This window comes from Macaca fascicularis, chromosome 1 (genome assembly GCF_037993035.2).
Source record: "Macaca fascicularis isolate 582-1 chromosome 1, T2T-MFA8v1.1".
In the NCBI taxonomy this organism is placed as follows: domain Eukaryota; kingdom Metazoa; phylum Chordata; class Mammalia; order Primates; family Cercopithecidae; genus Macaca; species Macaca fascicularis.
The window spans coordinates 163,367,647-163,620,991 of NC_088375.1; the positions used below are offsets into that span (position 1 = coordinate 163,367,647).

At 37.1% G+C, this 253,345-nt stretch overlaps 1 protein-coding gene, 1 long non-coding RNA gene and 1 other non-coding gene across 4 annotated transcripts; 2 read left to right on the forward strand and 1 right to left on the reverse strand.

The window, feature by feature from the left end:
- Positions 1-81,158: 81,158 nt before the first annotated feature.
- LOC123568330 (uncharacterized) lies at positions 81,159-225,575 on the reverse strand. Its single transcript, XR_006691570.2, has 4 exons — positions 225,545-225,575; positions 217,091-217,131; positions 96,285-96,342; positions 81,159-81,755 (listed from the first exon to the last, which is right to left on the reverse strand). It is a non-coding gene; the product is annotated as an uncharacterized lncRNA (long non-coding RNA).
- On the forward strand, positions 191,121-191,251 carry LOC123571126 (small nucleolar RNA SNORA24). Its single transcript, XR_006695296.2, has one exon. It is a non-coding gene; the product is annotated as a small nucleolar RNA SNORA24 (small nucleolar RNA).
- Positions 225,576-225,922: 347 nt separating the features above from the next.
- On the forward strand, positions 225,923-243,448 carry ZRANB2 (zinc finger RANBP2-type containing 2). 2 transcript variants are annotated; one of them, XM_005543028.5, is made up of 11 exons: positions 225,923-226,018; positions 228,046-228,098; positions 228,185-228,293; positions 229,872-229,954; positions 234,195-234,271; positions 234,500-234,634; positions 235,763-235,932; positions 237,419-237,505; positions 239,822-239,980; positions 240,990-241,064; positions 241,602-243,448. In XM_005543028.5, exons 1-10 carry the CDS (start codon positions 225,963-225,965, stop codon positions 241,021-241,023), a joined length of 963 nt encoding a protein of 320 aa, XP_005543085.1. In that variant the 5' UTR covers positions 225,923-225,962; the 3' UTR covers positions 241,024-241,064; positions 241,602-243,448. The 2 variants fall into 2 exon arrangements, with proteins under 2 accessions (XP_005543085.1, XP_005543084.1); XM_005543027.5 differs by lacking the exon at positions 240,990-241,064.
- Positions 243,449-253,345: the final 9,897 nt, after the last annotated feature.

The following is a 253,345-nucleotide window of genomic DNA, read 5'->3' on the forward strand; positions in this document are numbered from 1 at the left end:
CAATCTACTGTCCAATCTTTTTGGCAAAGGAAGCAGCTGAGTCCATAAATCCTCCACCTCCCACGGGATATTTTAAATTACCTTTTCCACAACCTGGGTCAGGTGCTATTGCAGTTCTGTAACAAGAGTGATAGCCAGCATGTCCTATAGATCATCCTCAGCTTCAAGGTTGGTGGCTTGGAGATGAGAAAAGACCGATGCTGACCCAGTAAGAAAGGAAGGCAGATTGCAACTCATTCCTCTAGTTTCAGTTTTTGCCAACTCTCCCCATTTCATATCTGTCCTTTTCCTACTGCCTGACCTGTGACTTTAGGCTAAGTATCAGATGGAGAAGAAAATAGAACCAAGACTATTTTACCAGATTCTACAGTGATAGAAGATCAGGTTCCTAAATAAATCGCTTATTCTACATCATTCCTGGTGGTTCTGCTTCTCTGATTATACTGACTAATGCATCGCTTTAATGTTTCATAGGCAAAACTATAAAACTTATAAAGGGTAATATAGGGAATATTTTTGTGACTTCAATAGAGAAACTTTTTAAAACAAGACACAAAGCCATAGAAAATGTTATTGACAAGTTCAATAGCATTATCATTTTAAAACTTTTGTAAGTGAAAATATATAATTTTAAAATAAAAAGGCAAGTCCTAGACTTGAGAAAAGATATTTGCAACACATAAAACAGAAAAAGATCATTATCCAGAATATTAAAAAGCCTTCCTACAAATCAACTCAATGAAAAAATGAGAAAAGGATATAAATAAGAAATTTACCAAGGATTTTAATCTCAAATGGCCAATAAACCTATTAAAAGATTATTTACCTCAGTGATAATTAGATAAATGTCAAGTAAAAGCACAATAAAATACCTTTCACACCTATTGTTTGGCAAAACTTAAGAACTCTGACAATATGTGTTGACAAAAATGTGGATAAAGGGTAACATTAATATACTGTTCATAGGAATATAAACTCATGCAACTACCTTGAGGAAAAATTTTGTGGTAACTAATAAATTTGAAGGTGTAAATACCCTAGCCCAGCAAACCATCCCTAGATATACACCATAAATAAACTTGTATAACCAAACAGACATATATATTTTTAAAAGGTGACTTCTTAGTAGGATTGTTTACAATAGCAAATATTGGAAACTAATTTTCCATTAACATGAGCTAGATAATGTATTGTATTAAATGTTTATAATGCTACGCAACAGTGAAAATCAATTAGCCAAAGTTACATGAATGAATATGGATAAATCTCATAAACATAATGTGAAAATGATAAAAACTACAGAAGAATACTTGAAGATTGATGTCATTTATATGCAAGTAAAGCCAGATAAAAGCATATTATAGGGGCCGGGCGCGGTGGTTCAAGTCTGTAATCCCAGCACTTTGGGAGGCCGAGGAGGGCGGATCACGAGGTCAGGAGCTAACCTGGCTAACATGGTGAAACCCCATCTCTACTAAAAAAAAAAAAAATACAAAAAACTAGCCGGGCGTGGTGGCAGGTGCCTGTAGTCCCAGCTACTCGGGAGTCTGAGGCAGGAGAATGGTGTAAACCCGGGAGGCGGAGCTTGCAGTGAGCTGAGATCCGGCCACTGCACTCCAGCCTGGGTGACAGAGCGAGACTCCGTCTCAAAAAAAAAAAAAAAAAAAAAAAAAGATTATTATATACGTACTATATATTTAAGATATACATAGGTTAAAAATGTATAGGTATGGAAATGAAAACACCAAATTCAAGATAGTAATTATCTTGGTGGGAAAGGAAGTGAGTTGTAGAGAGGAAAGATTCAGGAGGGCTGCAAGGGGGCGGTAACTCTATTGGTAGGTTTAATTTCTTAGGTTAAAGGAATCCCTGCAGAAGATGAAGAAGATCTCCTAGACTGAAGATTCCTAAAAGACTTCCAGACACACTGCAGAACTGGTCAACTAACAGAGATGCTGCCTCTGCCACAATTAAGTTGCTGCTGAGTCATAAAGCTACCACTACAGCTGTCAGCTCCTGATCCACACTGCCAGAAACACACGTGAAACACATTTACAAGTATTTACAGCACCACAATCAGGAAGCACTGAATCAGGAAGTTGCCATCACAGCCATTGACTCCAGAACCATGGAGCTTCTGCCACATCTGTTCCAGCAAATGGATGCCCTGAACTCTACCTCTTTCCCCATATAACTCAGTTCTGAATCAGCTTCACACAGATGCATTCAACTGATTGAGCTTCCATCATATATTTAAGCACTGGCCAAAAGGAAGCCTACAAAATACAGGTTTGTTCGTTTTTTTTTTTTTCTCAGCAAAATAAAAACAAGAGTGAGGAACTCTTAGGAGGAAAGATTCTTCAAAAACTTGTAAGCAGATTGTAATGACACATGTTTACTAAAGTGAGAGGAAAATTTCAGCTTTGTATCTGTATCCTTCTACACTATTTGCATGCTTTTTTTTAACCAACAGTGTATGTTTTTTGTTTGTTTGTTTGTTTGTTTTACCATCTCACAGAAATTGCTGGTTGCCTCTCAATATATAGCTGATCTTCTTTCTCATTAACAGAAAGAGAATGTAGCTAATGAAATATAAGCAAGACTTTTATGTGCTAATTCCAAGAAGTCTCCTTAAGGGGAAAGGAGAAGCTCTTCTTGGTCCCCTCATTGGTTGTACTTGCTGGAATGTAAATATAATTATTACCAATTTGACCAAACACTTTAAATCATAGTCAATATGCTAAAGATGGTAGGCAAGCTAGAATGAACCTAGATCTCTTCTGAAAGTGGCGCTAAGCCTGGAACTAACTGTGGGCCTGTTTACATAATAGAGAAATAAATGTTTATCTTGTTTAAGCCACTTCTGGGGCAAATGGGGTTGGGTTCTTTATTACTGGCAGCCTAACTTGATTCTAACTGATATAGAAAGTAGTATCATTAATTTAAAGTCTACTTAAAAATTAATCTTAAGAACAGCTAAGTAGACAAACAATTGAAACCTGGGAATTAAGGGTCTTGCCCTTTTACAAATCCCTATAGCAAAATTCCACAGGAATTTCCCCATTATTTTGAAGGAGTTACTCACTATATAAGTTTCACTTCTTTCCAAAGAGTTATGTTGTCTTCTCTCTAGCCTATCAAGTTTCTCAATATTATTCTTACAAATTCTACTCTGAAACTGCAAATAAGGTTTAGAAGATCCTATCAAATGCTAACTGTGGTGTACTAATTATTTCTCAGTTCTTGCTTTTACTTCCCTGTTAATACATCCTTAAATTAAATTTTATTATTATATTTTACCTTAGTTAATCTAATTATTGATAATAATAAATTAACACAAACCCACCCTGTGGTAGACACTGGGTTAGGTGCTGCAGATATAATGATGAATAAAAGTCCTGTGCACATGATAAGCTCACAGAAGATGGGCACAAAAACCTTTACTAGATATTGTAACAAGTGTTAAAAACGCTATTTTTAAGGCACTAAAGAGCTAATTGGGGAATCACATCCTACTTATAGCTGATTCACCTTTAGTGCTCCAACTCTGATTTCTTGTTCTTTTTTAAACTTTCTTAAAGTGGTGCCTATTTCCCTCACAATATAACTATATATCCTGGTACTGATTTCTAGATATGTATCATTTTGGATGAACACTTTATAGTGAGTGTTTTTAAAATATCAAAGTTATGAACTCTATTCATACCTTTGAAGTGGAGCAACTTTTCTCTGTAGTTTAATAATTGGAAAATGTGTCTCAAATAATCAGGTAAAATAGTGTTTTCAGATATATATTGATAAGCATCAAACATCAGTTTTTTACTCAATTGACCACACTTAAAGCATGTCCTCTAGATTACCTGACAATAATTACTCCTTTCTCTTAATTTATAATTACCTTGTTGTGAAATCACATTTTAGAATAATGCTTTCTAAGTCATTAATCTTTAGTTTATGGATGAGAATATGAGACAGAGTCAAATCTTCTTAAAAATTTTCTTCTTTATTAGAATTATCACTTTACCATTATGTAAAAGAACTTTGCATCTGAAAATTGATGGTGTGAGTTATGTGTTATAGCATTTCCTAAGGTATCAGAGTCTTCAGCCTTAGAACCAATATCCATCCCAGCACGTTGGGAGATCACCTGAGGTCAGGAGTTCAAGACCAGCCTGGCCAACATGGCAAAACTCCTTCTCTACTAAAAATACAAAAATTAGCTGGGTGTGGTGGCATGCGCCTGTAATCCCAGCTACTCGGGAGGCTGAGGCAGGAGAATCACCAGAACCTGGGAGGTAGAGGTTGTAGTGAGCCAACATCACGCCACTACACTGCAGTCTGGGTGACAACAAGACTCGGTCTCAAAAAAAAAAAAAAAAAAAAACCCAATATCCAGCCTAACTTATTTTTAATGCAGTATAAGAATAATAACTGTACAACAACTAGGAAATTTGGCAGGCCATTATGAGAATTAACAGAGTATTAAGGAAGCCAAAATACTTTAGTAATATTCAGAGTGTGTAAGCACAGCATGCCTGACTACCAGCAAAGCCATATATCTCTTATTCAATAAGCCAGTAAAATGCATTATATTTTTAAAGGCCAGATGCTTGGGGGCAAAACAAATGGCTAGCATAAAAGGCCTAAGCCAGCAGATACAATCACATAATGAAAAAAGTTTAAGGAAAGAAGTGGAATGTGAATTGTGTGGCTATCAATAAAAACATAATATTGACACACTACTTCTTTGGGAGGCAGTGGGGAGATTTCAGGAGGAGTGATGGCTGAGAAAGCCTGGATCCCATGAGACACAAGCAGCAGCATTCTAAATGCATCAGCGTTGATGAAGTATACCCTCAGGTAACCTAGCAAATAATGAATTACAATCATCCAACAGAAGCTAAAAATAAGGAATCAACCCAATTTCCCCATCTTTCCCATTGAGCCTAATGCTGGCGGCATTCTGCAAAAATAAAAAACTGTACTACTTAGAATACATTTCAGTTCTCAAAGAATTCTATTATAATAGGTCTTACATATTTGTGTGACTTTAAATATCATTAAAACAGTCACCATAGGTCTTTAGAATTTAAAAAACATGCAGTGCTATTCAAGAACATTGAAAGAAAAATATAAGATACTGTCAGTAATTATCTTTTTGCTAAATTCAGCAAGATTTGCAGTGGAGAATTTCTATTATTAGTCAAGATCATTTATAAAAATAATAAGCATTCATTACATACACTACTTATGTAGTTGGGTTTACTTATAACACATTCATTCAACACAATCATCAAACCCTTATGTCGCATACTATGCTATGTTCTATGGAGGAGCAAATTTATAAGAGACATTAGTGACGCCTGTGCTAAGGGAGCTTATTGCATAATACAAGAGTTACATGACTAACTAGTTTATAGTGGAGAACATGATGAATACTTATATGGTTTGGATTTGTGTTCTCACCCAAATCTCATGTCAAATTTTAATCCCCAATGTTGGTGGAGGGGCCTGGTGGGAGGTGATTGGATCTGGGGGTGGACTTTTCCCTTGCTGTTCTCATGATAGTGAGTTCTCACGAGATCTGTTTGTTTAAGTGCGTAGCACCTCCTTCTTCCCCTTCTTCCTCCTGCTCCATCCATGTGGGGTGTGCCTGCTTCCCCTTCGCCTTTTGTAAGTTTCCTGAGGCCTCTCCAGTCATGCTTCCTATGCAGCCTGCAGAACGGTGAGCCAATTAAGCCTCTCTTCTTTGTAAATTACCCAGTTTCAGGTGGTTCTTTATATAGCATTGAGAGAACGGACTAATACAAATGCCATTATAAAGGAACAGTAAAAGTGCTATGGTGGTTCAGATGGTGAGGAAAGGAAGAATAATATTTATTCATTCACTCCACAAATATTTCCTCAAGGACTCTTCTTAGGATTGGGGATAAATTAGTAAACAAGTAGTGAGGGACCTAACCCTTTCGTGTTTCACCAATGTTAGCACACTTCATCTTCATGAGAATGTGGTGAAGCAAGTATTATTAAAAGAGGGTGACTATTTTACTATAAGGAGTATAAACAATGGCCTACCAATAGTGTCCAAAGCACACAGCTTGAAATAGAAGAGATTCAGTATCTCTACTCCTGTCCTCTCTAGAACATAGCCCAAAGTGATAATATCTATCCAAGAAGCAGTCCTATTTGATTCTACTTTTTGGCTGGGGGTAAAACTTAAAAGGTCCAAATAGAAGAGAGAGTTCTCTAGGACTGATATCAGATGTTATTGCACAAGACTATTTCACATAAGAAGTCTTCAAGATTACTAGAAAATATGAATGGAACAACGGTTTATGTTAGAAATAAAGACCCAAACCAAAAGCAATAAAACAACCTCTCAAATAAGTCCTGAGTGTTTGAATATTTCACCTTAATCATCTTCAATAAACAATGGTGACACTTTGGCACAATGGAAATGTTTTGTTCTGAATGTTAACACTGGGATATTGCAATTATCAAAACTGATTCTGTTATGTACACTATAGGAGACTTTTTTAAGGCAGAAAACATTATTAGATTTTGGGAATCTTTTCAGCAATGAGAATTAAATCAAAATTTATTTTCTGACTAGCCCAGGGAAGTAAGTTAATTAAAATATCTGATTCCATGATCATTTTGGGTAAACCAGTAGAATTTAATAGATTTAAAGGACTGTATATTTTGTTAATAACATTGTATGTTTCCAAATGCCTCAAATCCCTTCAGATTTAGAATTACATCCTCCTTACAACATCTCTTTAGTGGCACAAATATTAATTTTCATTTTATTGAGCACTTATGAAGTGTCTAGAATTAAAATTACCTCTGATTCTCACAGTAACTTGATAATGTTACTCTTATTTTAAAAATAAGAAAAGTAAGGATTCAAATAAGAATATTTGAAGCCATAATTCAAATGAATTCAAAGAAAAGTATTTTGTATAATCATAGTTCTCAACTATAGCTATCCTTCAGTCTCACCTGTGAATATTCCCCAAATGGAAATACCTGAACCCATGCTAAGAACTGTGAATAAGAGTTCCAATGATGGCATGTTTTTAGTGTTTAAAATCTCAACTCTTAATTCTAATCTAGCTTAATAGAATTAGATTTGCCAAGTAGCAAATTGAATGCAAGATGCTTCAATATCTGAATAAAATGGAAGCTACAAATAATGGGAAGAGTTGGGAACATCTGTTTCTCTGCACATAAAAGATATAGGAGGAGAAAAGAAGTGCTCATAGTTTGCACTAAAGACCTTAAGATTGTGACCAATACAACTTTTTCTGATACTGGTCTTTTGGAGGTGAATGTGAAAATTACTTCACTCTTCTAATTAAAAGCAAGTGGACACAAATGGAAATACCATCTCCTAAATTCCAATTTCTGATATCTTCCCTTTCTTAAATTAAGGGCTGAGGCCCCAATCAATGCATATGTAGTATTCATGCTGCCTCTCCCTATGCCTATGCCCTAGCTAGATAGACCTGTCAAATTGATTGGTTCAGGCTTAGCACACATGCACCCAATAATTCTTCCTGAATCCTATTAATTAATCAGACTTGGCACTGAAGATGAGATTTATTTGCTATTCTAGATCATTTATTTATTCATTCACTCATTCATTGAGCAAAGACTTACTGAATGTCTACTATGGTTTTGGAAACAGTACTTAATACTGGAACTACAACAACGAGTAAGTCATGTACTCTGACATCTGAAGACAGCATGGCAGAAAAACTTCATCTACACATGCCTGACATCTATTTCCAAGGTACTTTTTCAAGCATGTACTTTGTATCATAGCTCTTCAAAGGTGTTTGAAAGTATTTAGCTCTTACAATATGCTCAGTGATGTTTTGTATCATTTAATTCTTACAACAAGCCTACAAGGTAAATACCATTATTATCTGTATTTTACAGAGGAAGAAACAGATATTTAGAAAGGATAAGTCAATTGATAAAGGCCACACAGATACCAAGTGATAGAATAGGGACTTGAACCTAGGTCCATCTGACTTCCAAATTCATATTTTTAACCACTAAACTTACTCCTTTGACCACATTAAGGACAAGTTTATTAACATCTTTCTAATTCCTGGAGATATCCCCTCCCAAAATATTTTCATCTTTATAAAACAGGAATAATATTATTTTGTCAGTAAATGAGAAACAGGAAGAAAGGAAAGGAGAGATTGAAGGAGGGAGAGAGGAAGGGAAATGAATACAAGAAAGTTGAAATTCAGAGTTTAATATGAAGACTCTTGGGAGTACATATCCACACACACCTATTCACATAAAATTTCAGCCCCACCCAATTGCAAATGTATTTTTAAAAAACTGTCAACACATTCTCCATAACTGATTTGCAAAATCTGACTGTAAGAAGGAACTTGGTATCTTCTTCAACTCACTTTCTTTTCAGCACCCTCATCAACCTATCATGATGCCATCCAGTTGGATCTTCAGCCTCCTTTAAATTGGTTGGTGACTTAGTCCACTTTGCATTTCTATAACAGGATACTGCAGACTGGAAAATGTATAAAGAAAATGCACTTCTTTTATTCTTTCTTTCTGTTTTGAGACAAGATCTTGCTTTGTAGCCCAGGCTGGAGTGCAGTGATGATCACAGCTCACCGCAGCCTCAATCTTCTGGTCTCAAGTGATCCTCCCACATCACCCTCCTGAGTAGCTGGAACTACAGGAGAGTATCACCATTCCTGGCTAATTTTTAAATTTTTTTTGTCGAGTCCAGGTCTCACTATGTTTCCTAGACTTGTCTTGAACTCCTGGGCTCAAATAATCCTCCTGCTTCAGCCCCTCCAAGTGCCAAGATTACATGTGTGAGCAACTGTGTCTGGCCTATTTCTTATAGTTTTGAAGGCTGGGAAGTCCAAGAGCATGGTGCCAGCGTCTGGTAAGGGCCTCCTTGCTACCTCATAACATGGTGGAAGACATCACATAGTGAGAGGGCAAGAGCACGTGTATCAGCTCAGGTCCCTCTTTCTTTTCTTATAAAGACACCGGTTCCATCATAGAGGCCTTAACCTTATGACCTCATTTAATCTTAATCAACCCCCAAAGGGTCTACCTCCAATCAACATATGAAATTGGGGACTAAGTTTTTAACACAGGAAATTTGGTGAACACATTCAAACTATAGTGGTTGGTTTGTTGGTTTAGTTGGTTGGTTTGGAGTCTAAATATAATTGGTTAAATTTAGTTTTCTCTCAGTTAAGCAAAACTAAAACAAGACTTCTTCAGTAGCCCAAGAAGATCACAATTAGAGTGATCTCTGCCATTCATATTGTGGATTTTCAATAAATAGACTAGAGAAATTAACATATTTAGGTAGACCCTAGGTCTGTGTTTGCTAGTATGTTTGTTTGCTAGTATGTTTGTTTGCTTGTATTTAGCCAGATAAGCATTCTTAGCAAAGGTCCTAGAAAGGAGAGCAGTAGGAATACTGTAAGGGAAAGTGGCAAGAAATGAAGATAAATATATTCCCTTTTAGTGCTGAGCACCCTGCAAGGCAAAGCAAGTGATAATCAAATGTAAGACAAGAACTTAAAAAGCTGTCTTTATATTTTTTTGTCAGTGGTGAGAATTAAACTTATTTTCTTTTGTCACAAGTGAAAATATGTTTATGCCAAAAAAAGCATAAAAAAGATAAAAAAGAAATTATATCTTTTCATGATTGTGAGAGGAAAAAAATGTCTTCACTCTTAACCCTTTTGTATAAAGCAAAATTAAATTGTATTTTTTAAAAGAATTCTGACCCTAGTGCCTAGAACATTGTGCATCCTCAGTAAATACTTGTAGAATAAATGAATGAAGTAAAAGAAATACCAAAAAAGCAAATTTTACTTAGTGTTGGGTTAAAATAACATGCAAATTATATCAAAGAATTTTCAAGAATTCATTTTATTGTGCCTTCAATTAATGAGTTGAAAATAAAACATACGTGATCTTTGGGAAAGAAAGCACTGATCTGAACCATTAAATCTTTGCAAATACTGAATTTATTTTAGCTTTTTAATGAAACTGATTTGTAAAGTGAGAGGCCAAGAGGATGAGATTTTTTTCCTCCTGGATATAAATTAGAAAATGTCTTTACCTAATTATATTTGCTTATCTCAGAAGGTCTTCTCCTTTGCTTACTAAATAGTCACCTTTTTTCAAAACACTATAGAGAAACTCATTGAACCTTAAACAAATATTTAAAGAGTAGCTACTATGTTCTATTCTGGCTTTGTAATTACCAATTACATCTGTTTTTTTCTCAAGAAGAAAAAACACTTCTGGACTTATTTTGATTGATTTTTGTAGGCAGCTCTCTTGCTTCTTTAAGTAGCATATAAAGGAGTTTCAGTTTTGCTTAGTTTATGATAATGATAACATTTACATTTTTAATTATTGGTAGATTTAGATGTCTTGTTTGTTCTTGAAAACAAAGCTCTACTTTTAAAAAATGAAGAAAATATTAATAAATTCTGCTTTTATGCAATTTGTGAACGAGATCTCAGTGAAACATCATTTGCAAGAAAGTGAATGTTATTTAGAGGCTTTTGTAGCTTTACTTTACTTCAGTTTTCCACATTAGAAACAACAAATATCTGAATGTTCTTTAGTGAGTTCTTTTTCCTTTCTTAAAGTGTGCATGATAAAATGAGAAAAATATGGCATTTGTTTATTTCCTTAATCGTGAGGAAAATGAAATTTCACCCTTCTTTGGAGACAGGCATAATGTGATTCTTCAGTGCTACATCACACCCAGTTATGACATTTTGTGGAGTAACTGGAGTTCCTGGAGCACGGCCAGAAAAAAAGGAATGGAAGAGAACAGGACATGGGTTGGGGTGGAGGGAGCACAAGCATGGTCTAAGACTTGCAAAAATTTCTCGAAATCATGGCACAGGATGACAAAGGTCAGGTAGCCGATTTTTCTCTCCAACTAAGAAAACATCTGAATCAAAGGAATAATCCTGGAAAAGTAGTGACTATTTATAGGTAGTTCCTGCCTGTGCACTACAGTCTTCCCTAAATGGCTGCTTGGGTTCACCAACTGCTGTAAAATTCCGTAAACCTGAAACTTTAGAAATGATTAAATTGCAGGTCTAAAGCAAAAGTTTCTCAACCGTGGAGACAGATGCTCAAATTTCCTGGGAAACGTTTTGTCACTGAACACCTACTCCCTCAAGATTCTGGTGCATCTACCTTGGGCATAGTTGTGAGCCACATGCAGAGAATGATCAAGGAAAGACAACAGGGTAAGTAACTGGATTGTTCTAATTTGACTCCTTCATTTTGTTAATAATCACATTTACATCTGAGGGATGAATTTTCTCTCTGGTCCATATCCCTGAGAGCAGACCCTTCCCATCTTTTCTTGAGGGTACATTACTTGAGGACATAGGGCTGTAGGGTATTATCTTCGCCGGTGATATTGCTGGTGCTCTGAGGGTTTTTTCCTAACCATATAACCACAGATCAATAGTTTGAAAGGCCTCATTTTCTTTTGGTGTTGCTGACCACCTGATCTCAGTCAGTGGTAACCTCACTTTTACTATTTCCTCTTTTCAATGTGGCATATATCTGGGATAGAGTAATTACCCTAACTTCCACAAAATACTTATTTTTTTCTATATATTTCTTTGCCTTGCATAGTCTGCATCCTCCTTATTCCACGGCTTTTGATCGTTCCTTAAATGTAGTATTTCCAGGCTTCTATTCTTAACCATCTCCAATATTAGTACTTCATCTGCCACTTCTCTAAAAAGTTCCAGATCCATGCTACCCAACTGCTTGATGTTTTTCTCACCCAAATACTGTACCAGACAATCAAGCAACATGCTCCAACATGTGAAAACTGTCTCCAAATAAAACCCTTTCTTTTCTCCATTTTTCTTCATTCTGGTTCTTTTTCCTGCATCCTTCATAAATTGCCGTATTATTGTCTAAGCTGCCACAGTAGCACTGTTAGATCCTCTATTTCTCTCACCACTCCCATATTTAATGCCACAATGTCCTATTCATGTTACCACCTATATTTCTCTTAGTTTTCATTGTCACATTCTTGTCATAGATTAGACTTCTCTCTCTGATAAGACCAGTGAAGTTCCATTATCTGCTGCCTCCCGGTCTCTGGGCCACACCAGTCTCTCTAGCTAGGGATGATCTCTACCTCTTCTCCAGCACAAATCTTTTTGATGTGGAATTACTTGAGGAATGATTCTATCGGTCTTACCCCCTAGCTTTCTCCTTCCCAGAGAGCACATGTGCCCCTAGGCAGCACTGCTGTGAGAAGAGTTTCAAGTACAACTTGTTGTGTAGTACTAAAACTCCTGCTCATCCGCCACATTTGGCACTGCTGCTGGAGTCTTCCTCTCAGCTTACACTTATGAGTTGTTTGTGCCAAGGATCCTGTTGATTCTTCCTGCATTTATACTTCCTAAGAGCCTACTCCCCCCCTAGTCCATTAACCATCCCCTGTCCCTCCCACCGCCCTGAACTCCGATCCCCTCACTGGGTCTATCAGCTGTGTCTGCAATAAACCCTAATTGTGGATGAGTTTATAGACTTTCTTACAGGGCTCCTGAGACTTACACAAACCAGGAAATGTGGCTGGACATCTGTTTGTGTCCCTAAGCATCCTATCACACTTAAGGAAACTGCCCAGAGCAGTTGGAGGACTTCCAATAAGGGTGTTTTCTAATTCCACTTGCTGGCACACCAGGGAGATACCTCCAGTCCAGCCCCAGCACACACATGATTTCCCTAAAGCTCAGGGACAGCAAAAAGGAAATTGATTTAGAATTCTGATTCACAGGTTATATTTTTGCTTTGTGGTTCCCTCTCCTATCCCTTGGCCTGTTTCAACATGTGAGAAGCCCTCTCCCTGCCTTGCCTAGTGTCCCAGGACTCTGCAGTTAAAGCTACTGCATATTGAGCCTCATTAAAATTCAGTCCCAAACCACAAGAGGCCAAGAGAGAAAGAGGAATTCCTTCTCCAGTTGTTCTGAGGCTTGCCTTTCCCAAACGATGAACACCTGAAATACTCACCCTCTTTAGGGAATGAGGGGCCCACAGAGGTGTAAACTAATCCAAATGAGAACTATAGCAAAATCCAAAACAAAAAAAGCCTAACATCTGTCCAAAACATTAACATACACATAGAATCACAGCTTCCCCTTCCAAAAGCGCCCACTGGCTACTGGATAAAGTCCAAACTCCTGAGCAAGGCAAAAAATACCTTCCCAACTGGCAGTCACCAGATGTTCTAGTCTCATATTCTGCCTCTCCACCTGATCCCCTCTGCTAGCTTTGCTCACCCTACACTTCATCATGCTAAACTACCAAGCACTCCACATTTCCTGGATTCAATGCTTCTGTATATTCCACCCTCTATACCTAAAGAACCCTTCCATGTTCTTTTTATGATAGGAAAATACTTGTCAGTTCTCTTTTCCAACCTCTCTTATCAAAGTTGATCTCTGTTTTCTAGACTTCTACAGCCCTATTGCGGAGTTCTAGGTAGTATCTCTTAAATTACGTTTTAATTGTTTGCATATACTACTACATTCTACCTGGTGTGGAGCTAATATCAACGCTTGATGAATACAGTTGAAACTTTCCGGTGTTTTCTCCATAGGATCTCAATATCCCTTTTGATATTAACTCTTAGACCAGGAAAATAACTAATTGTTCTGCCATTATGGTTTGAGATTTGAAGGAAGTGACTTTGTCCTTAATGGAAATGGTACAGACCTGGGAAAAAGCATGCTCATCCCTGCCCATGGCAGATATTGCAAATCAATTACAACACTTGTTTTAACTGTGTTGCAGGTTGGGCTCACTGGAAGCAGACACTTAGACAAGAGTGTGAGTACAGGATATTGATTAGGGATCAACACTGTGACAGGTAGAGGGAAAACAGGATCAGGCAGAGAAAGAAATGGAAACTCGAGGCTGTGTGGTAAGCCTGACAAACCTCATGCAACTCTCCAGTGAGCTCTGGAGCATACGCCCATTAAAGCTGACTGCTATTGACCAAAACCGACTGGATCTTCACATTCTCACCATGATTAATCACTGGATGTGGGCTACCTTGGGAAGGTCAGGACTTTGGTTGAAATGATTATCTGCAGCTGAGGCAGATCCAGAAGGAGATGAATGCTGGAGGCTGTCTGCTGACTGCTCTCCCAGCAGCTGGGGCAATAAATCCTCCCTTGAAGAGTTATTTGGATGGCACTTCTCTGTCCACCACACCCAGATGTGACATTGGACTTTTACCCTTCATAGCACTCTAAGTACACCAACTGGTGAAAGCTGAGGGGTAACATAAAATCATAATGCTAGCCCTGCCTTCAAAAATTTTAGACCCCATTCTTTGTGATATTTTCCTACTTGAACTCTCAAAAATATGTCCCTTTCCCAGAGTTTTCTGAACTAGGGACAAAATGGCTGTGTTTCAAAAGTGCTGTTAACATTGAAACAGCTACTATGCCAATAATAAAATGGCATTTTCAGCAGTTTTAAATTTTTTAATTAAGTCTTTCCTACTAGGCAGGAACTGAAACAGCTTCTTTCCTCTCTATCGAGGAGATTCATGAGAATTAACTCTTTCTCTCTAATGTAAATTCTATTCTCTCTCCTTGCTCCTTATGTCTCTCTCTCAGTTTCCCTTCTTTGTTTCCTTCCCTCCCCTCACCTGTCTTGCCCTCTCTCAAGCCTAATCTCCTATCTCCCCTCTCCTCATTTCTCCTTCTGCTGTCCTCTCTTCTCTTTCACTCTGAAGTTTTGGTCAAAAGTCATCAAAGTGGAATTGATGTTCTGATCCAGATCTTTGTCCTAGAAAATATTCTGCAAAAATAATTTTAGATTAAAATACTATGAGAGAAGTCAGGAGAAAAAGAAAATAATGAAAAGAAAGCCTATTTTCCTCCTTCTTCATTTTATGATGATTTTAGACTAGAAAATACATTCCACAGTCTGAAATGCCACAAGCACTTCAAATATCTCAAAGTACCAAGGGATGTGTTATAAACTGTCCTTGACAAACGATAACCAATTTCATCCTGGTCAGTGATGAGATCCGGTTAATGGGCTTCCTTATCCCTCTAAAGGGAATTAGGGAGTTTAGTGAGTATGTTTATCTGAACAAGTGCAGACGTGTGTAACCTAATAGTGCTTGGCTGTAGTACTTAAATGTCAGTATCTGCCGAAATGGAGTTGAAAATACTTGCAGTGCTGAATCACAATTTAAAAATGGCTGGGTTCGTGGTTGCATTTCACTGTGATCTATCAGTTAGTGAACACTTCTTCTTGCCTCCTTTATAGGCATGACTCAAATCAGCCTTCTTTTTATTCTTATCGGTATAAAATAACAATTTTTTAGAAAAAGGAGTTTAAATTTATTATACAACATTATTTTTAAAAATTTTCTTATAGCATCTAGTGTAATATTATTTCTATAAGTATATTATATGTACCTGCATAAATAATAAATAGGTACATTTCCCTGTGTTTCTGGCCTTCTAAGAGGGTAGGTCCCAAGGAAAGTATTTTATTTTTGTTTATCAGAGAGAGATGATAGATAAAATGAAATGAAAAAATGATAAGAGAATAGATCATTTTACATAAGAAAACTTACAGGTACATTGAAGGAATAAAAGGTCTAGGATCTGGCAGATCGAGAGAAAGAAAGAAAGATGAAGTTTGAATAGCTACCATAAGAAATGAAACTTTGGCAAAAGAGAGGACTCTAAAAAGGATTTTTAGGAATATTACTGTAATGAGCTATAGAATCTCCGCCTTGCAATACTGAAGAAAACTTAAGGCAAGACCACAAAACTCAGTGGCGTAAAACAGATACTACTGGCCCAGAGGCCAAATCCAACATGACTATATATTTACACTGTGGGCTAAAAATTATATTTATATTTTTCAATAGTTGAAAAAAATCAATGTATTAGGCCATTCTTGCATTACTAAAAAGAAATACTTGAGACTGGGTAATGTATAAGAAAAGAGATTTATATTCTCTTTTTTTTTTTGAGACAGTCTCTCCCTTTTGCCCAGGCTGGAGTGCAGTGGCACGATCTCAACTCATTGTGACCTCTGCCTCCCAGGTTCAAGTGATTCTCCTGCCTCAGCCTCCCAAGTATCTGGAACTACAGGCATGTGCCACCGCAGCTGGCAAATTTTTGTATTTTTGTAGAAACAGGGTTTCACCATGTTGACCAGGCTGGTGTCAAACTCCTGGCCTCAAGTGATTTTCCCACCTTGACTTCCCAAACTGCTGGGATTACAGACATGAGCTACTGTGATGCAAGAAAAGAGATTTAATTGGCTCAGGAAACTTCCAGTCATAGTAGAAAGCAAAGGGGGAACAGGCACATCACAAGGTGAGAACAGGAGTGAGAGAGAAAGAGAGAGAGAGGAGAGAGAGAAAGAAGAGGGAAGGAGGGAGAGAGAAAGAAGAGGGAAGGAGAGAGAGAGAAGAGAGAGAAAAATAAGTGGGGGAAAAGAGAGAGAGAAGAGAGGTACCACACACTTTTAAATCACCGGATTTCACAAGATCTCACTATTGCCAAAACAGCACCAAGTCATGAGGGGATCCAACCCCATGAACCAAACACCTCCTATCACACCCCACCTCCAGCATTAGGGAAAACAGTTCAAAATGAGATTTGGTCAGAGATAAATAGCCAAACTATGTCAATCAATATAATATCTTTTATATATGAAAAATTATATGAAGTTAAAAGTTTAACATCCAGAAATAGTTTTATTGGAACACAGCCGTACTCATTCATGTATGCATGTCTATGGCTCGTTTTGTTCTGCAACAGTAGAGTTGAATAGTTGCAAGTGGATCATATGGCCCACAAAGCCCAAAATATTTATTATTGCTCACTTTAAGAAAAAAGTTTGCCAACTTCTACCTTAAAACAACTATTTATTCTTATGAATCTTTGGGTTGACTGAGGCAATTCTGCTGGTCTTGGATGATTTGAATGATTCTATAATTGTATAGCAATCATTGCTCCAATAAGCAAGTCTGAAAATCCTGCTGATCAAATGCTGCCAGGTCATCCAACTCTGTGATAGGAAATATGTATTGATTAGGTCACGTTTCTGATCCACGAGAGTATATTCCCAGTCCTAAGTTAGCCACAGACTTTAATTCAATCTTCTATGATGTTCTTCTCTGTTTATCACCCTAATTGACTGCCTCTGATTAAGGCTTTGAAAAATATGCCCTTTTTTGATGACTGAACAGTTTTCTCTGCCTGCTTCCAACATATAGAAATTTAAAGAACTTTTCACATCAACAGTTTCAATTTTTTTTAGCCCAGCTTGGTTCTTTCTTCAAAAATTTATGGATCATCTATATATTTGGTACATGTCAACTTTATTTGTAAAAAACCACATTTATCATTCCCTTTTAGACATGCCTGTCTCTCTAGATTTAATTACAAATACTTTGGGCCTATCAGATTTCTGTGGGACTACAAGTTTACACTTTCTAGAAACAATCTTGTCAAACTGAGAAGATATACTACGTGTCAGCCTAATTATTTCAGAGATCTTAACAAAGGTTTTGACTCTATTTCATTGGTTTGACATGTGACCATGGGTGTACTGGTTTGTTTTCATACTGCTGATAAAGACCTACTCAAGATGGGGCAATTTACAAAAACAAGAGGTTTAATGCGTCATGATCATGGCAGAAGGCAAGGAGGAGCAAGTCACATCTTACATGAATGGCAGCAGACAAAAAGAGAGAGCTTGTGCAGGGAAACTCCTGTTTTTAAAACCATCAGACCTCATGAGACTTATTCAGTATTGTGAGAAAAGCACAGGAAAGACCCAACTCCATGATTCAATTATCTCCCTCGAGGTCCCTCCCACAACAGTGGGAAGTACGGGAGCTACAAGATGAGATGTGGGTGGGGACACAGAGTCAAATCATATCATTCTGCCCCTGGCCTCTCCTAAATCTCATGTCTTTGCATTTCAAAACCAAGTATGCCTTCCATACAGTCCCCCAAAGTCAACTTATTTCAGCATTAATTCAAAAGTACACAGTATAAAGTCACATCTGAGACAAGGCAAGTCCTTTGCACCTATGAGCCTATAAAATCAAAAGCAAGTTAGTTCCTAGATACAATGGGGGTACATGCATTGAGTAAATGCCATTCCAAATGGGAGAAATTGGCCAAAACAAAGGGTCTACAGGCCCCATGCAATTCCGAAATGCAGCAGGGCAGTCGAATCTTAAAGCTCCAAAATGATCTCCTTTGACTCCATGTCTCACATCCAGGTCACATTGATGGAAGAGGTGGGTTCACATGGTCTTGGGCATCTCCACCCCTGTGGCTTTGCAGGGTACAGTCTCTCTCCCGGCTGCTTTCACAGGCTGGCACTGAGTGTCTGAGCTTTTCCAGGCACATGGTGCAAGGTGTTGCTGGATCTACCATTCTGGTAGGATGGGTCTGGAGTATGGTGGCCCTCTTCTCACAGCTCCGCTAGGTGGTGTCCCAGTAGGGACTCTGTGTGGAGGCTTCGACCCACCACCCCCCCCAACTATTTTCCTTCTGCACTGCCCTAGCAGAGCTTCTCCATGAGGGCCCAGCCCCTGCAGCAAACTTCTGCCTAGGCATCCAGGCATTTCCATACACCCACTGAAACCTAGGCAGAGGTTCCCAAACCCTGAGTCTTGACTTCTGTGCACTCATAGGCTCAACACTATGTGAAAGCTGCCAAGGCTTGGGGCTTGCACCCTCTGAAGCCACAGCTCATGCTCTACATTTGCCCCTTTCAGCCATGGCTGGAGTGGCTGGGACACAGGGCACCAAGTACCTAGACAGTACACAGCAGAGGGACTATGGGCCTGACCTACAAAACCATGTTTTTCTCCTAGGCCTCTGGGCCTGTGATGGGAGGGGCTGCCATGAAGGCCTATGATATGCCCTGGGGACATTTTCCCCATTGTCTCAGGGATTAACATTTGTCTCCTTTTTACTTATGCAAATTTCTGTAGCTGGCTTGAATTTCTCCTCAGAAAATGGAATTTTCTTTGTTATCTCATTGTCAGGCTGCAAATTTCCAAACTTGTATGCTGTTTCCCTTTAAAAACTGAATGCTTTTAACAGCACCCAAGTCATCTCTTGAATGCTTTGTTGCTTAGAAATGTCTTCCACCAGATATCCTAAGTCATCTCTCTCAAGATCAAAGCTCCGTAAATCTCTAAGGCAGGGGCAAAATGCCGCCTGTCTCTTTGCTAAAATATAACAAGAGTCACCTTTGCTCCAGTTCCCAACAAGTTCCTCATCTCCATCAGAGACCAACTTAGCCTGGATTTCATTGTCCATATCATTGTCAGCATTTTGGTCAAAGCCATTCAACAAGTCTCTAGGAAGTTCCAAACTTTCCCATATTTTTCTATCTTCTTCTGAGCCCTCCAAACTGTTACAATCTCTGCCTGTTACCTAGTTCCAAAGTTGCTTCCACATCTTCAGGTATCTTTTCAGCAGTACCCCACTCTACTGGTACCAATTCACTGTATTAGTGCATTTTCATTCTGCCGATAAAGACTTACTTGAGACTGGGCAATTTACAAAAGAAAGAGGTTTAATGGACTTACAGTTCTAATGGATGAGGAAGCCTCATGATCATGGCAGAAGGCAAGGAGGAGCAAGTCATGTCTTACACAGATGGCAGCAGGCAAAAAGAGAGAGCTTGTGCAGGGAAACTCCTGTTTTTAAAACCATCAGTTGTCATGAGACTTATTCACTAACACAAGAACAGCATGGGAAAGATCTGCCCCCAAGATTCAATTATCTCTCTCTAGGTCTCTCCCACAACACATGGGAATTATGGGAGCTACAAGGTGAGATTTGGGTGGGGACACAAAGCCAAACCATATCAATGGTATATACTTAATGCTAGTGCCTTTAATGTAATCTCTGCCTTTAGACCAAATCTTAATTTGAAAATCTTTTACTGACTTCAGAGACTGGACATAAGAAACAGTTCTTCTATTCAGTGGAAAAATGAAGGATTGTTGCACAAATGAGGCCAGAATTTGTATTCATATGGGGAAACAGGTACAACTGAAACCTATCTCAAAGCATGTTTTAAAAAAAACCCAGTCATGTTAAACACTTAAATATAAAGAAATAAATATTTTATTAAGAAATCTTGGATACAACACATATAATTTTTGAAGCTTTTCATTGTGGTAAAATGCATATAACATAGAAATTGCCATTTTAACCATTTTAAAGTACACAATTCCATGGCATTGATTATACTCACAACCATCACCACTATTTCCAAAACATTCTTATCATCCCAGACAGAAACTCTTTATCTATTAAACAATACCTTTCCATTCTCCTCAGCCAGTACTAACCTCTAATCTACCTTATGTCTCTATGAGTTTGCCTATTCTGAATATTTCATATTAGTGGAATCATATACTATGTGTCTGGCTTATTTCACTTAGCATAATGTTTTAATGATTCATTTATGCTGTAGCATGTATCAGAACTTCGTTCCTTTTTATGACTGATTAATATTCCATTTTATATATTTGCCACATTTTCTTCATCCATTTACATGTTGATAGACACCTCTATTGTTTTGTTGGCTTTGTGAATAATGCTACTATGAATGCTGGCATAATTGCTTATTTTCAATCCTTTAGCTATATACCTAAGAGTAGAACCCTGAGTAATGTTGTAATTTTATTTTTAACATTGTAGGGAGTCACTGAACTGTTTTCCACAATGGCTAACAAAAGTTCCTATTTCTCCTCATCCTTACCAACATTTGTTAGTTTCTGTTTTTTTATTGTAGCCATTCTAGAGGATGTAAGATAACACATATAATTTTGTTTTTTTAAATAAAAAAGTAGACAGTATATTAAAATTTAAAATATATTTGGAAAAAGACACCATAACTAAAGTCAAAAGAATCATGTTATTTTTAGAAAAAAATGTGTGATTTGGATGATAGGGAAAGGGTAATATCTATACTACAAAAAGGTTTAAAATGACAACATCTAAAAGACAATTTGACAATTAATATTATAAGTTAATGTTATAAGTTAATATTACAAATAGTCAAAAATGTATTACAAGATACTCAGGGAAATGCAAAGCATAACATTTTACATGCATCTGAATGCCAATTTTTTGTTTCTTTTTTTGAGACAGAGTTACTCTGTCACCCAGGCTGGAGTGTGTGGTGGCACCATCTTGGCTTACTGCTACCTCCGTCTCCCAGGTTCAAGAGATTCTCCTGTCTCAGCCTCCCAAGTAGCTGAATTACAGGTATGCACCACAATTCCCAGATATATATATATATATAGTATTTTTAGTAGAGATGAGATTTCACCATGTTGGCAAGGTTGGTCTTGAACTCCCAACATCAAGTGATCCGCCCACTTCAGCCTCCTAAAGTGCTGGGATTATAGGCATGAGCCACAGTGCTCTGCCTGCCAAATTCAACAGAGCAATGACAACTATTGCTGGCACAATATGGACAAGAGGAGGGAAAAGAAATATCATATCTATCTGGTAGAAATTGGAGCTGTAACAGCTTATCTAAAGAGTAATCTGTATAACTCTATTACAATTTTCAATTTGGCTACCATAGGATCCAGAAATACCACTTCAATTGTGAGAAAGAGGAATATTAATACATACCTACAATAATGTTTAATGCAGCATCATTTTTAGAGGTTAAACATTTTGAAATAATTTTCTATCAACATAACAATAATTTAGTAAAATATGCTGTATTCACATCAGAAATGATTATGTAGCCATCAGAGAGAACTCATTAGTACTATACTAGCTGATTTGGAGAAATTTCCACAAGGGATTATAGAGGGTGAAGAGCAAGACAAAAATATTTACATTATTATTTCATTCTTATGTTTTAAATGACTATAAAAATACACATCAGCCATGATTCCATGAAAAATACTAAGACTACATCATAGGTTCCCAGTCTGTGTTACTTAAAAGAGTAGTTTACACGTGTGATGAAGAAAGAGAAAAAAGTAAAAAGACAAGATAAAGACAAAGGAGGAACAGAAAGAAAAAGAAGAATAAATATGAGAGAAGATGATTAAATCTAGAGTAAAATAATGTATAAAAATTAATTAGGAGCAAAGATGCAATTAAAATTGGTGAGTTGTAATTAACAATTGGAACTAATAGTAACTAACTAAAGATGAAGCAAAAGTTACAATAAAAATGAATGGACAATTAAAATAGGTTTGGTGGTTTCTTGAAGCAAGTTAATTTACTTTTTATCTTCATAAAGAAAATAAATATACTGAATAATTATGGATTCCATTATAAAATACTTAGTATATTTGTTAAAAATAAGAATAACAACTAAAATGAAAATATAAATAATGTTTTAGCAATTAAACTAAAGAAAAAAGGACTAAAAAGATAAAGCCTCTGTCCTAGTCATTTGCTCATATTCAGTAAATATTTATTGAGTACTTAATCCCAATATATTCAGGAACTATACTATCTAGTCTCTGGATATATAGTAGTGAACAAGAGACAAGTTCCCAGCTTTTAAGTAGTTTAATGCTGGTGGAGCATATACACTATTATCACGAGGAGTTCTAAAAGGCTATAAAATTTAAGATCAACATGCAAAATTAAAAAATATTTCCACATGCACCAGAAATATGTAATCCTAATCTTTGATGATCTCATGAAAAATAAAATTACATGGTAACTAGGAATAATTCTAACAAATATTTATACAGGATTTGGTGGTGAAAAATATTAAGCTTTGTTAAAGAAGCAGCCATAAAAAAAATAGAAAAATAAACCACACTCATTGATAAGAGTATGCAGTTACATAAGGGTATTAATTCTACCTCTAAATAAATCCATAAAATAAATGTGATTTCAATCAAAATCTCAACAAATTTTTTAGTGGAATCCAGAAATCTAATTCTAAAAGCATAGTAGGTCAAGAGTAGGTCAAGAATAACCAAGACAATGTTGGAAAAGATTAACATGATGAGACTTGCAAGATATGAATTACTAAAATGCTATGGCAATTAAAACATAACAGTATTGAAGGATAAACAAATAGACCTATAGGACAAAATTCAAAACCAAACTCTTACATGTATGGGAAATCATATGGTATATAAATATAATTACAAATGAGTTGAGAAAGAAAAGATAATTCAGTAAATGATGCTGGAAGAATTTATACATGTGGAAGAAAATTATATAATTATACTTAACTAAAAATAGATTATATATTGATTTAAAAGTTATATATATAAAGTAGATCTTGAAAATATTTAGAAGAACATGTAGGTGAATATGTTGAGAATATTGGGTGAAAAAATTTTTGAAAAGGTACAAAAGCACAAAAGATAAATAAAATGGTAAGTTTAGGTACATTAAAATTAACTTCTGTTTCTCAAGAAACATCCAAAACAAAATGAATACACAAAACAAACAAAAACTAGGAGAATATGTTTGTAATGCAGATTATCAGATTAGTATCCAGAATATATAAAGAACTGATACTACTCAATAAGGAAAAAAAAAACCCTCTATAGAAGTGAGCGACAGAGTTTATAGGGAAAGCCATTTGAGTGAACAAAAGCCATAAAAATATCCTTGATATTACAATCAATGAAATGCAAACTGAGGCTACAGATTTCATTTTACAACCATAAAGTTAGCTTTAAAAGATTAATCAGAATAATTTTAAAAATGTAAAAATCTGATAACTTCAAGAGTTTATAAGGATGTGGGAACAGTAATACACTTACACAGTGACTGATGTCTAAGCAAGCTGAAGACTGATTCACTAAAACCCAACATTTCCACATGTTGTTATGTGTCCTAGATATACTTTCATACATGGGCACAAAAAACACGGAGAAGAATATCATGGCAGATACTGACTAGCACTTTACCAAACCTATTTCCTCCTTTTCCTGGGCATAAAGTTAAATTTTCTCAACTCCTTACCATTTCATGTGGCCCTACAACTGAATTCTAGCAAATGATAGGCAAGTGGAAATAATATGAAGCACATACAGGCCTGCCCACCCACAAAACCACCCACACATAATCCCATTGCTTTTTCCTCTCCATCAACTTGAAGTCAAGAAGCACAAAGACATTGAAAGTCACATGATGTGGATGGTGGAGCCGTAAGTTGGAAGGACCTGGGTCCTTGAACTTAGAGGAGAGCCTCTCATCAATCAAGAACATGCATTTTGGTCTTATGACAACTGAAGTTCTTTCATATTTGAGCTATAAAATTTTGAGGGGGTTTGTTATCAGAGTAGCTAATGTTACCTTAACTAATATAGAATCAAACTGCAGAATAGTTAATACTAAGAATCTGAAGAGCCCATCAGTAGGGGATTTGAGAAACTGTGGGATGTTCATAGGCTATAATACTATTCAGGAGTTAAAATTAATGTACTTGTATGTATCAATCTACATAGACATAAAAACTAGATTTAATTTTAAAATATACATACAGGATATTATGTCACATATGCATGTTTTTCAAAAAGTCAAATATGTTTGGGAAGTCACCTAATCTGTCAGTTTCAATTTCTGCATCTATAATATTTTATCAAATCAGAGCCATTATTGATTGTAAAATGTACTTATTATTATTTTATGTAGCAATAGTAAATACATTAGACCTGGCAATTCCATTATTGGGTATGTACCCAAAGGAATATAAATTGTTCTACTATAGAGACACATATATATAATGCTGTCCATGACAGCATTATTCACAATAGCAAAGACATAGAATCCACCTAGATGCCCATTAATGGTAGACTGGATAAAGAAAATATGGTACATATAAGCCATGAAATACTATCCAGTCACTAAAAATAAACAAAACAAAAGCAAGATCATGTCCTTTGCAGCAACGTGGATGAAGCTGGAGACCATAATCCTAAGGGAACTAGTGCAGGAAAAGAAAACCAAACATCTCATGTTCTTACTTATAACTGGGAGCTAAACACTGAGTACACATGGATGCAAAGAAGAGAGCAATAGATACCAGGTCCTACTTGAGGGTGAAGGGTGGGAGGAGGGTGAGGATCCAAAAACTACCTATTGGATACTATGCTTATTATCTGGGTGATGAAATAATCTGTACTCCACATCCCTGTGATATGTGACTTATCTATAGAACCAACCTACACATGTATGCCTGAAACTAAAATAAAAGTTAAATTATTTTTTAAAAATGTGTGATGTTGATTCTTTTGATGTTTGTAAATGCCCAGGCAGTGACAACTGCATCACAATTGATATCAGGGCAATAGTAGAGTTTCCATGCAGAAATACTTGGAGAAATTTATCTATTTCTCTGAAGCCAAAATCTGGAGAAAAATCAATAGGGCAACATGAAAAGCATGATTACTTTCCCGGAAAATTAAAGCTTAAAAATCAGTGTAGAGATATTACTAATTAATCAGTCTTGCTTGTATTTGCCGTGTTATATGTGTGTGATTGTGTCTTTTCTGCAGTTAACAGTGGGTCATTCTTGCAAATATAATTATCAAACATTATAGGCATAGTATAGTTATAAAAATCCTGAGTGGCATTCCAAGAATTAACAAGATTTGAAAACAAAATAAGTCCTTAAATTAGCAATGTTGACAAGTGAATCTTTATAGTAATGTTAACCTTGCTAGGCGATGCAAATGTTTATGTTATTCTAACACTAACCACTAATAATCTCTGGCATTTTGCAGTATTTAAATATTTGCCATGAGCAAAGTTATTTGTGTATAGTTTATTTAAAGTTATTTGCAATGCTTTAACAGGAGAAATGCAACAAAAAAGTTGTTAATATTGTTATGGAATAGTACAACATAAAATCAGAAACTGATCTAAAATATAAAATAGTGAACACAATTTTGATTTCAACATGAAAACCAAAATGAGGACAACATTTTTTAAAAAACTATTTTTTAAAAAACGAGAAAACAGCTTATATAAAGCACGTGTGCCTTAAAAATAAAATTGACCAACTGCTGCTTTAGACATACTTTTAATACAATCAACATCAATGCAAAATGAAAACAACTTTTATTACTACATCTAAAATATTTGCCACAAAACAAAGATCAAGATTATCAGATGGAGCAATTAATCTTTCTTATTTTAAATTTTTATTTTAAGAAAAATAATTTTTGGCCAGGTGCAACGGCTCATGCCTGTCATCCCAGCACTTTGGGAGGTCCAGGTGGTCGGATCACGAGGTCAGGAGATAGAGACCGTCCTGGCTAACATGGTAAAACCCTGTCTCTACTAAAAATACAAAAAATTAGCTTGGCGTGGTGGCAGGTGCCTGTAGTCCCAGCTACTCGGGAGGCTGAGGCAGGAGAATGGCGTGAACCCAGGAGGTGGAGCTTGCAGTGAGCCGAGACTGCACTAGTGCACTGCAGCCTGGGGAACAGAGCGAGGCTCAGTCTCAAAAAAAAAAAAAAAAAAAAAAAAAAGAATTTGTAATTATTAACTATTTCACAAAATCTTTTAATATTTTAAATAATTTTTATTCAGCTTCATAAATGTGACCTGTAAAATGTCCATATCAGGTAGAGATTTACGGGTTATTAAAGTATATTGATCATACTGCCAATAAACAATGCATTTTCATATCATTTTTAAAGAACCTCTGAATCTCTTGGTATAATTCTATCACAGAAAAATGATTCACTATTTACTGTTGTGGTGACTCATTTAAAACAGATAAATAGTATGTTATGAAAAATGCAGAATAACATAATTAAGATAATTCCTGAGAAGTCCCAGGAATCCTAATTTTTCATTCATGAATCCCAAAGATTAATATCTATTGGAAGTCTGGAAACATTAACAGCAATAATAAGATGATTTTGATTGTAAGATGCATCTCAATTTCACTGATGTTAAATTGCAAAAAAGAAAAAAAATGAGCCTTAAAATCAAGGAAGTACAGTATTAAATGAAGACATCATATTAGAAAATAATTTATTTCACTATCCTTCTAGATCTAAAATATTCAGTGAGCTTATGGTTAATTTTCTAGGAGGCAGAGCATACAAATAATTGCCCAGAATGTTAATCGGTCATGCCTCTCTTTTTCCTGTCTTTTTCCTCTTTCTCATCCTAATAAATAGATTTTCTGTTAATTCATTTGTTTTTATATTTCCATTTTTCCCTCAACTTTAAGTAAATTATAACAAAACCTTAATTTGCAGCTTTTTTATAGTGTCAAATGATATTAATTTTAACTAAATACAAATAATCTGAAAAAATATGCTTTTCTTATTTTCTTTTTTTTTCTCAAAACAGCAGATGGTATAAAACCAACCATCCAAATGTATTTTTTTGTCTGCTCACTTTTTAAAATTCCATGGTAATGTTAGAGCTAAAGAGGAGTGAGAAGTTATGTATAATAACTTTGTTTATTTCATAATATAAAAGCAGAAAATAAACCATACGATCTATATTGCCCTACCTGAAATATTCTCTATGTTAATATGCTGAAAGAAGAAATTATTTTCAAGTGTTTTTCTGGAAGTTGAGTAGCAATGAGCATTAAGATCACCTCAGGCTGTATTAACATAAGGAAAGCCTGTCATTACTGTGGAGTTTCTGTTAGCCCTATTGTTTTTTATTATAATCTCACTTTGATGAATTAGAAAAATATAAACCAACATGGGAGAAACAAAATGTGAAAACACTTAACTAAATAGTCTTAGTGTCTTCATATGTCTATACTCCACTCATTAGAGAGTCAAAATCTAAAAAGGGCTTTACTAATACCAGATTATTGGTTTTAGTAGTTGCTGGTCCCAGAGTTTTAATCCCTGTCCTGACCTTTGCAGTTCTAGGACAAGTCACTTAAGCTCACTTGTCCCTTCTCTGAGAAGGGAGATAACCAGATCGCAGACGAATTATGTGAGGTTTCCTGATTAATATTTGCAAAGTGCTTTAGAGATTAAAGGCATTTTCAAACTGCCAATTACCATTACAGATACCAGCACAGTCAAGTAGTCTAACTGGAAGATTGGCAGCTTGTAAAATTTTAGGTTGAAGGTATAAGTTCTCCTTTTTAGACTATGACTTCTTTTAGGAAATGTATATTTAAATATTAACAACATTTGAGGAGCAAATACTCCCAGAGATAAACATATAAGTTGAATCCACAATTACGTATGCATCTTCTCTGTGCCTCTTCCATGTCTGTGTTTTTAAAATTCTGTAGGTAAAGGACTGAAGTTCAGGCTGAAGGTCATTGAAGCGGCTGTAATTTTATTAGTATGCTCATTGAATGTGCTATAGAAATTTAATTTAAGGCATTAATATGTACACACTAAATAAAACCACACAGGCTGTGGGAAAAGTTATTTATGATGCTGGAATTTTACCAGCTACAGAAGTAAATAATATAATGTGTGTATCTCTGGAAATAATGTAAACTCAGCTTACTCAACAGAAACAGTAAAGGAAATCTAAACAATTCTATTATTCTATGAGGAGGGTAATTTCACTGATGACAGCTTTTCATAATTTTACTCTTCCAGCTAGCAAATAATTTTCCTTATTCTTTATTTTATTACTGTTTTGGATTGCACTCTTTGTTGGAGTTTCACCCTTTGCTAATAATTCTTCAGGAAATGCATTTTCACTGTTTTTCATATGGCAGTTACTACTGGCAGTACCTAGTTGAAACCAATAGAATTACAGCTCTCTTCAATATCCCTACATGACATGGGTAATATTTCAGTTTAATCCAGGGGCATGAATTGAGCCAAGAACAACCATTTCAATTTCTGCTGCAGTTTGTTTAGGCTTAACACGGACTACCTACCATACTCTTTCTCGGTATGGATAACCATATTAAATTGCTTACAGAAACTTGCTCAGAAAGCAAAAGGCATGACTTTACTATTCTCATGACATGCTTTTGCCTCATAATCATGAAAGCTATAAAAAGAAGTCCACCAGAAATGCCGCCAAAAAATTTCATACTATCACCAAGGACCAAGTTCCCACCAAAGAGTTAGCTATTAAAATTACTTCTCTTTTATATAACATTATGTGTAGTGTAATATTACACACACAAAAACAGCTATCAGCTGTAATAATAGACCAGTCTTATTTCCCTGTATCCTTGTCCATAATAATATGACTGTTACACACTTTCCACATGCGAGACTGAATGAGGAGTGATACAACCATATTCTCATGCATTCTCTCAGCCTTTCTATAATTGAGGGCATTGTTTTACAAGTGACTGGCTAAAGTTAAAGGAGTCGTTTGCAGCCATAGAAGAAAATGGGCTGGGCGCTAGAGAAAAAAAATGTTAAGTAAAACAGGGCCATGTACTTTATAAAACTTATCTGTCTCCCTTAAACTATATGAATGCCCTTGTTCGTGCCAAAAACTCCTTAAATAGTTAAGGAGATCTCCAGTGAACTGAAACTAGATTTTAGCTGAGACTTACACATAGCAAGACATAGTAAATGTTGGCCAAGTGAATGAATGAAGTCATCATATTCCTTCTAGCTGGAAATAAACACATATCACTACACATAAAGCTAATTGAAGAATTATATAAATTGTCCTAATCTTTTAAATTAAGGCTTCAAACTGCTTTTTTTTTTTTTTTTTGGCAAATTATCAGAATAGTCGATACTTCTATTGCTCAATAACTCTTGCTTGTTTTTGGCAATGTGGTGAGCAGAAAAAGCATGGTAAGTGAACCAAAAGAGGAAATAAGAATTCCAGTCCTGGCTTTTCCATTATTTAGCTTCGGGCACTGGACAAAAGATTTCGACAATTTATGCATCAGGCTCCCCTATGCAAAATGCAGATGCTGAACTATGAGTTATTTGATATTATAAACTGTTCTAACGTGCTGTGGGTCTACGTAGGAAGCAAGATTTCCTAACTTTCACAATGTAGAAACAGAGATTTCAATTAGTTCTTGTTGCAACTGTCAATACTTATTATTTAGCTACTATTTTGCTTAATTTTTCAAAATGCCTATTTCGATGTCCTCCTATATTTTCATTTTCCTTGTGACATTACTACTATTTGGTCATATCTACTGTATGCAGAAAATATGCTTTATTTTTGACCCTGAAGAAACAGCCATGGAACAAATATATTGAAGAAATCACTGGTTATTTAGGAATGCTGTGCAATGTTTGAAAATTATACTATTTGTTATATTGAAATGTGTGCTGGTTTCAACCTCTTCTGAAATTATTGAGGCCAACCTATCCTCACTCCTCTGAATATTCTATTCTGTGGCATAGATCAGTGCACTGAAGCTTTGTAATTCCCTGAAGGGCTTTTAGTATTGGTAGTGCCACTTCCTTCTACTCAAAACCTCTTGGGGAAAAACTGTTAGATGTATCATCTGCTTAGTTCTGCTCTCCTCCCTTCTTCAGCACCTGATCTCTGCTCCCAATTCTGCTTCAGCAGGAATATCTCTTAAACAGATGTCTTCTTCGTTTTCTGTTATTCTAATAATAACCAAAGACACTCATTGGCTCTTTTGCACTTAGCAGAGTTACAAGTCTTTCAGCATATATTAAATTTGTTCTAAAACCTCTGCTTATGATTCTAGGTAATCGGTTTTCAAGACACTGTCCTAATTTTTTTTAATTAAAAATATCCCTAAATGTCCTATGTAATATGAAAATTAGGTATGATCTTGGATTTACAATGGCAACAGGATATATAACAGTATTAACAACAGATTTAACTTTCTAATTTTTTTGCTGAGATTAGTATTTAAATACATTTATATTTCCAAACACTTAACTAAAAGTTACTGTGACTAGGGGGTCCAACTGAAATCAACAGATATTACTGAGCTCCTGTGAAATGCATAGGCACTTTGACTAAATGCCATAGGCACTCATTAAGAATTGACCAGAGGCTGGGTGCAGTGGCTTATGCCTAAAATCCCAGCACTTTGGGAGGCCAAATCAGGCAGATCATTTGAGGTCAGGAGTTCGACACCAGCCTGGCCAATATGTTGAAATCCCATCTCTGCTAAAAATACAAAAATTAGGAGGGTGTGGTGGACACGCGTGTAGTCCCAGCTACTCGCGAGGCTGAGACACGAGAATTATTTGAACCCAGGAGGCAGAGGTGCAGTGAGCTAAGATCACACCACTGCACTCCAGCCTGGGTGACAGAACAAGACTCTATCTAAAAAAAAAAATGATTAGAATTTTGTTTTCAAGATGTTTATTGTCTAGTAAGAAAGACAAGCCAAGTTCTTTCACAGTTTGACTAGCGTCAAATAAGGCCCATAAGAGAAGTACAAATGCTATGTTCAAAGGAGAGACAAAACATCTTTAAAGCCTTGGGAAAGGTGGATTTTGAGGTAGGCTTTGAAAAGTAGAAAGGATTTTAACAAGTGGGGATGAGTCATGCTAGGAGATGGAAATACACTAAACAAAATGCAATGGTAAATGTGTTGGGTGTGTTTGAAGAACAGCAAGCTGATAATTTGGTTTGTATAGGCAAGTAATAAGAACTGAAACTGAAAATTACTAGAATAGTCTGTTCCCACGCTGCTAATAAAGACATATCCAAGGATGGATAATTTATAAAGAAAAGAGACTAATTGACTCACAGTTCAGCACGGATGGGGAGGCCACAGGAAACTTACAATCGTGACAGAAGGAGAAGCAAACACCTCCTTCTTCACATAGCAGCAGGAAAGAGAAGTGCCAAACAAAAGGGAGAAAAGCCCCTTATAAAACCATCAAATCTCGTGGGAACACACTCACTTTTACAAGAACAGCAGCATGGGGGTAACCGTCTCCATGATTCAATTACCTCTTACCAGGTGCCTCCTATGACACATGGGGATTATGGGAACAACAATTCAAGATAAGATTTGGGTGGGGACACAGCCAAACCATATCAGCTACATTGAATAAAATACCTTTTTAAATTGTCTAAATGTTATGATGTGATATGATATTATTTTGTCATGTAGTAACTCAGGTTTATACATAAAGTTTTTACCAGATCCATAGTAACTAGTGCCAATGTTAGATACAATATTTATAGTTTCCTAAATAACATCCCTTCTATGTAATTAATTCTATAAAAATAAATGCATTGATCCACTAAGAATAGAACTTTTATTCAGTTAATAACAAGGAACTCTCCAGAGTTTAGAAATCAGGGTTAAAGACCTCAGAGTCATATTAAACAAAGTATAAAGTAATGTAACAGACTTTACATTAAACATGGAACATTAAATCTGTACATTTATGTCCATATTATCTGAAAATCCTAATAAATGATTGTAAAAGACGAAAAACATTTATAAAATAAAGATTAAATGATTAAGAAAAAAAGACAACAGCCAATAAGAGTGCCAACAATATTTCAGAAGGTAAGATGCAACGAGATGGCTAGTAACTGAGTATAATCTGAGTTTCCTGTGGTTTCAGTGACTACTAAAGGAAAGGAGTGAAGCTGGGGTACAAAAATCAAAAGAAGCAAGCTGATTCATACCACTAACACCATAAGGATTTAGGCTTTTAATGGAGTAATTAAGGTAAAATAAAGTCACAGGGGTTACAAGCAGAGATAAGAACACAAATATGCACAGAGAAAAGACCATGTGAGGACATAGAAGAGAGCCAGTTACAACTGAAGGAGAGAGGTCTCAGAAGAAATCAACAGTGTTAACACCTTAATCTTGAACATCTAGCTTTCAGACTCTCAGAAAATGCATTTATGTTGTTTAAGCCATCCATTTTGTGGTATTTAATATGGAAGCCCTAGTAAACTTACTATATCTGTTGATCAATTGGTTGATCTATTGATCTATATGTTTTACGATGACTCCTACAAAGCAGTGCAAGGCAGGGTAATCAGAAATAAGTAATTTGCTCTAGAAGTGGGGTTGGGAGAAGGCTCCTTTTATTTAGTATGATCAAGGATAATATCTCCTAGGAAGTGGCATGTAAGGTAAGACCTGAAATACAAAAAGAAGTCACTCACACAAATATTTGAAAGAGCATTTTTCAGGCAAAAGGAAGTTTAGCACAAAGATTCTTAGGCATGAAGAAACAAGGCAGACTGGGGACTAATCAGCAAGCTGGAGTACAGCAAGGAAGGAGGGCTATAGAATGAAGTACATTTGGAGATGTAAGGCTAGAATATCATTTCTTTCTTTTGATAAATTGTTCATTTCTGCCTTAGTAGGTCTAAAGCTTAGTAAACTATAAGACACATGAAAGCTTATTTATTTTGCTAAGTTCACCTAAACCCATCTCCCAGCTCTTATCCCATTATACTGCCTGGAATTTTATCTCGTTTGTTATTGCTCGCACTCTCACAAGCACCTAGTGTTATAAAGGTCCTAGAGTATTGGGCAATGCTATTGGGTCAGGAATGCTCCTTTAGAAATTGATCATTAGTTGACATGGGTTACGGCTGAAACACCTTTTCTCAGTCCTCAGGGTTTTTTGGGATTTGGAGGCACAGGGGCTTTCCTGCCAAGTGTGGTATCTGTGAAACCTTAGTAGGGGGTCTCATGCCTTGGGTCTAAGCTCCAGCAGTGACCATAATGCCACCTCAGTTGAGGTCATACCCCTTCTGATGTCACTGTCACAATAGTTCAGCATGTCCCTAATACCAACGGGACCCACTAAGTCTACTTTTTTTTACTATATCGAAAAAGGAAAAAAATCTCTCTTTCTCTTTCTCTCTCTCTTTGGCTCTCTCTCTTCTAAATTCTCTCAGAGGCCTTCTCTTCTCTCTCCTCTCATGGAATAATCTCTTCAAGCAGTTTAGGCTTTCACAAAAGATAGGAAGAGGTGTTGCCTTCAAGGAGCTTCTAATTTAAGTCCTAGACGTGACTTTGATACAAAATATAAAGACTTTGGCTATTTGAAGTGCAAAAAAAAAAAAAAAAAAAAGTTAAAGAAGGACAACCAAAAATTGGTATGTCAATAAAATTATTTGTCTCACTTGATTGCATAAACTGTGATACTTACAAAACAACAATAATAAAACTTAACTAATAGAAACATAAAATGTTCTCCTAAAAGCTTACAGTGTTTAGAAAATTTACTACTTCAACTTAGAATCTATAATGTCCTTTTTCTCACCATTCCCTCCACCCCAAGATGTGCTGCTTTTCCCAGTAATAGATTGTTTGGCCTGTCCAGATGTTTTAGTATAATACTCAGCTGATTTATTCACCTGTCTTTTCTCTTGGGAATTGGTGACTATCGGAGCTGACTAAATAAAACCACTGCTGACTCTTCTTCCCAGACATTTTAGACTTTGGCTAAGTACCTTTTCAAAAAGTAGGAAAGGATGAGCCATACAAAATCAGGAACTTCAACCACTGAAGAGTTAACAAGACAGAACACTGTAAAAATAAATAAATAAATAAATAGGGCCAGGCGCGGCGGCTCACACCTGTAATCCCAGCACTTTGGGAGGCCGAGGTGGGCGGATCACAAGGTCAGGAGATCGAGACCATCCAGGTTAACACGGTGAAACCCCGCCTCTACTAAAAATACAAAAAATTAGCCGGTCATGTTGGCGGGCGCCTGTATTCCCAGCTATTCTGGACGCTGAGGCAGGAGAATGGCATGAACCCGGGAGGCTGAGCTTGCAGTGAGAGGAGGTTGCACCACTGTACTCCAGCCTGGGAGCAACAGAGGGAGACTCCGTCTCAAAAAAAAAAAAAAGCTATGGTAATTTGGAAATGTATCCCCAATGAGATATGCTGTATTATTCTTTCAGTAATCTTAGGTTGGTCTTTATGCAGAATTTACAGAAGACATATTCTCCAAACAGCCCTTGATGTGAGAAAAGCTTTTATTTTCAAGCTAAAGAAGATAAGTTTTCTAAATTGTCATATGCTGTGGTTTAGCAGCTGGATTTTACATGGTCCCTGTGCAGCTTATTCTTCTAATTATGCTGCTGACAGCTTCCCCAGTGGATTAAAATCCACATTCAGAGTTCTCTTATCTTTAACCTTTCATCCCCATGACTCCCCACTCCACAGATGCCTTTCCTAATGCCTAGTTCTAAGTCTGGGGACTGCTTAGATGGGTACTTGCACAACAATAAAAGGGAAAGGCGATTGTAGTCTTTCTCTGATCTTGAATGTCTAATTTCTACATACATATTAAATACATAAAAATGAAAAAGTGATCTATTTTATAATACAAATGTTATCTGGTCTTTCATTCAGCTTTTAGAAAGTTATAAACCTTTGATGATTCTATGTGGGGCAACATTTTATAAAAAGAAAATGAAAAGCTGTCTTTGCTATACAATAATACCTTATTTTAAATGGGATAAAAGAAGGCCAAAGTCACTCAGAGTAGATAATTATTCACATAATTGAAGCTTACTTCTTAAAAAGTCAAATCTTTAAACCATTTTGGGGTTCAAAATCTTTCAGGACATATACAGTTTCCTTAACTAGAAGATGCTGAGAATAATTCAATATTTCTTTATTCAAAACAATCATTCACAACATGCAGGCTGTCAAGGGAATACAGCTTGGTTAATTTTGGCTCTCCATCTTTCTTGATGTTTTTCCAGCAAAACCAGGCTTACCTTTAAGGATGTGTCTATTTTTGTATTGTTCTCATTCTCCTCATCCCCTACAATGCTTTCAGTTTTGATGACCCGCTGAAGGTAGGAAACCAGATACATAAGCCTGTTAAGAACTCTATAATAAATGTCAGCCAGGGATCAAGAATAAAGTTTCTTGATTTTTCAGCAGTGATTTAAAAACTGGTCTTCCTTTAATCAGGCATGGGCACTATTCTGAAGAGTTAAGTTGATCAAAGCCAGTTATGGTAGGGTTTTCTAGCACCTAACATGATTAAATAATTTGGATGTGTGCTTTTAAAGTAAATCAAGTTCCCTGGATTTAAGATGAAGAATTGGGAACCTGGAAGGTTCTCCTGAGGGGAAGGAAGAAAGGTGAGCGGTCGTTAAGAAAATCCTCACTCTCTGCATTCATCTAAAAGCTAAATTATTTCCTCTCAGAAAAAAAAAATGGAAGAAAAGAGATGGGGTCCAAGGAGGTCATTAGCATAGGGAGAAGCATCAGTGAAAATACAGGCTACAGGCAGCAGCTGAAGTCTCTTCTCTGACGTCTCTCAGGCAGCTTTAAAAGGTGGGGGCAGGGTGGGTAGGGAAATGGGGGAGAGAACAGACCAAAGAAGGAAAGGAGATGGATTCAAAGACACCTCACTGAGGTACTAACTACATATCAGGCAACATGTCACGGGTACCAGTCTTTGAACTATCACTGTCTGAGGCATTGTTTGCCTCTCCTCTGTTCATTCCGTGTCTCAAGGGAGTTGTATCCATTAGGCTGCTGCTTTTCTCAGGCTCCCATGTCCCACTGGAGCCACTGTCCCATGTCCTACTGGACATAGGAGCCTGAGAAAAGCAGATGGGAGGCACAGGATAGAGGTTGGGGGGGTGGAACAAGGGGGTTAGCAGGATATTTCTCCTTGTGTCTCTTTCCTTCTGGGAGTGTCACTGTTAATGTGTCCTCCATGATTCCCACTGATACAGACAGGAGGTAGGGAAATATTGGATAAAAGAAGGTGGTCCCCAGAGAGGGCCCCACCCTCAAGCCTGGACCTGCAGCCCAAAGTGAGAACTTCATATCCTTGTTTTCCTGCTCAAATGTTGCCTTTTCCAAAACCACCCTGGCCGCCCTGCCCCCCATCCTGTACCCATTAAAAACCCCAAGCTCCATTGGCAGCAGAATGATAGAAAAGGAGAGAAGAGAAGCAGCTTGACTTCAGAGGGGTGGCTTGACAGTGAGACCTCAGAGAAGATTTCATCCAGGGACAGGCAAGCTCCAGGAGAAGACCACCTTCACAGTCCATCCCCTTTCCAGCTCTCCATCCCACTGACAGTCATTTTCATTGGCAATAAAATTTCCCACATTTACCATCTTCAGTTCATTCATGTGACCTGAGTCTTCCTGGACACCAAACAAGAGCTCAGGATACAGAAGGCTGTCACACTGAGCTGTTAAACACTTAAGCCGTCTGCAGATGGCAAAGCTAAAAGAGTGCACTGTAACACGCACCCTCTGGGACGCCGGGGGTGTGGGTATCCCAGTAGATACTACCACGGGGCCGCACAGAGTTCTGCTCCTGCCAGCGCTAAGAAGCATTCGTCCCAGCTGCTGCACCCGCTTACCTGCATGCTCCCCCTCCTGTGAGGGGCTGAGAGCTAGGGGCTGAGTAAATGAGCCACCCACTTCATGAGTCCCATGAAGCAGTCAAGGAACATTTTCTATTTCACCACCATACACATTAGCTACGGTTCCAGTTTGCCTAGGTCAAAGTAATCCTGAGCTCTATGTAACATTGGCTCCTCGCCTTATCCTTGCATACTGCTGTTACTAACCACCAGCTTATCTAATTGTTCCCTCTTTGGCTTCTCATCTTTTTCATCACATTTGTAATACATTCTCTGTATTCATTTCCCTGTAAAATACACTCGTGGTGGTATGCAATGATTTCATTTTTCTGTTTAGATCCTAATGATACAAAAAGCACTTTACATCTTATTTGGTCCTTACAAGTTCCCTACAAGGCAGTAATCATTACCTCCTTTACAGATGAGAAAACCCAAAAGTCAGCAAATTTAAAATCTTTGCTCAAAGTCATAGCACTGGTAAGTAGTAGAGCTATGATTCACATCCAGTTTCAAAATCACACTTAAATTGCTCTGCCTACCAAGGGAAATGACAGAGCCAAGGGAATGACAGGCAAAAATACAAAAATCCCTAGGCCTGAAAACAGACATTTATTCTGCAACATAGCTGCCCTAGGCCAGAGCAGGGTCACTAAAGGGAGCTGCTTTGGCCATTTAAAAATATTTTCTACCTTTGTCATGCTCTCTCCTATGGGTAGACATATATATGAATTGAATGTCATATTATTTCAATGGTGATCATTCACCCCAGGTATTCATTCTTTCAGTTGATCTACATTGCCTATAAAGTACCATCTTAAAGATAGTTCTGTTTAAGTTACTGAATTCTGAATCCTGGTTTTTAATAAAATGACAAATTAGACAATAAAAAAGATTTGAAAGATCCTTTATTGGATATGTTGGTAATATCCCTGACACCACTAACGATATTCTAAGAACTCTCACCATATTCCAATTTAGCCCAAATAAGAGAGAGATTGCTAATTACCAAACAGTCGCTTGTAACAATTCAGACTGGTTGATTCCATTCTATTTTTAGTCATGGATTTCTAAATGCCAGTAAACTTTCTACCTAATAAATGTGCCATACAGATTGTTACCACAAATTTAATTACAAGGGCATAGGTAGATGTATATTCAACACTGAAATTCCTCTGCACTACCCATACTAGAAGACCTATGAGTTCTTTAAAAACAAAACAAAACTCCAGTGCATATCCTTGGTTCAGTTTTCTACATAATGCAACAGGAACGAACAAGTTCAGAAACATAAGAAACACCATTTTGTGGGGTTTTTTTTAAGTCCTCTGATTTTTTTCCCCCAAGATCTCCTTGTTTCTTTGAACAAAAACAGCCTCTGTGGCTCTGCCAGTTCTTTTATGTGCTGCAGAACACCTGGTGGCCAATTGCTAGGTGGAGGATAATTAGCCCCTCAATTATCACCAGTTTATTTTCACCTGTTCGACTAGCATTTCCCTATAACTTGAAGCTTGTCTAATTAGTCTTTTCTGACCCATTCTCCACCACCAGATTCAAGAAATAGCCCCTCCACTAAGTAATTTACCCATGGTAGGCCAATCTTACGCTTTTGTTTCAACTCCTGCTGGAATCATTAAAATCAAATGAACAAAGAAACATCATGGGACAGGGTAACAAGAATTGAAAAAGTTCTGTCTCTCTTCTCCCTTTGCCAGCTTCCAAATCCAAATTATAGAACCTTAAACACAGTGACATTTAGTCAGACACATATGTGCTTGCTGTTGAATGTCTTGAAAGAGCAAAATATCATTGCCAGAATTATCAAGTTCAGTTCTCTGAAATGCCATTGGAAATATGGTGTTTATTTTATACCTAAAAGGTGAAAGAGATCAAAAAGAATCCAAAATTTAAAATGCAGGCCAAAATCTCAACTTGTAAAACCTTTTCAGGATGCTGTAATTGAATCTAACAATATCTTCTTCACATTATTTTGGTAGTCTATGAATAGTTTTCCAAACTATTTATAACACACATAGAAATTCTTACTTTGCTGTATCAAACACTTTGATAGAGAAGTCCAGCAGAGATTACTATAAGGTTAAGGGACAGCTCATGTTTGTTTATTCATTCAAAAAGTATTATTGAGTACCTATGTTAGGCACAGAATTAAGCCCCAGGGACACAGAAAAAGTGGAGAGTTCTTGTAGCTTTATTTCACATATCTCAAAATATAAATGTTACATATGTGGATATCTATAATATCTATAAGTACATACAGTATGAGTATACATATGTATATAGAATACATTATATTCTTATATGTATATGTATACATACATACTTTTAATAATACATTGAAACCACACACACATGCTTAAAAATTGACAGGAAAACATTATTTTTGGTAGTGGACATTTGTTACATTTTGACCTGTCATTTTCTACTTTTCTTCTCAATACTACCCCCAGTTCTTTTCACAGCCACTTCACTTCTGCCACAGGGATTGTTTTAGGGCTGAGCACATGACATAAATTGAGTCATCAGGAGGCAGACTCAAGGCATCTCTTCCAGTGTTGTAAAGAAAGACTCTCTCTTTCCTTTCATTCTTCATTTTTACCTGAAAATCAGAGAATGTGAGGTCTTGAATTGATGCTGCCATTTTGTAAACATTTGAGAATAAAGACACAGCAAAAGTAAAGAATAAAGCTATAAAATAAGAAGAAAGCCCTAGTAACATCATTTAAATTCTATGTAAGTCCTTTCTCAACTGAGGTTTTATCCTGAACTTTTCTGTTATGTGAGCCAGTAAGCATTCTCGCTTTCTAAACTTAGATGTGGGCTTAGGTCACTTGTAATGAAGAGTCTTCTGATTGATAGAGATTGACTTTCCAATATCACACATAACAGTTTAAGATATAACGTAACTACATTTTCTTTAAAACAAATAAGATAAGAGGACATGCAACTTATCTAGTTTGAACTTTTAAACATTCAGATAAGAAGTTGTGTTTTACACTTGCTTTTGTCCTGTAAAAATTTAGTTTCTTTCTGTACTATAAATTTCCTTCTGTGAATCTGGTGAATCACACTATTTCATAAAGTATGTTGCCAAGAAATTGTGCCCTTTATTCTTATATCACATCACATGCCCTGTAAATGGTTTTTAACACAGCAGCTATTATTCTGTCAAGTTGAATAATTTTAGGCTTACCTCCATATCTTCCATTCATTCCACAAATACTTACCAAGCAATAACTATATAATGGTATTGGCTATCCAAAGATAAATAGGAAAGGTTGCTGTTTTCAAGGAGCTTCCAGGGTCTTTAGGAGATTATAAAGTGATATAAAATGACAGTCAAGTACTGAATGGCACCTGCCATGTAGCTTTCATTTTCTCATGTTGCCACTCTTTCCATTATCTCCCACATCCAACCTATCAGCAAGCCCTAATGGCATGGTCCCCCAAATCTTTCTCAGTTCTGTAGCTCCGTTCTTTCAAACTTTAGTCCAAGCCACCATTATTTCTCACTTCTACTACTGCAGTAGCCTCCTAAGAAGCCTCCTTGTCTCAACTCTCGCCCACTTCACGATCCCCAATGTATTCTCCACATGATGGCCAATATAATCTTCTCAAAGTACAAATCAGATTATTCTGGTGCTTAAAACCATCCAACATATTTTCATTGCCTTTAGAAAAAAAATCTAAACATATTACCATGCCCTAGTGGCTTCACACAACCTGATCCACACCTACATCATCAACATCAGTTTCCATCGTACTCCACTTTATCCATCTCACCCCAGCCATAGTAGCCTTCTTTTCATGCCTCAGAAAGGCCAAACCCATTGCCATCTTGGGCCCTTTGAACTTCCAGCTCTTCTGACTATAATACTCTTCCTTTCTCATTATTTAGGTCTCACCTCTTCTGACAAGCCTTTTCTAACTATCTTAGCTAAAATGATACACTGAACTACCACTCACCAAATTCTTATCCCATTGCCATGTTTCATTTTCTCCACAGGGCTTATCACTATTTCAAATCAGATTGTTTACTTATTTACTTATATAATAAGCATTGGCCTTTCCTCATTAAAATGTAACTTTCAAGAAGTTGGGGACCATGTTTTATTAATTGCTTTCTCTCCACTGCTACGAATGCCTGATACATGGTAGGCATTGGCTACATATGTCTTGGCTAAGTGAATACAAGACTTGCTACTTGTAGAGGTATGTCTAGCTCAAACTGGAAAACCAAGAAAATTGGGAAGAAATTTAGAATGATAAAATTTTGGATAGATGGGGGGAATGACTAAATAAATAGCATGTAGATTATATGAGTTAATGAGAAGTTTGAAGAAAGCTCAATAATCTGAGGAATTAGTTTAAATCTGTTTTCTGTAACATCACTTACAAAGTAAACTGACAGCGAGACTACAAGATAGATCAATGATGAAGAGGAATAAATTAAATTGCAGGCGTGTTTAAAGTACTAATTCCAGGGTTGTTGTGAGCTTTGTGCTTATTTACCATCATTACTAATAATCTAATAAAGAAAATGCATATTATATTTATGGAACTGTAGATAACTCTAAACTGAATTTTGTTACAAGTATCAGTAAAAACCCAATTCTCAATTAATGTTAATTATGTCAAAAATCTAGGAGCTAGAAGCCATTATTCTTAGCAAACTAATGCAGGAACAGAAAAGCAAATACCACATGTTCTTACTCTTAAGTGAGAGCTAAATAATGAGAACACATGAACACATGGAGGGGAACAACACACACTGGAGCCTATGAGGGGGTGGAAGGTGGGAGGAGGGAGAGAAGCAGGAAATATAACTAATGGGTACTAGGTTTAATAATTAGGTGATGAAATAATCTGTACAACCAACCCCCATGAAACACGTTTACCTATGTAACAAACTTGCACATCTTGCACATGTACCCCGAACCTAAAACAAAAGTTAAAAAATAAAAAAAAATTAAAAATCTAAGTCTATTAAAACTTGAACATTGATTTGAATTCTTTTTAAAATACAAACATTCACATACAATTCAGCTGGCTAGAATCATTAATCAAATGAAAGCTGAGACGCTTAAATGACTAGTGGCAAATACGAGGCACTATTGCCTAGACACCATTTGATAATTCAGAAGAATAGGTTTGTTTGTTTGTTCAAGTTTCCTGAATAGATGGGACATTTATTGAGTGTCTATTAGGTTCCATGAACTTTATCTTTGTTTTATTTTGTCTTCAATTTAACTCCTAAAGGGTTTATTATCTGTATTTTACATATGAGAAAACTGGTGGAGGTGAGAGCCAAACCTTTATCTACTGAATTCCAAAGTTCTTTTTATCATTAACATTTCCCTGCTGCAAGCTCTGAGATACGCAGAATTACACAGGGCTAACCAAAAAGTACTATTCCATTTCACTTATGACTAAGCAACACATGAGGCAAAAGCTATCACAAAATAAACAAAAGTAAAGAAACTTTAAACAAGATTCCTAAAATGAACAATAAAACAAACCACAAAGGCAGCATGTATTTTTTTCTAGACCATAGCTAAAAAAGCAATAGGATGAAAAAAGCCCCGAAATTCCAACCTACAATAAGAAGAGAATGTTTGTAAACTGAAATTAAGATGAATTTATAACAAATAGCAAAGACAAACAACATGTCAATGAACTTGAAAGGGTAACTTTCACCCATTGTAACCTTTGAAAGCAGATTGGTGAGTGACTGAATGAATGAACAAACCAACCAATACATACATGAACAAAGAGACACTTTAGTCTATGTTGCTGGGAACAAACTTGAGCTGGTAGGCCAGGGGCTAGAAGCAAAAATTTCGAAACGAATTTTGGATCATCATATTCTTTTACCTGTGCCAAGAATCTCATGTTTCTGAAGTGGTTCTGTGTTACCTTTTCAGCAAAGTAAATGAGGTTTTAATTGGTTCCCTTCCTTGAATTAGAAGATAGACCCAAGATTCACTATCTTCACTGGTATTTTATGTAAACTTGGGCATTACACCTATAGTATTTTCAACCTTCACATTTTTAATTTTCGTTAGGCAATACCATAACAAGATCCCCTGTGTCAATGTGCTACCAGGAGGAAAAAAAAGAACTGAAGTAAAAGAAGCATCCATATAAAGTAAACAAGTTAGAAAGGCTCATTTTTCATTTGTTAACTAGCCTCCACACGGCTGTTGGCTGTGACAACAAATGATTTAATGAGTCTAATTTAAAATGCTCTTGTCTGTTTAAGATGGATGTCTCAGAAAATGCTTTCTAAAATCTCACAGCTATAGCAAAGGCTGCTTCAATGTACCCTGAGAAAAATCAGCACAGCTCTTCCACTTTTTTTCTAAATTTCTGGTAGGCCAGATATCAAGCTAGTAGCAGCAAGAACTATAATATTCCTATTGTACCTGGGAATGTTTCCTAATAGTAATGGTAAATAGAATGTTTCAGATATACTAGCTCAAGAAACTGTAAGTATTTATCAACTGTGTAGAAAAGTGATTAGTCAACAAGACCCTTTCTGAATTATGTGATCATCTTCTCTTGTCAATCACTTATATGGCCCTTTAGAGAGATGCTTTGTCGGAAAAGGATGTTGATAAGGGACATGATGTATACTGGGCAATGGCAAAGAAAGGGCCACATCTCCAGGGGTGAACACTATCTAGGTTGTGGCATTTGATTTTAGAAAGCTTATAAATGTATTAGATTGAAGAGATGAGACCTTCCAAAATCCATTTCCCAAGTTCACAATCACACGTCTTCTTCCCCATGTAAAATCTTAGGTAGATTTTTAAAGTGATGAGCAGGTACAAAGTGTTATCTCTGAATTCACATGATGCTTCCCATTGTATAAAGAAAAATTGCATCTTTTTTATCATTCTTTGGTGACAGATGAAACACATTATACAGCTTCTGAGAAGGTCAGGTAGATTCAATTTTGTTGAATGACCTGCCTCAGCTCAAAACTGAGTATCTTGTTTTGTTCTTTCAACATAAAGAAGTCTAAATTCGATCAGTCTAAATGTGTACCCTTACTTTTTTGAATATCCAGATGTGGTGATTATCCAGAATTAACAAAAATCAGATTAAAGTAACTTCCATAATATTTAAATTTACTAAAAGTGTTTTAGAAAAACAGAAGCAGGAAACTTGAGCACCAATACTAAAGGATGTACACACTAAATAAAAGCCTAGAAACCCGAAGAGCAGATGTGATTCAGAGCCGTCCTCACCGTGAAATTATTCAAGAAGTCAAAGAAACGAGGAAAAACAGTGTCAAAATATTTTCACGTTAAAAAAGTAATTAGCATATACTGCATAAATTAAAGAAATGTAGACAAACAGACAGAGCCATAATACAAATACCTTTGCAAGCCAAGTTTCAGTTTAGATAAATATAGTTTCTGCAAGTAGAAAAATGTAAGCTATTTCTCACAGCTATACATGTGTGCTTTCCCTGACTTTTGTAGCAATCTCAAAGAAACCAACAGGGAAGGGAGTGGGTGGAACAAATGCTACCGAGAAGATTGAGTAAATTGCCAACTGTCTAGTCTGTACAGGTCATTAACCTCATCACACTGAGCTTTTGTTCGTGGTCCAAATCTCAGACTTGGACCTGCAGGCTGAGCATTGTAGCAGGCTATTGTTTTCATGGAACTTTGTAGAAAACAAATTTCAAAATGTCAAATGCCGCATGCTATTTTCACACTCCACACTTGCCTCCTGAGTCTTAGATAATTAAAAGAAAAGTAAAAAATTTACTCCACTGTAAACAAAAATGAATGTTTTTGTTTGGGTAACCATAACAATTTCTTCAATCAAATAATTTCTGTAATGCACAACCCCCAAAATGTTTTTATCATGTGTGAGATGTAAATATGATCAGAGGTGTGTAATCCTAAATGATTTGCATTTATTTATTGCAATACAAATATATCATTAATAATGGTTACTTTCTAAGCTTAATAACAGATACATTTGTCCTCCCTAATGTGAGTGGGCATCAGCCAATCAGGTCCTTTGGCAACTGGTAATTTCAAGTGATGTTATTTTGATCGTCACTTTGTTCCTTGGTATGCAATCTCCATTTGAATCTCCTTATGCTGTTCTGTCATCTCTCTGGTTTCTTGTTTTATTCAATTACAGTTTACCAAATTTCATAGCATGAATTGCTTGAAAAAATACTTTTTCTATTCCTCTGATTTTTGTTTCTTCAAAGTTGGGTTTTGTCTTTTGTACTGTAAATTAAAAAAAAAAAATTTAGGTTTTCTAGATAGCTGTGCCAAGTCATTTCTTTCATTTGCCCAATTTTCTAATTTGATCTATTTATTTCGATATAGTGCTTGTGACTTTCTGATTCCTTCCTTTAGTATCAGAAATCACTTTACCTTCTCTTACAAATTGTCTATGGTACGAGGGCTCAGTGTTTTAAGCTCTATGCACATTTTCTGTAACCTCAGGGCATGACAGAAAGGGTGAGGTAAAAAAAATCTCAGTTGACATAATGAACTAATCAGAAGTCTTGTCTATAATCCCCAGTTCTGCTTTTCTGAAATGTGTTAAATGCCCTGAACCAGAGCTAAATTCACATAACTGCGGGAAAATGTGCCATTTCCCTGGGGAATATTCTTAGACTTCAGGTTGGTCCTTAAAATTTTGTTGCTGCTCTGCAATATTCACTCTCTTTTTCTATAGTAATAGAACCTCTGATATTTAGCTTTGCTCACTGCTGATTAGGATAAATCCACACTTTACATTTTGTAGACTACATTCCTACATACAACTCCTTTGTAATTAAGTGTAGTCATCAACTTCTGGCTGATGAGATGCAAAGAAAGAGGTGAAAGCTTTCAGGAACCTTCCTTAAGAGACAGCATGCTTATCCTTTCTTCCAAACCACTGCTTGAAATATGAATGTTATCTTCTTATACATGTGATCAAGACGATAAATGATGGAGCACCATGAAAAAAGAAGCCTTTGGTCACCCAAATGCACCACACCATACCAACCCAAGGTCACCTATGTTTATGTAAGGAATAAATATACGCATACCTTGTTTAGCAACTAGTTAGAATTTTCTGTCATTTGTAGCCTAATTTTGACCTAAATAATACAACCCCTTTCAGGGAAAGGCAGCACTTACTGATTTTTAGTGTAAATGTCAAGCAGCTAGTTTGAGAGAGAAAAATGTAAGTATATGCTCCTAATTTTATTCTCTCTAGATTTAGAAGAATTAGTGAAAATTCTCAGGACTTTGTTAACATTCCCAAATAGCTTCTTGGTGATGGGGACAGTACTGCTCCACTCCAGAATCTTCTGTTTCTTTCCATAGCTGCGGCCTTTCTGAAATATTTGATATTGTGCTGCTTCTTGTTTCTTCTTGGCTATTGACAGTGACTGTGTTTTTTTGGCTGAGTTTTTAAATCTTTATTTCTGTAGAGTTTTTTTACCTGTTTGTAGTTCATTATATTAGAGATACAATAATAGAGCTCCATAGTACATTTTTAATCCAAAGCCCAAGATTCCATTTTTGTAGAATTTTGGGACTTGTTTCCTTTCTATCTAAGCCTAGAGCTATTTAGTAGGTAAACATATTTTTTGAGAATAAAACTCATGGCATATGGTCCCTGGGATGTCTCATTTTACATGTCAATTTGATAGGGCCACAGGGTGCCCAGATATTTGGTCAAATATTATTCTGGGTGTGTCTATAAGGGTCTTTCTGTATGAGATGAGCACTTAAGTCTGTAAACTGAGTAAAGCAAATTGTTTTCTCTAATGTGGATGGGCCTCATGCAATCAACTGAAGGCCTGAAAGGAATAAAAAAGTTGACCCTATTGAAAGTAATAGGTAACTCCTCATGCTTTACTGCCTTTAAGCTGAGACATTGGTTTCTTTCCTCCCTTTGGACTCAAACTGAAATATAGGCTTTTCCTAGATCTCAAGCCTGCTGGCATTCAGATTGGAACTACATCATCAGTTCTCCAGGGTCTCTAGCTCGCCAACCGCAGATCTTTGGACTTCTCAGCCTCCATAATCATGTGAACTAATTCCACATAATAAATACAGTCGTACCTTCTGTTATTGTACTTTGTTTTGTTGCACTTTGGGGATACTGTGTTTTTACAAATTGAAGGTTTATGGCACCCCTGCCTTGAGCAAATCTATCAGTGCCATTTTTCAACAGCATGTACTAACTTTTGGTCTCCATGTCACATTTGTTAATTTTTGCAATATTGTACATCTTTCATTATTTTTGTATCTGTTATGATGATTGATGATTTGTGACCTTTAATATATCTATTGTAATTGTTTTGCAGCACCATTAATTGTGCCCATACAAGACAGCAAACTTATTTGATAAATATTGTGCCTGTTCTGACTGTCCTACCAGAGAGCCATTCCCCTGTCTCTCTCCCTCTCCTTTGGTTTCCCTATTCCCTGAGACACTACAATATTGAAATTTGGCCAATTTGTAACCCTATAATGGCCTCTAATTGTTCAAATGAAAGGAAGGTCTCGTGTCTCTCACTTTAAATCAAAAAGTGGAAATAAGTAAGCTTAGTGAAGAAGGCATGTCGACAGCTGAGATAAGCTGAAAGCTAGGCCTCTTATGTCAATCAGCCAAATTGTGAATGCAAAGAAAAAGTTCTTGAAAGAAAGTAAAAGTGCTAATCCAGTGAACACGAAAATGATAAGAAAGCAAAACAGCCTTATTGCTGATATGGAGAAAGTTTTAGTGGTCTGGATAGATCAAACCAGCTATAACATTCTTTTAAGCCAGAGCCTGACCCAGAGCAAGACCCTAACTCTTCAATTCTATGAAGACGGAGAGAGGTGAGAAAGCTGCAGAAGAAAAGTCAGAAGCTAGAAGTTGGTTCATCAGGTTTAAGGAAATAAGTCATCTCCATAACATAAAAGTGCCAGGTAAAGCAGCAAGTGCTGATGTGGAAGCCACAGAGAGTTGTTCAGAAAACTCAACTAGGATAATGGAAGAAGGTAGTCAGAATAAAAATCAGATTGTCAGTATAGATGAAACAGTTTGCTATTGGAAGAAGGACTTTCATAGCTAGAGAGGAAAAGTCAAAGCCTGGCTTCAAACCTTCAAAGGACAAGCTGACTCTCTTGTTAGGGGCTAATGCAACTGATGACTAAGTTAAAGCCAAGGCTCATTTACCATCAGAGAATCCTGCGGCTCTGAAGAATTAAGCTAAATCTACTCTGCCTGTGCTCTGTAAATGGAACCAGAAAATCTGGATGACAGCATTTATGTTTATAACATAGTTTGTTTAATATTTTAAGCCCACTGTTGAGACTTACTGCTTGGGGGAAAAAAAAAAAGATTTCTTTGAAAACAGTACTGCTCACTGACAAAACAACTAGTCATTCGAGAGTTATCCAAGAGCACTGATTAAGATGTACAAGGAGATGAATGTTGTTTTTATGCCTGCAACATCCATTCTGCAGCCCTTGGATCAAAAAGGAAGTTTGGCTTTCAAGTATTATTATTTGAAACATATGTTTTATAAGGCTATAGCTGCCATAGGTAGTGATTCCTCTGATGTATCTGGACAAAGTAAACTAAAACCTAGATGCCGTTAAGAACATTCCTGATTCATGGGAGGAGGTCAAAATATCAACATTAACAGGAGTTTGAAAGAAGTTGATTCCATCCCTCATAGATGACTTTGAGGGGTTCAAGACTTCAATGATGGAAGTAATTGCAGATAAGGTGGAAATAGCAGGAGAACTAGAATTAGAAGTGAAGCCTGAAGATGTGATTGAATTGCTGCAGTCTTATGATAAAACTTAAATGGATAAGAAGTTGTTTTTTATGGATGAGTAAAGAAACTGTCCTCTTGAGATGGAATCTTCTCCTGGTGAAGATGCTGTGAACATTGTTGAGAAAACAACAAAAGACTTAAATATTACGTAAACTTAGTTGATAGCGTGGTGGCATAGTTTGAGAAGATTGATTTCAATTCTGAAACATCTACTTCAAAAATGCTATCAAGCATCATTACAAGCTACAGAGAAATATTTTGTAAAAGAGTCAATCAATGCAGCAAACTTCATTGTTGCCTATTTTAAAAAATTGCCACAGCTACCCCAGCCTATAGCAACCACCACCCTGATCAATCAGCAGTTATCAACATCAAGGCAAGACCCTCCACCATCAAAAAGATGATGACTTGCTAAAGGTTCAAATGATCATTAGCATTTTTAGCAATAAACATTTTTATTAAGGTATATACATTTTTTAAGAAATAATGCTATGGCACACTTAAATTCTACAGTATGGTATAAACATACTTTTCATATGCACTGGCAGTAAAAAAATGCATATAATGACTTTATTGCAATATTCATTTTATTGTGATGGTCTGAACCAAACCCACCATATTATCAAGGTATTCATATATCTATATATCTATACATGTATCTTACTGGTTCTATTTCTCCAGAAAGCCCTGACTAATATAGTCTCCAAATGCTTCTCCTCACATTCAAAGAGAGGGAGAATTCCATTGAGTAAATGAAGATTCATAATCTCCAGGAAAGTCTTGAGTATTGATAGACATATCTTAGGACTTAGTAACAAAATTGGTTATCGTGTCTTACACGATGAGGTCACATGTGAGCCAAGACTTAGAGTCAGCTATGTCTGTCATATGCAGTTACATGGTATTCTGTACATTATTTGTATTTACTGATGTACATGGGGAGGTGACTTGCAATATGGTGAGATAAACTCAGATTTTTATACATAGACATATTTTTTGGACTAGATTGGGAGAAGGAAAAAGTAAATTTGCCAGATGGTACAAAAAGATGGCAAAGCCCCTGAAAAAGAATTCATACCAAGCAAAGAAGGAATCTAGAATGACAATTTTACAACAACAGGATTTAAGGGTTGCATGATAGCAAAGATATAGTGAGGTGGCAAACCCCATCAGTGCTACCCAGAGGCCAGCATGAAATCTCATCCCAGTGTGGCTGCCCTAGTGACAATGTATACCCCAAAGAGACCAACATCATAGGTATAAACAGAAAGTGACCCCTTCCTAAATAGCTTAATATTTTAGGGCTCAAACAATCCCAAACCATACAACTAAACATTATATATATATATATATATATATATATATATATATATATATACACACACACATATCTTTTGCCCTCACAGACTACTGCCAAATTTTATAGCACTATGAAGTTTAAGAGCATTTAGAAACTGAAGAGGGTGAGGAACTGTAGCAGAAATGCAAATGAAATGACACAGTGGAAACCTCCATTAATTTATAAACTTTTGTAAGAAACTCTTCATTATTTTCAAAAACATTTGTGGGACAGTGAAATCTTTAAAGGTATTAAAATTCCTACATGAGATTAGAATCAAAAAGCTGAAGTATTAATATGAACTGACCCCATTCATACCTGTAGATTGGTACAATATTAAAATGTTTGGGTGATATGTGCTTCTTCTGGATCTCTCACAGGGGTGTCCTAGAAACAAAGCCTGCACATAAATAATTACGGTTTATTGTTCTAATCCAGTTTGTACAACTTTTTCTTTTAGAGAAGAATATGGGAGACTAAAGTCCAAGAGGAATTTGCACTTCACATCTCAATCCAGTTTATTTACTCTTATTCTTATAAACAACATTGTAGTTAAAATGGAACAAATATTCAGAATTCAGGAAGCTTCTTTTCAAATTTAACTTCTACCATACATAGGTATATCCCTGAGCCTCTTAAGAAACTAATAGTCATATAGCAAAAGCTTTTGAGAAAACTTTTCTTTCTTTTTTCTCATTTGAGTCCACTGCCTTCTGCTTGCCATTGGCAATGCTTTTGTTGACTTTGCTTTCTTCAGTTGATTTCCGTTCTTACTGTTAGTATACAATAGCAAAACATGAAGGAAATACGTTTTTCAAAGGAAAAGACAAACAAGGACATTATATCCTTTTCCTCCTTCAGTCTTTAAGTCCCAAAATGCCTAATTTGATTTAGTTTTGCTGATTGACACTGGCATTCAATAAGTATTTTTTGGACACCTATCTAGCACTGAGCTAGGTTCTGTCTAGCACTGGGCTGTGTTTTAGGGACTCGGTGGCAAACTAGACAGACTGAATGCCTGCTTTTATGGAGCTTGTAAACTGATGAAAGATCTAAATATATAAGAAAGATCCACAGACAACTACAATACAATATGCAGGAGAGGCAGCAATACATAGTGAGGAAGAGCCTGGGCCAGAGCCAGACTGCTTTTAAGCTTTGCTTCTGCTGATTGCTTATTATCTTTTTAGTTTGTTGTATGGATAAGTGGCGAACATAAAAGCATTCATTAAGTGCTAAATAATTCTTAGCTACCATCATTAGCCCTTTACCGTCTCTGATATTGTCTGTTTTTATATTGCTGTATGTGTATGTTGTCTGTCCCATATACTATTCTAATTGTTATTATTATAATTATTTATTATAATGACTATCACCCCAAAATCTCTTGTTCTAGCAGCACACATTCATTTTTGTGGAACTTTCTTTTTAAGTTTTTGCTTATAATTCTGGGTCAGAGAGATTCTCTGAAAATGTTACAAGAAATCTATTGCTTGGTAATCTGAAGGAGCAAAATGTTGTGGTTGTTCTTGTTTCCTCTAAATTTTAGTCAATTGTAATCATTACCCATTCTCCCAGACACAGCCCCTCCTCTCCCTGTTTTCCTATCGGGGTCCTTTGTACCTTCTGAGAGATTTAGTGACAGATGCTTTGCTACTTTTAACAAGTTCAATGATAGTATTGCCAGAAGGGTGACCATCATTATTGTCTCATCAAACTCAGTGGGTATTATATAATCTTTGAACCTGTGTGTCAACACAAATCAACAAACTGTAACTACTTAGAAATGACACAATAGAACCATCCCTGACATTAATACATTTTCTACATAACGCTAAGATCTTGCTTTTTCTATTCCTTTATTTTAAAATAGAATTAATTAATGTTTTTATTTCAATTCCTGCTAGTGCATATCCCTGATGTGGAAAATCAACCAACAAGAAAAAAATTATTATGCTGACTCTTTCTTCCTGTTTTGCAGTTTTACTATGCCCAAATAGAAATCCTGATGGGAAAGGAAACTGCCTTGCTCTATCTATAATTTATCAACATGAAAACATTAGGGTTTTAATCATAAAATTCAAGAGGTCAGTCTTATCTCCTCAACTGTGCTCTGAAGATTTTCTAAGAGGAAGAAATGCATTTCCTAAGCATAAAACTGTAATTACTAAAGTTGATGGGGGGAGAGGATATGCAAATATATAAAACATTCCATGTGGATATGCATATAACCTGTAGAAATCAGGAGTGTGATTATAGGGCATGAGCAGAGAGGGAGGAGTAAAGAGGTAGGTGGCAACCCCAAAATGTCTGCATAAGAGAGAATTAGGGCAGCAAATAGGTTGGAAGGGTGAGGCTGGAGGACTGGTCTGGGAGCTGCAATTGAATAGCAGGACATGCCTTCACTTAGATTGAATTTAATTTGAGGCAGTTTTGGAGAGGCCTTAGGGAGACTATGGGAGGGCTAAACCTTATAAATCCCTTTTTGATGCCAGTACTAGAGAGGAGTAGAAAAAGTAATAAAAACATAAACATGATTTACATCAGGATATGTTGTACGTTCAGTGGCTGTGATGGAGCAGATGATAAAGTCAACAGATATATAACTGCCATTGCATACACTGAATTGCTCTGCCTTAGGTAACAGATCTTTACTTCTAAAGGTAACAAAATGTTAAATCTATTCAGAAGAATTGGCATAGTTCCACCCTCTGTTCTTATCCTGTGCTTTATTCTAGGTAATGTTCTTTAAGAACATTCAAGTAACCATAAGAGTTCAGCAAATATTTTCTGAACACATCTACATATTCCCATATCACAAAAATCCCATTCAAACATTTTCATTGTTAAAGTTGGCTTGTTACACACCCACATCTTCCTCTCTAGGTTGTGAAATTTACAAAAACAGAAACCATTTCTAACTTAGTGTCATTAGTAATAATAATAGTAACTAACATTAATTCATTACTTATTTTCTGTAAAGCACTAGACATTACTTCATTTAATCTCCTTAACAACCTATGAGGAATGTATTCTTTTTTTTAATACTTTAAGTTCTGGGATACATGTGCAGAACATGCAGATTTGTTACATAGGTATACATGTGCCATGGTGGTTTGCTGCACCCATCAACCCGTCATCCACATTAGGTATTTCTCCTAATGCTATTCCTCCCCTTGCCCCCCAGCCCCAGGCCCTGGTGTGTGATGTTCCCCTCCCTGTGCCCATATGTTCTCATTGTTCGGCTCTCACTTATGAATGAGAACATATGATGTTTGGTTTTCTGTTCCTATGTTAGTTTGCTGAGAATGATGGTTTCCAGTTTCATCCATGTTCCTGCAAAGGACATGAACTCATCCTTTTTTATGGCTGCATAGTATTCCATGGTGTATATGTGCCACATTTTCTTTATCCAGTCTATCATTGATGGGCATTTGGGTTGGTTCCAAGTCATTGCTATTGTGATAGTGCTGCAACAAACATACGTGTGCATGTGTCTTTGTAGTAGAATGATTTATAATCCTTTGGGTATATACCCAGTAATGGGATCATGGGGTCAAATGGTATTTCTAGTTCTAGATCCCTGAGGAACTGCCACACTGTCTTCCACAATGGTTAAACCAGTTTACAGTCCCACCAACAGTGTAAAAGTGTTCCTATTTCTCCACATCCTCTCTAGCATCTGTTGTTTCTTGACTTTTTAATGATCACCATTCTAACTGGAGTGAGATGATATCTCATTGTGGTTTTGATTTGCATTTCTCTAATGACCAGTGATGATGAGCTTTTTTTCATATGTTTGTTGGCTGCACAAATGTCTTCTTGAAAAAGGTCTGCTCATATCCTTTGCCCCCTTTTTTTTTTTTTTTTTTTTTTTTTTTTTTTTTTTTTTTGAGATGGAGTCTCACTCTGTCACCCAGGCTGGAGTGCAGTGGCACAATCTCGGCTCACCGCAAGCTCTGCCTCCCAGGTTCACCCCATTCTCCTGCCTCAACCTCCTGAGTAGCTGGGACTACAGGCACCCACCACCATGCCCGGCTAATTTTTTGTATTTTTAGTAGAGACGGGTTTTCTCCATTTTAGCCAGGATGGTCTTGATCTCCTGACCTTGTGATCCGCCTGCCTCAGCCTCCCAAAGTGCTGTGATTACAGGTGTGAGCCACCGTGCCTGGTACCTTTGCCCACTTTTTGATGGGGTTGTGTGGTTTTCTTTCTTGCAAATTTGTTTAAGGTCCTCGTAGATTCTGGATATTAGCCCTTTGTCAGATGGATAGATGGTAAACATTTTCTCCCATTCTGTAGGTTACCTGTTTACTCTGATGATAGTTTCTTTTGCTGTGCAGAAGCTCTTTAGTTTAATCAGATCCCATTTGTCAATTTTGGCTTTTGTTGCCCATGCCTATGTCCTGAATGGTATTGCCTAGGTTTTCTTCTAGGGATTTTATGATTTTAGGTCTTACATTTAAGTCTTTAATCCATCTTGAGTTTTTGTATAAGGCATAAGGAAAGGATCCAGTTTCAGTTTTCTGCGTATGGCTCGACAGTTTTCCCAACACCACTTATTAAATAGGGGGTCCTTTCCCCATTGCTTGTCTTTGTCAGATTTGTCAAAGATCCAGTGGTTTTAGATGTATGGTGTTATTTCTGAGGCCTCTGTTCTGTTCCATTGGTCTATATATCTGTTTTGGTACTAGTACCATGCTGTTTTGGTTACTGTAGCCTTGTAGTATACTTTGAAGTCAGGTAGCATGATGCCTCCAGCTTTGTTCTTTTTGATTAGGATTGTCTTGGCTATACAGGCTCTTTTTTGTTCCATATGAAATTTAAAGTACTGTTTTTCTAATTCTGTAAAGAAAGTCAGTGGTAGCTTGATGGGGATAGCATTGAATCTATAAATTACTTTGGGCAGTATGGCCATTTTCATCATATTGATTCTTCCTATCCATGAGCATGGGATCTTTTTCTATTTGTTTGTGTCCTCTCTTATTTCCTTGAGCAGTGGTTTGTAGTTCTCCTTGAAGAAGTCCTTCACAACCCTTGTAAGTTGTATTCCTAGGTATTTTATTCTCTTTGTAGCAATTATGAATGGGAGTTTGCTCATGTGGCTTTCTGTTTGTCTATTATTGGTGTATGGGAATGCTTGTGATTTTGCATATTGATTTTATATCCTGAGACTTTACTGAAGTTGCTTATCAGGTTACGTACTTTTAGGGCTGAGACGATGGGGTTTTCTAAATATACAATCATGTCATCTGCAAACAGAGAAAATTTGACTTCCTCTCTTCCTATTTGAATACCTTTATTTCTTTCTCTTGCCTGATTGCCCTGGCCAGAGCTTCCAATACTATGTTGAAGAGGAGTGGTGAGAGAGGGCATCCTTGCCTTGTGCCAGTTTTCAAAGGGAATGCTTCCAGCTTTTGCCCATTCAGTATGATATTGGCTGTGGGTTTGTCATAAATAGCTCTTATTATTTTGAGATATGTTCCATCAATACCTAGTTAATTGAGTGTTTTTATCATGAAGGGCTGTTGAATTTTATCAAAGGCCTTTTCTGCATCTATTGAGATAATCATGTGGTTTTTGTCAATGGTTCTGTTTATGTGATGGATTATGTTTATTGATTTGCATATGTTGAACCAGCCTTGCATCCTAGGTACGAAGCTGACTTGATCGTGGTGCACAAGCTTTTTATGTGCTGCTGGATTCGGTTTGCTAGTATTTTATTGAGGATTTTCACATTGATGTTCATCAGGGATATTGGCCTGAAATTGTCTTTTTTTTGTTTTGTCTCTACTTCATTTTGGTATTAGGATGATGCTGGCCTCATAAAATGAGTTAGGGAGGAGTCCCTCTCTTTCTATTTTTTAGAATAGTTTCAGAAGGAATAGTACCAGGTCCTCTTTGTACCTCTGGTAGAATTCGGCTCTGAATCCATCTGGTCCTGGGCTTTTTTGGTCCATAGGCTATTAATTACTGCCTCAATTTCAGAACTTGCTATTGGTCTATTCAGGGATTCGACTTCTTCCTGGTTTAGTCTTGGGAGGGTGTATGTGTTCAGGAATTTATACATTTCTTCTAGATTTTCCAGTTTATTTGTGTAGAGGAGCTTATAGTATTAGTTTGTATTTCTGTGGGATAAGGAGTGATCTCCCCTTTGTCATTTTTTGTTGTGTCTATTTGATTCTTCTCTTTTGTCTTTTTTATTAGTCTGGCTAGTGGTTTATTTTGTTAATCTTTTAAAAAAACTGGCTCCTGGATTCATTGATTTTTTGAAAGGTTATTTTTGTGTGTGTGTGTGTGTGTCTTTTCCTTCAGTTCTGCTCTGATCTTAGTTATTTCTTGTTTTCTGCTAGCTTTTGAATTTGTTTGCTCTTGTTTCTCTAGTTCTTTTAATTGTGACGTTAGCGTGTTGATTTTAGATCTTTCCCACTTTCTTCTGTTGGTATTTAGTGCTATAAATTTCCTTCTAAGCACTGCTTTAGCTGTGTTCCAGAGATTCTGGTATGTTGTGTCTTTGTTCTCATTGGTTTCAAAGAACTTATTTATTTCTCCCTTAATTTCATTATTTACCCAGTAGTCATTCAGGTTGTTCAGTTTCCATGTAGCTGTGCGGTTTTGAGTGAGTTTCTTAATCCTGAGTTTTAATTTGATTGGACTGTGGTGTGAGAGACTGTTTGTTGTTGTTGTTGTTGTTGTTGTTGTTGTTTGTTTGTTTTATTTATTTATTTTTGAGATGGAGTTTCGCTCTTGTTGCCCAAGCTGGAGTTCAATGGTGCAATCTTGGCCCACTGCAGCCTCTGCCTCCCAGGTTCAAGCTATTCTCCTGCCTCAGCCTCCTGAGTAGCTGGTATTATAGGCACGCACCACCATGCCCGGCTAATGTTTTGTGTTTTTAGTAGAAACAGGGTTTCACCATGTTAGCCAGTCTGGTCTTGAACTCCTGACCTCAGGTGATCTGCCAGCCTTAGCCTCCCAAAGTGCTGGGATTGCAGGTATGAGCCACTGTGCCCGGCCTAGACTGTTTGTTGTGATTTTCATTATTTTGCATTTGCTGAGGAGCGTCTTACTTCCAATTATGTGGTTGATTTTAGAAAAAGTACTATGTGGTACTGAGAAGAATGTATATTGTTTTCTTTATTTTATTTTATTTTATTTTATTTTATTTTAGATGGAGTCTTGCTCTGTCGCCCAGGCTGGAGTGCAGTGACACGATCTCCGTTTACTGCAAGCTCCGCCTCCCGGGTTCACGCCATTCTCCTGCCTCAGCCTCCCACGTAACTGGGACTACGGGCACCTGCTACCATGCCTGGCTAATTTTTTCTGTATTTTTCCTAGTAAAGACGGGGCTTCACTGTGTTAGCCAGGATGGTCTCGATCTCCTGACCTCATGATCTGCCCACTTCGGCCTCCCAAAGTGCTGGGATTACAGGCATGAGCCACTGCGCCTGGCCAAGAATGTATATTCTGTTGATTTAGGGTGGAGGGTTCTGTGGATGTCTATTAGGTCTGCTTGGTCCAGAACTGAATTGAAGTTCTGAATATCCTTGTTCTTTCTTTCTCATTGATCTGCCTAATATTGACAGTGGGGTGTTAAAGTCTCCCACTATTATTGCGTGGGAGTCTAAGTCTATTTGTATGTATCTTAGAACTTGCTTTATGAATCTGGGTGTTCCTGTATTGGGTGCATATATATTCAAGATAGTTAGCTCCTCTTGTTATATTGATCCATTTACCGTTATGTAATGCCCTTCTTTCTTTTTGATCTTTGTTGGTTTAAACTCTGTTTTATCAGAAACTAGGATTGCAACGCCTGCTTTTTTTTTTGCTTTCCATTTGCTTGGTAAATCTTCCTCCATCCCTTTATTTTGAGCCTATGTGTGTCTTTGTACATGAGATGGGTCTCCTGAATACAGCACAGAGATGTGTCTTGACTCTTTAGTCAACCTGCCAGTCTGTGCCTTTTAAATGGGGCAGTTAGGCCATTTACATTTAAGGTTAACATTTTTATGTGTAAATTTGATCCTGTCATTATGATGCTAGCTGGTTATTTTGCCCATTAGTTGGTGCAGTTTATTCATAATGTCAATGATCTTTACATTTTGGTTTGTTTTCGCAGTGACTGGTACTATCATTTTTTTTTCTTCCATATTTAGTGCTTCCTTCAGGTGCTCTTGTAAGGCAGGCCTGGTGTTGACAAAAATCCCTCAGCATTTTCTTGTCTGTAAAGGATTTTATTTCTCCTTCACTTACGAAGCTTAGCTTAGCTGGATATAAAATTCTGGTTTAAAAATTCTTTTCTTTAAGATTGTTGAATATTGGCTCCTCACTCTCTTCTGCCTTGTAGGGTTTCTGCAGAGAAATCTGCTGTTAGTCCACTGGGCTTCCCTTTGTGGGTAACCCGACCTTTCTCTCTGGCTGCCCTTAACATTTTTTCCTTCATTTCAACCTTGGTGAATGTGACTATTATGTGTCTTGGGGTTGCTCTTCTCAAGGAGTATCTTTGTGGTGTTCTCTGTATTTTCTGGATTTGAATGTTGGCCTGTCTTGCTAAGTTGGAGGAAGTTTTCCTGAATAATATCCAAAGAGTGTTTTCCAACTTGATTCCATTCTCCTCATCACTTTCAGGTGTACCAATCAAATGTAGGCTTGGTCTTTTCACACAGTCCCATATTTCTTGGAGGCTTTGCTCATTCTTTTTCATTCTTTTTTTCTCTAATCTTGTCTTCACGATTTATTTCATTAAGTTGATCTTCAATCTGTGATATCCTTTCTTCTACTTGATTGATTTGGCTATTGATACTTGTGTACGCTTCATGAAGTTCTCATGCTATTTTTTTCAGCTCTATCAGGTCATTTATATTCTTGTCTAAACTGGTTATTCTAGTTAGCAATTCCTCTAATCTTTTGTCAAGGTTCTTAGCTTCCTTGCATTGAGTTAGAATATGCTCTTTTAGCTCAGAGGAATTTGTTATTACCCACCTTCTGAAGCCTATTTCTGTCAATTTGTCAAATTCATTCTCTGTCTAGTTTTGTTCTCTTGCTAGTGAGGAGTTATGATCCTTTAGAGGAGAAGAAGCATTCTGTTTTTTGGAATTTTCAGCCTTTTTGCACTGGTTTTTTCCCCATCTTCATGGATTTATCTATCTTTGGTCTTTTCTGTGGTGACCTTCTGATGAAGTTTTTGTGTGGTCATCCTCTTTGTTGATGCTGATGTTATTGCTTTCTGTTTGTTGGTTTTCCTTCCAGCAGTCAGGTCTCTCTTCTGCAGATCTGCCGGAGTTTGCTGGTGGTCCACTCCAGACCCTGTTTGCCTGGGTATCACCAGTGGAGGCTACAGAACTGCAAAGATTGCTGCCTGCTCCTTCCTCTGGAAGCTTTGTCCCACAGGGGCACCCACTAGATGCCAGCTGGAGCTTTCCTGTATGAGGTGTCTGTTGACCCCTGCTGGGAGATGTCTTCCTGTCAGGAGGCATGGGGGTCAGGGACCCGCTTGAGAAGGCAGTCTGTCCCTTAGCAGAGCTCAAGTGCTGTACTGGAAGATCTACCGCTCTCTTCAGAGGTGGCAGGCAGGAATCTTTAAGGTTGCTGAAGCTGTGCCCACAGCCAGCCACCCCTTCCCCCAGGTGCTCTGTCCCAGGGAGATTGGAGTTTTATTTATAAGCCCCTGACTGGGGCTGCTGCCCTTCTTTCAAGGATGACCTGCCCAGAGAGGAGGAATCTAGAGAGGCAGTCTGACTACAGAGGCTTTGAGGTGCTGCGATGAGCTCAGCCGAATTTGAACTTCCCTGTGGTTTTGTTTACACTGTGAAGGGAAAACCGCCTACTCAAGCCTCAACAATGGCAGACGCCCCTCCCCCTGTCAAGCTTGAGGGTCCCAGGTTGAATTCAGACTGCTGTGCTGGGATAGAGAATTTCAAGCCGGTGGATCTTAGCTTGCTGGACTCCATGGGAGTGGGATCCACTGAGCAAGACCACTTGGCTCCCTAGCTTCAGCCCCCTTTCCAGGGGAGTGAATGGTTCTGTCTCACTGGCATTCCAGGCACCACTGCGGTATGAAGAAAAACTGCAGCTAGCTCGGTGTCTGCCCAAACAGCGCCAAGTTTTGTGCTTGAAACACAGGTCCTTTGTAGTATAGGCACCCGAGAGAATCTCCTGGTCTGTAAGTTGCAAAGACCGACTGGGGAAAAGCATAGTATCTGGGCCAGAGAGCACCTTCCCTCACAGCACAGTCCCTCATGGCTTCCCTTGGCTAGGAGAAGTTCTCTGACCTTTTGCACTTCACAGGTGAGGTGACACCTCACCCTGCTTCTGCTCACCCTCCGTGGACTGCACTCACTGTCTAACCAGTCCCAATGAGATGAACTGGGTACCTCAGTTGGATGTGCAGAAATCACCTGCCTTCTGTGCTGGTCTCATTGGGAGCTGTAGACCAGAGGTGTTCCTATTCGACCATCTTGCCCAGGAGCCCCAGGAACTTGTGCTTTCATTTATACATATGACTCTATTTTTGGCATACCTAATTTGGTTGAGCACTGTACCACACACTAGAACTAGATTAGCGAACATCACATGCTCTGGCCCAGCCTAAATGAAGCTTACTTTCTAGTAGAAGAAATAGATTATAAATTAACAATCAGACCAACAGAAAAAAAATATAAATAATCAAATTAGATAATTACAATAAATAATGTATCTGTAAGTATGAATATTGTCTGAAAGAACAATTGGATATTGGGGAGGGGGGAGCAGAGGGCTATTTTAGATAAGACAGTCAGTAGTCTTCTGTGAAGAGGTAACACTTGAGAAAAAGTGGAAATGAACCTGACATGTGTCATAGTGCTAAAGTGGGAAAGTGTCTGGCAAACAGAAAACAAACCACTCTGTCTGATGTAAGCAAAGGAAAGGGTGGAATAAGCATGGATGAGTAGAGAGAAGTCAGATCACATAGATGTTGACTTTAGGCCGCTGTAAGTAGTTGAATTTTATTTTATGAGCAGTAGAAAGCACTGGGATGCTTATTTCCAATTAATTAATTAGTTAATAGTTTAAGACACTGAGGCTTAGTGATGCACAGTAACTTGTTGAAGGTCACTCAAGTAGTAGGCAAAAGAGCTAGGATATGAACCTTTAGTCTAAGTCCAAAGACATGAGTTATTGATCCTAATTCTTGACAGAGTACCTGGTACACAGTACGTCAGCTATCATCAGGATTATCACCACTATCATTATCATTGTTTTACAGATGAATTTGAGACCCTTATATTCTAAGGCATTTGCCTAATATGACAGCCAGTAAGGAGAGGGCTAACATTTGAACTCAGGTTCTCTGATTCCAGAGACAAGTGTTTGACTGCAGCCACCTATACAGTTTTTAGCAGATAGTAGACATTCAACAAGTATTTCCTGAGAAATGAATAAGCCAATAAGTACACAAGACTATACTTGGCTCTGAAGGAAGTTAAAAACTGAGTAAGCTGGAGATCCTACTCTTAAAGTGTTTAAAAATTAGGAGAAAGTAGAGATTGCAGGTTAGTTAAATTCACAGATAAGTGTATCACAAACCAGAATTTTTTCACCTTTTTTAGCAAGCACTTTGTCCTGTTATGTCTCTGTCACTATGCCAGTCCAAGAAAACGAAATAATGTTAAAAGTGGTAACACAGTAACTTAAAAGTAGAATACATCAAACATCACCTCTGTTTTGATAAATTAAAATATCTTTATGGAAGAGTTTTGAAAGAGGGATGGAATTTAAATAAAAATGTGAGACAGTGAGAAGGAGCTCTCTAGATCATGATGACAGTGTAAAAGGCACAGAGGTGGAAAAGTTTCAGAATGGTTCAATGAATAGTCAGTAATCTAGCTTGATTGGAAATACACATTACCCTGGCCTGATCACCATACGTTATATATTTTGAAACATCACTCTGTATTCCATGAATATGTACAATTATTATTTGCCAATTTAAAAAAAGAAAATTCATGTGGTTAAAGAAAGGATTGGAATCTTAAAAAGGAAATATCTGGCAATATTTTGGAGAATATATTGTATAGTGGACATGCTTATTTTCCATAAAATATTGCCTGATAAACTTCAACAGAACTTTGAATGAGGAGTTAAAAAAATGGTTCAGGTAATAGGAGTTAAAGAATAAGACAGTTCAGGTAACTAAGTTCTACAGTTTTAAAAAGGTTTGTTTTTGAAGCAAAGAAGAGTGGTAACTGATCAATATCCACTCTCGAGATACCTTCTATTATTTTATATTAACTCCATGAGAGAAAATTCGATGCTGTCTTTTTCACTGCTGTGTTCATGACTGTGAATAAGGCAACACCTAGAACAGTGTCTTCCACATGGAAGTACTCAATAATAATATGTTGAATGAATAAGTGGATGAATAGTTCAATGTTTCTATCAATTTCTGCAACAAAATTCATATTTGTTTGGTAGGAATGATATTTTAAACCCCTTATTCAGGGACTATTAAGAGAGCAGTATTACCACAAGTGGTGTTCTTAAAATTTCTGGAGACATTTCCAGTTATCACAATGAATGGAAGACACTAATGATATTTAATGTGTGGGGAGACAAAAGATGCCTAGAACAGTCTTGTATAGTACAGAATTGGCCCACGTGCCGGGACTTCTGAATATCACACCAAATACGCATGCAAGCAAACTACCTGTTTATAATTATCTGAGTCTTGTACCTAATCTCATTTTATAAATAAATGCAAACAAGTTATGCAGTATTTTATTACAACTTGAGGGAGCATGGAAGTAGATCTTTCCCCAGGTGGGAAGTTGATGAAAACTCATCCCTGGCTGAAACCTTCAATACAGTTGTGTTAGTCTGTTCTTCCATTGCTATAAAGGAATACCTGAGACTGGGTAATTTATAAAGAAAAGAGGTTTAATTGGCTCACACAGTTCCACAGGCTATACTGGAAGCATAATGGTCTCTGCTTGGCTTCTGGGAAGGCCTCAGGAAATTTACAGTCTATAACAGAAAGTGAAGGGCGAGCAAGGCACCGTTGCTTGTGGTAATTTGTTATGCAGGAGTAGAAAACTAATAAAAGGTTAAATAATTTGCCTTGGGCTATATAACTAGTGTGTGATGGTTATAAAAACATCAAACAAGTCTGTGTCCATTGCCAATATATTTTTTTAATTATCAGAAACTTCAAGATTGGGAGAGTGAGGTTAAGATAACTCATGGTGAATAACTTCAGCATACTAATTACATTAAAAGAGGAGTCTATAGGCCAAGAGTGGGATGGGACACATGGTTCTTGTGGCCCAGAAAAGTGGTCTAGGCCACTTTTTCGAGATACAGCTTTAGGGTTATCATATTATAAACCATATGCAAAACCACAAGTGTGAATAAAATCACTCGTAGTAGTAAAACTGTGAAGAAGATGGAAGATGAAGACTTAAGGGGTAAATAGGAGTAAAATTAGAGGAGAATGAGAGGGAATACTCACAGTGTGAAGTGGAAAACTGCAAAAATAGTATCTTGGAATCCGAAGGAAGATGGATTTTCTAAAAGTAGGTCAAAGTCAGGATTCAATGTCACAGAGGCAGCAAATAGGATAGGGTTGCAAGAGTCTTATTATAGTTAACTATTAGTGAAAACTTGGTAAAACAACTTGACTGAAGGCATGTGGCTTGACAAGCTGGTCCTAGAAATCTTCACAGACCTTCAATCAACATACTAAATAAAATAGGGTATAGAACGATGCCATGTGCATTACTATGGCACTTCATATGGATTAACACAGACCAATTCATTTCAATGTAGTTGAAAACAATTATTTACTCATCATCTATAAGTCAAATAGACTATCAGACTACAGTTTTGCAGGTTCACTTAACTCACACCTCACTCTACCCAGATTTCTCCAGCTTAGTGACAATATGGAAGAACTTTATCAAATTCTTTGCTGAACTCAAGGTATGTGTACATATTTCCACTGATCTGTAACTCTGCAGCCAGCCTCCCATGTGGATTCCAAGAATCTGCAGAAGTTTTAACTTTTCATATTTAATCCTAATTACTTCTTGCACCCAAGTATAGCTATGGAATTTAGCTAAATACAAGGAATTTAGCAGGATTATCTGGGTTGGAAAATTATGTTCATCATGTTAACTCCATGGCAGTCTCCATTTTTTCCTTCTCTCAGGCATGTGCCCTGCTTTCTAAAAATCTGAAGAAAACTAGTTTTAACAGTAATAAAAGTTTACAATCAATTCTAGCCATGTTATTTCTGCTTGCATATATTTTTCCAAACTGATTAAGCAAATTGCAATTTTCCACATTTCTCTGGTATGAGCTGGAAGAATGTATCAACCAGCAATTTCTTTTTTAAAGTTTGGCCTGCAGGCTGATAGTCCATGAACCTGAAAGTAATGGTCAGTGACAAGGAGCAGAGCATTATACAAAATGTAATATCCAGAATCATTGCATGCTTCCAAATCACATTAGTTGACTCCTAAGGAGAAGAAGTCTTTAGTGGTTCCGTCCGGAACATGTCTGTGTGACATGGTTATGAAATTGAAGAAAAATTTAAAGCATATCCATCCCTGAAAACTAATTTCTTATACACAGAAGTTACTGTTAATTATAACTATATTTATCAGATTAGAACTGTTTCAAGTAAAAGAGAATATGAAAATTAGCATAAATGCATAATTTAATACCAACTAGTATTAATGTGAATGTGGGACGTTATGAATTTGACAGATATTTAAAAATAATGCTTTGAAAGCATCTACCAAATGTGCACCAAATCAAAATTTCATTTGCCATATTTTGTTTTGTATATCGATGTGTCTCGAGCTCCTAGAACAGTACCTTGCACATACTAGTGTTCAAAAAGTTTAATGACAACAAAAGGAGTTCTGGTGGCTCATGAGCAGTAGAGGCTTTAGAGAGGAGCGCACACTGCTGAGAACTTACAAGTGAACAGCTCAGGAAGATGTCAAATATAATCTTCCACTTTTTCGCTATGTGCCAAAGGAGGGTACCTGAGAGAAAGAGAGTACAATATGTGCATCTAAAATGGTTAACTCTGGGACTGGCATATAATCATGGTTCAATCACATTGGATGTCATTTTTGTTATTATTATTGGTGGGAATGACTTGGTGACAGGCTTGTCCTTGTGAAGGGCTGCTCTCCTAGAAAAAGGGCTGCAAAAAAACCATGATGTGGGCACTGGACAGGAAAGGGACCAGTCATGTGTCCTTCTTAATATGCTCCCCTTGTGTTTTGGATCAGCCATATCCCCCAGAAATAGTTGCACAATAGTATGTATTCCTCAGCTCGGGGAAGACTCCAGACTGCTGGCTGATGGCCAGTGTTCTCTCCCATACCTTAGGGAATGTGAAGGAAGGGCTGTCTTTTCTCTGAGAGTGAAGGAGGTTTATCGCTATGTTGTCATTTGGCAACCAAAGGGGAAAATTGGTATGGAGACTGCAGCTATGTTGTGTAGAACTCAAGAATCAATAAACTTAGAAAATTTGTAAATTACAATATTCACAACCACCATGAACTAACCACTGTCTCCCAATCTTTGAGGTTTTGTCAGCGTCTACTACCTAGTGGTCAAAGTCCTTAGGCATAGTTTGAAATAAGGCATCTCATAAACATGGGCTTCCATTTGAGGACAATTCTTCCCCATTCTTTATCTCATTGCCTCGTATTGTGACATTTTCTTTGGCACAGGTCCATCCTTCCTAAATCTCTCTCCTATTGTTCAGTCTTCCTGAATTTTCACTATATCATGACCCTGGTGTTTGTAATTAGTATTTGTCTTTCCCTCATTGAATAAATATATATTCAGCTCCTCAGTGTATTTAACCCTCACAACAACTGAATGAGATATATTTCCATCTTTATTTGGAGAAAAGACAAAACTTAGAGTTTCTCAAGATTGCATAGCCATTAAGTGGTAGAGCCACAAACCCAGGCAATCTAATTCCAAAAGCTGAGTTCTTAGCATAGAGAATTGTTGCAAGCCCTTACAAAGAATGTATGAATTTCGTACCCTAAAAGTGGTACTAAAACAAAGGATGCCTCTTTTTCAGCACCAGCAAAGAGGTCTATGTAGAACAGGCCACTTTTCTGCTTTCCCATTCCTTTGATAGTCTCGTGATAGAAGAACAGGCAGAGACAGTTTTGTTGGGTTCTAGGCTTGGGTCTCATGCAGTTTGAGAGGCTCTCTTCAAGATAAGTAATATAAAATTACAGATACATCATTAAGCATGAAGGTTAATATGCATTTAGAAAAAGAAATCAAAATAAATTAATAATTTTAAGCCTGGCAAATGCCACAAAGCTTATGAAATTAACATAAATAATTAATTACCTGCCTAAAATACTGCATTGTTTTCATGTTACAGAAATGTTTTTCACTTTCACATATAAAGAAACTTTTCTAAATTATTAATAAAGTCAGTTATGTTATATAAATTTTGGAGATTATTGTAAAATTTGGAAATACTCTAGTTTCTGTTCTCTCCAGTTTCTGTTCTATACAAGCTGTAGGATTTCAAGGGACTTTCAGTTTTCTTTGAATCAACAGCATCATTCCCATTTTGCTATTAATGGTCTCCTCAGTGTAGTGGAGTATCATGAGTGCCCTGCTATCTTCATGTATGCCAAGCAAGTGTAGGGAAGAAAAAAATGTTTTTTCCTTCTACCCATTTTATTCATGGACTGGGGCCCTGGTAAAGGAAAGAGGAAAGCAAATAAGTTTATTAGCACATATATTCCATATATACATGGGAAATGCCTCCTCCCGCAAAATAAATGAGGAAATTTCAAAGAAGTGGCTTAGAATTCAGGTTTAAACACTGTTATCTTCAGCTGAAATAAAAGAAAGATGTGGGAGAGGCCAGTTGTGAGGAGGTGACCGGAAAAAGCGTGGTAGATAAGGGTAAGGTTTGCTTTGCAGAGTTAATCAGTGTCCTTGTCATTGAGAAGATTCCATTGTGATTTAGAGTCATCCTTCTCTTCTTGGTATAGGGAGGGAGATACCCTTACAAATGAAGATTTTCTTTATAAATTTATGTTTTTTTTACAAGCGTATAACTTCTAATCTCATTTTCAGAGCTTCTCCTGTGTCTGCTGTTTCTCAAAATAATCAATTCAAATTAATCCTTATGCCAAAGAGGCATAATTGAGGCTGGCATATCCTGGTGTCTTATACCAGTATTTCTTATCAAGCATTTTTCCCAGGGTGTTAAAAGAATTTACTCTTCTTTAATAATTGGATTATCAAACAATCAAATAACTTACCCAACACAGTACTTTTAATTGAACTTTATCTCTTCCTTTTAATATGTTTTGGCACTACCTGGAAAAAAAAAATGTTTCTATTTACTTTGCAATGTCTGAATAATTTTCGTTAATGCAATGTCATCCCTTCTACCCTACTACTTTTGTGTCACAATCTATTACCTTTATTTCAGAATTTTCTACCAATTCCTAATGGAAACTTAAAGATTATTAAATGTGGTACTTTGTATATACTTCCAAATCAGGAGTGTAATTTCTCATTTGTTTTATTGAAACATTGCAAAATGTCTTCAGAAGCACAGTTAAAATGGCACACTCAAGCTTCATCAACTTTTTAGATGAACATTTTATATATCCAACTTTTAGGAAAAAGAATATGTTAGATCCTTAAAATATAATTATATCCATTATGCAAATCTCAAGCAACTTTGGAATAGGCCGATCCTCTTTTTACATTGAGATTTTTTAACGAAAATTTAAGTTGTATATGTTTTTAAAATGTCCTATTGTTTAAAATGCTGTATCTATGAGATGAATCTTGAAAGAAAACATAACTGTTGCAAAATACTAAAGCAGTCAACAGTTTTGGCTACTGTCACAGCAGCTTTTTCTCTGACAAGATTAAGGAAATGAGCTGGCAAGGCACATCTTCTAGTTACTTATTAAAATTTTGAAGAGTGCTTGCAATTCTTTGTCTTCACCTTTCATAACAACTGCATTATCATACAGTGCATTGCTGAAGTTTTTCAGCAGTAAATTACCATTTTCCAGAACTTCTTTCATTTTCCTGAATTTGAAGTCACAGGTAATTAGGTGGTTTTCAATAGAAAAAAAAATACTCATCAGGTTTTTTGTTAAAACAAGAGAATGCAATAGTTGCTAATTAATTAGTGTTTTGTATCCAGTTTAGAAGGTAGAACAAGGGATTAATATTTGGTATCCTTTTTGTTTGTCTGTTTATCATTTCATTTTGTAGACATTTTACCATTATTAGAATTAATTCTTAAACTGTTTTAGGTATGTCACGCTTATTCCTTTTTAATTTTGATATTTTCCCAACTGTTGTTGTAAACTGAGCAAATTTAGAAATTTGAAGAAAGCCAATCTTCATTGTTACCTCTGAAGTACAAAATTTTTCACTCAAAAATTTAATAATCCTCATTATATTTTGTTAAGCTCTTCAAAATAACACTGAATGTTCTTTGTTTCTTATCTGTTATTGAAGACATTAGCATAGAGGCATCTGTAATTGATGTACTTGTATAAATCCAAGTATAAATATAGATTTCTTGTGCTCTGTGGAGTCTTCATGATTTTCAATGGTTCTCATTATACACATCTGGTCTGGAAGCTCATCTGTTATAAGTAATGACTTTCTTATTAAAAAAACAGCTTAAACAAAACAATACATACATTCTTTTAGTCTTGGAATAGCCAAGCCAGGGTCTCATAATAGTTTGACCATTTTATTTTCAAAACATCTGTTGAAGTATCATTTTTATGTTATGTGTGATTTCTGTAAAATTATTGGGAACAATTTCGAAAACCTTTTTTTTATTAAACAGTGTTGAACAAAATTATTTCCCAGTGAAGAAGACCACAATCAAAAATCACAGTACTTATTGAACTCAATTATTTTGTTGATATAAAATTGCTGCTGACCTTTATAATCATAAAAATTAAATTTTCTTCTTCTTTTTGGGTTCCTGTTTGGGAGATAGTTTCCTGATTTTTATAATCTTTTAAATGAGATGTCATTTCATCATCTGTTTTTTCACTATTATTATTCTTTTCTCTACGTTCATGATTTTGACATTAGAGCAGTTTGCTTGTGTTGTAGCTTAAGATAATTTTTGGAATGTTAGTATTTCTATCATTTTTCTTCATCTCTGTTTATGCTTTTGGCTTCTATTAAGATATTTCCCTGCCATTATATTAGAATTGCATTTTTAGATACTACTTCCTTCCTTACATTGAGCTTAAAAATTTTATGAAAAAATGTTTATAAATATTATATTATTAATAAACATTTGTGGGAGCTCTGTCACTGAAACAGTTGTACATATCTGAGAGCTAGAAGGAGTTTTCAAAGATAGCTTCCTGTACCACTTTTAAAATCTTGCTTCTGTAGCAGTACTTCCAGAGCTGAATAGTATGGAACACTTTCATATTGTGTCACAACTTCTTGCCCTATGCCAATATGGAGTATGTTGGCACTGTGGGAAGTGGAGGTATTCCTGAAAGACAAGGACAGCTCACAATAACTTGATTATACGTGGATATAACTGCAAGGCACTCAACCCAAATTAAATGCATGTTCCTTTCAAATTCTTCTTGCTTGGACCCTAAAAACGCCTTCAGCTAATCCAATAGCCACACAACAAATGAGAAGTATGATGGAAGAAAAGTCAGAATGGAAAGAGGAAGAGATTATGGTAAACATATGTCTCATTTTCACAAATTAACACAAATATATGACCACGTAAGATATTCCTAGATGCTTTCCCAAAGCTTTGGAAGGTGTCCATGCACTTAAATATACTTCTGCATATAAAGTTGTATAGTGCTATTGGAACTCAGAAAATGGTACACCCTGTATTAGTCTGTTCTCACACTGCTGTGAAGAACTACATGAGACTGGATAATTTTTGAAGAAAAAAGGTTTAATTGACTCACAGTTCTGCAGGCTGTACAGGAAGCATGGCTGGGAGGCCTTAGGAACTTATAATCATGGCAGAAGGTGAAGGGGAAGCAAGCACGTCTTACCATGACAAAGCAGGAGAGAGAGTGAAGGCGGAAATGCCACACACTTTTAAACCATCAGATCTCATGAGAACTTACTCACTATCATGAGAACAGCAAGAGGGCAATCTGCCCCCATGATTCAATCAGCTCCCACTAGGTCCCTCCTCCAACGTTAGGAATTACAATTCAACATGATACTTGGGTGGGGACACAGAGCTAAACCATAATACCCCCATAATATGGAATTTTGACATGCTGAACCAAGGAAGCAGCCTTAAGTTCTCTCTGACTCCCCCATATCACTCCTGTCTCTCAATCCTCTTTCTCTCCCAAAGCACAGGATGAGGGTGATCTCTGAAGTTCCCTTATCTGCTTACAAACTAGACCCCCAAAGGGACTGCCTTCAATCCCTTCCCTGATATTTAATTAACCAGAGAAGATTAAAACTCATATCACAGAGAAAGAGATTGAAAATTGAAACACCAAACCTAGAGTTCTGGTGAACTCTGTCTCAAATTACTGTTTTCTCTCCAGTCCCATTCAATACCCAAAGAGAATTATACAAGATAATGTCTACCTCTGAGATCCATTTACTCCCCCTTAAAATTATTTACTTCCCTTCAAAATTACCCCGTTACTCCCTTTGAAAAAGGGAATGGGTAAACATCTGAACCTTATTGGGTTACTGGGTAATCATTCCATGATGGAATTCTTCATACTTATACAATACTTTTACACTTAAATAAATTTGTATGCCTTTTTTCCTATTAATATGTCAATTGTTAGTTCATTTGCAAAGAACCTTTAGAGAGTGATGGGGAAGTTTCCCCTGGCCCCTACATTGTGTTTCATGTTGTTTACTTAAAGGTTGAAGCACAATGGAGTCATCCTCCCTCTCCCCAGTGCCTGATTCCAATATAACAGCTGATTTTGTTGATGCTAACAGCACAATAGAACTAGACTCTGTACTTTTTATCCCTACTGACACCACACTAGTATGACCTACCACCACCTTTTGCTTAGATTATTGTAGTTGTTTTCTATCCACTCTCTCTGCCTCCACTACAGTCCTAATACCTTCTTCATACAATTCCCAGGGTTATGTCCTCCTCCTATAAAAATTTTTCAATATTTTCTGTTGCTCTTAGAAAAAATAAATAAACCTACATTTTCATGAGATCTTCTCTCATTGACCTTTTCTTAATTTCCATTCCCTCACCCAGTCAACTGTTTTTTTTTTTTTTTTCTATTATAATGTTTCATTTTCTTCATAGCACTTATCCTTGCTTGGAATTGTTACTCCGTCCCTTTAATTTCTTGTTGATCATTTGTCTTCACTAATATAAGAGCTCAATGAAGATAAAGACTTTTCATTTTTGTTCACCATAGTATCCCTAGTACCATTCACAGTGCATTACATGTAATAGGTATATAAAAAATATTCATTTAAACATTGCATGGCTAGGTTACAAAGCAGATGGAGACTTAATGCTATAAACCCAGTAGAACCTTTCACAAAGTCCAAATCCTTCATATGGGGATTCTTGGTGTATGAGTTCCAAGTTTCTATTCTTGTTCCTCATCCTTAGATTCATGCCTGTCTTCTAAATTATCTCCCCTTTTTTTAAGGTAACCTGTGATGTTTCCACCCATTTTTTATTGTCTTCCATAGAGTCCATAAAGGAGGAAACAAGGAAGAGGCTTTGGTCTACAAGTCCCATAAGATATTCTAGGGGACGTAAAAGCTCTCCAAGAAATAGGATCTTGTTTGCAAATTTACCACTAAAGGAAGGATGAATGCTTGTTGGAACTAAACTGCACATATCCCAAGGAAATTGATATGGTTTGGCTCTGTGTCACCACCTAAATCTCAGTTTGAATTGTAATAATCCCCACGTGTCAAGGGTGATCAGGTGAAGATAATTAAATCATGAGGGCAATTTCTTCCATGCTGTTCTCATTATACTGAGTGATTTCTCACGAGGTCTGACCGTTTTATAAGGGGCTTTCCCCTTCACTTGACACTCATTCTCTCTTTTGCCACCCTATGAAGAGGTACCTTCTGCCGTGACTCTAAGTTTTCTGAGGCCCCTCCGGCCAAGTGAAACGTAAGTCAATTAAACCTCTTTTCTTTATGCATTATCCAGTCTTGGGTATTTCTTCATAGCAATGTGAGAAGGAGCTAAAACAATTTCAATGATAGTACAGTCTGAAACCTTTAAAGAAACCTGCCTGTTCTCCCTTAAATTATGCAAATTACATCATTATGTAGAACAGAGCATATTCCTCTTGATAGCTTCTCCTTTAGTTTAAAAAAAAAAAAAAAAAGATGCTTTGTAATCACGATTCTAACAGGGACCTTATGAAATTTTTAGCCATGGAGCCCTTGCTCCCTGGGGAAAGTGGAGGCTATCAATCTTATTTAATCTTCACAACAACTATTCAAAATAGATATAATTTTTACCCTTATCATTCATCCAAAAAATGAAGGCGTAGAGAATAAATATAAACTTCACATGGGCAACAGTTTTAAGTGGCAGAACAAGGAATCAAATTCAGATCTAACTTTAAACCTTACATTCTTACCCAGTGATGTGTGGGAGACAACTTGTATCAGCTTACAAGAGCCAATTACTAAATTTTCAAAGTATTTTTTCAGTTGATTGTCAAACATAGCTGTATTAGACTATTTTCTGATGCTTATAACAGAGTAACTGAAACTGGGTAATTTTTTTATTATCTCTTAATAGTTAAAGAGGCTGAGAAGTCCAAGGAGAAGGGGCCACATCTGGTGAGAGCCTTCTTGCGGTAGGGACTGTGTAGAGTCCAGAGACAGTGCGAAATACCACATGGTGAGGGTGCTGAGCGTGGTAATGTACCAGCTCAGGTCTCTCTTCCTCTTCTTAAAAAGCCACCAGTTCCACTCTCATGATAACCCATTAATGGATCAATGGGTTAATGGATTAATGGCCCTGCTTCTCAATACTGCCACACTGGGGATTAATTTTCAGCACAGATTTTAGAGGGTACATTCAAACCATAGCAAAAGCCACTGGCAAAAGTTAAATTATATCAGCTTACAATAAATATTCGAAACACATTACTGCCTAAGTATCTAACTTTACTATACTATTATTAATGCTTTTGAGTTCATCTGTGTCTATTTTGTCTGTATGGTGGAAAAAGTATGTAATGGTGGGCACATCTTTTCCAAACTGTGTGTTTGGTGACATCATGGTTATAACTTGAAAGTGATCATGATGAAAGTACTTATACCCTGGAAATTAGCAAACATTCTACCAAGTGCCTTCCACCTCCACCCCCCAGGCTAATTGTTAAACATTCGCCATTATACTACTTCTTTTAACCATTACACTGTCTTACCCTTTAAGAGTTATCATTTCTTCCTATAAAATGTTACCATTCATGTGTCATAGAACTGGTCTCATCATTGCCATGTAATCCTGAATGCTTTTGGTCTAAAAGTTTCACATATCCTTAGATATTTCACATATTGTGAACTTTGGTAGGTAAGTTAACTTACTATTGCTTCCCACGGTAATAGGAAAAAAAGAAAATCCGTTCTCTTCGTGTTTGCAGATGCCTGATGCATTAGATGTATTTCTCAAGTATCAATGAAGTGATAGATTTTTGTTCCTCTTAAATGACTTTCCTGAACAAGGGAGAAATTTAATATTTAGAAAACAAAAGGAAAAATACTAAAGAGAGAACTTCTTGTTTAGACTATAGATAGCAAAGGAGACTGCTATTTTTTAAATGTTTGTCCCCTCCAAAACATGTCAAAATTTAATTGCCAGGGTAATGATATTTAAGAGATGATTAGGTCATGAGAGTTCTGCACTTATGAGTGGGTTAAATACCTTTCACAAAGGGCTTTGAACTGGGTGCAGTGTTTTGTGTCTATAATTCCAACTACTGGGGAGACTGAGGCAGGGGGTTTACTTGAGGCTAGGAGTTCAAAACCAGCCTGAGTAACACAGAGAGATTTTGTCCCTAAAAATAAATGTTTTAATTTAAAAACATTATCTAGTATTGGTGGTGTATGCCTGTAGTCCCAGCTACTTGAAAGGCTGAGGCAGGAGGACCCCTTGAACATGGGAGTGTGAGACTATAGTGAGCTATGATTATACCACTGCACTCCAGTCTGGTTGACAGAGTGAGACCCATCTCAAATAAATAATTTAAAAGGGTTTTTTTTTTTTTTTTTTTTTTGGAGTAGATTGTCTCTCTTTGCTTTTCTGCTTTTCTGCCATGTGAGGAACACTGTTCTTCCCCTCCAGAGGATGCAGTGTTCAATACATCATCTTGTAAGTGAAAACCAGGGCTTTATCAGACACCAAACCTGCTGGAACCTTGATCTTGGACTCCCCATCCTCCAGAAGTGTAATAAATACATTTCTGTTATTTATAAATTATATAGTCTCAGGTATTCTGTTATTGGAGCACAAAATGGACTAAGAGAGAGACATATTGAAGGATTTCAAATTAGCTCTCTGCCCTCAAAAAATTCAGATATTAAATAATAAATAACTAGCGGAACTTGGGCCAAGTAGCCTCTGATTTTTCCTCCATTGATTGTGTATTTCATTTATAATATTGTCACAAGGGTCAGAAGAGCCAAAACCATTATCCTCAATTCCCACTTGAGCTAAATACAATTATTTTTCATAGTTAAGTCATGTGTTGATACATGCCCAGTGAAATAAAAATGAATTATTCTTCTCTATTAATGCTACAATACTGTTGTTCACAGATATTTATAAAATTGTAAATTTTTAGAATTTGACATATATGAGGCACTACAGCAGCCAAGTATTTAGTAATGTATGATAAGTTTTCCTCTAAATCACAAGTTTCCAGAATACCATAGGTAAATATGAAAAGTAAAAGATAACGTAAAATTAGAAAATTGCTTCATTAAGAATGACTCTTTGACACAGTTCCTTACTCTCTAATATAGAGCATCAACAAAGCATAGAATAACAACTTTGAAACTGAAAGTTTAGCCAAGGCAGTTTTTTAAATTGGCTTTATTGAATGACAGGTCCAATCCTGAATGTTTCATAGAGTCCTGAAATTAGGAATGCTGTCAAGAGGAATCATCTAGTTTACCTCATTAGGCAGAAATACATGTATATCAGCATTTCGTAATCTTACAAAAGATGTTAATAAGTATTACATGAAAAAAATGGATTAGTCAAATACACTTGAGAAATGCTAGATTTAAAAAAAATGTTTATTAACTACTAGATGGCTCAGAATCTTTAATATGCAAATGTGTACTGTGAACACTGGGGATATTTCCCAGTGGTATTTGATCTTGCAATTCTTAAGTCATGGAGCACCTGTAGGGATCAATATTCCACCAGTCTGGAACATGCTAATTTATGCCATATTAAACCAAGAGAGTCTGTCATTTTTTAATAGTTTCCAAAAAATCCATAATTATCTTTTGGTGAAGCTACTTCTGTCCCCATTTTGTTGTTTTGTTTTATTTTGTTTAATATTTTCAGATATATATCACATGTGGCACCATTATTGAGTGGTCTGGATTAGTGTCAATAAAGAGGTGATATGCAAGACAGTGCCAGTCTGTGGCTTGCTTGTTTCCAAATGATATAAGAACAGAAGTTTTGTGGCATTTTGGCAGAGTAATTTTATGTCTATGAATTGAATAATTAAATATTAGAAAATTAATTGAGGCTTGCATTTTGCATGCTTCTTTATTTTTATTTTATTTTTGAGTTATTAACTTGTATTCTATTTTATGAAAGTATCATTTCTCAGGAAATTTGAAATTTAACAACAACTGCTCTCTTACCACAGTTTGAGAAGGACTGTTCTAAGATCAAATTTCATGTGGAAGAATTTATTTTGTAGTTGTACGATGACTCTTTTCTAAAATAAACATATGAACTAGTACAAGTTTTGACAGCAATCCTAGTGAGAGGCAACTGTAGGAGAGTCTGAGAGTGAGAGAAGAATGAGATCAGGATGCGGAAGACACAGCTCTTGTCAGTCAGCCCTATTCATACAGGTACCCTCTCTGGGAACCAATCTCTTCCCTTGACCTTTGAGGTTTCAGGATGGTAAAGCCCTGCTCCTACTAGTCTTGGGGTACAACACGACCCTTGTTTCTCCTATACCTGTCCAAGCCTTCATAAATTTAATTAAAACTCTTCTAAAATTTGGTAGTTACGTTTCCACTACCACCTGGAAGCCTCTGATTAATCATTGCTCCTCCATCATTTCCTCTCTTGGTTTACAAAGAGAGCTTAAAAATACTTTTAGAGCTTAAAACTACCTCAGGCCATGAACCTGAGTATATCCACTCTGGATGAATCATTTAATGGCCAAATGAAATATCAAGCCTTCAAACACTGGAAGATCAGCAAGCACTTGTTGACTGCTGTCAATGGATAATCTTTGCGGATGGGAACAAACAGAACTCCTAACAGCTACTCAATACAGCCAATGTATGGCATTCATTTGACTAGACACTGGATGATGTCTAGATATAATCTCAGTTCCCTGTATCTCCCAGGAAATAGACTCAGAGGATTCTAGTTTTGGACAGACAGAGCTTGGTGATCACTTGATGGGAATATCACTCCTGTCCACAAACATCCTCTTTGATCCCCTTTCCCATTGCATGGAATCCTCTCTAGTCTTGGTAAATATATATATATATATATATATATATATATATATATATATATATATGTCCAAATGATTTCTGTTATACACCTGAACCATGGTTTTTTTTATTTAAAATCAAGAATTACTTCTTGGATTCTTTTATTTCCATCATTCCACAGTTGATGAGAAAGCTTCAAAAACATGGGAAAAGAAATGCAATAAAGCATGAAGTGATAGGAAACCTATCAGTATATATACTCAAATGCATTTTCTTGTCCCATAAAGTTTGATAGCTTCTACTTCAGCATGTTAGAGCTGGTACATATGTTTATCTCTCTTTGCCTTCCAAAAGTGTCCTTGAAATAACACTATAAAACTATATTATGAATAAACGTATAAAGACATAGAGTACAATGACAGGTTAAAGAGGTTAACAGACAACTGCAAAACCAAGGAAAGTAAAATCAAATTAATAAAGGAATAATAGAAGAATCCAGAACTCAGGACATATGCAGGAGAAAATTACAACAGAGACAGGAACTCTTTTTGTAACAGACCAAAACCTCTGACGGAATTGATAGTCACAGAGACCAATACTGAGGGAAGAAAGCACAGCAATCTGGCTATTCCAGGAATATGCCTTCAGTAGGCCTGGCGGCCCCAGTCTGCCAATAGGGTAATGGGCCTAGAATTTACATGTAATCTCCTCAGTCTTTTCATAGTACTGATAAATACTTTAAGAGTGTTACCAAGGACAGTAATGTCAAATGTGAAGCAGTCAGGAACATAGCACAAATCTCTAGAGAGAGAAGTCATGAGGGACCAACAAAGTATGAATCTTCTGAGACTATCAAGGATAGTACCCTGAAGAGTCATTACTCTGATCAAGTAGTGTTACTGGAAGTCAGGGAACTTCATGAGAATTTGAGAGCAAGAGGGTCTTACTCATCCAACTGGTAGTGTTGCTGTGTTTGCTGCAGTACATAGCCAGCTTGTGCACAGTCATGGTTCCCTTTATATGCTTAAAGAATCTTGTATATTCTTTGCTTTGTGTATGAGCAGTGTCCTGCCAATCTCATCACTATTGTTTGGACTGCTTGCAGATTAGTATCAGGAGTGAGATAGACTCAAACTAACAAATGTCAGGTCACATTCAGATGCAGTATAATATAGTAGTTGTAAGTACCAGCTCTAGTTCCTAACTGTCTTAGTGTAAATCTTCTCTCTGGCATTTAGAAAGTATGTGATATTAACCTCTCACATCTCAGTTTTATCATCTCCAAAATAAGGAGAATACTTCAATTCTTAATACACTTAAGATTCTTATAAGATTTCAATGAGCTGACATATACAAAATCCCATGTACCTGTCATACAGAAAATATTTTAAATGATCATTTTATGATAGCTATATTAAGACAGGGGTCTGCAAACATTTTCTATAAAAGGCCAGATATTAAATATTTTGTACTTCACAGGTCAAATACAGTCCCTGTTGTGTGTGTGTGTGTGTGTGTGTTTACAATTCTTTAAAATATATTTTAAGAAAATCTTTAGCTCACAGGCCACACAAAAACAGGCTGAAGGTAGAAATTGGACCACTGGTTATAGTTTGCCCAACCTCTGCCATAGACATTCTTTCACTTTCTACTGAAGGGATAAACATCCATTCCTTTCTTATTAAGAAATGGCAGCCTCACATTGAGATCTAAATCATCTATAAAAATGAATAAAAAGATAAAGGAAACTTATTTCTCCAAGATTAGTAGATGTAGAGAAAACAAGTGCATTGCCAGTCTTTTCCTAAACTCAGGTGGGCCCAATCCAAGAGTCATCTCCTCTAAACAAAATTATGCCTGGGATAATAAATTATCCTCTTTGGATAAATTATGTTGACAACATTACAATTCCATATCATTAGGAATCATGTATCATTCTGGAAATAAACGTATAGATATCAACTTTTCAGATACTCTCTGTATAAACATTTTTCTACTTAGATAGAATAGGAGGGGTTGTTAAATGGATAATATTGAGCAGAGGGAGAACACATTAAAAAACTGGATCAAAGTTAGTAAAATATTAGGAACTCGAGCCTCAAGAATGTGGGAAAGGAACAAGCAGGGGGAACAGGGAGAACTGGTACAACAGAATAAAGCAAGCTGTCCTGAGTCTGCAGCCAGGCCTTGCCCCAGAAGACTGAAGGTGAGGCAGCAGCCCTTTGTAATAGTGACATTTGAATAAACTGGGTGTAGGGCCTCACAAGACCCTCAAAGAGAAGCATGTTCCCTAAATGGATTCTGATGTTAATTGGATGCATAAAAAAAGAGATTATTGTTTTATAGGGTCTCTAACAGATAATCTGAGGCATTTAAGTTATTATCCCTTTGATAGAGAGGTGCTTAAAACTCAACACAGAATTTTAAGAACACATTTTTTTATTATTGTCAAAATCAGCCTGTCAAGATTTCAACAAATCTTGCCTGGGCAGCCTGTCAAGATTTTGGGAAATGCATATTCTAAATGAATGGAGCTTCTGAGGCTCAATTTACCAAATTATAAGAATAAAATAATCGGGATTTTATTTTAGAGGGATCATGCAGGTAATACAAATTAACTTTGGAAGTGTAGGCATATGATGCCTTGATCTAGGCAAATATATGTGTTTGCATAGAAGGTGAAACTTCCTATTGGTAAAACTTGATGAATTTTCTCATTTTGGCTTATGTGAACATGAAAAGCATTAGGAATAAACAAAAAAATTATATAACTATTAGTAGGGAGATTTCAGAATATCTAAATGTAGATTAAATATAATATTTAATATGAAATATGTTATATTCCAATGTACTATAATCTACTGAGTCTTGTGGAATGGGACAATATACAGAAATTTCTTCTACCTGAATCTGGGGGTCACAAAATATTCTGATGATTTTTGACCATTATTTAGAGTATTATCTGACTCTCTAATTGAAAAATTGGACTCATAAAATAATATTGAGCTAATAAATATTTGTATATATTCACTGTAATTTAATACCAATGTTATTGGAAATCAAAGATAAATGTTGACAAATGCCCATGGAAATTCAAAGTTAAAAAATAGTTTTAGGCTAAATCTCAAAGATTTGTCCTTTTTTCTTCAAATTATTTATCATTCCATATGAAACATGAGGTGTCTTTTGCCTGTATATTCTTTATAATTCTGTGGGAAAAGATATTTATTTTACTTTTCAGATGGTTTTTCCTATAAAATGCTGATAAGGGGAGTTGTGTGGGTAGTCACTTCTAGAGTACTTGAGGCAAGGGACAAAAACAGAGTAAGAAAAGACTGACTCCCAGCACTTTGGGAGCCCGAGGCAGGCAGATCACCTGAGGTCAGGAGTTTGAGAGCAGCCTGACCAACATGGAGAAACCACATCTCTACTAAAAATGCAGAATTAGCTGGGCGTGGTGGCGCATGCCTATAATCCCAGCTACTCAGAAGGCTGAGGCAGGAGAATCGCTTGATCCCGGGAGGCGGAGGTTGTGGTGAGCCGAGATCATGCCATTGCACTCCAGCCTGGGCAACAAGAGCAAAAGTCTGTCTCAAAAAAAAAAAAAAAAAAAAAAAACAACTTCCAAATATAGGAGACAAAATGCTATTTGGTATGACAATAAATAACATCAAATCTACCAGAGGAAGGAGAAATTAGATTAAAAACTCTCAGTGCTAAAATAAAAACTTGGTTAAATTGAAAATAACGATAGAGAATTGTTACCTGTTATTTAAAAAGAAAGTAATATTCTGCCCTGTAACTCAGGTGGCTTCATAAGCATGCTGCATCCCCAATTCTCACATAAAATTCTAAAATCTCTACTTCTATCCCCTAGATTTGATCTTTATTACTATTTTTTAACAAAAGGGACTAAAGCCCCTTGGGAAGTGTGGCTGATTGCATATTAAAGGCAGTAGAATGCAGGATGAGACTGAAACATCTTATTGAAGTTAGAAGGCAAAGACTTTTAGTTTTGGTTTTGTACCTATTTGTACCACTTAGATGTTTATTACTGTGTCTGCATATGTATAAGTGTATAGTAAGAAATAAGTGAATAACAAAATGTAAGTGTTGCTTGTTATATAATAAAAGTCCATACCGTATAATAATAATCAGGTTGAAAGCACTGCTACTTTCATGTACTATGCCTTCTCACAGGCCTGCAGGAAGAAACTTACTTAACAGCAACCACAATGGCAAATATTATCAATGACTAGCATATGAAGTGAAAATTCTCTTTCTCTAAACAACTACTAACCACTCATTTAATTGTCCTTTGTCTTACTTCTGATGACCAAAGAAGTGGGAGGTGGACTTCCTGGGTATCATGAGCATACCTCCTCCTCCAGTCTTTTCACCTGCACGAGCTTCCTGTTCCTGTGGGACGTACAGACAGTTTGTAGTCTCTGGTATATTCTCAACCACGTTATCACCTCCCTTAGATACTCTTGAAGCTCACACACCAAATATCCATACCTTTGCCCACTAAGAAGATGAAAAACTCTTGATGTTATTTCCATTGGTGAACTCGTGGAAGAGCTTTCTGTTTATAAAAAGAAAATCAGAAGGTGAAAAACTCTTGGTGGTGTTATTTCCATTGTTGAACTGGTAAGACAGCTTTCTGTTTTTAAAACAATCATGATTTATTGTAGTTACCTATTTCTTTGGTGTAAATACTCCCATTAGGCTGACTGCAAGCTACCAATAGTTTTACAACTGGCTTCAAAATTCCTAATTAATCAACAAGCATCTCTTATAATGTGAGCTGCCTTCAACATACCAATGGTCCTGCTTTCTTCATTTTGCCTCATCTCAGCCTTTCTGTGTGGCTTTTTACTTGTAAAAAAAAATCACATCTGGTTGTCTTGGAAAACATTATTCCATATAAATTGACAGAACCTACTCTCTTTGCCACTCCCTAAATTCTACTGTCAGTTTACACACCCAGTGTTGGTAGCTGAGGCTGAAATTGCCAACCTGGTATTTTCTACTTTTTCAGGACAGTTTTATACATCGTATTTACCAGCGTTGATGAAAAGAAAATGAAATAGAAGAGAAGAGGAAAGAAGAGAAAGGAAAGGGAGATAGGATGAGAGAAAAGGAAAGGAAAGGGAAAGGAAGAAGTATCATTCTATCCCGTCTTTTACAAACTTACTACTTGCCTTGTGTTACAGTCATTTTTGTACATGGGTTATCATTTTTCCAGATGTTAAAAATGCTTTGAGTATTTAATCTGTAGCTCATTTATTTCTATGTCTCCCACAGCACCTAACTAAATGTCTAGCTTATATAATGAGCCTTCGATAAATATTTGTTGAAAAAATAGAATTTTAAAAATGGAATAAAAGAATTCACAAGTAAAATTGATTACATAGAAAAAGCTTATTTCAATATCAAGCCAAATAAATAAGTAATCAACATACTGATTTCCAGATTTCATTTGTTTGCCATCAGTTCTCCACCAAGCAAAGATAAGTTGATATTGCCAGCCTGTTATGAGCTTGCTCTTAACAGTAGGCATATTGCCTTTGCACATTCCTATAGCAGAGAACATAGATCTGACTGCCTTGGAGGACATACCTTTGTGCTTCATTGATTGTTGGAAGACTTGTGCTCAGTGTAATTCTTTTTTCATCCCGATAAAAAGGGTAGCCCCCATAGACATGTTCAGCATGGTGAATTAGAATTAGGGCGTGTGTGTGCCCATGTGCATGCATGTGTGTATGTGTGTAAGAGGGCGGTTCTTAATGTGTTGTCCAGGTTGCACTTGAACTTTTAGTATCAAGTAATCCTCCTGCCTCAGCCTCCCAAGTACCTGGGGCTACAAGCACACACTACTGCACTTCGCCATGAATTTGGTTTTATTACTCTTATCATTAAGGTACTGTTAAGAGCTGTCTATTATTGATGAGATCAGTTGATTCAGTCAGTGCAGATGGTTCAGTGCTAAGTTCCCGGAAATATTTTGCAAATTTAACTCAACTTAAAATTTTAAAAATTGTTAAGTAAAAATAAGCTATACTCTTATAAAGAGAAGACTAATATAACTTTTTTGTTATTGTTTGCTTGCTTAATGTAGCAGGTATAAATCTTAAGCAAAATTACATTTCATTATTGTCTATAAATCATTTAATTTCAATTCCGGGTAGCCAGTCCCATCAACTTAGAAATTCAACCTCAGTTATTTCTAGGCTTTCTCCCACCTTCAGGTTTGTGCTACGGTTCTGCGTTTTACTCCATATCTAAGCATTAGGACATTGATCACTAGCAGTATCTGTCCACATTGGCAAAAGCTGAATTTTGCTGCAGCCATGTGATATCATCAGATTCACTGGTGTGCCATTTCCATGCCATGATTTGTGCTTCAAGAGGATCTTGAATAAGGCTGAGAATCCAAGCTTGGCATCTAAGCTACCTAGTTCACTATGTAAATATGCCCCTTGATGTCCTGCCACACTTTTGAGTGCTTCCAGGGAAGAAGTAAAAGTCCCTTCTGTTCAAGGACAGGCAGACCTGTCTCTTACCCCCAACCTGGAGAAAGCTCTTTTTCTCCTTTGAAACCTTCTGTCTTTCTTGCTTTCACACAGGGATACCAATTTGCTCTCTCTTCAAATTCTATTATCCTCAGAGGGCAAACAGAAGCCAGAAAATCCTGCCAAAAACCTTTCATCTGGTAAGGAAGTAGGGAACTTGTTATGTGTTCGAATGAAGGACAGAGGAGGTAGAAAATTCAAGAAGAAAAATTAACAACTCATACTTTCAATTAATATTTTAAAAAACTATCTTTCAAATATCTGTCTTCTGCTTAGGAAGATCTGTATTTATGGATCTCATTCCTTCAAACTAGGTGGTCTAGCCTAGCTCTCCTACCCTCTGATTACATCCCTCAACATACTAGCTTAGGTATATTTCTGTTCTCTCTGTCTACTAGGTTTTTGCCCAACAAAGATAACATTCTGCTTAAATAAAGTAGGTAACTGCCTCAGTAATATAACTTAAAGGATACTAGAAAGGCTCATTTCCATTCAAAGATCCTTGTTTCTCTGTTATGAGGTGACTTTGATGCCACCACTAGAAAACTGATGCTTTGGATTAAGGCATACCTACAGTGTACATAAAAATAATCCATGGATTCAACTGTTCATTTAACAAACATCTATTAAATATATACATATGTCAAGCACTGTGCTAGGCATAAGATATACCACAACAAATAAGCATACATGGTTCTCCCTCTCTTGAAGTTTATAGTTTGTTCATGAAGAGAGACATGTGAGTACTTATTTCTGAAATGATTAATTAATTATAAGTGTCATGAAAAAGAAGTGAAAGTGAGTATGAGAATATATAACAGGGGAACTGTCCTGAGAAAGCAGCATTAAGGCTAAAATCTAGAATTACATCGAAAGGAAGAGAAGAGAGTTTTAAAGCAGAGAAAACAGCATGTCTGGAGGTCTTGGAATAAGCAGAGTATTGTTTAAAATTTTTAAAACAAAACAAACTAAAACACTGAAGAAGACTCAGATGGCTGAAGCCTAGGGATAGAGGAGAATGCCTTAAGATGAGGTCAAAAGGTAACCCAGGAGCTAGAATACTCAGGGCTATGTAAACCATAAGGAAGGTTTTGGTCTTGATCCAACCCCTAACCCCCAAATGTCTTAAGCAGAGGAATACATGATCAGGTTTCTATTTAACAATTCTGGCTGCTGTGCGGAGGAAGTCAAAAACTGAATATGTAAAACATTATGTCATTATCAGCTATTAGCATTCTAGTCTCTTACATTCTTTCCAACTAGCTGTTGATCCAAGAGTATGTCATGAAAGCCCTCAGACAGGACCCTCACAGTTCCACATCCTCGCTGAACTGTAGCATTCACTATCACCCCCACCCCCACACTCCTGTTCTCATAGTCTTTTACTTAAAAAGGTCTCTACTTGGCATGTCAGTTCCATACCCAGGATCCCCATTTTAATTACCTGGAGGTCTATAATTCCTCACATCTTGGATATTTAAGCTTCATCTCACTGCTACCATTCATGGCTTGTGACTGTGGACTAGAGTAGTCCTGCCCTTGAACTCCAGTCTAGGGGATGGAGCTTCGTTATCTGACAACAGGTTCACCTGATAATGCCTATCCTAATATTTCTGGTATTAGGGAGTGTGTCAACACTCCCTAAACTCTACTTTTTTTCCGTCCTTACTGATGTTTCCCCTAATTCAAACTACTATCATTTCTCACCTTAATCATTTCAACATTCCATTAATGCGTTTTCCTTTTTGAAGTCATTCTCTGAGGCTTTGGTCCACACTGAGGCAAGAAAGATCTTTCTAGACCAAAAATTTTGCCTTGTCATTCTCTTGCTTGAAACTCTTCCATGGTCTCACATTTTTTAATAGATAAACTGAAAACTCCTCATATATCATACAAGGTCCTTCGTAACTAAACTCCATTCAGTTTGTTGTTGTTGTTGTTGTTGTTGTTTCAGACAGTGTCTCATTCTGTCACCCAGGCTGTAATGCAGTGGGGTGATCGTGGCTCACTGCAGCCTGGAACTCCTGGGCTCTCGTGATCCTCTCATGTCAGCCTGCTGCAGTAGCTGAGACTACTCAGGTATGAGTCATTGTTCCTGGCCCCCATTCACCTTTTCGGTCTTGTCTCACATACTCTTCCTTTATACTTTATGCTCCAGTCATTTTATTTAAGGACCTGATTAGGTGCTGCACCAGCTGGGGTGTTCACCTTATTGGAGCACATTAGAAATACCAGCCTTGCTAATTTGGCTCTCCAGCTCCTCGGTTTTTGTTGTTGTTGTTTGTTTGTTTGTTTTTGAGACTGAATCTTGCCTGTCACCCAGGTTGGAGTGAAATGGCACGATTTTGGCTCACTGCAACCTCTGCCTCCCAGGTTCAAGCTCTCGCATCAGCCTCCCGAGTAGCTGGGATTACAGGCGCCCACCACCATGCCCAGCTAAGTTTTGTATTTTTAGTAGAGACGTGGTTTCATCATGTTGGCCAGGCCGGTCTTGAACTCTTGACCTCGTGATCTGCCCATCTCGGCTTCCCAAAGTGCTGGGAGAATTACAACCATGAGCCACCATGCCTGGCCCAAATCCTCATTTAATGCAAAATGTACACTGGTGTTGCTTCTGGAAAAGGAGTCAGCATTATCAAATGTAAATAAAAATATCCTCCCATCCCCTACACAAATTGATTTCTTAAATATTTCTGCAAAACATATTTTGAGTAACAGCTGAAAGTTGGTAGCAAGCTAAATTTCTAAACCCAAATAATATGTGGCATAGTGGTATTTATCAGGAATGAGTCATTTATTTTATTATCTAAATTTTGCATTTTTAGTACACCTCCCAAGAAGTTCTCTGGCTCAAAACACACACAAACTGAAGAAAGAGAAGAAAATGGGGAACGTTTTGCTAAATAATTCCACAAAATTGACTCTGCTTTGACCCAGTGAAGTGAATTACTAGGTGAATGTGTTTTGCATATAATTTTTCTTAATAGAAAAATCAATTTCTCCCTGGCCCCAAGAAATAAATATTGAATAAATAGTTTTTAAAATATCCTTTTTAAGGCGTGACAAAATGTTAGCTTGCCTTGCGGGCCCTCATTCTTAGCGTGCTCACTCAAGCCCCTGTGCTTTTTCGTACTTATTTTCCTCTCCATGAAACAAGACACACTTCCCTCTTGCTATTGCCTATTCAGCTTAAATAACACTCCTTTAAGGAGACCTTCCATCACTCATATATCAGGTAGGTTCCTCTCTATACTATTCTATCTTTCTATATTTCTCCTATCATTGTATTGTGTATCTGTTCTGTTTGTTGTATATTTGCTATATTTGATTGTGTATCTGTTCTACTTGATTGTATATTTACTCTGTTTTGTTCTGTTCTTCTAGACTTTAAGCGTCTGCCGCAGGAAATTCTGCCTCTGTTTGCTTATATATCCCAGACACCTAGACCAGTGCCTGGAACATAGAAGTTCCTTAATAAATATTTGATGAGTAAAAATGAATAAATGAATGAATAAACATGTGAGTAAAAAGTACTCCATGTTAGAGCTCTCTGACTCTGCTTGAACTGCCCCTTGTTATTTATCACCATGGCCACCTGTTACCATATTATGCTTGAAACTTATGTCTGTGAACTGAATTAATGCCAGATCCCATTACAGCTGCTGTCACACATACCCAGGCACATGACAGTTGTAAACAATGAGATAGAAAAAGTAAATGCTAAGGCAATAGACAACCATGAATTAATTTTCTCCTTTATACATTTTGTTTATGGCTAAACCTCCCACATTTCTCTCCAGTTTTCATAGGGAGCCCTTAAGGCACTGGCAAACAATTCAATTAATGGAGCCTCAGCTCTGCAACTCCCTAAGGGCCATAGCTGGCAGGACTCCAGTGAATTCAAAGCTACAAATAATGTCAGGCTAAGTTAGGTGCCTGGGAAACTGTTGGTATGCTATAAAATAAGGAAAGTTTGCTCTCGGCTGAAACAATCACTCCAGAGTTGCAACAAGTGTTTACCATATGGCAAGCATTGTGTTGTCTCCTACAAACACTATTTAATTTAATAAACCCAAAAATCTTAAAGGTAGGTGCAACTATTCTATATTCATTCTACATACAAGAAAAGTGAGGCTCAGGGAAGTTTAATAAATTGTCTAAAGTCATCTGATTAGGGAATGGCTGAGCCAGAAACTCAAATGGATCGAATTCCACAATACAACACTTTTTAAGACAGCGTGTGTCCTTTTCCCAAAAATATCAACTTTTAGAAGAAATTCAAGCTAGTTTCAAAAACGAAAACAAATTAATAAGAAACATAATTAATCTTTCAGTTCATAATGCTATAATTCTTCATTTTGGGTTCTTTTCAAACAGCTGTTGCACGCTGCACTTTTGTGCTAAATTTTTTTTAAAAAACAGAAAAATGTCTCATTCTATTTACATCTAAAATTAATTAAGAATGATTAGGGGCCGGGAGTGGTGCTTCAGACCTGTAATCCCAGCACTTTGGGAGGTGGAGGCGGGCGGATCACGAGGTCAGGAGATCGAGACCATCCTGGCTAACACGGTGAAACCCCGTCTCTACTAAAAATACAAAAAAATTAGCTGGGCATCTTGGTGGGCGCCTGTAGTTCCAGCTCCCCGGGAGGCTGAGGGAGGAGAATGGTGTGAACCCGGGAGGCGGAGCTTGCAGTGAGCCAAGATCGCGCCATTGCACCCCCACCTGGGCGAGGGAAGCATTAGGAAAATCTAAGCAAATAAGCAAATGACTTTGAATGCATTCTATATATATGAAACCCAATTGAAAGATCTTGCCACCATTTTGGAAAGAAATGCACAAAAAATGCCCAACTATATTATCACTCATAATAGTTTTCTTAAGGCATTTATAATATTACGGTTATGCATAAACAGTCCATTAATTATGGAAGATTTCTAGGGGAAAGTAGTTGGCACGTTGGTTAAAGGGAAAAATAAATTTAGAAGATGCTGGAAATAATACTGACTAGCAGAAAGAATTATCACCGTGGGAGGGGGAAAGAAAGACGGTGACTGAAAGAAAATGAATTATGGACCGGGCGTGGTGGCTCACGCCTGTAATTCCAACACTTTGGGCGGCCGAGGCGGGTGGATCATGAGGTCAGGAGATCGAGAACATCCTGGCTAACACGGTGAAACCCCGTCTCTACTAAAAATACAAAAAAATTAGCCGGGCATGGTGGCGGGCGCCTGTAGTTCCAGCTACTCGGGAGGCAGAGGCAGGAGAATGGCGTGAACCCGGGAGGTGGAGCTTGCAGTGAGCTGAGATTCCACCACTGCACTCCAGTCTGGGTGACAGAGCGAGACTCTGTCTCCGAAAATAAATAAAATAAAAATAAACGAATTATAGTTGCCCTTCCTTCTGAAGACCTTGGAGAAGGATGTGGTGGCAACTATGTTTTGGAGGAAGTAAGCATAAAACATGTTCTGTGTTGACATAGCAACCTGCCACAGGAAACAAAGCGAGTGAAGGTGGTGTTGATAAAACTAACATTTCTTGAGCAGGTGTATATGCCAGAGCCTGCGCTATACTCTGCATGGCTCTTTAAGAACTGAAAAAGAAGAATTCAAAATAAAAGACACAGTATTGCAGATCAAAACTACTGTCATTTTAATACGGGAGAAAGATGTTAAAAATCATTTGGAATTTTGCAACCATAAAACAAGAAAATTGTGTGAACTGACTAGATTTCCAACATTCACATAGGATCATGAGAAATTGGAAAAAGTGTATACCTTTGTTCTGACATCAAGGGCTATATAATTTATGAGGGAGTTAAATCTGACAAGTGAGCATAAAATATAGTAATAGTTCAGAGAAAGGAAACATTTATATAGCTTTTTGTGGTCAAATGAGACAGGCAGCATTTGATCTGTACCTTAAAAGAAGTAGTAGAATTCGATGAATTTCTGTAGACCAAAGGCATAACATGAGCAAAGTAACACCAGGTGAACTTGAATGTGACTTATTACAAACTGTAAGGTTTGCCTGATTGAAATTAAGTACATGTTCTGGGGAAAAGTGGGAAAGAGTAGACCTACAAATTGGAATGGAGATTATGGCAAGCCTTAAAACAGTTTGTTAAACTGAAATATAAGGTACTTGAAGACCAGTTGATCGTTGCAGTCTCTGTCACTCTGCCTATCACACCAAAATCCAATGTGTAGCTGCCTACCCAGACACTGTTCTGTCGACCTTCACCCTAGTTCCCAATAGCTTCATGTATAATTGCTGTTTAACAACCCCAACTAGAATTTTAAACAGGTACAGAGGAATTCCACATCTGCTATGTGGGGGAAAAAAAGTTGCCCTGAAGGAAGTTTCCCTTCCTAAGAACACCATCCCGCTGCATGCTATCAAGCTCCTCAATGCAAAGCACAAGCTTCCCAGGCCCTCGGTTCCTGATTCCTAGGGGAAGGCACAGGCTGCACTCCGTGTAGAGAGCACAGACGGTTAACATGAACAGTGGGTTTCATCAGCCTGCATTGTAAGATGTAACCTGGTAAGCACAGCTCACCCATAAATCCAGCCCATGGCTATCATAATCCCCCCCAGAGAGTCTCTGTAAATAGAGTGTTTTGTACAGGCAAAGCAGTTTTCTTCCTCACATTTAGTGCGGGGTGGAGGGCACCTTCTTCCAAAGGCAGAATAATGTGAATGTGAAAGGCCAGATTCCAGTATAACTCGGCACCCTTCCTGCCAACACAGCAAGCCGCCTCTGTCAAATGTGCTGTCTCACGTCAACAGTAGTAATTATGTGGGAAAAGGTGCTCCTTGTAGCTACCCTGGGCGGCTGTAGTAAAAGATACTGAAAACATGAGCACTGTTAGGCAGTGAATTTGTCACGCTAAGTAGGACAATGCCTAATGGTGATAAGAAAATGAAGCAAACACCTGACATTAAATCTCTTTTATGGCATTTTCATAGAAATTGCAGGCACACCTATATAATCCCTAACCACAGGAAAGAATGTGAAAAGAAAAATGTAGTCTTTAGTGACATGGATTTTCTTACCTGGATGCACATTTGGGATCATTAATAACAACTCTCTTCCAGGTGCAGAAATTGAGACCTAGAAAAGTTAAGAGATTTGCCCCAAGCTCATATAGCTTTTAGAGGCAGAGCACAACTATTTGGATGATATCCCAAATGTCTCATTTTTTTCCAGTGATGCCATATGCTAGTAACAGCTAAGATTTGCAGTCCACGAAACGATAGGATATATATTATCATGTTTCATCTTTACTGCAACCCTGTGAGGGTACTATTATTCTCCCCTTCACACAGATCCAAAATCCAAGGCTCAGAGAGATTAACTGACATGCCAAAATAGCTCATGGAAAAGGTTGGGCTCACACCTACATCTTTGGCCGAAGAGTTGGAGTTGGTACACAGTACCATGTTGCCTATCTTGCAGATAGAACCACACAGAAACCTCCTGTTTCCCCCATTGCATTGATACAGGAGAATGTAGCTATTGAAAAGAAGCAATTATCAACTACTTCATTCAACAAGCAGGTATTGAGGACCTACTGTATGACAGACAATAATCTAGGTCCCAGAGACACAGCAGTAAGAACAATAGACAAAGACACTGCCCTCATGGTGACTGACAAGGAACAAAAGCAAAACGTATAGGTGTAGGTGGTAATAAGTGCTATGAAATAAAAAGAAAGTAATAAGAGGATGGAGAGTGTTTGGGGTACTAATTACCAATTACCCAAGGACTCTATCTGAACCTGAACAAATCAGCATGCACAGATTTTATACACAGTGATATATAAGCAATAGTAACAAGTTCAAGCTCACAGATCCTTAAGGGGTCCACAAGCTATGTTCAGTGTTTCAAAAATAAATAAATAATAAAATCTAAATTAAATATTTAGTAAAAGAAAACTCCAGATAATTCATTTTAAAAAAATTAAGACAGATTTTATCAACTCTGTGGAAACTAGACATAATCACAAATCCTGATTAACAGATACACATGTCATAAAAATGAGGACCCCAATCACTAATCAATGCAATTTTTCTGTTTTAAATAAATGAATCTTTCCAAAAATCAGCCATTAAAGGGGGAATTGTTTAATGTAGTCATTGGCCATGATAAAATTGGAATTCAACATCTATCCTAGGACAAAGCAGAGGAGATCTTTTGGAAATAAGCTTCACCTTTTAGCATCACGGCAAATCTCTCTGAAAAGAACCAAGGCATGTACTAATTACAGCTGCCTATGCTGTCTGTATTACTCCTTTCTCACATTGCTATAAAGATACTACCTGAGACTGGGTCATTTATTTTAAAAAGGAGGTTTAATTGACTCACAGTTCTGCATGGCTGGGGAGGCCTCGGAAAACTTACAATCATGGCAGAAGGTGAAGGGGAAGCAAGTACCGTCTTCACAGTGGCAGGAGAGAGAGAGCGAGTGGGAACTAAACCATCAGACCTCACGAGCACTGCCTCACTATCATGAGAACAGCATAGGGGAAGCCACCTCCATGATCCAGTCACCTCCCACCAGGTCCCTCCCTTGAAATGTGGGAATTACAATTGCAGATGAGATTTTGATGGGGACACAAAGCTAATCCATATCACTGTTCCTGGGAAAATCTGAGCAATCAGCAAAATATACATCGTTTATCGCCTCATAGAATCCTCCTCATTCTCATCATCACTTACGTTTTCCACCTCAGTGTTTCCTCAGGAGCAAAGTACCTCTCTGCTGTGCTGGCTTTCCACAGCCTACAACTGTGGTTCCTTCTTAAGGCTTCTCTCTCCATTCTCAAGACCTTCCTCGGAGAATCAACTTGTCAACACCACATATGTTATATGTTAAATTATTTACTCTGAAAACGACCTGATGAAGTTAACACTACTCTTTTCATTTTGCAGATGAAGAATCAAGGTGTAGGAAGATTGATTAGGTATGCCCTAATCACACGGGGATAGTCTGTCCTTACAAAGCAATATTCTAAGTGACTAGCTAATGAACAAAATTAATGGGTAAAATCTATATTTTTACATGATGTTGCATTATCAAGACAGCAACAGTTAGAATGTATGTATAAACTTTGCAAAGAAGTTCATTGCTTATAAATTTTTGCACATTCAATATCATAATGCTAAGGAAACAAGAAAAAATATGAGTTCTCATTTTCAGAAAAATTGTGTAGCTGTATGTTTTTAAAAAATTTAAAGTTTATAATGATTTAAGTCTGGTTAGGATGAAAAATAAAGCAGATGTCAACCTGTGTATTTGGGGTTCTTTTCCTGAGAATATTGTTATGTTTATTCTTCCCCTCAAAATAGAAGTACAGGTTATGACAGGCATGTTTATTATTAAATAATAAAAAATAGATTGTATTTAAATTACACAACAGATTTTAGATAATTTGATGCTGATCCACATGATATGGCTAGAGAAACGTTTTGACATCTAGCACTGTCAAATTTTATTTCCCTAAATAGATTAATAATTGTTAATAATAGTTCTGGTAATGCAATTTTAGATCTTGTTTAATCCTCACAACTACAAGATGAGAATTATGATTCTCAGTTTACATATGAGGTAACTTGGGCTCAGAGAAGTAAAATAAATTCCCAGGTGACAGGGTCAGCATTTAGATGCAGGTGGATCTCTCCCCAAAGCTTGTGCTCTTAAACACTCCAGGGCTTTTTATGTGCCTCACTCTCACTATCAGAACCCAACCCTTACACAGAGTCTGACTTTATTCATCACCGAGCAGTGCCAGGGGGTGTCCAAGACTAGACACAGACTAGTTTATCTTACAAATGAACAATAATACTGGATATTCAGCAAAAGGCACTCTCAGAAGAGATAAATTACTTAGACCCTCACTTTGACAACTCAAAAACATTTCAAGTATTAAACGTATTCTACCACTCATAAAAAGGAAGATGAATCATATTCTTGACTTCATATTAAAGTTAAAGATTCTTTTTTGCATGATTTGTTCTAAATTAATATGCCAATGATTCACAGCCCCTTATAATATCACCTTTGGCCTACCATTTTTTTATCAACGTGTTATGATAGAAATTGTCTCTTTGGGTTAAGACACATTCATCTGGAGGAATGTTATTATGGTCTGCATAAATAGCACTTGGTTATTTTTAAAGAATTATTTTTTCCATCTGTACAAATATACTGTTGGTTATCTTGAAACAGGGGACATTACCTACCAGAATTCCTAGCTGTAGGGGACTTATTTAGCCCCTATTCATGACCCTTTATTAATTGATCTGGATCTATTTTACCGCTTTAACAAGTTTTGTCTGACTATTGCCTGACTGTTTTAGTCACGCAAAAAATTATAAGCCAAGATTTTTAAAAAATACTGTACAGATTGCACACCGGGAAGCTGGCAGTCTTTCACACCATGTTCATTGTCTGCAGCACAAATCGTCACCACAATAAAGAGCCTAAAACAAAAGCCAAATGCTGCATAAGGAGTACTTTTCCTTCTGAAAAAATTCCAACATTGGGGAGCATCCTTTCCTCTGGATGCACATGCATAATTTCCATTATTGTTAATGGGAGCTATACATGCATAACACCCATTACTGCTAATGGGAGCTAAGTGCACACACAAGGGTAGAATACAGTGAAATCTGTCTTAGAAAATCACCCAAGAGACTAGCAAAAATCAGTTGCCTGGTAGAGAATGGTTTTAAATTAAAAGCAGAACAGAACTGAGGTTGAAACCACAGGGGAACTATTTAAACTTCAGGGAGCAGTGGGAATTGGCTTCTCTTTTTCTTGCTCTATTCTAGTATCTTGTTTTCCTCATCCATATTCTTGATGAGAACCAATGACCTTGTGATCTCCTAAAGAGATGATCTGGAAATGAATTTCACACCTCCATTGATTCAAATGGTAGGCTTGGGGATCCTTTGGTGGGGGAAAGAATACAACTACTAGATGATTACATCACACCACATGCAAAATACAAGTCACATGGTAGCTCTAATGACAGTTAATGAACCAGGATGAAAACAGTAAAGCAATATTATTATGGCAATTTATATCTATCACTCATTAATCCTTAAAAACATCTGTTCTATTATAATGTTATTGTAAAGATCAATGAAAAATAAACCGGAAAGTGATTTCCATCTACCCAAGTGGCCTTCTGCATTTTTTTCAGCATTTCAGGGCATTGGAAACACAAGCTATTCCTACAATATCTTAAAATCATAGGATTCTGTCCTAGTCCAGTCTTTTCATTTTGCAGGTAAGGAAATTGTAGAGAAATTAAGAGGCTTTTTTTTTTTTTAACCAAAGTCACAAAATACTAAAGGGAGATCTTAAATCTGGACTGCAAAATTTTTTCTGACTCCAGATCCAGTGGTTTAATGTTCAAAAGCACAGACTCCCAAAGACTTTCATCTTTGTTGGCTTTGCACTGGTCTCTGGGGACTAAATGCACAGATGGGTGGATGAGTTGTAAACTCCAAAAGGGGCCATTCTGGAACTCTGGAGAGTTGGGGACTGAATGTTCTGCATGTTACTCAAGTAAGTGCATGCTCCAGTTATTTCCGAAAAGAGTTTTAAATAGAAATCTCAACAAATGTTTTAAAGAGGCAGAAACAAAAAGGCAGTATTACCTCAGTCTAGAAAAGAGGAATGGAAATACTGTGCTTAAGATGACTTTTCTGTTCCATCTCCCACTTCCCAGTTATCCTTCTTAGACTGTAGTTATAAAAGCACCAGCAATAAAGTCACTGTTGTATCATCTGTGTCACATACGTGACACATGTTATTTTTGTTATGCTTTATACACAGATGTTTCTAGTTGGCTTTGTTTTGGACTCACCCAAAAATGGGCAGGGGCAGACGAAAATAACGTTGGACATTGGTTATTGTTTGCAAGAACCGTTAATATATAAAAGCCCATGTTACTTTTCCTTACTCTTTTTCCATGGAAGCGGTTCTTTGTTGCCTTGGCTGCCAGATTCCTGTGCCTCATAGGATTGAAAGGAAAGGAAAGACAAAGAAAGGGGGATGGAGAATGTAGTGAGAAAAAAAGGAAGAGACAGAAAGAAAAGAAATAGAGAGAAGGAGAGGAGAGTAGAAGAAGAAAAAAAGAGCAGAGAAAAAGGCACCATAATACTTTGGATGGCACAGCATAAAACTGGTGTTTTGGAGTCAAAAGAGCAATAATTTTAGAGCCTGAATAACAGAGTTTTATGGTCAGCTCAGCCTTTATACTCTATGTGATATTAAATTAAATAAATTTGTGACGTCTCAGTTTCCCCATTTGTCAAAGGAGAATAGAATATTCATTCTATTTCACAGTGTTGTATTAGAAAAAGTAAGCATGAAAATACTTTATAAACCATAAGTAAGTGTAATATAGGAATCCTATGATTATGATGGCTTAAGAAAGCAAATGATCAGAGACAAAAAGTCACACAAAAGGGGCTGCCTTTGTCCAAGTATCAGAGCACATTTTTATGGCATCTGAACGTTACCCTAATTTTCAGTGAACATCTTCATCCCATTTCCATCTTTATATTATAGAAAAGCCACCTAATGAAGAGCAAAAACTTGGTTTAAAAAAACTATATATATATACACACACACATATATATATATATATTTATCAGTTTACCCTACAAGGCTCATGACACATACTTTGACATAACTCTTTCAAAAGGCCCTTGACTAAGAGCAAGGTGGCCTTGGATTGGATTAGAAGTCATTTCTGCTGACTCCACAGGAAACTCCAAGGAACAAGACCACAGGCCGGGGAGTACCCGGAGGCCCATGACTCAGCGCAGTGGTTGAACTGCTGATCTGAAGCTGGCTAATACTCACTGTCTCCCCTCAGCTATTTTCAGAAAAAGAAACAGAACCCTAATGCGTTCTCTGGAGTTCTGAAATATGTGTTTTTGTTATTTTTATGACCTATGTCACAAACTAGACTTTATTAAACTTCATTGCTGTACATGACATGATATTTTTTGTCTATTCATTTTTTTCTTGCAACAAACTGCAGTCTCTTTGAGGGCAACTACTACTATGTTGTTGTTGTTAATCTGCAGCCAAGCATGGTGTAAGGCATAAAGTAGAACTCAATTAATATCTATATGATTTATTTATATATGTATTTATTCACATATTTCAATAGATTAAAGATCACATAGACGCAAGTCATTTCATACAGGCACAGGCTAGTTTATATATTAAAATAGTTGTATAATTGATCATTTGCATAATTAATTAATTCATCTGAGTATAAACAAGTGCCCACCAAGTCAACTAGAAAGAACAATTAATTCTATAACAAGCATGAAGTCATGCCAAATAGTGCTAGAACATCTAATAATCATGTTTATAAAATCTGTTTTGTTGTAGCTGTTAAGAAAGACAAAGGAACAATGGTTGAGCCTTCAGACATATATTTGACAACAATGTCTTCTATCAGGAAATGCTGATAGTCATTTCATTTCTAAGAAATATTGTTTCTTACAATTCCATTTAGTGGTTCCTTTTCTTTGATTTGGAGTACACATTTTTCCTTTAATTAATATTACCATTGTATAAACTATACAACTTCTATTTATTCATCTACTTTAGAGACTTAAGAATAATTATACTTTTTTCTTGCAGGAAGATGGCACTATTGCTTCACTCTTAACTTATCATGGTATAGTGAAGAAAACACTAGTTAAAAATCAATAGAGTTAGGTTTTGGTTCCCAAAACCAAATATTTTGTCAATGTGTGACTTGAAAAGTTACTAATTTTGCTAATCTTACTGACCCTCCATTACTTATCTGTAAACGTTTTTTGCAATAATTGCACCAGATAATGTCTGATAGGAATATTGTCTATACACTGCAAAGCACCATAAAAAGGTTCATAGTGATAATTATAACAATAGATACCATTTGTTTAATAGCTATGGAAAGTTAGGAATTGAGCACTCAATATTATTAATCTTTACAATCATTATGCAATATAGGTGTTATTATTCTCATTTACTTGATGAGGAAAATGAGGCTTGGGAAGCTTAATTAGGTAACTTACCTGTGATCAAACAGGGATGAAAGAAAAGAGCCAGAATTTCAAACCTAAATTGGCTGATTCAGATATTAAAAGAGAAATATGCTACTGGATTTGGGATGAGTTATTCACAGGAACTTGGAGTCAGTTTGCTTCCATTTGTGCCTCTCTCTTTTTTCATTTCCCTTTTCAATGTACTCTCTAACATCCTTCATTTTTCTAACTTTGGAGGGCCCAGCTGGTGCTAATCTGCATTACATTGTTTCTTATCTTTTTGGGTTTACCTTCACTTTTCCTCATCTGATATACAGAATTTAAGTAATGCTGATGATCATCTGATCCACTTTAGTTTTACTAGATATTAAAGAGGATACACAGAGGTAGAAGCAACATCTTAGAAGACAAGAGGTCAGGAGACTTCAGATCCTTGAGCAAAGTTTTCCAAGTATTTTTGGGTAGACACCATATGACACAAAATGACAAAAGGCCACAACGAGAAGATAAGATTGCTGGTTGGTATTGTTTAAAGACAAACATTTTCAAGCTGAGAATGTATGTCACATTTTCAAATTACTTTTCCCGAATCTTTTGATACTGTCCCCATGATTTGTCATGTGATGTGGGTTAGTATGGTTTTGGGAAATAAGCTGATGTGTAAAAACAAAGAAATGGTTTCAGTGGGAAAGGAGGAGTTTTAACCTATATAAATCTTTATTAACATTTCCTCCTTGAAAAGGGGCCTTTAAAATGGCGATATCTAGTGAACAGTAACATTATCAATGGGGCAAACTGACATAATCCATGGCTCTTGTTATAATATACATTGAAGGCTGTAACATCATCTATGTAATATTAACCAATTATGAAGAAATGATCAGCCAAATCTAAATTGAAGGTCATTCTATAGAAAAACTGGTCTTTACTCTTCAAATATCGTAATGTCATGAAAGTACCCTCCAGCCTCCTAAAAGGGCAAAGGACTGAATTAAAATATACTAAAGGCTAAAAGAGATGTGCAACTATAGTCAGTACACTATTTCAGTAGAGAGGTTCTTCTAAAAAATTAAAAACAGAAATACTAAATGAGCCAACAATCTTACTTCTGGGTATATATCCAAAGGAAATAAAATCACTATCTCAACAAAATAGCTACCCAAATACCAAAAGGAAAAGAAGCCATTATATGAAAAAACTCATGCACATGCATGTTTATAGCAGCATAATCCACAATTGCAAAAATATGGAACCAACCTAAGTGCTCATCAACCAAAGACTGGATAAAGAAAATGTGGTATATATACACCATGGAATACTTCTTCGCCATAAAATGGAACTAAATAATGGCCTTTACAACAACTTGGATGGAATTGAAGACCATTATTCTAAGTGAAGTAACTTAGGAATGGAAAATAAAATATTGTATGTTCTCACTTATAAATGGAAGCTAAGCTACGAGGATGCAAAGGCATGAGAATGATAGAATGGACTTTGGGGACTCAGGGGGAAAAGTGGGAAGTGGAGGGTGAGGATTAAGACTACATATTGGGTACAATGTACACTGCTCAGGTGATGAGTGCAACAAAATTTCAGAAATCACCACTAAATAACTTATCCATGTAACCATAAACCACTGGCTCCCCAAAAGCTATTGAAATAAAAAAGTAAAAAAATAGCTGCACTCACACGTTCACTGCTGCATTATTCACCAATAGCCAAGATATGGAAACAGCCTAAATATTTACAAGTAAATGAATGAATAAGGAAATTTGGTATGTATATATGTAGGCATTATATACAAATATATATATATGCCCACACACACACACACACACAAACAGTATTCAGCCTTAAAAATGAAGTAAATTCTATCATTTGTGACAATGTGGATGAACCTGGAGAACATTATGCTAAGTGAAGTGAGCCAGACACAGGAAGACAAATGCTGTATGATCTCACTCATATATGGAATCTAAAAAAGTCGAACTCATAGAAACAGAGAGTAGAAGAGTAGTTACTAGGGGTAGCTGGAGTGAGGAGGGGAAGAGGAGATTTTAGTGAAAGTACAAACTTGTAGTTCTAAGATGAATAAGTTCTGGATACCTAGTTTACAGCATGATGACTACAGTTAAGAGTAATATATTTTATGCTCAAAATGTGCTAAGAGAGTAGATCACACATATATGTAACTATATGAAGTGATGGATATGTAAATTAGCTTGTGTGGTAGTCATTACATAATGTATATGCATGTCAAAACATCATTTGTACACCTTGAATGTACACAATTTTTATTTGTCGATTTGACCTCAATTAGGGTGAAAAAAAATGGGGCAAAAAGAATGTTGAAATTGTCTATGTACTGTAAAACTATGTGCTGACATGGAAAAAAGACTATGATTTAGTCAAAAAACAGGTAAACAATTTTTGTAAAAATTATACACACACATATTTGTACTCTAAGAAAATAGAAATTCTTGGAAACAGTGATGGGTCAAGTGAATCAGGACGTAAGATTAGTTGTCAGCATACTTAAAAACAGCATCATTCTTTTGCTTTTGATCATCTTTTATGTTTTTATATAATATGAAACTGGATCCTAAGCTATTACAGGTTCAGACGAGGTATAGTGTGCAGGATGTTTATTAAAGTGTGCCATGGGATTAACAACCTCAGAATGGAGGGTGAAGTGGTAGGGTTGTGGATCCCAATGACGGGTTCAGACAACCACAATAGGAACTCAAGTTAAGATGGCTCCTGAGAGCTCTCACACACTGTGTTGAAATAACAATCTTGTAATGCTCTTGCCTCAATCTGTCTTTGGATACCGGCTGTCCTAAGAAGAATGTGGCCTTGGGAGAGGGGCTCTCTACAGCTGAAGCAATTCTTGCAGGAGTTGACTGCCAAAGTCTGTCTTCAGATGTCACTCCCAGCAGCTCAGCAACAAGTACTTTCTTGAAGGAGGGTCTGGATGGTGCATCTTCATCTTCATATATAATTTATTTTCTTTTGATTCAGCAGTAACATGTTCCTTTAAAAAATGTTTAGTTGAATTTGGGATTCTAATTTCAACTGCTCAGTAAGAAAATTAATAGGTTTACATAAGCTCTACCTTCTTCATTCATAGCCCTGCTGCTACACATGGCCGTACATTAGTTCTTAAATTCTATTAATCTTTCTTTATCTTTCTTAGTGCCAGCTATGGATGGAATCGTGTCCCCCTAAAATTTATATGTTGAAGCCCTAACGACCAATGTAACTATATTTGGAGATAGTGTCATTAGAAGGTAATTGGAAAGATGGTGTCATTAGAAGGTCATAGGATGGGGCTCTAATCCAATAGGACTGATGTCTTTATAGAAAGAGGCAGAGAGAGATGCACACTCAGAGAAAAGGCTACATGGGGACAAAAGTGGCTGTGTGCAAGCCGGGAAGAAAGCCTTCACCAGAGATCAAATCCTGCCCAGGACCTTGATCGTGGACTTTCCCGACTTCAGAACTGGGAGAAACCAAATTTCTATGCTTTAAGCCACTAAGTCTGTGATATTTTGTAATGGCAGCCTGAGCTGACTGCCCACAATTGAAGGGCAGATCCAAAACTTGCCAAATAATTAGACCATGTGATTGATAGTTCTCAAACTGACATGATTTTGTACATGGCACAATGGAATTCTAGTAACAATGTGTGATATAATGAAGTCATATCATGTTCAGCTTCCTCCATCCCTTTCTTTGTGTCCCTACTCAGTCACCTGATTGTTCTGCCTAAACTTTTATTTATAATTGTTTAATTTTATATATTTTTTCCGTTTAAAAAAGTAATTGAAATATGTTATGGAAAAAAATTGTGCCTTAGAATTGAGCTTAGTTTGTTGTTTGCTTTTATAATGCTAGTGACATTATGAAGACACTAGAGTTTCCTAAGATTCTGTGATCCAGATTGGTTCATTTTTCTTTACCTTACTGGGATTATAGGAAAACAGTAGTTACTTAGAAAGGGTTCTAGTAACAGTAATATTTACCTATTGATCAGGCTGTTTGATATCTTCAGAAAGAAAAGGGTGCTTTAGAAAAAAACCCATCCAATCTCACTTTTTCTTTTTTGGCCATAATTGGAAAATGGCTAGCCAAAGCATGAGCACGGGCAAGGTATGTCTTTCCTGTTCTGTGTAGTGAATACCAGCTATCTTTTGTGGGATTAAATCCATAGTTTGAGGTTTATTATCTATCATGGGGCCTTGAGGAGGAGAGCAAACAGTGCAATAGAATGAATTGGTAGATGTCATTAAATGAAGGATATAAAGCAAAAGTATGTCCAAATGTAAGTTAATGGATTATATCCCTAGGCAGAAATTGGAATATGTGCTTTCTCAGATGTAACATTTTAATTGGCCTACCTGGTAGAAGGTTAAATAAAATGTACACTAAACCTCATTACTACTCAATTGTCAAATAGCCTCCCTGCAACATGATTAAAACTAGCAGACTGAGTGGGCGCAACCCAGAATTATGAGAGAACTAAAAGTTGTCTTTAGGAGCACTTTGCAACACAGAATTTTAAGTGGTCCCATTAGACCAACTATGCTCTTGCTATTTTATCCAGGAGTTTTAAGTACAGAGATGGGTATTTAAAAATTCCCTTTTCATATAATAATCCATTTCAAATGCCCTTCTGGAAATTATCTGTGATAGTACATTTCTAATAAAATACCACTGCTGAATGAAATCTAACCACCTGGCAAGAAAACAAACTATTATATCTTAGCATGATATTTGCAGATTTTTCTGGCATAAAGTGGTTCAGAAAACAACAGATTGTCTTTGCTACTCCCTAGCCCCCCAAACAAAATCTATTAAAGATAACCTCATTCAAAACAAAGATAGATGTGTGAGGATGAACACAAAAGAATATCAGAAGCCTTTGAAATTCCTAAAAGATAAAGATGAGCTCGAAATTTGTCATGATTATATTTTTAAAAATTATCTTCTATGCTATAGTGAATAGATTTTCCACATTTTTTTCTCTATTTGTGCATGTTGACTACCTAGCTACCGGCTGTTCCAACCATTATCTCTCCAAATAACCAGCAAAAAGAAATACCACAGCTTGTGTCACTGTGCTTCTGGAATTCCTTCTGTCAACAAATATTTATTGAGCCTCTTCTTTGTAACAAATTCACTGAGGATGGCCCAGTGAAAAGAAAACTTCAGCCCTTCAGGAACTCTCAATCTAGTGGAGAAGAGCCCAAGTAAGCAAATACTTGCAATACAGTGTGATAAGAGCTACAATAGTGAAAATACCAGGTGCAACAGAAACACACCAGAGGGATATCTAACTTAATCTTAAAGGGAGAGACAAGTTAAAAGTTCAGAAAGGAAGTAATGTTTAAGTTGAAACCTAAAGTAGAGAACAGGGTCAAAGAAAGAAAAGGGCAACAGGAAGTGCAATGATTGGGAAGTAAGACCAGGTGTGTCAAAATGGTGACAATTCGGGTAATTTGGTTAACTTACAGCTTGGTTTTCAAGGTAAAGTGAGAGGTATTGTGGGCGATAAAACAGGAAAGCTAAGTTTACAAGGAAGTGGAAGATTTGCAAACTGCTTTACAGACTTCAAACTTTATTAAGTCAACATGGAAGGGTTTAAGTAGGGAAGTCACAGGATCATATTAGCATTTTGGAAAAATCACTCTGGCTAAGATAAAGATATGAAGAACAGGTTGAATTGAGATAAGTTTGAATCAAGGCAAGACCAAATTGTTGGTAATTAAAATGCTATTGCAGCAACCCAGTGGCAGTAGAATGAAGAAAAGGAGATGAATTTGAAAAAGATTTAGGAAGTAGTTTTGACAGGACTTAGTGATGATTGTCTTAGGTAGGAAATGAGAAAGATTTAAGAGTCAAAGATGAGAATTAAGTTTCTGGCATAAAAAGTTGGATATATCAGATAAGTAAACAATGATGGGAGGGAAAGTGTATGTATTATGGATAAATGGCTTGAAAATTAGATTTGCAGTTCCACTTTAACTGAGAGATAAGAGAACAAGGAAGAATTGATTAAATGCAACAAGTTTGTAGGTATAGTGGCAACAAGTTTGTAGGTTGAGTTAATTTCAGTCTAATGATTTCTCTCTCCTTTAGAAAGTCAGAGCCAAAGTTGTCTGCTGAGAAGCAGAGAGATAGGAAATACGGAGGTTTAAAGAGAATAGATAAATTTTGAAAAAGCCGATTTTCAGAATGGAATAAAAAGTGATGAGAAACTCATAGAAGAGATGTTAGGCAGTATTGATCCTTTTGAAGCATGGGTTCATAAAATTAATTAGCATTAATGGCAATTAAATGGCATTAATTCTCAGAGTTGTGTGATTTCTTTAAAGTCATGCTCAGTTTCCTAGGTAAGAAGGAGGCAATAAATAAATAAATAAAACCAAATTGATCTAAAGTTGAAGGTTTTCCAGGTAACCAAGACATAAGAAAACAGGACAAGGGATTTGAGGATAACAATGACAAAAACAAAAACGTTTGAAGACAGTGGGGTTTTGGCTGGGTAAAGCAGGAAATGACAACTGGAGGGGACTGACAGGGGAAAATAAAAGGAACAAAGGATTAGAGGTACTAAGAACTTGAGGGATGAATCTAGTGACAATCACAGAGGGAGAAGCAAAGATAGGAAAAGAAAAGAGGAAAAAATGCAGTCAGAGACTAGAATGTTTTAAATTAACGCTTCAGAAACAGTCGGAAGTTGAAGGTGATGACAAGCAGGTGATGACATGCTCTAAGGAGTGTGTTAATAAAGGTAAAGATCCCTGAAGTTGAGGGAGTGCAGGCACAGACAGACTGCAATAGATATACTGTCCTGGTGTACATTGAAATGATTCGGGCAGGGGAGAAAACTGAGGTCAAGGAAAAGACCATTAAGGCACTGCCAATATATTCAAAGAATGAGGGGCAGTCACTAGCATCAGATGATCACACCGACAATCTGGGGCAAAGGATGGAGTGAGCCTTTAGAAGTGGAGATTTGGTATGAAAGTGAAAGAAGAATTATCTGGAATAAAAACTGAGGCATGAAAACTACTCATGCAACACTAACCCTGTGACATGTCAGGGTCAGGATGTAGAGGGAAATAGTCCTTTCTTCTATAAATACATCTCACTCCCCTTCTCAGCAAGAAGACCACCCTCCATGGGCTTTATTAAAATTTAATCACCATTTTGAATTGGGCTTATTGTAATTATGTTTGTAGAAAATAAATCCTTTTCTCTCTCTTTTCAAAACTGACTGGGTTTTCACGGCATGAATATTTGGGACCCTACACTCCAGCTGCTGCACATCAATCTTGCATGAGCACCAACCAGAAAAGTGCACGTGCTGGCAGAAGGTGAGGACCACACTGGGTTTTCTCATCCAGGGATGGTCACCCTGATGTGTAATCAATCAACAGGAAAGGTGTGCATTTTGCAAAGATCCTCCAAGGGGTCACTTTCCTAGGTGTGATCAATCTCCCCCATGCTGATCATGTTACAGCGATTACCACTCTATTCTAACAGCTTCTTCTCCAGGGAGAAACAAACTTTGTCTGTGAATGTGTAGTATGGTGTGTCTTGTCAGGTTAAATTACCTTGTAACATAACTCACTGTAAATTCACCTCATAAGTAAAAACCAATCGGAGATTTTAAAACACCATCCAAAAGCATCCTATCTGGAGGTGGAATTATGTTCTGCAATTGCAAATGAACCATGCCAGTGACCCTTACCATCAGCAAAAGAGTCAGCATTTCTTCAATTCACCACATAAGAAAAAGAGGTCTGCCACGGTTCTTATGGCCTAAGAAGTTCTTGCTGGGCCAAAAAGATACTGCTTGTTCTTATGACCTTTGAAGAGATAGATAGGAAAAAAAACTAACATGTAAGGAGCACCTCATGGATGTTATGCTAATGCTTCACACATTTTTTTATAAGACCGGAATAAGTACTGCCTTCTCTGGGAAGCCTTCCCTGGCCACCTCCCAAATCAAAGGGTGATGGATAATTTTCTGTGCTAACTTAACTGGGCCATGAGGTGCTCAGTTGTTTGGTTAGACAACATTCTGGATGTGTCTATGAGGATATTTCTAAATCAGATTAACATTTGAATTGTAGACTATGTAATGTAGATTGTCCTTTCCAATGTGGACGGGCCTCATCCAATCTATTGAAGGACTAAATAGAAAAAAAAAATGGCTGAGTAAGGAAGCATTTTCTCTCTCTGCCAGTCTTCAAATAGGAATGTTCAATGCTGGCATGCTGGACTTGGACTCAGACTGGAACTCATCAGCTCTCCTGGTTCTTAGGCCTTTGGACTTGAATTGGAACTATACCATGGGCTCTCCTGGGTCTCCAGTTTTCCAATTGCAAGTCTTGGGACTTCTCAACCTCCGTAATCTCATGAGCCAAGTCCTTATTTTACCCTGACTAATATGTAGTTTAGTGCTCCTTATCTGTTGTCTTCCTCTGCTGTCTGCCACATAATTACCATCTCCGTTATCTTGCTGTGTACTGTGGATTTTTTCTACGAGACTGTAAGCTATCTGAGTGAGTCTTACTTATTTTAGTATTGTTAGTGCCTAGAACAGTATCTAGCACATAAGGGTGCTAAGTGAATGGGATTAATTAGATATTTAATGCCCATAATATAGTCAGCATCATTACTATTTTTATGAGGAATCTAGAGTTCAGAGTCATCAAATAATTGATATAAAGCCACATAGTAAGTGGTAGAGTTTAGTTTTGAAACTGGGTGTGTCTGACTCCAAAATTCCCACAGATTTTTTTATACCACTTCCTTTCTGCTTCCCATTTCAAACAAAATTTCTGAGTAATCCAATTTAATTCTAGAATTAACTCCACTAGAATATGAGAAAGGCAGTGAATGGGATTTAAAAATTTTGACTCCAGAGGCAGATTGCTAGGGTTCAAATCCTAGATCCTCTGCTTACAGAACTCTAAACTAATTACCTCTCTTCCCAATGCTTCAATGTGTTTCCTTACCAACAAGTATTACCTATGTGTATCAGTAAGCTATTGCCACAATACTGCTGCCAAACGAGCCACTCTAATGTATTAGTTTAAAGAGTAATCATTCTCGTGGATCTGCAAATAGGCTAGGGTCCAACTGATCTACATTATTAGGCTTGGCTTGGAGGTGGGAGCAGTCTTCTGCTTCCAGATGCAGCAGTTGGAGCATCTCTGGTTTTTATTGCAAGCCTGTAGCCAATCAAGGCAGCTATGCGTGGAATATCCTTCTTCCTTTCAGGACAGTTTTCTCTCTGCCACCCAGACTGGAGTGCAGTCAGGAGATCTTGGCTCACTGCAACCTCTGCCTCCTGGGTTCAAGCAATTCTCCTGTTTCAGCCTCCTGAGTTGCTGGGATTACAGGTGCATGCCACCATGCCCTGCTAATTTTTGTATTTTTAGTGGAGACGGCGTTTTGCCATGTTGACCAGACTGGTCTTGAACTCCTAACCTCAAGCGATCTGCCTGCCTTGGCCTCCCAACGTGCTGGGACTATAGGCGTGAGCCACTACACCTGGTCCATGTAAGCTTCTTAAGGCCTATGTTTGGTGCCGGCACTCTGGCCTTTCCACCCACATGTAATTGAGCAAAGTAGGTGACACAGCCATGTTAAGAGGTGGAGAAATATGCTCCTTCCACCATGTGATTGTGGCAAGGAAGTGGTGAAAAACCAGACAAGAAGGAATTAAGAACTGGGCCAAAATTTCAGCCTACTACCCTGTCTCTGAGAGTTGTTGTAGGAATCTAGTAAGTTAATACATGTATCACACAAAACAGAGACTAGCACTTACTAAGAGCTGAAACATGTTCTGAATATTCTACTTGTATACTAAAAAATGAGTTTGCCTTATAGGATGTCCCTGGCTCTGCCACTAATTAGGTGTAAGACTGTGATAAGTTGTAGGATCACTTCGTGTCCTTTTGTTTTTACCTACCACTCAAGTTTGTAATAGCTTGATTCCTTTCTTCATTGTATTACTCAAAGGATCCAATAACATATAGTAAGTGATCGTGTTTCAAAAAGAATAAAACATCCTCAGAATGAAAGTCATACACATGGCTAATTCTAAATAACCATTTGGTTAAGGTCAGTAAATTGTTCCAATTTTAAGTGATAGGAAGTCATAGTTCTTATTTTATAGATGCGGTAAATGCTTCAAGGAACTAAAGTACTTCTTTTCTGGCCATAAATCCAAATATTGGCTTAGACGTGATAGAATTAATGTTTCCTGTCTTCTAGGTGTTAACTGGGTCAGAAACTGAACACTGATACTAACTGTTAAGGTTTATTATCCTTCAGCATGAGGTGGTTCACATTCTGATTCTAGGGGTTCAGGGTAGTAAGGAAATCTCCAGGCAAGTACATAACATCACACACTCATTCAGCTAACAAATCTGCTAAGTGCTAGTTTTCAGGGGCTTACAGCTGTGGGGTTAAAGACTGTGAGGGCTACCATACATCTCTGAGAACAAGCCTAGATACCGTAAGTCATGAAATTAATTATCTCAGTTTCATGGGTTTCCAGATGCTAATGTGCCATATCCTATTCACTCTCCATCCCCACTGATGAGATAAAAGAAGAGGAAAAATATAATTAGCATAAAAACCACACCCAGAGAGAATGGGGTGGGTTGAAAGTGGCAGGAGCAGGATTCTGAGCAGGAAAAGAGACAGCATATACGTTCAGTTTTCTAAACCCAGGGCTAAGGCTCCAAAGTTCTGCAAGCTCTCTCTTTTTCCTATATACTGTTGTAAGACACAGATAACTGCTTTCTCAAGCACTTTCTAGGAAATTCATTTTAGATAAACATTGGAGTCATGGAAGAATCTTCAGGGATGGTGGAGACTACTGAGGCAGGGCTGAAAGGGCTCTCATCAATAGCCTTGAGGGCAAACAAGCACCAAGCATGGTGTCAGAATACAATACAGTAAGTGCTATGTCATGGGAACATAAGAAGAGAGTCCCCAAGTCAGAGGCTTCACAGAGGACACAGAATATCTGCTGAGATTTAAAGATGAGTAGGAGTTTGGCCAAGCAGATCTAAGGCATTTCAAGCAAAGGCAACAGGTGCAAAGGCATAGCACATGAGAAAACTAAATCTATTTGGAAGAGTATTACTATAGCCTATTCATGAGCAGTATTTACGTGCAATTTAGAAAGCAACCAAAAGGCCCTGTTACCTCTCTCCCTTGAGCCTAGCATCTGGAAGAGTTATCTTAGAGTCTGAAAATACAAAGCCAGGCCTACAAAAAATAATGACATTCAATGTGATACATGTTAAAATGGAAATATATACAAAAACTGGTGGCATAGAGAAAAGAGGTCTTTAGGGATGCCTGGGGAACCAGGGCTGCCTCCAAGTATTATTTCACACTCTTGCAGAACCACTGTTCCTTTTCTTACTCAGTATTATTGCTAAATTTGGCCCATTAAATCACATTCCTTTTCACTCCTGGAAACTTTTCTCTCCATGGCCCTCCATCTAGCTTCCATTGGGCTTTCCCTCACACTGTTATTTCACCCTGTTAAATATCTCCAAACCCCATTTCCTAAGGATGGGTTTCAAGGTCTTTCCCAGGCAGCTCCTAAAACTTGGAAATTCGGAAATTCAGCTAGGTAACAGAAAGAAAATCACCTTAATACACCAGTCACCATTTATTTTTATCAAGAGTGATTTGTAAATCACACACTGCATGGGAGACATTGCTGTAGGCACCAGGGATACAATGAGCATAACAAACACCTCTATTTTTTATGGTGCATACATGCCAGTGTCTCAGCACCTCAGCTCCATTCCTATGATCCAGTTGGAAATCATATTTTTAAATGTTATAACAGAAATACAATGTTAAGAGCAGTGGGGCTTATTAGAAGGTTTTGAAAGAAAGATCTATTTACTGGAGAGCCACCATTTAGGACAAATGTCTAAATAACATTGCCAATGAGATATAAGCATGTGGATTTGCGTATTAAAATTGTTTTTCCCTCCTTCTTTTCTCTGTTCCTTCCTTTCAACTCTTGTTTGTTTTCACCTGATTCCCAGTCATGAAAATAAGATGTGGATTAAGATCTGTGATGATTTCCACATCTTACTGTAAAATAGTGTTGTTTGAATTCCTAATCCTTGTGCTTCTTCTCAAAGAGCAGAGTCTACAATTTATCTTTTGGTAGCTAATTCTAGACATATGTTTAGCTCCAGAACTTGTGTCAATCATTAAAAGAGCTTTAACTCATTGCTATAAAAAGTGGTTGGAATCCATTTTATTTCTCAAGCATATCACCCACCCCGGTTACATGCAAAGAGTGGACTCATTGATGATTCTATTAAGTTTAGTCATTATATATAAATGGAGTCACATCATATGCATATTTAAGTTGCACATAATTAACTTCAGTACCAAAGGGAAAGAGAAAGAGTTAAACAGTACAGAAAATTCCACTCATGATTCCACTCATGGAGCACAAGCCCTAATCTGAGTGTGAAAACAAGAGTTATGGTGTTGCCTCAGTCTCAGGTCTCATGTGTCTCTCAAAAAAATAAGTGCAATTCCAATGTTTAAAGATAGCATTTTTTCATACAACATTGCCCCCAAATGCAAGCCAACTACTTCATCTGATGCCCAACTGCAGAAACAGTGCTCTATTCCCGGGCTGAAAATAAACCTGGAAGTTAGATCTATTGAGAAACTGTATGTCAGCCTCCAAAATGACATATTTCTAATGTATTTCCAAAGATAATTTTGCTTTATGTAACATTTGCCTTATAATCTGTCTTTAAGACTTAACCTCAGTGTAAAATATTATTTCATTCTACTGCCAAACTGAGATTGGTCCAAGATCTTTGAAGCTTATCTCTCTGACCCAGTGTAGCAGATGCTGTTAGTATCCTCCCATATGCTCTCTGCATTCACCACTACTGTACAAACCTTCTAACACAAACTGCCAGCATCTGCAGCTCTACCTGAGGGCTCCCTCCAGCCACCAAGGTCTGCTTTGCTCATCTATGGGGCAGGCCAGAAATGCTGAGAAATGAATGAACACTAGAAATAGCCCATAACAATGACTGACAGGAAGATGGCAGATGACAGGCTAACTCTCAGGTGCATATTTCACAGTGTACCCCAGAGTTCCCTATCGAGATGAAGGTAGGGTTGCCTAGAGTGGTGAGTTGCTTGATGAAACCACGTATTGGCTTTCTTTCCTCCCCTTTCCCTTTCCTAGTATTTCCTGGGATCCCAACTAAGAAAATTTCCCTTAAATCTTTGTCTCAAGAGAAAGGTTACTTCCGGAGGAATGCAAACTACAACACTCAGAGTCCTTGCCCCAAGCATCAGACTCAAAAAAAAGAAAAAAAAATTATCAAAATTGGGTGAAATGGGTTCAGTCCCTGAATCATGACTTTTTGCTCACATAGCTGGAGCAAATAAGACTATGGTTTTATATAATCTTTGGTTTATATAATGTGTGTAACGTTTCTTAACACCTATGCCTAGAAAAAATAAAATAAAACCTGCTGTAGGGGTATAAAATTTGAACCTAACTAAATAAAATCAATTGTGATTTGATACCTGATAGCATTTTCCCATAGGAAAAGTCTGGAACTTACTTGGGTGTTTTCTGTGCCTAGGGAGATATTTGGACCTTTCAGCAAGAACACTGCTATCTATTCTGTCCCTTGTATCTGAAAGTTTAAAAATTCATATTTCCAGTGTGTTGGTCCACAGGTATTTCTTTCAAACAACTGCTGGTAGAATTCACTTACATGAACTAATTTAAGTTATATGTTTAGAACTTTCCCTGGGGTTAGAAACCTTTAAATTTGATGCGTACATTTACACAAACCAAAATAGACAGAATAGTAAAATCCCATATTAAATGAAGAAAGTCACTGCTGTTATTCCTAGGTATGAGAAATCTAGGATTCCATAAAATTTCACTCTCAAGAAGATAGGTATCTTCAGAATTACCTTCCTAGAATAAAGCTTGAGGCTGAAAGACATAAGAAACCATTGCATTTTTAGGGCAAACAGAAATATAATACTGTCCTATAATATTATTAAATGTCATCTCAGAAACTGTGGATTTTTATTGTAAAGGAAAAAAAGATTTAAGAGGCGTATTTCTCAGTAGTGCTTTTGGCCATTTTCCTCTAAAGGTGCATTTTGTTGCAAATTTTCCTGTGGAAATTTAAGATATTAAGATGTCACGTAGACCTTCACCTCAAACGGTTGCAGTGATTTTAGACTGAGTAATATTCGTTACCTCTTATTACGGTTCTTAGCAAATATTTCATTAACTGGACACCCTAGTTATAGTGCTGAAAATCTGTATCTTATATTTACTAAAAGCCATCTCCTTTTGTTCCTGGTGGAGTGTGAGCGCTCTTCGTTGATGCCTCCTCTATGCTGAAACATTCCGTATGCCAGCTGATGTGGAGTGTTCTTGGCACCCTCAAGACCTGAAATGACTGGCTCTGGAATATATTGTATTGATCTCACAGTGACATTTGTGCCTCTAGCTTGTTCCCCGGCTGGGGTCTGAGATAGATCCACACATAGGGTTGCCTTAGGCTTGAGGCAGTCGGTTGAGTTTGTACCTCTAAACATTATTTATCATTTGATTCTCTTTAGATGACCTGCAATTGTTAATTTTCAGTTTAATAAATAAAATAAAATCATCTGCTTTGTATGTTTCAGGAAAATAATAAAAACAGAGTCTGATCGCATTGATTTTATGTAGACTGTAAATCTTTTTTTAAGGAATAATTATTTTATGCTCAGATAAAAATAATGTAAAAATAATCGGAAATATTCATACTCAGGGGAAACACGACCTGTTTCATTCAAATGACAGAAAATAGTTTCTAAATCACTTTAAATCATAAGGGCATATGCATAGAAAGGACATTTAAAAGGCCTTTTTCTTTGCTTTAACATTTCACCCATGCAGGATTGTATCTCATTTCTTTGAAAACAACCCTTTAGTGCTTATTACTGTGCTGTCTTTGAGAGCAGATCTCCTGACTTCTATTATAATGAGGTCTAAAGAGAAAGAGAGAGGAGAGAGAGACAGAGGCAGGGGATTTTAATGGGAGGATATCTTGTTGTTAGAACCCATAAAGCTAAAGCAGCCCTAGAATGATAGATTATTTTGTTTCATCAGTTTCAAAACAACATTTGAAGAATATGCTAACATTCTCTTAAAAATCTGTTCTTTCTGCTCATAATCCCAAGCAGAAATCTTCAGATATTGTGAAAGCATATTCACATTTCATTACCACAGCCGCCCAGGCAGCTGTATAGAAATCTATCAGTCATTGATGTTTTTGAAGCACTGACAGGCAGTCTTTAGGGAAAATCAAGTAAAAAGACTAACTCTGAATTAAAAGGTATGCAGATAACCCTCATTTTCATGATGAATAAATTTCAAATAAAGCTACCTAGAAAACACACACACACACACACACACACACACCCCACACACATACACACGCGTATTCCTCAGTTAATGTCAGCAAAATACACTAAATACATTAAATCCCTCTGAGACTAGTTTGGTACACTGGCAAAAATAAACAAAGTGATTCCAGAGATCATACAGCAGCTGTATGACCCTAAGATATTTGTCTCTCTGAGGGACAAAGAATCAACTGAACCCTAAATGTGCATCCTCCTCATGAGATTGTGTCCATTAAAGCTGATCATTTTAATCAACTTCATGATCAATATCCATCAGTGAGATAGTATTGGGTGCAATGATCAAAGTCTGGCCACTGAAACTAAAATACATGTCCTCAAGTAAGAAAAGAGTTGATTTGTATGCTACTTATGCAGAAGAAACAAAAACTCTCTGATATCCTGCCTCTTTCTTGGGTCTCCAACCCAAAAGAAAATGCCTTCCCTACATGGCAAAAAGGAAAATAGGCAAACGGCAGCCTATTGATAAAATAGGTTAAAATATCCAGAGTAATGAAACTAGATTAATGAACATACTAAAATAATTCATCTTGGAAAGGGATAAATGAAGGACTTTATAAAGAAAACCTATTCTTTATATGAGTAAGACTTATGCATTAATCTGGAAAAGTATTAAATCTACTCAAGTGGAGCATTTCTATGCAAACTTGATTTTATTTATAAAAAGCCATGCAAATGAAGGGTAAGAACTATTATGTTCAAACTGAGGAACGGCATCCTCAGAACCATCTCCCCATCCCTTTTTACAACCCCATTTACTTCTCTGCACAATTCTCATCTTTATGACAAATAAATTTCAGATAAAACCACCTAGAACACACAGAAACAGAGATCAATGGCATGAAATTTGTTACTTTAAGAAATGTATTCTTTGGACCTGTAAGACAACCAAGTTAGATAGTTCATACACAAATCAAACCATAACTGTGAACTCATTTATATTTTAATAAAATGGGGAGAAACAGGGAGTGTTGAATGTACACCAAAATATTATTTAGAATGTTTGTTAGTTAATTCAAATGAAAAACAGCTTGGGTATTAAAGTACATTTTCTTTTTCCCACTGGTGTGAATAATTTTAGCTCACAGAAATCTGGGGAATGCACAATAATTTTTGTCACTGATCCTGACACCACTTACTGAGAAACTGAGTAATTATATTCCCTAGAATCTGTCCCTATTCCTAGTACTATGCTGGTTATCTGCAAAGGAATATCTCTCCAATGATTTGGGTGAATTATATGATAGGGTTTTGTGTTCTGGTATACAGAACTGAAATATGATCTTCAATCTCACACACAGTAATTGCATATGGCAGATTAATGTCAAAGAGGCTTCGAAAAAGCTAGGTTCATCGTCAGAACTTTCCTCTAGTGCTGAGTTATTACCTAATGTGTTTCCCTGCAGTGTCCCAAAAAGATGAAAGAATATGGTTGGAAATATTATATAGTGCCCATAAAAGAGGTGTTCTTTCCCATCATTCAGAAAAAAGCAAGGAAAATATTTGCTAAACCATCATTTCCAGATAGCAGTCTATTGCGTGATCACTGAAACTCACCTAGATTATTTTGAGGTAGATCATACTTTGAATGTCATTTTAACATATTGATATGATCAGATACACATACTACCAATGTCTCAAGCTGCTCACTCTCTTTGGATGTAGTCATCACACACGGTGACCTAAGAATTTGATGGATGAGAATAAAGTATTAATGAGGTCACAGTTATGGTATTGATTTCTGTGTGAACTATCTAACTGAACTATCTAACTTGGTTCTCTTAAAGAACCAAAGACTACACTTCTTTTTTGCTTTTTTTTTTTTTAGAGACAGAGTTTCGCTCTTGTCGACCAGGCTGGAGTGCAATGGCACGATCTCAGCTCACTGCAACCTCCGCCTACCGGGTTCAAGCGATTCTCCTGCCTCAGCCTCCTGAGTAGCTGGGATTGCAGGTGCGTACCACCACACCCAGCTAATCTTTTATATTTTAAGAAGAGACGGGATTTTACCACGTTGGCCAGACTTGTCTCGAACTCCTGACCTCAGGTGATCTTCCTGCCTCGGCCTCCCAAAGTGCTGGGATTACAGGCGTGAGCCACCACGCCCGGCCCAAAGACTATGTTTCTTGAAGTGACAAATTCCATGCTATTGATCTCAAGATGAACTCATGTGGGTGGCTCAGTGTAGGCTAGATCAGTGGTTCCTTCATTTGTCTGTGCCTCAAAATTCCTGTTATTTCCATTTCTGCTTTTCTTTAGGCCACTCAATCTTCTGAATCCTAATCTCTGAGATGATTCTGATACAGACATTACCAGCACTTGGAAAATATTGGACTAGACTGATCTTCAAGCTAGGGGGAAAAACCCCAAAAGAACCAAATGTAGTGGATCAGTCAAGTCAGCTTCAGCCCTTGTTTGCTTCCCCATCAAAGAGTGATGCTCTCTTTTTCGTAGTTTGGTAACAAAGCTCCTGAAAGAGTTTTCAAGCAACACATAGCTATTTTTCTAGAAATTATGAAGAACTTTCCTAACTAGGCTAAGTGTTCCTTATGTGTACCCTGAGCATATCTCTGTCATTAAAGTTGCTAAATGTACTTTGATGTTCTATCAGTGTTTCTATTTCCTGAATTCCCCTATCTTCCAAGAACCTTGAGAGAAGGACAATTTTTAATTCCTCTTAAAGTCTACTATAGAATATGCACATGTTCTCAGCATATACTTTTGTTCTGAAATGAACTAGAATGCTGAGAAGACTCTTTTTCACATACTAGCTCTGACACCTCAAGCAGGTCTTTTTGTCTCTTTGGTCTTCAATCTCCTCATGAAGATGCTGTACTAAATGATTTCTCTAGCTTTTCCCGGCTTCCATCACTCTCCTGCTGCAGGAATTGTAATGAATTGACTAAGTCTGGACTCTACTCTTAAGGAAATAAGGATCTTTTCACTTCTTCTTAATCAATTTCCGTTTGACACAGGCCTGATCTGCTTAGTTCAACCGCAGAACTGAACAATATCTTAGGAAACTTTTGTTCTGTGTGCCAAGAATCTAAAATATTTGGGTCAACTCTAGAATCTACTGGAGTCATGAATTATACATATTATCTTCCACCTAATGTTGATCAATCATCCATTTGGCTTCATTGGGTTGCACATTAACAGAAATGGTTCTAATGTGTTCCAAAGGAGCTAAAATCTTAATATTGAGGAGAAAAGAGAGAAAAGAGAGTAACTCAAGGACCATTCTGCCAAATCTTTGTTATTGAAATTATATCTTAATGAGATTTTAAAAAATTATTTAGTGTCCCTTTCTGAATTTAAGCAGATGCAACCTAAAATTACTCAAATATTTATATTTCTTTCAATTGCTTTAATCCATTTTGTCACTTAATTGTATAAAGCTATCTTCTACAAAATAGTATGCTGATATTTTGAAATAAATTGATTTTTTTAAATGGACATGGATAAAAAAGCTACAGATGGGATTTTTATATACAGTTGTTTGCTCCATAGATGGAATATTGAATCCTTCACCCATTAAATGTATCCTCACCACAGATTTGCTGCACCTGCTATTTTACATCTCAGTATATTTTATACTGAATATTTATGGTCCTTTCAAAATAATATGGAGACACACTAAATGGTCAGAAACAGCCCAATGCTGACATCTACTGGATATACAACTGGACAAATTTACTATCAAAAGAATGCCTATATTCTACTTTATGCTGTAAAGGTATAAGAAACAAAGCAAAACTTACTATGTAATGCTTAATAAACATTTCTACTGGTTGTGTATAAATCCATATTTCATATCAACCAAAGATGCCACAGTATTTAAAAATGGCTAAAGTTGGGAGGTTAGACAGTACTGGACTCAGAATCTAAGAGGAAGGGGAAATAAGCTATTATGCTCTGGATGGGGATGAGCTCAGGAATAATGCACTTTAGCCACAGGTAACATCCTTCAGCTGCTAATCCACCTCTGTAGTAAATGGTCCTTTCCTGTGTAAATAGAAAACGTAGCTCCCACCCCTCTCCTCATCTGATCTTGGGAAATTATGCAAGTCCCATTTTAACTGATCTTTTTTATACCACTATGGTTTCTTTGGCAGACTTTTCTTGGCTTCTATGGCCCTGTTAGGAATTACACATTTATTTTGCCAAGGTATATTCAATTATTTTATAAGTTGTTGTAATAGGAAAGACAGACAAACTTGGGTTCAAATTCTGGCTCAGCCTCTTACACATATGTCTGAGTGAATTAGGGAAGTTATTGAATTAGCTAACTAATTAACTAAAACATTTCATGGCAAGGACACTCAAGATATACCCTCAAACATTTTTAAGTACACAATACTGTATTATTAACCATAAGCACAATGTTGTACAGAAGGCTTGTAAAATTTAGTCATCTTGCATAACTGAAACTTTATAAACGCACTCTCTGCTTCTTGTGCTTCACTAGTTCCACTTCACAGATATTGAGCCTTTTAAAATGGAAGGTTAGTGCCAACCCTGTGTTGAGCAAATCTATTGGTGCCATGTCATTTCTCCAACAGCATGTTCTCACTTCATCTCTCTGTGTCCCATTTTGGTAATTCTCACAAGATTTCAAATGTTTTTATTACTATTCTATCTGTTATGGGATTTGTGGTCAGTGTTCTTTGATGTTACTATTGTAATTCAATTGGGGCATCATGATTATCACCCATTTAAGATTGTGGACTTTATTGATAAGTGTTGTGTATGTTCTGACTGCTCTACCAACTGGTCATTTGCCCATCTTTCTCCCTCTCATTGGTCCTCTTTATTCCCTGAGACACTACAATATTGAAATTTGGCCAATTAATAACCCTACAATGATCTCTAAGTGTTCAAGTGAAAGGAAGAGCTGTACTCACTCATTTTAGACGATCAAAAGCTAGAAATGATTAAGCTTAGTGAAGAAGGCGTTTTGAAAGCCAAGATAGGCTGAAAGCTAGTCCTTTTGTGCCAGTTAGCCCAGCCATTAATGCAAAGGAAAAGTTCTTGAAGGAGATTAAAAGTGCTACTCTGGTGAACACACAAATGATAAGAAAGCAAAACAGTCTTATTGCTAATATAGAGAAAGTTTTAGTGGTTTATATAGAAGATCAATCCAGTCACAACATTCCCTTAAATGAAACCCTAATCCAGAACAAAACTCCAACTCTCTTCAATTCTATAAAGGCTGAGAGAGCTGAAGAAGCTGCAAAAGAAAATTTTAAAACCAGCAGAAGTTGTTTCACAAGGTTAAAGAAAAGAAGCTGTCTCCATAACATAAAAGTGCAAGGTGAAGCAGCAAGTGTTGATGTAGAAGTTGCAGCAAGTTATCCAGGAGATCTAGCTAAGATAATGGATGAAGGCAGTTATACCAAACAACAGATTTTTAATGTAGAAAAAAATAGCCTTCTGTTGGAAGAAGATGCCATCTAGGACTTTCATAGCTACAGAGGAGAAGTCAATGCGTGGCTTCGAAGCTTCAAAGAAGCTGAACTCTCTTGTTAGGGGTTAATGCAGCTAGTGCCTTTAAGTTAAAGCCAGTGTTCACTTATTCCAAAAATTCCAGGACCCCTAAGAATTGTGCTAAGTCTATTCTGCCTGTGTCCTAGAAATGGAACCACAAAACCTGGATGACAGAACATCTGCTTACAGCATAGTGTATTGAATATTTTAAGCCCACTGTTGAGACGACTGCTTGGGGAGAAAAAGATTCCTTTCAAAACATTATTGTTGATTAACAATGCACCTAGTTACCCAAGAGCTCTGATAGAGATGTACGAGGAGATGAATGTTGTTTTTATGTCTGCTACCACAATACCCATTTGGCAGCCCATGGATCAATGAGTAATTTTGAATTTGAATAATAAAGTGTATTATTTTAAAAATACACTATAAAGAAGGCCATAGTTGCCCTGGATAGTAATTTTTCAGATGGATCTGGGCAAAGGAAATTGTAGCCTTTTGGAAAGGAGTTCGGAAGGAGTTGATTCCAACCCTCATAGAAAACTTTAAGGGGTTCAAGACTTCACTAGAGGAAGTAGCTGCAGATGGGGTAGAAATAATCAAAGACATAGAAGTAGAATTGGAGCCTACCAGGCATGGTGACTTATGTCTGTAATTCCAGCACTTTGGGAGGCCAAGGTGAGTGGATCGCCTGAAGTCAGGAGTTCGAGACCAGCCTGGCCAACATGGTGAAACCCTGTCTCTACTAAAAATACAAAAATTAGCCAGGCATGGTGTTGCATGCCTGTAATCCCAGCTACTTGGGAGGCTGAAGCAGGAGAATCACTTGAGCTCAGGAGGTGGAGGTTGCAGTGAGCTGAGATTGTGCCACTGCACTCCAGCCTGGGAGTGAGACACCATTTCAAAAAAAAAAAAAAAGAAGTGGAGCCTAAAGATGTGACGGAATTGCTACAATCTCATGATAAAGCTTAAATAGATGAAGAGTTGCTTCTTTTAGATGAGTAAAGAAAGTAGTTTCTTTAAATGGAAACTACTGCTGGTGAAGATGCTGTGAACATTGTTGAAACAACAACAAAGAATTTAAAGTATTATATAAACTTAGTTGATAATGTAGCAGCAAAGTTTGAGAAAATAGACTTGAATTCTGAAAGAAGTTCTACTGCTGGTAAAATACTATCAAACAGCATTGCAGCAAACTTCAACTTGTAAACAAGATAGTATCTGTGAAGCACAACAAGGCCAAGTGCAATAAAACAAGATACGCCTGTAGCTCAGACATGTTTACTTTAAATGGTCAGATTAACATAATCTCTTCTGGTACTTGTTAAGGTTTCTCTCACCTTTCCTTCTCCAAACCAACATAGCCTCTGAATATAAATAATATCTTCAGAGCCCTAATGATGGAGGAAAGAAGAAACCCAAAATTAGAAAACTGTCATTTGTTCTTTCTTCTAGAAGCTTGGCAGTATCCATAAAAATGTTCATGGTCCCTTATGATTATTTAAAAGCCCTTGGAATCTGTTGCTAAAATTCATGACTGGTAAAGCTTGGGCTATTTTTCTCAGAATGCTTGAAAACCTCCCTGCCCACTCTAATGACTTGGCCCATCCTGGCTCCCACTCATATTACAGAGTATCTAAAATCTCAGCTACATTCTCCATATGGCCACTGTCCAAAGCAGCCTTCTGGCTCTCTACTCTTAGCTCCCTCTGCGTCATCTCTTCTGATTATTCAAGGACATTCTGCATCTTTTTTTATACCATATGAAGCCAAGGGAGATGCCTGGTGTCCAGCCTGCTCTCTGCACCACCATCCCTGTTCTCAGCACCCATACACACACCAGTGCTAACGTGAGTGATTTCATTAAGTAGTATCCTCCCAGAAATCCACATGGAAAAGTAGAGCACAAGCTCTATTTCCGCTTTCTGTAAAAATTCTATCTGTTGTGTTTATGTACTCTGCTCCCACTTTTCAAGGAGGACCGTGATGGGGCAGGTGCGGCACATGGAGAGAAATCACTAACATCTAACCTTGTCCCTATTATATTCCATCCATCGCTCTCCTCCTCTGGAACTGAAAGGCCTGTATTTTCTTCCCATTCCTGTCACAGAGAATTCCTCTACATCATACATCCTTTCCTAGTCCTCTTCCAAAGAAAAACTGAAAGTCCATACTAGAAGAAGCCATTGTCCTGGGGGGGAAGAACACAAAAGGAAAGAGTTTTTCATATGATATGTCCATGCCTAAGGAAAACTTTTTCTCTTAGAGGGAATTGAGATGGTTACTTTGATTTTAGTCATTAAATGAAATTTTATCTACACAGTCCAGGAAAGCAAAATGATATAACTTCAAAATAGACAGGACACAAGGATTAAGACTAAATTCCTTGAAAATCCAATCCAGCCTGTACCACCATTCAGAAGGAAATAGCAGAAAAGTATACCTAGTTAATTCTTCTAGGAAGACATCCCTGAATAAGATTCCATCTTTGTCGAAAGTTTAAATTGACCGTACCCATATTCAGACTTTTCTAATACTCTGAACTGAAATGGTTAGAGGCCCTAGAGTTCAAACCCCTGTACCTTCTCACATGGCCAGTGGACCAACACAATGATTAATTTTAGATTCTACCTCCCAGTAAGATTGAGGCTTTTGATACTTGACTATCCAGTCATAATTAGATGGGACATTAAGTGGTCTGATATACAAGTGAAGAACAGACAAGTGAATGACATTAGTTGGGGAAGGTAGGGCTTACAGTTCTGTGAAAACCTCCACAGCAGATGAGCCAGAGGAGAAGTGAGAAGTCCTTTCATGACTGTCAATCTTTCTTTGTTTCCTCCTCAGGACAGGGCCATACATGGAGGCAACACAGTCAATACTGAGCCAAGAGAACACTTCAACAGTTTCTATTAAATATGTATGGCTTTTTCACCATCATAAGGTCAAAAAATCCTAAACTGAACCATTTTAATTTGGGGACCATGAATACTCATTATTGTCTCTTGACAATAAGTATTGCTCAGCTTAAGTCTGGTGCAGGAGAGAGGGAGATGTAAATAAGGAAACAGAGTAGCAAAAGAGAGGAAAAAGTATTCATAGGGTCATTCAGGAAGCTTTCAACTGCAACTAGAAGAAAACAACTCAAAATAATAATAAATTATATACTAAGTCTCCAAATATTCCTCTGTTAATTCAGCAGCCTAACGACTTCTTTAAGGACTAACCAGAGCCCTTTATATCTTTTAGTATGCAAATCTCAACATGTGTACTTTGTCCTCAAGGCAGTTCTTCTATAGTTACAAGAGAACTGTCATGGTTCCAGACATTGGAACCAGGCATGGTGATGTTCAAGGGCTCTTCCAGCAAGGAAGTAGGGGAAAATATGATTATTAGGTAGACACCAATAGTCTCAGCTACAGGATTATAGATGCTGAGGGCAAGGCGGAGAGCTGTGATTCAAATAGAGTCCTTTTGATAGTTGAAATTATTAGTAATATTGTTCTTGTGGGCTGCCGGTAGTGGTAGACAATAGCAAATACAGTACAAGTTATCTTGAAGAAATTCAAATTATCTTGAAAGAAATTCTTAACGTCAGCCTGCTGAATGGTTACTGCTACCATTACCTACTGCTATACTCAAGTTTCACTTATTTGTCAGTTTTGCCTTTATATTCCTGGTCAATGAAAATAGATACAATGAAGATTGCTGGTCACATCTCTCAACCTGAGTCCACACACAGTAAGAAATAGCAAGGAACCATCTTCCAGTGTGGTCAGAATGAGGAAAAATCAGCCAAATACAGCTGTACCAAATGTGTGTATCCTGCCTCAGAGCAGGGTTAAGGAAATGGGTTTTTCTTATTGACAGTGGTCCTGTAAAGTAAGTTATAAAAATTACTCAGGTTAAGAACTAGGAGGCAGAAAAATATAGTTAAATGAATGTCAAGTGCATCTCAGATATTCATGCCAGGCAGTGATTTCAACTTCCTCCCTCTTTCATCACATCTCAGCTGCCAAGAAGTATCTCCAACAGCGTTATGTATACATACCCAGTCAAACTGGACACCATTAAAGAACTCCTGTTTGTTAATAGTGGCTTTTGGTTGTGCTCTCACCCCCACCGTTCATCTTCACTTTAACTTACGAAAAGATCTACCTTGTCTCAGTTTCCAGTATTTCCATCTATTTTAACCAGCTCATCTGATGACTTACTTGTATTCTCCACCAAATTCTAATGTAGCTATCATTAGTGTGGATAGGACTTCTTTTTATTATACATTTTTGTTATACATTGCTTACGTATGTATTAGACTATTATGAGAAAGAATATTCTAGATAGATCAGTTATTGTCCTCCCAGTCCAAATCCCCATCTAAACAAATCTATTCCACAACGAGATCACACTGTTTAGACGTTCATGTTTTGAACTACAGAACCACCTTATAGCTATGGATGATTGGTCTAGAGGTAGACACATGACCCAAAGGTAGCCATTATATTATCTGGCCAATGACATGTATGGCCTAACTGGAAAAGATGGAAAAATCAGGCAAATTTTTTCCCCTCTCAGGAACCTGAACAGAGCAATAGAGAGAATTTTCTAGTTGTAACAGAAAGGAGGAAACATATGAGGCACAGCTAGTCACATTAATGTAAAGGCACTAGAATAAAACTATATGAGCTCTTCCTACTGGTGTCCTTAAAACCATTCAGAGAGTTACCCTCCTGCTCCGTTCTCTGTGTGGCATGGACCTATAGCTAAGTTTATGCATTCATGCGAAAAGCATTTATTGAAAACTGCTATGTACTACACATAATGGTAGGCTCTGAAGCTACGACGTTGACCATAGCAAATGTGATTACTGTTCTTAGGGAGCTTGCAATACAGTAGTTAAAACACACCGTGAATAGGGAGATATACAGGAAGCTATGAAAGTATTTAACAGGGACATCTAATGTAGCTTTTCTTAGGGGAGGACAGACCATCTAGCTCCATCTATCAAAATACTAATCATCCATCAAGTCTGCAATAACAACCCCAGCTGGAAATAGTTGCACTCTCCTCTGAACCCATTGATGGTACTTCTATTGCCACACTTGGTTCATGTCATCCTAGTTTTTAATGTATTGTTTCTGGGTCTCATCCCTCACTAATCTCTAAACTCTCTGAGGAAAGCAACATTGTTTCATTTATCTCTGCATTACTTCAGTACACAGAACAGTACTTTACACATAGCAAGTTCACAGAAATAGAGTTCAGAAATCACTACAGTGTAATGGTCTCTAAAGAAGTCATAGACCTAGAAAAATTTCTAGTGATAATAGTTTTTTTTTCATTTTTACAGGTGGTAGAGAATCTAACTGTCTTTATGAGGGAGTCATTTTCAAATCCAAAGTTTCATACAAATGGTCTCTTTGAGTCCTAAGAGATAAACAGGAATGCTTGCTTTAAATGCTGTTAATTAAAACAGTAGGGACGGGTTATTTACGTTGTTAAATATGGGAAATATTGAAGGAAAAGAAGATTCACAAAATAAATCCCTCTGAAGGAGACATGTATGGATTAGGATTCTTTGGGTTGCAAGTAGCAGAAACCAGCTCAAATTAATTTGGAAAATTAGTGTAAGCCAACTTGAGAATTTTATGTAAAGTTAGGACAAGGAACTCAGTTGTGACTCAAGGAAAACTGGACAAAAACTCAAATCTCAAATGCCATCAGGGTTTGCTCCCCACTCCTCTTGGCATACCAGTATCATTCTTTTCTCTTGCAATTTCCTCTGCTCCTCAGACCTCACTACAAATTGATTATATTTTCAAAGACCCTATTTCCAAATAATATCACATTCCCAGGTACCAGAGGTTAGGACTTAAACATATATTTTTTTGAGGAACACAATCAAATCCACCATAAGTATCTTTAAAGGTACTGGTCAACTCTAGTTGATGTCCAGATTGCATAGGGAGGAACTCATTGATTATGGTGTAAATGCTCACCTATGATTCAAACAAATTTAAAGGAGATACGTTCGCACTTTTCTAACATGGTAACTCTTGCTACAACCGTGTGAACAGTCAGTGGGAAAACTCCTGGAAATGGAGAAACAGGTAGTAAAAGCTATAGATGTTCACTAGAAGGAAGAAAAAGAAATAGGAATTTTAGCATAGATGTGTGAGATAGCACAAGTCCTGTGAAAATAGAGACCCAATGTCTCAGCCAAAGAGTCTGTCTCATAGGGTTTGCTGAACTAATACTCTAACTCTCATGAAAGTCTCACCAACCTAATCAGTGTCCTAGTTATGTTTTTAAATCTCTGACATTCTCGACCAAAAATTTTAAAGTGCTAAATTTCTGGCTAATTAAAGCCTATCTCTCAGTCAAAGGAGAGAATGCTCTTTGCATGAGCATCTACTGTATGCCTGGTATTCACATATATTTATTTATTCAACAAATATTTGTTGAGTGCCTCACATGTGCCATTTACTGTGTTAGGCAATGAGTATATGCATCAGCCAAACAGACTGTTATCCTGGCCATTGGGTAGATTACACTCTAGTAAAGAAAAGTTGACCATAAGCAAAAGGTAAAAGGCAAAAAAAGGAATATCAGCAAGGAAGGGAGATAGATTCTTTGAAAATGAATGTCAGAGTAGGTTTTACAGAGGAGGTGACATTTAAGCAGAAATCTGAAGGAAGTGAGGAAGTGAAATATTGGGGGAAGAAAAATATGACAGGAAAGAAAAAAACATGGACAAAGACTCAGAAACAAGGCTGTGTTTGTTGTTTTAGAGTATTTGCAAGAATGTGGCTGAAGAATAAGCTTGGAGAAAATGAGGAGAAATTGAGATTGGAGAAGAAACAGAATTCCAGGTTCAAAAGTTGCTTTGTAGGTGGTTTTAAAGACTTAGGGTTTTACTCTAAGAGAAACCATATCAATTAGAGCAGAACAGTAATGTGATTTTGACTTATGTTTCTAAAATGTCACCCTGGGTACTCTGTTGAGGACAGACAGTGGGGGAACAGAGGGATAAAAGCAAGGAAATGGTTGAAAAGCCATTGAAATAATCTAGGCTAGAAATAACCATGGCGGCAATGGTAGAGCTGTTGTCAAATTCTGGATATTCTAAAAGCAGAGCTAGTAAGATGTACTGATGTGAAGTATAGGAGAAAGAAAGGAGTCAAGGATGAGACTATGGTTTTTGACCCTACAACTGGCACTTCAGAGTTGCCATTTACTGAGATGAGTTAAAAAACTGATTTGGGAAATTGATTACAGAGTTATGCTTTAGGCATGTTAGATTTGAGCTGCCTGTCAGCTATTCATGTAAATTAGTCTGGATTAGAGAACAAGGACAGTTTAGAGATGTTAATCTGGGAGTCATCAGCTGTAGGTGCTATTTAAAGCCACAAGACTAGATGAGATCACAGAGTGATTAAATGTGAAGAAGAACCAAGACCTGAGCCCTAGGACACAAACAACAGCCCTCAAATTGAATATTATTATCTCCATTGTACTGATGAGGAAACAGAATCCCACACATAGTAAATATCTTAACAAGATCATACAGTTAGTAAACTGCAGAGCCAAATATCAAACAGAGACTACCTTAGGCCATTAAATCACACTGTATATGGTGGTAAACAAATCAGAAATCTATCAATGGAAGCAGCAACCCTAGCAACACATTTCCAAATGATTCTCTAGGTCACTGCCTCTCAAATGTTTTTCCACACACCAAGTGCTTACCGAGGAGTTTGTAAAAATGCAGAGTTCTAGGCTCCACTTCCTACACTTGAAAAGGAATCCATGAAAGATATTTTTAATGTTATCTAGATGATGGTAATGCATAGCCAACTTTGGGACAACGTCAAAAAATAATGTGACCCAAAGGGAAAAATAAAACCTCACACCTTCCCGAAGCCTAGTGGAGAGATGCCATCCACTCTAGGCTGAGGAAGTGATAAGGTGATAAGAGCTGAAGGAAAAGCAGGGCTGGCTCCAGATACCACACCTCTCCAGGAAGAGAAGTGATGTTGTTTCTCGAGAAACACTTCACTTATGGCCATTCACACAGGGGAAGATCATTCTGCTAATGTTACCTGAAAGCAAATTGCCCTTTTGATTTCCACAGGTGAGTTCTATGAAGCTTATTGGCCAGTAGTCCCCAACCTGGACAAACTTAGGACTAATCAATGATTTTTTATATATATAAATATAGATTCCTAAGATCTGCTCAAGACTCAATGATTCAGAATCTCAGGAATCTCGGAGTATGTCTTTTCACATTTTCCAAGGGATTCTTACCAGTATCATTATCAGTTTGTGAACTCATGTATTAGAACCATTGTTGTAGAACATGAAACATCTCTAGGTGTTTTTCCAATGTTCTTGGCTTAAGCTAGGAATTCCTCATTAAATAGAGCACAAATACTTTAAGTCAGCACTCCCCAAACTTTTTGGCTGAGGACTGGTTTCAGGGGAGGCAATTTTTCCACCAACTGTGTGGGGAGCAGGGTATGGTTTGGGGATAGTTAAAACACATTACATTTATTGTACACTTTATTTCTATTATTATTACATTGTAATATATAACGAAATAATTATATCACTCACCATAATATAGAATCACAGGGATTCTTGAACTTGCTTTCCTGCAACTAGAGAGTCCCATATGGAAGTGATGGGAGACAGGGACAGGTCATCAGGCATTAGGTTATCATAAGGAGTGCACAAAACCTAGATCTCTCACATGTGAGGTTGACAATAGAGTTTGCACTGCTATAAGAATCTAATGCCTTCTCTGATCTGACAGGAGGCAGGGCTCAGGTGGTAATGCGAGAAATGGGTAGTGGCTGTAAATAGAGATGAAATTTTGTTCTCTGGCCCACCACTCACCTCCTGCTGTGTGGCCTGGTTCTTAACAGGCCATGGATCCATACCAGTCTGTGACCTGGGGGTTGTGGATCCCTGCTTTAAGTCTTTTTGAACGTAAGTGCAGACTTATGGTTGCATTGCTCAAGATAGTAGTCGCTAGACTCATGTGGCTACTGAGCACTTGAAATGTGGTTAGTCCAAATTAACATGTGCTATGGTAGAAAATAGACACTGAATTTCACAGACCTAGTGAAGGAATGTAAACTATCTCATTGATTGATACACTAATATCTATTTATGTTGAAATTCTATTTTAAATCTATTGGGTCAAATATATTATTACGGTTAATTTCATCTGTGTCTTTTTACTCTTTTCAATGTATTTCCTAGAAATGTTAAAATTACATACGCAACTTTCATTATTTACAGCACTGACTAACATGTATACTTATTGATCTTCTCATTATTTATTTAATCGCACTATATTCTGGACTTCCACAGCCCTTTGCTCACAACTCTATAAGAGACTTATCATAATATATTCTAATTATCTTTTTTCCATCTCAGTCTATACTACTAGTGTGTTAGCAGTTGTAGGGGGCTGGATCCCAGTCTTGTTCACCTATCTCCTCTGGACATGGCACAAGGCATGGCACCTGACAGATGTTCATAAACACCTAATTTCTTTGTTTTCTGATCCTGGACCACACAGATTGTTCATTGCAGAGCACAGGCTCTAACTAAGGTTGCTTGACTTCTGCTCTCATTTGCTATCCATGACTTCCTACTGTCTTAAACCCTTTCTCTAAAGATTAGCACAAGAAACAAATCAAAGTAAAACTCAAATCCATCCAATTTACCACTCATTAGCAGTTTTTATGAAGACTGGTTGTGGAAGAGATTGAAACTCAAAGCTAAGGTGACATTTTGAATTATCTCAAGTTGTCACTTTTCCATGCTGTGCTTCACTTTCATTAGGAAAAGCAATCAAGATCTGGGACTACTATTAAACTATGTCCCTCCCCATTATTAAAGCTTAGCACTCGGAGGTATCTAATTCTCATGTTGATACTACCCTTTTCTTACTGGCACAAAAAGTTGTCTATTCGTTTTTCCCTGATTAATTTTTGGAGTTTTTTCTCCTTCAGACTATGCCCTCAGCCTATCAATTAGGAATACATATTGATTTTCTCTGAAAGCATTTGTGTTTCCATAACGTGATGAATACATTCAGGTCCCTTTATAATAGAGACATCCTATAATACCTTCTGTTTCCTCTGGGACTGTCTGCTAATATCAGGGCACCTCTGGGACATGCAGGACCCTGAGAAAGTACCTTTTATATACATTATAATATAAACAATTTAAACTTAAACTTATTTAGAAATTCACAAGCCTGTGTTAGGTATAGTCAGTTATCTGAATAAAGTTTCAAAATAGTGGATAGAGAAGAAATATTTATTTGTTTATGATCCAATCACTGCATGTAAAGATAATTCATCGTGTGCACCCAAAACCTCTTCCTGTTCAGGTCCAAGAACAATCTTTTTGTGTTCTTTCTTGTCAAAGGTTACATTCCTGGCTAATTTCATATCTCCTACTAAAAGAAAAATGCAGCAATGCCGTTATTACTCACAATGCCATGGCTCTTTGGTAACTTTTGTATTGAAACATGATAAATTTTCTTGCCTCTGCAGTTCTCTAATACCATTTATTTAATGCTGGTTACATTATTACTCATGTAATAATGCAATCATTCATTGTGCCACCCATGAACATTGGCTTCCAATGATTCTCTCTAAGGTTGGTGCTGTTTCATTAATGATGATCACGAATGCAGCTCTTACCCAGGTTATTGAGGGAAACATGAATCACAATTCACTTTCTGATTATTGAATTTACTGTTTAGATTTTTTTGCAGCCTAAACACAAGAAAATATTTCTTCCAATTATATCTTCTCTTGAACTCATGAAGCCATTTTCACTGCATTCCTGAAGTGTGATCTCTTTTTATGTCGATCATCCCTACTTTCTGCATACCACCACCACCAGCAGGGAGAATACATGAAGGGCCCAATGGCATGGTTAAAAAAAAAATCTCGTTCATTGAAGGAATGGTCATTCAGAAGGCACAATTTAAGATCATCCAGGAAGAGCAAGCCATTGCCATATCTGTCAGAAGCAGGAAAAATCCTTGATTAGAATGGCCCCCTAGTGTTGCAAAACAATGATTTCAAAAGTTCTCAAAAAGAGGGTTAGAGAGTTAGGTGAGGCCATCCCAGAAGTGCCTGATACCTGGCATAGAACCTGCAGAGAGGTTGGGATGGTGCCCTGGTTGTCAGTGGTAGACTATGCTTACAGATTTAAAGATACCTGCTGCCTTCATCACAGCCCTTTAGTGCCATGGACCACATGTGGCACCACAATTAGAACCTAGTTGGGCCTGAGTGGATGCATGGGCCCATTCGTGAAGCACAAGGCCAAGGACTGGAGTTGAATCCCAACTCTTTCCATAGCCAGAGCCCTGAGCTCATCCTATCTCATTTGTGAATGACAATCATCTAAAATCTCACTTGATCCTGCAAAAGAAATACCATGCTGGCCAGCAGGAACAATCTTCTTACCATGCCACTCTTCTGGCTCTGAGTCCCAGTCCAGGATTCTAAGATGATCTCAGAGGCATACATCCCAGAGCTCCTCAGGGAATCTGGGTGGCCACGTCATGAGGTCAGAGAAGAGAATAGGAGAGCACTGCAAACGGGATAAAATGGGACCAGGTCAGAGGCACATACCGATCCAGTAATGGGGCATTCCTCCCTAATGGCACTGCAACCCTGGCCAGTCTCAGTATTGGGAGAAAGAATTAAAAGTTTCAAAGGAGGCCCCCAAAGTGTTAAGTAGTCCCTGAGGGATTTGGGTGGCACTGGCTACAACACATTGAATTCAGGGATAAGGGGCTGTGAAATACTTTCAAGAGTAGACTAAAGAGGAAACAATATATTTAACGGAAACTATAACATCTTAGAGGAGAAAGGGAAATTTACGGGACATTCCAGGTGATGACACATTTGTAGCTACGTCCCACTCACCACCACTGTGGGTGTATCTTAGGTATTTTTATAATAATCAAATAAATGTAACTGTGAACCTCCAGCTTCCCACTGTGAGAATGTTCTAAAACTCTTCGAGTCACCTCCCCAGGGTTTATTCATGATTTCCAGCCTCGGTCCCTTTTGTTTTGCATTGTAATAAATAACACTTATACATCCACATGTGTCTGGTGCTGAAACCTGGCTTGGAAATTTGCAACGTTTTCTCTCCCAAAAAGCACTTTGGGCTTTTATGAAAATCTGTAAACTCCCACTCTATTCCTCTGGGGCTTGTCAGATCAAAACTACATCTTATCTTACATTCTATTTCATCATTGCTCCTGATTTCCAGTCTAATAAAATTGTGTAGTGGTGCACAAGTATTTGTGACATAAAATTGTGATGTGTCAAAGTTTGTTTGTATCACCTCTTTTTCCCTTCTAGGCTGTATAATATGCTAGTAAAAGTAGGGTTTTTGAGTCTCCAAGAAAAGGATTCAAATTTTGCCTTCATGATTTATTATCTGTGAAACACTAACAAGTTACTTAATCTCCTAGATTTGCTGGGGAGTTTAAAGGTCACCTCGACCCATCCTTTTTTTTTTTTTTTTTTTTTTTTTTGAGGTAGAGTCTCACTCTGTTACCCAGGCTGGAGTGCAGTGGTGCCATCTCAGCTCACTGCAAGCTCTGCCTCCCGGGTTCACGCCATTCTCCTGCCTCAGCCTCCTGAGCAGCTGGGACTACAGGCGCCCGCCACCAGGGCCAGCTAACTTTTTGTATTTGTAGTAGAGACGGGGTTTCACCGTGTTAGCCAGGATGATTTCGATCTCCAGACCTCGTGATCCACCCGCCTCCGTCCCCCAAAGTGCTGGGATTACAGGCATGAGCCACCGCGCCTGGCCTACCCGTCCTAATTCTTAAATGGGATCTTCAGCTGGGTCTAGGAATCAAATGGACACGAGACAAATTAAGAGAATATCATGTAAGTGTCATTATTTTTACATGTGCACAGGGATCATTAAGAGAGTAAAGACCTGAAGAAAATGGTCAAAGCAGAGATCTTTTATACATTTTAGACAAAGAATGAGAGATTTGTGAAGAAATGACAGGACAAAAGGATCTGGCGAGAGGCAGTAAATTCTAGGGAAGTCATTAGGAGGCCTATGGTAGGGGTGTGTAAAGCTAGCGGAAGATAACAGTTTCTTCAGTAAGGTCATTTGTACAGGTCCATTGCAGCAATAATTCCCAGTCTCTGGTGATATAGGTTATTTTTGTAACACTGGTACAAGGAAGGCACTCTTCTCAAAGGAATTTTTATGGCTTACTATATGTAGGGAAGGACAGGTCTGATAGCCCTTTCTGCAAACACAGCTTCTCAAGTGCTTTCAGCTTAAAATAATTTTATCCATGTATTTGTGGGTGATCATCATTAACTCCTGCAGCATTTTTTTCCCTGTAAAATAGAGTTAATAACATCTTCCTAGAATGGTAATTGTGAAGATCAAACAGTTCACGAAAAGTCCTTGGCAAATAAGAGGTAAGCAGTTCATATGAGTTAATATTCTTCCTACTTTACTCTGCCAATGCCTTCTGGCCTTCCATATCCAAGCACAGAGCCCTCCAGGTTACCCAGTGCCCATTGATATGGTATCTTGGCTTCAGACAAGTCCATGCTCACACTTCTAGCTATATAGTCCATTCTTCCAAAGCAATTTATGGTATTTGATTCTCTTGGGAATTCTATGTTGTTCATGACAATGTCAGGAATAAAAGGTTAGTTTAGAGGTTAGCCAGGTTCCAACCTATGCTAGGAGCAAGGTCTGGTTTCACCACTGATTAGTGATTACCTGGGTTAACCACGTAAATCTTGCAATTCAGAATATAACATGGTCTGGATCTTTTTGTCAAAAGCAGTAGCAACAAATAATGAATATTTGGCTTTGACCTTTCACCCAGTGGACTATCTGGGATCCCAAGAACTCCTAGTTCCTTTTCCCAACTCAATCACATTAAAGTGAACTTGCTGCAGCCAATGTGCCAATATCCATTCCCTTGAATTTGGGGATGGAAAATTTGTAGGGAGTAATTACTTGGGACAATTCTGGTCCTTCAGTCTTCCTTGAGTCAAACATTGCTTTGAGACCAATGTTTCTCAAACTATACTCCTTATTACAGTATGCCGCACCACCTTCTCAAAATGCACATGCACACTTCCCACCCACTGAGATTCTGAATTAATCCATCTTGGGTAGAGCTTGGGCATTGCTATGTTTTTTCAATTCAAAGGTGGTTCTGATGTATACCAAATGTTAAGAACCATTGTTGGAGACTGACGATTATATCTGGAGATAACGATATCCCTGCTTTATATCTGGATCTAATTCAGATCCCAGCCCTTCTAGTATTTTTTTAACTATTCTTCCATTATTCAAAACTCAGTTGCCAATTCAGACACCCTATCATTTGGAGTACGTAAGAATGGGGAGATATAGAAATTCAAATTGGAAAATTAATTAGCCCCTCTAGCCTGTAAGAAAGAAGGATTATATGAGAACAGATAATCTTGAGTAGGAGGTTTGATTCATAAACTAGTCTCTTATTCTATCTACATGCTCCAAGAAGATTTTGAAAGTTCATAATTTTTCTCTTCAACATCAGAGAAGAAGCCATTAGGGTATTTTATAAAACATCCTTGAGCTTCTTAACAAATTATATTTATAAATGCATCCTTTAATGTAGCTGAATCTCTTTTGAAATCAGTTATATATTTAGCCTATTCCACTCTTTAAAACAAAGAGTATTTAAAGTTTACTACTGTGCCAATCATTGTATCTGTTCCCAAACATTTGGATCCCTTTTTCTTTCCTAGCATGTGATAGAATTGCATTTCCCCACCCTTTGAACTCAGGCATAGTCCTGAGGCTTGCTTTGGCCAACAAAATGCAAGTCAAGTGAAGTGTGTCACTACCTGGAAGAAGATTTAACAGGAAGTTCATGCTTTACCATATGCCCTTTCTGTCTCCCAACAATGTTCCAGATAGTGATGGTGTCATCAGCGTGGGTCCCAGAGTAACTAAGATAATGACAGGAAACAGAATTCCTGTTCAGTCCTTGATGAGCAAAACTGTTATTGTTTTATGCCACTGAGATCTGGAGGTTTAAACCTCAGCAACTACCTTAGGTAAAAAATATTTAACCTAAAAAGTAGTTACCTTTACGTTTTACTTTTTTCCTCAGCTTCCTTAAAATTTTGCATGTGTTATTTAACTCTTACAGTGTTACAGAAGTCAGTCTTCCTTTTACTCATATTGTTTATGATTTTCTGAATTTTTATGATATATTTATTCTGCCATTGAAATTTTTAGTTATACTTTATCATTCCACTTAATTTTCTAAATTTTTGCTCTATTATAATGCAGGTCTTTATTCCCTGTTTTTAAGTGTCCATGTCTGAAACTTACGTATTTCTCTTATAACTTGTGTGAGGTGTTGACTAAGATGACCTGAAGTAATTAAAATGCAAAGGAGAATAGAATGGCATTTCCTGTTTTGGTTCCAATATATATTTCCCTCCCACCCCCAGGAAAACAGTAGCCTACATTCCTTAAGTTATACTCTGGATGCTTTTAAGGAGTTTCTGCCAGACCCAGTCAATGAGAAGTGGGTTTTGCTATTTAAATCTCTTTATCAAGTGCTTGATCTTAACTCTCACTTATTTCTCTATTTCACATTTTATTTCATTTGACTCTTAGAAACCTGATACTCAGTAAACTATTTTAGCTTCAGTTTGACTCTATTCTTTCCTCCCATCTTAGCTTTGGCATTTATTTGACACTTTTCTTCTAATAAGGATGGGAGACAATGTTACTGTGGGTTCCACTCTATCTCACCTCATGGTCAGCAGAATGGACCCCATTCTTGTTGGTATCCAACTTTCTATTGGCCCTATAGTACTTCGTGAGCACATTAACAAATAGAGATGAATATTGCATATTCTTCTTAATCGATGTAAGCCTAATTGCTCCTGCAGCATAGCTGTTAATTTTACCCTTACATCCGATGTTTAACGAACTATTTTTTGAAATAGATTTCTTGTTTTGAATAACAAATTTGAAAACTTAAGCCCAGAAAACTAATTTTTTCCTGAAGATGAGAATATTCCTAGCCAATGGAAAATGGCTTCAGCATTTATACATATTTTAACCAATCAAATCTAAACTGCTTGAAATTCCAAGTGTGGGGCAATGGCATAAATATTATTAATAATTCTATGGGTTAGTTCATGGTATATTTTGGTGAGCTACTTAAAGATACAGTATATGAGTGAACTGAAAGATATATATATAGTTCTGAAAGTTTTGGTTGGGCATGATGGCTCATGCCTGTAATCTTTGCACTTTGGGAGGCTGAAGAGGGAGGATCTCTTGAGGCCAGGCGTTTGAGACCAACCTGTGCAATATAGTGAGACCCTGTCTCTACAAAACATACAAAAATTAATCATGTGGTGGCGCACAGTTGTCATCCCAGCTACTGGGAGGCTGAGTAGGGAGGATGACTTGCGCCCAAGAGCTTGAGGCTTCAGTGAGCTATGATCACCATTGCACTTCAGTCTGGGTGACAGAGGAAGACCCTATTTAAAAAAACAAAATCAGACTTTTAAAAATAACTCAAATAACTCTAATTCCATTGATAGGAAATGGGAAAATATCAAACCAAATAAATGGTTTTTTTTAATAGAACTGATATGCTCTAATTGCTTTTGTCTTCTGTATCTCTAGCAACTAGATCAGTTTTTGGCACATAGTAGCTATTCCACAAATATTATGTTAATATATGAATAAAAGAATAAATGAATAAATGAATAAATCAGCTCTTCCATTTGTTGAATAAGCTGAATTAGTTTAAATAAGTGTTTTATCCTTTGGGTGACTTGGTATATTAACTTCATAAGTAAACGTTTACTATTAGATAGTTAAGTAATAAATTTCTCAAGGTCTAGAATCTTCAGTTACATATAACCAATGTCTAGAATAGTGCTCAATAAATGTTTGTGGAGGCAAAGAAAAAAGGAATAAATATCAAAAAAAGGAGAAAAGAAAGAAGGAAGAATAATAAAAATGATGGGGAGGAAAGGAATAAAGAATGAAAGGCAAAATAGAGAAGGAGGAAAGAAAAACAGTTATAAAAATAAAGGTGAGCATTCAATTAACAGTTTTATACAGAATATGAAAGAAAATGATAAACTTGTATGTTGGTGTCTGAGGTGTGGAGTCAGGGAAAGAAGGGACAACTTTTGATAGGGATGGGAGGAGTTAATTATTTATTTGATTAACATGAGTAGTAAAACTTACCTTTAAAAAGATTTCTAGAGACCACAGCAATTTTTATATTGGAGATTTGGTACTCTACACTTAGGTTGGCCAGAGAAAAGAAACATATACCAATGGACATGATAATATTGCCTTACTTGGACTGCTTCCAGAATAAATAAAATGTCCTTGTCTAGTGGTTAAAATTTAGTCCTCCCAGGCCAGGCATGGTGGCTCACGCCTGTAATCCCAGCACTTTGGGAGGCTGAGGCAGGTGGATCACCTGAGGTCAGGAGTTCGAGACCAGCCTGACCAACATGGTGAAACCCCGTCCCTACTAAAACTACAAAATTAGCTGGGTGTGGCGGCCCATGCCTGTAATCTCAGATACTCCAGAGCATAAGGCAGGAGAATTGCTTGAACCCAGGAGGCAGAGGTTGCGGTGAGCCGAGATTGCACCATTGCATTCTAGCCTGGGCAAGAAGAGCAAAACTTCGTCTCAAAAAATAAATAAATAAAAGTTTAGTCCTCCCTAGAGGAAGTTGTGCTTGATAACACCTCACAAGAAACCTCTCAAACCTATGGCCATTTATGTGAAATCTCATAGAAAAAGTGTTTTGGACTATTTAAGAAAGATGGCCTGAAAATTAATGTAAATATGCTGGTGAAAATGAATGGAAAATTGTTCCAACTTCAAATTCCACCAGAACTCAGAAGGGGTCTTTCTGAAAGTTTATAGGGCAAAACTTTCCTTTATCTTATGAAAAAATCTTTGCCATCTTTTAAAAACATAGACTTTTATTCACAAATGTTGGCCAACTTTTGTTGTATGTTGACACTATGTATATAGCTAAACATTTTGGCCAAAGCTAAAATGTTCAGCACATAGCTAACTTGGTTACAGGTATAACCATGTGGAGATCAATGAACATTTTGCACTGGTTTAAAAAAAAAAAAAAAAAAAAGGCCGGGCGCGGTGGCTCAAGCCTGTAATCCCAGCACTTTGGGAGGCCGAGGCGGGCGGATCACAAGGTCAGGAGATCGAGACCACAGTGAAACCCCGTCTCTACTAAAAATACAAAAAAAAAAATTAGCCGGGCGCGGTGGCGGGCGCCTGTAGTCCCAGCTACTCAGGAGGCTGAGGCAGGAGAATGGCGGGAACCCGGGAGGCGGAGCTTGCAGTGAGCTGAGATCGCGCCACTGCACTCCAGCCTGGGCAACAGCGTGAGACTCCGTCTCAAAAAAAACAAAAAAAAAACAAAAAACAAACAAACAAACAAAAAAAAAGTAGAAAAAAACATGATTTTTTCCTATCAACTGGGTAAAAGTTTAACATACTCATTTGTTCATCAGTGATTAAACATCTGCATACGTGTGTGTACACACACATATGATCTTTAATTAAAAGCTTTTAATCCAGGTAGAGTTCAAAAACAAAATTAAACATTTTGGAGGATGATGAAACTTAATGTTAGATTGGCTGGGCATGATGGCTCATGCCTATAATCTCAGTACTTTGGGAGACTGAGGCAGGCTGATTGCTTGAGCCCAGAAGTTCGAGACTAGCCTGGGCAACATAGCAAGACCCCATCTAAAAAAAAATACAAAAATTAGCTAGGCATGGTGGCACATGCCTGTAGTCCCAGCTGCTTGGGAGGTTGATGTAGGAGGATCACTTTAGTCCAGGAGTTTGAGGCTTCAGTGAGTCATGATCACACTACTGCACTCTAGCCTAGAGTGAGACTCCATCTCAAGAAAAAAAATTAAATTTCTTTTCAAGGACAGCAATTCTCCTTTACACCTTGCATTTCCCGTTTCATAATATATAGTCATTCGTTAATTTAATAAATATTGTGTACCTATTGATACAGACAGGAGACAGGAAAATACTGGGTAGAAGAGGGTGGTTCCCTAGCAAAGGCCCCACCCTCAACCCTGGAAACCCGTGACCCTAAATGGGAACAGGCATTCCTGGTTTTGCACACAAAATGTTGCCTTTTGGTCCACCATGTCACCTATCCTGTACTCATATAAACCCCAAACCCATGGCTCCACAAGGAGATAAGTAGAAGAGCCAAGGAGCAGAAGAATGGTGTGACAGAGAAGGAAAGAAGAGAAGGAGCATCTGAGCATCTAGAGGAGTCCAGCTGGGGACAGAGAGGAGTTTGGCCATGGGACAGCCGAACTCCAAGGGAAGATTATCTTCCCACTGCATCCTCCTTCCAGCTCCCCATCCTGCCAACCGAAAGCCACGTCCACCACTCAGTAAATCCCCCACATTAACCACTCTTCAAGTCCGTGTGTAACCTGATTCTTCCAGGATGCTAGACAAGGGTCTGCGTACCAAGCAGGCACTGAGCTGGTTAACACTTAAGCCTCTTCTGAGGACAGCAGAGCCAAAGGAGCACTGTAACACTGGCATTTCAAGCGTCACAGACACCCAACCCTAGACACTGCCATGGGGCCAGAGCCAAAAAACACTCACCCTAGTTCCTGCAGCTGCCCATCTGCATGCTCCCTTTCCTGTAAGGGTTTTGAGCTCATGGTAGCCATACAGAGAGCCACATCCCTGTCACACATCCTGCAAGGTGGGTCAGGGAACGCTCTCATCTCACTATTATGTATCAGACACTTAAACATACTTCACAATGGTTTATGGAGATAGGAGATTTAAAGAAAAGACATGATACAATGTCAAATAGTAATACGTTCTGTGAAGAAAAATAAAGCAGGGTGATATGGTTTGGCTATGTCCCCACCCAAATCTCATCTTGAATTGTAGTTCCCATAATTCCCACATGTCATGGCAGGAACTTGGTGGGAGGTAATTGAATCATGGGAGTGGTTACCTCCATGCTGTTTTCATGATAGTAAGTTCTCATGAGATTTGATGGTTTCTAAGGGGCTTTTCTTCTTTTGCTTGGCACTTCTTCCTGGTCCCATGTGTATAAGGAAGTGTTTGCTTCCCCTTCTAATATGATTATAAGTTTTTTGAGGCCTCCCCAGCCATGCAGAACTATGAGTCAATGAAACCTCTTTACTTTATAAATTATCCAGTCTCAGGTATGTCTTTATTAGCAGCATGAGAAGAGACCAATATGGTAAATTGGTACCACAGACAGTGGAGTGCTGCTATAAAGATACCCAAAAATGTGGAAGCAACATTGGAACTGGGTAACAGGCAGAGATTGGAATAGTTTGGAGGATTCAGAAGAAGACAGGAAAATGTGGGAAAGTTTAGAACTTCCTAGAGACTTGTTGAATGATTTTGACCAAATGCTGGTAGTGAGATGGACGATGAAGTACAGTCTGAGGTGGTCTCAGATGGAGATGAGGAACTTGTTGGGAACTGGAGTAAAGGTCACTCTTGCTATGCTTTAGCAAGGAGACTGGAAGCTTTTTGGCACTGCCCTAGAGATCTGTGGAACTTTGAACTTGAGAGAGATTATTTAGGGTATCTGGTGAAGGAAATTTCTAATCAGCAAAGCATTCAAGAGGTGACAGAGCATAAAAGTTTGAAAAATTTGCAGCCTGATGATGCAGTAGAAAAGAAAAATCCATTTCCTGGGGAGAAATTCAAGCCTGCTGCAGAAATTTGCATAAGTAACAAGGCGCCAAATGCTACTCACCAATACAATGGGGAAAATGCCTCCAAGGCATGTCATGGCAGTCCCTCCCATCACAGGCCTGGAGGCCTAGAAGGGAAAAATGGTTTCCTAAGCCAGGTTCAGGGCCTCCCTGCTGTGTGCAGCCTCAGGAGTTGGTGGCTTGGTGCCCTGTGTCCCAGCTGCTCCAGCCATGACCAAAATTGGCCAAGGTACAGCTCAAGCCATTGTTTCAGAGGGTGCAAGCCCCAAGCCTTGGAAATTTCCACTTGTAGTTGAGCCTGCAGATTTACAGAAGACAATAACTGAGGTTTGGGAACCTCTACCTAGATTTCAGAGGATGTATGGAAACACCTGGATGTCCAGGGAGGAGTCTGCTACAGGGGTAGAGCCCTCATGGAGAACCCCGACTAGGTCAGTGCAGAAGGGAAATGTGGGGTTGCAGCCCTCACACAGAGTCCCCTCTGGGGCACTGCCTAGTGTAGCTGTGAGTAGAGGGCTACCATCCTCCACACCCTAAAATGGAAGATCCACTGATCGCTTACACTGTGCACCTGGAAAAACTGCAGACACTCAACACCAGCCTGTGAAATCAGCTGGGAGGCAGGCTGTGTACCCTGCAAAGCCACAGTGGTGGAGATTCCCAAGGCCATGGGAGCCCATCTCTTGCATCAGTGTGACCTGGATGCCAGACATGAAGTCAAAGGAGATCATTTCAAAGCTATAAGGTTTGACTGCCCCACTGGATTTCAGACTTGCATGGGGCCTGTAGCCCCTTCATTTTGGCCAACTTCTCCCATTTGCAATGGGTGTATTTATCCAATGCCTCTACCCCCATTGTATCTAGGAAGTAATTAACCTGCTTTCAATTTTACAGGCTCGTAGGTGGCAGGGACTTGCCTTGTGTCAGATGAGACTTTGGACTTGGACTTTTGGGTTAATGCAGGAATAAGCTAAGCCTTTGGAGGACTGTTAGAAAGATAAGATTGTGTTTTAAAATATGAAGACATGAGATTTGGGAGGGGCCGGGGCAGAATGATATGGTTTGGCTGTGTCCCCACCCAATCCCATCTTGAACTGTAGTTCCCATGATCCCCATGTGTTGTGGCAGGGACCCAGGGGAAGTAATTGAATCATGGGGGCAGTTACCTCCATGCTGCTCTTGTGAGAGTAAGTGAGTTCTCACAAGATGGTTTTATAAGGGGCTTTTGCCCTTTTGCTGGGCACTTCTTCCCCCCACCATGTGAAGAAGGACATGTTTGCTTCCCCTTCTGTCATGATTGCAAGTTTCCTTAGGCCTCCCAGGCCTGTAGAACTGTGAGTCAATTAAATCTCTTTCCTTTAAAAATTGCCCAATCTCAAGTATGTCTCTATTAGCAGTGTGAGAATGGACTAATACACAGGGGAAGGGTATAAATAAAGGTGGTGGAATATTGATTATAGTCAGGATAATAATGGAATATTTCCCTGAGGTAACATGTGAGCAGACTTGAAAGAAGTTGGGGAGTTAGCCAAGCGGCTATTTGGAAGCCATCATGGGCAGAAATAATGAAAAGCTAAAGTGGTGGCATCAGATTTAAGGAACATTCAAGAGCTGTCATGACTGACACTGAATCAGTAAGGGAGAGAGTAGGAAGAGAGTAGATCACAAAGATAGACAGAGCCTACTTCTTATAATTAGTGGTACTCAACAAATGGGAAGGAAGCAGTTCACCCTTCCAGATGCTGTTTGGCAGTGGGTAGAGACATTTTTTGTTGTTACAACTTACAGGGAGTTATGTTGACATCTAGTGGGCAGAGACCAGAGATGCTGCTAAACATCTTACAATGCACAGAACAGCCAACCCACAGCAAAGAATTACCCCACTCAAAATGTCAATAGTGCTTAGATTGAGAAACCCTGATAGAGGACACTGATTTTCAAACCTGTATGCACAATAGAGTCACCTAGAGAGCTTTTAGAAATATTGTACCTGTGGTCTTACCCAGAGAGTCTAGTTGGCTTTAGGGTCTAGGCATCAATCCTTTTTCAAATGTAGATAAAGGATTAGAAAACTAGTGTGGAACAAGATAAGCACTCACTATGCTTAAAGTCAATTAAATACCTAATTGCTTTCTTTCTTTCTTTCTTTCTTTCTTTCTAGACTGTAAGTCTCATGAGGCCTGGGACTCTGATTTTCTTGTTCTCAGCAGTATCTCATTCTAGCATAGTAACACACCATAGAAAGAAGAGAATTGAAATTGAAACATGAAATCAAAGCATTACATATAATGATTTAATGATCCTCATAAACAGCTTTATGAGTGACTTAAATTAAAATGGTCCATGAAAGAGTTAGTTAGAACTTCTTACTTAAGCAACAAGGTTTTAGCATCCAAGTTGCTGTAGTTAAAATTTTTTATTACCCATTTTCTTCCAGGACTAAGCAATATCACAAACCTCTATTGCTTCCAATTTCTTCTATATATTAAACACATATACCTGGTCATGCCCAATACTTCCTGTATCTTAAAATGGTTTGTCATCATGGTTGCCTGAGTTGATATACAAAGAATTCAAATTTTTATAGTTTTTTATTTTTAGACAGGGTCTTGATCTGTCACCCAGGTGGGAGTGTAGTGGCACTATCACAGCTCATTGCAGCCTCAACTTGCAGGGCTTAAAGGATCCTCCCACATCAGTCTCCCAAGGAGTTGGGACCTGTGCACAGCTAAATTTTTTTTATTTTTGTAGAGACAGAGGTCTTGCTATCTTACCAAGGCTGGTCTCAAACTCCTGGGCTTAAACAATCCTCCCTTCTTGGCCTTCCAATATGCCGGGATTACAGGCATGAGTCACCATGCTAGGCTGATATTTGCCTAATCTATTGATACTAGGCACCAAGAAATACTTTTGTCCCAAGATTTCAAGGGAAGCGTCAGCAATCAAAAGAGGATATAGAATGTCAAAAGATGCTAAGAACTCACAAGATTAAAACAGAGGAGAAGGGAGACGTCCAAGGGAAAGCATCTGCTAAATAACCAGCACTCTTCCTCTGTCTTCTTCTTGTGAATTTTTATCATTTTTTGACTTTCCATGTAGCAGCAAATGTGATCGTTTTAAAATAGCAGTACCCTGCTTAGAACCTCCAATGATTTCCCACAGATTTACAATAAAATCTAAACTCTTTAATATGCCCTACAAAGCCTTAGATGATGTGTCTCCTGTCTGCCTCTCTCATCTCTTCTCTTACCAATCTTCCTCCTGCCTAGAACGCTTCAGCAATACTGGCTGTCTTATGTCCTCTGGTCTGACAACCTATATTTAGTCTAGCCTTAGGGCCTTTAGCCTACCAGGAATCTCGTCCTCCTAAAATAAAAATACACAGGGCTCTTCAAATGAATAACATGATTTGCTATTTAACTTGTAGCCTAACAACACCTCCTCAAAGAAGCCTTCCCTATTCATTTAAACAGCTCCAACCACTCTCTATCATACCACTCCACTTCACTGCATGTAACACTTGGCTTGATATTTTTCTTCCTTACTTACAAAGTTTTGTGTTTGTTTCCTGATATGGTTGGGCTCTGTGTTTCCATCCAAATCTTATTTTGAATTGTAATCCTCATGTGTCAGGGGAGGGATCTGGTGGGAGGTGATTGAATCATGGGGGTGGATTTCCCCCAGGCTGTTCTCATTACAGTGAGTGAGTTCTCAAGAGATATGATGGTTCTAAAAGTGTGGCATTTTCCCCCTCACTCTCTTTCCTGCTACCGTGTGCTTCTCCTTTGCCTTCCACTATTATTGTAATTTTCCTGAGACCTCCCCAGTCATGTGGAACTATGAGTCAATTAAACCTCTTTTCTTTATAAATTACCCAGTCTCAGGTAGTTCTTTACAGCAGTGTGAGAACAGACTAATATATTTCCCTACTCCATCACAACATAAGCTTTATGAGAGTTCAGACTTTGTCTGCCTTGCTCGTTATTGCTTTCTGAGTACCTCAAACAATTCCTATCACATAGTAGGCACTCAACTAAGTTTAGTAGATGAAGAACTCAAGATTGATCTCTGAACCGGAACTCTGAATCTGGTCCCCAAATCCACTTCCCAAGCAACACAGAGAATGGCCTATAAAAACTAAATTTCACTGTCAAGCCAACAAGCCAGAAAAAAAATCCATTGTTTCCAAAAAGACAAAACCAGAGACATGTTAATAAGGCAATAAATTTTCCTCCAAAATGAGTTTAAAGTGCATTGTATCAAAGTAAAAGTAATGGGATTCCTTTTTTTGGGGGGCGGAGGGGCAAGCCCACCAACAGCCTGGTTCTCATGAGTGAGAAGGCTGAGCTAGAATTGGAGGACCCGGGGTTATAACTGCTTTTAGCCTCTCTTGGACTTCAGTAGAAAGGAGTCTTCGGCCCTTTCAGAAGAAGGAATTATTATAGCTTGTGGTGGCACAGAAGAGAACCATACTCCTGGGAGCACAGAAGACACATACAAGAGAGGCAAGAAAAAGGGCCATTCTGAGGACAGTGGATACTAGAGGGAGAGAAAACACAGAGAAAGTTTTAGCTGAGGTCAAATTTCATTAAGCCTGAAATTTTATTTAGAAGCAGTTCTGAAGGTACCATTATTATTTACTTTGTCATGTACCTCTCATTATAGACATTTCTTCATCCCCAATATATATTTAGAAAAAAAAGCCCTCAAGTTACTATACAGAGTTCTAAATGAAAAAATTAAAATATCATAAATGTGTAAGCTAGAGAGTATACTATGCCAATTTTTGCCTGGAATTTGCTTGCAACAAGTAAATGTCAACTCTAAGATCTCAAAATGGAACATAAGATGGTACTACTGTATTTAATTCATAATGGCATTCAAGCATGCTACAATGAGACACATTACCAAATTGCAAATGATTTCAGGTTCTGTACATACAGATGGATCTTGCCTAAGGTGTTTAAGTGCTAAGAGTCAATAGGTTAAAACAAATATACTCTAGATGGCATTAATTTAAGTTAAAAGTTTTAAAATGGAAAGTGCTCTTCCACTAAATGGTAATGTTGTTCCCTAACAAACTGCTAAATCATGCCCTTGTCAGAAGAAATAAGCCAGAGTAACAAAAGATGTGCCCCCAAGTGCCTGAGAGGCAGAGTGTAGCATATTAACTAAATCACGCCTTTCAAACTGCACTTTTCTTCCTTCCTGCTAGGTAGCATATCCAAACAGGATCTATACAGCTTCTATGCTCGCATAGCTCAGCACAAATACATGTTACAATGGGAGGGTTCAGACACCTGCACACATGCATAGGAATAAGGGGTCATACCACCTCTGGTCCTCTGAGATATGAGAGATGCCTTTTAAACCCTGTAAGATACCACCTGATCTAAGGTCTTGAATTCCCAAGAGTGAGAATTGGTGGGAATCAAAGAGAGTATTGTGCTCAGACTTTCTTGCTCATTGTAATATCAATAATTTAAAAGCATTGTCCTTACATCAAACCTCCCTAGAGTACATTTCTTCCATTGCATCATGGGATATTTCCATGATTAATTGGTCTTCTTTCTGATTCAAACACAGTCCTTCCCTAAAGACACAATACTTTCCTTCTAGCATGGCTGAACCCCTCCCTCCCAGTAGATTGCTTACCAAACAGATAAAAATGATATAAAAACTGATGTTTGATCTTATTATAGGTAGGTTTTCAATGAAAGCTTAAAGGTGTGCACAATTTCTCCAAGAAGGAAAGAAAAGTGTTAATTAATGTTCATACTTGAGGAGGAAGCCTGATCAGGAAGATTCTCGTTTTTATTTCCAGTAGTGACAAAGGCTTTGCAATGATTCTTCCCTTCTCTAAAAAGCCTACAAGAAGATGTTTGTGACTAGCTTTCTGTGGCTGAGGTCACTATACACAGGACCTTCCCTTGAAAATCAGGCATAATGACACAGTCATAGGATCTGGAGGATGGTATAGAGGAAGGTGAGGAAGGGTGGTGTGGAAAAATTCATATCAAGTGAGAAGACCTGCATTCAAGTTCCACAATTAATCAATTATCTTCCTTTGCCTCAATTATTTCATCTCTCTGAGCCTCATTTACATCTGTAAAACTAGGATGATAATGACTAGCTTACAAAGGTTTTGTACTGTTACTGCTTTCACTGAACAGTTAGTGTCCCTATTCTAAGTGCTTAGAGCAAAGAAGGTGGAGGAGCAGGAGGAGAAAAAGACCTGGGCACTTTAAAGCCTTAACCATAGTAATGAGAACAAACATAGAAATAGATAATTGGGTGTAATATGATATGCCACGAGATAGATTCTGACAACTGGGACCAGATGGACATAATTCCTCATGAAACTATAAAAATATCACCACCACGATGACTGTCCTACCATAATTTACGGAGAAAGGAGGAGAGATTCTGTGAAAATTCTGAATTGATTGAAATTTAATCTGAAGTGACTACATTTATGTAGAATCTACTTGGAATAGTTTTTCTGTAACCAAACAAAACGGACATGAAAGGGAGATTAAGTGGTATTCTTAGATCAAGGTCTCTAGAAGTAGACGGTGCACCAAGCTCCATGCAAATGAATCATTAGGGAAGTACTCCTGAGAAAAATCAATAGAGAGAGGGGGAAGCAGAGCATGGAGGAGAAAGAAGCTAAGTAAGGCTTTAGGCAAAGTCCTATACAAAATAGCTTTAGCCTATGCCTCAGAGTGGTCCTGTCCCTTGATTGAGACTCTCTCACCATTCAGTCATTGGTTAACAGCCACGTGGGATGAATGTAGTTCCCAGGCACCACCAGTTCTCTGGGCTTCTGGGCAAAGGCATAGTAGTCCAGGGGCATACTCTGAAGAAGAATCACAGGTGCAAGTTGAGGAAAGCAGAGGCACACTCAAGTCAGGGGAAGAGGGCACAAAGTAGTAAAAGGAATACAAGGGGCTACAGGAGGAGCATTGAACTGGAGGCACAGAAGTGCCAAGTTACACTCCTCACACCTCAGAATGTGCTCTCAAGTATTATTATTGCAATATAACCACAAGATAGAAATATTAGAAATATAAATAGAGGACAATCATGGAAGCACCAAGGAGGCAGTGACCAATTCTTTCTGAGGGAAACAAGAAGATGTTTAACAGACTGTATGATCCCTCCCTTAAGGGGCCTTTGGATTTACAGGAGTGTCTGAAAAGGTGACTGAGTCTGGGGTCAAGGCTCCATCCTGTGGAGTGATTATCTCACATGCCTAGGGACAAAGTCAGAAGTCAAACTCTATCTAAAAATTAGCAGTGAAATTCAAGTCACAAAATCTAAATCCATTTTTAGAAACAAAAGGTTGGGAGTTCAGCCATTTTAAGAAAAGTGTCAGAGACAAGGAGCCAGATGATGAAAATTACACATGAGACCTGCCCGTTTACCAGGGGCAGAGCAAGGCAGGGCAGGGTTGTCCTGGGAAACATGATGGGTAGGTGGTGAGAGACATCAAGGAGGAGCATCCAGATGTCAGGTCAGGGTCAAGTCTTAATGAAATGTATGTGTTTTCAGATACAAATAGAGCATATGGCATTAGAGAAAGAAAAGCTGTGCATGGAGCTAGAAATTATTGTGGCTTGAATTTAATGGACATGGTGAAGAGAGGGAGAGGAAGTTCAGGAAACTGAAGAGGTCATTTTTCAGCTGACTTCTCCAAGACCCTGTAAGCCATTCTGAAAGATTTTCACCTAGTCCAGTGGCCAATAGAGCGTTTGTTGTTGTTGTTGTTGTTGTTGTTTTTAATTTTTAGGAAGATTATATAGAGGATAAATTAGAGTGGAGAAAGAGAGAAACAGGGTTGAAGATTGTTGCAAAAATCGAGGTGAGAGATAATAGGCAATGAAATTAACATTCTCCCCAAAGAATATGTAGATCAAGGAACTAACCCAAAGGAAAATATACCAGGCCATTCTTAAAAGTTCTTTATCTCTTTGCATTCTATTTGTGTAGTGGTTACTGCTGAGGGAGGAAACAAAAATTTCATCTATTTTTTAAAACTCTGCAAAAGGCTTGATCTTGCAGAAGATCAAGATACTTACTTGTGATGAAATAGAAACTCGATTCCTTTCTAGCAAATAAAAAACAGAAAACTACCTAATGAAATAAAATCCTGGCTCAGGTTTGGGATATTGGGAAAATTACAGTAAAGAAATGATTGAAATGTTTCAAACTGCAGAGAATACTAACATAAGTTGACTATACAATGGTCAAATGATAATTTTTAGTAAGTAAAAGTCATTAATGGATGATAACAGAAAATCTATAAGCACCTACCTACTAGATTTCAGGTAAGGGGCAAGATTAAGGAGTTACTTGGGGCTAGAATCAATAGAACTTTATTGCAGATTGCACACATGAAATGAGGGAGATGGAAGAGTCCACTGGGAGGCTTAGGAATTGGAACTGAAGGAGGAGGAGTAATATGGGAAGAGTGAGGCAAATGGAGAGTTCACTTTTGCCCATGCTCAGCATTCAAGTTGGAGATGCTGAGTAGGTGGTTGGAAATATATGTTACTTTAGGGAAAAGGTGGCTCTAGAGATATAAATGTAAGATTATCACTGTTTAGATTGTACCTCAGTCCTAGAATGAGTAGGAGTTTAAAGAGAGAAAATAAACATTCTAAGAACAGAACTATGGGAAGCTACAATATTTAAGCTACATTTCATGGAAAGAGGGAGATTTAATAAAGGACTTAAGGATTTTATTTGAGTGGCCAGAAAGGTTAGAAATGAGTGGTATTCTGTAAGCCAACAAAAGAAAAAGTGTCCAGAATGAAAATGCAACTATGACTGCCTAGGACTAATGATGGCCCCGCTATGTACTCACTGAAGGGCAAGTAACTTAATCTCTTTGTGCCTAAATTTCCTCATTTGTAAAATGGGAATAATAACGCCTACTCTATAGGGCTATTCTGAAAACTAAACAATTTAATAAATGGAAAGTGCTTAGTGCAGGGCTAGGCAAAGAGCAAATGCCATGTGTGTTAGTAAAAAGAAAAAAAAGTGATGCCGAGACATCGCTTTCAATAAATTAGTTAATGCCCGAATACAGTTCATTGGATTTGACTACTAGCAGGTCACTGTTATGGGTGAAAGGTACTGTATATAAAAGCACACACTTAAAATAGTTATCATTTAAATTATTTTCCTTTTTGCTTATTATTTAGAATTTCTGAAGATAAGAGAGAAAATGATGGTAATGTCTTTATAAAGAAAAAATAAAACAGCTAACCCATGTTTCAAAATATACCGAAAACTAGATTAAAGGTGAATTTAATACAGTAAACTAAAGTATAGAATTATCACCCACACAAATGTAAAAGACACATGGGGTTTTTGTTACTAACAATATTAGGTGTCTGAAATCTCACTGGAGTTATTTTAGAAACACAGATGGTCAGACAGATGTATGCTGTATGTGAATATGTGAAAAGTAAGTGACACAAATTATAGCTGGGATAGTCACCTTAAATGTATACATCTTTCTTTCTGATTATGCCATTTAATGAAAAATGGATACATCTCTACAGAAAATAAATATTTATTTATAGCATTAATATGCGTAAGTATCATTTATATATTTTTATGGCCGGAAATTATTGTTATTCTTCATACTTAGCACTTATGGAATGTTTATTGTGTGTGAGCAATTACTAAGTATGTTATATGTATTCATCCATTTAAAGTTCACACCAACCCAATGAGGTAGTTCTTACTGACAACTCCATTTCACATGCAAGGAAACTGAGATACAGAGAAGTCAAGCAATTTGACTTTGGTTGCAATCCTAGCAAGTAGCATGGCAAAGAATGAATCCAAGCAGGCTGGCTCCAGAGTCCATGCATTTATTTAGTTGTTATGCTACACTGCCTCTAGAATAAGGAGGAAATAAAAATAAATAATATAAAAAGAGTCCATGTTACCTTTCAGAGATCTGTCATATTTTGTTATGTACTAAATTGTGTTCCCTGCAAATTCATATGTTGAAGCTCTAACCCCTACTACCTCAGAATGAGGCAGTTTTTGGAGACAGAGCTTTTAAAGAGGTAATTAAGTTTAAATGACATCACATGGGTGAGCCCTAATCCAATCTGACTGGGGTCCTTATAAGAACAGAAAATTTGGACACACAGAGAGTCACCAGGGATGCACATACAGAGAAAAGACCATGCAGGGACACAGAAAAACAAAAAACAAAAAAACAGCCATCTGCAAGCCAAGGAGAGAGGCCTTGATGGGCACCAAACCTGCTGACAACCTGACCTTGGATTTCTAGCCTCCAAAGCTGCGAGAAATAAATTTCTATGAAAACAAGTTTCTAATATATAGTTTATAATTCTTTGTTATAGCAGCCCAAACTGACTAAGAATCATGTGAGCCTATTCCTCATAATACATCTCCGTGTGTGTGTGTGTGTGTGTGTGTGTATGTGTGTATGTCTGTATTTGTACCAGTTTGTTTTCACACTACTGTAAAGAAATATTTGAGACTGAGTAATTTATAAAGGAAAGAAGTTTAATTGACTCACAGTTCCACATGGAAACTTACAATTATGGCAGAAGGTGAAGAGGAGGCAAGGCACGTCTAACATGGCAGCAGGAGAGAAAGAGAAAGAGCAAGGAATCGCCACTTAAAACCATCAGCTCTCATGAAAACTCCCTCACTGTCATGAGAACACCATAGGGAAAATCCGCCCCCATGATCCAATCACCTCCCACCAGGTCCCTCCCCTGACATATGGAGATTACAGCTGGAGATGAGATTTGGGTGGGGACACAGAGCCAAATCAAATCAGTATGTTTGTTTTCTTTCTAATTCTCTTTTCACATAACATGTATTTATTTTATATCATAGTATTTAAAATTGTTGATTTTATCTTATAGTATTTATATTATGGGATATTAAAAGGAAGATAAAACATCACTCAAGAAATTTACCTCCAACCAGGCATGGTTGCTCATACCTGTGATCCCAGCACTTTGGGAGGCCAAGGCAGGCAGATCATTTGAGGTCAGGAGTTCAAGACCAGCCTGGTCAAGATGGTGAAACCCCATCTCTACTAAAAATACAAAAATTCGCCAGGTGTGGTTGTGGGCACCTGTAATCCCAGCTACTTGAGAGACTGAGGTAGGAAAATTGCTTGAACCTGGGAGGTAGAGGTTGCAGTGAGCCAAGATCATACTATTGCACTTCAGCCTGGGTAACAAGAGCAAAACTCAGTGTCACAAAAAAAGGAAAGAAAAGAAATTTAACTCCTCTTCTGGGGAAAGGGTTAGTGTGTTTTTAGTTGTATACAGGATAGGTGTACTATGTTAGGTGGAATTATGACCTTATTATTGTCTTCATTTGGAGATTAAGTATGGTTTAAGAAGATGTGTCTGGGTCCTAAGTTGACATGGAGTAGACTTGTGGTGGTTAATTTTATGTGTCAACTTGAGTGGGCCACAGGGTCCCCAGAGTAGACACGTTTCTGAATGTGTATATGACGGTGTTTCTGGATAAGATTAGTAGTTGAATCAGGGGATTCAGTAAAGTGATTGCCTTCCCCAACACGAATGGCATCATCTAATCCACTGAGGTCCTGAATAGAACAAAAGGCAAAGGAAGGAGAGATTTCTTCCTTTTTTCCTGTCTCATCACTTAAGCTGGGACATCTCATTTTATGTTTTCCTTCCCTCAGACTAGGATTTACATCATTGGCTTCTCTGGTTGTAAGGCTTTCAGACCCAGACTGAATTACATCACTGGATTTCCTGAATATCCACCTTGCAGATAACAGACTGTGGTATTTGTCATTCACAACTGCATGAGCCAGGTCTTCATAATACATCTCATACATTTCTTGCTCTCTCTCTCTCTCTCTCTCTCTCTCTCTCTCTCCCCCCCCCCCATGTATATAGAGGGCCAGGTACAAGCAGGCAATAAAAACTAAAGAAAAATTTTGCCTATATATAAACATAGATACATACATACATACATATCTATATGTGTGTGTGTGTGTGTGTGTGTATGTGTGTGTGTATTTTATTGGTTCTATTTCTCTGAAGAACCCTAACTGACACAGGTGCCTGGCTCAGCCCAGACATTTTGTTTACTTTTTTAACTTGGTGTCTAATATTGCTATCCTTCCTATGGATTTATTCAAGACAAATTCTTTCTATCTCCTATTCCGATGGCCACTTTCCAAATCCCTTTATCCAGAGATTGTCTCCGATTCACATATATATACTGTCCAAGCATTTCATGTATCTTCCGTAAATAAGCAGTGAAACATTTTTTAAAAGTTCTTCATGAAGTGTCAAGCAAAAAGACTGAGGAAAAATTGGTGTTTCCCTTTAAAATACTACGGGTCAACCATTTGAGGGTACAGGGATTCTGTAACAAGTTATATGGTTATGTCCTAATTGAGTTCTGTGTAAAGGGGTTACCATATGCTTTTTTCAGCTGGCGAGCACTTACCCAGGATTCGTTGGATCTTCTCTTTTTAAGTGAGTAACTCACTTATGGCTCCCTGAGATCTTTTTTCTAATGACCCCTCACAAAAGTTTCAGAAACTTTTGGAAAGTGACATTTATAACCTCTTTATACTTTTTGAGGTAAATGGAATGATTAAATCCTCAGTAGACCTTAATAAGGCTCTATTTAATCAGATTTGGCCTACAGAGAAATAAATCATGAGGGCAGTTTTGTAGTAAATACTATTGTAATGAATGAAGAAGGGTGATACATAGCAAAAGAAAGTAGAATCCACTGAAAGAAAAACCATTTCAATTCACAACATTTTTGGAGACACATTGCCAGAATGGAGATGGATAGAAATTGTAATTCAAGGATATCCTGCCTAAATAAAGTGAGTTTACATGAAGGACATTGTATTTACAGTATAACTTAAGACTTATTAGCTACCCCAGGATATGAAGAAAACTCAGTTTAGCTATTTTTCTTTTAAAATATGCAATGTGTGCTTGGCTATGTAGATCTTAGCCATTTAAGAAAGCTCAGTTTTGAAATCAGTTTGATTTTTTTTCTATTACATTGTAAGTTTCAGTATATTTTAAGAATTCTCCTACCTCCCTATCTTATGTCAATTTTTAAAAGATTATGTTACCCCACGTTTTGCCATACCCTGAAAATATTGCAACACTACAAAGTTGGCCACGCAGAAAAGCAATTCAAGGTATAAAGTGCAGAACTGACATTAGCACACAAAGTAGATTTTTGCCAGCTAAGAAGGAAACAAGGTCAATAGCTCATTGATGGCAGAGCAGAATGGTGTCACATCTGGTACACAGAGCATGGGACTGAGATTCAAGCAACCTTGTCTATATCCCAGCCAGCCAGCATACTGGTGTTAGAATAGTGTTAGAATTAGTGGCTTCTTATGGGACTTAGTGGAATAAGAATCTGGGTCATGTACAAGCAGGTAATGAAAAGCAAAGAAAAAATTTGCCTGTCTTTTATATTTAATTTACTTTTTTCAAGACAATCCAGTGTTTTCTGGATTATAATGGAGAATAATCAATGTACTTGCCCCAGAAATTCTAATACTATTAAGAGTTCAAGACCATGCAAATAACCTGTGATCATGCAAAACTAAGTTGATTAAACCTACTGCAACAAGAGAAAAAGTAATCTAAAGTGAAGCTTCACAGTTCTCAGAAGAGGTAGGGCATAAAAGAATATATACACATAGGGTTTTGAGGTCTGTGTTCAAACAAGCAAATCTTTCAAGGAGGACACCTTTCAAATCTTTCCAAAGAAGACAACTTGTTAGGATTAAGCAAATTAATTAATGATAATCTGTAACAGACGTGTGGAGAAAACGGTCTTGAGTCTTCATAAGTAAGCTCCTTTGGATAAGCAAGCACTGTGACCAAGTGAGATAACAATTTTCCTGGACAAATTAGTAATTTCCTGAAGCAAACAGTGAAATTACTTACTAGTTTACAAGTCATATATTCCTAGATAAAAAAAATTCCTGGAACAAACAGTTAAGTCGTGTTAAAACAGTCATTCTCAAATCTCAGTCCTAATGGTTAAATTATACAACCACGAAGGACCTTAACTGTCACAGAAAACATATTCTAGTTACCACATTGGGGGTCTCTGTGAAAAGAACAAAAGTGAAAATGAAAACAAATGGTGAGAAGGGAGAGATACTAAAGAAAGAAAGGAAAAAGTGGTATATGATTTTCCAGTAACAAAACCAGTCAAGTGCAGGAGCCAAAAGCAACCGCCGTTGTCACATAAGTCTGTAATTATTCCCAAGGGTATCATTGTGATATGGACAGGAGACAGGGAAATACTGGGTAAAAGAGGGCAGTTCCCCACAAAGGCCCCACCCTCAGGCCTGGATACCTGCAGCCCTAAACAAGAACAGGCATTTCTTTTTTCACACCCAAAAAGTTACCTTTTGGCCCACCATGTCCCCTATCCTGCCCCCATAAAAACCCCAAACCCCAAGCTCCAGGGCAGAGCAGCGGACTGGCAGACCCGCAGACCAGCAGGTGAGAAGATGAAATGACAAACCAGATGGACAGCAGGACACACGGCAGACAAAGAGGAAAGAGGAGGTGCGAGGGGAATCAGGGAACTCTCTGTTTCTATTGCAAGGGTAATCATATGATTTCCGTTATTTGAAAGCGGGTGTTAAAATAAGTTACAGGTTTTAACATATTTACAACTGGTGTAACCAGGAACCCAGGCAAACCTGTGGTAATCCAAGTTAAGGCCTAAAAAAGCAAGCTCTACTATAAAATTTAAAAGAAACAATAAATGTCATTACTGTGTGGACTTTAGTTTCAGCTCTGACATGCAAGGAGCTTGGAAGCTACCATTCCCATCCTTGCAATAAGGAAAAAGCTGAACAAATAAAAACTCAACAACTTTTCCTGAACTCATCAGAAAATTGAGATCTCAGGGCAAACCACCATAGTAAAATCTGCAGAAGAAGGAGAAGAAAGAAAATCACAGCTGGCATCACCTTACCTGGAGAAGCAGGCTAGCAGAAATGGTTAACCAGTAACTTGGATGAATTGCTGGAGGCTAAGTTTTGTCTAGCGTGAGAGTGAGAAATTCCAGGGGGTCACAGTCCTAGGGGCCCCACATCATTGGTTTTAACTCCAGGAACTGCATCAGGTTCTCATGGTGAGATGCTAACAACAACAAATCCACACAAGGCAATGTCAAGAAGAGGAGAATAACCATTTTGAAATATGCCCAGAACATTCTCCACAGCAGAAGTCTATTCAGTGTAGGCTCCCAGTTGCTGTGGAGAACATTCTAGGCATATTTCAAAATAAGGGAAAGTATCGGGAAAAGACTTGAATAGAGCCTTATCTGAACTGAGAGAAGAGCAATTAGGGCCATTACATAACTCCAACCTTCTCTAGCTCACCTAATGACTCAGTGGGACAGGGAGGGCAAGAGGAGAAGCTGATAAACACTTACAATAGTTACAGACCAGGGATGCAGGCCCACTAAGAGACTAAGACTGAATCATAGGATTACAGAATGTGTCCCCTCACCTACATTTACCACTCCTTAACAGGACTGTAGCATAATAATGGTGGACAATAGCTGAAAGAACTTGAGATGCAGACTCAATTTAAGACAGAGTTGTTAGGAAAACCCAAAGACAATAAGGAAGACAAACATAAGTACATTAGAGGAAAAGAAAGTCTTTCATACCTAGAGCTATAGCAAACATTAAACATGACCTAACTCCCAGTAAGATTAACATAAACCCTCACAATGAAGAGATGTTTACTTCCGTTTCTATTACCTGATACATTATATCTAACTTTCCACAAAATTACAAAGCATGCTACGAAGTAAGAAAAAAACAGTCTGAAGAGATAAAGCAAGTATCAGAATAAGACTCAGAGACAGCACAGATTTTGCAATTATCAGACAGGGAATTTAAAATAACTCTTGTTAATAGGTTAAGGGCTCTTGTGGCAAAAGTAAACAACACACAAAAGCAGATGGGTAACATAACCAAGGAGTTGGAAACTAAGAAAGTATCCAAAAGAAATGCTGAAATTCAAAAACAGAAACAAAAAATGCCTTCAATGGACTCATCAGTAGATTAGACAGGCTTGAGAAAGAATCAGCAAGCTTGTAGATATGTTCATATAAACTTCCCAAAGTGAAATGCAAATAGAAGCCTCTACCAATTAGAAGCCTCTACCAATCATCCTCCCTGCAGAAACACCAAATTGAACAACTATTTACCCTAAAAATCACCTTCATAAGAACAAAAAATCAGGTGAGCAATCATAGTACTTTGTTTTAACTTCATATCCCTGAAAGAGGCATTAAAGGGGGTAGAAAAGATGGTCTTTTTTGGGGGGACAGAAACTTACTTTGTTACCCAGGCTGGAGTGCAGTGGCACAATCACACTGTAGCCTCAACTTCCCAGGCTCAAGCGACCCTCCTACCTCAGCTTCCTGAGTAGCTGGGACCATAGGTGCATGCTACTATGCCTGGCTCTTTTTTTTTTTTTTTTTTTTTTTTTTTTGGTAGAGATGAGTAGAGATGAGGGTCTCACCATGTTGCCTAGGCTAGTCTCAAACTCCTGGGCTCAAGCCATCCCCCCACCTTGGCTTCCCAAAGTGCTGGGATTACAGGCACCAGCAACTGTGCCCAGCTAAAAGACAGTCTTGAACTGACAATGTCACCCCTCCTCTATCCCCACCAGTGACTGCATGGCACACAGAGAGATTCTGTGCACTTGGAGAGTGACAGCGCAGTAGTGGCGGAGCTTTGCATTGGAACTCAGTGCTGCCCTGTCACAGCAGAAAGCAATATCAAGTAGAAATTAGTTGGCACCCATGGAGACAGCATTTAGACCAACCCTAGCAAGAGGAGAATTACCCATCCCAGTGGTTGGAACCTGGGTTCTTGCAAGCCCCACCTCCACATTCTAAAGAGATATGAGGTCCTAAATAAACTTGAAGGCAGTCTAGGCCATGAGGACTACAATTCCTGGGCACATCTTGGTGCTGTGCTGGGCTTGGAACCAGTAGACTTAGGGGGCACAATATCTAGTGAGATGCCAGTGTGGGCAGCCAAGGGAGTGCTTGCATTGCCCTTCCCCCAACTCCAGACAATGTAGCTCACAGCTCCAGGAGAGTCTCCGTCCCTCCACGTCAGGAGAGGAGAGGCAAGAGTAAAGAGGACTTTGGCAACTTGGATACTTGTTCAGCCTTAATAGGATAGGGTACCAAGCAGAGTCCTAAGGCCCTCATTCCAGGCTCTACTTCCTGGACATTTCTAGACATACCCCGGGCCAGAAGGGAACTTGCTGTCTTGAGAAGAAGAATGCAGTCTAGCAGTTTACTGTATGACTGCTGACTAAAGAGCCCTTGGCCCTGGTTAATCAGCAGCAATACACAGGCAGTTCTTGCTATGAGTCTTGGGGGAGACTTAGAAACATGCCAGCCTCAGGTGTGACCCAGAATGTTCCCAGCTATGGTGCCCATGGGAAGGGACTCCTTATGCTTGAGAAAAGGAGAAGGAAGAGTAGATGAGACCCTGTCTTGTAGCTTAGGCACCAGCTTGTACACAGTGAAGTATAGCACCAAGTGGGCTCTTGGGGTCTCTGATTCCAGGCCTTGGCTCTTGGATGGCATTTCTGGACCTGCCCTGGGCTAGAGGGATTACTGGTCACATCCCAGCACTTTGGGAAGCCAAGGTGGGAGGATGGCTTGAGCCCAGGAGTTTGAGACTAGCCTGGGCAACATGGTGAGACCCCCATCGCTACAAAAAAAAAAAAAAAAAATGAGCCAGGCATGGTAGCATGCACCTATGGTCCCAGCTACTCAGAGGGATTACTCTTAAGGAAGAGTCCCAGGCCTGGCAACATTCACCACAAGCTCACTGAAGAGCCTTTGGGCCTTGAGCAGTAGCCAGGTAGTACACAACACCAGTCTGGTGTGGTGGTGGCCATGGATAGAGATTCCTGTGCTTGTGGAAAGGGGAGAAAAATGTGGGAGGGACTTTGTCTTGTGGCTTGGGTGCCACAAGACAGTATGGGTGCCAGCTCAGCCACAGTTGAATAGAGTACCAATTAGACTCCTAGGGTGTCCAATGACAGGCTCTACCTCCCAGACAGTGTTTCTGAACCTGACAGGCATTCAGGGGAACTTGCTGAGGGGAAGGACACAAACCTAGCTAGTTTCACCACCTGCTGATTGTAGAGCCCTGTGACCTTGAGTAAACATAGGCAATAGCCAGGAAATGGTTGCCATGGCTATGGGTGAGACCCAGTGCTGTGCTAGCTTCAGATCTGACCCAGCGCAGGCCACACCGCATGTGGCACCCTCCCTTAGCTTAAGGCAGCTTAGCACAGAGAAAGACTCCATATGTTTGGGAGAAAGAAAGGGAAAAGAATAAGATTCCCTGCTTAGTGATCCAGAGAATGATTGTGAATCATATAAAAGACTACCAGTGTGGAACCTCTATGAGTCTGCAAGACCCACAGCATTACTAAGCTTCGGGTACCACTTTGTTGCTGGTGGCAAATTTGTATGGGTCTACAGCAACCTCAATTCTTGCCTCCTCAGAAGAAAGAATTTGACTGAGGAGCATAAGGCAGAAGGATAGACTGAGGCAAGCTTTAGAGCAGTAGTGAAAGTTTATTAAAAAGTTTTAGAGCAGGAATGTAAAGAAAGTAAAGTACACTTGGAAAAGGGCCAAGAGGGCAACTTGAAAAAACAAGTGCATCATTTGACCTTTTGACTTGGGGTTTTATATGTTGGCATACTTCCGGGGTCTGCATCTCTTCTCCCTTGATTCTTCTCTTGGGATGAGCTGTCTGTATGTGGAGTGGTCTGCTAGCACTTGGTAGGTAAGCATGCACAATGTGTTTACTGGAGTTGTATGCATTCTCACTTGAGTCATCCTTCCCTTACCAGCTGAATATTTCTGGAAGGTCATATACCAGTTAAACTCTGCCATTTTGCCTCTCTCTGTACATGTTTGAGCCTACTTGCCCAACTCCTAGGATCTTATTGGGAAGCTGCTGATCACCAGTTTCAGGTGTTTCAGATTATTAGAAGACTGCCTTTCTCTGGTGCTGGCTGTGACCAATTATTATTTTAGAGAGACAGTTAGCAACCACCTGATCATCACCTGGTGGTTGCCTGACATTCTGGGTGTGTGTGTAGTGGGTGGTTGGGGGAGCCCTCTTCTGCTCTGCTCATGTTAGACTAGCTACCTACTGTAACACCCAATACAGGTATAAGTGCCGTGACAAAAAACTTCTATCACAACACCCAAGTCCTTTTGAATACCTGGGAAGCCTTAAAAGAGGGATGGGTATAAAGAAGCCCAGACTGCAAAGACCACAATAAATACCTAACTCTTCAATGCCCAGGCATCAATGACTGGATAGCATCTAGACTATCCAGGAAAACATTACCTCAACAAACAAATTAAATAAGGCCCCAGGGACCAATCCTGGAGAGATAGAAATATGTGATATTTCCAACAGAGAATTAAAACTAGCTGTTTTGAGGAAATTCAACAAAATTCAAGATAACAGAGAAGGAATTCAGAATCTTATCAGATCAACTTAAGAAAGAGATTGAAATAATTTTAAAAAATCAAGCAGAAATTCTGGAGCTGAAAAATGCAATTGACATACTAAAGAACGCATTAGTGTCAAAACAGTAGAACTGATAAAGCAGAAGGAAGAATTAGTGAGCTTAAAGTCAGGCTATTTGAAAATAGAGGAGGAAAAAGAATAGAAAAAATGAAGCATGCCTACAAGATCTAGAAATAGCCTCAAAAGTGGGAAATCTAAGAGTTATTGGCCTTAAAGAGGAAGTAGGAAGAGAGATAGGGATAGAAAGTTTATTCAAAGGGATAGTAACAGAGAACTACCCAAACCTAGAGAAAGAGATCAATTTTCAAGTAGAGGAAGGTTTTAAAACACCAAGCAGACTTGATGCAAAGAAGACTACCTCAAGATATTTAAAAATTAAACTCCCAAAGGTCAAGAATAAAGAAAGGATCCTGAAGGCAGCAAGAGAAAAGAAACAAATAACATGCCATGGAGCTCCAATTCACCCGGCAGCAGACTTTTCAGTGGAAACCTTATAAGCCAGGAGAGAGTAGCATAACATATTTGACATATTTAAAGTGCTGAAGGAAAAAAATACTTTTATCCTATAGTTGTATATTCAGTGGAAGTATCCTTAACAGCCTGAGAAATAAAGACTTTCGGAGACAAACAAAAGCTGAGAGATTTCATCAACACCAGACCTGTCCTACAAGAAATGCTAAAGAGAGCATTTCAACCTGAAAGAAAAGGACATTAATGAAATGCAGTACGAAATCATCTGAAAGTACAAAACTAACTAATAGTAGTAAGTACACAGAAAAACACAGAATAGTATATAACACTGTAATTGTGGTATGTACACTACTCATGTATGAACCAATCAAAAATGACAATTACAACGTTTCAAGACGAAGTATAATAAAATATAAGTAAAAAGAACAAAAAGTTAAAGAGTGGGAGGATGAAGTTAAATCATAGAGTTTTTATGTTTTTTCTTTCTGCTTGTTTACGGAATCAGTGTTAATTTGTCATCAAACTACTCATGTATGAACCAATCAAAATAATAATTACATCTTTTCAAGACACAGTACAATAAAATATAATTAGAAAGAACAAAATGTTAAAAAGTGGGAGGATGAAGTTAAATCATAGAGCTTTTATTAGTTTTTTCTTTTTACTTGTTTGTGTAATCAGTTGTTAATTTGTCATCAGTTTAAAATAATCGTTTAAAAATATCATTTGCAAGTGTCATAATAACCTCAAATCAAAAAAATACAATGGATACACACATACAAAAGCAAGAAATTTAAAAAGCAAGAAATTGGCTGGGAGCTGTGGCTCACGCCTGTAATCCCAGCACTTTGGGAGGCCGAGGCGGGTGGATCACAAGGTTGGGAGATCAAGACTACGGTGAAACCCCATCTCTACTAAAAAACACAAAAAATTAGCCTGGCGCAGTGGCGGACGCCTGTAGTTCCAACTACTCGAGAGGCTAAGGCAGGAGAATGGCGTGAACCTGGGAGGCGGAGCTTGCAGTGATCCGAGATCGCGCCACTGCACTCCAGCCTGGGCGACAGAGTGAGACTCCATCTCAAAAAAAAAAGAAAAGCCAGAAATTAAAACATACCACCCAAGAAAATCACCTTCACTAAAATGAAGACAGGAGAAAAGGAAGAGAATGCCACAAAACAACAGAAAACAAATCACAAAATATCAGAAATATACTTAATTTTCAATAGTAACATAGAAAGTAAAAAGTGAACTAAATTCTCCAATAAAAAGACAGAGTGGCTGAATGAACTTTGAAAATTAGGCCCAATGATCTAGTGCCTACAAGAAGCACACTTCACCCATAAAGACACATGAACTGAAAACAAAATAATGGAAAAAGATATTCCATGTAAATAAAAACAAAGAAGAGCAGGAGTAGCTCTACTCATATCAAACAAAATAGATTTCAAGACAAAAACTATAAAAGTTGACAAAGTCATTATACAATAATAAAGAGGTCAATTCAGCAAAAGAATATCATAGTTGTAAATATACATGTACCCAACACTGGAACACACAGATATATAAAGCAAACATTATTAAAGCTAAAGAGAGATATAGACCCCCAATACAATAATAGTTGGAGATTTTAACACCCCACATGAAGCACTGGACAGATCATCCAGACAGAATATGAGCAAAGAAACACTGATTTAATCTGTAGTATAAACCAAACGGATCCCATAAATGTTTACAGTACATTTCAACCAACATCTTCAGAATACACACTCTCCTCCTCAGTACATGGATCATTCTCAAGGGTAGACCATATGTTAGGCCAAAAAAAAAAAGATCTTTAAAAAATTCCAAAAACTTGAAATTATCTCAATTATGTTCTTGGACCACAAAGGAATAAAACTAGAAATTAATAAAAAGAGGAATTTGGAAACTATACAAACATTGAAATTAAACAATATGCTCCTAAATGGCCAGTAGGTCAGTGAAGAAATTCAGAAAGAAATTAAATATTTCTTGAAACAAATGAAAATGGGGATACAACATAGCAAAGCCTATGAGATATAGCAAAAGCAATACTAAGAAGAAAGTTTACAGCAAAAAGCACCTACATTAAAAAAGTAGAAAAACTTCATTCAAATAAACAACCAAATAATGCATCTTAAAGAACTAGAAAAGCAAGAGAAAACCAAACCCAAAGTTAGTAGAAGAAAATAAATAATAAAGATTGGAGCAGAAATAAATGACATTGAAACAAAAAATATGAAAGATCAACAAAATGTTGCTATTTTTCTAAAGATGAACAAAATTGACAAAATTTTAGTTAGACTAAGAAAGAGTAAAAATTAAAATGAAATCAGGGATGAAAAAGGAGACATTACAACTTGTATTAATCCATTCTCATGCTGCTATGAAGAAATACCTGAGACTGGATAATTTATAAAGAAAATACGTTTAATTGACTCACAGTTCTACATGACTGGGGAGGCCTCAGGAAACTTATAATCAGGTCAGAATGCATCTCTTTACAGGGTGGCAGGAGAGAGAATCAGTGCAAGCTGGGGGAAAGATTAGATACTTATAAAACCACCAGATATCATGAGAACTCACTCACTATCATAGAATAGCATGAGGGAACTGCCCCCATGATCTAATCATCACCTACGAGGTTCCTTCCTCAACACATGGGGATTATAATTCAGATTACAATTCAAGATGAGATTTAGGTGGGGACAGAGCCAGGTCATATTATTGTGCCTCTGGCCCCTCCCAAATCTTATCTTTCTCACATTTTAAAACATAATTATGTCTTTTCAAAAGTTCTTCAAAGTCTAAACTCATTTCAGCATTAACCCAGAAGACTAAATCTACAGTTTTATCTAAGACAAGGCAATTCCCTCCCACTTATCAGCCTGTGAAGTCAAAAGCGAGTTAGTTACTTCCAAGATATAATGGGGATACAGGCATTGGATGGATGCACCCATTCCAAATGGGAGAAATTGGCCAAAACAAAGGGGCTACAGGCCCCATGCAAGTCTGATATCCAATAAGATAGTCGTTAAACTTTAAAGTTCCCAAATGATCCTTTGACTGTATGTCTCATCCAGGACATACTGATGCAAGAGGTGGGCTCCCACAGCCTTGGGAAGCTCTGTCCTTGTGGCTTTGCAGGGTAAAGACCCCTGCCACCACCCCTTGGCTGCTTTCATGGGTGGCACTGAGTGCCTGAAGCTTTTCCAGGCACACAGTGAAAGCTGTCAGTGGATCTATCATTCTGCGGTCTGGAGGACAGTGGCTCTCTTCTCACATTTCCACCACCTAGTGCCCCAGTGAGGACTCTGTGAGGGCTCCAACCCCACCTTTCCCTTCTACATTGCCCTAGCAGAGGTTCTCCCTGAGGGCTCACCCCTGCAGCAGACTTCTGCCCGGACATCCAGGCATTTCCATACATCCTCTGAACTCTAGGAGGAGGTTCCCAACCTCAATTCTTGACTTCTGTGCACCTGCAGGCCCAACACCATATGTAAGCTGCCAAGGCTTGGAGCTTGCACCCTCTGAAGCAACAGCCCAAGCTGTACATTGGCCCATTTTAGCCACAGCTGTAGCTGAAGCAGATAGGGTGCAGGGCACCATGTCCTGAAGCTGCATAGAGTAGTGGGGCCCAGGTCAGGCCCACAAAACAATTTTTTTTTAATGGATCAAGATCATTTGTTATTGCACATTTGCTTATATGTCTGCTGCTTTTGGGTAGAGCTAAACCTGAAATATTGAGTTAGTTTCCATCATTTTACATCAACTAAATTATAGCAGTGAATTGTTTATGTGTCTCCCAGGCTTATCTTCCAGAAACTAGAACATTAGCCTTTCCAATTTATCTAGGTACTGGAGCACAAATTTAACATTGTTTTTGAAAAGTTTAAACACTCAGAAGCAAACCAAACAACATCCTATAAAGAAAACAATTTTTATGTCTAGATGTACAATCAAGGTTCAGAGAACTTCTGATTATGCAGTATTGTAAAGGTAATAATAATCCAATCCTCTTCCAAACTGTTTAATTCCTGTATGTGTAATTAAGCATTTATTTTCAGAAATTTTAACACTTGCAGAAATTGAGTCTCTCAAAATTAGGTGTTTTTAAGATCCTCCATCCCACCAAAAATAAACGACCCACAATGACTCCAAATGTTGTTTAAAAAATAGTTATTATCTTGGGACTAAATTGTTCAGAATAATCAGTATTCTTATTCCCTTTCCACTACACATACTCCCTGAACAGCCAAGAGAGAATGAAGCTCCACAAGTCTCTGGATCAATTCCTTGACATGTACAGGTATGATTTTCATTGAGGGTGCATCTTCGGTCAGTAGGATGCCCATTGTATGACTTTAGATTCTCTGTGAGCTCCCACAAAACAATTTTTGCCTCCTAATTCTACAGGTTTGTAATGGGAAGGGCTGGCATGAAGGTCTCTGACATGCCCTGGAGATATTTTTTTTTTTTTTTTTTGAGACGGAGTCTCGCTCTGTCGCCCAGGCTGGAGTGCAGTGGCGCGATCTCGGCTCACTGCAAGCTCCGCCTCCCGGGTTCACGCCATTCTCCTGCCTCAGCCTCCCGAGTAGCTGGGACTACAGGCGCCCACAACCGCGCCCGGCTAATTTTTTTTTTTTTTTTTTTTTTGTATTTTTAGTAGAGACGGGGTTTCACCGTGGTCTCGATCTCCTGACCTTGTGATCCGCCCGCCTCGGCCTCCCAAAGCGCTGGGATTACAGGCGTGAGCCACCGCGCCCGGCCTTAATGCCCTGGAGGTATTTTCCCCATTGTCTTAGTGATGAACAATTGGCTCCTCATTACTCATACAAATTTCTGCAGCCAGCTTGAATTTTGCCCCAGAAAATGGGTGTTTCTTTTCAACTGTATCATTAGGCTGAAAATTTTCCAAACTTTTATGCTCTTTCACCACTTGAATGCTTTGCTGCTTAGAAATTTCTTCCACCAAATACCTTAAATCATCTCTCTCACCTTCAAAGTTCCACAGATCTCTAGGGCAGGGGCAACAAATCTCCAGTCTTTTTGCTAAAGCACAGCAAGAGTGACTTTTACTCCATTTCCCAACAAGTTCCTCATCTCTCTCTGAGACCACTTCAGCCTGTACTTCATTGTCCATATCGTTATCAGCATTTTGGTCAAAACTGTTCCACAAGTCTCTAGGAAGTTCCAAACTTTCCCACAGTCTTTCTGTCTTCTGAGCCCTCCAAGTTTCTAGGAAGTTGCAAACGTGCCCAGATTTTTCTATCTTCTTCTGAACCCTCTATACTGTTCCAACCTCTGCCTATTATCTAGTTGTAAAGTTACTTCCGTATTTTTGGGTATCTTTATGGCAGCACTCTATTCTCTGCCGTACCAATTTACTGTATTAGTCCATTCTCATGCTGTTATGAAGAAATACCTGAGACCAGGTAATTTGTAAAGAAAAGAGGTTTAACTGACTCACAGTTTTGCATGACTTGGAGGCCTCAGGAAACTTACAAACATGGTGGAAGGCACCTCCTCACAGGGCAACAAGAGAGAGAATTAGTGAAAACAGGTGAAATGCCAGATGCTTATAAAACCACCAGATCTTGTGAGAACTCACTCAATATCATGAGAACACCATGGGGAACTACCCCATAATCTAACACCTCCTACGGGGTCCCTCTCCAAACATGTGGATTACAATTTGGATTACAATTCAAGATGAAGTTTGGATGGAATAGAGAGCCAGATCATATTACAACTGGTACCACAGAAATTAAAAGGATCACTAGAGGCTAGTAGGAGCAACTATATGCCAGAAAATTGGAAAACTTAAAAGAAATGAATAAATTATTAGACACATACAACCTACCAAGATTTAAATATGAATAAGTCTGAAGCCCAAACAGACCAATAACAAGTAATGAGATCAAAGCCATAATAAAGTTTCCCAGCAAAGAAAAGCCCAGGACCTGATGGCAACACTGCAGAATTTTACCAAGCATTTAAAGGAGAACTAGTACCAATCCTTTTCCATCTATTCTGAAAAATAAGGAGGATAGAAAACTTCCAAATTCATTTACAGGGCCAGTATTATCCTGACACCAAAACCAGACAAAGACAAAGATAGAAAGAAAAATGCATGCCAATATCCCTGATGAACACTGATGTGACAATTCTTACCAAAATACTAGCAAACTGAATGCAACAACACATTAAAAAGTCATCTATCATGACCAAGTGAGATTTACCCAGATATGCAAGGATAGTTCAACATATACAAATCAATCAATGTGATATATCAACAGAACAAAGGACAAAAACCATATGATCATTTCAATTGATGCTGAAAAAGCATTTGATAAAACTCAGCATCTGTTCATGATAAAACCCTCAAAAAACTGGGTACAAAAAAATACTTCAACACAATAAAACCCATATAAGACAGAGTCACAGCCATAATCATACTGAATGGGGAAAAACTGAAAGCCTTTCTGCAATATCTGGAAGATGACAAAGAAGCCCACCTTTACTACTCTCATTCAACATAGTACTGGAAATCCTAGCTAGATCAATCAGACCAGGAAAAGGACATCCAAATGAAAAGAAGTAAAATTGTCTCTGTTTGCAGATAATATAATCCTATATTTGGAAAAACCTAAAGACTCCATCAAAAAACTATTAGAACTGATTAACAAATTCAGTAAAGCTTCAGGACACAAAATCAACATACAAAAATCAACAGCATTTCTACACGCCAAGAGTGAACAATATGAAAAAGGAGTCAAGAAAGTAAATCCTATTTACAATAGCTACAAATAAAATAAAATACCTAGATATTAACTTTACCACAGGAGTGAAAGATATCTACAATGAAAACTATAAAACATTGATGCAAGAAATAAGAGGACAGCAAAAACTGGAAAGATATTCCATGTTAGTGGATTAGAAGAATCAATATTGTTAAAATGTCCATACTGCCCAAAGCAATCTGCAGATTCAATGCAATCTTTATCAAAATGCCAATGATATTACTCACAGAAATAGAGAAAACTATCCTAAAGTTTATACGGAATATGGAACCACAAAAGACCCAGAATAGCTAAAGCTATTCTGAACAAAAAGAACAAGCTGGAAGAATTACATTACTTGACTTCAAATTATACTTCAGTGCTATAGCAACCAAAACAGTATGGTACTGGCATATAAACAGACACATAGACCAATAGAACAGAATAAAGAACCCAGAGATAAATCCATACATCTACAGTAACCTCAAAGGTGCCAGGAACATACGTTGGGTAAAAGACAGTCTCTTTAATAAATGGTGCTGGAGAAACTGGATATTCATATGCAGAAGAATAGACCTCTGTCTCTTGCCGTATACAAAGATGAAATCAAAATGTATTAAAGACTTAAACCTAAGACCTCAAACTATGAAACTACTACAAGAAAACATTTAAGAAACTCTCCAGGACATTGGAGTGGGCAAAGATTTCTTCAGCAATACCCAACAAGCACAGGCAACCAAAGCAAAAAAGGACAAATGGGACCACATCAAATTAAAAAGCTTCTGCACAGCAAAGGAAGCAATCAACAAAATGAAGAGATAACCAACAGAATGGGGGAAATTATTTGCCATATAAGGAGCTTAAGCAACTCTACAGGAAAAAACCTAATAATCCAATTTTTAAATTGGCAAAAGATCTGAAAGACATTTCTCAAAAGAAGACATACAATTGGCAAATACATACATGAAAGGTGCTCAACATCATTGATTATCAGAACTACAAATGAGATATTATCTATATGATAGCAAACAAAACTACAATGAGATGTCATCTCACTCCGGTTAAAATGACTTTTATCCAAAAGACAGGCAGTAACAAATGCTGGTGAGAATGCTGGTGAGAATGTGGACAAAAGGAAACCTCATTTGAGAATGTAAATTAGTACAACCATTATAAAGAACAGTTTGAAGTTTCCTCAAAAAACTAAAACTAGAACTACCATATGATCCAGCAATTCCACAGCTAGTTATACACCCAAAAGAAAGGAAATCATCAAATAGATAACTGTGCAAGTAATAATACTAAGAATGTATTGAGCTGTTATAATATATGGGTAAGTAGAATGCATGACAGATATGTTATAAGACAGGGAAGGGGAATTGACAATACTCTAAGGTGAGGTATCTTCACTGCCCATGAAGCAGCATAGTGTTATTTGAAAGTCGACTTACTAGTTCATATAAATTATACATTAGTATTGAAAACTCTAGAGCAAGCACTGAAAAATTTTTAAAAGACATATAATTGATCCACTAAGAGAAGAGACAAAATAGAATCACAAAAAATGCTCAATTAAAACCAGAAAAGGTGGAAAAAGAAAGAAAGCACTAGGGCCAAATGGTTTCACTGGTGAAGTCTACCAAACATTCAACAAATTAATTCTCTAAAATCTCTTCAAAAAACAAAAGCAGAAGGAACACTTTCTAAATCATTCTATGGGGCCACCATTTCCTTACGAACAAAATCAGATAAAGATATTACAGGAAGGGAAAATATAGATTTATATTTTAAAATGTTAGATATAATATTTTCTATAAAATCCAATGATAAATAAGAAGAATGATAAACCATGACTAAAATGAGATTTATTACATGTATGCAAAGGCTGGTTCAACATTCAAAAACCAAATAAGTTAATCTACATCAACAGGCTACCGAAGAAAAAACATGCAATCGTATCAATTGATGCAGGAAAGCATTTGACAAAATCCAACATTCATTCAATCCAACACCATATAAAAGGTCTCAGCACAACAGGAATAGTGGGGAATCTCCCCAACTTGATAAGGAACATCTACAAAGAACCTTCAGCAAACATATCACACTTAATGATGAGAACCCGGATGTTTCCACCCCTAAGATTGGGGAAAATGTAAGCATGTTCCTTCTCCCCATTCCTATTCAACATCATACTGGAAGACCCAGCTAGGGCAAACAAGACAAGAGAATAAAAGGTATACAGATTGGGAAGGAAAAAGTAAAATTGTTCATAAATGAACAGTTTACGAACTATTGTCTATTTATAAAATTACACATGATCTACAACAATAACAACAAAAACCTCCAGGAACTAATAAGCAAGGTTGAAGAATGTAAGATTAATATACAAAAGTCAACTATTTTCCTATCTATCAACATGAAAAAATTGATATTTCAAATTAAAAACACAATACCATTTATAGCACCCCCCAAAATTATATATTTAAGTATAAATCTAACAAAATATGTAGGGGATCTATTTGCAGAAAACCATAAAACTCTAATGAAAGAAATAAAGGAAAATCAAATTACTATATTTAAACTATTCTCCATTAAGGAAATGAATATAGTGCTAGAATGTGAAAGAAACTAATTAAAATCAGTGTGACTTTTTTCATTAAAAGTAATGGTAAAACCCACAGTTACTTTTGCACCGACCTAATAGTTGAGCATCTATTGTATTCCATATATTACAAAAATCCCACCTGTATAGTTGAGGAAAGTAAAGCTCCGAAAAGAGTTGCAAGTGATGGAAATAACTTTATGATAAAATATTATCCAGCCCAATTAACAATCAATCATCTTCCTGAATAATAATAATGTAGGCATGTTATAACATTAAATAAAAAGTTTAAGGAGCAATATTCAAATCTCTGTATACCATATGAACCCAATTTTATTGAGTTATAAAAATTGTAAACATCAACTTGGAGATATTCTGTGAAAAATGTATTAAAACATCAATATGTGAATCAACTGGAATGCTCATATGTTGCTAGTGAGAGTGTAATTGGTACAGCCACATTGATAAACTGTTTGAAAATATCTATAAAATTTACAAATATGCATACCATAAAATATGCCAATCCTAATCCTAGGTATATACCTAACAGGCATACATTCTGTTCAGCAAAAGGTATACACAGTAATGTTTACAGAAATCTTATCCTTAATATCCCTTTAAGGGATGTAGATAACTCAATGATCATTCACCGTAGAATGGGTAAATAAATTGTGCCATGTTCATACAATGAAAACCTACAAAAAGATAATGAGTGAACTACAACTACACGCAATATGAATAAATCTTGCGAAGGTATTTTTGAGCTAAAGAAACCATACATAAGATAAACAATTCCATGTGATTTCACATACATATATAAATACATTTATTTATTTATATATTATATGTAGAGATAATTAAAAATAGACAAAACTAAGCTCAGGTGTTACTGGTTACAATGCTTACTGCCTAGAAGGAAGCATGAAATATCCTTCTGGAGTGATAGCAATGTTCTGTTTCATGATATGGGTGTTCACTTTAAAAATTCATCGAGTTGCACAACTATGATTTTTCACTTTCTATAGTATTCTATTCTTCAATTACTAAAAATATTAATAGTAGTTAGATGATGAGAAAGAAATTTTCCTTTGATTCATTGTGTTTTCCTGTATTTTCTAATTATTTATGATAAGCATTCCCTTTTTAGGAACTTTATTGAAACATAACTTACATAGAAAAAATCAACTCATTTTAAGGGTACAATTTAATGAAGTCCAACAAATGTATAAAACTGTGTAACTACCACTGCACTCAAGATACAGAACACGTCCATCTCTCAAAAATTCCCTAGTGCTCTTTTGCATGCATTCCTCTGCCAAACTCTAGGCTGATCTCTGATCTGCTTTCTGTTGCTACAGTTTTTCCTTTTCTAAAATTCTGTATAAATGAAATCATACAGCATGAAGTTTTTGTGTCTGGTTTCTTTCACTTAGCATGATGTTTTTAACATCATGTTGTTGCATGTATCAGTAGTTCTTTCCTTTCTATTGCTAAGTAGGATTCCATTGTAAAAATATAGCATATTTATGTATTCAGTAGCTAATGGACATTTGGGTTGTTCTCTTTTTTTCTTTTCTTTCCTTTGATATTGCAAATAAAGCTTCTAGGAGCATTTGGATACATTTCTCTTTCTTTTGGACAGATAACTAGGAGTAGAATTTCTCAGCTTTGTGGTAAGCATATATTTAATGTTATAAGAAATTGTCAAGCTGTCTTCCAAAATGGCTGTAACATTTTGTATTTCTCCCAGCAATGTATGAGAGCTCCAGTTACTCCACCTTCTTGTCAACACTTAGGATTATTGGTCATTTTCATTTTACATAGTAGTATCTCATCGTGATTTAATTTGCATCATCTGCATGGCTATTGGTGTCATTTGTGTACCTTTTTTAGTGAAGAATCTGATAAAATATTTTGGCTACATTTTTATTGTGTTGTTTAGTTACCTATAGTTCAGTTGTAAGAACTCTTTACATATTCGTATCAAGATATTTGTATATTTATCAGACATGTGATTTGTCTTTTCATCTCCTTAATGATATCTTTCAAAAAGCAGAAGTTTTTCATTTTGATTTTTTTTCCTTTCTGATCTGTGTTTTTCATAAAATGTTACCCTGATAGAAAAAAACATGTTGTATAAAAAGGAGTTGATAATGACTAAAAGAGTAAAGAGACATAATTTTTATGACTCTGAAGCTATCTAAATCCAGAAATTTAAACTATTTGCAAGACTATAGTGGGCTGCTTGGATGTATAGCAGTATGAAGGTGAAGTAGGTTGCACAACCTTGATTACAATGCATGAATAATAAAGTATTTGGTTTAAGGTAGAAGAGAAAAGAAAAATATCAATTCTATATAGAAGTTACTGTCTTAAGATTACACTGAAAAGTAAAGCCAAACATGCCTACCTTTGCTCAAATCCTCCCTCAAAATAAAGGCTCTATTAGAGGGAATCAGCTCTCATAAATTACAAAGAGTCAAGAGAGAAAAATTCTTTTTTGTAAAGAAAATAGTAGGAAAAATAACAGAAAGAAGACTCTGGAAAATGACTTAGCTAAAATATTAAGCCATATTCTAGTCAGGAAAAACAGAAAAGGGTATAATATTAAAGTGAAAACACAAATTCATTTCTAGAACACCACCAAGTTAGGACTGTATGTGGAACAGCCAAATCACCTAACTACTGTTAGAGGAAGGAGCCGTTTGAGAATGGACTTTTCTAATTATGAGTTGTATTTTTAATATCCCATATGTCAGTGAGGTAATATTTAATATCCTCTCAAAATATGCGTAGACAAGGCAACTATGCCTTTCATTGCTTTTAATTCATGTTGTAAAACCCAAGAAAATATAATTTTTAAAACCTTAAAACATTAGTAGGATTTACAGCTGAATTAAAAATAAAATGAGAAGCTTATCTGTTTTCCTAGTATTCCTTGCATTTGCAAAAACACCCTATTCAATCACAAGCACAAAACCAATTGCCAAAGTTTAAAGATAGACAATATTTAAAATGCGCTCTGCCTCAAAATTGTAACTTCAATTTAAAAATGTGGTATTTTTCCCCCTTTGCTAGGCAACTACATAAGAATAATTTATTCATCTCTAGGAAAAAAATCGATAGGTTTAATGCATATTGTAATATTATTTCTATAGAAAGAGTAGATGGTAAAACAAAATGTTATACAAAATCATTTGATACTTGCAATATAATTTTGATACAGATAGGGAATGCATTTTTAAAGATGCTTTTTCAACATATTGAGAGGTTTTTTTTAAGATGGAAATGCTTTCCTAAATTAGGATTTCTTTTTAATTCTTCAGGATACTAAAGAAACAAGGGAACAGCTTGCCTTTGATAAGAGTCTATCTTTTAAATGAGACAGAGCTCCAATTTTCCTAGGTAACTAGATTAGAGTAATCCTAAATAATTTAGCCTCCATTTACAGTGTGGGAAAGTTCATTATATGTGCACTCCTAGCATCTTCTCTCCTTAAACTCCTTTTGATCAATTAATACACACTTCTAAGTAAGAAATGTACAAAATCTCTATAGACTATTTTACTGGTTATTTTTCTTCATCATTTTATTCATGTCTTTATGCTAAAACGTGAACTACAATTTGTTGAGGCCTAAAATGTAAGCTCCTCACTATCATATAAGCTCCTCACTATCATATAAGCTCCTCACTATCATATAAGCTCCTCAATAGTGTGTCAGTTTCCCACTACATATAAACTCCTTACTATTATAGAATGTAAGCTTCTTGAGGGTAGCAATTTTTTAAATTTTTTCTTGTTTACCACTATAACTCCAGTATCTAGAATAAAACATGGAACACAGTAGACATATTCAACAAAAAGTATTGCTCTCTGCTTGGTATATACCAGGAGTGTATTAGTAACTTTAATGCATTAATACACTAATATCTATAAAAACATGAAAACAGATATTATTGCTTTTTTCAGATGAAAAACTGATTCTCAAAGAAAAAGGTCCTTTCCCCAAATCTTTCAACTGTTAAGTAGTGTTAGTTTATCCAAATCCAGGCTTTATGAACTCCCAAACATGGTCCTGACATCTGGGTTATATAAACAAACAAACATGGCACTCACCTGTGGTCCTAGCTACTCAGGAGGCTGATGTGGGAGGATCACTTGAGGCCAGAAGGTCAAGGGCTGCAGTTTGCTATGTTTGTGCCTATGAATAGCCACTGCACTCCAGGTTGGGCAATATAACAAGATCTCATCTCAACTGTATCTCAGAGACACATTTTGTTGATCCTTCTTTCCATACACACCAGGTAGGAATTGTTTTCCTACATATTTATGACTTCATACTCTGATTCCTTTTCCAATGACAACAATCTTCTAATATCATTTTATAAAGAGAGAATAAAATGGTAATTTAGCCTTATCTCTAGTACCATTGACTTAATTTTTTATTGTTGACAATTGATTTCTTTGAAATTTACACCTTAGTATTTTTTCATATATGTTTAAGTTTTGGTCAAATTGGTAAATTCTGTGTGATAAGAGTGCAATAAAAGACCACAAATTCTTTGAAGTAACTCCCATCAAGCAGTGGTGTCTCTAGTTCTTGAATCTGGATTGATCTTGTGGCTTTCTTTGAGCAGTAAAATGCAAAAGTGACATTGTGTGAGCTATGAGCCTACTCTTCAAGAGACCTTGCTTATGCTTTCATCCTGTGAATGTAAATCGCCCTGTGCAGCATCATGAAGGACTCAAGACTATGGAGAGAGAAGAAAAACGCACCAGCCGCCCCAGCTAAGACCCCAGACTTAATGTGTGAGCCTCAGCAAGTACCATGTGAAGCAAGATGAGCCATCTTAGAAGAGCCTAGGCCTAACTACTGACCATGGAATAATGATTTTTGTTTTAAGCCAGCAGGTTTTAGGCGGATTTGTTTTGCAACAGTAAATAACTTATACATTCTCTCTAAAGTTTCTTTCATATATAGCTACGATAAGTATAATAAGTATTTGAAAAATACTACATATCTGCCCAGGAATTGTGAAAAATTCTTTTTCCCCAGCTTTATTGAGTCATAATTCACAAATAAAAATTGTATATGTTTAAGGTATATAATGTGACATTTGATATATTTGTATATGTTGTGAAATGATTACCACAATGAAGTTAAACACCATATCCAATATCTCACATAGTTACGATTTGTGCATTTGTAGTAAGAACATTTAAAATTACTTTCATAGCAAATTTCAAGGATGCAATTCTGTATTATCAATTATAGTCACTACGCTGTACATTAGGTCTCCAGAATTCATTCATCTTGCATCACTGAAATTTCTTACCCTTTGATCAGCATTCCCTCATTTCCTCTAACTCCAACTCTTGGAACCATTACTCTACCCTCTGCTTCCATATATTTGGCTTCATTATAATTTGTATAGAAGTAAAAGCAAAGCAGGGCTTGTCTTTCTGTCTAGCTTATTTCACTTGGCATAATGTCCTTCAGGTTCATCCATGTTGTCACAAATGACAGAATTTTCTTCTTTTTTAAGGCAGTATTCTATTGTGATATATATATTACATATGTCATATATATGTATATCATATATCACATATATACTCTCCACATTTTTTATCCATTCATTCATTAGTGGACACTTAAGTTGATTTCATATCTTGGCTATTGTGAATAGTGCTGCAATGAACATGGAGTATAGATATATCTTCAAGATACTCAAATCATTTTCTTTGGATATACACCCAGTGACAGGATTGGTGAATCATATGGTATTTCTAGTTTTAAGTTTTGAGGAAATGCAATACTATTTTCTATAATGTTTGTACCAATTTACATTCCCATCTACAGTGTACAAGGGCTCCCTTTACTTTACATTCTTGCCAATGCTTATTTTCTCTTGTATTTTTTATGAAAGCCATCCTAACAGATGTGAGGTGAATCATTGTGGTTTACAGTTGGATTTCCCTGATGATTAGTGATGTTGAACATTTCTTTAGATACCTGTTGCCTATTGGGCGTTTTCATTTGAGAAATGTCTAGTCATGTTCCTTGTACATTTTTTAATTGAGTAATTTTCTTGCCATTGAGTTGTTTGATTTCCTTATATATTTTGGAGATTAACCCTGTATCAGATGTATGGTTTGCAAATATTTTCTCTAATTCCCTGGGTTGCCTCTTCACTCTACTGCTAGTTTCCTTTCGTGTACAGAAGCTTTTTAGTTTGATACAATTCCATTTGTCTATTTTTACTTTCGTTGCCAGTGCTTCTGGGTTCAAAAATCACTACCAAGTCCAATGTCAAGAAGCTTTTTTCTGTTTTCTTCTAGTAGTTTTATAGTTTCAGATCTTACACTTAAGTCTTCAATCCGTTTTGAGTTGACTTTTGTACATGGTGTAAAATAAGGGACCAGTTTGACTCTTCTGCATGTGGATATAGTTTTCCCAACACTATTTATTGAAGAGATTGTCCTCATCCCATTGTATGTTCTTGGCACCTATGTCAAAGATCAATTGGCCATATATGTGGATTTATTTCTGGAATCTGTATTCTGTTTTATATGTCTGTTTTCATGCCAGTATGTTGTGGGAAGTCAGGGACCCCAAATGGAGGGACCAGCTGGAGCTGTGGCAGAGAAACATAAATTGTGAAGATTTCATGGACATTTATCAGTTCCCAAATAATACTCCTATAATTTCCTACACTTGTCTTACTTTAATCTCTTAATCCTGTTATCTTCGTAAGCTGAGGATGTACGTCACCTCAGGACCACTATTGTACAAATTGATTGTAAAACATGTGTTTTTGAACAATATGAAATCAGTGCACCTTGAAAGAACAGAATAACAGCAATTTTAGGGAACAAGGGAAGACAACTATAAAGTCTGACTGCCTGCTAGGTCGGGCAGAATAGAACCATATTTTTCTTCCTACAGAGAGCCTATAAGTGAACATGCAAGTAGAAGAGATATCGCTAAATTATTTTCCTAGCAAGGGATATAATATTAAGACCCTAGGAAAAGATTGCATTCTTGGGGGAAGGTCTGTAAAGGGCCTCTCTGGGAGTGTCTGTCTTATGTGGTTGAAATAAGGACTGAAATACACCTTGGTCTCCTGCAGTACCCTCAGGCTCACCAGGGTGGGGTTTTTCCCTACCCTGGTGAATTTGAGGTCAGACCAGTTCTCTGCTCTCAAACCTTGTTTTCTGTTGTTTAAGGTGTTTATCAAGACAATACATGCACAGCTGAACAGAGACCCTCATTAGTAATTCTAATTTTGCCCTTTGCCCTTTGCCTTGTGATCTTTATTGGCCTCAGAAGCATGTGATCTTTGTGACCTACTCCCTGTTCATACACTCCCTCCCTTTTTGGAGTCCTTAATAAAAACCTGCTAGTTTTGCAGCTCAGGTGGGCATCACAGACCGACCAATATGTGAGGTCACCCCCAGAGGCCCAGCTGTAAAATTCCTCTCTTTGTACCCTTTCTCTTTATTTCTCAGACCAGCTGACACTTAGAGAAAATAGAAAGAACCTATATTGAAATATTGGGGGCGTGTTCACCCTATACTAGTATGGTACTGTTTAGATTATAGCTTTGTAGTATATTTTGAGATCAGGAAGTGCGATGCCTCCAGTTTTGTTCTTTTTGCTCAAGATTGCTTTCAGGGTCATTTGTGGTTCCATATGAACTTCATGATTTGTTTCTATTTCTGTGAAAAATGCCATTGGAATATTGATACGGATTGCATGGAATCTGTAGATCATTTTGGGTAGAGGAGGCATTTTAACAATATTAATTCTTCCAATTCATGAACATGGACTACCTTTCTATGTATTGTGTTTTCTTCAATTTTTTTATCAGTGTTTTATAGTTTTTAGTCTACAGATCATTTCCCACTTTGGTTAAATTTATTATTTTATGCTAACATAAATGGGATTGTTTTCTTAATTTCTTTTTCCAATGGCTCACTGTTAGTGTATAGAAATGTAATTTATATGTTGAATTAAGTATCCTGAACTTTACTGAATTCTTTTAATAGTTCTAACCACCTACTGGTGGTATCTTTAGTTTTGTATATGTAAGATCATGTTGTCTACAAATAGACAATTTTACTTCTTCCTTTCTGATTTCATTTTTTTTTCTTTTTCCTGCCTAATTACTCTGGCTAGGACTTCCAGTACTATGATGAAGAGAAGAGTAAAGAAAAAACACTTTTGTCTTGTTCCTGATCTTAGAGGAAAGGCTTTCAGCTTTTCATCATTCCATGTGATGTTACCATATATGATCTTGTCATATATGGCCTTTATTACGTTTAGCTACATTATCTCTATATCCAGTTTGTTGAGTTTTTATCATGAAAAGATGTTAAATTTTGTCAAACACTTTTTCTGCATCTACTGAGATAATCATACAATTTTTTATCCTTTATTCTATTAATGTAAAGTATCACATCTATGAGCTTGTGTATATTGAACCATCTTTACATCCCAGGGATAAATTCCACTTGATGATGGTATATGATCCTTTTTATGTACTTTTCAATTCAGTTTCCTATTATTGTGTTGAAGATTTTTGCATCTATGTTCACCAGGGATTTTGGCCTGTAATTTTCTTTCTTGTAATATCCTTGCCTGGCTTTGGTGTCAGGATAATGTTGGGTTTGTAAAAGGAGTTTGGAAGTAATTCTCTCTTCAATTATTTGGAAGAGTTTGAGAATGATTGGTGTTAATTCTTTAAATAATTGGTAGAATTTAGCAGTGAAACCATTGGGTACAAGGCTTTTCTTTGATGAAAGACTTTTTATTACTGATGCTATCTTCTTATCCATTTTTGATAAGTTCAGATATTCTATTTCTTTATGATGCAAGGATTTATCCATGTCTTTTGGGTAATCCAATTTTTAGTATAAAATTACTTCTAGTGATCTCTTATGATCCTTTGTGTTTCTGCGACATCAGCTATAACGTCTCCTCTTTCATTTTTAATTTTATTTATTTAAACCATCTCCTTTTTTAGTCTATCTAAAGGTATGCCAATTTTGTTTATTTTTTCAAACCAACTCAGCTCTGTTGATCTTTTCTACTATTTTTCTAGTCATTATTTCATTTATTTCTGCTAGGGTCTTTATTGTTTTCTTTTTCCGCTAAGTTTGAGGTTAGTTCATTCTTCTTTTTCAAGTTTCCTGCAGTATAAAGTTAGGCTATTTATTGAGATCTTTAACTTTTCTTAATGTAGGCAATTATTTCAATAAACTGCCTTCTTAAAACTGCTTTTGCTGCATTTCATAAGATTTGGCATGTTGTGTTTCCATTTTCATTAGTCTGAAGATTTTTTTTATTTCTCTTTTGATTTCTTCTTTGATTCCTTGATTGTTCAGACGCATGTTAATTTTCATGTATTTGTGAATTTTCCTTTTTTTCCTATTATTTCTAGTTTTATATCATTGTGGTTGAAAAAATGCTTCATATAATTTTAATCATTTAAAATTTTTTAGGATTTGTTTTATTGCCTAACACGTGATCTATCCCAGAGAATGTTTTGTTTGCACTTGAGAAGAATGTGTATTCGGTTGCTATTGGATAGAATGTTCTGTGTATGCCTGATAGGTTTATTGCTTTTACGGTGTCATTCAAATACATTGTTTTCTTATTTTTGGTCTAGGTGAGCTATCCATTGTTGAAAGTTGTGTATTGAAGTCCTGTAACACGATTGTATTTCTGTCTATTTCTCCCTTCAATTTTGGTAATATTTGCTTTAGATCTTTAGGTTTTCTGATGTTGGTAGCATATATATTTATATGCATTTTTTCTTCCTGATGGACTGATCCTTTCATCACTATAAGATGAAATTTTTGTCTATTTTTATCATTAAAGTGTATTTTATCTGATGTAATTATAAGCACTCCTGTTCTCTTGTAGTTACCATTTGCATAAAATATCTTTTTCAATCTCTTCACTTTTAACCTATGTGCCTTTAAATCTAAAATTAGTCACTTATAGGCTGTAGATAAGGAATATTTTATAGTTTTTAAAAATCAGTTCAAAAACCCTATGGCTATTAACTGGCGACTTTAATTCATTTATATTTAAAGTAATTTGTTCATTGTTTCCTGACTGTTTTGTACCTACTTTTTTCCTTTTTCCTTTCTTCTTGACTGTGAATTGATGGTTTCATGTAGTAGAATGCATTAATTCCTTTATCTTTTGTGTATCTTCTACAAGTTTTTTCTCTATAATTACCATGAAGCTTACATAAAACATCTTAATAGTTACAGCAGTCTATTTTAAGCTGATAACCACTTAACTTCAATGGCATAAAGAAACTACTTTTTAATTTCTCTTCCTTCAAGATTTTGTTATGACTGTCACAATTTACATGTTTTATATATTATATCTCCATTGACAAATTGTTGCAGTTTTAGTTATTTTAATACTCTTGGCTTTTAACTTTTATACTAGAATTAAAAGTGATACATACACTACCTTTCCAGTATTATAATACTCTGAATTTGACTATATTCTTACCTTTACAGTGAGTTTATACCCTCATATATTTTCATTTTGTTAATTAGCATCCTTTCATGTTATTTGAAGAAATCCCTTCAACATTTCAGGTAAAACATTTCTCACAAGTAGTAATAAATGCCCTCAGCTTTTATCTGAGAAACTCTTCGTTTCTTAAGAACAGATTTTCCTGGCATAGTATTATTGATTGGCATTTTTTTCTTTCCACAGTTTGACTATATTATCCCACTATTTCCTGGCCAGCAGAGTTTCTGCTGAGAAAGTCTTATGGGGCTTCCTTGTATGTGATGGTTCAATATTCGCTTGATGCTTTCAAAATTATTTGTCTTTGAATCTTGAGAATTTGATTATAATGTATCTCAGTAGAGATCTCTTTACATTTAATCTATCTAGGGTTCTTTGGAAATCATGGATCTCGCTGTTTATTTCTCTCTCTGGATTTGGGGAGTTTTTTGTCACTATTTTTTAAAAAGCTTTCTTCCCCTTTCTTTTTTTCTACTTCTTCTGGGATTCTGAGAAGATACAATTTGTAAATTGACTCACTTGGTGGCTTCCCATAAGTCTCATAGGCTTTCTTCACTCTTTTTCATTATTTTTTCTTCCTGTTTCTCTGACTGGACAATTTTAAATGACCTGTCTTTGAGCTCACTGTTTCTTTCTTCTGCCTATTCCAATATGCTGCTGCTGCAGCTCTCTGTGTAATATTTCAGTTTAGTCATTTTGTTTAGCTCCAGAATATCTGGTTAGTTATGATGGTTTCTATGTCTTTGCTGAATTTCTCGTTTTATTCATGTATTGTTTTCCTGATTTCATTTAGTTGTCTGTGTTCCCCTGTAGTTCATTGAACTTCTTAAAGAGATTATATTGAAATATTTGTCAGGCAATTCATATATCTCCATTTCTTAAGGTTGGTTACTGGCACTTTATTTTGTCCCTTTGGTTATGTCATGATCTCTGTGTTCTACAATTAGTGTCTGAATATTTGAGGAAGTAGGCATCTTTTCCAGTCTTTGCAGACTGGCCTGGCAGGGAAAGCTCTTCCTCAGTCATCCCATCAAGAGAGTCTGAGTAAGCTAGCTAGTTGAGTTTGCAAGCAGGCTTGCCTGGTGTATGAGTCATTTCATGGTGGGCCTGGAGCCTAAGTCCACAGGGACAGGCCAGCACTCAGATTGAATAGGGTAGGCATGGCCCCTAAGCCTATTGAAGCGGGCTTCAACACTGGGTCCACTGGAGTCTAGTATCACAGGAGCCAGTCTGGAGCCTGGGGCCATGGGGACTTGCCTGACATTAGGGCAGGCTTGAAGCCTACATCTGTGAAGGCCAGTTTGGCTCTGAGGTATGCCTGGAGCTTGAGGTTACAGAGGTATACCTGGAGCTTGGGGCTTCAAGGACCAGGCTGATGCTGTGGCAGGTCTGGATCCTGGGTCTGTAGGGACCAACTTGTAACCTGGGACCGTGAGGACCAGCCTGGCACTGAGATGGGTCTAGTGCTGGGGATGCTCATTTCACTCTCCTTCCCCTATGGTGAGGGTATCTCTCCCTGTGCTGCTCTGTGCAGGATTTGAGGAGTGGCACAGATAATGGGAAACTGTCCTTTCTACCATCTTTAGTGTGTATTTTCTTATTTCTGTGTTCTACTCAGGCGGCATTATTAACTGAATTCATTGTGAAGTTATTTTTATTTATAAATACTTACTCAAATTGATGTTTCTCCAAGAGGATAAGCACTAAAATTCCTATTCTGCCATCTTGCTGATGTCACATGGTTGTTGGCTCATCACAAGTTCATAGTGTACACAGGTTTCTATAAAGGTACATTCAGGTCCCAGTAACGCATGTCCAAAGCTCTGACACTTCTGATCTAACTGAAGACTTCAACCTCAGGCCAGTAGCAAGATGGTATACAGCCACTTGAATGTTACATACACCCTGACAAATTCTATTTCACACAATTTCCACCGGAAAAAAATTTTAAAACATGTTATAAAATTACATACTGCATCATTACGTACTGCATTATTGACACTATTTTTGAGAATATTGATAGAAAACAAATTCTCCAATTATAGTTTATACCCATGATCATTAGAAAAATTCTCCACAGACTTATTTCTGGAACCATACCATGCAAATATTGTTTTTGTTCCATTAGACACATAGTTTAGAAGCTGATCAACTTAAATATATTCATATCACATATTCATATTACTTTGGTTACATACTAGTGAGTCACGACATTAATCATGTTGGCAGAGTGATCAATAGGAGTACATCTGGAAGCTATTTGTATGCTAGAATGAGGAAGTGGTAACTTAAATATATGTGAAGTAATTGTCTGAAACATTTAAATATATTCCACTAAACCAAACTAAAATATATGTTCCACCCAAATTTCCTTAGAGACACAATGTATGGGGTCACTCCCAAACCACAGAAATGTATTGGAAGAAAAGTCAGAGAGAACAAAACAGACCCAATTGGTTGCAGTTAAATATCTTGCAAAAAAAAAATTAAAATTGGTATGGTCAAGTTAACATATTGCTAGGGTAGCTCTTGAGGCATTCTTATACATAATGGGCCCTAAGGTTCAAGTTTTATTAGCTTCAAGGTAGAGCCACCTCCAATCTGTCCCCTTCTTCCTGGTTTTCTTCCCTTTTCAGTCTCAGAAGAAGCAATAAATTATTTGAGCCCCTTTGGAATCTTACTTTTCTAACCCAAGCGCTTTTCCAATTTGTGGTCACATTCATTTTTTTTCCCTTCTCTTTGCTTCCACACTTCAGAACCTGAATTTCATGGCATTGCAAGCCACCAGAAAAGGTAATTGCTTGGGTGTGATAATGGTAACTGACAATTTCATCTCCATGCTATTTATCAGTTCACACTCCATATACCAGGAATCAAGAAAACATGACATCTCTTGTCAGTAAAACAAAAAAAAGTATTGTGACAGTATATCAATTGAATTTTTCACCTGGCACTCAGCACATTATTATTCAGGTAAAATACCTCCATTTATTATTCCAAAAAATTTTTGATGCACTAGACAAAGTAAATGAATTTATACACAAATATACAAAAGCTGATACTCCACATGATCTAGGTTTTCACCATTTTCAAAGTAACCTGTATTGATTATTACAACTTTTTTCATTTGCTTGCAACAATAAGTCAATCACAGGTTCTTTTCTATAAGTGAGTTATTCTTTTCAGCAGAAGATGACTATTGTGCAAAACAGTAAGCAAAACATGTCAGTCTCAAAGCTCAACCTAAAGTGTCTCTTCATTACTTCTAAATTATGGTAAAGATGTCAGTCCAAAATTTATGTAAACTCTCAAATGGCCTGACTGCTGTCTTTGTCTAATGTGAAGCTCAGATTTCTGATGGTTTGGGTAACTTCTCAAAAGTTGTCTGAAAAGTAGACTGCCCTGTATCCCAATACACTCTCCTCTTTTATTCCAAAGGATACTTCTTAGCCTTCAGGAATCAGTGGATTGTGGTGGTACAAGTCATGAGCTGAACTAGAAAGTCACATGCAAGTGTGTTTACTTTATAGCTCTGCCATGATCGGTGGTAACTAGGAAAACTGATCAAATCCTGTGACCCTGAATTTTTTAGTTTATAAATTTATAGTTATTTTATAAATTATAATATTCTTTGTGAAGTAGTTGAATAGATTGAGTTAGCCGATATACATAATTTAGCACATTGACTGGCAAAATGTATAATCACTTTGAATTATGCTTTCCCGCTTATATTTTCACATTAAAATTGTCATTTTGTTCTCTGAAAGAGCATTAGAAAGTGACCTAATAAAAATGGAAAAGCAAGTCAACCTGTTCTTATAGAATTGACCCTAGTTTTCTATCCTAACCACCCGGGCTGAAGCACTCCAAAGCGAAAGCTTTCTATCATTCTTACCTTGCATACCACTTTAGTTTTTTGATAAACCCATCATGACTATCAAAATTCACCTGTATAATAAACAATTTTTGAGGGATTTTAAAGTTTTTTTTAAAAAAGACATTTTATGACACAGACTCTGTCTCTTCAGTTTTTCATGTATATCTTATTCCAAATATATCTTCTCTTCATACATGTTTTTCCAAAGAACAAGTACAAAGATGAAAAATAAATTTAGCTCATCAAGTTGTATTAAAAATACTAAACCAAACTTCCAGTTCCAAAATGGCAGCACAGAAGCAAGCTAGCCTCATTCCTTCCCTCACTGAAAACCAAAACCAAGTATACACTGCCAAGATTCTCACCAGCAATATCTAAAAACTCAAATATGAGGGAAAACAGTTCCCAGGGCCATAGAGAAGTGAAAAAACTCCAAGCAGATGACAAAAGAATCAAACTTATATATCTATATCCCCTCCCCACAATCTACCCAGCACTAAGTGTGTGGAAAATTTCCCCTTGACTCACAGTGCCTACAATGGAAAAGGCAAGATTGAGGTGGACAACCAGCTTCTCCACCATCTTAAGTTACCTGGCAGAAGATCTGTCTTTGCCTTAACCCATGAGAAACACCAAGAATGCCTGATGGGAGAAACAACCCTGAGGACAGACTGAGCTGCCGGTGCGGGGGCGGGGCAAGACTACCATCCCCAGCCCTGGAAACTCTGCTCTATATCTTCACAGATTGGCCAACGGAGATGTCAAATTGAAGTGGCTGTTCAGAAGCACCACATTGTAGAAGGTTCACTCCACAGGCTCTCTTGGCACAAACCCCTAGCCAACCTTCTCACACAGCTAGGATAACCATTTATGGACCTTTCCGATTCAGGGTGGGTAGTGCTCTGATCATTTACTAGAGCTGAGGCAAACTGAGGCTTAAGGCACCAAGCAGTAAAAAGGAGGCAGTAATATAGTGGGGAAAAAGACAGAAATTCAACAGGTAAATTACAAAGTATCTCTAAACAAATGTATCCAATGAAAACAAACCAAAAAAAAAAAAAGTGAACAGAGAAGAAATAAACAAATAATGCTTCAATGCAAAGACATAGACATCTATCCGTAAGAAACAACAGCAAACAGGGAACCATGACCTCAAACAGACAAAGTAAGGAACCAGTGACTGACTCTAGTGAGATGCCAATATGTGAGCTCTCTGACCAAGAACTCAAGATATCAGTTTTAAGGAAACTTGGTGATCCCCAAGAAAGAACAGAAAAGCAATGCAGAAATTTGTCAGAGAATTTTAACAAAGAGATTTAAATAATTTTTTAAATAGAAATTTTAGAACTGAAAAATACATTTGCCAAACTGGAAAACTTATTAGATGCTCTCAACAGCAGACTGAATCACGCAGAGACAAGAATCAGTGAATCGGACAACAGCCTATTTGAATATACACAGTCAGAGGAGAAGAATCAGTGAAAAGGAATGAATAAAGAGCACCTACAAGATATAAAAAATTACCTCAAAAGACCAAAATTAAGAATAACTGGTGTTCAAGGGGAGCTGAGCAAGAGAAAAGGCAAGAAAGCCTATTCAAAAAAATAATAACAGAAAACTTTCAAAAACCTAAGATCTAAATATCTAGGTATAGGAAGATCAGAGAACACCAAACAGATCTTACCCAAATAGGACCACCACAAAACATATAATAGTCTATCTCTTAAAGGTCAAGGACAACAAGAGGATCTTAAAAGCAGTAGAGAAAGCAAGCAAATAACATATAAAGGAGCTCAATTTGTCTGGCAACAGACTTCTCAAAAGACACCAAATGTACCAGAAGAGAATATTATGACATTTTCAAAGCATTGAAAGAAAAAAACAAATAAAAAGTTATTGCAAGAATAATGTAGCCAGAAAAGCTATTCTTCGACATAAAAGAGAGACAGAGTCTTATCCAGATAAACAAAGATAATTCACCACCACCAGACCCATCTTACAAGAAATGCTAAAGGGAGTTCTTCAATCTGAAGAGAAATACACACACACACACACACACACACACACACACACTTATATTCAAACAAAAAGAAGAAGAAGAAGAAACATTTGAAGACATAAAACCGACTGGTGAAAGTAAGCACATTGACAAACCCAGAATACTCTATTGCTGTAACTGCTATGCAAGCCATTCATAAGTCTAGTTTGAAGCCCAAAGCAAATCAATCAAAAACAGTAACAATTACAGCAACCTGTTAAGAGATATGTAATGGAAAAAATATGTAAATTGAGACAACAAAATTTCAAAATGTAGGAAGGATAAAGTTAAAGTGTAGAAGTCTCTTTTTTTCTACTTTTTTCTCTGCTTGTTTCTATTGTTTTTTGATATACTTTAAGTTCTAGGGTACATGTACACAATGTGCAGGTTTGTTACATATGTATACATGTGCCATGTTGGTGTGCTGCACCCATTAACTTGTCATTTACATTAGGTATATCTCCTAATGCTATCCCTCCCCTCTCCCTCCACCCCACAACAGGCCCTGGTGTGTGATGTTCCCCACCCAGTGTCCCAGGGTCCTCATTATTCAATTCCAACCTATGAGTAACAACATGCAGTATTTGGTTTTCTGTCCTTATGATAGTTTGCTCAGAATGATGGTTTCCAGCTTCACCCATGTCCCTACAAAGGACATGAACTCATCCTTTTTTATGGCTGCATAGTATTCCATGGTGTATATGTGCCACATTTTCTTAATCCAGTGTATCATTGATGGACATTTGGTTCCAAGTCTTTGCTATTGTGAATAGTGCCACAATCCACATGTGCGCATGTGTCTTTATAGCAGCATGATTTATAATCCTTTGAGTATATACCCAGTAATGGGATGGCTAGGTCAAATGGTATTTCTAGTTCTAGATTGTTATGGCCAGTGATGATGAGAATTTTTTCATGTGTCTGTTGACTGCATAAATGTCTTTTTTTGAGAAGTGTCTGTACATATCCTTTGCCCACTTTTTGATGGGGTTGTTTGTTTTTTTCTTGTAAATTTGTTTGAGTTCTTTGTAGATTCTGGATATTAGCCCTTTGTCAGATGGGTAGACTGCAAAAATTTTCTCCCATTCTTTAGGTTGCCTGTTCACTCTGATGGTAGTTTCTTTTGCTGCACAGAGACTCTTTAGTTTAATTAGATCCCATTTGTCAGTTTTGGCTTTTGTTGCCATTGCTTTTCGTATTTTAGTCATGAAGTCCTTGCGCATGCATATGTTCTGAATGGTATTGCCTAGGTTTTCTTCTAGGGTTTTTATGGTTTTAGGTCTAACATTTAAGTCTTTAATCCATCTTGAATTAATGTTCGTATAAGGTGTAAGGAAGGGGTCCAGTTTCAGCTTTCTACATATTGCTAGCCAGTTTTCCCAGCACCATTTATTAAATAGGGAATCCTTTCCCCATTTCTTGTTTTTGTCAGGTTTGTCAAAGATCAGACAGTTGTAGATGTTGGTATTATTTCTGAGGGCTCTGTTCTGTTCTATTGGTCTATATTTCTGTTTTGGTACCAGTACCATACTGTTTTGATTACTGTAGCCTTGAAGTATAGTCTGAAGTCAGGTAGCATGATGCCTCCAGCTTTGTTCTTTTGGCTTAGGATTGTCCTGGCAATGTGGGCTCTTTTTTAGTTCCATATGAACTTTAAAGTAGTTTTTTCCAATTCTGTGAAGAAAGTCATTGGTGGCTTGATGGGGATGGCATTGAATCTATAAATTACCTTGGGCAGTATGGTCATTTTCACAATATTGATTCTTCGTATCCATGAGCATGGAATGTTCTACCATTTGTTTGTGTCCTCTTTTATTTCATTGAGCAGTGGTTTGTAGTTCTCCTTGAAGAGGTCCTTCACATCCCTTGTAAATTGGATTCCTAGATATTTTATTCTCTCTGAAGCAATTGTCAATGGGAGTTCACTCATGATTTGGCTCTCTGTTTGTCTGTTATTGGTGTATAGGAATACTTGTGATTTTTGCACATTGATTTTGTATCCTGAGATTTTGCTGAAGTTGCTTATCAGCTTAAGGAGATTTAGGACTGAAAAGATGGGGTTTTCTAAATATACAATCATGTCATCTGGAAATAGGGACAATTTGACTTGCTCTTTTCCTAATTGAACACCATTTATTTCTTTCTCCTGCCTTATTGCCCTGGCCAGAACTTCCAACACTATATTGAATAGGAGTGGTGAGAGAGGGCATCCCTGTTCTGTGCCAGTTTTCAAAGGGAATTCTTCCAGTTTTTACCCATTCAGTATGATATTAGCTGAGGGTTTGTCATAAATAGCTGTTATTATTTTGTGATACATCCCATGAATAACTAGTTTATTGAGAGTTTTTAGCATGAAGGGCTGTTGAATTTTTTCAAAGGCCTTTTCTGCATCTATTGAGATAATCATGTGGTTTTTTGTCTTTGGTTCTGTTTATATGATGAATTACATTTATTGATTTGTGTATGTTGAACCAGCCTTGCATCCAAGGGATGAAGCCAACTTGAATGTGGCGGATAAGCTTTTTGATGTGCTACTGGATTCAGATTGCAGTATTTTATTGAGGATTTTTGCATCGATGTTCACCAGGGATATTGGTCTAAAATTCTCTTTTATTGTTGTGTCTCTGCAAGGTTTTAGAATCTGGATGATGCTGGCCTCATACAATGAGTTAGGGAAAGTTCCCTCCTTTTCTGTTGATTGGAATAGTTTCAGAAGGAATGGTACCAACTTCTCTTTGTACCTCTGTTAGAATTCAGCTGTGAATCTGTGTGGCCCTGGCCTTTATTTTGTTGGTAGGTTATTAATTATTGCCTCAATTTCAGAGAAGGAAAACTAACAAACAGAAAGGACATCCACACCAAAACTCCATCTTTACATCACCATTGTCAACGACCAAAGGTAGATAAAACCACAAAGATGGGGAGAAATCAGAGCAGAAAAGCTGAAAATTCTAAAAATCAGAGCACCTCTTCTCCTCCAAAGGAACACAGCTCCTTACCTGCAATGAAACAAAACTGGACGGAGAATGACTTTGATGAGATGAGAGAAGAAGGCTTCAGACGATCAGTAATAACAAACTTTTCCGAGCTAAACGAGGATGTTCAAACCCATCACAAAGAAGCTAAAACCTTGAAAAAAGATTAGATGAATGGCTAACTAGAATAAACAGCATAGAGAAGACCTTAAATGACCTGATGGAGCTGAAAACCATGGTGCGAGAACTATGTGATGCATTCACAAGCTTCAGTAGCCGATTTGATCAAGTGGAAGAAAGGATATCAATGATTGAAGATCAAATGAATGAAATGAAGCGAGAAGAGAAGTTTACAGAAAAAAAGAGTAAAAAGAAACGAACAAAGCCTCCAAGAAATATGGGACTATGTCTGATTGGTATACCTGAAAGTGACGGGAAGAATGGAGCCAAGTTGGAAAACACTCTTTAGGATATTATCCAGGAGAACTTCCCCAACCTAGCAAGGCAAGCCAACATTCAAATTCAGGAAATACAGAGAAAGCCACAAAGATACTCCTCAAGAAGAGCAACTCTAAGACAAGTAATTGTCAGATTCACCAAAGTTGAAATGAAGGAAAAAATGTTAAGGGCAGCCAGAGAGAAAGGTCGGGTTACCCACAAAGGGAAGCCCATCAGACTAATAGCAGATCTCTCCACAGAAACTGTAGAGCCAGAAGAGAGTGGGGGCCAATATTCAACATTCTTAAACAAAAGAATTTTCAACCCAGAATTCACATCTAGCCAAACTAAGCTTCATAAGTGAAGGAGAAATAAAATCCTTTACAGACAAGCAAATGCTAAGAGATTTTGTCACCACCAGGCCTGCCTTACAAGAGCTCCTGAAGGAAGCACTAAGCATGGAAAGGAACAACCAGTACCAGCCACTGCAAAAACATGCCAAATTGTAAAGACCATTGATGCTAGGAAGAAACTGCAGCAACTAATGAGCAAAATAACCAGTTAACATCATAATGACAGGATCAAATTCACACATAACAATATTAACCTTAAATGTAAATGGGTTGAATGCTCTAATTAAAAGACACAGACTCTCAAACTGGATAAAGAGTCAAGACCCATCAGTTTGCTATATTCATGAGACCCATCTCACGTGCAGAGACACACATAGGTTCAAAATAAAGGGATGGAGGAAGATCTACCAAGCAAATGGAAAACAAAAAAAAAAGCAGGGGTTGCAATTCTAGTCTCTGATAAAACAGACTTTAAACCAACAAAGATCAAAAGAGACAAAGAAGGCCATTATATAATGGTAAAGGGATCAATTCAACAAGAAGAGCTAACTATCCTAAATATACATGCATCCAGTACAGGTGCTCCCAGATTCATAAAGCAAGTCCTTAAAGACCTACAAAGAGACTTAGGCTCCCACACAATCATAATGGGAGACTTTTACATACCACTGTCAACATTAGACAGATCAATGAGACAGGAAGTTAACAAGATATCCAGGAATTGAACTCAACTCTGCACCAAGAGGACCTAAGAGACATCTACAGAACTCTCCACCCCAAATCAACAGAATATACATTCTTCTCAGTACCACATTGCAATTATTCCAAAATTGACCACACAGTTGGAAGTAAAGCACTCCTCAGCAAATGTAAAAGAACAGAAATTATAATAAACTGTCTCTCAGACCACAGTGCAATCAAACTAGAACTCAAGATTTAAAAACTCACTCAAAACTGCTCAACTACATGAAACTGAACAACCTGCTCCTGAATGACTACTGGGTACATAACAAAATGAAGGCAGAAATAAAGATGTTCTTTGAAACCAATGAGAACATACCATACCAGAATCTCTGGGACATATTTAAAGCAGTGTGTAGAGGGAAATTTATAGCACTAAATGCCCACAAGAGAAAGCAGGAAAGATCTAAAACTGACACCCTAACATCACAATTAAAAGAACTAGAGAAGCAAGAGCAAACACATTCAAAAGCTAGCAGAAGGCCAAAAAGTAACTAAGATCAGAGCAGAACTGAAGGAGATAGAGACAGTAAAAAAAAACCCTTCAAAAAATCAATGAATCCAGGAGCTGGTTTTTTTGAAAAGATGAACAAAATTGATAGACTGCTAGCAGGACTAATAAAGACAAAAAGAGAGAAGAATCAAATAGACACAATAAAAAATGAGAAAACGGATATCATCACCAATCCCACAGAAATACAAACTACCATCAGAGAATACTATAAATACCTCTATGCAAATAAACTAGAAAATCTAGAAGAAATGGATAAATTCCTGGACACATACACCCTCCCAGGACTAAACCAGGAAGAAGTTGAATCTCTGAATAGACCAATAACAGGCTCTGAAATCAAGCTTGTTTCTATTATTTTCCTTGTGGTGTAAGATAAGTTGCTGTGTCTTTAAAATAACTTGTTCTCCATGTATCTTTGGGACCCGTCAGTTGTGGCAGTCTCCTTTCCTAGCCGTGGAAGAGCATATTCTTGTTTATTGGCAAAGCTGTCACCTTTTAATTGGTATCAGATTCTGACTTGCACAAGTAACATTATTCACTGTTAAAAACCTGGAAGGTGCCGAATTATTGGGCAAACTTTTCTAAGCCGTTGTTCAAATGTTTCTAGGAAGCTGAACTGAACACATTACGGTGGATGATGGAAACATAAGACTATCAAGAAATCCAAAGTGGTAATGGGCGAAATCTATTCAGCATCCGGCAATGGATTTATCTTAGTTGGGGAAACGGATGTTCCGAATAATGTTCTGGAAGTTATCAGGATACCTATTTTCAATATAGGCCTGAATTTTTTAAAGTAATTTTTAAGGTGGTCCTTGATAATTAAATAAAATGCTGAATTCGTGCGGCTAAAATAAATAAATAAATAAAAATAAAATAACTTGTTATATCTATAAGATTTTTAGTAAGCCTTATGACAATCACAAGGCAAAAGGCTATAATAGATTCATTTAAAATAAAAGCAACTAATTAAAACATACTATGAGAGAAAAATCACTTAGCCACAAAAGAAGACAGTGAGAAAGGAAGAGAGGAGTTACAGAACAACCAGAAAATAAGCAACAAAATGGCAGCAGTAAGTCCTTCTTCTCAATAATAGCACTGAATGAAAATACTAAATCAATTTTTAAGAGAGGTAAATATTGAGAACATTTTCAAAACAAAGTTTTGAAGATAGTTTTCATTAAGGAAAAAAGTCCTACCTCAATAGTACCATCTGTAAACTAGGCAATTTTATCATCAAACTTTATTGTCTACTCAATGCCAAATACTATGTTGGATCCTAGAAATAGAAAGAGGTAAATGACAAGTTACCTGCCTCAGAAAAGAACACTGTGCAGTTACAAACATAGAGCCAAACATGAAAAGACACTACAAGGCTGGCCAGGTGCCGTGGCTCATGCCTGTAATCCCAGCACTTTGGGAGGCTAAGGCAGGGGGATCACTTGAAGTCAGGAGTTCAAGCTCAGCCTGGCCAGCATGGCAAAAGCCCATCTTTACCAAAAATACAAAAAAATAAAATAAAATTAGCAGGTGTAGTGGCATGTACCTGTATTCCAGGTACTTGGGAAGCTGAGGCAGGAGAATTGCTTGAACCTGGGAGGCAGAGGAGCCAAGCTCATGTCACTGCACTCCAGCCTGAGTGACAAAGCAAAAGTTATTAAAAAAAAAAAAAAAAGCTACAAGACTGACAAAAAAAAAGTGCCACAGTGCCTCAGCAAATGAAAAGATCAATCGATTATAGGATCATCAGTAAACGTTTTACACAGAAGTTACAATTAAGTCTTGCCGTACACTAAAACGTGAAGTCATAAAACGTCAGACTTTCTCAAAGACTGACATCAGCAAAATGTTTCTTTCTGGCCTTCCAGAGAGGAGTTCCAGATTTCATTCACTTCTGCTGTCTACTTCAAGCCACCCTCATCCCACTGCTGACCTGGATGTTATACTATAGCCTCTTAACTGTAGCACAATGGAGTGTTCAAAGAGGTCAAGGCCACATATTTGTGTGATGTCTCTCCCTTCTAAGATATTTTAATAGCAATAAGAGAAACAAAAGCCTAAATCTCTCCTCTATCTTTGTTTTTCTGGACTCTGACTTCCAGGAGTGTAGTGAAGTAAGGCTAAGCTTGGGATCTATTCTCCTTGGGAGAAAGCCTGCTCCTGTCTCTTTCTCTTTTCTCCATTTTTCTTTCTCTTCTCTCCCTTCTCTTTCTTTTTTCCTCTTCAGCTGGTCTATTTCTCATCCACAAAGAAGCCAAACCAGTTGGCTTACTAATGCAGCCCAAGAGAGTCCAGGGCGGGCTCTCTCCATCTCCATCTGTCCTTGTCCTTATGTCTCACACACTGGGACCTGTGAGTGGAGTAGTCACCACATGGGAATGATAAGACCTAACTGTGGATTGAATATTGAGGTAAAAATGGTCTGAAGGTCCTTTTGGTCTTCTTTGCTTCCAGTATATTCAAGCCTGTATATACTGTATAGTTTGATATATACTGCATAGTTCAATATATACTTCAATATATAGTTCAATATAGTTTAGAATGTTTCATGAAGTCTTGATTAGTTCTCTTTTATTCTGCTTTGGAGTTTGAGAGTCAAGTCTGTTTAATATGATGTCACTGTCCTCTGTTGGTCAGTGTACCCTGCATGGATCCTCTGTTGGTCAGTATATCCTGCATGGATCCTTATCTTGGGTGTTTCTCAGAGAAGGATAGCCAAGGCAGGACAGGGCTTGGATACTCATGAGTCCCCTGGCCAAATGCCATCCAAGTATCATGTTGACATCAATTCAACAGCTCCTGTTTCTTTATTTTGAATAACTCTGTACAGAAGGCATAAGAACAAGTAAATAGGAACAATCTAGTCTGTCACGAATATGTCCTCCCTTTGCCTTTTCAAAACATCAGCAACTAGTTGAGGACCAGAGTTGACTTCTAATTTCTCTGACAGAAGGAGCCCAAGAACCTGAAAGATATTCCCTTTTATTTTCTGTGATTACATATTGGCCAAACAAGATTTTCTTCATCTTCAATTATAGCAATAAAAAATAGCCAGATTCACCTGAAAGATCATATTCACTTTAATAAACAAGTTTTTAAAAGAAAAAAAAATGGCCCCGCAGATTGATGGCAGTGGGCCCAAACCTGCTCTCTCTTGGTTGGCCCTGGGGTAAGTTTCTGAACCTAATTTTGGCTTCCTTAGCAGCAATCTCTAGAATCTGAGGAATTTAGCCCCTCTTCTGCTCAGTTTTTGGCCTTAACTAAAACTCTGAGACAATGAGAAAGTCCTCCTTAACCTATTATATACTCGCTCCAAATTTGGTAGAATGTCAGCGAAAACAGCAATGTATAATATAAACTCTGGAAATGTCAAAATAATCAATGAAATATCATAATTATTAAAGTTTTCTTCACAGTTGGAAAATTATCAAACCTCTTTGCCATGAGCAGTTCTAATTTTATTCTCAAAGTCTCCCTGACTATTAAAAATATGTATATGCAATATATTTATAGATGTGTATCACACTCAGAGGATGTGCCAGATAGATATGCCTACTTGGAAAAATGATAATATTCACAAGTCAGTTGCTGACTTTCCCTTCAAACCCTCTGAGCTGGCTATATGTCATTTGGCTCACAACAACCTTCCCAGCCTTCTGGAATCTCCTCTGTATCACAAGATGGCTGGGAGCCTGCAAACTATATCACACAGACTTTCTCACCAGCTGCTTTCCAGTAAGTTTCTGCCAACGGGAGGCACTGTTGGAGAACCGAAAGGCAAAGGGAGAGAGAAATCTCTCTCTCTCTCTCCCCCCCCCCTCTCTCTCTCTCTCTCTGTGTGTGTGTGTGTGTGTGTGTGTGTGTGTGTGTGTGTATTTGTGTGTGTCTGTTGTTTCTGGAGGTGCATGAAAGCATTAGAGAGGGGGCAGGGCAAGTGCATGCTCTAGGTCCTGCTCAAGCAGTGCAATTCCACAGCGGTGGCAGACCTGGTGCTCCTGCATCGTGCTCTTGGGCTCTGGCTCTAGCAGCAGTAACTGCAGCCTCTATAAAAAGAGACTATAGACCTGGGTTGTGCAGCCCAGCAGGCGTATGGGCTTCCAGCTGCCTGCAAGAAATGGTGATAGTTGCAGCAGCAGCAGAAGTAGAACCTCAACAGCCTCTTCATCACAACAATCCTGGGTTCTGGGTAACTCCATTTCCTTTGCTGCTTCTGTTGCCAGACGGGTGGTAGGTAGGGATGACTTCACCTTCCCCTCGTCACTTCTTCAGTCTTCCAACAATTTCCTAACCAATTCCTTAAATGCTTTAGCAGTTTCCTGAATGAGCACTTATTAATATGCCACTCTATCTTTCTTAATTACAAAAAATCAAGAGAAAATAATAAAGATATATAATTTTGTTGATTCTTCATATAGGCATGTATATACTTGCTGAAAGCTGTGAAATCTTGTAATGTAAAAATAACCTACAGAGGCAGAATTAGTAAATCCCTTAAGTGCAAAACATTAAAAAGTTACAGAATGCAGGTTAAACGTAATGGATTAAACACATACATTTAATCTTGAAATGGCACTAAAATTACAGTAAAGGAAGTAAGAATGTATAAAACCACAAAGACAAAGAAAATGGAAGAGGGAAAGAGACATCAGGGATAGTAGACAAGAGAAATCAACACAATTTTGTAATATGAAAAGGGCATGGATTCGTTTTGTTGTGGTGGTTGTTTCTCTTTTTTTTCTTTTCTTTTCTTTTTTTTTTTTTTTTTTTTTTTGAGACAAGGTCTTACTCTAGGCCTAGGCTAGAATGCAGTGGTGTGACCATAGCTCACCGTAACTTCAAATTCCTGAGTTCAAGCAGTCTTCCCTCCTCAGCCTCATGACTAGCTGGGACTACAGCAACACACCACCAAGAACAGCTGATTTTTGTAATTTTTATAAAGATGGGGTCTCACTCTCTCTCTCTCAGGCTGGTTTCAAATTCCTGACCTCAAGTGATCCTCCCACTTCAGCCTCCCAAAGTGTTGGGATTACAGACATGAGCCACTGGCAAGCATGAACCACTGTCCTGTGGTCTGCCAGAACAGGGATTAGTTGAAATTGATTAGCAAAACTCAGAAAACTGAAGCTGAAGATTCAAGTAGCAAACCCTCAAAAAAATCTCTGTATAGGAACTCTGTACAGTTCTGAAGGCAGGAGTATGAGATAGAGTAGGGCTGAAACAGGAAGACAGATTGAAAATTTATATCAGGCATGGTTTGCTCCTTAGAGCCCTCACCCCAGCCCTTGCAATTATGCTACTGTCCCACCCCACTTATCTTTTCATTCTTTAGAAAAGATGGACAAAAGTGTCTAGACTCAAGGAAAATAGCATAATTGACATTAAGAGTGAGGCCGTAGTCTAGATTTGGTTATAAAATGAAAGTTTTTATACTGAACATTGACATCACCACTCCCACTGACCAACCATTTTTTGCACAGTAGATCACCTGGGTTTTTCCCTCCAAGAAGAAAATTGGAGGACTACCCTCTAGAGAAGTTTGCCAGAATAAAAGAAAAGATCTACAGAGACTAATATTTTGATGTCCCCCAAGGAAATTGCCTTACAATTTCTTACATGTAAGAAGTTCTATCTATCAATGGGCTCAGAACTTCCAATTCAAATTTTTCTGCCTCAATTTAAATAGGAGAAAATGGTCAAGGATGACTAGATATGGGAAGGAACTCTCTAACCTTAAAAACAGAAACCAAAATAAAAGAACAGAAAAGAAAAACTGAGTAAAACAAAGGCAATATTGAAACAAAAGTCTAAATATAGTATGAATATTCCCAGGGAGAAGATATTATACCCACGAAATAAGACCGAAATACTTTAAAAAATAGTGTTTAAAAAATGAAAGAAAGAAACATTTACAAAAAGAGCTACGGGAAATTAAAAATATAATTGCAGAAATTCAGTAGAAGAATTGGAGATAAAGCTGAGAATGATTCTCAAAAATATAAAAGACAAAAGGATGGAAAACAGAAGAATAACATTTTTTTCAAATTAGGCAATCATGCCTGGAAGTTCAAAATCCAGATAGAAGTGTCAGAGAGCAGGAAAAATAAACAAAAAACTAGTTGAAGAACTTAACAACAAAAAAAGTTTACAAAAATAAAGAATTTAATTTTCCATATTGAAAGTTTGCAATTGGAGTCTAGCATAGCGAATTTTAAAAAGACCTATATAAAAATTCATAGTGAAATTTCAAAATATCAAGGATAATAAAATATTCTAAACAACATCAGAGATTAAAAAAAAGCCAGTCTTATACAAAAATAAAAAACCAAAAAAAAAAAAACCTGGTATCTGAGTAGTATCAGATTTAACAATTGCAGCAACAAATCAGCAGAAATCAACAAATTAATGTTTCCTAAATTCTAAGAGAAAGTTATTTCTAATCTAAAACTTTATCATAAGCTCTAATTTAATCAAATGTAAAGGTAGAATAAAAAAACCTTATCAGCATCTCCAAAAAATTTTTATCTTGTATGCAACCTTTGTCAGAAATACTAGAAGATGTACTTCATCACAACAAAGAAATAGACCAAGAAAGAGGAAGACATAAAATCCAAAAATTCAGGGAATTCAATACAGAGAGAAAAAAGATAAATGGAAAACAAAGAATAATTCCTGGTAATGGCAACCTAGAGTGTCAGCTAGGATACTTGGTCTAGAGAGTCATGAGTCCAGATTTTCACAGGAGGACAGTGGACTCCAGAAGGACAGACCTAAAGAAAATTAAAAATGAAAAAAAAAACAGAAAGAATAAAAACCTAGAAATTATGTGTTCAATAACATGGGCTGTAGTGAAACCTGTTTTACAGTTCTGTGAGAAAGTTTAAGGCTAAAATAGTCATAGGCACCTGGATTAAAAAAACCAATTGATATGATAAAATCTGTAGTAAAAAGGGAGAGAGGAGATATATAATCACAGTACAATGCAAATTTAAATTGTGAGTGTTAATACCTTGTCATTTAAGCGCTTAGAGTGTTCACATTGATGGAAGGGCTGTTCATGCTTTGGGTGGGGGCAGTGTCTTGAACGATGCATACATGATTGTGTAGGTAGTGCATGCAAGTGGTGTCCATTGTGGCAAATACTTGTTTCCTTCTGGGTGTACAGAGATTTAGAAATCATGTTTGATTATGTGCCTTTGTGTCTGACATCCAATAAAAACTCTGTACTCCAAAAAAAAAAAAAAAAAAAAAAGCATGATGTAACTATATTGGGAGAACAGGAGGAGAAAAAATAAGTGTATGCATTAAAATGAGTTGAAGAAGGAGTGTGAAAGAGATAATCTTCTTTAGAAGGGAGCTAATAAAGTCTAAAATTGAAAAAACAAGCAAAAAGCCATAGAACTGGTAATAAAGTATGGTAAGAGAAATTGAAAGGTAAATATAAGAACAAACAGCTAAAACGGATTGAAAATAAATGTTTCCAGGGAAAGGGAAGGGGATAGGCGTTTGCTTCTATTTATTTCTTTATGTACTGTTGTAGTACTTTTAAAATTAAGCACAAATACTACTTTGAGAATAAAAATTAACATTTTTAAAAGTAAATAAAAGGTAAGAACTTTGGAATTCATATACTTACAGAATCCTAATCAATAACAAATTGTAGCATAAGTCTAGTCGTTTTTTAATGAAATTAAACATTAGCTATTTAATGTATTTCTTCCAGTCTTTATGTACTAATGCACACTGCAATTTTCATAATATGTAAAGATTAATTTTAGAACAAATCAGTTAAAACTTCTATAAATTCTCTATTGTATGAACATCAAATTATTTTGATTACTAAGATATTCTCTTAGGTCCCGTTTTGATTATTATTGCTACATAATGAATAATTCTAAAACATAGTGGCTTAAATCATTTAATTACTATGTCTCTTAGTTTTGGGGTTCTTGTTCCAGGTCTTTCATGCGGTTGTATTCAGATGACTGCGGTGGCTGAATCCAGAGTAATCCCAAAGGCTTCCTCACACACATGTCTAGCAGTTGATGCTGGCGGTGTTCTAGGAACTCAAATGAAACTGTCAGCCAGAATACCTATTCATGGCCTTTCCATGTGGTCTGACTTCCACACATCATGGCAGTTGGGTTCTAGAAGTGAGCCTCCCAAGTGAACTAGGCAGAGCTTTATGACATAGCCTCAGAAGTCACATAGCATCTCTTCCTCCATATTCACAGGCCTCTCAAGGTCCAAAAGAAGGGAAAATGGATCCTCACTTCTCAATGAGAGGAGTGTCAATGTCACACTATAAGAAGAACGTGGCCGGGCGCGGTGGCTCAAGCCTGTAATCCCAGCACTTTGGGAGGCCGAGGCAGGTGGATCACGAGGTCAGGAGATCGAGACCATCCTGGCTAACATGGTGAAACCCCGTCTCTACTAAAAATACAAAAAACTAGCCGGGCGTGGTGGCGGGCGCCTGTAGTCCCAGCTACTCGGGAGGCTGAGGCAGGAGAATGGCGTGAACCTGGGAGGCGGAGATTGCAGTGAGCCGAGATCGCGCCACTGCACTCCAGCCTGGGTGACACAGCGCGAGACTCCGTCTCAAAAAAAAAAAAAAAAAAAAAAAAAGAAGAACGTGTAGGACAGGAGATCTTGCTGCAGCTCTTTTGAAATATACAATATCCTGTAGGTCCCTTGGTTCCGATATCAAAAAATCTACATTCACATAATGTTGAGTAACCATTAACTATCTTAAAAAGGAGACACGATCAGACCAGCAGAGTTCAAACTGGAATATGTATTTTTTGGTGGCATGAATAATTTCAAGGAAATAATTGCTACATCCTGAACTTAACATGTACTCTTTCCTAAAATTTGACTGTCAGAATATTTATTCTGATTTTTCTTATCCTTGTTATCCTTGTCACACTTTCAAAAAGGGGTATGCTTGTCATCCATTTTACCATGGCACATTGATCCTGAGTGTAAAAATCTCCAGAGTTCTAGGACAATTCAAAATATTGGTATTAGTGTTGAGAAAGTAAATGACCCTAATAACTGAGTAATAAAACCTAGAATTAGTTTCAATTCTTTGCCTTTAACAAAATGGAAAGAAAACCTAATCAAGATGACAGCTGGTTATCATTAAAAATAATTTTTGATGATAGATAACTATGTGATTTTTGGCATATAACTTGGAAGGAGTTCAAATATTTGAATGACACTGCTAAAACACAACTCTTTCCATTCCCATTTACTTATTTATGAGGATACATTTTCTCAGATCTCATATCTATAAAAACAAAAATAGAATAGATTGATGCTAAGCTTTGGCTCATTCTAGCAATAAGTAATATTCAGCGACAGATATATACATTTTTTGAACAAGAAATAGCTCAATCATGAGAATAATGAATAGAATTCTAATATATTTTAGTTTTTATGTTTATTATCTAAAAGTTATTCATGATGTTTAGGTTAATTATATATTAATATGAATAATGAAAATTGAATTCAGAAGAAATCTTAACAACTGGAGTCTAAATCGCCAAAAAATTTGAATTACTTTTTCAATGTGCATTCATATTTTTATGGTAGGAAAAGGGTAATTACTAAAAGACTTTGAGGCAGAAAGAATGCATTAAGCTAGCCTAAATCCTATTGGAAAAGTGGTATAGAAATAGAAGTTCAGGGAGAAGAAAAAATGAATAATTTGTGACTGTTACAGATGAATTTATATAAGTATTTTAATATCGATTTTTCATGAGAACCAAAATGGATATATCTCAAAGAAGATACAACTTTTATGTCAATATTTACAATTTGCTGTAAACTATATATTTTACAATGATTTAAGCTTAAATTGAGAAATTTTAGAGGTTGAATTATTTAGAGGTCAATTTTAGAGACATAAGTTTTGAAGATGTACTTAAGATCGTTGATTTACAATTTTAAAATAATCACCAAAACAACATAAAATTTGAACCTGATTTAACAGTATTTTACTTGAGTTATTTTTACTAGTTGAGGCCGGGCTCAGTGGCTCATGTCTGTAATCCCAGCACTTTGGGAGGCCGAGGAGGGCGGATTACGAGGTCAGGAGATCGAGACCATCCTGGCTAAGATGGTGAAACCCCATCTCAACCAAAAATACAAAAAATTAGCTGGGCGTGGTGGCGGGCGCCTGTAGTCCCAGCCACTCGGGAGGCTGAGGCAGGAGAATGGCGTGAATCCGGGAGGCGGAGCTTGCAGTGAGCCGAGATGGTGCCACTATACTCCTATACTCCAGGCTAGGCAACAGAGCGAGACTCCGTCTCAAGAAAAAAAAAAAAAAAAAGAGTTATTTTTGTTAATTAAAAGGAAGAATTTCTGAACATTTTCATATCCTGTTCACCTATACAGTTATTTTTATTGTACATTGTACATGTAATTGTGAGGCAATTGAGTAGCACAATAAAAGAAGAAAACCTTGTTTCATTAAACCTGGCAGAAAATTGGTATGGTTGGATTTTATTATCATGCCTAAGACTAATTAATTAGAACTGAGATTTCTGGTGTTGCCTAGAACTATTTTTATATACACAAAGGAACATGCTTAGAGTGTAATTGGAAATCTCTTTATTATGACATTTTTGAGGAATATGAGGGATATGGAAATGTGGAGATAAATGCTTGTCCATTTTTTAAAGATTATTAGTGACATTTACTGAATATAATACATCGATATCTAGATATGTATTCCTTGCTCTTTTGAGTGACTCAGTGCCCCGCCAAAAGCAAGCTGGTACACTGAGCCTCAAATAATCTTAATGATATTATTTACTCCAAGGCTCATCATTGGTGCCTGTCACAGGGTAGATGTTCAATATCTGTTTGTTAAATTATTGAATGAATGAAAAAACTGGAATTTATCCAGTTAGTAAGTCAGTCAGGAAGACTTTTTCACTTTCAGAAATGTTCTATTAAAGTACAAATGTACATTGTACAGTGTTCCCAAAAGTTAGCTCATACTCTTGACTGCATCAGTGTTACCCAGAGTGTGTTATAAATTTAACTTCCTGTACCCCACCTCATACTACTACTACTAAATACTTTAAGCAACATGAGGTCTAAGAATCTTCATTTCTAGCAATCTCCCCAGTTGACTGGCATGCACAAAATTGGCAGAAAGCTGGAGAATCAGTTTTGGAAATGAGAAAAACTAGGGCAGATTCATTCAGAGAATGCAAAAATGGGAAAGACAGAGTCTCGGGGGAAAATAGTCTGGTCAGGGCACCACTGCTGTAAATGAAACAACGCTAAACATTTGTTTCACTGTGTTCAAGATTCAAATTTGAGGAAAGGACTCACTGCAGGACTACCTGGGGTCAGGTTGGTATCTTTTGTTTAGGGTGAGGTAAGGGCCATGATTAATAGTTTCACTAGACTGTATCAGATCAAGAAGAGGTTTTTCTATGAACATAAACAAAAATGCTGGTAGAAATTAGGAATGTTTTCTAGGAAGCCAAAAATAAAAATTAGGCTATACACAGTGTATAGACGTAAGGCTATACACAGTGAAACAGAGTGCCTCATAAAGTAGCATGTGTCCTGTCAACACAGAACACCAGACTTTCGCTCAACCTGAACAATATAGAAAGAATTCCTGCCTCAAGTGCCATTGGATAAACTTGAAATTTGTCTCCTATTCTGAGAGTCTGTTGCTCTGTGTTACTAATTGAATTACAAAATCATCCAATTCAGTGTTTAAAAATCAATCAAACATTGTTTGAAATCCTTTAGAAAAATGAAAAACAAAATAATTGATTATGATGGTAACTTTTGTGCTTTTACACATTTTAAATGTGTCTAATGATAGAATACTGGGTAATGTTTATTTTTGGAAAGAATAATCAATCATCATCTGCTCAGTTCTTGGTCCTTCTAGCCAACCTCACTCCTTTCACCCATCATATGCCCACTGTTCCATAAAGGAAAACCTCAGTTATCTTATCCTCTACCATTGTCAAATTAGGACATTGTCGAAGAACCACCTGTTCACTCCCAAAAGGCTTTTGCTCTTTTCATATCTTATTTCTTGGCTAAAGTTTTTTGGCCTAGTTTTTGACCCAGAAAATCTAACGTTCTTTCTTTCCTCACAGATTTCTTCTTTCTTTCCTCTGACAGATTTGCCAGTCCCTTTGGCTCACTGCATTTGCATGGTCCTGGGTAAGAACTGCATATTCTTCATCATCCTGGAACCTAATTAATAACCCCTTCTCAACTTGGTTCATGTTGGCCAGATCATTCTCCAACTCCCATTTAGGCAGGGAAGTTTAATTAAATATGTGACATATTTAAATAAGTATGTGACATGGTTGAATATGGAGTGGCCCACTATTTAGCCAGGAAGTAAACTTTGACAAAACATCCAAGTAATTAAATAATTTCATAGCCACATCATTTTTCAGGAATTTAAATGTATATGTGTTTGGCTTTTCTGATTCATGCCATTATTCTTTCAGTGATAGAGTGGACATGGTACATTGCTCTGAGAGGAATACCTCATTACCTTTCACAGTTCTCTGAATTTCATAGTGTTACCTAAAAATACCTTTTCACCAGAAGAGCCTAGAACAGCACTCAAAAAAGAGCCGTGTTTGCCATTACACTGATCTCAGTCAGTAGACGCCAATGGATTATTGAGCTGCATGCTGCTCATAAATCAAAACACATTATACTTGTACTCTACTGCATTTTAGTCTTTCATCTACGTACTAAGTGACATTTAATGTTAAACTAATGTAAGAATTGTATCTCTATGGTTTGTTTTGGAGTATTTTCTCTAGTATATTTATGAATGACCAACCTCTTCAAAAATTCATACATACTGATGATCTATGTAATGTATCCAGGGAAATAATTTTATTTCTCTCAAGAAAAATGTTACATATTCATTGAATCAACATTCAGACTATGATGAAAACCAATTTTTTGACAACATAGTCATGCTGTAGTTGAAGTTTTTATTGGTGCCACAAAGAAGTCAATTCTGAAATAGATCTGTAATAGAAGCTCACTGGCTATTCACCCGAAATCTGTTCACACAGGAGGTGATATTGGTTCAAGTATTATTAAAGCACATGAAAAGATAAAAAGTAAGCCTTATGCCATGAAATTAACTCCGGAAAATTGACTAGTTCTAGGTGATACATTAAAATGACAGTTTTGAAAATTCAGTTGTTGTCTAATGCTAAGGTATATGAACTCAACAGACAGATAATTCTTACCTGGCAAGAATATGGCTCCTAAGTAACATTTGAGGAATAACAGGAAATTCTACACCAGATACAAAAGGGATAACAGGAAAATCTACACCAGATACAGATATGCAGGATGGAGGCACTGGCTAATAGCACTGAACCTAGGATTAGAAGATCTGATTTGATCTTACACAAACCAGTGACTGTGACGCTACATATGTCTTTGAGCCTGCATTTCTTGATCTTTAAAATGAAAGCAAAAACACCTGTCTTACAGGGTGGTGGAGACAGTAATGGAGATAATAGATGTAGAAATGCTTCGTAAATTCTAAAGTGGTCTAGAAATATAAGATACTATCTCTTCTGTTTCTTGTTAGTGCCATACCATAAGCTATCAAGGTATAATAATAATCCCGGAAAGCACACATTTAAGGCAAAACATTTGTCAAAGAAACCCAATTGGAAGAAGCAATATAGACAAGTTTAATGAACGGTCTTTCCTATTTTTCTGGATACAATGGTAAGTAAAATATTACCAAAGATATTAAATAAAAGCTTCCATTAAAAAGGCTGCGCTAAAATGTGCAGAGTCCAAGAGATCCATTCCATAGGAATTCACACAGTCAAGCCTAGCAATGTCTGAACTGTTATCCAAGCAAACTGTCTCAAAAATTAATTATTTGGAGTTACTATCGCAACACCAATTACAGGTGAATGTAGTGGCATGCTGTTCCTGGGGTACCTACATGTCTGCTAGATACCTGTTAATATCCAATTAAATAAATAACAGGCTGCAAAAATGGAAAAAAGTCATTGCTTATGTCAGCGATAGAAAAAAAAATGTCTAGAAATAAGGAAAGAATTAGTGATAGAGTTGAGCACACAGAATAGCTACCACTTTAAAAGCTACGTGGACTTAGGCTTCCCAGAAGTCCCAGACCTGTCATTCTCCTAGCTACTATCACTCCTTAAACCAAAACTGTCAGGTTTGAATAATAGAAAAGCTTCTGTTACTTTCTCTGGATACTGAGTTCACTGAGAGGGAGGCAATTTAACTATCCCTCCATAGTCCCAGTTATTTCGTCCCTGACAGATGCAACATCTTCCCAGAATGATCTTCCACAGCAATGATGAAAAATGAGAGTTGAAGAAAAAGATTGTCACAAATTCAAACTAAAGAACTGGTAAAATAGTTTAATAAGGTATGCAATATAATTTTAGAGTTAAAAACAATATACTCCAAACCAGAATTTTCTTCTAAGCTTTCATTAGTTGGTTAAGACTCTACTGTTCTTGGCAGTTGCTTAAGCTCAAGTATATTTGATCACCTTTATTATAATCTTTAAATTCTACAAAATAACAGTCAGTTGGATAGATAAATTGTGGTGTATTTATAGACTAGAATATCATGAAACAATGAAAATAAGTGAACCACAGATACATTCAACAGCATGTATGACTCTTATCAACATTGTTAACTGAAAGCAGTTAGACACAAAATAATATATTTTATGTAATGACAGGTATATAGAATTAAAAAATAGTCACCCCTGGTCTATGGTGTTAGAGGTCAGTGGAGTTTCCTTGAGAGAAAAAAAAAGTTATATTCTTTGAAAGGGGCTGAATGGGCTTTCTGATATGTTGGAAATGTTTTATTTTGTGATCTGGGTAGTGGGCTCATAGGTGCATTAACTTTGTAATAATCTATTGAAATGGACACTTATGTTTTATGCACTTTTCTGCACATTTAAAAAATATGTAAGTTCTTAGTTTGGCCTCTAAGGTTGACCATGAGTATTTCCCCATGTGTTACTCCAACCTCACCCTCAAGTTGCCTCCCTAAATATTTTATTCCAACTATGTTGCTTTATTCACGCATCTCAAACAAGGTATTATTTTTAACCTGGTTCTTTTGCTTTTGCTCTTTCTCACTAGAAGTCATCTTCTATGTCTCTTCATATCAAAATCCTAATCATTCTTCAGAGTTCAACTATACCTCTTTTATGTAGCCTTCCCTCATTTCAGTAACTGTTCTTTCTCCATCCTCTGAGTTGCAATGATCATTTGAACCTCTCTCATCAATTTGATTTTAATTGCCCCTGAATTAAAAGTAAGTTCATTTGTTTTATTATGTAACAGGTATATAAATTATTGGAGAGCCAGGAACTCTATATTACATATCTTGAAATTCTTTTCCTTACTTCACAGATTAGCTGTACATGGTGCTAAGTGGATAATTGAATGAGTCTGTGAATAAATGAACAAGCAAATAAACCATTGAGTCAATTATTTATAAACATGTATAATTATTATATACCTCTGAGGGGCCCTTGGATCAAGTTTCATCCCAGCCCATGAATAAGTGTTGGTAAGTGCTCCAGTTCCCTCTTGGTTCTGGCTGAGAAATCAGTAGATGAGTGGTGGAAAGTTATATAAAATCTTGTATCTTACTACCCCCCAAAAGTGAGAGAGAAACAGACGGAAAGTCTAGAATTAGTAAATATACTACCTGTCCAAGACAAAATTGTGAAATAAGTTGTTCCTTCTCTACCTTTCTTCCAAGGATCATGCCTTTTTCCAACCCCACCTCCATACTGTCTTTCTCCTCTTCCTCCTTTATTTTCAGAGGTCAATAGTGACATCTGTTGATTGCTGTATTAGAGTTCTCTAAAGAAATGGAGCCAATAGGATATGTGTATGCAAATTTCCATGTCAAGGGCAAAGCAAGAAGGTTATTGCAGGATCTACTCTGCAAGATTGCCAAAGGCCTATGTTCTTGGCACATGACTGAGGCAAAGCTTCACCAGATGTCCTTATACCCACACTACTGCCTTAAGGGATGGCAGGCAGCCTGACACCTTTTTCCCGAAATGTCCCTCCAGCATCCTCTGCTGATAAAGGTTAACATAGGTCTCACTTTAAAGGAGAAATACTAAAAGGAATTGTCTATTATCATAGAATATATATTGAAGGGTGAATTTAGAGCCAAGAGGCAATAACTTGATAACTGGCATACAGGCTATGAGTACCAGTTATGAGAGCCAATAAATTCCCTTCTGGTTTTAGATCTTTTCAGCTGGATTTTCTGAATATTGAACTGAAAGACTGTTAACTGACAAAAGGCCCAGTCCTCATACCACCTAGAGCAAAGCAGTTTGTCATTGAATATTGAATGCTCTTCTGAGTCTTTTTGCCACTATTTTCCTTCAAAACCTTTCTGCCTTGGCCCCATTTTTTTTTAGTTAGAATTCTACTTATTGTCCTTGATATATACGTTAAAAGCCTGTCAACATCATATTTTTATTTTAATAATAGAATTCTAGAAAATGAAGGCTTTAAAACAGAAGAATGATAGAGTTAGGTATCTTTAAAAGTTGATAGAATATCTTAGGACAACTGGCACTTTGGTTTCCTTCAAATAATTAAGCTATAATCTATAATAACAAAATATAGTTAGAATTTTTTTTTTTTTTTTTTTTTTTGAGACGGAGTCTCGCCCTGTCACCCAGGCTAGAGTGCAGTGGTGCGAATATAGTTAGAATTTTTAATTCAATTAGGATTGCTTTCAAATCCACCTGGTAATTCTAGAATTGCACCTTGACAACAAAGCATAGTCCCAAAAGAAAGCATTTATTTTCAGTAAAACACAAAAATACCTAAGTAAGCAACTTTAATAGGGTTTACATAAGTTTCAGTTAAAAGTAAGATATCTAATGCAAAAGACAATTGCTGTCTGTGTTATTTCTAAAAACAGAAGTGCCAGATAGTAGAGTAATTAAGAAAATAAAAACTTTACACAATGGTAAAAAATGTGTTAGTAGCTAAAATAATTACTTTATGAAGTAGACTCCTAAGGAATGTATAAACATTTCCGATTAGACAATATTGGCTCTTTGAAAAGCTTCACTTTAAGATTTAGACTAACATATATCTTTTTTTATTCTTGGCTTCAGCAATTTCTCCTAAATGCCTCAGTAGTCTTGTTTTCCTCGGGTTTTATAACCACAAAGTTTATTATTTAAAAGTTTTAGTTGACCTCAAATACTTTCTGTGCTATTTGGAAAAAGTATCTAGGGGAAAATTCACGTAAGAAGAGTAAACCCAATTTAACAGAAAACATGAAAAATTGTTGATGAAGGGCTTTCTGTGTGTGTGTGCTCAGCCCAAAGGAAGCATCGGACTGGCTCTGGGAGTGGGAGGCAGCGTGAAAAGATGTAGTATCTCCTCCTCTGCCTGCTTGTGTTGGATAAATGAATCATTTTATTGTCAGGTTGGCTGAGACTGAACGTCAACATTATACAGGAAAGTCCCAAAGGTAGGCAGCAGAGGGGATGCTATACCAGTTTCCCTCACTTGATGCTATTAAATGAGCTCACAGTGTGTAAGATAAAAGTTAGATACATTGAAGGACAATAAGTACCTAGTTTTATAGCAGTACTTTATGTTCAAACTCCTCATGAGTTTATACGTGTTTCTATGGAAAGACTGCATCTAAAACAATGCTCTTAACAAATGAAATTTATAAGAGAAAACAAGCCCTGTGAATTGCTATACTAATGAGTGTTTTTTTTTTCAAACACAGTAGTACAGTAGTCACTTACAATGTCTGAACATTCTAAGGCCTAACAATAGACATTACATTTGATTTAAAATTTTCATAAATATGTTCTATGTTCGTTTACAAATCTTTTCCTGTGTTACACATAAAGAACACTCACCCATTCATTCCACAAAAATATATTTGTTACCTTCTATATGCCAGGAAACCATGATTTCTGCCATTGTAAATCTCCCTAGCATATGAGAAAGGTTACTATAAAAATCTGTGATTATCATGTGTTAAATGTGCACCACACTTCAACCAGGAATAATAATCATTTTTATATAATGATACAATTTCCGAATGCACACACGCATACATATATGTATAGAAAGAGAGAAAGATAATGGTAATGTTCAATATATTTACCAACTGCTACAGCAGAGGTTCCAACAAACCTAAATGCAAATGCAATAAGATTAATTTTGGAAAAATCTATAGAATACAGAATCTCAGCCACTATGTCCACTTGCAAGTATGGTTTAGCAAGCTCCCACTGATCCAAAGACAGGACCTTAAACTGCGACCTTTTCCCCATCTTCTCACTGTAATATGAGAACTTAAAAGAGGTTATAATATTGGAAATTAGAAATTGATCATTAATACATATTTATTACTTTCATACTATGTGTCAAAAACTTTGCCTGCTGTTCAATCAAGGCGAGCCAAGTTTCAGGTTACTAAGGAATAAATACAAAATAAACAATAAGCAGGGGGTGCAATGAGAGAATATTGATTGTGGTAGAAGCATGGCTGAGGAGGAAGTTGTAGAAAGATAATGGAAAAGCAACTAAAAAGGCGATCATTATTAGAGCAAGAACTTGCAAAAGGGAGAAGGTTTGAGGTCAAAGCCAAGAGGAAAGGGGTAAAAAAGGAAGAATGACTATGTTGAAGGAGGAAAGAAAATAAAGATGGATAAGAATTGCAAATAAATTTAGAGTTGTAGGATAAGTAGAATAAGTCCTAGAATGATAGGAATTTTGAAGGAAAGAAAGAGGATCTTCCAGAATGAGAAGAATAGATGAACTCCAGGAAGAAGTTATAAAGGAAAATTTTTCATGACTGTCACAACTATTTCCTCTGTGAAGTAGGGAAGGTAACCTGCGAAGAATAAAGAGTGCAGCATTAAGTACAAAGTTTAAAAAGCAGTAAAACTTTTAAAAAGAAAGCGTCATAGGAAATAGGTAAGTATCTGTAAAGATTTCCTAGAAAAAGATTGAGAGTTCAACAGAGGACCGAAATCATAAATGTATAAGGCAGACAATCAATATGGTTGTGATTTGCTCCAGGATTATTCAGTGCCTGGTTTCAGGATCAGAACAAACAGATGGTTGGGTTATTCTAGAATTGAGGATTAGGAATAATGGAATGAGAAGAAGGTCGTGAGAGAGTTGGGAATTAAGAGCGTCAGTGAGAGAGAGGTTTAACTGAATGACCGTGGATTGTCAGCTGGAGTGAATAAGGAAATGAAGCCAAATAAGGCTTATTGATCAAGAACATATGAAACTGACAAAGTACAGAAGAATCAATGGGAGTGAAGAGCAGTCATTCCCCTGAATGAAACCCCTCCGGGTATTCTGCAGCCTGGATGATAAAGTGTCATTTACTTCTTAAACCATACAAGACTGTTTATAATCTTGCCTGCCTCTCAAGCTCATTGCTAATTCCTTCTCCCAAATGCCTCCAGGCATTCTGTATGTCCTGGCAGGCAGACCAAATATGATGCTTTCTGTCTTCATGTTACTGCTGTTCTTTTAAAGGGCTCCTCTTCTTCTCCTAAACTTCATGTCCTCTATTCACTAATGAACTTCTCAGTTTTCAAGACCCACTTCAAGCATCTCTTTCTTATTAAAGTCATGTGTAGTACTTAGTATGAAAAAAATGACTGCCAAAATTTCCTTCCACCCTTACATACTCATGCCTTTACTCCCACCAAAAAAACCCTTGATTCTGGGCAGACAAACAGAATGCTGTAGAACTGACACTATTCCAGTTCCAACCTAACCCAACTGCCATATTGCGAAGAAGTTCAGGCTATCTTGCCTGGAGTATGAGATACCATGCAGAGAGAAAATCACAGAGAGGAGAGATTACATATGGCAACTATATCTCAGACATATGAGTGAGATCTTCTTGGCCATTCCTATTCATCCCAACCACCAGATGAATGGAGGTGGAGCCCAGTCAACCTACAGAATTATGGGAAATAAGAAATCATTTCTATTTTAAGCCACTATGTTTTGGGGTTTAATTATTCATTTATAGATAAATGACATCTCTCCCATTTTCAACCTAAGTGTAACTGTTCAAACTTTCCACTGTATCACACTACTGCACCTATAATATACCTGTATTATTTTACTTATCACACTAGGATTGCAAAATTGTTTTTACATATCTGCTCCCTTCCTATTCTGTGAGATGAAACAATGTTTCAGTGCTAGGGTATGTTTACACTATGTGTGTGTATGTATATGTGTCTGTTGTGTGAGTCTGTATTCTAAGTCCTAACACACAACGTACGATAAGTATTTAATAATTGACTTGAACTACATTAAATAGGGATTGAGTTAGTGGAAGTTAGAAAGAGATAGCTATGAGGTTCAGTCATTAGAATTTTATGATTAAGTATTTCATAAAAGGAGCAGTTCCCTGATTGACACGGAAACATGATGGAAGTGAAGGTCGCTTAAGGATAGTCTAGGAATTCAGGTGGGGTGGTAGAATCATCAAGGATGTGGACTTGTGGCCTAGTACAATTACAGAATTTTGTGTGGAATGGAATATGGTGCTATCCAATGGGAAGAGATTGTGAACTTCAGAAAAAGAGAAACTGTGAGTGACAGCTTTCTGAAGAAAAGGCTCTTAAAGTAATAGTAAACCATTAAGAATATGCAGGTTCAACCTTCTGCCCAATGTATGTTTAAGGGAGAAAAAGTCAGTCTCATTTCACAGACTTATGTGGAAATTGTACTTTAACTAAAAGAAGTTTCCCTTTAAGTCATCTGAGTGCACCTTTTTAGTCTCCTCCAACGACCTCTTTTTTCCACTGCCACTGAAAGCTTTCTACACAGTCCTCTGCCATTCTCACTCTACATCTCTTCTCTGGACGATGTGAGCCACTCCCACAGCTTCCATGATTACTGGTATCTCCTACAGCTGAACTTTCTGACTCCATTTCTTTTATGAGTGTCAGAACTATTATTTACAATTCTCTTCTGAATATCTCCAGTGTTTTGCCTACCACTTATGTCAAACTCAAGACATTAAGGGACGAACTGATTATCTGCTATTCAAAACATGGTTTTTTTTTCCCTTCCGTATTTCCTAGTTCAGTAAATGGCATACTGGCCACTCCAAGAGTATAGAAAGAAATAGCCAGCTCAGTGGTTAAGAGCTTGGATTCTGGAATTAATCAAACAGAATGTGCTCAAATTTGGCCTTCATAAATTACTAACTGTATGGTAATTCTAGTCTGCCCAGGCTGCTGTAACAAAATACCAGAAGTTGGGTCACTTAAACAACAGACGTTGATTTCTCTCAGTTCTAGAGGCTAAGAAATCCAAGATCAGAGTTCCAGCATGCTCAGTTTCTGGTGAGGGCCTTCTTTGTGGCTTGCAGACAGTTGCCTTCTCGCTGTGTTCTCACACAGAGCTACTTCTCTGGTCTCTTCTTATAAAGGATACTAGTGCCATCACGAGTACCTTTATGACCTTATCTAAACCTCTCAAAGGCCCCATCTCCAAAGGTCATTACATTGGGAGTTAGAGTTTCAACATATGAATTTTGGGGGCACACAATTCAGTCCAAAGCAGTAACCTTGGCAAACTACTTAACTTTTAAGAGATTCATTTTTCTCACCTGTTAGAATCTCCAAAACCTTCTGAAGAGGATTAAATAAATGCTTATCCAAACCCTCAAAACTAATCATACCAACTAGATCTCTTGAAGCCATTCTTACCTTCTCCCTTTCCCTTAGTACCCACCTCTTCCAAGCAACTGACTGCCAAATTCTGTTACTTCCATTTCTAAAGTGTATCTTAATATATGCGTTTGTCCATTGTCACTTCCACTGTGCTAGTTTAGACCTGAACATATTTCAACCAGACTATTCTTGACCTCATCTAACCCATCTTTCATACCATTGCCAGAGATAATGTTTTAAAAAATATAATTCTGATCATATCCTTTTTCTTCATTTTCAATTTTTTTTCAGTAGCTCCCTGTTTCCTACAAAAATCATGCCAAACTCTTTAGCATCTGACTTTTGGAGTCTTTTTCTGAACTACCTTTCCAGGGCCACTCTACATTATTTCCCACCATCCCCTGTATTTAAAACTGTCATTCTTTGAACATATTCTTCTGCCTTCATGTCTGGTTCCTTTCCTAAATCCTTACCCCCTACTTTTCCCCCTGAGAATTCCTGCTCAAACTCCAAGACCCAGCTCAAATGTGATTTCCTTTCTGTTGTCTTCCCCAAACCCCCAAGTGACATAGAATGCCCCCTCATCTGTTTTCCCACAGGGCTGTATACAAACCTGTCTAGCCTTTATTACACTACAGTATAGTTATTAATTTACTTGTCTATCTTCCCAGCTAGACTCTGAGCACTTCCTCAGAGGCAAGGATAGTGAAATATTTATTCTTGCATTAAAAGTCCATCCTGGAAAATACTAGTCAGTATATGTAAGATGCTTGATAAATGTCGGTTGAAAGAATGAATAAATAAACTATGTAACTTTAATGGTGCCTGCTATATATTAATTCAGTTCAAAGTTTTCAGGTATATATAAAAAGTAAATCATTAAAACTGGGCATTGAAAGAAGTAGATTATCTATACGTATTTTTCCCAACTTTAAAATTCTATAATCTTATTGTGAGCTGGGCTAAAGATCTTCTCTAGGCATATAGGATTAAAGTCTTGTCTGAGATAGACTTAAAGTTGTAGATAGGATCTAATGGGTTGTTTAAGGTATATTTCCAATTTATTCTGTTACATTAACTTTTATAAACTGATATTTTGTGAATTTTATACCTTTCAATTAAACAAAATTGAATTATATGCAATAACTGATCTTGCAAGATGGTAACATGGTGAAGAAAGTGGTTTTTTTTCCTGAAACCTTGTCAGCTTGAGTGACATGTGAGTACCCAGCACTAAGCATCTGTTAGGGAAATCTTATTACTCTGTGTCTGTCACTAGAAAATTGGAACAAACATTGCAAGACCTACATACTTAAAATGTTATGATGTGTTTTTTAAAATTGCTTTCCACAGAAGGTCTTTTATTTTATTAGAAAATTACAAGCAAACAAGGCTTGTTTAATGGCTTTCAGAGTATAAGCACATTTCATGTCAAAATTGTATCACTTTCAACTGCTGAGTTGTGTGAGAAAGCTGTCAGACCCTGGTGCCCAAGAAAATAGGGCACCATGGCAGAAATTTCTTACTGAAGGACATAATGTATGCTCAATTAAACCGATACAATGTGTGTAATGGTCTACTTCTATCTTAGAACGTACTGCTAGCTTTCTGTTCTGGAATCAGAATTTTCCTAATGCCTGGACTTTTTGTTGAATCCCATGTAAGAAGTAATGCAGTCTTTGAGTTTATATCTCAGGGAAGGTTGGGATCTTTTTTTTCCTTTTAACATTCAAAAATTCTCAGATATATTACCTTCTCATTCTGATAATCTATATATACTCTACACCCTTTCCATACTTCTCTTAGCTTATTAAATATCTTAGCTGACAAAGAAAATATGCATGAAATGCTAAAATTATAGCCAGTTTTTCAGAGGAATCAATTGTTGGTTACAGCATTATTTTTCTTAAGAAACATTCCCAAGTCCTTTATTTCTTCAAATACCATGGATATCTATATGTGCTTCAAATGAATGGGAGGTAATAAAATATGATGGAAAAATCCTGGAAAATTCCAACACTCCTTATATTGTTCGTTATTCGATGAGTTTATAACAATTTTGCTTCTTTAAGCCAGCAGAGAGCACCCACAGAGGTGGTAGATGATAACTTTTCCACAAAAGATGGCAATAAATAGATAACATTTAAGATACATATTTTTCTATATATTCTAAGAAAAGATGACCGCTAAACATGAATTCCCCCATGATAGAAGGATATTGTATGTTACTAAACTGCCATCTACTGGATTTGTTCACCCAGTACACAATATCATCTATAAATTTTTATTTTTCAAGGAATACATGACTTTTTTTTCCCAGCCATTTCCTGACTTTCTTTCTTTCCCTAGTTCTAGAAATGTGTACTTCTAATGACCAGGAAAAAAAAATTGTTTCAACTAATTATAGTCCAACCAAAGTCATTCACATCATTTAAGAATTAGATTGATTATTCATAGTGTCATGAAAACATGTCAATTTGAGACAAGAAGAGGTTTAGAGAGGCTTACACTTTTCAGAGTGCCACCTATCTCCAAAGGGCACATTCATTAAGAAGCTCCAGGTGCAAGTTGTGGAAGCAAAACAGCATAATGAAGTCCTTTGCCTCCTTGTGCACCTTTTGATTAATAACATCCTCCTTCAATTCTAGCAGATTGTACACCAGTGTATGCCACAAGAAACCTAAAATACAAGCCTACTTTTCTATCCTTCTCTGAATAGAGTAAATCACCATTTACCTATGGCCAGAATCAAAAGAATTAACAAAATAAGGTATTTGTGGCACAACCTACTTTTATAAGAAAAGAACAACTAATAAGCCGACTGATGGTATTTACTTGATAACAATGTATAATATGTGTCACTGATCAAATTCCACCTAATCTGTCTTCTCTGTCCTATAGTCACACATGGAAATGCAATTGATATTTGGCCGGGCGCAGTGGCTCACACCTGTAATCCCAGCACTTTGGGAGCCCAAGGCAGGCAGATCACCTGAGGTCAGGAGTTCGAGACCAGCCTGGCTAACATGGTGAAATCCCATTTCTACTAAAAATACAAAAAATTAGATGGGCATGGTGGTGCATGCCTGTAATCCCATCTACTCAGAAGGCTGAGGCAGGAGAATCACTTTAAGCTGGGAGGCAGAGATTGTAGTCAGCTGAGACAGCGCCATCACACTCCAGCTTGGTCAACAAGAGTGAAACTCTGTCTCTAAAAAAAAAAAAAAAAGCGGGGGGGGGGGGGTGGGTAGTGGAATGGGCATTTATTGAATACTATTTACTAGACTTTTTTTTTTTTTTTGAGACAGAGTCTTACTCTGTTGCCCAGGTTGGAGGGCAGTGATGAGCTCTCGACTCACTGCAACCTCTGTCTCCCAGGTTCAAGCGAGTCTCCTGCCTCAGTCGCCCATATTTACTAGACATTTTCATGGGCACTATCACACTTTATCTACATAGTAGCTTGGTTAGGTAAATATTGTTATCCTCATTGTCATCACTGAATGTGATTGAAGGCCAGAGTGATAATAAGAGCAACACTTATTGACTACTTAATATTTTCCTGTCTTTGCCTTTATTACTTTAGAAAAATTGACACAATTAATTCTCAAGACCACATTATGGAAAACACGTTATCACTATCCTCATTTTATTAGAGGTGACTCCAAGAAGCTAAGTAACTTGCCCAATATTACACAAATAATATGCAATAGAGTTTGGATTTGACCCCAGCAAACCGGTTCCAATATCTGTCTTGTCAACTTCAACATTATGCTGTTTATGAATGTGTGTGTGTGTGTGTGTGTGTGTATACTTCAGTATTAAATGGGCTATATTATTGTTTGTTTCTGAAAATTGGTAATTGTGTATTTATTGTCAGGCATTTCATATGCATTATCCATTAGAAATACCACATATATGTATCCCCATTTTACTTTGATAAAACTGAGGTTTGGAGAATAACAAGAATAAGAATAATCACAGTAAACACATTACACATATCATGTGCTAGATACTCTTCATGTGAAAAGTTTTAAACATAGTACATATTTAATACTGACAACAATATGTTGCATTGTTACTACTACTATACAGGTGAGGAAAAAGAAAGGTACCACCTTGACCAAAGTCGCAAGGCTATCAGCAAGCAATGCAAGAAATCTAGTTCCAAAGACCCATGATTTTATCCACTACTGTAGACTTTGAAACAATTTAGGATAGTCATTCCTTGTTTATTGCAGCAAATGTTTGCAATACGCCTTAACTATAGTAGCATTCATCACAATCAAACATTTTGTTGCATACCAAGTAAAATAATTATGTACATTTGGTAAAGAGTGAGAAAGAATCAAGCCTGTATAGTTTCACATTGGTGAGGCTTATGCATAGTTTCAATAATGGTAAAAATAAAATTTTTCTCTTCATTTATCCTACAAACATTGAGCACTAACCTTGTTCGAGGTGCTTGGGTAGTGAAAATAAGGTTTGTTTTATTCTGTAAAGAATTGGAGATACATAAAAACAAATAGGAAATTGCAACATAAAGGGATAACTGCTAAAAAGAAGTTTTGCTTCCTAAATCACAGCCACAGCTACAAAACACTTTATGTTACCTGCTTTCATGACTCCAAAAGAGGTCATACACAGGGTAAAACTAGCAAAAGAATAAAAAGGCAGAAGAACATTCTTTCATAAATATATAAAATAAGGTGCTTAACGTTGTTATAATAGTTGCAATTTTATTTAAAATTCTGTTAACATTTATGTCTGAATCACAGGTGGAAGTTCAAAATAGCTTCATGATATATGTTTTCCTTGTTTCACATCTGATATTTTTCTTTCAGTACTACTCCTTCCTAGTGGGTTTGGCTGGTCCTGAGTTCCCAGGTCCTCCCAGTCTGGCTCATGCCAAATTCAAACTATCATGTTAATCAGAATTTTTAGTTGCAGGTGACAGAAACCCAGTGCAATGTAGCTTAAGCCAAAAGAAAGTGTGCTGACATGACTTAGGTGACTGGGAAGTCCAAGAGATAGACATGCCTTGACAGAGCTATATTCAGGGATCCAAATGTTATACTCAGAGTTCACTTTTGTCCCTTGCCACACATCCCTCTCCTTAATTCTCTCCATCTGTCAGCTCTTATTGTGTCTACTTGACTTCCTTTTGTGGGCAAACTCTCTCTATACAATGGGTCTCACATTCACATATACTGGGTTAGCAACCCTAATGAAGAAAAAAACTTCTCTTTCCCAATAATCCTAAAGGAATCCTCAAGAATATTCTGATTGGCCTTGCCTGGTTCATATATTCATTTTTCAGCCAATCACATGATTAGGTGAGCTAATACACAGAATTTGATGATCAAAAAGGACTCACAAAAATTAGAAATAGCATCAAGTTTTCCTAATAATTTCAGAGTACAGGCAATCAAGAGACAAAGACAGAGCAGAGAAAGTCTGGGACATTCTGTGTGACTTTGCCAGATGCTTCCTATCCACTAACCCAGAGTGATTGACTAGGTCTCTGTACATAGTTTTGCTGATTATTACCTCACAGAGCAGAAGCATGTAATTTATAATACATCTGCATTTTATACCTCAGATGTTATAAAATGGCATTCCATTCCATTACATTCTCCAGAGAAGCCATTCATGTCCCCATAAATCAATAGATTCCAGGTTTATTTACTAGAAGTAATCCTTATCCAGGGAGATCCTGCTAAGGGCTTTCTGTAGAAAGATCCCCTTCTGTCTAAAATCATTATTCTATTTATTAGAGTGTTTAGTTAGAAAGGAGATTAGAACAGATTACCTGACTTCCTTTCTTTTCCCTAGTGGTACCCCTATAGGAAAAGAAGTGAATGGTCCACAGGGCTAGCTGCTTTACTCCTTCCCCTGCACCAGGTGACTGGACATTCTGACTGAACATCTAGAGACAAGAATCTCAAACTGTGCTCAGGGGTAAAGGAAGAACCATGATTGACAGAACCCCAGAAGCACCTGGACTGTGAGATGGTGATAGAAAAGCACGTTGGGTAGTGCTTTTATAAACTGCGAGTGCTCTTGTTTATCATACTGCTTCTGTCCAGACAAGAGACTTTTAAGAGTTCTAATGATGCTATAACTCTCCTGTTCCTAAACTTTGTCTATTTCTCTCTAGTTTCTAACTGTGAAAAACTCTTCAGCTATGTTCTGTGACTCATAGATTACAGCAAAAGAACAAATAGTGACAGCAAAGAATGGAAACAACTATGCCAAATCTTGGAGTCTGTAGGAAAGCAATCCAAAAGAATGCTGAATAGGACCTGACAATGAACCCTTAAGAGGAGAAAGAATATCCCAAGGGTTTTCCATCTAGTCTTATGTCCTCATATTCATTTTCTTACAGAAATCTAAAGTTCTAACATAGCAAATGAATTTCTTTAACAGTCAGGGTACACAAAAAAACTATCCTACTGACCTGAGAATCCAGAAGAACCTTTTTTTTTGGCCAAGACAGCGTTTATGTTTAGGTTGAATTTGAAAGGCTTTGAACAACTCGTCACATTCTCTCTCATTCCCTAGTATTTTACACAGGCCTGTTTCATTCATTTATGCTACTGCCTGAACCCTATAAACATTTGAGATTTTCATTTAAGGTTTAAGACTTGATTTAACTGAAAATCCCTTTATAGGAATGTAAACTTTAGGCCAGGTGCAGTGGCTCACGCCTGTAATCCAGCACTTTGGGAGGCCAAGATGGGTGCATCGCTTGAGATCAGGAGTTCAAGACAAGCTTGGCCAACATGGTGAAACCCCGTCTCTACTAAAAATACAAAAATTAGCCAAGTGTAGTGGTGCATGCCTATAACCACAGCTACTCTGGAGGCTGAGGCAGGAGAATCACTTGAACCCACGAGGTGGAGGTTGCAGTGACCCGAGATCGTGCCGTTGCACTCCAGCGTAGGTGACAAAGCCAGACTCCATCTCAAAAACAAACAAACAAAAAGAATGTACACTTTAAACTGTTTTTAGTTATTTACACTAGGATGTAAACAGTTTTTTAACTGTTTTTCACCGTGGGAGATGAGAAGCTTTTGAAGAAGTTAAGACTGAAGGAATAACAGGGTGGGGATTAGGGTGAGCCAGATGCCTACGGTTCAACATTTAAGGAGGCGTTCATTCTCAAGTGATACCTCCAGGCTCAGCACCTGAGACTACCTCCTTAAATTTCATGCTCTATGCGTATTGTTTGCCTCACTCTTGTCCCAGTCCTTTAAGGATAAACTTTAACCAGCTTTGGTTTCTGTTACTTGTGATGAAGTACCCTAATTGCATTTCCCTTCCCCACCCATGAAATGAGGGAGTCATTCTTCCTGGGAACACCCATAATATCCTCTGATTATACCTATACTATACTTACAACACAGTTTTCTCACTATTTACACATCCATATGCACCAACACTCTGTGTGCTCCTTAAAGAAAGAGACTGTGACATAATCTTCTTTATAGCTGCAATATCTAGTCCTGTACCTGTTGAGTGGGTAAGTGAATGAATGAATGGACAAATAAATAAATGAGTGTGTTGTCAGCATTGAACATGCCATACCCGCTGTGGCATGGAACACCTGTGAAATCATTTTGTCAGTAAAGACGTTTTACTTTTGCTATAGATAGATGACAAACTGCTTTTATTCTAATTGTGATATGATTTTTCTCATAACTTTGTAGGTAGTCTTTGTATTGTTCCAGTTTTTTATTTAAACATATGTGCTCAGGAAAGAACTGCAGTAGATTTGTGACTGACACCGTATATATGCTTTTGCCCTCAGTCTCCAGCAGGGCCAGCCTCCTTGACCTAATTAGACTTCTCCACTCCCACATGGCTGGTAAATACTATAATTAATTTATAAAGGACTCTGAAACACCAGCTGGCAAAAGTTTCCTATTAATGATTTCTACAGAATGAAAAGAGCATTTAAGTTGTAGGAGAGTTGTAGTGTGTGTGTGTGCGCATGTATTCACATTTTTTAATGTAGTGAATTTCTAAGAATGTCAAATCATAACATGTACTAAGTAAACAAGGTTTAATAATTTCTTGTCATTTCTTTCAGCACATTTATTTTAAATTTTTGAAAGAAATCTGTGTGACAAAATGTTCTTAGAGATGTATATTTGGGGTATGTGAGACTTGAATGTTCATGAGTATTCACACATCCCATAAACTATGTCATTCTTAAAAGAAAGTTAAAGAGAAAAAGGTGGACCATCGGTTTAAGAAGAATGTCTCAATGCTTTGAGAAAGCAACTACTGTAGTGGCCTTTTGGAGTATTTGCCTATTCAGAAGCCATGGTTGGCAGAATTTCAAGATGGCTTCCAAGATTTCTGTGTCCTGGTGTACATGCCCTGTATTATACCCTCTCTGTGAGTGTGGGCAGGACCTGTGAATACAATGAGATGGTACTCCTTTGATTAGTTTATGTTAGATGGCAAAGGGGATGGAACCATCTCTCCTCTGATTACATTATATTATATAAGACTCTATAGTAGTGTTAGTTATAGTAGTAGTGGATAGAGTAATGGTAGTGGCAGTAGCAGCAGTCGACTGGAGAGAAATTCTCCTGCTGGCTTTGGAGAAGTAAACTCCGTTGTGAGATGCCATGTAATTAGGACCTGAGGGCAGTCTCTTGAAGCTGAGAGAAACCCCTGGCCAACATCTCCCAAGAAAATAGGGACCTCAGACATAAAGTTGCAGGGAAGTAAATTCCACTGACAACTGAATATGCCTAAAAGAGAACCCCGAGCTTCAGATGAAATTGCAGCTCCACTTGGCACCTTGATTTCTGTCTAGTGAGACCCTAAGCAGAGAATCCAATTAAGCTATGCCCAGACTTCTCATCCACAGAAACATAGATAACAAATACATGTTACTTTAAGCTTCTAAGGTTGTGGTAACTTGTTATGTGGCACTAGAAAACCAATACAAGAACCAACTGCTTTTTCTTTTCTCTGCGCACTACCCTTTACTCCCCTTTTCCCACAGGAGTGCCTCCTAGTAGTCAGGCCTATGCATTACACCATGCTCCTGAAAAACTGGCATAGCTGATTGGACAGAGATGCACACCTGACTCAAGCCAGAGCAACTAGAGTCTGTCTGGAAATTTGAAGATGGGGCTAAGAGGCTCCAGGTGGGAATTTCTTGAATGGAAGAAACAGAAACTTGAACACTTTAGCAACACTATCTTCTGTCCAGGGTTGCCTATAGATATTAAAAGCCCTGAGGAAATATTCAAGGAGAGAGAGAATTTATCTATAGCAATCATCTAATTACAAAAATAATTATAAAAGTCATGGACCCATGTGAGATGGAGTGATTTGCTGTTAAAGAGTCAAGGCAAGGAAAAGCTACTAACATAGCTGCTTATTGTCTAATCAGTAAACATAAAACTTCACCTATTTGTATTAATTATTACTAAAGAAACCATTCCTGTTTAATTTCATATCTACCACTGCAAGGAAAAGGTAGTAACACTATTATCATTCACAATGCCATGGCTCCTTGGGTCCTATTATAATTGGAACCGTATAGATCTTCTTGCCTCTGCAGTTCCATAACGCCATTTATTTAATGCTGATTACAGCATTTCTCATATTGCTTCAACATCCATTGTACTGCCTGTGAACACTAGATTCTAATTATTCAAATGTTGTTAGTGTACTTTGTTGATGATGACCACAAATACAGATCTTACACAGAGAATGCAGGAAAATGCAAACAATTATTCATATTGTGGTTGTTAATTCATTGTTTGGAATTTATTAACAGCATTTATTTATAGAACTTATTGCAGTAACGTAGAATAGCACATCTCTCAACCATGTCTTCTCTTGAATTGTCTAGACCGTAATCACTACATCCCTAGAGTGCGATCCTTTTAAGTTTGGCTGCAGCCCTGCCTTCCATGTATAGTTATCAGTGGTGAAGATAGATGAGGGGCCCTAGATAGATGAAAAGAGTCATCCCATTTGAGCAACCAATGTCCATCACTTGTTCAACAAGGCTTACGACCAACTCAAAACAGGAGGTTACCATGTTGATTAGAGGTAAGAAAGGACATTGATTGAAATGGTCCATTGGCTTTGTGTTCCTACAGTCTCAAAAGCCCTCAAAGGAGGCAAGCATTGCCATGATAAGTCATGTCTGATATGTGACACAGAGCTTGCAGAGGGGTGATGTGACTGCCCTAATGTCAGCAGCAGGGTGAGGACTGGAGACCCCAGGATAAAGGATGTCTGCAGACACACATACGATTTTCAAGTGCTCTCCACTAGAGGTGACTCCTTGGTCTGAGCAGTCAGGGAAGAGCCCACATACTGGCTCACACAGTCAGCTCCAGACCAAGGATGCATGGGGGACAGTGGTGGCCCAGAGCACTGAAGTCATCCTGTGTCTGATATTACTGAAAATCACTCTCGAACCACTGAAAAAGCATCATTCTGGTGGCCCGAACTTGTGCGATGAAAGAAATAATGCCATGAAAAAAATAATGCCCCAGTCAGTGGGAGCTTTGGCTCTCCAAGTTGCTCTCCAGGAACTGGCAGGGCCATCCAGCCCTAAGCCACCCTACAGGTGCTAGTCCCAGAGATCCTGGAGCACTGGTGGGACCCTGAGTATCGTAAGAGGGTCGTATGGTCAGGAGGGCCTGAAAGGAAGAAACAAAGAAGCCAATAACATTTTATCTAGGCTTAGGGTGTCCCACTCAACAGGTCCTGCTGACTTGGCTGCTCCCCACCACCAAAAGCAATAGAACATCTCAGGACTTCCATTGTCCAGGACCCACATAGTACTACATTTTGGCTCCATCCTGCTGAATGGTCCAAGGCACCCCAGGGGAATTTTAGGGCATCTCAAGGAAGGCCAGGTGCAGGACCAGGTTAGGAGCCCTGGTTGCCCAGGTCTAAGAGCAGTACTGCTTTTTTTTTTTTTTTTTTTTTTTTCCAGTCTTCTGAACTAAGTAACAGAAAAGCTAGTCTGAGAAAAGAATACTGTGTATGCAGAATGAATTCAGCAAAGAGACAGAGAAAGGGTGCTGCTTGAATAGAGGATAGCTTCTTTTAGGATCTTTCTGAAACTGCACTCCTGCTCTAGCATTCCATCCATTAAACACCACCTTCTCTTTATAATATGCTCCCCCTTTTTGTAGTTTAAGTCATTTTATTTTTATTTTTGTTCCTTGCAAGCAGAGTGAGCCCTAATGCAATATTTAGAGCCAGATTCTTAGGTTTGTAGATTCAGAAACTCAACTTTACCATTTCCACCAGAGCTAATCTCCTGGGGACCAACATATTAAGAGGACCCATAAACAACTGATATGCATTTCAGAATGCCAATTTCTTAATCTATAAAGAGAGCTTAATCCAGATGAACAAATTGTGTGGATAAATTCACTCTGGGAATTTCACCATAGTAGGTTAAGTGTGCTCAGGAGAGAAGAAAAATTATCAGAGGACTGTTTGGTGAGCATATAGTAAGAATAAAGAAAATGGGTAGAATTTTTCTTTCAAATTAGGATAGCTGAAATAAATTTCTTTTGTAGAAATATTTCTCTTTGAAAAATCAGCTATAGTCCTTGAACTCAAATAACCTCTTCTGGTCATTATCAGATGTATTCACAAATTTTGTTCATTGTTATCCTAGACTTACCATAAAGGATTTTTCTCTTGACAAATAATTCTCCCAGAAAAATTTTGCTAATTACGGTTAGTATAGTTGATTAACTGCTGTTGCATTAACTGCATGTCATCTACCAGCTCTGGCATCTATTATTCCTATTGACCCCATCAAGTTACTATCTCCTCTCTACTCTCAAGGGTGATCACTATCCAAGATTAGTTTTGCTGCTTTTGAACTTCATGTAAATGGAGTAATATAGGATATGCCATTTTGTGTCTGGCTTTTTTCAATTCAAGACTGTGTTTGTGAGTCAAACAAATACTGGTCAATAATAGGATTGTAATTTGTTATTCTTGTTACTGTATAGAGCATTCCAACTGTGTAAATATATGACAATTTATTTATCCAGGCTACCATTGATAAGCACTTGGGAAGGATGACTGTATATGCTGTATTCTAAAAAAATTTATTGCATTTGTATACCAGAATCTATGCATAAGAATGCTCATACTGGTGTTTGTAATACCAAGCCTGAGAAACAGAAGGAATAAACTGTCGCAAAATGGAATAGTATTAGTATACATCAGTGAAAATAAAAGAACTACACCTATATGCTTCTACATGCAACCACCTAGGATTAATTTAGAGGCATAATGTTGCATGAACAAAAAAAGAGTACATAATCAACTATCCTTATATAGCTCATCAAATTAAACATACATGTATGTAAGGTTTTGAATAGAAGTCGAAGGTTAAAGAAAGACAGGGCGGCTTAACAGCAAATACAGAATTTATGTCCAGCATAAGACCTACAGAGGTGGGAGATCAGCTTAATGCCCGTGCCCATAGCTCCTTACAGGCTGGGGTAATTTATAGGCCTGGGTGGGAGTGGTCTGGGAGACCATGGCCTGCTTCCTGGGAAAATGTTGATAAGGTGTTCCCAGGATGAGGCAGCTCTGGCCCTTGTTCTGGTGGAATGTGGTACTTTCTCCCAGCAGAATATAAGAGGCAGCCTGTTTCTCACGGCCCAAACCCCGTGGAACGTTTCACTTTGACTAAGGTCTGCAAAATGGCAGGGGGCTTACGGAAATGGTGCAGTTTGGACTAACAGTGCACACAAATTAAACCTTTAAAAAGAAAAGAATAAGTCCCAAATATGGGAAAGTGTTATCTGTGGAAGAAAGTAATGGGATGGTATCTGGAAAAGACACTGGTAATTTAAACAATGTTGGCAATATCTCAGTTTTAAAATTACCAGTTGGTTCCCATGCTTACTTATCTGTTACACCTATTTATGTATATATAAAAAATAGGTTTCTTAACGACATCCCACGTGCATGAAATAACGGAATTTTTGTGCCTTATTAAAATAATTTCCCTAAAAATTTGAAGAGCCCGAGCCGCTTCTCGCCCTAAAGGAACCCCACGCCCCTGAATTGATCAGTCACTTCCGCCTCCACCTTTCCAGCTCCACCTATGGAAGCGGAAGTACTTTACTCTTGGGTCCTCCCACCTGTAGGGGGCTCTCCGAGGCTTCTAGTGCCACGAAGGCCTCCTATCTGGGTTGTCCTTATGACGCCTGTTAGTTTAGTCCTAGAAAAGATATTTGTATTTTAACTTTTTCATCTAAGAAACAGTAGCACAGGCATATTAGTCTGGACAACAACGTATAAGCTGAATTCCTGGTCAGTTCCCTCATTATCAAACCCTGACGCAGTAGTAGGCGCGAGTCAGGCAGTGTGGGGACAGCCCCGAGTTGCCGAAAGTCCCCGGCCCGCTTTCCTCCTGTGAAGACATAGCTGCGGGTGGCTGTGCTGGTGGCGTTCAAGATGTCGACCAAGAATTTCCGAGTCAGTGACGGGGACTGGATTTGCCCTGACAAAAAGTGAGTTCAAGAAGGGTCCTGAATTGGGGCGGAGTTTATTAGTGGAAGCTTTCCCAGGTCCGTTCGGCATTTTCCTTTTCTATGATTTCCTTTGCCTTAAGACGGGTTGAGGCGGCGAACCGCCAGTTCCCGGGCGGGAATAAGGCTCCCAATCTCCTCACGAGAGAGGTCTTTCCGGAGTCTTTGTTCTAGATATGTCTTCAGCGTTTCGTCGACATTACCTCTCCAAGATAGCCTCTCTTTTTAGAGTGCGAGATGGCCTACCTTTTAGCCCCACGCCCCACCCCCGCCCCGACCAGGTTTCAGCGATAGGAAATCTCTCCGGTCAGGCCAGCTTGGTGTTGGATCTCCCCCACGTGACTTTTCTCTGCAGAACTTTATTCTTGTTCACGGAAAATATTGCTTCCTCGCACTCGTCCTTTTGCCTCTTACAGTTCACCTCGTTTTGTATTTTTACTCAAACTTTTCCTCCGTACTATTTTTCCCTTTTCCCCAAACTCTAACCTCTTTGATTTGGAAAATTCTGACATTTTCTTTGTGGATCATTTCTCCACAAGAATTGGGCATTTCGCCTCCTTAGAGCCGAAAAGGAGGGAAGAGGCCTGTGTTTTTGCCTACTCAGCCCTTAAGATGCCTGCAGCAGAGAAGCACGTGTGTTAGTGGCTCTGCTTTTTGACATTGTTGCCAACGCCAATGTACTCTACTAAATTGTTAATCAGATTTTTTTTGAAGGGTGCACAAGTAGATGTATCTATTCAGAAATAACATGGAAAATAATTTAACGTACAACTCATGTTCATATAAAAGCCTTTTATTTATTGTACCTAAGTTAGCCACAAATAAAGAGGTTTTGATTGTAAAGAGCAAAAACTTTGGAACAAACCTTGGTTGAGTTAAAATTCCATTAATTTAACTGCTGAAAAAGGAATAGAATTACTTTTTTATGAAAACATGAAATAACATGGATAGGGTGTGTAGACAATGACGTGTAGCAAATTCTAACTGGTAGCTATTGATAGTAATTTGATATTAAGATGACCTGAAGGAGTAGTTCAAGCCTAACAAATGATATTGAATAGAACCAAAGTTATATATTATCGATAGTATTGCTCTGAGTGATAAGACGTTATTGAAAATGTTCAAAAGATTTAGAACAACAACTTCTGACTTTGTTGTTACCTGTAAAATAATGTGCTTTTGTCAGTGTCTTTAATGACAGCACACCCAGATACTTGAGGTAGGACTTGCAAGGAGAGTGCATTTCAACTCATTTACAAATATATGAATAGAAAGTTGCTTGTACAATATGTATAAATACAGGAGAAATTTTCAGAGTATATTTTCCATGTTTAATGGAGTTAAAAGGAATATTTTTAGGGGAAAAACTTAGCCTAAATATTATTTAGAGTGTTTCACTTTAGTGTCATCCCATACTTCACATCTGTATTGTATTCTAGTATAATGCCTTAAAAATCAGCTTTTTAAAATTTAAGCATTACATGTCTTTCTTAAAATTATTGAACCTTTTTTGTATTTTTAGTTAGTACAACCTATCATCTTTGATTCCTTACCATCCTACCTACTACCTGTAAAAATATAATTTCATTAAGATCCATGAAGCCTCCTTGATTTATAAGTTTTTTCCTCATTGGTCCACCCCTAGGGTTTAAAACTCCCTGGTACCTTGTAAGTAATTACTGAAGTGGAGTTAACTGTCACTTCTAACTTTGTAAAGGGATTATAACTAATGATATCTGCTAACGTGAGAACTTGAGGCAGAGATCTTAAGTAGCTTAACCAAGATCACATAACTGGTACATGGAAGATTGGAATATCTTATTTTGAATTTGTGACTCCAGTCTAATATTTTTCCCCCAGTAAATTGTGAGGAGTTTTTTGTTGGTAGCATTGACATTAACATGACTAAGATGTATTAGAAGTTATGAATTCCAGATGTAGTGAGGGCAAGTTAAAATGTAAAATTTTACAAATTTAAATTTTTATAAATGCTTTTTATTTGTTTTCAGATGTGGAAATGTAAACTTTGCTAGAAGAACCAGCTGTAATCGATGTGGTCGGGGTAAGTATTTAAAGAAGATTCTATTTGTACTGTATATATATCATTTATTTCTCCAGGTTCATATTGCATGATTTTTCTGTTTTCAGAGAAAACAACTGAGGCCAAGATGATGAAAGCTGGGGGCACTGAAATAGGAAAGACACTTGCAGAAAAGAGCCGAGGCCTATTTAGTGCTAATGACTGGCAATGTAAAACGTATGTTTTTTAAATTATTGTCTGCTCTTTCTTCCAAAATAATAGATCTGGCCACTACTTGTTTATATTACAGCTCTTATTAACCACATTGACAAGCCAGGGTAACCTTTTAAATCCAAGGTATTGTTATTCAGTCTCACCTTTAAGTATCGTATAAAGAAATTTGAAATTATTCTTTGCATTTTTTAATGGTAATAGTTGTCACTGTGATGGATTATGTATACCAGTAAACAAATGCTTATGGTGAGCTAAAAACCAAAATTGGGGGGTGGCGGTACTTAAAAGTACTAAGGCCTACTTCTTTCTATTATTGAAAAATCCCCCCAATTTTTAGACTGTATAGTTAGTGTGAAATACACCATGAAACTCATTTTGCCTATTTACAAAATAATGTTCATAAGTTGTGTGCCATAAGTAATTATGTCTAATTATAGGTAGGTTTCTTAATGATTTTTATTTTCAGGCTTAGATTTAATTCTTTATTGATTTTTCCAACTTCCATCTTTTCTCTGTGCAGATGAATCCTATGTGTATGAAACAGGAGTAAACCAAAAAAGTATTAAATAAATTTCTCTTTTTGTTTGTTTGTATTTTTTGTTTTGTGTTTTTTGTTTTTGAGACGAGGTCCCACTCAGTCACCCAGGCTGGAGTGCAGTGGGGGCGATCTCAGCTCTGTAACCTCTACCTCCCAGGCTCAAGCAATCTTTTCACCTCAGCCTCCTTAGTAGCTGGGACCACAAGCCCGCACCACCATGCCTGGCTCATTTTTTTATGTTTTTGGTAGAGAGAGGGTTTTACCATGTTGCCCAGGATGCTCGAACTCCTGAGCTCAAGCATTCTGCCTACCTTGGCCTCCCAAAATGCTGGGTTTACAGGTGAGGCATGAGCCACTATTCCCCACCCTAGAGTCTTAAATAAATTTCTGATCCTCTAGATTATAAATTTGTATTGGAAAAGTTTCCAGCAACAGATTTGGTCACTGGATTTGGTATGCTTTGGAATTCAGTGCTTGAACTGATACCTCAAAAAGTAAATTAACATTATTTATAGGGTATAACCATACTCTTTAAGGTATATTCAGAGACTGAGACATTAGTGGAGCCTTTAAAGTTATATTTTTTCATAAGGCATCAGAATTTCTATACAGGTTCAGTATCAGTTATCTGAAATGTTTGTGGGTTCAGCATCCCTAATCTGAAAATCTGAAATGCTCCAGTGAGCGTTTCTATTTTGTCATGTCCTCTCCCAAAAAGTTAGATTTTGGAACATTTTCGGATTTTGAATTTGTGGATTAGTGATACTTGGCCTGTGGTTATGATTTGTCATTTACTTCTCAAAATTACAAAGGCATTCTTCATACTGTATAAATTTTGCTTCTCTGCTTAAATGGTTCAGTCCGTTGTTGGAATCCACATTTACTCTTCAGACCATTGTACATTTTCTTTGTTTACATTACCACTTAATAAACATGTTGATAGTGGTTTCATCCTAGTTTTTATTTTAAAATTCTAAAATATCTAAAAATTTGATATTCATCTATATTATAGCCTACTAATTTGGTGTTTTTCACTTCTAAAGTTGCAGCAATGTGAATTGGGCCAGAAGATCAGAGTGTAATATGTGTAATACTCCAAAGTATGCTAAATTAGAAGAAAGAACAGGTATGATACAACCACATTTTAACCAAATGGTTTTTTTTAAAGCACTAAATATTGAAACAATAATTGTATCACCTTCGAGTAAGAGCCACAGTAAGTGAGGAGTCTGTTTATTCTGCTCTGAATGTTTCTTACTGGAATTTTTTCCCCCCATACACACATACAAATCTGTTGTTTCACAGTTTCACAATTTATAAAATAACAGTGTTAGGGACCTTTATCCTAACAAGGAGGGACATAAGAATACTTTTAGAAATATTCTCCTCCTTTCCCTTTCACTGGTTTGCGTGTTTTATTAGTAATGATATAATGATACCATTTTTAAATGCTTTTGATAGTCTGCTGTGACTTAAAAGGGCAAAGCCACACAATTTAAAGTGTTCTAAAGCTTTGTCAATAATTCTGCAACTTAACTATGTGTTAGGATCATCTGAAAAACTTTTTAAAATACAGATTGCAAAGTGCAGAACTGTTGAAGTTACTTGGTGGTGGGTTTCCAAAATCTGCAGGTGTTTTGGATGGTGTTTGGTAATCATTGGCCTAATTAATAGCTGATCACTAGCTTTGTGTGTTGTTACTGGTGAAATGAAAATGTTTACCTAATAGCATATAGTTTTTCCATTATCACCAATTAGCCCAACCACATTATCTGTTTACTTAAAATCTGATTTTGTCATTCAACTGCTTATATGTCACATGATCAAAGGATTCCTTCTATATATAGTCACCCTGTCACACTTAGACTTGGTGAACTACTTCCCTCTTTTCTTTGCCTCTCTAACTTTAGGCCATTTTCATTGTCTGTTTAGTTTCTAGGGATCAGAGGGCCACTGTTGAATCTTTTCAACCTAGCTCTTCCAGACTTCAACAGAAATTCTCCTTTTATCCCCTCCACCCCATTTAAAAAATTATATTCACATATGTGAGAACATTATAACATAATGTCCTCGATCTGCCCCTCCCCTGCCCCACCACCATTTTCAATCCTCAAATCCTACCTTATTCTTAGGAAGTGATTTTGCCTTTCCACTGATTGGGTAAGTTAAGGCCTTCTGACAAGGATCTCGTTTTTTTCTTCCCTTACCTAAGGTACACCCGCACCTCCACCACCACCCCTCCCCCACCCCGTTTGATTGATTGTTTATTCTGTCTCCTTTGCAGGTTTCTCTTCTTTTGGCCACTGATGTTGGGATTCTTTGCAGCCATCCCTGACCCTCTTTCTTTCCTCTATTTTCTAGGTGTTTTCTTCTAAGCCCAAAGTTTTAAGTAACTTTGCCATGATATACAAGTTTATGTCTCCAGCTCAGACTTCTTTGACCCATATATCCAGCTGCCTATTCAACATTGCCATGCAAATGTCAAACTCATTATATTCAAACTGAATTTGTGATTTTTACCCCTGGGACCTGACCCTCTTCCAATGATCTGTTTCTCATGATTAGTACCACTCACCATACATTTGTTACATAAGCTGGAAATCTAGATGTCCTTCTTAGCCTAGATAGCTCCTTCTTGGTATCTCCCAATACCCCCAAAATTCTTTTCCATTACCACCCTAGGCAAAGATATTATTATGTTTTGTGGAAAAATAGCCACCTAGCTGGTTTCTACATATTTTTATTTCCAAATTTAAAACCCTTTTTTAAAAACCCATTTTGATTGCTTTTAGGATAAAGTATAAAATCTTTTTAACAGTTTCAAAACTTAAAAAAACTTTTGACCTATTTCCTGACTCCTTTACAGTTTCATTATCACAAGAACTATAGTTTAGTTTTGGTAAATTTTATATTGGTAACTTCTCACTTTTCTTTACTCGTTGCCATTTTTCGGTCATTCTGGTGTCTTGAACCTTTCTCACTTCCCTTACTACAAGTATTTGTCTTTGCTGGTAACAGTTGAAGGTGTGAAACGACTTACTCTGTTGCTTTCCACTTTCTTTTCGCTATTTATAATAAAGCAGCGCAGGGTTCAGGGAGCATTTCCTAAGCATGAGACAGGATATGAATAAAAGAGAATGTGATTCACTGCCTCTGAAAGATTGCTGCCTTATCCTGTGTAATTCCATCAAATTGTTCAGTAATTTACTTCTTCTGTTTCGGGATTTAGGATTATTTTTGTTTTGGTCAGCTTTAAAAAAAAAAAAAATTAAAGATAATGGCATAAAAACAATCTTGGCACATTGCAATTTTTATTCTTTTGGAGTATTTCCTTAGAATAAGTTATCAGGAGTTGAATTAATTGTTCAGAGTGTAGAATCACAGAATTTTCCTGTTAGTGCCTTGGTTCTTCCTTTGAAGTACATGTTATATTCATCCCCCTTTCCCGCTTTTTTTCCATTGTCACAATCCTGATCCAAACATTCATTTTAAACCTGTGTTTGATTCTTTCCTGTCCCTTGCTCAGCTTTTATATTATACTGTGAGACAAATTTGAAAATATATTCATTGTAAGACTTACACAGAAATTCTTGGTTACTTTCTAAAGCTTTCTGAAGAAATTCAAATTCATTAGATGATTCCAGAATTGTGTTTTCTGTATTCATTCCTTGAAGACATTTATAGGCCACTGTGCAAGGTGCTGGGGATACCTAGGTGAGCAAAATAGTCTTACAGCAGCAAAGATTAATGAAGTCCTCTTTAGGAAAGCTATGCTTAAGCTAAGAAGGGAAAGATGAGTTACCTGAGTAATGGATTAAACACTCTTTTTTCTGTGTGTGGAGAAGTAATTAGGAGAGGTGTGGCAAGAGTGGAAATAAAACCAATTTATACGCATTACCTAAAATGCTTTAAATCAGTAGAATGAAGGAAACATACGTACCATTCCATTGATTCCGCTATCTCAGGTATTCAGTGAAAATTATATGCTTCAGTGTTTTCACGATAGGGAGCTAGTGTATTTTCCATTTATAGGGAAAGAGTTAATGAGCTAGATTTATATTGTATGGGTTCATACAACATACCTTACTAATGTCTTTGTTGTCAACAGATTATTTTGCTGCCTTTTAAAATAATTTTATTTACATACTTTTGAAAAATTAACTACATGAGTTATAGTTCACTTCTGATCTTACTATGTTTTATTTTTGAGCTTTCCATATTCGTCATATTTTTTCAGTTTTTTCCTATGTAAATTATTTCCCATTTAGATCCCATGTATGTTTAAAAATATTTCTATTAACTTCCAACTATTTTAAAGTTTTCACTAGTACAAAGTATAATGAAGAAAAGATGTTGTATTCGTGTGGGTTTTTTTTTCCAGAAAGTGAAATTTTAAAAAGATTTTTTAAATATTCATGATAGGCAAATTTTAAGTTACAAGTCCTAATTTTTATAAAATATTTTATTATAAATCTATTTAATATTTTGCTGATGAATGAAGTCCTTAAGTCTGAAAATCACGGGCCGCATGTCCTGATACTGCTCTGGAGTATGTGACCAGTTAGATTGTCTTACTCTTGATCAACGCATACCTCTTTAATTTTTCAACGGGAGACTTTTTCAGAATATGTCAGCTCACTTTTCCTAAAACTAGCTCATTTTCTTTAATTCCAGTCTCTCCTTTAAGCTTATGTCAGAGACCTGCCAAATGAATCGTATACATTGGGTATGACATGAAAGAACAGTGGTTTGCTAATCTCAACTACTTTTTAATAGAATAATTTAATTTCAAAATGTACTGAACCTATGTGACTTTTACCTATGTGTTTATACCAATTAAACCAGGGCCAAAAGATGGCCTTTATTGTGTTACTGTGTTTGTCTGTTGTAATTAGGAATTTTCCAAGCTCTAATAAGGCCCGCTACCTTTTAAAGTAGCAAAATTTTAGTGTGTCAGAAGATTTCAGACTATTTGCATCTGGTAAACAGTGGAATTTAATGCTTGGTTGTTACTGAGCCCAGAAGAATTCTTCCCAGAAGAATTATGATAAACTATAGAGAAAAGTCCTTTAAACTTTATAGCAGAAGTTTGAGATGTTTTCCACCAATACATTCTATGAATTAAATAAGTCATGTAGGACAAATTGGAATTGAAAAGAGCTAGAAGTATAGCCATGTGACGTTCCAACTAAGTTCTATTTATTTTCTGTGGTGATTTCTAATATGCTTTCTTAAAGACTAGTAATTTGTTAGATGGGTAGGCAGCTATTGTTGATTAGATTTTTGTTGTTTGGAGATTTGGGCATGCTGTGTTTATTATTTAAATCAGTTGTCATCAGGTAACAGTTTGTGCCCTCTTTTTTAAGGATATGGTGGTGGTTTTAATGAAAGAGAAAATGTTGAATATATAGAAAGAGAAGAATCTGATGGTGAATATGATGAGGTAAGCTATATATTGGTGTTCAGATTGAATATAAATTAGAAAAACATAGAAAAAATTCTTAAATGCAAAGGAAAACTTAAACGTATTTTATTTTTGTAAGTGCAATTTGAGTCTTCAGCAACTGATCATTTTCAGGAAATCATAAATATCTAAAAATAATTTTTTAGAAAATGTATTAAGTTTAATGCATTGTCAGCTGACACGTATTTTGAAATTGTTTTTCTCTAGTTTGGACGTAAAAAGAAAAAATACAGAGGGAAAGCAGTTGGTCCTGCATCTATATTAAAGGAAGTTGAAGATAAAGAATCAGAGGGAGAAGAAGAGGATGAGGATGAAGATCTTTCCAAATACAAATTAGATGAGGTGAACAATTTTCTTGTCCCATTTCCCTTTTGTCTTATGAGAGTTACACCATAACATGAATGCTTTTGACAACCTCAGACACTTGGTGAAGATATATTCTGTGTTTTCATTTGTTCTCACAAAGGTTTTGGGTTTCCACTCTGCCAAGTACTATTTGTACTTGGAACACTACTGTTCTGGAGATACAGTAGTGACCAAAACAGAACCACCTTTCTCTTATTCAGTTCTAGAGGAGGAAAGATATAAATAGATAATTTTGATAGCAATAGTCTTATGAAGATACATGATGTGATAACAGTTTAGAAGCAACTTTGGTTTTTGCTGATGTCTAAGGAGGTGAAGTTTGAGCTGAAACTTGAATGATAGGAAGGAGCCAGCAATAAGAGCTGAGGTGAGAGCATATTTAGTTAGAGAACAGCAAATACAGGTTCCCTAAATAGGAGATAAGCCGGCAGCCTTCAAAAATATCATACATAGGCCAGTATAATTAGAGCAGAGGAGAGAATGAGATGAGGGGGACAGCACACACTTCAGGTCTGGTGATACTTGTTCTGTCAGGCCAGAGTGTAAGTTTTATTCCATATTAAGGGTACCTTAGAGCCTGATCATAAGAGGTCCGAGAATGCAACTAAAGACATAATAAGCCAGTTTTAAAGTTTTTAAGAAAAAAGTGAGATGTATTTGTCTGGCCTGTGTTTCAGAGTGATGACTGTCAGTATATTGAGATATTAGAGAGATAGAATGGATCTTCAGATTTGAGGAGACCAGCTAAGAGGTTACTATAATATGCTAGAGAATAAAGAACAGAGTTTTTAAGACCAAGAATGGTGGATTTGAGGACTTTTAAGGAGGTGGACTTGAAAATTATTGGGTGATGCATATGTGTGACAGAAAAAGTTGTGTATGACCTCCAGGTTTATGTCTGTGCAATACCTGAGACAAAGTTGTCAAGTCTGTTTATTTGAGATGAGTTTAGTAGGTGAATTTTAGAATTCCAAATGAATTTGCTGAGATACCTGTGATATATGTATGTGGAGGTGCTCAGTACACTGAGCACTTAACTGTTTTATCTTTCCTGGTAGGTAACACTAATATCTAAATGTCTAATTATAATTGAATTTTTGTTAGGATGAGGATGAAGATGATGCTGATCTCTCAAAATATAATCTTGATGCCAGTGAAGAAGAAGATAGTAATAAAAAGAAATCTAATAGACGAAGTCGCTCAAAGTCTCGATCTTCACATTCACGATCTTCATCACGCTCATCCTCCCCCTCAAGTTCAAGGTCTAGGTCCAGGTAAACGGGTACAGGTCAAGGGTAACACCAGTCAAAATGTCAGTATCTAACTTTTTTATTTACAAATTTTGTTTTTCTTGACGAAATAAACTTTCCTTTTTATTTTAAAAATTTAATTCAAGTCAACTTTTAAAATAATTTTTCAGCTTAGTGCCATACAGTTGTTGTCCAGTATTTTTAGAAATGTGAAGTCTTAGCATGAAACTTCCTTAATTTATTTTAGCCTCATGCTTTTGACTAAAACAGACTTAAAAACTGAATTAAATTTTTACATACACTTACATCTAATTAATCTAAAGAGATAGCTTACATTTAGAAATTAAGTAAAGGGAAGATCTGTATTTTCGTTCAAGATGTTAAAGGCTAGCACAGAAATTTTCTAGGCATTAAATCATTGCTTGTTACACAATGTTTAAATAGTTTGCTTTGATATCAGTATTCTGAATAAAGGAGCAAATTCAGCCGTGTTAGTTCTGTTGACTTAATGCTCATAATTTTGAGAAGTCCAGGAGTAAACTAAATAGAGGACTCATTTGTTATACTTGAATATTCTTTTATTTGTTGATGTAAAATATGTAATCTCTGATTTTATAGTTAACAATAAAAATAAAATTTTAAGTGAGTGAAAGCAGTGATTTAAATTTAACAGTGTCCTCTTGAAGAACCTTAATCACAGTTAAGTGATGGCATGGGCAACGAATTTTAATCATATTTAGGAATAAAATATTAGCTATTAGTGTATAACAATTAGATATATGTTAATTGAGCACTACAGAGCCTGAAAGCTTAACAAAGTGGGGCTATAGCTAGCAATTTTTTGGTAAAAATATAGTGATCTTTTTCTACAGGTTATTATTATAAAAGACAAATTATAGTTGTAAATTAGATTAATGAATTTTGTGAGTTTTAAAATTTGTATGAACCATGTCTCCCCTTGTGTCATATTTTCCAATAATATAATTACCTAACAATGACAGAATTACACATTTTCCCTTTAATTCTCTAAGCATTGAGTAAACAGAAACATATAGGGATGAAATATACACATGCCAACATTCAAAACTTTGTACTAACTAGAAACAAAAGTAAAAGGGGATTTATAAAGGAAAATGATGGAGACATTTTAGAGAAATTAAGTATAAACTGCAACATTCTGTTTTCTTGCATGTATTCTGGGTAGCTTCTAGTTACTTGTAAACAAAGTATTCATTGTTTTTGTAATAAAGTGATAATACTTGATGTTTTATTTGTCTAGTTGAGTGGCTTTAGGGTAATTTAATCACTTGGAAAGTGATAGTTATTTTTTTAATTACCTTTTGTTACTGAATCTTATCTAATTTAAAATACTATGTTTTGAAAGTATATATCTCGTATAGTTATCTTTTTATATGAAAATGAACTCTAATACATATCTTTCTTTCAGTGTTCATATCACAAAGCTCAATTAAGTGGTCCTGGAAAAAAAAATCCTTCCATGTTGTTCCAGGTCCCGTTCAAGAAGTTCTTCCAGTTCGCAGTCAAGATCTCGTTCCAGTTCCAGAGAACGTTCGAGATCTCGTGGGTCGAAATCAAGGTGAATGAGGTAGCATCTCTCTGTAAAGCAGAGAGAAAAATATTTAAAGGCTGCAGAAGGTGTTGCTGCTTTTTCCCCCTTATTTTGCTTCTACTTGTCAATTTTATTTTAGCATTAGAAAACTAATGCACTTGCCTCAGCTTAATTTTCTCACCATGAAATGTTTCCATTGCCAGCAGTGTGCCAAGACATTCCCATGGTTGAAATCAGGTGGCTATTTTGCATTATGCAGTGTTTATTATTTTGGCACTAAGATGTGATGAAGTAGGAAGATGAAGCCAAGTCTTATTGCCACATTGTATATTAAGATTATATATGGCCAGGCACAGTGATTCATGCCTATAATCCCAGTACTTTGGGAGGCTGAAGTGGTAGGATCACTTGAGGCCAGGAATGTGAAACCAGCCTTAGAGACAAGGTTGTAGTGAGCCTTGATCACTGTAATCCAGCCTGGGTGACAGGAGTGAGACGATGTCTCAAAAAAAATAAATAATAGTAGTTCAAATAAAATTACATATGTAAATAAAAAGAAAAATTTTCTTCATTATTAAAAGGAAGAAAAATAACCGTGCCTCAAAACAGGTTCTGTTTTGCATGGCAGTTTCAATATTTTCAGAAACAAATTTGCCATTTATATCAGATAAAGTTCCTAGAGAGTACTGTACTCTCATTTTCCTTTCTAGTTTTACACACAGTATTACTTATAGAGCACAAAACACTCTCAAAACTAAATCAGGAAATCTAGTAGGTTAGTTGAGATAGGATGTGGTCTTAAGTAGTAGACTGTTGTAAACTTTCAGGTTGCATGTACTCACATCTGTAGAGGGAAACATAATTTGAAAGATGCTCTTTCAGGAAATTTTTCTGTATTTAGTCAAAATGTGCTCTCTTTGTTTTTAAGTTAATTTATGATGACTTACTAAAAGCATCTAAAATAGAAAATGAAATTCCATATTTGTGGAAATTCATGTTGAAGTCTCACCGTGGCTCTTTTGGTAAAAGTATTTGCTGCTTTGAATCAAATTTAGCATTAAAGGACTGCCACAGTGTAATCATGTTAAGGAGAAAAGAATGATGTGCACACTTGCATTATAAGCCAATAAGAAATAAGTAACAAGGCCAGGCTTGGTGGCTTATGTCCGTAATCCCAATGCCTTGGGAGGCCGAGGTGGGAGGGCTGCTTGAGCCCAGGCGTTCGAAACCAGCCTGGGCAACACAGTGAGACCTCGTCTACTAAAAATAAAAATTAAAACAACCAGCCAGGCATGGTGGTGTGTTCTGTAGGCTGAGGTGGAAGGATCACTGGAGCCCTGGAGATTGAGGGTGCAGTGAGCCATGCTACTGCACCACAGCCTGGGGAACAGAGCAAGACCCTGTCTCAAAAAAAAAAAAGAGCGCAAATTATTTTTTATTGTTACCATTATTATTTAAGTGCTTTATAGGTAAAAATCCTTAAGTTATGGTATTCCCTTTGGGAACCATTATAATTAAGGTTTACAGAACAGCCTTCATATTCTTCCCATTTTTTCATTGCTTGTAACTTTCCAAAGAATTCTCCTTTTGGGCTTTCTGGTTTTATTTTAAGCCCAAAGGTGAATTTCTTGGGAAGTTTGAGCTAAATTCCTTCAACCAAAATATACAAGTGAAGAAAAAAAAATTTGTATTTAAACATTTACACATTTACTTCTGCGTGAAGCATGTGAATGTCAACACTTCATACTTCATAAATAGTGGGTTTTCATAAAAATAAGTATTGTAAATATAAATCATTTTAAAGTTACTTTTTATTTATTTTTGAATATTTAGCAATTTAGTACAGTTACTAGTCTTTTGTTTCTGTCCCATATGCCTGATTTTTCCGTAACAGTTTAATGAGTTGAATAATTCCACATGGAATTATGTTTATTTTCCTTGGGAAGTGGTATATAAGATATGTATTTTCTTCTCAAATGTAAGGATGTAGTTTCTAAACATGAAGTCCTGTTAATGCAGTTACCTGCTGATTTTATAATACTATAATATTTGTGTATATTTTGGAAAGCCTTAAAAAAGTTTTAAATTCTATTTTGATATAGTAAGCAGGGTTTTAATTACACATGATAAAATTTTAAAGGGAAAAATTAAAATAATGTTTAAGTAGAATGTTTTCATAGTTGATCCAGAAGTCTTCTGTTGAGTAAGCAGTAAGTATTCTTCCTTATAAAATTTTCATAGTTGTTATAAATCCTGTTTGTTTTTGGAGCTATCTGATAACTAAATAATCTTCCTTATTTCTTCTTTTAATGAAATGTTTGATTTGTTTCTCAATCAATGAAGATCCAGCTCCAGGTCCCACAGGGGCTCTTCTTCCCCACGAAAAAGATCTTATTCAAGTTCATCATCTTCTCCTGAGAGGAACAGAAAGAGAAGTCGTTCTAGATCTTCTTCATCTGGTGATCGCAAAAAAAGACGAACAAGATCACGGTCACCCGAAAGGTTTGGGTTTCTGTAGAAATAAGAATGGGTGTTCTTAAGTGTGTTTAATAGATAAACTTTCCTAGTCAAGGGTTAGATTTTTATTATCTCCTGTGTTCCAACTTTCTACTTTTCAACTTTGAACTTCAAAAAAACATTACTTTGTTTATCCTTTGTATTTTGATCAGGTTGTTTAGAATTGTAGATCAAACCATTCTTTGATCATTTTATTGTTTAAATTTTTATTTCCATTTATAATTTTTATAGCCAACTCTCGGTTATTTCTGTCTTTTGAGATTGCAATTGAGGAGCTATATGTCGAAGTAATTTATGAGTTGACTTTTATACTTAGGCTTCTTTCAATACTAATAGTCAAGAATTCTAGAGCATCTAATAAAAAATTAACTTTCAGATCACTGGGAATCTGTCCTCATTTAAATATGTGTAAATGCATTTCCACAGCAAATGCTTCATACCCTTTATCTATAAGGAAATTATTCCTTGTAGCTAATACATTTTTCATATTGCAGTCCAAATCTTTTTTGAGAAAGGCCTATGTTAGGTTACTTTATGTGTACTGACACTTAATATTGGAAGAGTGCAACTGTCATCTGTCAGCCTTTTCTGCAACAGGCTAATTACTTAGTTTCATTAATTTTCTCTGTTCTCAATTATATAGTCATTTTAATGGCTTTATTTGTAGTTGCAAATTTTTCATATTTTATTAGCTTGTGAAGATAAAGATTATGTAAAGTCTATTAATTGCTGGGTTCAGTGGTAGGATTATCTCATGATTCCTACTTGTACAGAATGATTAGTTTTGCTTCTTCACATTTTGGAGTTTAGATGTTAAGATTACACACAGTCTTGTTTCTCTGCATTTGTTTCTTTGTTAAAAAATTACTCTGTTTTTGAGTGGAATTCATTCTGTTGCTTTCTTACCACTTCTGCAAATTTTTATCTTAGCCACATATAATCCCCCTAGTTTGTTGTCATCTAAACTTAATGAACATGTTCTCTATTCCATAAGCCAGGTGATTGGTGAAAACACTAAACAACCCTGAGCCCAGGGCCAACCCCTACGGAACACCACTACTTTACCCAGGTTGATATTGACTTATTCATACTAGCTGCATGAATATAACCCTATAGCAAATTGTACAATCATCTTGTGTAACCTAGATTTCCAAAACTTATTTATGAATATATTTTCTCATACACAGAAGCCTTGCTGTATCTTTTTTACATCATAGACTTCTTACACTTTCTACACCGTGTCACAGAGATTGGTTTAGTCACACTTCCATTACCAAGTTTATATGCTTTTGTTGTACATTTTCTGTAATTTTACACATTTTTGCAAGGCTTTTCTTCAATATCTTAAATAATTGAGAGGTGGCTATATTTTGAAATGAGATTCTTTTGAAATTGTAGAGAATTTTTAATTGTATTTATATGATAACTGGGCTCATATCCAAAGTCTAAACATATAATTTTATGTGTGTAAGTTCCTATCTCAGTTTTTAATTTTTTTGCTAGCATCATGGTACTGAATTTTGTATACTTTCAGTGTCTTAAGAATGAATGCTGAAATTTAGCTCTAGCTTACTTGAATGCCTGCTCTCTCCATTATGTCTTACAGACGCCACAGGTCATCTTCTGGATCATCCCATTCTGGTTCCCGTTCAAGTTCAAAAAAGAAATAATGTATTAAAATTTACATCTTAAAAAAATCCAGTTCAGTGCATGAAGCATATTTTTAAAGAAGTTGGTGTCTTACTTGGTCAGAAGTGCTAAATCTGCTAGTAGAGGTGCATGCCTTTCATTGCTTTTCAAAACAATACAGCTGTGTTTATTTGTGAAGTTAAAAGTAAATAGCATTTTAAGCCATAATGTCCCAAAATAGATGCTCTGTCATTCATTATTATAACCATTTGCTTCATTTAAAACCATTTCAGCTGTAACAGAGTACTTTGCTTCCTAATTTAAACCCGTTTTTCTCATTTTCAAATACATCCTGTCCATTGGCTAAGACAGGATTACTTAGGCTTGCCTGAACTTTGGGCTTGGAGGCAAGACTGGAAACTAGTTGGAAACAACATACTTATGGAAAAGACAGTCAACCTGTTTATGCTGTTAACAGATGTCAAAGTGATTCTCACCAAAAAAAAGTTAAACTATATTGTAAGCAGCCAACTGTAAATGTCTTTACTTTGAAATTCCCTCTGCTAAGGGTGCCTTAGAATCATTGTGTCTCTTTTATCCAGCTTTACTTTTTTGCTCCACATTTAATGTGAAAGAATCTTGTGACATCTACAAGGAGAGAAGTGGGATTTATTTTCCTTTTTGACACACAATTTGGGGCAAAAAAGAAAGTCTTAAGAGTTTATCTCTTCTCTACTGATATGGTTGCTTGATAAAGACATCTCAAAATGTTTACTAATGTTTTAAGAAGCTTTGTGTGATATTCTTCAAAATCTAGTTACCAAATATGATATCGTAGAAAAGGCTAAATCATAGTCAATGAGCAGATTGAAGTAAGCTTTTAAAGTATATTTCTCTTTTGGTGAAAGGCCAATGGAGACATTGTGAATTTAAGTGAACATTTGCCTCAAGATGTTAACTATAAACATACTGCATACAATTTTCTTCTGAATAACAAGTGAATGCTTATCTCTACATGATGTAAGCAAAAATCATTATTTTTCTTATTCATTTGAAGTAAGTTATGGCTTAAAATGCTTTCGGAGTTCATTTCTCAAAATTAAAATCTGGTCACATGAGCTTCAGTTTGTTTTCTGGTTTAAAAAATAAAAAGGTTTCTCTTAACAGTATTTCCAGTGACAATGCAAGGTAAGTATATCAAAGGAAATCAACAACTGTGCTTGGGGGCTTTTTGTTATGGGATATTGATTTCTTTTTCTTGTTTTTTTTCCATAACATTGTCTGCTGCAATTTAAATAAAAAATTACGACATTTTAAGATATTTCGTAGACAGACCAAACAAAAATATGTTTTTATTTTAAAGTGAATGTTTTTCTCTTCAGCTGATCTAAAAATGAAAGCAAAATATCTAATGTAGAAATATTTTGATAATATTTTTACAGTGAGCTTTCCCATGTTTTTATGTCTTAATTTTCTTTGCTGCGTTTATGTAGGTTGCACAAGAACTTTTACTCACTTGTAATTGTGCCTCAGACTTTTTGAAAGTCTACCTTCTAAATTGCCCAGATGATCTAGATTCTACATGTTACCATTGGTTTATTCTTGTGCTTTCTGTATTTAAAACTTTGGCTGTACTAAGCAAATGCAAGGTTATAATTTAGCTAATAGTAGTTTACAGACAATTCTGATGATTATGATTTCATTTGGTTTAACTAAACTGTACTAGTTCATTTCATAAGGAAATGATACTGTAGACAAATGTAAATAAAGCCTGTGAGTCAAGCATCAAGTGGTGTTTGTTGAAATAAACTAGAGATTTTTAAACTCTGATCTAATGTCCATTTTTAAACTAATTACAGTTTTCTTTGTTACCTTTGATTTGTTAATTTTTTATACTCTTTATATTCACCTACCTTTTATATATGATTGCTTGGTATTTTAAATTCCAAAGCCATTATCACTGCAACCTCAGAATTTTTAATTTTAACCTTTTTTTTTCTTTTTAAATAGAGCTCCTAAATTAGTTGCACACTTCTTGCCAGAACATTACATCCCTCATTCCATGTAGTAAAATACCATATCATAGTGTGCTTCTGTAACTACTCTTAAACTGTCACCTTATATAAAGCACTCAGCTGTCCACTTAACAGCTAAGTTTTCTTAAGTTTCTATTTGGAATCCTTTCATCTAAACAATATTGAATGATATCTGGTAATAAATGTCCAAGTTTAGAACTAGATCTAAATACAAGATCATCTCTAGGCACAATTACCAAGCTAAATTAGGTCTTTGAAACCATGTCATCTCCCCTTCTTGCTCTCTTGTGTACATAGCCAGTGTTGTGGATGTTGGTAAGAAGTTAGGGAATTTCTCCACTTTGCCCCCTGTTTTTGACATAAATCTTTTTTAAATAGAAATACTCTCATGGCTTTCCTTACCTGGAAATGGTATTTCTGTTTCTGGGAAAATTGAGTAGACAGGTTTAACTAAAAGACAGTGTGTGTGTGTGTGTGTGTAAAAGTTTCGTGTGTGAGTGTGTGAGATTTATAGGCATTATCTAATTCTCCCTATGATCTTGTGAGGGTATATACTCTTGCATATCTTCTGTTTTGCGAAAAGGAGGGTTAAAGCACAGGGAAATTAAAAACTTGCCAAAGGAAGCCGCCGGAATAGCAAAGTAGGGATTCACCCCCAAACGTGATGGAAATTTTCAGTATTATGTCTAATAAAAGCCAAAACTCTTTGAGAAAATAAATGTGAAATTGTTAAGCCCAGTGGTCAGATATGTTTTAGTCTGCTAATTTGGTAGAGAATATATAATTTCAACCAATTATAGTTAGGGAGGTTAGACAAACACTATTTTGGATAACTTTAGATTTACAGAAAAGTTGCAAAGATCGTGCAGACAGTTCTCATATACCCCCACCAAGTTTCTACAGTCATTAGCATCTTATATTGCCATGTATGTATGTTTCTCAAAGCCAAAACCAACATTGGTATATTACTATTAATTACAGATTCTACTTGAATGTTACGATTTTTCCCCTTAAGATATTCCATAATCTAGAGTACCATCTTGTACTACTAATATCTTCCTATTCTCTTCTGTTCTATGACAGTTTTTCATTCTTTCCTCATTTTTGATGATTTTGATCATCTTAGTACTAGCCAGGTATCCTCTATCCACCACTGCATTCTGTATTTCACTGGATTTTCTCATGATTAGACTGGGACTATGGGGTTTTGCAGAGAATACTACAGAGGAAAAGTGTCTTTCTCGTCACTTCCTATGGAGGGTACATCATAACCCTGTGACTTCACTGGGAACGTTAACAGTCGTCATTTGGTTAAGGTAGGGTTTGCCCTGATTCACCATTGCAGTTACTATTTCTCCTTTTATCTACTCTTACTCTTTCAAATCAGGTTATACTAAGTGTAGCCCATCATCATAATAAGACGGGAGAATTAAGTTCCACATCCTTTTCGGGTTAAGTATGTACACAGTATTTGGAATTTTTCTATAAGAAAGATTTGTCTCCATTTCTTTTATATATCTACTCAGGTATATTCATTTTATACTTGTTATTTATTTTTTAAATTGACTTTTGTGACCTTTGGCAAGCCTTTATTCTCTGATAGAGGGGAAAGTAGATGGAGAGAGGGAGGGAAAAATTTTTGGAGAGGTATCAAATAGGAGAAAACGTGGGTTCTAGAGCCGTGGCAAGGCGGTGGGGGGTGCCTTCAACATTAAATGAGCGCCTCCACAGTTAATTACAGTATGAGGAGGGATGGGTCCAGATTGCATTACAGCCAAGTTTGTAGTCATTGAGAGTGAGCAGTAAACAATGGGTTTTTTTTCCCCAGCCACATTGAACTACCTGGCTGCTTAAATAAGGGTGTTGTAACATTACACACAGGTACAAAAAATAAACATGTAGTAATAGTTCTTGAATATTTGTTTAGCAAAATAAAAGGTGCCGGGGTAAGAAAAATGTTAACATTAACTTGGTACATTCTAAATACTTCAGTGCATGATTAAAATATATCTAAAAAGATTTTGAGGAAAGCTATACTATTTTATTCAGAGAAATAAAAATACCTAAATCTGAAGCTAAAAATGCATAGGACAACTCCTCCCCCTAACCTCAATTTAGTAGGAGAAAAGCTCTTATAAAATACAGTTGTACTTAAGTGTCTGTGGGGAATTGGTTCCAGGATCACCCACAGATACTAAAATTCAAGGGTGCTTAAGTCCCTTACGTAAAACAGCATGGTATTTGCATGTAACCTGTGTATATCCTCTCATATACTTTAAATCATCTCTAGAGTAACCCTAATACAATGCCATACGTTACTTCACGTAGATTCAGCATAACACCATATGGCAAATTCAGGTATTGTCTTTGGAACTTTGTAGGGTTTTCTTTTCCCCTGAATATTTTTAATTTGCAGGTGTTGAATCTCTGGATGCTGGATACAGAACCCGTGAATACAGAGGACCTATTGTTCAAGTTAGAGATAAAGCCTCTGATAAAATAGGAACAGTTTTGCCTGAATAGAGGCAAACTCTTAACGAGTTGACATGCAGTCTTGAAGGACAAGTTTATAGATGAGTAAGGCAAGCTAAGGTTATTCTCTTCGCAACACTGAATATTTTTTTAGGGAGCTCAAAAATACGATGGCTGTGGGAAACCTCGGAGAAGGACAGGGAACTTTGTAGTAATGATGTCGGAATCAAACTGGACCACAGTGAATATTGACTACAGAATACTGATAATTTGAATACCTAAGTGTTGAACACAGAACAGTGGTATTTTGCACCTGTCCTAAAATGAAACATCTATAACCTGTTATTGGTGAGGTTATCACAAAGGCTAAGTACCTCCAACCTAAAAGTAATAGGAACTAAAGTTTACTTTAATGGGTGTGATGCAGTGGTAGAGTTTTCACTGATACTTGGTTACTCTCTGGTTCTTCTGCTGACTTCAGTTTAGTTCATGGTAACTGAGTGACTCGGGACATTCTTTATGCCTAAGTTTGTTACACCTATAAAATGAAAATGACTGTTAATACCTTGTGGGAATTATTATAAATAATAAAGTGGCACATATGTATACAACAAATATTGACAGTTTTTATCCCTTCTCCATGTTTACAGATATTTCACATATATACACACGCACATATACATATATGTACATGTACATATATGTATACGTGCGTGTGTGTATATATTCTCAGATGCCTATTTCCCACTTACTCTTTCTAGAGCACCAGATCCATGTATGTAGCTGCCTCCTGTGTATCTCTTATTTATTTTTTTTTTTTTGTCAAGATGGGTCTTGCAGTGTTGGGCAGGCTGGTCTCGAATTCCTGGACTCAAGCGATATTCCTATCTTGGCCTCTGAAAGTGCTAGGATTATAGGTGTGAGCCACTATGCCTGGCCTGTATCTCCCTTCACATGTCATACAGGCAATTTTACTGCATTTAAATTTTCCCTAAATCCTCTAATTCACCAAACCTGCGTCTCATGTTGTATTTCGTATTGATAAACAACTGAAGTAAGTGTATTGGGGTGCATCATTGGCAAAATAAGCAACAAATCAAAAAGTAATTTACCTAACTGGGAGGAGCAGATGATAGAGTTCAAAATGCTTTGTTAGGTTAAAATAACTATGAACAAGCATATCATGTACTAGGTAGAACCAAATTTTATAAGTATAGTTAAAAAGCTTTCAATACAAGAAAATATAAAATACATAATTGATAACTGGACCAGTAGATTTTTACTGACAAATGGTTTGGACATTTATTTTGGCTTATATAATAAATAACACTAACTGTTAATGAGCTATTTCTGTGGTAAGTAATGAATTAAACACCTAAAACTCAAAACCAAAATGGAAGTGTTCAGTTTGGATGAAGCAAATCCAATTAATTATAGTCTATCCTCTTATCTATTAACTCTTAGTGACACTGTTACCCCAATCTAGCTGTTGACTGTGAACCTGTCAAAAATGTTGCTTTTTCAGCAGCTATTTCCATGTATCAGAATTCTGATCAGGGAAAACAAATTATCTGTATTCTTATGAGTTGAATAATGTATTAGAGCCTAAGAATTTTAATGTGGTATCAGCAAATGTGACATGAGAATAGGAAATATTTCCACCTTTGTAAATGGTGCAGTTAGAATTACAAGATTGTGTTGCCCTATATCACACTCACAATTATGTCTCCTTTTAATAGATGCCTTAGAATCACAAAAAGGGAAAGGTTAAGGATAATGTAGTTAATTCTACCAGAAGAGACTGATAAAGTCTACATCAGTAGACTCTGATGTAATGAAGACTACATCAGTATTCTCAGGCTGCACACATAGTACCTGTGGCACTAAAACCCTGGGATAGAAGAGTGCTAAGAAGGAAAAAAATAGAATAAGGAAAGTTATGTTTTGTGTTTTTTCTTCAAATTAGTGTTAATGAAAATGTGTTTAAATTCAGGCCTCCCATAAAGTATTGCATATCATGAAGTCTAAGGCAGGTACCTGACCGTGAAAAACTACATTTTGACGCACTGATGACTGATAAGAGAGACATAAAATGTGTAACCTGTAATTTTGGTGAAGCCATTGGAAATTAGCAAACCTACACTATGTTTTCTCTACTTTTGGAGACTATTCATCTGTTGGTAAAGATTAGGAGGGAAGGAGATGTCAGGGTTTATAGTTAATGTAGATACAAAAGAAAGTCTTGCTTAAGGACTCCAAAGACATTTAACACTTACCGTAAGTTAAACATTCATCATTCATTTTAGGCACCACTGCATTCTGGTATCATTGCTTAGTGCCCTTTTGATTATATTTTCTGGGGCTATTTGAATCAGTATGGTCTATTTTTGTAAAATCCTTAATTTTTTTTTATTAGAGGGTAAGTTAGCACAGCCCTTTCAAGGCCAATTTGAGAGTATCTGAAAAATTAGAATATTCACAGTATGAACATTTAAACATACTAATGCATTATATTACTGCATGTTAGGCAGTGAACTAATGTTAGATACCTTGATTGAAGCAAGGATAACAATTCCGATTGCTATGAAGGATATAAAAGGGGTAGGTGTATACTGCTCTTAGGACAGTAAGTATAAGACCTCGGGGTCAGGCAAATTATACTTGGTAGCTGAATTCTTAAGAGTTCAGTGCCAGCGGGGCTAAGTCTGCTCCTGGATATGATGATAAGCCAGTAAATAGCTTAGGGGAAAAATGGTCTTAAGACAGAATTGTAGAGTTAGGAGCACCTGTCATGCAAGCCTAGTAAGCCATAGAAGGGAATTTACATTGTACGCGAAGAACAGTTGGAAAATAGTGAACAGTTTGAAGTGATCTAGTTAGTTTTAATACGAATTGCCCACTGCTTGGAGAATAGATCCGAAAGAACCATACTGGATGGTAAGGGAATAGTAAAAAGTCTTGCTTAAGCAAATTAAAGTTAAATCTATATGATCAAAACAGCACTAAATTTTAGGATAACTACGTGACAAAGACCAATAGTGTTTTAAGAAGTTTAAAATGTGGAAATAAAAGAAGTGGAAGTAGGTAATTTGAGCCATTGTGAGATTCATTCCTCAGTAAATGGTAAAATTAGTATTTAAGGTAGACTCTAATAAATCATGGAACCATATTTTAATCTCCATAACCACTGAGAGAATAATAAAGGTATAACAAGAAGTAGAAAGGAAAAGTTGGAGTAATGAAAATGATTAATACAAATTAGTTTTTTAAGAGACAATGACAAAATAGCAAGCCAGTTAAACTGTTGTACCTAGAAGTGGATTTTACACTCCAATTAATCCAGAGTATCAGACAGGGTTAAGATAAATTGACAAAACCAATTGTGTATTTGTAATAAATATTTTCAGTTTGGAAATAAGAGAATGGGAAAAGAAAAAGTTTGGAATTAAACATCCCCATGGATCAGCAAATAGCAGTGGGATTTTTCTGAATGAAAATACAATTTATCAGGCCAGGTACAGTGGCTTACGCCTGTAATCCCAGCACTTTAGAGGCCGAGGGGGATGATCACGAGGTCAGGACATCGAGACCATCCTGGCTAACACGCTGAAACCCCATCTCTACTAAAAATACAAAAAAGCCAGGCGTGGTGGCACGCACCAGTAGTCCCAGCTGCTTGGGAGGCTGAGGCGGGAGAATCCTTTGAACCCGGAAGGTGGAAGTTTCAATGAGCCGAGGTCGCGCCATTGCACTCCAGCCTTGGTGACAGAGCGAGACGCTGTCTCAAAAAATAAGAAAATACAATTTGTCAACACCTGTGAGATGCAGCTAAAGCAGTGCTTGGAATTGTGTGACTTTGAAAGCCTACACTAGAGAAAATTAAGTCTTTATCAAGAATACAGGAAAATACTGGCAGATCAAACATAATTCAGAGAAAAAAAGAGCAGAGAACTTCTGCTTCAGGCCAAGATTTACCCTTCGACCCGTAACAAACTAGACAAAATGTATCAGGCAGCATTTTTCAGTACATTAAGGCTGTGGAGGAGAGGTACCTGAGAAAGGAAAACAAGGTGAGTCCTATTAATGCTTCCAGCTTGCTTGAGAGAATTTCTAGGACACATCGCAGGGAGTTACCTGGATGGACCTCTGCAATCTCCCTGAGTTAAGATGAAACAGGTGGGCAGAAAGCCCAAGGCCACTAAAGGTAATACAGAAAGTACCAGAGAGCAGAGGTTCACAGATGTCTCTGGAAATCTGCAGAAGTTCCTCTTCAAGTCTTCAGATGAGTACTATCTATAAGGAAATCATATGCCTTTGAGGAAACTACCACAAAGGCAACAAACTTGAAAAACCCTAAACATAGGAAACATGAAGATGGGGAAGAAAAAGGCAGTGATACAATCTTAAGGCAACCGCGGGGGGTGGGGGTGGGGAATAAGGTACTGTATAGAGGAACAGTTCTAAGGATGACAGCCGACTTGTCAGAAGCAGTGCAAGCCAAAGGGTGGTGCCACCTCAACGTACTGAAAGAAAAAAATACCAGTCTAATATTCTGTACTCAGTGAAACTATCTTTCAAAAACGTATGTGAACTACAAACAAGCTCTTCAAAATCTGAAAGAATTCACTAACAGATCTAATGCAGAAAATACTAGATTTTTTTGGCAGAAGAAAACATATCAGCAATCTGGTCCTACACAAGGTGAGAGCACAGGAAATGCTATGTGGATAGATATATTTAAGAGTTTCTTTGGAAGATAATTGACTACAGCAAATAGAGTAAATTGTGGAACTTAGTACAAGTAAAATATACAGCAGCAAGAGCACATAGGCCAAGGGGAGAAGTGGAAGTACACTATTGTAAGGTTGTTATACTATACACAGATTGCACATCATCTTGAAGGATACTGCAAATACTCCCAAAGTAGGGAGGAAAATGAAATTATAAATACTTGATCCGAAAGAAACCAGAAAAAGGAAATGAGCAAATTAGAGAAACCCTGCCATACTCATAATTACACTGAATGTAATGATTAAACACCCCAGTTCCAAGACAGCATTGTCACACTGGATGAAAGAAGCAAGACCTATATGCTCTTATAAGAAACCTACTGGAAACGCAAAGACACAAATAGGCTACAAATAAATAGATGGAAAATGTAAACCATGATAAAAAGATCTGAAGAAATTAGAAGAAACCTAGAGTGATTATATTAATTTTGGAAAAATTTGAGCATTGAGGTAACAAAGGTCCTTTCATACGGATGGAGTCTATCAATCTCAAACATATATATACCTACTAAGCTTCAAAATACATAAAGCAAAAACTAACGGAATTGCATGACAAAAATAGAGGAATCCACAATAATAGAGATTTCTACACTTTCAGAATTGATGCAAGCCGTAGAAAATAAGAATATAGAATTGAAAACCAACTTGATTTCATTGACATTTAAAGAATAATCTACCTTTATGTAAATAAGGTAGAAATGTAAAATAAATTTCTGCATTTAAAGAATAACAACATGTGTGGAGCACTTATGGAGGTCAGCCATACAGGACACACAAACAGGTACACAGTCTGATTCTGTTTATGTGAAGTTCAAAGACTGCAACATTTAGCTATTGTGGCTGAAGTCAAAACAGTGATTACCTCAGGTCATGGTGATTATTAGTTGGGTTGGGACACAAGGGACCTTCTGGTTGTTAGAATTGTATATAGACATCTGGATGGTAATTAACAATTGTGTGTACATATGTTTAAAAAAAGTTAACATTTTTGCACTTTGGTGTATGAATTTTATGCCTCAAAACAATAGAACAGTACCCATCTATAAATCCAAGTAATCTAGTTAACTAAAATAAGGAAATAGAAAAAATCCAGGCATTTACGGGAAGGTTACAAAGCTACTTAGCTCCCCTACACCTCTCATCCAGTTTCCCTATTGTTAATATCTTACCTTAGTATATTTGCGAAAACCAAGAATCCAATATTTGCACATTGTTAACTGAATTGAGATTATATTTGAATTTCACCAACTTTTCCACTTAGGTCCTTTTTATTCCAGTACCCAGTCAAGGGTGCCACATTACATTTAGTTGTCTCCCCATTGTCATTTTTCATTTTCTCATTTTGTTTTCATGACCTTGATATTCTTGAGGAGTCCTGGCCTGGTATCCTGTAGAATGACCTCCATTCTTGGCTCGTCATTTTCACAATTAGATTGGGATTCTGGATTTTTTTGGAAAGATTATGACAGGTGTCAAGTGACTTTTATCATCACACCATAATCAGGAGATGTATAATATCCATGACACCACTCTTTATGTTAACCTCTTGATTAAGATGTAGTTTGTGTTGCTGCTGGAAGGGAAACCTCTGGTGGTTTTTGAGGGTCTCTCTGTTGCCCAAGCTGGGGTGCAGTGGCATAAGCACAGCTCACTGCAACCTCAAGTTGTCAGACTCAGGTGATTCTCCCACCTCAGCCTCCCAAGGACTTGGGACCACAGGTGCGCACCAACACAACCAAATAATGTTTTGTGCTTTTTGTATAGATGAGGTTTTGCCACATTGCCCAGGCTGGTCTCAAACTTCTGGACTCAAGGGATCCACCTGCTTCGGCCTCCCAAAGTGCTGGAGTTACAGGTGTGAGCCACTGTACTTGGCCTTTTTTTTTTTTTTCTTTTGAGGCAAGGTCTTGCTTTCACCTAGGCAGGAGTGCAGTAGCACACTGGTCTCGAACTCCTGGGCTCAAGAGGTTAGCCTGCCTTGACTTCCCACGGTGCTGGTGTTCCAGGAGAGGCCAGCTTGCCCATTCTTCCTTCCTTCCTTCTTTCCTTCCTTCCTTCCTTCCTTCCTTCCTTCCTTCCTTCCTTCCTTCCTTCCTTCCTTCCTTCCTTCCTTCCTTCCTTCCTTCCTCCTTTCCTTTCCTTTCCTTTCCTTTCCTTTCTTTTCTTTTCTTCCTTTTTCTTTTCTTTCTTTTCGCGTGTGTGTGTGTGTGTGTGTGTGTGTGTGTGTGTGTGTGTGAGACAGAGTTTTGCTCTTGTTGCCCAGGCTGGAGTGCAATGGTGCAATCTCAGCTCACCACAAACTCCACTTCCCGAGTTCAAGCGATTTTCCTGCCTCAACCTCCCGAGTAGCTGGGATTACGGGCATACACCACCATGCCCGGCTAATTTAGTATTTTTAGAAGACATGGGGTTTCTACATGTTG

Bases quoted from the DNA above. Each gene is read 5' to 3' on its own strand.
- ZRANB2 (XM_005543027.5), top strand. From the start codon at position 225,963: ATGTCGACCAAGAATTTCCGAGTCAGTGACGGGGACTGGATTTGCCCT. The intron at 228,099-228,184 runs GTAAGTATTTAA...TTCTGTTTTCAG, and splicing joins CTGTAATCGATGTGGTCGGG to AGAAAACAACTGAGGCCAAG. The intron at 234,272-234,499 runs GTAAGCTATATA...GTTTTTCTCTAG, and splicing joins CTGATGGTGAATATGATGAG to TTTGGACGTAAAAAGAAAAA.